Genomic DNA, 288,358 nt, shown 5'->3' with positions numbered 1-288,358 from the left:
CAAGAGTGGTGAACGAGCCGAGTCAAACCAGGAGAGAGCGAGCTACAAAACGCTGAGCAGGAGAGTGGTCAGAAAGCCAAGGTCAATAAGAAAAAGAGGATCAGTAGTACAAGCAGCAGCAGCAAGCCAGGAAACAAGCATAGAAGAATCACAGGCAAAGGAGGAACAGGAAAGGCAGGTATAAATAGACAGTGGGAGGGAACTAGCTCCGTCTGGCCAGGCTGTGATAGGCTCTCCCACTCCTAAGCCTGCCATCCTGAGTAGTGGAAGATGGAGTCAGTCTCACAGACATAGGAGCAGGTGCAGACTGATTGCCCACGGGCGTCGAGACAGAACCTGTGTCTGGCAAATCATTTACAGTACCCCCCTTTTATGAGGGGCCACCGGACCCTTTCTAGGTGGACCTGGTTTATTGGGGAAATGCAGGTGGAACCTCCTGAGCAAAACCCCAGCGTGAACATCCCGGGCGGGTACCCAAGTCCTCTCCTCAGGCCCGTATCCTCTCCAATGGACCAGGTACTGGAGGGAGCCTTGGACCATGCTGCTGTCCACAATCTTGGCCACCTCGAATTCTACCCCCTCAGGGGTGAGAACAGGGACCGGAGGTCTTCTCGAGGGAGCCAAGGATGGGGAGCAGCATTTAAGGAGGGAGGCATGAAAGACGTCGTGCACTTGAAAAGACGGGGGCAACTCCAGTCGGAAGGAGACAGGGTTAAGGACTTCAATGACCTTGTACGGCCCAATATTCCGGGGAGCAAATTTCTTAGACGGGACTTTAAGACGCAAATTTTTAGAAGATAGCCACACCAGATCCCCGACCACAAACAAGGGGTTAGCAGAACGTCTTCTATCTGCCTGAGTCTTTTGTATGCTCTGGGACGCCTCTAGGTTCTTCTGAAACTGGGCCCAGACTGTGCACAGTTTCTGATGAACGACATCTACCTCGGGATTGTTGGAACTACCAGGTGAAACGGAGGAGAACCGTGGATTAAACCCAAAATTACAGAAAAAGGGGGAGACCCCTGACGAGTTACTGACCCGGTTATTAAGGGAAAATTCGGCGAGGGGAATGAATGAGACCCAATCATGTTGACAGTCAGAGATAAAACACCTTAAATATTGTTCTAGAGACTCATTAGTCCTCTCCGTTTGGCCATTAGTTTCAGGATGGAAAGCCGAGGAGAAGGACAGATCAATCTCCAACTTTTTACAGAAGGCTCTCCAAAACAATGAAACAAATTGTACCCCTCTGTCAGAAACAATATTGACAGGAACCCCATGGAGACGCAGGATGTGTTTGATAAACAAGGTAGCTAACGTCTTAGCATTGGGTAGTTTCTTGAGGGGCACAAAGTGGCACATCTTACTGAAGCGGTCTACTACAACCCACACCACCGACTTGCCTTGAGATGGAGGCAAATCGGTGATAAAATCCATGGAGATATGGGTCCAAGGTCTCTGGGGAATGGGCAAAGAACGTAGTAAGCCCACTGGTCGGGACCTGGGAGTCTTGGACCTAGCACAAACCTCACAAGCGGCGACGTAGGCCTTAACGTCTTTAAGCAACCCAGGCCACCAGTAGTTTCTGGCAATGAGGTGCTTTGTACCTAGGGTGCCTAGATGGCCAGATAGTGCAGAGTCATGATTTTCCCTAAGTACCCTTAGCCGGAGTTGCAGGGGAACAAACAGCTTGTTCTCAGGAAGGTTCCCGGGAGCTGAACCTTGATCAGCCGCAATTTCGGAGACTAAATCAGAATCAATAGAGGAAATGATTATACCTGGAGGCAAAACACAAGCAGGATCCTCCTCCGAAGGAGGGCTGGCCATGAAGCTACACGACAGTGCGTCAGCCTTAATATTTTTAGACCCAGCCCTATAGGTGACCAAACAGTTGAATCTGGGAAAAAATAACGCCCATCGAGCTTGTCTCGGGTTTAGCCTCTGGGCAGATTCTAAGAAAACCAGATTCTTGTGGTCGGTAAGGATCGTTACCTGGTGCCTAGCCCCCTCCAGGAAGTGGCGCCACTCTTCAAATGCCCATTTAATGGCTAAGAGTTCGCAGTTGCCAATATCATAGTTACTCTCAGTGGGCGAAAACTTCCTGGAGAAGTAGGCACAGGGACTGAGATGGATGAGGGACCTGGTACCCTGGGACAAGACAGCACCCACTCCCACCTCGGAGGCGTCAACCTCCACGATGAATGGCTCCATTTGGTTGGGCTGAACCAGCACTGGGGCCGAGATAAAGCACTTAAGGACCTCAAAAGCTTGGACAGCCTCAGGAGGCCAGTGGAGGAGATCGGCACCTTTGCGAGTGAGATCCGTAAGAGGCTTAGCGATGACCGTGAAGTTAGCAATAAATCTCCTGTAATAATTAGCGAATCCCAGGAAGCACTGTAATGCCTTCAGGGAGGCAGGTTGGACCCATTCCGCCACAGCCTGGACCTTGGAGGGGTCCATGCGGAATTCATGAGGAGTGAGGATTTGACCCAAAAATGGTATCTCCTGTACCCCAAACACACATTTTTCGGTCTTAGCAAACAGTTTATTTTCCCGAAGGACCTGGAGCACCTTCCTGACATGCTCAATGTGGGAGGACCAGTCCTTGGAAAACACAAGTATGTCATCAAGATATACTACAAGAAATACCCCCAGATAGTCTCTTAAAATTTCATTTATGAAATTCTGGAAGACCGCGGGAGCATTACACAACCCAAAGGGCATGACGAGGTATTCGAAATGACCTTTCGGCGTGTTAAACGCAGTCTTCCACTCATCCCCCTCTTTGATGCGGATAAGGTTATAAGCCCCCCGTAGATCAAACTTAGAGAACCATTGGGCCCCCTGAACCTGATTGAAGAGATCAGGAATCAAAGGAAGGGGGTACTGTTTCCTTATAGTGACCTTATTCAAGTTCCGGTAGTCGATGCACGGCCTAAGACCACCATCCTTCTTCCCTACGAAGAAGAAGCCAGCACCTACCGGAGAAGTAGAGGGGCGAATGTAACCCTTGGCCAGACATTCCTGGATATACTCACTCATGGCTTCACGTTCGGGACAAGAGAGATTGAATATCCTACCCTTAGGGAGCTTAGCTCCTGGTACCAAATCGATTGCGCAATCGTATTCTCTATGAGGAGGTAACACTTCAGAGGCCTCTTTAGAGAAAACATCAGCGAAGTCCTGAACAAACTCAGGTAGAGTGTTCACCTCCTCAGGGAGAGAAATAGAATTAACAGAAAAACATGACGTCATGCATTCATTACCCCATTTGGTAAGATCCCCAGTATTCCAGTTAAACATGGGACTATGCAACTGCAACCAGGGAAGGCCTAAAACCAAATCGGACGATAATCCCTGCATCACCAGTACAGAGCACTGCTCCAAATGCATGGAGCCAACAAGGAGTTCAAAAACAGGGGTATGCTGTGTAAAATAACCATTAGCAAGAGGAGTGGAGTCGATACCCACTACTGGGACAGGTTTAGGCAAATCAATCAATGGCATAGCTAGAGAATCAGTAGTACAAGCAACAGAAGCAAGCCAGGAAACAAGCATAGAAGAATCACAGGCAAAGGAGGAACAGGAAAGGCAGGTATAAATAGACAGTGGGCGGGAACTAGCTCCGTCTGGCCAGGCTGTGATAGGCTTTCCCACTCCTAAGCCTGCCATCCTGAGTGGTGGAAGATGGAGTCAGTCTCACAGACATAGGAGCAGGTGCAGATTGATTGCCCACGGGCGTCGACACAGAACCTGTGTCTGGCAAATCCTTTACAATGGCCTTATTGAATATCAGGGTAGCAGAGATGTCTCCAGACCACTGCTGGCCTGCGGTGCATATTTAAACCTCAGCGCGAAAGTGTGTAGCTTCACATTGGAAATCTTCTACTACCCCAAAAATTACGGATTTATGTGCTAAGGTTAACTCCCATATGCATCACGAGTTTGCATTAGCCTCTAATCCATCACAATTGGTTGCACTTAAACGTCATTGGCACGCTTGGCTAAAAAGCTTGCTGGCTCTTCTCCCCAGAGAATAAGATAGCATATGATAAAGACATGGGTGCTTCCTATTGGAAAACAGGATGGCTCAAGTAGGGTTTTTACTTGACTGATTATCACTATCTGCTGTTTAACCCCTTCAGGACACAGCCTGTTTTGGCCTTGTGGACACAGATGATTTTTTCAAATCTGACATGTGTCACTTTATGTGGTAATAACTCCGGAACGCTTTTACCTATCCAAGCAATTCTGAGATTGTTTTCTCGTGACATATTGTACTTTAGGTTAGTGAAAAAATTTGGTCGATAAATTCAATATTTATTTGTGAAAAACGTCAAATTTTAGCAAAAATTAGCATTTTTCTAAATTTAAATGTATTTGCTTGTAAAACAGATAGTAATACCACACAAAATAGTTACTAGTTAACATCCCCCATATGTCTACTTTATGTTTGCATCATTTTTTTTCACGTACTTTTATTTTTCTAGGATGTTACGAGGCTTAGAACTTTAGCAGCAATTTCTCATATTTTCAATAAAATTTCAATAGGCCATTTTTTCACGGACCAGTTCAGTTCTGAAGTGGTTTTGAGGGCCTTCTATATTAGAAAGTCCCCATAAATCACCCCATTTTGAAAACTGCACCCCTCAAGGTATTCAAAACCAGATTCAGAAACTATTTTAACCCTTTAGGCGTTTCACAGGAATTAAGGCAAAGTAGAGGTGACATTTACAAATTTCATTTTTTTTGCCAAAATTCATTTGTAATAAAAAAAAATCTGTAACACAGAAGGTTTTACCAGAGAAACGCAACTCAATATTTATTGCCCAGATTCTGCAGATTTTAGAAATATCGAATATGTGGCCCTAGTGTCCTAATGGACTGAAACACAGGCCGCAGAAGCAAAGGAGCACCTAGTGGATTTTGGGGCCTCCTTTTTTTAGGAATATATTTTTGGCACCATGTCAGGTTTGAGGAGGTCTTGTGGTACCTAAACAGTCGAAACCCCCAAAAAGTGACCCCATTTTGAAAATTACACCCCTCAAGGCAATTTTCTAGGGGTATACTTAGCATTTTGACCCCAGTTTTTTTGCAGAATTTAGTGGAATTAGTCTGTGAAGATGAAAATCACCTATTTTTCTGTGGAAACATAGAATTTTTTCATTTTTACAAGGAATAAAGGAGAAAAAGCCGCCCAACATTTGTAAAGCAATTTCTCCCGATTACGGCAATACCCCATATGTGGTCGTAAACTGATGTTTGGACCCACAGCAGGGCTCAGGAGGGAACGAGGGCCTTTTGGATTTTGGAGCGCAGATTTTGCTGGATTGGTTTTCAGTGCCATGTCGGATTTGCAATGCCCCGGAGGGACCAAAACAGTGGAAACCCCCCAAAAGTGACCCTATTTTGGAATCTACACCCCTCAAGGAATTTTTCTAGGGGTATAGTGAGCATTTTGGCCCCTCAGGATCTTTTCTAGAGCTAAGGTGACCAAAAAACAGCGATTTTGGCGCTTTAAATTCTTTATTTATTAGAGCGTTCACCGTGCGCAATAAATTATGTTTTAATTTATTCTGCCGGTCGGTACGATTACGCCGATACCATATGTGTATAGTTTTTTTTACGTTTTGCAGCGTTTGCACAATAAAATTACGTTTCTATAAAATTATTTCTTTTCGGAGACATGCTATTCTGAGCCGTAACTTTTTTATTTTTTCGTCAAAAAAGCTGTAGGAGGTCTTGTTTTTTGCGGGATGGGTTGTAGTTTTTATTGGTACCATTTTGGGGTAAATGCGACTTTTTGATCACTTTTTATTCTATATCTTGGGAGGGGTGGTGACCAAAAAATAGTGATGCTGACATTTTCCGTTTATTTTGTTTGCGGCGTTCCCCGTGCGGAAAAATTAACATTATAGTTTCATAGTTTGGATCGTTACGAACACGGTGATACCAAATATGTGTACTTTTTTTTAACGTTTTCATTTTTTCCCTATAATAAATGACTTATTATAGGAAAACAAAACCTTTTATTTTTACACTTTTATAAAACATTTTTATTAACTTTTTTTTTACTTTTTACACTTTATATTTTTGTTTATTAACTTCTCTTTTACTTTTTACACTTTATTTTTTTGACCTGCAGCTTTGATCGCTTGCTAGAATACATTACACTACCTAGGTAGTGTAATGTATTCCAACTGTCAGTGTGACGTCACAGAGGCAGAGGCTGATCCTCATAGGCTGACATACATGGCAGACACGGGGGCCGTTGTCTGGCCCCTGGGTGCCATCACAAGCATCAGAAGCCCCCACGATTGCATGGGGGCTGCTGATGCGCTACAAACCCGCTACATGCGGAGATCGCAATCGAGCCCCGCATGTAACGGGTTAATTGCCGAAATCAGCGGCGATGAGCCGCTGATCGGCAACACTGGAGTGTCAGCTGTCGGGGACAGCTGATCTCCAAGTTCCCGATGCACACTGTCCCCGACAGTGTGCCATCGGGAACGACACAGTGACTTCCTGTCACTCTGACAGGAAGCCTATCAGGACCAGCCGAAGGTTGGTCCTGATGGACTATTGTCCATGGCAGACCCGGAAGCCATTGTTTGGCTTCCGTTTGCCATAGTAACTATCGGCAAACCCCGCGATTTCGGACCGGGGTCTGCCGATATGTTAGAAACCCCCAAAATTTGGCGATTGCACCCGATCGCCGAATTTGAGGGGTTAATTCGCCGAAATCAGCGGCAAAGGACCGTTGGCCGGCAAGACAGTGGCCGACAGTGTGCACCGGGTAAAACTCAGTAACTATACGTCCTCGTGCAGGAAGTAACCTCCCGCAACGACGGACAGTTACGTCCTGGTGCGGGTAGGGGTTAATATGTTATTACAGATGTATGTGATGGCTGACATGTTATGTTTACTATGTTTATATGTCAGTAGGTTACTGTCACTTTGTGTGTAAATGTCCTGTGCTTGTTACTTGAAAAGAGTAAAAAAATCTACATTAAAAAAAAATAACTAAATATTTTTATAACTCAGGCCTTTACGGTCCTGGCGATACCAAATATGTATGATTTTTATTTTTTTTTCAATAATAAAATACTTGATAAGGGAAAAAAAAAACACAGCATTTAAAGTGTAGCTAAACGTCCGACAAACTTCTGACATGTCATAGTGACATGTCAGAAGTCTGGATTGGTGGGGGTCCAAGCACTGTGACCCCACCAATCGCTAGAACGAAGCAGCTGAAGTGCTCGTGTGAGCGCTCAGCTGCTTCATGCCTGTTCGGCTTTTTCCGAACAGACACATACTCCGTACTCCGATACATCGGCTTTCCGGAAAAAGCCGAACAGAAACGAAGTCGCTGAGTGCTCACACGAGTGCTTCAGCTGCTTCGTTCTAGCGATTGGTGGAGGTCTCCGTGCTTTGACCCCCACCAATCCAAACTTCTCACATGTCACTATGACATGTGAGAAGTTTGTCGAATGTTTAGCTACACTTTAATCCAAAGCTGTGACGTTCTAATGAATCCCTGTAAAATCGGACGGTAGAATGGAAAGAATTAATGGAAGTTCAAAAGAAGATATTTTCCGAGTAGCTGGTTTTACCAGATTACAATTTACTTGACTTTGTGTCTTCACAATAATTAACTTTTTTTGTGAACTGTTTGGATAACATGTTTTGTTTTTAAATATTTCTTTGTAAATAAATATACTATGAGCTATTTCTTGTATATATTTTTATGGGCTCATGCACACGGCCATAGTGGTGTGCACGGCCGGTGATCTGCTCGGACGGCCGCGGAGTGTGTACATTCATTTCAATGAGCCCGGACCGCAAAATGCGGCTGTAATAAGACATGTCCTATCTTTTTGCGGTCCGGGCTCCCGGGCAATACACGGACCGTGGAACTCACGGTCGTGTGCATGGGCCCATAGAAATGAATGGGACTGCAATTCACCCGCAGATTGAATTGCGGCCGCAAAAACATGTTTGTGTGTGTGAGGCGACCTGAGCAGGGTGAGTTCAGATGTTGTGGATTTGTCCTGACAATACACAGTACAATACATACGCTTGCATTGAGTCTTGAATCAATCAGGTCAGCGGGTCAGACCGGTTCAGTGTGGAACCCCTTGCTATCGATCACATCTAATTTCATAACTTAGATGTGAACGATAAAAGCTCGACCTGCTGTCTGTGCCACTAACCTGGCTTCGGTCAGCACGTGTAAAATTGCTTAACAGTGTGTGACATGAATATATAAGTCCAATCAAAAACCACATAACACATTATAAAATTATATATTTGAATGGGTATTACTGTATATTTAGCGCGGAGCTTTGATCAGTAACTGCAATAAGGTCCTTTCACATCACGTTTTATAGATCCGCTCTCCCTGATGTCTTCTTGTTCAAAAGGAGGATTGGAGTTCAGCACAAGGGAGAGGGGTAACGTTCCTTAACATTTTGTCACATGGAAGGTTTTTGTTGTCTACAAAACTATACGTATATCATTATCAACTGAGCATTTATGATCCATAGGTTACTTGTATGATTTTAATTTTTGATCTTAGGCAGTAATTGTTTAAAAAGGAAGTGTGTGTATGTGTATAATAAATATATAGATATATAGATATATAGATATATATCTACATATCTATAAAGGTATATCTATATAGATATATCTAGCTATCTATCTATAGATATACACAGAGCAAGAGCAAGTAAACACAGCACTCCACGAATCCAGAAAATCAGGCCATGTGCTCGTCACCAGGGGATGAATCAATTCCCCTTCTTTTTAGACAGAAACTAGCATAGAATATAGTAACGGCACCAGGACTTCAAGACAGATGAAAAACAGGGTGGATTTATTCACCTCAAACACAGCAACGTTTCGGTTCAACAGGAACCTTTCTCAAGCCATCACAAACTAGCAATGGTGTCAAGTATAAATAGAGGGAACATACATCAATTAGCAATCAAGTTATTAAATGTACAATACCCATTATAAATGTGCAATATACAAAAATATTATGAACTTTGGTATAAAAGTGAATATCTTTGAGTTTTAAAAAAAAGCCAATAATACATAGTGGTATATATATATAGAGTTCATGTGTAAATATCATAAACAGTGGTAATGAGAGTAATTAGGGTGATATGGAAGGAGGCAGGGGCCAATTAAATCCAGGTGAAAGTTAATCAACTTACAGTTAGCAATCTGTATGCAATGTCCACATAGCCGGCGTGTAGATTCCGCGTGCATCAAGTGCGCATGCTCCAAGATGGCGTCCAAACCAGATATTAGATCTGGTGGAACGCATCAGACAGAGCAGTTGCTACTGCGCACGCGCGAACACGGAACTTGCGTTCCAGTGTCAATGCGCAGGCGCCAGTATCAACGGGAATACTAGATAGATAAAAGAACTAATACAGTATATAATATCTATAAATAGATATCGTTCACACAGTTAAATGAGTGCTGCAATGCATCCACCACCAAAATTGGTGGAATTTGCAGAGCAGCACTCATGACACACAGCGGACCATCTATAGTGGTCTCAATGCAACTGCAATCAATCGAGTTTGGGGACATCTCAAACCCCCCCTCCGCAAATGGGACAATAGTCACCATGGAAACATCTAAAGGAACCCCAATTGGTTAAATAAACATCATCCCACCCAGGGATGTAAAGTGTATCGGACAAGAAACTGTCCCGACAAAGGAGGCCATAGGATCCACATATATTGATTTCATGTTTGATGCTGATATGGTGAACAATTTATAGAATCATAGAAAAAACAAAAAAATGTAAAAAATCTTTTTATTTTTATTTTGTTGTTCTATATAACCTGGGCTGCAATTTAGTATTGTAAAGCAGCCCAGTCACATAATAAATTGTATCGCAAAAAGCTATGTTGGACATTACATAAAAGCTTATACTTGAGTAATTGAAAACTGGATTGATGATCCCGATGGATGGGCCTCCGCTGCCTTCCAATATAATTCAGTGTTTGACAAAATACTGTGTATCTAAAAGTACAAGGAAAAGACAAATAAACAAAAAAAGTTACCAAACAATATTTGTAAAAACAGACAAAGTACAATAGAAAATTAAATTAAAAGGGATACATATATAAATATAGAGTCAAAATTAGACTCCAAAGAGACTTATTTCTATAATATATATAAAAAACACCAACTACACCAAATAGGACGCAGACCGTTCAAAAAATCACCCAGGTTCATGGGAAAGTTACCCCTCACTATATTAGATATGTGGGCCACAGGGATATTCTATGTTCAACCCCTTGGGAGACATGGTATCCAACCTATAGATCCACTCCAGCTCTTTTCTTTTAAGAGCCAGACCTCTATCCCCACCACATCTCAACTGAGGCACAGAATCGATGATTCTGAATCTCAATTGCGAGAGACCATGACCCTTTTCCACAAAGTGTCTTGACACTGGCAAATCCTGTCTCTTAGTTTTGATGTTTGACTTATGATTTCTCAACCTGAGACGCAGTTCAGTTGTGGTCTCACCAACATAGTGTAGACCACAAGGACAGCTCAGGAGATAAATCACATAGGATGATTGACATGTAAAGAAACCTCTAATGTTTATTACTTTATCAGTTTTGGGATGTTTAAAGGAGCCACCCTTAATCATGTTGTCACAGATGTTACACCCAAGGCAGGGGTAGCAGCCATTTTTAGGGGGTGCTAAAAAAGTCTGACTCTTTCGATTGGACCCAATGTCCGCTTTGACAATATTCTTTTTAATTGTTTTGCCTCTTCTGTAGGCCATCATAGGCCTCTCCTGAAATTCAACAATATCAGGAAAGGCTCTACTCAAGACCCTCCAATCCTTCCTCAGGATATCGCCAATTGAAGAACTAAGATGTGAGAAAGTCGAAATAAAAGGTAAACAAACCTTCTTTACCTTGGTCAATTTCCCATCTAAGAGGTCCTGTCTATCCAATAAATCCACCTTCCGTCTACTGGACTCCAAAATGTGCTTGGGGTAACCCCGGTCAGAAAAATTTTTGCACATTTGATCAAGGCGTGAGGGAAGTCTGTCATCCTGACTTACCACCCTCTTGACTCTGATCAATTGGCTATAGGGCAGTGATTTTAACATCGCCCTTGGATGCTCACTAGTGTAGTATAAAAGATTGTTTCTATCCGTTTGCTTGGAAAACAGATCAGAGATTAGTCTGTTGCCACTAATCGAAATTCGAGTATCCAAAAACTCTATGGCAGCAGTGGAATGAGACATAGTAAATAGAATTGTGGAGTTGAGGTTATTAAGAAAACTAAGAAAATCCTGTAGTTGACTGATAGAGCCCGTCCAGATAAGGAAGACATCATCTATGTATCGCCACCACCGCAGTACCTGACTGAAGTGGTGGGACACATAGATAAGGTCCTCCTCCATCCGTCGCATAAAAATATTTGCATAGGTGGGGGCCATATTGGACCCCATAGCCGTTCCTCTCTTCTGAAAATAAAATTTATCTCCCACCAAAAAGTAATTCTTTGTAAGAATGAATTCAAGAAGTGATCTGATGAACTCAATTTTGTCTGCAGAAAAGCCTGAACTTTCTAAATAGGAAAGAGAGGCATCAATGCCCTCTTGATGGACAATTGAGGTATAGAGACTACCCACATCAAGGGTAACCAAGACCGACCGGTCAGGGATCGAAAGATCCTGAATTCTGACCAGGAAGTCCGAGGTATCCCTGATGTGGGAGTCTGCACCAATGGCAAACTGCCTGAGAATTTTATCAACGAACATGGCTGCCGGGACAAATAAAGAGTCACTTCCCGTAACAATAGGACATCCAGGGGGTCGAATGGGGTCCTTATGAATCTTTGGCAGTAGATAAAGAACAGGAGTAACTGGGAACTTTACCTGTAAAAATTCACATAGACCTCTATCAATAGTTTTCTTCTTAAATGCTTTGGTAATCAGGGTATCCAATTCACGTGAATATGTGAATTTAGGGTCACCTGATAAAACCGTATATATACTGGTGTCATTAAGCTGGTTTGTCATCTCCTGCAGATAAAGGGAGGTGTCCATCACAACAATGGCACCCCCCTTATCTGCAGGCTTAATGGTCAAACTACTGTTGTCCATTAATACTTTAAAGGAACAGTGTCACCCCAAAAAAAAATTTTATATCAGTTTGATGTTAGTGTTTTATTAAAAACGTTTATATTTATTTGTGTGTTTGTGTGTTACTTTTTTTTATTTTTTTACTTTTTTTTCCCTATGGGGGCTGCCATTTTTTCTTACATTTCTGTATGTGTCGATTAACGACACATACAGACATGGAATACGGCAGCTACAGTGCCATAGTGAATGCGAACGGGGCCCGTTCCATCCACTATGGTGTACGCCGTCTGTGTGGGAACGGCGCATGCGCCGCTCCCACACAGTCCAAGTTGAACTGTGCGCCGTCCGGCGCCATTTTCCTGTGGACCGGAAGTCGCGGCCGGACAGTAAGATTACTACTTCCGGTCGCGGCTTCCGGACTTGTGCACTTGGAGCAGCGGCAGCAGACGGAGCGGACGGACCGGAGGGAGCGGCGGCGGCAGGAGCAGGTAAGTTATTTCTATGTATGTTCGTGTTTCAGTGTGTGTTTACTACTGTATGTAAACCTACTACACTGTGTGTTAGCTCAAAAAATGGCGACACACAGTGTAGGAGGTTTGACCGTTCAATCCCCTCATTTCTCCCGGCACTAGGCAGGATAAAGGAGGGGGGGATTCTGAGAACTCACTAGAGCGAGGGATTTTTTTCCAATTTTGTAGCATAAAGCAATGTGGTTGCTTTACCACATGCAATGCTGCAATTTTGGAAATTGCTCCATCTAGTGACCAGCACTGGGAAATATTATAAATTAGAATCTAATTTATAATATTTCCTGACTCGTGAAAAAAATAAAAAAAATTAGAACAATGTTTAATCACCTACACACTAATTGTTTAACTAAAAAAAACAAAAACTTTTTTTTGCTAGCAACACATTCCCTTTAAGTGCCACATTTTCAATACGTGTCAAATTTCTATGTGTGTACTGGCCACTATGCATTCTCTTCAGAGAATCTATCTGATCCTTAACAAATGAGATATAAGTTTCAACAGCATGGATATTTTGGGGTGGTTGAAATTTACTCTTGTTAAATAACCCATAGTCCCTAAGACGGAACATCTCACTAGTGGAAGCTACAGACAAATTATTCACACATTTGGATGGATCTGAAAAATATGCCTTAAGTCTTAATGACCTAAAGAAACTTTCCAAATCTAGATTTAACTTAAACCAATCAATGGGATAACTTGGACAAAAAGATAAGCCACGGTTGAGAACTTTGACCTGTGGAACAGATAACACACATGACGATATATTCACCACTAGGTCTGAAGATTTCTCTTCCTTGTCTGATATTGCCGTGTCCCCCGTGCTGAGGTCATCCGTCCCCTGGATTTGTTGTAATTCATTCTTCCTCCTATGTTTCCTTCCGCCCCTGCGGGTTTGCTTTCTCCCCCCATAGGGGTATCCATGTTGTCGCCTAAAAAAGGTATGGCATATTGGTCGTCAGAAAGTTCTGAATCTCTGATATATGGCTCAGCTCCCCTCTGTCATCTTCTTGGTCCTCTTTCGGTCCTCCTGGGACCCCTTGGGTCAGAATCTTCTCCTTGCCAACAGTAGATTTTGCCCGTGGCATAATCATCGAGATCGCGCTGCCATTTCTGGCGCTTTGTTTTCTCGATATCCCCTCTGAATTTCTGCAGATATAGGGTAGCTTTATCTTTCATGGTTAAAAGATCTTGTGAGGATACCATCTCCTTCAACTGAGCATCCCTTTCACTCAGGCGTATTTTAACCACATCGATCTCTCTTTCTAAAAACTCAAGATTCAGTAGCAGAAGATCCTGAGAGTATTTGCTTGAAATTGCTTCAAATCTCTCCTTAAATGCTGCATTTGTAGAGAAGAGGTTAGGTCTCAAATGTGAACGCATACCACGTGGTATTCGAAGGCATCTGTAATATTCACCAAGCGTGGAAAGGTGTAATTCGAGGGAGATTAATCTCTTGGAATCTGTCTCCCATTTCCTCCTCACATTTTCAACAGTGGGTACACTTAGGAATGCAACATCTCCCGATAGACCCCGAAGGATACGGTCAGCGCCCTCTCTGGTGTAGGTAAAAACTTGAGGTGTAATCACACCTAGATCCGATTAATCTTCAGTAGACATCATTTTGTAGTGGGTGCACGTGTTGGATTCAACAAACACAGAGCAACAGCAAGTAAACACAGCACTCCACGAATCCAGAAAATCAGGCCATGTGCTCGTCACCAGGGGATGAATCAATTCCCCTTCTTTTTAGACAGAAACCAGCATAGAATATAGTAACGGCACCAGGACTTCAAGACGGATGAAAAACAGGGTGGATTTATTCACCTCAAACACAGCAACGTTTCGGTTCAACAGGAACCTTTCTCAAGCCATCACAAACTAACAATGGTGTCAAGTATAAATAGAGGGAACATACATCAATTAGCAATCAAGTTATTAAATGTACAATACCCATTATAAATGTGCAATATACAAAAATATTATGAACTTTGGTATAAAAGTGAATATCTTTGAGTTTTAAAAAAAAAGCCAATAATACATAGTGGTATATATATATATATATATATGAGTTCATGTGTAAATATCATAAACAGTGGTAATGAGAGTAATTAGGGTGATATGGAAGGAGGCAGGGGCCAATTAAATCCAGGTGAAAGTTAATAAACTTACAGTTAGCAATCTGTATGCAATGTCCACATAGCCGGCGTGTAGATTCCGCGCGCATCAAGTGTGCATGCTCCAAGATGGCGTCCAAACCGGATATTAGATCCGTGGAAAGCATCGGACAGAGCAGTTGCTACTGCGCACGCGCGAACACGGAACTTGCGTTCCAGTGTCAATGCGCAGGCGCCAGTATCAACGGGAGTACTAGATAGATAAAAGAACGAATACAGTATATAATATCTATAAATAGATATCGTTCACACAGTTAAATGAGTGCTGCAATGCATCCACCACTGAAATTGGTGGAATTGGCAGAGCAGCACTCATGACACACAGCGGACCATCTATAGTGGTCTCAATGCAACAGCAATCAATCGAGTTTGGGGACATCTCAAACCCCCCTCCGCAAATGTGACAATAGTCACCATGGAAACGTCTAAAGGAACCCCAATTGGTTAAATAAACATCATCCCACCCAGGGATGTAAAGTGTATCGGACAAGAAACTGTCCCGACAAAGGTGGCCATAGGATCCACATATATTGATTGCATGTTTGATGCTGATATGGTGAACAATTTATAGAATCATAGAAAAAACAAAAAAATGTAAAAAATCTTGGTCCGCTGTGTGTCATGAGTACTGCTCTGCAAATTCCACCAATTTCGGTGGTGGATGCATTGCAGCACTCATTTAACTGTGTGAACGATATCTATTTATAGATATTATATACTGTATTCGTTCTTTTATCTATCTAGTACTCCCGTTGATACTGACGCCTGCGCATTGACACTGGAACGCAAGTTCCGTGTTCCCGCTTGCGCAGTAGCAACTGCTCTGTCCGATGCGTTCCACCGGATCTAATATCCGGTTTGGACGCCATCTTGGAGCATGCGCACTTGATGCGCGCGGAATCTACACGCCGGCTATGTGGACATTGCATACAGATTGCTAACTGTAAGTTTATTAACTTTCACCTGGATTTAATTGGCCCCTGCCTCCTTCCATATCACCCTAATTACTCTCATTACCACTGTTTATGATATTTACACATGAACTCTATATATATATACCACTATGTATTATTGGCTTTTTTTTAAAACTCAAAGATATTCACTTTTATACCAAAGTTCATAATATTTTTGTATATTGCACATTTATAATGGGTATTGTACATTTAATAACTTGATTGCTAATTGATGTATGTTCCCTCTATTTATACTTGACACCATTGTTAGTTTGTGATGGCTTGAGAAAGGTTCCTGTTGAACCGAAACGTTGCTGTGTTTGAGGTGAATAAATCCACCCTGTTTTTCATCTGTCTTGAAGTCCTGGTGCCGTTACTATATTCTATGCTGGTTTCTATCTATAGATATATATATATACCTATATAGATAGATATATATCTATAGATATGTATCTATATAGATAGATAGAGATATTAATATATATATATATATATATATATATATATATATATATATATATATATATTGTAAAAGGAAGTGTCCCCTTTCAATGGAGATGGAGGGGGTATGTGTAGTGTGTATATGTATATAGGCGTGTGTGTGTGTGTGTGTGTGTGTGTGTGTGTGTGTATATATATATATATATATATATATATACGGAACAGAAGCAAGTAACCACAGCACTCCACAAATCCAAGAAATCAGGCCATGTGCTCGTCACCAGGGGATGAATCAATTCCCCTTCTTTTTAGATAGAAAACAGCATAGGACGTAATAACGGCACCAGGACTCCTAGATAGATGAAAAACAGGGTAGATTTATTCACCTCAAAGCACAGCAACGTTTCGGTTCAACAGGAACCTTTCTCAAGCTATGACAAAATAACAATGATGTCAAGTTTAAATAGAGTGAGCATACATCAGCTAACAATCAAGTTATTAAATGTACAAAGCCCATTACATATGTGAAAACAATATCCAACAACATTATAAATATTAGTGCAAAAGTGCATCTCTTTGTATTTAAAAGACCAGTCATGGACAGTGTTATATTTATATATAGATCCCATATAAACAACATAAATAGTGACAAATAGGGGTAATTAGAATGATAAGGAAGGAGGCAGAGGCCAATTATGTCCAGGTGGAAATCAATACACTTACAGTAAGAAGTCTGTATGCAATGTCCGCATAGCCAGCGTGTGGAGTAGGCGCGCATCAACTGCGCATGCAGACCGGATGTTCAATCCGGTGGAACGCATCGAGCGGAGCAGTTGTCACTGCGCATGCGCAAGCACGGAACTTGCGCTCCAGTCCTGACACACAAGTGACAGCATCAACAAAGCCACAGGATGGATGTAAGAATAAATAAAATATAAAGTGTCTGCAATTTAAACATCGTCCACATAGTGGAATGAGCACTGCAATGCATCATCAACAGAAAATCGATAGATAATGTAACGCAGCGCTCATAGTAAACAGCGGATCATCTGTACTGATCACACTGGAACTGCAATCATGGAGTTTGGGAACACCCACACCCCATTCACATGTAGTGTGACAATAGTCACCATGAAAACATATAAAGGAACCTCACTTGGCAGAATAAACATCATCCCACCCAGGGATGTAAGATATATCGGACAAAACATGTCACGATAGAGAAAACCATCGGTTCCACATGTGTAAATTGCATATTTATTAGTAATATGACAAGCAATTCTTGTAATAGTATGAAGTTAAGGACATAGAGAAAAAAAAAATTCAAAAAAATCTTTAAATATAACCTAAGCTCCAGTTCAGAATTGCAGGACAACCTAATAGTTGGATATATAACATCACAAAGGTCTATGCTGGACATTACATTGAGGAAATAACAGAAAAAATTCGGAATCTGAATCGATGATCCCAATAAATCGGCCTCTGCTGCCTTCCAACATCCTTCAGTGTATAACACAGTATCATGTTTCTAAAAAACAGAAAACAAAGGAATTACCCACAGTGTTTATAAATACAAACAAAACACAATTCAAAATAGAAATAAAATTAAGAAAAATTTAAACAATGCATATATAACTAAGGAGTCGAAATTGGACTCCTAAGAGATTTTTTCTAAAGAATGCATATGACACAAACTACACCATAGAGAACGAAAACCGTTCAAAAACCCCCCAGATTCCCAGGCAAGTTACCCCCCACTGTATTAGATATGGGGGCCACAGGGATACTCTATGTTCAACCCCTTAGGAGACATAGTATCTAACCTATAGATCCACTCTAGCTCTTTCCTTTTGAGAGCCAGACCTCTTTTGCACTAATATTTATAATGTTGTTGGATATTGTTTTCACATATGTAATGGGCTTTGTACATTTAATAACTTGATGTTAGCTGATGTATGCTCCCTCTATTTAAACTTGACACCATTGTTAGTTTGTCATAGCTTCCTGTTGAACCAAAACGTTGCTGTGCTTTGAGGTGAATAAATCCACCCTGTTTTTCATCTATCTTGGAGTCCTGGTGCCGTTACTACGTCCTATGCTGTTTTCTCTCTCTATATATATACAGTGAAGGAAATAAGTATTTGATCCCTTGCTGATTTTGTAAGTTTGCCCACTCTCAAAGACATGAACAGTCTAGAATTTTTAGGCTACGTTAATTTTACCAGTGAGAGATAGATTATATTTTAAAAAAAACAGAAAATCACATTGTCAAAATTATATATATTTATTTGCATTGTGCACAGAGAAATAAGTATTTGATCCCTTTGGCAAACAAGACTTAATACTTGGTGGCAAAACCCTCGTTGGCAAGCTCGGCAGTCAGACGTTTTTTGTAGTTGATGATGAGGTTTGCACACATGTTAGATGGCATTTTGGCCCACTCCTCTTTGCAGATCATCTGTAAATCATTAAGATTTCGAGGCTGTCGCTTAGCAACTCGGATCTTCAGCTCCCTCCATAAGTTTTAGATGGGATTAAGGTCTGGAGACTGGCTAGGCCACTCCATGACCTTAATGTGCTTCTTTTTGAGCCACTCCTTTGTTGCCTTGGCTGTATGTTTCGTGTCATTGTCGTGCTGGAAGACCCAGCCACGAGCCATTTTTAATGTACTGGTGGAGGGAAGGAGGTTGTCACTCAGGATTTGACGGTACATGGCTCCATCCATTCTCCCATTGATGCGGTGAAGTAGTCCTGTGCCCTTAGCAGAGAAACACCCACAAAACATAATGTTTCCACCTCCATGCTTGACAGTGGGGATGGTGTTCTTTGGGTCATAGGCAGCATTTCTCTTCCTTCAAACACGGCGAGTTGAGTTAATGCTAAAGAGCTCAATTTTAGTCTCATCTGACCACAGCACCTTCTCCCAATCACTCTCAGAATCATCCAGATTCATTTGCAAACTTCAGACGGGCCTGTACATGAGCAGGGGGAACTTGCGGGCACTGCAGCATTTTAATCCATTACGGCGTAATGTGTTACTAATGGTTTTCTTGGTAACTGTGGTCCCAGCTGCCATGAGATCATTAACAAGTTCCCCCGTGTAGTATTCGGCTGAGCTCTCACCTTCCTCAGGATAAAGGATACCCCACGAGGTGAGATTTTGCATGGAGCCCCAGATCGATGTCGATTGACAGTCATTTTGTATGTCTTTCATTTTCTTACTATAGCACCAACAGTTGTCTCCTTCCCACCCAGCGTCTTACTTATGGTTTTGTAGCCCATTCCATCCTTGTGCAGGTCTATGATCTTGTCCCTGACATCCTTAGAAAGCTCTTTGGTCTTGCCCATGTTGTAGAAGTTAGAGTCAGAATGATTAATTGAGTCTGTGGACAGGAGTCTTTTATACAGGTGACCATGTAAGACAGCTGTCTTTAATGCAGGCACCAAGTTGATTTGGAGCGTGTAACTGGTCTGGAGGAGGCTGAACTCTTAATGGTTGGTAGGGGATCAAATACTTATTTCTCTGTGCACAATGCAAATAAATATATATAATTTTGACTATGTGATTTTTTTTTTTTTTTTATATAATCTATCTATCACTGGTAAAATTAACCTAGCCTAAAAATTCTACACTGTTCATGACTGACAGTGGGCAAACTTACAAAATCAGCAAGGGATCAAATACTTATTTCCTTCACTGTATATATATATCTTGATGTTCCAGGAGCCAGGTCTGTAGATTCACAGACCTGGTTGTGGGAATCTGCCCAAAGAAGACAATGACTATTAGTCATTGTCCTGATTTGATTAGCAGAGAGTGAGACAGGAGATACTGCCTTTGAGCTCCTGTCTCCATACTCTGCAGGGGACCAGAGAGGTAATTGGGAATGTGTCATGTGATGCACTCGTGTACCACAGGACATCCCCACTGATTAACTTACCTCCCTTCCCCCTCGAGATTCTGGAGGGAGCAAAAGATTCCCACTGCTTGCCTCCCCTCCCCCCCCCCCTCTCCAGGTAATGAGATTCCATGGGGGGAGCCATAAACAGTCCCATGCCCCCCACTTGCTCGTGCATGAGCATGTGATGTCATACAGAAGTGCACAGGAGGGTTTGAAAAGAAAAACTGTCCCACACTTCTGTCTCTTGCCTCTTGCTCCTTTCTCCCTCAACAGACACCAACTCTTGGACCACATGCACCGCTAAGTATCCACGTATAGCAGCTGCTACACGTAACCCTCTTACCCTATACACTTACACAACACTTCCCTGGTCAACCCTTTCCCACCTGCCTGCACATTACCTGCATATCCCCTGGTACCTGTACATCCCCTGGTACCTGTTTAACCTTTTCCCGCGATTTATCTGCTATCCCCATGTTCCTCCTTATCCCGTGTTAACCCTTTAGTGCACAGGGACAGTTATTGCTAGGAGGGAGTTTGACAGAAACAGTGAGCATGTGTATTGTATTGTAACGTAGCTTCTATGTATGCTAGGTAAGTGGGTGGTGGTATAGATTAGGATTGTGATATCTTGTTTATACTGTACCACGTGTAGTGTTAGTGTAATCAATACATATTAAGTTGTTATGTGTATTGGGATGCACTAATACTATACTGTGATTACTTACTGTGTTTGGTGTATTTTATATCTAAGTGCGACTACTGATTGTGTTAATAAATATTACCCTATATTTACTATGCAGTCGTATACACTTACTTAGTAGTTAGCAAGTAGCAAGTAGACTAACGTTAATACAAGAGAAAGGTAGGGAAGCTAGGCATAACCCTAGTGACCCTGATTTAAAGGAGGTAGTAATAGCGGGTGACACGAGTGAGTGAACTCTGCTATCACCCCAGCCCTTTAACAGATATATACTAGATAGATAGATAGATAGATAGATAGATAGATAGATAGATAGATAGATAGATAGATAGATAGATAGATAGATAGATAGATAGATAGATAGATAGATATAGATAGATAGATAGATAGATAGATAGATAGATAGATAGATAGATAGATAGATAGATAGATAGATAGATAGATAGATAGATAGATAGATAGATATAGATAGATAGATAGATAGATATAAACGGCAATAGTAGAGGACAAGTAACAGCACCAGGACTTCAATGATGGAGAGATGTTGGTTTATTGACCACAGAGTGAACAAAATGAGCAACGTTTTGGTTCACACCTGAACTTTTCTCAAGCTAATCAAAAGTGCATAGTGCCAAGTATATGTAGGAAGTACATAAAGTATACAGAATGTAATGCAATAAATTCATAATACATGATAATGCCTCATGAACACGACCGTGCCAGTAATCACAGGCCACGATTGCGGGCACAGCCGACCGCAGCCCGCATTTTCGTCCCGTTCTCCCATACAAAGTATGGGAGCACGGCACGTAAAATACAATAAATAGGACATGCTCCATCATTCCTGACACTGTCCTACGGAACGGACACCTATCCGTAGCGATACGGAAAGGTGTCAGCGGCCAATAGAACTGAATGGGTCTGTAATTGCGGACTGTATTACGGTACGCAATTACGGAGATTTTTTACGGTCGTGTGCATTGGGCTAATAAACATATAAAAGAGCATACTTGTGTAAAAAGTGAATCCATATAAAACAGTATTACATGATTAGTGTATTTAAACACAATGTCTCCCAATAATTTGAAAAAATAAATACAAAATATGCAATATAAACTAAAAAAACGACTATTATATTTAATTAGATCAATCACTCATAATGAAGGGAGAAGGGCAGAGGCAAATCATATATTTAAATAAACTTAATAAAGGAAATTAATAGAAATCTGGCTTTAGTCAGCACGTATAAAATTGCTTAACAGTGTACTGACATCAGTGCCGGCCTTAGGGGTGTTCGACCTGTGCCTTCGCACTGGGCGCATCACTCGATCAGGTGGAAGGGGGCGCTGCGCTGGCTCCCTTCCCCTGCTTGTTTCAGAAGCACACGGGACCGACGACTCAGCAGTCGCCTTTCCGCCCTGGCGCTTCTTCACTCAGTGCCGTCGCTACCGCTGTAGCAGCCATACCGGCTGCTAGCGGCAAAACAGGGCATGAGGGTGGTGGCACCGCTAACAGCCGCTCCAGCTGCTACAGCGGTAGCGACGGCACTATAGCAGAGCGGGGAAGTATCTCCCTGCACTGCTATCTACTAGCGCCACTGTAGCTCCAAGAAGGAGCGGAATCCCCGTGTGACCGGGGATTTCGCTCCTGGAGCACTCAGCTTCATGTCTCTGTCCATATATGGACAGTGACATCAGGGGTAACTCCTGAAGCGGAATCCACGTCCACAGCGCTGCAGACGCTGTGACCGGAGATTCCACTCCAGGAGAAGCCAATGACGTCACTGTCCATAAATGGACACAGACGACAAGAGCTTCTCCTGGAGTGGAATCCCTGGTCATAGCGTCGGCAACGCTGTGGACGGGGATTCCGATTCAGGAGTTTCCCCTGATGTCACTGTCCATATATGGACAGAGAAATCAAGCGGAGCACTCCAGGAGCGGAATCCCCGGCCACAAGGAGATTCCGCTCCTTCAGGGAGCTACAGGGGCGCTATCTACAGGAAGGCAGGGTGCTATCTACAAGGGGGATGTGGGCTGTGTGGCACTACCTACAAGGGGGCTGTGTGGCACTACCAACAAGGGGGCTGTGGGCTGTGTGGCACTACCTACCAGGGGGCTGTGTGGCACTCCCTACCAAGGGGCTGTGTGGCACTCCCTACCAGTTGGCTGTGTGGCACTCCCTACCAGTTGGCTGTGTGGCACTCCCTATCAGGGGGCTGTGTGGCACTCCCTATCAGGGGGCTGTGTGGCACTCCCTAAGAGGGGGCTGTGGGGCACTCCCTAAGAGGGGGCTGTGTGGCACTCCCTAAAAGGGGGCTGTGTGGCACTCCCTAAGAGGGGGCTGTGTGGCACTCCCTAAGAGGGGGCTGTGTGGAACTCCCTATCAGTGGGCTGTGTGGCATGCCCTACCAGGGGGCTTTGTGGCACGCTCTACCAGGCGGCTGTGTGGCACTCCCTACCAGGGGGCTGTGTGGCGCTCCATACTGGGCGCTGTGAGGCGCTCTCTACTGGGGGCAGTGTGGTGCCTTCTACAAGGGGGCTGTTTGGTGCTATATACAAGGGGGCTGTGCGGCGCTATCTACAAGGGGGCTGTGCGGCGCTATCTACAAGGGGGCTGTGTGGCGCTATCTACAAGGGGGCTGTGTGGCACTATCTACAAGGTGGCTGTGTGGCGCTACCTACAAGATGGCTGTGTTGCGCTACCTACAAGCTGGCTGTGTGGCGCTACCTACAAGGTGGCTGTGTGGCGCTACCTACAAGGGGCTGTATGGCGCTACCTACAAGGGGCCGTGTGGTGCTACCTACAAGGGGCTGTGTGGCGTTACCTACAAGGGGCTGTGTGGCACTACCTACAGGGGGTTGTGAGGCGTTCTCTACTGGGGGCTGTGTGGTGCCCTCTACAAGGGGGCTGTGTGGTGCTATCTACAAGGGGGCTGTGTGGCACTATCTATAAGTGGGCTGCGTGGCGCTATCTACAAGGGGCTGTGTGGTGCTATCAACAAGGGGGCTGTGTGGCGCTACCTATAAGGTGGCTGTGTGGCGCTACCTACAAGGTGGCTGTGTGGCGCTACCTACAAGGTGGCTGTGTGGCGCTACCTACAAGGTGGCTGTGTGGCGCTACCTACAAGGTGGCTGTGTGGCGCTACCTACAAGGTGGCTGTGTGGCGCTACCTACAAGGTGGCTGTGTGGCGCTACCTACAAGGTGGCTGTGTGGCGCTACCTACAAGGTGGCTGTGTGGCGCTACTTACAAGGGGCCGTGTGGTGCTACCTACAAGGGGCCGTGTGGTGCTATCTACAAGGGGCTGTGTGGCGTTACCTACAAGGGGCTGTGTGGCACTACCTACAGGGGGCTGTGAGGCGCTCTCTACTGTGGGCTGTGTGGTGCCCTCTACAAGGGGGCTGTGTGGTGCCATATACAAGGGGGCTGTGTGGCACACCCTACCAGTTGGCTGTGTGGCACTCCCTACCAGTTGGCTGTGTGGCACTCCCTATCAGGGGGCTGTGTGGCACTCCCTATCAGGGGGCTGTGTGGCACTCCCTAAGAGGGGGCTGTGTGGCACTCCCTAAGAGGGGGCTGTGTGGCACTCCCTAAGAGGGGGCTGTGTGGAACTCCCTACCAGTGGGCTGTGTGGCACGCCCTACCAGGGGGCTGTGTGGCACGCTCTACCAGGTGGCTGTGTGGCACTCCCTACCAGGGGGCTGTGTGGCGCTCCATACTGGGCGCTGTGAGGCGCTCTCTACTGGAGGTTATGTGGTGCCCTCTACAAGGGGGCTGTTTGGTGCTATCTACAAGGGGGCTATGTGGCGCTATCTACAAGGGGGCTGTGTGGCGCTATCTACAAGGGGGCTGTGTGACGCTATCTACAAGGGGGCTGTGTGGCACTACCTACAAGGTGGCTGGGTGGCGCTACCTACAAGGTGGCTGTGTGGCGCTACCTACAAGGTGGCTGTGTGGCGCTACCTACAAGGTGGCTGTGTGGCGCTACCTACAAGGTGGCTGTGTGGCGCTACTTACAAGGGGCCATGTGGTGCTTAACAGTGTACTGACATCAGTGCCGGCCTTAGGGGTGTTCGACCTGTGCCTTCGCACAGGGCGCATCACTCGATCAGGTGGAAGGGGGCGCTGCGCTGGCTCCCTTCCCCTGCTTGTTTCAGAAGCACACGGGACCGATGACTCAGCAGTCGCCTTTCCGCCCTGGCGCTTCTTCACTCAGTGCCGTCGCTACCGCTGTAGCAGCCATACCGGCTGCTAGCGGCAAAACCGGGCATGAGGGTGGTGGCACCGCTAACAGCCGCTGCAGCTGCTACAGCGGTAGCGACGGCACTATAGCAGAGCAGGGAAGTATCTCCCTGCACTGCTATCTACTAGTGCCACTGTAGCTCCAAGAAGGAGCGGAATCCCCGTGTGACCGGGGATTTTGCTCCTGGAGCACTCAGCTTCATGTCTCTGTCCATATATGGACAGTGACATCAGGGGTAACTCCTGAAGCGGAATCCACGTCCACAGCGCTGCAGACGCTGTGACCGGAGATTCCACTCCAGGAGAAGCCAATGACGTCACTGTCCATAAATGGACACAGACGACAAGAGCTTCTCCTGGAGTGGAATCCCTGGTCATAGCGTCGGCAACGCTGTGGACGGGGATTCCGATTCAGGAGTTTCCCCTGATGTCACTGTCCATATATGGACAGAGAAATCAAGCGGAGCACTCCAGGAGTGGAATCCCCAGCCACAAGGAGATTCCGCTCCTTCAGGGAGCTACAGGGGCGCTATCTACAGGAAGGCAGGGTGCTATCTACAAGGGGGATGTGGGCTGTGTGGCACTACCTACAAGGGGGCTGTGTGGCACTACCAACAAGGGGGCTGTGGGCTGTGTGGCACTACCTACCAGGGGGCTGTGTGGCACTCCCTACCAAGGGGCTGTGTGGCACTCCCTACCAGTTGGCTGTGTGGCACTCCCTACCAGTTGGCTGTGTGGCACTCCCTATCAGGGGGCTGTGTGGCACTCCCTATCAGGGGGCTGTGTGGCACTCCCTAAGAGGGGGCTGTGGGGCACTCCCTAAGAGGGGGCTGTGTGGCACTCCCTAAGAGGGGGCTGTGTGGCACTCCCTAAGAGGGGGCTGTGTGGCACTCCCTAATAGGGGGCTGTGTGGAACTCCCTATCAGTGGGCTGTGTGGCATGCCCTACCAGGGGGCTTTGTGGCACGCTCTACCAGGCGGCTGTGTGGCACTCCCTACCAGGGGGCTGTGTGGCGCTCCATACTGGGCGCTGTGAGGCGCTCTCTACTGGGGGCAGTGTGGTGCCTTCTACAAGGGGGCTGTTTGGTGCTATATACAAGGGGGCTGTGCGGCGCTATCTACAAGGGGGCTGTGCGGCGCTATCTACAAGGGGGCTGTGTGGCGCTATCTACAAGGGGGCTGTGTGGCACTATCTACAAGGTGGCTGTGTGGCGCTACCTACAAGATGGCTGTGTTGCGCTACCTACAAGCTGGCTGTGTGGCGCTACCTACAAGGTGGCTGTGTGGCGCTACCTACAAGGGGCTGTATGGCGCTACCTACAAGGGGCCGTGTGGTGCTACCTACAAGGGGCTGTGTGGCGTTACCTACAAGGGGCTGTGTGGCACTACCTACAGGGGGTTGTGAGGCGTTCTCTACTGGGGGCTGTGTGGTGCCCTCTACAAGGGGGCTGTGTGGTGCTATCTACAAGGGGGCTGTGTGACACTATCTATAAGTGGGCTGTGTGGCGCTATCTTCAAGGGGCTGTGTGGTGCTATCAACAAGGGGGCCGTGTGGCGCTACCTACAAGGTGGCTGTGTGGCGCTACCTACAAGGTGGCTGTGTGGCGCTACCTACAAGGTGGCTGTGTGGCGCTACCTACAAGGTGGCTGTGTGGCGCTACCTACAAGGTGGCTGTGTGGCGCTACCTACAAGGTGGCTGTGTGGCGCTACCTACAAGGTGGCTGTGTGGCGCTACCTACAAGGTGGCTGTGTGGCGCTACCTACAAGGTGGCTGTGTGGCGCTACCTACATGGTGGCTGTGTGGCGCTACTTACAAGGGGCCGTGTGGTGCTACCTACAAGGGGCCGTGTGGTGCTACCTACAAGGGGCTGTGTGGCGTTACCTACAAGGGGCTGTGTGGCACTACCTACAGGGGGCTGTGAGGCGCTCTCTACTGTGGGCTGTGTGGTGCCCTCTACAAGGGGGCTGTGTGGTGCCATATACAAGGGGGCTGTGTGGCACACCCTACCAGTTGGCTGTGTGGCACTCCCTACCAGTTGGCTGTGTGGCACTCCCTATCAGGGGGCTGTGTGGCACTCCCTATCAGGGGGCTGTGTGGCACTCCCTAAGAGGGGGCTGTGTGGCACTCCCTAAGAGGGGGCTGTGTGGCACTCCCTAAGAGGGGGCTGTGTGGAACTCCCTATCAGTGGGCTGTGTGGCATGCCCTACCAGGGGGCTTTGTGGCACGCTCTACCAGGCGGCTGTGTGGCACTCCCTACCAGGGGGCTGTGTGGCGCTCCATACTGGGCGCTGTGAGGCGCTCTCTACTGGGGGCAGTGTGGTGCCTTCTACAAGGGGGCTGTTTGGTGCTATATACAAGGGGGCTGTGCGGCGCTATCTACAAGGGGGCTGTGCGGCGCTATCTACAAGGGGGCTGTGTGGCGCTATCTACAAGGGGGCTGTGTGGCACTATCTACAAGGTGGCTGTGTGGCGCTACCTACAAGATGGCTGTGTTGCGCTACCTACAAGCTGGCTGTGTGGCGCTACCTACAAGGTGGCTGTGTGGCGCTACCTACAAGGGGCTGTATGGCGCTACCTACAAGGGGCCGTGTGGTGCTACCTACAAGGGGCTGTGTGGCGTTACCTACAAGGGGCTGTGTGGCACTACCTACAGGGGGTTGTGAGGCGTTCTCTACTGGGGGCTGTGTGGTGCCCTCTACAGGGGGGCTGTGTGGTGCTATCTACAAGGGGGCTGTGTGACACTATCTATAAGTGGGCTGTGTGGCGCTATCTACAAGGGGCTGTGTGGTGCTATCAACAAGGGGGCTGTGTGGCGCTACCTACAAGGTGGCTGTGTGGCGCTACCTACAAGGTGGCTGTGTGGCGCTACCTACAAGGTGGCTGTGTGGCGCTACCTACAAGGTGGCTGTGTGGCGCTACCTACAAGGTGGCTGTGTGGCGCTACCTACAAGGTGGCTGTGTGGCGCTACCTACAAGGTGGCTGTGTGGCGCTACCTACAAGGTGGCTGTGTGGCGCTACCTACAAGGTGGCTGTGTGGCGCTACCTACATGGTGGCTGTGTGGCGCTACTTACAAGGGGCCGTGTGGTGCTACCTACAAGGGGCCGTGTGGTGCTACCTACAAGGGGCTGTGTGGCGTTACCTACAAGGGGCTGTGTGGCACTACCTACAGGGGGCTGTGAGGCGCTCTCTACTGTGGGCTGTGTGGTGCCCTCTACAAGGGGGCTGTGTGGTGCCATATACAAGGGGGCAGTGTGGCACACCCTACCAGTTGGCTGTGTGGCACTCCCTACCAGTTGGCTGTGTGGCACTCCCTATCAGGGGGCTGTGTGGCACTCCCTATCAGGGGGCTGTGTGGCACTCCCTAAGAGGGGGCTGTGTGGCACTCCCTAAGAGGGGGCTGTGTGGCACTCCCTAAGAGGGGGCTGTGTGGAACTCCCTACCAGTGGGCTGTGTGGCACGCCCTACCAGGGGGCTGTGTGGCACGCTCTACCAGGCGGCTGTGTGGCACTCCCTACCAGGGGGCTGTGTGGCGCTCCATACTGGGCGCTGTGAGGCGCTCTCTACTGGAGGTTATGTGGTGCCCTCTACAAGGGGGCTGTTTGGTGCTATCTACAAGGGGCTATGTGGCGCTATCTACAAGGGGGCTGTGTGGCGCTATCTACAAGGGGGCTGTGTGACGCTATCTACAAGGGGGCTGTGTGGCACTATCTACAAGGTGGCTGGGTGGCGCTACCTACAAGATGGCTGTGTGGCGCTACCTACAAGCTGGCTGTGTGGCGCTACCTACAAGGTGGCTGTGTGGCGCTACCTACAAGGGGCTGTGTGGCGCTACCTACAAGGGGCCGTGTGGTGCTACCTACAAGGGGCTGTGTGGCGTTACCTACAAGAGGCTGTGTGGCACTACCTACAGGGGGCTGTGAGGCGTTCTCTACTGGGGGCTGTGTGGTGCCCTCTACAAGGGGGCTGTGTGGTGCCATCTACAAGGGGGCTGTGTGGCGCTATCTATAAGTGGGCTGTGTGGCGCTATCTACAAGGGGATGTGTGGTGCTATCAACAAGGGGGCTGTGTGGCGCTACCTACAAGGTGGCTGTGTGGCGCTACCTACAAGGTGGCTGTGTGGCGCTACCTACAAGGTGGCTGTGTGGCGCTACCTACAAGGTGGCTGTGTGGCGCTACCTACAAGGTGGCTGTGTGGCGCTACCTACAAGGTGGCTGTGTGGCACTAACTACAAGGGGCTGTGTGGCGCTACCTACAAGGGGCTGTGTGGCGCTACCTACAAGGTGGCTGTGTGCCACTACCTACAAGGGGCTTAGGTGGCACCACCTACATGGGGAATCTGTGAGTGGTGGGCTGATGGTCATTTTACTGTGAGTGGGGGGCTGATGGTCATTTTACTGTGAGTGGCGGGCTGATGGTCATTTTGCTGTGAGTGGGGGGCTGATGGTCTTCAAGTGGTTTCCGCCTCTGACCTCCAATTGAAATTAATAGGAGACAGAAAATACCTGCCACGCCCGTTTGGAGATTTTTTGCCTGAGACTTTTGCATTAGCTTCAACGGCTTAAGAAAAAAATGCAAAAAAAAAAAAGGTCAAACTACGCTGTCAATACAAAATCTGCTTCAAACTTCCTGAAGGAAGTTTGAGGCAGATTTTTTTTGCCTTACAAAAAATGTGTGTGAGCATAAATATTATTATAATACTGTATGGGGGCACTAAAGGGGCATTATAATTTTTTTATGGGGCATTTTTTTTTAATGATGGGGTGGGGCGCCGAAAGATCATTTCGCATGGGGCGCCATCTATCCTAAGGCCTGCCCTGATTGACATGTATATAGTAGTCCAATCTAAAACCACAGAACACATTATAAAAACATATTCAAATGGGTATTACTGTATATTTAGCGCTGAGCTTTGATCAGTAACTGTAATAAGGTCCTTTCACATCATGTTTGATAGATCTGCTCTCCCTTATGTCTTCTTGTTCAGAAGGAGGATTGGAGTTCAGCACAAGGGAGAGGGGTGACGTTCCTTAACCGGTTAAGGACTAGGCTGTTTTACAGCTAAATGACCAGAGCAAATTTGACAATTTTGCTATGCGCTTCTTTAGATGACTATAACTCTGCAGGTGAATAAAGTTCATCTTTGAATTTTACACTCTTTTTAAAGGACAGATAGGGCTTTGTTTTAGTGGCATTTGTCAGTATATATAATTTTTATTTTTTTCTCTAAAGTGGGCAAAATTGGAAAAAAATGCACGAATTTAGCAATTGCATCAGTTTATGATAGCATTTTTCACACACGGTATGGACCACGGACAAAATTAATCTCCTTTCACATTCTTCCACTTCTCCCGTGCATGGGGATACCAAATATGTGTGCCTTATTCACTGTGCGGGCATGTGCCAGGGCTTGGCATAAAAGGAGGCTTTTTGGCCTTTTCGGTCCAGGAATTTTGCATTTGATTTTATAGCAGCGTACTGTTTTCTTGGGGGTGTAATGCTGCTGTAACATTAGAAACACCCCATAAATGACTTCATTCACACAAGTAGACCCCACAAGGTTTCCTTCAAGGGGTTTATCATATTTTTAGCAAGTCCAGTTTTCTTCTGAAAGTTTCTTGAATAAGATGGAACAAAAAAAAATCAGCTATTTTTTAGCAAATGCGTCAGTTTAGGCTAGTATTTTTCACACACGGTATAGACCACGGACAAAATTCATCTCCTTTCACATTCTTCCACTTCTCCCGTGCATGGGGATACCAAATATGTGTGCCTTATTCACTGTGCGGGCATGTGCCAGGGCTTCGCATAAAAGGAGGCTTTTTGGCCTTTTCGGTCCAGGAATTTTGTATTTGATTTTATAGCCGCATACTGTTTTCTGGGGGGCGTAATGCTGCTGAAATATTAGAAACACCCCATAAATGACTTCATTCACACAAGTAGACCCCACAAGGTTTCCTTCAAGGGGTTTATCATATTTTTAGCAAGTCCAGTTTTCTTCTGAAAGTTTCTTGAATAAGATGGAACAAAATAAAATCAGCGCTTTTTTAGCAAATGCGTCAGTTTATGATAGCATTTTGTCACACACGGTATAGACCACGGACAAAATTCATCTCCTTTCACATTCTTCCACTTCTCACGTGCATGAGGATACCAAATATGTGTGCCTTATTCACTGTGCGGGCATGTGCCAGGACTTGGCATAAAAGGAGGCTTTTTGGTCCAGGAATTCTGTACTTGACTTTATAGCAGCATACTGTTTTCTTGGTGGCGTAATGCTGCTGAAACATTAGAATCACCCCATAAATGACTTCATTCACACAAGTAGACCCCACAAGGTTTCCTTCAAGGGGTTTATCATATTTTTAGACAGTCCAGTTTTCTTCTGAAAGTTTCTTGAATAAGATGGAACAAAATAAAATTCGCTTTTTTTTTAACAAATGCGTCAGTTTATGCTAGCTTTTTCACACACAAAATGGACCACGGACAAAATTCATCGCATTTCACATTCTTCCACTTCTCCTGTGCATGGGGATACCAAATATGTGTGCTTTATTCACGGGCATGTGCCTGGGCTTGGCATAAAAGGAGGCTTTTGGGCCTTTTCGGTCCAGGAATTCTGCACTTGACTTTATAGCCGCATACTGTTTTCTGGGGGGCCTAATGCTGCTGAAAGATTAGAAACACCCTATAAATTACTTCATTCACGCAAGTAGACCCCACAAGGTTTTCTTCAAGGGGCTTATCATATTTTTAGACAGTCCAGTTTTCTTCTGAAAGTTTCTTGAATAAGATGGATCAAAATAAAATTAGCAATTTTTTAGCAAATGCGTCAGTTTATACCAGCATTTTTCACACACGGCATAGACCACGGCCAAAATTCATCTCCTTTCACATTCTTCCACTTCTCCGGTGCATGGGGATACCAAATATGTGTGCCTTATTTATCACATAGAGAAGTAGCAGGGCGGACGATAGAAGCTTATTTCACAAATCGCTTTTTTTCAAAGCTGGCTTGACAAAACTCAACAGAGTTTCAATAACACTTCCAAAATATCTGCTCTTGAAGCAGAAATCCCAAAATATTCATCTAGGGGTATAATGGGAATTTATTTTTTGGGGTTTTCTAAAATAAGAAATTGCAGGTTTATGCAAATGGAGCTCTCCAGCAGATGAACTTTAGAGAATATGCAAACATGACATCCACCCCCCACCCATTCCCTCCCTCACCCTTGGAGTAAAATCAGGGGAAAAATAAAAACGTAATGTAGGGCAAATATATTTTCAACGCATTAACTAAAATCTAATAATTCAGAACAGTGTGGTATTTTTTAAAACATGGCTCAATGCACAGGCCTGTGTCGAGGGACATGAGGGACAGAAATATCAGGAATCTTTGCGGTGCCCGTCTTTTCTGCAGACGCGGCACTTTTTCTGGGGGTTGCTTCTGGTTGCTTTTGGGGGAATCCGACTGATGAAGTGTCTTTCAGTCAGTCGCGTGACATCCTCAGACTGGGGGCATTCTCGGGTGTCCTGAACATCAAAAATGAGGCCTTCAATAATTTTTTCCTGGGAATCCAGGTATGTGTCTCTGCCTCTGTTTTTTTTTGTAGAGCACAAAGGAGTTGTGGATGGCCACCTGTAACAAATAAATGGCCACTTTTTTGTACCAGGTTTTAGTTTTGCGTTTTACTAAATAGGGCTGTAAAACCTGGTCGCTTAAATCCACCCCCCCCCCCATGTACTTGTTATATTCGGACACGCTCACTGGTTTGTGCTTGTCCGATGTTGCCCCTCTTTCCCTCACTGCCACTGTTCCTGCGGTATGAATCGTGCTTAGCACATACACGTCTTTGCGATCCCTGAACTTGACCGCCAGCAATTCTTCAGATGCATAAGCACAGGAGTCCCCCTTTACCATGCGCTTCCCCACTAATTGCTGTGGAAAACCAATTCTGTTTTTGCGCATGGTACCACATGCCCCAGTCCTTGCAGCATGCAAATGCCTAAACAGGGGCACACTGGAATAAAAATTATCACAGTACAGGTGGTACCCCTTTTGAAGCAGAGGCTGCATTATCTCCCACATGATCTTACTGCTGGTGGAAAGATCAGGGGGGCATCCAGGAACATTTATTGTGCGGTCCCGCCCTTCATAAATCCTGAAGGCGGTGGTATATCCTGACCCGCTTCCACACAATTTGTAGAGCTTAACGCCATATCTTGCCCTTTTGGAAGGTAGATATTGGAGAAAGCTAAGTCTGCCATGAAAGTTGAGGAGGGATTCGTCCACACTTACATTCTGCTCAGGGGTGTAGAGTTGCAGAAATAAATTATTCAGGGAATTTATTAGCGGTCTTATTTTGAACAACCGATCCCGGTTTGCATCGGTACTTGGGGGGGCCTGTGCGTTGTCATTGAAGTGGAGGAACCTCATTATTGTCTCATAACGAGACCTGGGCATTACTGCAGAATATACAGGGGTGGCTTGGGCGGGTCTTGTTGACCAGTAAGACCTAATGGAGCTCTTTTTGACAATACCCATATTGAGGGTGAGCCCCAAATTTTTTTTTAATTCCTGCAAATTGGTGGGCGTCCAATCTCTGGCATGGGTGGATGAAGGTTTCTGCCTTATATATTGAGTGGCATATAAATTTGTTTCGTGGACAATCTGATTTAGGATGTCGTCCGTTATAAATAAATGGAAGTAATCCATTTGGACAAAATTTGTATTGTCCACGGTTATGCCAGGAGTGGCAGTAAATCCGTGGATTCTAGGCCCAAAAGATGGGGCAGGTGCACATACAAGAGCCTGGACTGGAGGGACCAGGCTGTCCCGTGCTACAGCGCTACTTGGCCCTGCGCTTTCATGTTCTGCAGTTTCAACTGCATCAGGGACAACGTCCCCTGAAGATGAACCTGAAGTGACGCTGTCATCGTCACTACCTAAAACAGGTTCCATCTCGGATGCCATCTCTGATGCGGTCTCCGACTCAGACCACAGCATGGCGTATGCCTCCTCGGCGCTAAACAACTTCCTCGCCATAACGTAACTAACACTAACTAAACAAATTTTTTATTTTTTTATTTTATAAAACACACAAACTAACTGCTATATATATCTACACTACCGCTAACAAAAAAATAAACCGCTATTGCTATATATATTATATATATGTGGATATATATAATTATATACTCCCTACCTGCCTATTCTAATAGAATAAAAGAAAGAAAGAAAGGTAGATAGATAGAAAAAAAGATAGATGGATAGATAGATTGTATAGATAGATAGAAATCTATCTATACAGAGAATGTTTTAGAGTGTAACTGTATTTTTTTTCACTGTAATCTTCTGGCAGCAATTCTCCCGAGTCTCTTCTTCTCCTCAAACTGAAGTAATGTTTGAGGAGAAGAAAAGAGGCAGGAGATTTACTGCCAGAAAAGTCAAAATAAAATAAATGTGGTCGCTGTGATAGGTTTTCACAGCGACCACATGTTCAGGGACCATCAGATTGGTCCCTGATACTCTGCCCAGTGCCCAGAGCTGTTGGTAACAGCGTGGGCACAGGGCTGTGTGCACGCGATCGCGTGCACACTGTTTTATATGCAGAAATGCATGTGATCGCTGTGATTGGTTGTCACAGCGATCACATGTTCAGGGGCCAAAAGATTGGCCCCTGACATTCTGCCCAGTGCCCATGGCTATTAGCATCAGCCAGGGCATAGAGCTGTATGCACGCGATCGCGCGTGCACAGTCTCTGAAGTGCCGCCGTAATTAGTCTATACGGCGGACTTCAGAGACCCTGACCGCTGGCCGTATAAATACGCCCAGCGGTCGGGAACCTGTTAACAGTCACATGGAAGTTTTTTGTTGTCTCCAGCTTAGCAGTGCCCACTCCTTCTTCTTTTGATTTCAGTGATTAAGGGTGACAGTTTTTGTCATCCTCAGACAGGTAAAACTTTTAAAATCAAAGGTTTCTATACGTGTAAAATCACATATGCAATTTATTTATTAAGTTGCTCATGTGGCTTACATTATGTAGATGAGACCACCACTGAAGTAACCCTCATTAGTCCAGTATCAATACTAAAAGACGAGATCTACCTGTGTCTAGTCACTTTGTAGAGTGCAGACACAATACATCAGAGTTGCGTTTCAAAATAATTGATTCAGTACCCCATAACAGAACTGGAGTGGATATTCACACTAGAAACTATATCCCCAAAAGGATTTAGTGTAGATTATGCTTATATTCCACACATCTAATTCTTGTTCTTTATATAGTGAAGGAAATAAGTATTTGATCCCTTGCTGATTTTGTAAGTTTGCCCACTGTCAAAGACATGAACAGTCTAGAATTTTTAGGCTAGGTTAATTTTACCAGTGAGAGATAGATTATATATAAAAAAAAAAAATCTCACCTCATGGGGTATCCTTGATCCTGAGGAAGGGGAGAGCTCAGCCGAAAACTACACGGGGGGAACTTGTTATTGATCTCAAGGCAGCTGGGACCACAGTCACTAAGAAAACCATTGGTAACACATTAGCCGTAATGGATTAAAATCCTGCAGTGCCCGCAAGGTCCCCCTGCTCAAGAAGGCACATGTACAGGCCCGTCTGAAGTTTGCAAATGAACATCTGGATGATTCTGAGAGTGATTGGGAGAAGGTGCTGTGGTCAGATGAGACTAAAATTGAGCTCTTTGGCATTAACTCTACTCGCCGTGTTTGGAGGAAGAGAAATGCTGCCTATGACCCAAAGAACACCGTCCCCACTGTCAAGCATGGAGGTGGAAACATTATGTTTTGGGGGTGTTTCTCTGCTAAGGGCACAGGACTACTTCACCGCATCAATGGGAGAATGGATGGAGCCATGTATCGTCAAATCCTGAGTGACAACCTCCTTCCCTCCACCAGGACATTAAAAATGGCTTGTGGCTGGGTCTTCCAGCACGACAATGACCCGAAACATACAGCCAAGGCAACAAAGGAGTGTCTCAAAAAGAAGCACATTAAGGTCATGGAGTGGCCTAGCCAGTCTCCAGACCTTAATCCCATCGAAAACTTATGGAGGGAGCTGAAGATCCGAGTTGCCAAGCGACAGCCTCGAAATCTTAATGATTTACAGATGATCTGCAAAGAGGAGTGGGCCAAAATTCCATCTAACATGTGTGCAAACCTCATCATGAACTACAAAAAACGTCTGACTGCTGTGCTTGCCAACAAGGGTTTTGCCACCAAGTATTAAGTCTTGTTTGCCAAAGGGATCAAATACTTATTTCTCTGTGCACAATGCAAATAAATATATATAATTTTGACAATGCGATTTTCAGGTTTTTTTTAAATATAATCTATCTCTCACTGGTAAAATTAACGTAGCCTAAAAATTCTAGACTGTTCATGTCTTTGACAGTGGGCAAACTTACAAAATCAGCAAGGGATCAAATACTTATTTCCTTCACTGTATATAATATAAGCAATATTCAGGTGATTAATTTCCGACTATACTCCTTGGTATTTGTTAGATTTGTACCTCTAGTTGTTTTTATATATACATAAAATTATGAATATATTTATAATTGTCTTTTAACCCCTTAAGGACGAAGCCACTTTTGGACCATATGACACAGCCTAATTTTTTTAATCTGACGTGTCACTTTAAATGGTAATAACTCCAGAATTCTTTTACCTATCCGAGCGATTCTGAGATTGTTTTCTTGTGACATATTGTACTTTATGCTAGTGAAAAAATTTGGTCGATAAATTCAATATTTATTTGTGAAAAACACCAAAATTTAGAGAAAATTTGCAAAAATTATAATTTTTCTAAATTCAAATGTATCTGCTTGTAAGACAGATAGTTATACCACACAAAGTAGTGACTAGTTTACATTTCCCATATGTCTACTTTATGTTTGCATCATTTTTTGAACATCCTTTTATTTTTCTAGGACGTTACAAGGCTTATAAGTTTAGCAGCAATTTCTCATATATTCAACAAAATTTCAAAAGGCTATTTTTACAGGTACCAGTTTAGTTCTGAAGTGGCTGTGAGGGTCTTATATATTAGAAACCCCCACAAATCACCCCATTTTAAAAACTGCACCCCTTAAAGTATTCAAGACAGCATTTAGAAAGTTTCTTAACCCTTTATGCGTGTCACAGGAATTAAAGCAAAGTGGAAGGGAAATTTGCAAATTTCATTTTTTTTGCAGAAATTCCATTTGAAACCATTTTCCCTGTAATAATGAAGGTTTTTACAAGAGAAACACAACAGAATATTTATTGCCCTGATTCTGCAGTTTTTAGAAATATCCCCCATGTGGCCCTAGTGTGCTACGGGCCTGAAACAAAAGCCCCAGAAGCAAAGGAACACCTAGTGGATTTTTCGGCCTTCCTTTTCTTAAATTATATTTCAGGCACCGTGTCAGGTTAGAAGAGGTCTTGTGGTGCAAAAACAAAAGAAACCCCCCAAAAGTGACTCCATTTGGCAAACTACACCCCTAGAGGAATTCATCTAGGGGTGTGGTGATTATTTTGACCACACAGGTATTTCATAGATTTCATTAGAATTGGGCAGTGAAAATGAAAAATTACATTTTTTTTCCACTAAGATGTAGCTTTAGGTCAAAATGTTTCATTTTCTCATCAAATAAAGGAGAAAATGCACCATAACATTTGCAAAGCAACTTCTCCAGAGTACGGAAATACCCCATATGTGGTAACAAAACACTGTATGAATACACATCAGGGCTCAGAAGGGAAGGCACACCATTTAGCTTTTGGAGTACAGATTTTGCTGGATTAATTTCTCGGCACCATGTCTCATTTGTAAAGCTCCTAAGGTACAGTGGTAACCCCCCAAAAGTGACTCCATTTGGGAAACTACACCCCTAGAGAAATTCAACTAGGGGTGTAGTGAGCATTTTGACCCCCCAGGTGTTTCATAGATTTCATTAGAATTGTGCAGTAAAAATTACATTTTTTTTCCACTAAGATGTAGCTTTAGGTCAAAATGTTTCATTTTCTCATCAAATAAAGCAGAAAAAGCACTGTAACATTTGTAAAGAAACTTCTCCAGAGTACGGAAATACCCCATATGTGGTAATAAACCACTGTATGAATACACATCAGGGCTCAGAAGGGAAGGAGCGCCATTTGGCAAGCACATTTTGCTGGATTGGTTTTTCTGCACCATGTCGCTTTTGCAAAGCCCCTTAGGTACCAGTACAGTGGAAACTCCCCAAAAGTGACTACATTTGGCAAACTACACACATTGAGGAATTCATCTAGGGGGGTAGTGAGCATTTTGACCCCACAGGTGTCTCTTAGATTTTATTACAAAAGGGCAGTGAAAATGAAAAATTACATTGTACCAACGTATCCAAAAATTGTAATTCTCGGTCAGAACAAACCATAGTAAATTGAAGAGCTGGAATGTGAGTATTAAGTTCCAACAGAAATTGGTCTAGACACAACCTGTCACCCTCCCATATGACAAAAATGTCATCAATAAATCTCCACCAGCAGCGGATGTGGCCCATAAAGGTGGAGGTGTAGACATGCTCCTCCTCAAAGGTGGACATTGGTACAATTGAAAGATGAAGTATTTTCCACAGACTTATTTGTGAAACCCACAGACAGAAATAATCTCCTCTTATATAGCAGTAACCATCCTAGACACATGATAGAGTCTTTGCCTTGGAGTCAACTGCTAAGAGTTGATAGAATTGTGTCAGACACCACACAAAAACAAGTTAGGTTGACACAGATGTGTAATAAATTTAAGAGAAGAGGGTATCCTAGGAATCTTGTGCAGAAACATAGGGATAGACTAGAGAATGTTGTGAAGTCTAAAATCAAGAATAAACAAGTTGAACGTATACCGTTCATTTCAACCTTTGGCAATTTGAGTGGCCGTATAGGTAATATTTTGTGAAAGAATTGGCCAATAGTGTCGAAGGGACATAATGAGATTGATACGTTGAGACCACCACCTATTATGTCCTATCGGAGGACTAAGAATATCAGAGATACATTGGTCAAGTCAGATGTGGGGAGTAGAAAGAAAAACACACAATTGTTACTTTGCCCCCCTAAAAATGGAAATTTTCTGTGTTTAAATTGTTGCAATTGCAACAATATTTTGAAGGGGAATAAATTTCAGCACCCCTACACTGGGAAGGTCTTCAATATTGGACATAGGTTTACATGTAATTCAGATTTCGTTGTGTATATGATCACATGTCCCTGTTCATTAATTTACATAGGAGAGACGACTATGCCTATTAAATTGAGAATTAATAAGCATAAGAGTACAATCAGGAAGAAAATGATGGAACTTCCATTACCGAGGAATTTTATTGAGAAAAATCACCAGTTAAATCAATTGAGATTTAGGGCAATAGATTGTGTCCCGATACTCAGAAGGGGAGGGGACAGACAGAAGCTATTGAAAAATAAGGAATTACGTTGGATCTTTGAACTAGATTCCTTACATCCTAAAGGTTTGAATCTAGAATATAAGATAATACCTGGACTTTGAGATCCCATTGCTGTTTTTAACATTTTTTTATTAACAATGTACACATGATGGGTGATTTCTTTGATACTTAAATGTCTTTTTAAATATCTTTTACAGCTAAAGAATGTTCTTGATGGAGGTCCATTCACCACACACCATTGGTTATATGACCAGAATGAAGATCACAATTGTTCCTCTCATGTTTTCATCCATTGCTAGCGTTTTGTGCATTGATTATTGAGAACATAGGGATCTTAATGGGGAGGTCACAAGTGATGATCGATAATCAATTTATAGTCTTGTGTTTTTTTTGCGGTATAATTGTCTGATGTATATCATCGGACAGATATTACGATATCACTTTAGTGATCCAATTCATGTAGGCGATTTAACACAGTAGATTATTTGAAGATCTTATCACTTTGTGATCTATATTAGTAGCTAGAGGCAGATATAACCTGCCCTTTCTCCCCTTTTTTCATTGATTCTGGACACCCAGTCACATGTGACTTATTGTCACTTGTGACGGCGTCCTTGACAACTGCATTGAATTCGTCCCGAGTAGTTTGTGTATATAGTTACAATTGTGCTATATATATCGATGGATTCTCGCCATGGGTGGTGTGATGGAGGATATTATTTTATCTATTGACACACGATTGTGATATTCTTTTTGGTCAAATGCTTGTTTTCACTGTGCCGCGGAGATGACTGATTGCGGAGCATGCGCAGCAGCGTTCTATGATCGTAACTGGAACCTGGAGTGTGGTGAACTGCCCTCCTTCATTTTCCACTATAAGAATAATGATTGATGTATCGATATTAAGGATGGATTGAAGATGTATTGTATGTTGCATTTTTACACTTTTGGATTATTATATAACAAGTTGAAGATTGTCATTAAGATTAATGTATGTTTCACCTGGGAGACCGGGTTCACGATTTTCACTGGCTGAAATGGAGCATGTGATTACTTGTATTCACCTATTTAAAATGATGTTTTTAGACATAATGTTAGGCTTGACAAAGACCCCTCACTCACTATGGGTCAAAACGTTGCCTGTCGATTGTGGATGTCTTGACAATAAAAACCACTTTGAAGATTTGGAGACGTGTGCTGTTGTCCTACTATTTCTTTTGGAATTTACAAGATGCTGGAGTGGGTTTGCCTGACCTGACAGCGTGCACCGCACCAGATTCTGGATTTGTGCTGCTTCAAAAATTATTTTTCTCTTTACATCTACAGGATATGTCATAAATGTCGGATAGATGCGGGTCCCAATTTTCCGACCATGAAAAACGTTATATGGTCGTGAGTTACGTAAACAGCGTAACACCCAGAGCTACGCTGTTTACGTAAGTCTCATAGAACTTAAGGGTAGTTATGGAAACAGCGTAGCTCGCATGCTACGCAGCTTCTGTAACTGAGATTCACTACTATTGGAGTTACGTAACCAGCGTAGTTCCGCGAGTTACGCAGTTTACGTACACTACCATTCAAAAGTTTAGGGTCACTTAGAAATTTCCTTATTTTTCAAAGAAAAGCACTGTTTTTTTCAATGAAGATAACATTAAATTAATCAGAAATACACTCTATACATTGTTACTGTGCTAAATGACTATTCTAGCTGCAAACGTCTGGTTTTTAATGCAATATCTACATAGGTGTATAGAGGCCCATTTCAAGCAACCATCACTCCAGTGTTCTAATGGTACATTGTGTTTGCTAACTGTGTTAAAAGGCTAATGGATGATTAGAAAACACTTGCAAACCCTTGTGCAATTATGTTAGCACCGCTGTAAACCGTTTTGCTATTTAGAGGAGCTATAAAACTGACCTTCCTTTGAGCTAGTTGAGAATCTGGAGCATTACATTTGTGGGTTCGATTAAACTCTCAAAATGGCTAGAAAAAGAGAGCTTTCATGTGAAACTCGACAGTCTATTCTTGTTCTTAGAAATGAAGGCTATTCCATGCGTGAAATTGCCAAGAAACTGAAGATTTCCTACAACGGTGTGTACTACTCCCTTCAGAGGACAGCACAAACAGGCTCTAACCAGAGTAAAAAGAGAAGTGGGAGGCCCCGCTGCACAACTGAGCAACAAGACAAGTACATTAGAGTCTCTAGTTTAAGAAATAGACGCCTCACAGGTCCTCAACTGGCAGCTTCATTAAATAGTACCCGCAAAACACCAGTGTCAACGTCTACAGTGAAGAGGCGACTCTGGGATACTGGCCTTCCGGGCAGAGTGGCAAAGAAAAAGCCATATCTGAGACTGGCTAATAAAAGGAAAAGATTAATATGGGCAAAAGCACACAGACATTGGACAGAGGAAGATTGGAAAAAAGTGTTTTGGACAGACGAATCGAAGATTGAGGTGTTTGGATCACACAGAAGAACATTTGTGAGACGCAGAACAACTGAAAAGATGCTGGAAGAGTGCCTGACGCCATCTTTCAAGCATGGTGGAGGTAATGTGATGGTCTGGGGTTGCTTTGGTGCTGGTAAAGTGGGAGATTTGTACAAGCTAAAAAGGGATTTTGAATAAGGAAGGCCATCACTCCATTTTGCAACGCCATGCCATACCCTGTGGACAGCACTTGATTGGAGCCAATTTCATCCTACAACAGGACAATGACCCAAAGCACACCTCCAAATTATGCAAGAACTATTTAGGGAAGAAGCAGGCAGCTGGTATTCTATCTGTAATGGAGTGGCCAGCGCAGTCACCAGATCTCAACCCCATAGAGCTGTTGTGGGAGCAGCTTGACCGTATGGAACGCAAGAAGTGCCCATCAAGCCAATCCAACTTGTGGGAGGGGCTTCTGGAAGCATGGTGTGAAATTTCTCCCGATTACCTCAGAAAATTAACAGCTAGAATGCCAAAGGTCTGCAATGATGTAATTGCTGCAAATGGAGCATTCTTTGACGAAAGCAAAGTTTGAAGGAGAAAATTATTATTTAAAATAAAAAATCATTATTTCTAAACTTGTCAATGTCTTGACTATATTTTCTAGTCATTTTGCAACTCATTTGATAAATATAAGTGTGAGTTTTCATGGAAAACACAAAATTGTCTGGGTGACCCCAAACTTTTGAACGGTAGTGTATCTCACGACCATATAACGCTTTTCATGGTCGGAAAACACCTCATTCAGCCGCAACACACAGTGGCTGAACGGGGTTTAGGGGGCCCCGTTCTGGAGATAGGTGTGGGTCCCAGAGCTGGGACCCGCATCTTTCTGACATTTAGGACATATCCTGTGGATGTGTCATAATTGTCTCTTGTGGGAAAACCCCTTTAAATTTTGTCTTAAGCAAGTGAAATGCAGCTCTATTGGGTTGAGAGCTGGTGATTTACTTGACCATTGCAGAATATTCCACTTCTTTGCCTTAAAAAACTCCTGGGTTGCTTTCGCAGTATGTTTTGGGTCATTGTCCATCTGTACTGTGAAGCGACGTACAATCAACTGTCACGATGCGGGGTGTGGACCCACTGGGCCGTACCGCGTAGCGGGATGGCAGCTCGCCAAACAGGTAAGTACAGAGTTCAATTAGTTCAGCGAGGGTACCTGAGGCAATCATAGGCAGTAGCGAGGCAGGCACGTCCAGGACCAGGCGGCGGAAAGTCGTCAGGTGAGGCGTAGCAGATCAAGTGTAGACTGTAGCACAGCACGGCAATAGCACAGCACGGCAATAGCACTAGTTAGCACGGAAACAGGATACGGGATACAGGATACAGGAGCAAGGTACACTGGGAAACTGGAAGACACTGGGAGACTATAAGCACGACAAACAATGGGTAACGAACAACGCTCTGGCAAAGAGCAAGGGGGCAGAGCCCTTTTTATAGCCCAGGGCATCCTGGGCTAGATTGCAGAGTTCCTGCAAAAATGCGCGCACTGGCCCTTTAAGGCTATGCACGCGCGGGCTAGCGCGCCCGCCTGAAACACTCTGAGATTGGAAGTGAGTGTGGCGCCTGACAGGAGGACGACGCTGCAACGAGGTAAGCTGTCCATGGCCATGGCCGTCGAGGTTAACGACCGAACGACGGACCGTGGCCATAGACGTTACATCAACCTTGCTGCATTTGGTTGAATCTGAGCAGAAAGTATATCCCTGAACACTTCAGAATTCATCCGGCTGCTTCTGTCTTAAGTCACATCTTTAATAAAGACTAGTGACCCAGTGCCTTTGGCAGCCATGCATGCCCATGCCATTACACTGCCTCCTGCAAGTTTTACAGAGGATGTGGTGTGCTTTGGATCATAAGCCGTTCCAAGCCTTCTCCATACTTTCTTCCATTATTCTGGTACAGGTTGATCTTAGTTTGATCTGTCCAAAGAATGCTGTTCCAGAACTGGGCTGGATTCTTTAGATGTTGTTTGGCAAAGTATAATCTGGCCTTTCTATTTTTGAGGCGGATTAATGTTTTGCACCTTGTGGTGAACCCTCTGTAGTTGCTCTCATGAAGTCTTTGCTTTATGGTAGACTTAGATACTGATACACCTACTTCCAGGAGAGTGTTCTTCACTTGGGTAGATGTTGTGAAGGGGTTTTTCTTCACCATGGAAAGGATTCTGCGATCATCCACCTGTTGTCTTCCGTGGACGTCCAGGCCTTTTGGAGTTCACGAGATCACCAGTGCGCTTTTTTTTCAAGAATGTAACAAACTGTTGATTTGGCCACTCCTAACATTTGTGCTATCTCTCTGATGGATTTAATTTTTTTCAGCCTAACGATGGTCTGTTTCACCTACATTGAGAGCTCCTTTGACCTCATGTTGTGGGTTCACAGCAACAGCTTCCAAATGCAAATGCCACACCTGGAACCAACTCCAGACCTTTTACCTGCTTAATTAATGATGGATTAACGAGGGAATAGCCCATGCAGCCCATTAAAAAGCTTTTGAGCTAATTGTTCAATTACCTTTGGTCCCTTGAAAAAGAGGCAGCTACATATTAAAAAGCTGTAATTCCTAAACCCTTCATCAAATTAGGATGTGAATACCCTCAAATTAAAGCTGAGAGTCTGCACTTTAAGCCCATATTGATTATGTAACTGTATATTCAATATGTTTTGGTAAACCACTAAAATGCCAAAACTTGTGTCACTGTCCAAATAATTCTGGACCTAACTGTAATCAAATATAATAGTCGTTTTTTAGTTTATATTGCATATTTTATTTCTTTTTTCCTCATAATTGGGAGACATTGTTTAAATACACTAATCATTTGACACTGTTTTATATGGATTCACTTTTTACATATGTATGCTCTTTTATGTTTATTATTATGAATTTATTGCATTACATACTGTATACTTTATGTACTTCCTATATATATTTGCCACTATGCACTTTTGATAAGCTTGAGAAAGGTTCAGGTATGAACTGAAACGTTGCTCATTCTGTTCACTCTGTGGTCAATAAACCAACATCTCTCCATCATTGAAGCCCTGGTGCTGTTACTTGTCCTCTACTATTGCCGTTTATTCTATACCAAGGAGTTTATTCATCCTTTTACTGGTAACGTGCAGATACTTGGTTTGCTTTGAGCGCTGTTTTTTTCCTTTTTTTGCTATATACACTACCGTTCAAAAGTTTAGGGTCACTTAGAAATGTCCTTATTTTTCAAAGAAAAGCACAGTTTTTTCAATGAAGATAATATTAAATTAATCAAAAATACACTCTATACATTGTTAATGTGCTAAATGACTATTCTAGCTGCAAACGTCTGGTTTTTAATGCAATATCTACATAGGTGTATAGAGGCCCATTTCCAGCAACCATCACTCCAGTGTTCTAATGGTACATTGTGTTTGCTAACTGTGTTAGAAGGCTAATGGATGATTAGAAAACACTTGAAAACCCTTGTGCAATTATGTTAGCACTGCTGTAAACAGTTTTGCTGTTTAGAGGAGCTATAAAACTGACCTTCCTTTGAGCTAGTTGAGAATCTGGAGCATTACATTTGTGCGTTTGATTAAACTCTCAAAATGGCTAGAAAAAGAGAGCTTTCATGTGAAACGCGACAGTCTATTCTTGTTCTTAGAAATGAAGGCTATTCCATGCGAGAAATTGCCAAGAAGATTTCCTACAACGGTGTGTACTCCTCCCTTCAGAGGACAGCACACACAGGCTCTAACCAGAGTAGAAAGAGAAGTGGGAGGCCCCGCTGCACAACTGAGCAACAAGACAAGTACATTAGAGTCTCTAGTTTGAGAAATAGACGCCTAACAGGTCCTCAACTGGCAGCTTCATTAAATAGTACCCACAAAACGCCAGTGTCAACGTCTACAGTGAAGAGGCGACTCCGGGATGCTGGCCTTCAGGTCAGAGTGGCAAAGAAAAAGCCATATCTGAGACTGGCTAATAAAAGGAAAAGATTAATATGGGCAAAAGCACACAGACATTGGAGAGAGGAAGATTGGAAAAAAGTGTTATGGACAGACGAATAGAAGTTTGAGGTGTTTGGATCACACAGAAGAACATTTGTGAGATGCAGAACAACTGAAAAGATGCTGGAAGAGTGCCTGACGCCATCTGTCAAGCATGGTGGAGGTATTGTGATGGTCTGGGGTTGCTTTGGTGCTGGTAAAGTGGGAGATTTGTACAAGGTAAAAGGGATTTTGAATAAGGAAGGCTATCACTCCATTTTGCAACGCCATGCCATACCCTGTGGACAGCGCTTGATTGGAGCCAATTTCATCCTAAAACAGGACAATGACACAAAGCACACCTCCAAATTATGCAAGAACTATTTAGGGAAGAAGCAGGCAGCTGGTATTCTATCTGTAATGGAGTGGCCAGCGCAGTCACCAGATCTCAACCCCATAGAGCTGTTGTGGGTGCAGCTTGACCGTATGGTACGCAAGAAGTGCCCATCAAGCCAATCCAACTTGTGGGAGGGGCTTCTGGAAGCACGGGGTGAAATTTCTCCCGATTACCTCAGCAAATTAACAGCTAGAATGCCAAAGGTCTGCAATGCTGTAATTGCTGCAAATGGAGTATTCTTTGACGGAAGCAAAGTTTAAGGGAGAAAATTATTATTTCAAATAAAAATAATTATTTCTAACCTTGTCAATGTCTTGACTATATTTTCTAGTCATTTTGCAACTCATTTGATAAATATAAGTGTGAGTTTTCAGGGAAAACACAAAATTGTCTGGGTGACCCCAAACTTTTGAACGGTAGTGTAAGCAAATTGACCATCCATCCAAATACAGAGATTAAATATTACCTGCATACTGTTACTGAACTCAACTTGCTATACAAAGAACAATATTAGCAATAATAACACTGAAAAAGGTCCAAATAATGCTACCACATAAGGACTGAATAAAACCCCCATACTGTTATTGAATTAAAACCACTATACAAAGACCACCATATAGTGACCATATAGAGGTAGATATCGGTTCTACACAGAAGCTCTACAGACCATATAAGTGAATACAGTAGTTACATCCAGTCACTCACAGCTGACGTCTTCTCATATTCGAGTCACTTACTTTCCCTTTTTTCCTCCATCTGGCCAAGACCACCATGACGACTTCTTCCAGTCACGACCCATCTGTGCATAATTTGGCACAGCTATGTTCACACGGAGTATTTTGCCGAGTTTTTTGACGCGGAAACCGCGTCGCAAAACTCTGCAAAAACGGCCCGAAAACGCCTCCCATTGATTTCAATGGGAGGCGTTGGCGTCTTTTTCCCGCGAGCAGTAAAACTGCCTCGCGGGAAAAAGAAGCAACATGCCCTATCTTCGGGCGCTTCCGCCTCTGACCTCCCATTGACTTCAATGGGAGGCAGAGAAAGCGTATTTCGCGCTGTTTTATGCCCGCGGCGCTCAACGGCCGCGGGCGAAAAACGGCGCGAAAAACGGCGTGCAGGGAGAGGAATATCTGCCTCAAACTTCCAAACGGAATTTTGAGGCAGATATTCCTCCTGCAAAATACCCCGTGTGAACATAGCCTTACATGTTGGTTCCTTTTCCAGCCCCATCCCCAACTATACTCCATTCCCTTAACAAACCTGCCATTCACAGTGCCCCATACTGTAATAATGGCTCATTTAGTGCCCCCTTTGTGCCCCAATACAGTAAGAGTGCCCCTTCAGTAATAGTGCACCCTCACTCAGTAATAACGCATTCATTAATGGCACCACACAGCAATAATTCCTCCTTTAGTACCACCTTTGTGCCCCAATACAGCAATAATTCCTCCTTTAGTGCCCACCATACAGTAATATTGCCTCCTTTATTGCTCCACACAGTAATAATGCCACCTTTAGCTTCCCATACAGCAGTGTCTCCTTTAGTGCCCCCTTTGTCCACCCTTGCAGAAATAATGCCTTAGTGCCCACATACAGTTAATAATAAATGGAAAATAATCCCAAAAACTGAATCTCAGCTAAATACTGTTTTTATGTCAAGCGTCACGCTCCGCTTGCCATTACTCGGTGCGGGTGGCGTGCCGCCTGCGCCGGGATGCTGATGTCCTCTGCCTTCTTCCCTAGGCTCGGTCGCGGTGGCTGCAACTGGGCCAGGAGTGGAAGTGATCCCACTGGCGGCAGTGGGCTGATCTTTTTGCACCTCTGGCAGGGGGCCCCTCTGGGGATGGGGGCCCTGGGACTTTGTGCCCCCATAAACAATGACTGCAATCTGCTGGTGTTTTTAATAACACTTGGGCTGTTGTACATAGAACAAAAGTGTGGTAAATGGGAATAATATACTTCATTGTGCTGAATCCATGACGTTGCATCGGTTTCTTGTTGGTGGTTATTTCATCCTTCTAATTGGCAGTGCAGTCTTTAGTGAAAGTCATAGTTTTATAGTGACATAGCTACAGTGACTGCTAGAGGGCGCTCTATTCAAACACTCCTGGCACCACGAGCAGTCATGTTACCGGAAGTGTAGAGTACGAAGTGATTCTACGCTGTCAGCATGGAGTCCGCCGACATGGACGCTCTCAGGGAAGAGATCTGGCGAAAGGATGCTGAGATACAGAACCTGAGAGAGCAGCTCGCTGCATGCCACGTGGTAAATAAATAGTTAATGGTGTGTGAGCTCAGGAGATGTCTCGTTTTAGCGCTGCCACAATTCAAGCAGCCGCAGGGCGTGAAACACGTGGGTTACAGATGTTATTTGGTCAATATTACAGATCCGGATTATACCTGGCATAACCCAATAGGCTTGTATAGAGGATAGGAAGTGTGTTTGCTCTTTAGTATTCTATATACATCGACAGTACAGAGAGATTCTACTCTGAAACTACAAATGTACATAATGTCCTGAAACTTCTGCCCCTTCCATGCTATGTACGGTCAAGGAAGTGACAACCACGAATACCAGTGGTTGTCACTTTAGAGAGAAAAACAACTGCAACGCAATGACATATGGAATCCCAAGCAATAAAAATGACGGTATGTTCTATTGCGTGTTACATTAGGCTATGTTCACATCTGCGTCAGTGGCTCTGTTAGGCTATGTTCACACGGAGTATTTTGGGGGAGGAATATCTGCCTCAAAATTCCGTTTGGAACTTTGAGGCAGATATTCCTCTCCCTGCACGCCGATTTTCGCAGCAATTATCGCGCCGTTTTTCGCCCGCGGCCATTGAGTGCCGTGGGCATAAAACAGCGAGATATACGCTTTCTCCTGCCTCCCATTGAAGTCAATGGGAGGCCAGAGGCGGAAGCGCCCGAAGATAGGGCATGTCGCTTCTTTTTCCCGCGAGGCAGTTTTACTGCTCGCGGGAAAAAGACGCCGACGCCTCCCATTGAAATCAATGGGAGGCGTTCTCGGGCCGTTTTTGCCGAGTTTTGCGACGCGGTTTCCGCGTCAAAAAACTCGGCAAAATACCCCGTGTGAACATAGCCTTAGGGGCAGATGCGGCAGGGACACTAGCTATTGTGTCTGGTAAAATCACAGAAACGCTGACGGAACCCATTAAAGTCAATGGGTTCCGGTGGTATCGGTCGTGCAACGGAACCGTTTGTTCTGTTCCCTTGTTCTGCTTCTCTGACGGAGCAGAACAACGGAACACACCAACGCAGGTGTGAACACAGCCTTAGTGAGGACCGTGCATAAGATTGTACATGGCTCCTGGGTCTCTCTAAGAACTTGTTCCCACAGTGCATATTTGCTATGAATTTTTTAAGACAAAACAAGGGATGGAATCTAAACAGAAGAAATATAGAAAGGAAGGTCTTCTCAGTCTGCTCTCTAGATCCAATTCTGGTTTTGGTTTAAAAAAAAAAAAATGCATGCAAAATCTGCAGCGTATCCTGCATGTGGTAACATACCCTTAGGCTGCTGTCACGTGGCGTAATGACCGGACATGACATCTCACGTCTGGCCATTACGCTGATCGCAGCGCTCGCGGGATGTGGGTGTTCTCATCATGGCAGGGCTGCGCCGCCACTTCCAGCTGCTATGGATATTCTCATCACTGACGCACCGTTTGCTTCGTGTATATATACCCTGGTATATAACCTCATTAGGCTCCTGACGAAAACTCAGGCGAAACACGCGTCAAGGCGGTTCCTGGGGTGTTACTATCTTTTCCAGTTCCATCTCTTTCATTTCTGTATCCATCATGACTAAGGGTATGTACTAATTTCTTAGCTGCCAGTATCATTTGGATGTTATTTATGTCTGCCTTTTGAACTTATGTTTTAGTCTGCATTGTATATCCCTGACCAGGTATCCCTATCTGGATACATCTACCGTATTTTTCGGAATATAATATGCTGTTTTTAGAAAGAATAAATCTTTCTAAAATGTCCCTGCGTCTTATAGTCGGCAGTCAAGGGACCCGGCAGGGCCTGGCCCCCTTACTGCTTTTTACTTAACACCTTTCCGACCCGTGATGTGCCGGCACATCATGGGGAGGGGATGATGTATGGAGCGGGCTCACATGCTGAGCCCACTCCATACACTGCAGGTGCTTCTGACACGCTGCTCTAACGGCGATGGCACTGTTCCTGGCCATTGAACAATAGCGACCGAGGCATTTATAGTGGTTTTCTCATGAAGGACATCCACAGGATATGTCATAAATGTTAGATAGATACGGGTCCCACCTCTGGGACCCGCACCTATCTCTAGAACGGGGCCCCCTAAACCCCGTTCTATCATACCCGGCTCTGCTGTCTTCCGGCCACTTCCTGGTTACATGGTCGAGTTACGTAAACAGCGTAACTCGCTGAGCTACGCAGTTTCCGTAACTCCTATAGAACTGAGAAGTAGTTACAGAAACAGCGTAGCTCGCATGCTACACTGCTTGTGTAGCTGCCATTCACTACTATGGGAGTTACGGAAAGTATTGCAGTTTAATGTACCAGCGATCTAATGTTCAAGTCCCCTAGGGGAACTAATAAAATGTGTAATAAAAAATAGACACATTTTCAGGAGTGTAAAAAAATTAATTAAAAGTTAAAAAAACAAAAACCTTTTTCCAATTTTTTTGTTTTTCCCCAAGCACAATGCAAAAATAAAAAAATACTAAAATCATTGGTATCGCTGCGTCCGTAAAAGTCCGAAACCATTACAATATAGCATTATTTGACTCGCACAGTGAACAGCCTAAAGGAAATACATTTTAAAACCTCAGAATCTTTGTTTTATGGTCACCGCTAAAAACAATTAAATAAAAAGTGATAAAAACATCGTATGTACCAAAAAAATGGTTCTAATAAAAACTACAGCTCGTCCTGCAAAAAATAAGCCCTCGCACCACTCCAACGATGAAACAATATAAGTTATGGCTCTCAGAATGTGGTGAAACTGAACAAATTTATTTTTTTATTTAATTTAAGTAAAATATGAAAAAAAAATTCTATTGTCTAAAACCTGAGTGCGTCTTATAGTCCGAAAAATCCGGTACTGGTATATTGAGGGGTTATATCCAGCTAGCCATCCTATGTCATTGATCGGCATGCATTAACCCCTTAAGGACGCAGCCTAGTTTGGGCCTTAAGGCTCAGAGCTCATTTTTCAAATCTGACATATTTCACTTTATGTGGTAATAACGTCGGAATGCTTAAACCTATCCAAGCGATTCTGAGATTGTTTTCTCTAAATTCACTGTATTAAATAGTATATATAATTGTGCTCCCACAATATAGAAAAATTTGGAAATTCACTGAAGTGACATTTGAGTAAAATATACCTTTTATTATAGTAAGGGTATGTGCACACACACTAATTACGTCCGTAATTGACGGACGTATTTCGGCTGCAAGTACCGGACCGAACACAGTGCAGGGAGCCGGGCTCCTAGCATCATAATTATATACGATGCTAGGAGTCCCTGCCTCTCTGCAGGACTACTGTCCCGTACTGTAATCATGTTTTCAGTAAGGGACTGTAGTTCCACGGAGAGGCAGGGACTCCTAGCATCGTACATAAGTATGATGCTAGGAGCCCGGCTCCCTGCACTGTGTTCGGTCCACTACTTGCGGCCGAAATACGTCCGTCAATTACGGACGTAATTAGTGTGTGTGCACATACCCTAACTCGCTAAAAACAGGGGTAACACACCACTGTGAAAAAAGCCCCACCGTGTATATTAAAAAATGTATTAAACAGTAAACACTGAATCATTTAGATAAGTATATCTCAGTGTTTATACAGATATTCACCGGAATCAGCATATAACCTGGGCACAACAATAGTACGAGCCCCAAGAACACACCAGGGTCCGTGATCAACACCGGAATCTCCTAGCGCTGGGTCCACCACAATGCTACTGTCCCCTATGCAACAATCCCATATACAAAAACGACCCAGCTCATTTTTCAAATCTGACATATTTCACTTTATGTGGTAATAACGTCGGAATGCTTAAACCTATCCAAGTGATTCTGAGATTGTTTTCTCGTGACACATTGGGCTTTATGCTAGTGGTAAAGTGTGGTCGATATATTCAGTGTTTATTTATGAAAAATTGCAAAATTTAGAAAAAATAGCATTTTTCAGAATTTAAATGCATCTGCTTGTAAAACAGATGGTTATACCACCAAAAATAGTTACTAGTTCACATTTCCCATATGTCTACTTTAGATTGGCATCATTTTTTGAACATTCTTTTCTTTTTCTTGGACGTTACAAGGTTTAGAACATAAACAGCAATTTCTCATATTTTTAAGAAAATTTCAAAAGCCTTTTTTTTAAGGTACCTGTTCGGTTCTGAAGTGGCTTTGAGGGGCCTATGTATTAGAAACCCCCATAAAACACCCCATTTTAAAAACTAGACACCTCAAAGTATTCAAAACAGCATTTAGAAGTTTTTTTTAACCCTTTATGCATTTCACAGGAATTAAATCAAAGTGGATGTGAAATTTGCAAATTTCATTTTTCTTGCTGAATTTCAATTTTATTCCATTTTTTTCTGTATCACCGAAGGTTTTACCAGAGAAATACTACTAAATATGTATTGCCCAGATTCTGCGGTTTTTATAAATGTCCCACATGTGGCCCTACTGCGCTCGTGGACTAAAACACAAGCCCTAGAAGCAAAGAAGCACCTAGTGCATTTTGAGGCCTCTTTTTTATTAGAATATATTTTAGGCAGCATGCCAGGTTTGAAGAGGTGTTGAACAGTGGGAATCCCCCAAAAGTGACCCCATTTTGGAAACTACACCCCTCAAGGAATTAATTTATGGTTGTTGTTACCATTTTGACCCTACGGTTTTTACTCAGCACGTATTTGAATTGGGCTGTGAAATTAAAAAAATGAATTTTTTCCAATAAAATGTAATTTTTCATCAACATTTCTTATTTTCACAGGGAACAAAATACGTCATTTTGTTGCCCAATTTCTCCTGAATGCAGCAATACCCTACTTGTGGCGATAAACTGCCGTTTGGGCCCATGGGAGGCCTCAGAAAGGAAGGAGCGCTGTGTGTTCTTTGGAGTGCAGATTTTGCTGGATTGGTTTTCGGTGCCATGTCGCATTTTCAAAACCCCAGAGGTATCAAAGCAATGGAAACCCACCAGAAGTGACCCCATTTTGGAAACTACACCCCTCAAGGAATTCATTTATGGGTGTTGTGACCATTTAGACCCCACAGTTTCTACACAGAATTTATTATAAAATGTAATTTTTTCCAATAAGATGTAGCTTTGGCTCAAAATGTCTTATTCTCACAAGGAATAAAATACTCCATTTTGTTGCCCAATTTCTCCTGAGTGCAGCAATACCCTATTTGTGGTGATAAACTTCCGTTTGGGCCCATGGGAGAGCCCAGAAGGAAAGGAGCGCTGTGCGTTCTTTGGAGTCCAGATTTGCTGGATTGGTTTTCGGGTGCCATGTGGTATTTGCAGAGCCCCAGAGGTATGAAAGCAATGGAAACCAACCAGAAGTGACCCCATTTTGGAAACTACACCCCTCAAGGAGTTCATTTATGAGTGTTGTGACCATTTAGACACCATAGTTTTTACACAGAATTTATTTGAATTGGGCTGTGAATTGACAAAAATGTAATTTTTTTCCAATGAGATGTCGTTTTGGCTAAAAATGTCTTATTTTCACAAGAAATAAAATACCCCATTTTGTTGCCCAATTTGTCCTGAGTGCGGCAATATCCCAGTTGTGGTGATAAACTGCCGTTTGGGCCAATGGGGAGGCGCAAAAGGAAAGGACCACCATTTTGCCTACTGGGGATTTCATGGTGCTAAGTCATGTATGCAGAAGCCCCTGAGGTACCAGTACAGTTTAAACCCCCAAGAAGGGACCCCGTTTTAAAAACTACACCCTTGAGGCATTCATCTAGAGGTGTAGTGAGCATTTTGACCGGAGACTTACACCCCATAAACTGTAATGTGGGTTCTCCCGGGTACGGCAACACCTTCAATGTGGCTGTTATCAGCTGCCTGGGCACACGGTAGGGCTCAGAAGGGAAAGATGAGGGGGATAAGATGTGCGGAGGGCATCAGGGTAAGTAAAACTGGGGTAGATTAAAAATAAAGGGATGTATGATACATTTTAAAACACTCTTTCATACAGAGCCTTAGTTTTTCGGGACACGTGTCACATTGATATATTGTGTCCTCCCTTATCACCCTCTTATAGCAGACTTTGCACCTCTGATTTTTTCCCTTCTTGCCAGTTTGGGGAACTTTTCGGTATGATGTGCACGACCAGCTTCTTATACCACACCGCATGGCGCTGTAGGGCTTCAGGACTTGATCTGACAAGTCCACCCCTCCCATGTACCTATTGTAGTACAGGATGCAGTCTGGTTTGGGGGTCTCTGTACTGGTACCTCGTACTGGTACATGGGTACTGGTGTGACATCTATCTTGTCCTTGTACTTGACACACAATATGTTGCTGCTAGATTGTGCCCTGCTCCCACCCCTTCTGAGTGTTTGCCCTGCAGAGTCTTAGGGAGGCCTCTCAGATTTCTTCTAGCCGTGCCGCAGGACTTCTGGAAGCGAGGCAGTTGAAGAGCGGGATGCTGATATAAAAATTATCCAGGTAGAGGTGGTGCTGGGGGCTGAATACTGCTGTCCTTCCCTTCATATATCCTAAATTTGTAGGTATACCCTGATGCACTCTCGCACAGCTTATACATCTTCACGCCATACCTTGCCCTCTTACTCGGCAGGTACTGGCGGAATTGAAGCCTCCGTTTAAAATGTACCAGAGACTCATCAATAGAAATACAATTCCAGGGGGTGTATGCTTGGGAAACCGGGCTCTGAAACGGTCTAATAGGGGTCTCCGTTTATACAAACGGTCAAAACTGGGGTCATCTCGGGGTGGGCACGGCTCATTATCAGTATAATGTAAGAAGCGAAGTATTGCCTCATTTATTTATTTTTTTAGGTTCCAGTTCAGTTCTGAAGTTGCTTTGAGGGGCCTATGTATTAGAAACCCCTATCAAACACCCCATTTTAGAAACTAGACCCCTCAAAATATTCACAACTGCATTTAGAAAGTTTATGAACCCTTTAGGTGTTTCACAGAAATTTAGAGCAAAGTAGAGGTGAAATTTAAATTTATTTTTTTTTGTCAGAAAATCCTTTTTATACCATTTTTTTTATAACACAAAAGGTTTTACCAGAGAAACGCAACTCAATACGTATTGCCCAGATTCTGCAGTTTTGAGAAATATCCCACATGTGGCCCTAGTGCGGTAATGGACTGAAGCCCCGGCCTCCGAAGCAAAGGCGCACCTAGTGGATTTTGAGCCCTCCTTTTTATTAGGCTACATGTCCGGTTTGAAGAGGTCTTGTGGTGCCAAAACATTGGAAACCCCCCAAAAGTGACCCCATTTTGGAAACTAGACCCCTTGAGGAATCCATTGTAGTTTTCTTGGGGTGCATGCGACTTTTTGATCAGTTTTTATTCTATTTTTAGGTGGCGTGGTGACTAAAAAATATCAATTCTACTATTGTTTTTTTATTCTTTTTTTTTTTACAGCGTTCACCGTGTGCTATAAATGACATATTCTCTTTATTCTGCGCGGCGATACGATTACAGCGATACCAGATGTTTATAGTTTTTTCTTATGACGTTTGCACAATAAAATACTTGTAATAAATCATTTACTTTTTGTGTTACCTTATTCTAAGAGCCATAACGTTTTTATTTTTCCTTCAAGAAAGCCGTGCGAGGACTTATTTTTTGCGTAACGAACTGTAGTTTCGATCAGTACCATTTTTAGGTACATGCGACTTTTTGATCTTTTTATTCCATTTTTTAGGCGGTGAAGTGACCAAATAATAGTGATTCTGGTACGGTTTATTATTTATTTTTTTTACGGCGTTCACCGCGCGGGATAAATAACGAAATAATTTTGTAGTTCAGGCCGTTACGGACGCGGCGATACCAATTATGTATAGTTTATTTGTTTATTTCCTTATTTATTTTTATAATAATAAAGGACTGATCGGGGAAAAGGGGGGATTTTTACTTTTTATTACTTTTAAAACTTTTATTTTCTTATTTTTACACAACTTTTTTTTACTTTTTTTTTTACTTTTTTACTTTGTCCCACTAGGGGACTTGAGGGCAGGAGGCCCTGATCGCTATTCTAATACACTGCACTACATGTGTAGTGCAGTGTATTAGAACTGTCAGCTACTCACTGACAGCAAGCATAGTGGGTCCTGACTCTGTCAGGACGCACTAGGCTTCCGTCGATGGCATAGCCGGACGCCATTTTTTGGTGTCCGGTTGCCATAGTCACCATCGCCGACCGCTATCGTGTAGCAGGCCGGCGATGGCGGATTAACCCCTAAGAAGCCGCGATCGCTATTGAACGCGGCTTCTGAGGGGTTAATCTGCGGGGACCACCGCGATCGGTCCCTGCACATTGAGCTGTGATAGCTGCTGTTTCCGACAGCAGGCTATCACAGTTCATGAACGCGCCCCGCGCGAACGGCGCCGTGTTTACTCCATGACATACTATTATGTCATGGAGCGCGTAGGATGCACTTACCATGACATAATAGTATGTCCTGGAGCGTTAAGGGGTTAATGTTGCATTCATGATATATACTTCACTTGTCATGGATATGTTATAACTGGTATTATCCATTTTCCTTGTCTCCATTGGTTCAGGCATTATCCTTTATCTATTTCATACTCGACACCTTTTCTGTGTCTAACATTTTGTTCTCTCATGTTAATTGTATTTGTTATATATTGTATTTTTCTACTATTAAAGTTACATTTTAAATTACTATTTGGGCATGTTATCCTTCTGTCTTTGGGATACTATTGTAGGTTTTCACACGCGGCGTATGTGCCTTGTATTTCTGCAGCAATCTCCAATGGGAAAATATTCTGAAACCGATTTCTCACTATCTTGCGTTGTGGAATATTTTTCCCATTGGGTTACATTGTACACTATGTGTGACTGCACCAGATTTGCAGCAGATTTTGCATGTATTTTTTAAGCTAAAACCAGGAATGGAACCTAAACAGAAGAAATGTATAAAGGAAGGTCTATAGGCTTATTATAGGTCTGCTCTCCTGGACCCAATTCTGGTTTTAGCCTAAAGAAATGCATGCAAAATCTGCAGCAAATCTGTACTGTTTGGACATATCCTTAGGCTACATGCACACGTTCCGTATTTTGGTGTGGAAAATACGTAGCAAAACCACAAGAAATTTGCAGGAAAAAAAATGCACCCGAAAGTGCGTTTTTTTTAATGTGGTTTTTAAATTTTGCGTAAATCGCTGCGTTTTCATGCTGTGGGTCTTTCTGCGTATTTCTGTAGAACTACATGGATAGAATTCGCAAGAGGAATCGTGAGATTAATTGACATGCTGCGGTTTCGAAAATACGCAATACGATTTTGCATGCCATTTACCTCCCGAAAAATACCGCAGCGTGGACATGAGATTAACTGGAATCTCATTGACTATTTTGGTACTGTTCTACACACATGTAATGCGCATCGTGTGCATTGACCCTTAGGGTCAGTTTACACGTGGTGTAAATAGTGCCGTTTTTCCGCAACGGAATTTGTTGCAGAAGATCCGCAGCAAAGTCGGTAAGATAAAACAAATCTCATCCAAACGCTGTGTAAATACTGAGTGGAGAAACTGCAGCATATCAATTGTATTGGCGTAAAAGCTGCTTATTTGTTGCGGATTTTCCCCATTTAATTCAATGGGTAAAACCACTCGCAGCAAATAGCAGTTGTTGCGATTTTTTGCTGCGGGTTCGCAGCGTTTCTGCCATAATGTGACGCTTCATCCCATGTGACCGGCGCTGCAAACGGCATCGCAGGAGGCCGGCTTACTAGCAGGCCGGCTAAGTTCTCCAGTTTTTCGCAGGGGACATTACGGGCGAAAAACTGCACCACAGTTTGGTGCGGTTTTTTCGCCCGGAATTCCATCCGGTGCACTGGGCGGATACGCTGCGTGCTTTTACGCAGTGTATCCGCCCCGTGTGAACTCAGCCTAAGGCCTCATGCACACAAATGTGTTTTTGCGGCCGCAATTCCCCTGCAAATCTGCTGGTTAATTGCGTTCCCGTTCATTTCTCTGGGCCCATGCACCCCATTGAGCCATCATGTTCCCATTGCTACAAGTGGAAAATACTCCTGTAATACCAGATGTGTTACAGCATGCCACAACTTTTCCTCACAGAATCCTTAAGAAATTAAATTCTGTTTGACCCTGTATAAAATCACAGACAACTGGATGCACAGCAAAGAGAGAAGTATTATGAGTGCTATATTCGGGATCCGTGTGGTATGGATTTTGTGTAGGGCCATGTGCATAAGTCTGTGTAGCATTGAGCATACCTTTTTCCTTACCTGTTTTTATGGAACTTGTTTATATTTCTCCAGGGTAAAAGCTGCTCTTCAGCGTCTGATCTGCATGATGTACATGAAAAATTGGGTGAAATGGTAAAGACTTCTCTTACCAAATCCGACATTCTAAGATACAGCAGGCAGCTTGTTCTACCGGAGTTTGGTGTGAAAGGCAAGTACGACGTACGATGTTTATGCACACGGGAAACTATTGTACAAATGTCCGTGCCGTAAACTTCTCAAGTCTGTTTGCTGTTTAGGCCTTACTGACCGAGTAACTTTTTACGTCTTTCCTTCGTTGCATTCAAAGAGCTATAACTTTTTTATTTTTCCATCGACATAGCTGTAAAAGGACTTGTTTTTTTTTTACATTGTGACTGAGGGAAAAAAAAATGTAAAACTTTTTATTTTTTATTTATTAAAAAAAAACTTGATTTTACTTTTTTTACTTGTCCCCCTAGGGGACTTTAACCAGCGATCGTCGGAACGCTTGCACGATATACAGCAATACTAATGTATTGCAGTATATTGTGATTCTCACAGTCAGCTATGAGAGTGCAAAGATGGCGTACCTGGGGGCCTTCATCAGGCCCCCAGGCTGCCATGCCAACCAACTGCACCCTCCGATCTCGCCGCGGGGGCTGTTGGAACGTTACAGGGGGGATCACCTGCCTGTTTTTAGTCATTTAAATGCCGAGGTCGCTATTGAACGTGTCATTTAACAGGTTAAACAAGTGGGATCGTGCTCGAGCGGGATACCGCTCGTTACCCAGAAGTGTTGGCTATAACACACAGCCGTCACACTCAGCCCGTGAGCCCGCTCCATATTCCCCCACCCGGTGTTCGGGCTAGGGATGTCACGATACCAGAATTTGGACTGCGATACCGATACTTAGTTTAGTATTGCGATTTTGATACCAATTTCGATATTTTCGATATTATATTTAGTAATAAAAAAAAAAAATCTTCCGTTTTCTGATGAGGTGCGACGTGTGATGAATTTTGAATGCGCCTCACATTAATCCCATCATGTTTCTCAGTCATAATGGGTTAATGTGCGAGGTACATGATGGGGTTAATTACTATCAATGTGAGGCACATGGAGGTTAAATTCATCGCACCTCGTGCCTCACATTAATAAGTGATAGAAAGCCGTGTTTATTTCATTTTTTTACAGCGTACACATCATAAATGATGGAAAAAATTGTTATGTGCGCCATTACTGAATATGTGTATATTTTATGTATTGAGACTTATTTTAATGTTTATTGTAAAAAAAGGTGAATGTGTATTTTTTTTTTAAATGTAACAATACTTTGTTTTTACTTTATTTTTAAACTTTTTAATGTACTGACATATATCAGATATGTGCCAGTACATTAGCCTGTGGACAGATAGCACACAGGCAGTTGTTAGGACATACTTGGGTATGTCCTAACAACATGAAATATGGTAAGACAGCCCTGGGGTCCGTCAATAGACCCTGGGCTGTCTGCCCATATATGGTATGGCCCTCGATCGCGTCACAGGAATTCCCTGTGACGCGATCCAGGGGCATCCCCCCTTCTCATTTTCTCCTGAATGCTGCAGTCAGCTGTGATCGCAGCATTCAGGGGAATAACGGCGGAGATGAGAGGTTTCTCTGATCTCCGCCGTTAGAGCGGGGCTGCGGCTGTATAATACAGCCATTGCCCCGCTCCTGACAGGAAGTGGGCGAGCGGTCAGCATGAGGAGGTGCGGCCGGCGCCGCACTAATGAGCGGCGGTTCAGGCACTGACGAGAGAACATGGGGGTGTTTTGTAGAGCGCCCGCCATGTTCTGTCTTCAGTGCCGCCGCTCATTAGTGCAGCGCTGGCCGCATCGCATCATCCTGACCCCGCGAACTTATCATGACTCAGGAGCGGGGCTGTGGCTGAATTACACAGCCGCGCTCCCATACATTCATGTATTACTATACTGAGCTGTGCGGCTGCGCAGCTCAGTATCGAAATACAGGAAATAGCGGTATCGAACCGTTTAGGGATGCACAGTATCGAAACAGTATCGAAGTTTCGATGCACCGTGCATCCCTACTTCGGGCTGCACAACTGCATATTTTTTATTTCCTGACTTATTGGGATTAACTAATTTTTATTTTTTCATAGAGGTAGTGGTATGAGAGCTGTTTTTTTGCAGAACGAGCTGTAGTTTTTATTGGTACAATTTTGGGGTACATGCAACTTTATGATCACCTTTTATCCTATTTTTTGGGAGGCAAGGTGACCAAAAAACAGCAATTCTGGCATAGTTTTTTAAGGTTTTTTTTATACAGCGTTCACCATGCGTTATAAATTACATGTTAAGGTTATTCTGTGGGTCAGTACGATTCCGGTGATACCAAATTTATAGCACTTTTTGCAGAATAAAATTACTTTTGTAAAAAGAATGTATTTTTTCTGTCGCCATGTTGTGAGAACTATAATGTTTTAATTTTTTCGTCGACAAAGCTGTATTGGGTTGTTTTTTTTGGGTTTTTTTGAGAGACGAGCTATAGTTTATATGTACCATTTTTGGATACATGCGACTTTTTATTCCAATATTTGTAGGTCAAAGTGGCCAAAAACCAAATTCTGGTATCGTTTTTCTACGGTTTCTTTTTACGCTGTTCACCGCATGGAATAAATAACATAATATTTTTATAGCTCAGGCCGTTACGGTCGCGGCGATACCAAATATGTATGGTTTATTATTTTTTTCAATAATAAAGGACTTGATAAGGGAAAAAAAAGGTGATTGTGTTTGATTTTATTACTTGAAACTTTTTTATTATATGTTTTAAAACTTTTTTTCACGGTTTGTTTGTTTTTTTTTTTTTTTTTTTTCAAGTCCCACTAGGGGACTTGAAGGTCTAACTGTCTGATATTTTTTTCTAATACATTGCACTACCTATGTAGATCTGTTAGTCATTCACTGACAGCAAGCCGACTAGGCTTCGCCTCCCGGCAGGGCCTGATCGTCTTCCGTAATGGCAGAGCAGGAGGCCATTGTTAGGCCTCCTGTTGCCGTAGCAGAAGTCGGCAGCCCTGATTGCATGGCAGACGATCGGTTAGCAATCTAAGAAACAGTGATCGCTTTCGATCGCTGCATCTAAGGGGTTAAAGACAGGAATCTGAGCTAGCTCCGGTTCCTGCCGTTACAGGTGGTTGGCAGCCATCTTGCCGTCGGCTTCGGAAGCCTTTCAGGCCGCCTGGAAGGTTCCCGTGCTAGGCAGACCGGGAGGCCAGTATTAAGCCTCCGGTTGCAATTGCAGCCACTGGAACCCCTGCAATCTCATTGCTGAGGTGCCGATGAGCTGCAAACAACTTAAATGCAGCAATCGCTTTGGACCACTGCATTTAAGGGGTTAATGGTGGGGATCGAAGCTAATTTCGGTCCCCACCATTACAGTCGGATGTCAGCTGACATCCGACGGTGATAGCACCGACTCAGCTTCTGAGCCGATGCCATGCATTTGTCATAGGGATACGGCGTAATGCGGGAAGCACTAGCTTTCCATGTCGTATCCATACGGGAAGGGGTTAAGAGCCATAACTTTTTTATTTTTCTGCTGACATAGCTGTATGAGGGGTTTTGTCTTTGCGGGATGACTTATATTTTTATCGGTACCATTTTGGAGTACAGACGACCTTTTGATCTCTTTGTATAAATTTTTTTTAAAAGGCAGGATAAACCGAGAACAGCAATTCTGGCATTGTTGTTTTTTGGTTTTTTTTACGGCGTTCACCGTGTGGGTTAAATAATGTCATAGTTTTATAGTTGGGGTCGTTACGGATGCGACGATACCAAATATGTGTAACATCTTAACTTTTTTTTCATAATAAAGCATTTTGTAAGGGGAAAAAGTAGGTTTTTAATTTAAATTTTTTTTTACTTGTTATTTTAATTTATTATTAACTTTATTAAACTTTTTTGAGCTTCTTTTTTTTCGAGTCCCACTAGGGGACTTTACTGTGCGATTATTTGATCGCTTTTCTAATACACGGCAATACTTCTGTATTGCAGTGTATTACTGCCTGTCAGTGTAAAACTGACAGGCATCTGATAGCCAATTCCTCTGGCATTCACTAAAGGCAGACCTTCGATCCCGCTCGCTCAAGCAAGTCCGCTGCAAGCTCTCTGAGCAGGTAGCTTTTACTGCTCCCGGCGGCGCTGTTTTATTCTGCAGCGCCGTAAAAAGGCTAATGCAACAGAATAAAGCCCGCTAGTGACTGCCGTAAAAACACCTGGATGATCACTAACGGGTTAATTCTAAGAGCCATGACAGCAGAAGTCATCCTCTAAGGCCCCATGCACACGAATGTAAAAACGCCCGTAATCACGGGCTGTAGTTACGGGCCCAAAGACTTCTATTGGCCACGGGTACCTCCCCGTATGCCGGCAGTTACTCTTTCAGCAACCTGGACAGTGACTACCTATCACAATATAGATCAACGTGTAAAAAAAATAGAATTCCATCCTTACCCAGAACTCCCTGCTTCTGCCTCCAGTCCGGCCTCCCGGGATGACGTTTCAGCCCATGTGAGCGCTGCAGCGGTCACATGGACTGCCGCGTCATCCAGGGAAGTCGGGCTGGATGTGGAAAGAGGGAAGCGTCACCAAGACAACGGCCGGGTAAGTATGAATTTCTTTTACTTTTACTACGGAAAGGGCTGCCCCTTCTCTCTATCCTGTACTGATAGAGAGAAGGGCTCCCGATTACTGCAGTGTAATTTTGCAGCGAAAACTTGCCCGTAAATACGGGTAGAATACTGGTGACCCCGGACCCGTATTTACGGGCACGGCTCCGTAAATACTGGTGCAATACGGGTCGAATACGTGTGACCAAGGACCCGTATTTATGCCAGTATTTACGGGACGGAAAAAAATATGTTCGTGTGCATGAGGCCTAACACCATGTTTCTACAGGATGTTCAGTTTTTGGTATTTGTCTGCAGAGTTTCTCTATAGTGTACTATGTGACTTCTAGGCATTGGACTGTGATCAAATAATGTAGCCACAGGTCTATATATTTTGTACGGAAAAATAATTGGAGCTTTCTCAGGAAATGCAATTATTCTGTTTTTTACTTTATCTATTACTTTTCCTGCTTCTTGAAGAATAACTGCATTTGTTGGTATTTTTTCCAGGTCAGCTAAACTTATCACGAGCCTCTGTGTTAGTAATAGGATGTGGAGGTTTGGGATGCCCATTAGCTCAATATTTGGCTGCAGCAGGAATAGGTAATAATATTTGACATTTTGTATACATTTTCTTTGGATTTTCTCTTTCTGCATTTTTGTTTCATGTTTATACTTCCACTGTACGTCATTGTGGAGAAATTGGCACTGCAAATGGTATTTGTTTGTCATCGCATCTGGATAACCCTTCTTAGAATGAAGCCGCCCAAGGGGGGAATGTAGTACTACACGGCACCCTCTTAGATGAATGGGTGACCATGTAATGCAGGTCAGAACCCCCTTGTGATCTTCACATGTCTACGCCCTCTACAATCTATCCACAAAGCCAGTGAATGTTCTGGGGATTTCTGTCACAGACCAACTATAAGGAAAAGATTAGGCAATGCCATGTATATACTGAGGGAAACTAGGTCCCCTTTAAAGCAAATTAAAAAAATGTTACCTGAAAGGCTGCTTTGTTACATATATTATGAAGAGTTTGTACTACCGGCTTCTAAAGTGTCTTTTTTTTTTTATGTTCACAGGACGTTTGGGATTGCTGGATTATGATGTTGTGGAAATGAGCAATCTTCATAGACAAGTTTTGCATGGTGAAAAAAGAAAAGGCATGGCAAAATCTGCATCTATTGTCAAAACACTGAGGAAGTATGTGGTCCTAGTCTGTTTGGCTTCTACAAAATTCATGCTATGAACACCATAACGTTTCATTAATCCTTTATAATTTGATGAAGTCTATTTTATAATTGGGGTTACGTGCATAAAAGCCTATGTCTGTCCTTTTTAAATTTACTTCCTTATTTTAGAATTGCAGTTGAATAAAGGGGTTTTACTACTTCCATAAAACTAGCTAAGGGCCTGTTCACATCACCGTTCGCTTTCCGTTCCGGCTGAGGTTTCCGTCGGGTGAACCCCCTGCAACGGAAAGTGAAACCACAGCTTCCGTTTCAGTCACCATTGATATCAATGATGACTGAAACATAACTAATGGTTTCCATTCGTCACCATTCCGGCAGATTTCCGTTTTTCCGACGGAATCAATATCGCAGTAGACTCCGCTATTGATTCCATCGTTAAAACGGAAACCTGCAGGAATGGTGACGAACGGAAACCATTAGAGATGTTTCCGTCACCATTGATATCAATGGTGACTGAAACGGAAGCTGTGGTTTCACTTTCCGTTGCAGGGGGTTCACCCGACGGAAACCTCAGACGGAACCCCGGAACGGAAAGCGAACGGTGATGTGAACAGGCCCTAAATCATGAGTGTCAGAAAAAGAACTGACTGTTATAACAATCAATTATGAAAAGTGCACGGTGCAATGGTTTTTTCATGACCGTTGCTCCATGTCCCTGTGCTATTTATAAAATCAGTTGCCGTTGGTAACGTCCACCAATGGCACATGAATTAAGTGGTCACGCATGCACAGTTGTCTAGCTCTCTTCTCTGCGCTGCTCTATGCCTGCCACCTCCAAAGGAGCGAAAAATGGTATGTACGCTAGTAGCTTTGGGCAGTGCTAGCCTTCTATTTGTTTTCTTTAGCCTTTCTTTAGGGAAGAATCATCATCAGTATCTACAGCTTAGTTACATTGACTATCACCAGTCTGAGGTAGTCCCAAATCTACCTACTGCCTCATCAGAGGCTTATGGTCCTTTACACTGGGCGATGATCGGGCAAACAATCATTCATGTCAAAGCTCATTCCCGATCATTGCCCTGTGTAAACAGGGCGACGATCAGCCGATGAACGAGCAAACGATTGTTCGTTGGCTGATCGTATCGTTTATGCAGCACAAAATATTATCGTTGTCGGCAGGGAGATGTCTTGCCAACATGATAGAAATGTATTGGGACGATCGATTGTAGTAATGATCACTTGTCCCAATGCATAGCTCTCTGTGAAAGGAGCAAACAAGCTATCGCGTTGATCTGTGCTCATTTACATGGCCCATGTCGGGCTGTGTAAGAGGACCCTTAGGCTATTTATCTGTTACTCCCTTGTGCTTTACACTACAGTTCTGCTGGCAGACTACTTTGTCTAATTCAACTTTATTTTAAAGAAATTACTCAGTGGTATAATTTACACTGGCCATACCCATTTGATTTTTTTGGGCAGATCTTGATGAAACTTGAATGTATTTGAATACAGCTGACATATAGTCTCTCTCATGAGAGAAAAGAAGGACCAATATATCAGATTATAGTCAGAGCACCTTTGGAAAATTAATTGATAGAGGGCTTTTGCTAAATTACATTGGTGAATTGTAAGGAGCAGGTTAGGTTCATGAGACAAGGGATGTAGAAGGTTATTGCATTGATTTCTAATTTTTTACACTGAAACCAGGTAACCGTTGTGGTGGCAGAGGCATTAGTGGTGCCATTAGGCCAGGATCACACACACACACACACACACACACCGTTTTGATGCAGTTTGGTGGCAGTATAAAGCTCAATTCTTATAGCCAAAGCTAAAAGTGGACCCAAAAGGTATAAAGAAAAGACTGAATGTTCTTTTCTTTTGTGTCCAATTCTGTGTTTGGCACAAAAAAATTGTATAAAGAAAACTGCATCAAATCGGTGTGTGTGATCCTGGCCTAGGACACATGGTTGCTGTATTTAGTTAATAATATACAGATTTATAATTAAAGGAGTATTCCCATCTTAGACATTTATGCATATCCACAGGAGATCTATATCAAGAACAGGGGTCACTCAAAACCCCCCCCCCCCCCCCCCGCCTGGCCAGCTGCTGATTCCAGGTGGAGACTAGTGGAGAGGGGGCCGCACATTTTATGTGGTCGGAGTGACCCGCATTCTCCATAAAGGAGTGGGTCCGCATTTATCAGACATGGGATACGTGGATATGCATAAATGTCTAAGATGGGAAAAAATACTTTTAATTACAGTTTTGGTTTGGAAAATGCAGAAGAAGATTGAGGAAACGTGTGTAGACAGATGTATATATACATAGTGTTAATACCCTTTGTGATTGCTTGTTTCAGGTTGAATTCATCAGTTGAATATGTTCCTTATCAGATTATTCTAAACCCAGGGAATGCGCTGCAGCTTATTAAGCAATATCCTTTCAAGTGTTTGCTCCTTATCTATAAGTTTTAAGCTTTATTCACATGAGCGTGAGTCAAATCAGCCGTGAAAAACGACCGTTTTTCACGGCCGATTTGCACCCTTGCGGAGCCCATTTTTCACGGATCCCTCATACACTTGTCTATCAAGGGATCCGTGAAAACGGACAAAAATAGGACATGTCCTATTTTTTCACAGGCCCTTCACATGGTCCGTTATAACAATGGCCGTGTGAATAGCCCCATAGAATTACATGCACATGGCCGATTTATACGATTTATACTTTCGTCTGAATAAAGCTTAAATCCATAAAAGCCAAAAAAATACATTTAACTGTTTATAATGTCTCTGTCACGTTCCTTTCTATAGACTAAATACTTAAAAGCTATCCATGATACCGTTTTTTTATTATTTTTTTTCAACAAAATTACAAAATTTCTTTTGATTATAAACAGCATTAAAGTATTATCCTTAAATAACCTATAACATATGATGTCATAGCAGATTGCTCTGACAATGTTCCTACTAGATATTTGGTCAATGATGCTTGTGTAGCAGCTGGTAAACCTTTAGTATCTGCAAGTGCACTAAGATGGGAAGGCCAGGTAATTCTTGATTTATTATTTTTTTTAAGTGAATAATATGACTAAGGCCCCATGCACACGAACGTGCTTTTGTGGCCGCAATTCCCCCTAAAATCCACGGGAGAATTGCGGCCCCATTCATTCCTATGGGGTCATGCACACGACCGTGGTTTCCACGGTCCTTGCATGGCCCCGGAGCCCGGACCACAGAAAGAACGGACAAGCCTTATTAAGGCCGTGTTCTGCGGTCCAGGCTCATATTTGTTCTGCGGTCCAGGCGCAATTTGCAGGTGACGCTCCCCTGCCGGCCGACCCAAAAACCACGGCCGCGCACATGGCTACGTTCGTGTGCATGAGTCCTAAGACATTTTCGTTTTGGAAGATGTGGAAAAAGTATAGGAGGTTCCACATATTGATTTTTTAATATAAATACTTTCCATGCTACAGTATTTTAGCCATAGACTGATTTTACCAGCCCCAGCATCCATTTATCCCAGTATTGCTCTTTACTCTCTGCACCTGTATTCAGAAACTAGCGGTTATCACTCTGCCTTCCCAGATTGCAGGAATGTAGCTTGGTTGTTAATGCTGGACATTCTGGCATTGATACTCCTGGGATATAAATGACTGGCTCCTGAATCCTCGCAGATATGACATCGTAATAGCTTTTAGTGGTGTTTTTTCTTATCTTTTTGTTTGTTTGTTTGTTTGCTTGTTTGTTTTAACAGATGCTTTCTTTTATTTTTGTATATTTAAGTAACGCCCCTGATATTCCTGTTCTATAATAATGTAGGTAATGTTAATAAGTTAACCATGTGCACTATCATAAAACAAACATCTTGACTTCATATAAATCAATAAATTTTCTTTTAGCTTACAGTATATAACAATGAAGGCGGACCATGTTACCGGTGCTTATTTCCTGTGCCGCCACCTGCAGAGACTGTAACGAACTGTGCAGATGGTGGTGTTCTTGGCATTGGTAGGTGTATATGCAATTATTTTTCATTAGTTTGAATTCCTATACAAACATCTTGTTATTTCTTAGCTACTATGAGCATTTTCAGAAAATCAAATAGTCTTCTACTATTGTAATATGAATCCTTATTTACAATATTTTGGGAAAAAAAATCTGCCTATGTTTGTTTCAGTACCTGGAATATTGGGATGCATGCAAGCATTGGAAGTTCTCAAACTAGCATCTGGAATGGCCTGTATCCTTTACTGTAGTTTAAGATGAATTATATTGACATTCAAATGTTTTTCAACACACTATAAAATATTGGCCATGTAGATCCCCGTTGGGCATTTCTAAACGTCCTGTGAAAATGCAGTGGGACCACTCCACAGGTCACCTCCAGGTCCTGTAGAGGAAAATTAATTGTGTCCCCAGATTTAGAGTGTAATTCTGCTTTTAACAAAATTCAACAGTTACCCAAAAAGGTTTGTAAATTTTCAAGTCTTTTTTTTTTTAATTTTTTTGTTTTTTTGCATAAGTGGCATGTATGAACTCTGCACACCTTGTACTTTTTGGGAAATTGTGCATCTTGGGCTCTGCTTGTGTCAGACTTTTAGCCAGAAACATCACTTTTTTTTCTTACACAACGTTACGCTTTGATGCAAAATGGCATGAAGGCGCCCATGAATGTTAAGTGCTAGGTGGCATTTTTTACAATATGTAAGGTGTCACTTTCATTATTATATTATTTTTTTTATTTTGTAATTCAGGTTTTGTGTATGTCATTGTGAAAATTGGAGTAGCAGTGCAAGGGTTAATATGATACCAGAATCTAAGATCTAGCCCTTATGTTCTAGTTGCCATTGCTTCAGTCGTCGAAAGGGCTTCTAGTTTGCTGAAGTGTACACATTACTAAATCTCAGGCTCTGTTTAGCTATGTTGTATGGAGTCCAGTAGTTCTTAGGTGTCCATGGTATGTGACAGACAGTTTAAAAAAAAACGTAATAGCAGATACATCAGCTTTCATACTGCCCACCTTTATGCTGTTTATGTTTGCCACAACTCCCTTGTTTTTGGTGTTCTACAGAAGAATCGAGTAGTTAAAATTTTCTTCTGGTAGGTATTATTAACCCCTTAACGACCACCCCACGTAGATTAACGGGCTACAAAGCTGGTCGTTGTGCCTGCAGCCCGTTAATCCACGTGTGCTCCTAACAGAGCACACAGACGCTCCCCGCAGCCCGGCATCTCCCAGTACAGACTGCTACTAGCAGCCTTAGTACTGGGGGAAAACATCGGGTCGGATCACAGCGGTGATCCGAACCGATTAACCCCTTAATTGCGGCAGTCAATAGTGACCGCCGCATTTAAGTTGTTATAGCAACATCGGCACCCCGCTACGCGATTGCGGGGGCCGATTGTTTTGGGGGGGGGGGCGATTGCTATGGCAACCGGAAGCCTAACAAAGGCTTCCTATCTGCCATTACGTTAGCCGATTAGGCCCCGCCCGGAGGCGGAGCCTGATCGGCTTGCTGTCAGTGAACAACTGACAGTTCTAATACATTGCACTACATGGGTAGTGCAATGTATTAGAACATCAAACAAACAGTTGGACCTTCAAGTCCCCTAGTGGGACTAAAGAAAAGTGTAAAAAAAGTAAAAATAAAAGTTGTCAAAATACAATAAAAGTTTCAAATAATAACACAAAACACAATCGCCCTTTCTCCTTTATCAAGTCATTTATTATTGAAAAAAATAATAAAGCCATACATATTTGGTATCGCTGCGACCGTAACGACCTTAACTATAAAAATATTATGTTATTTATTCCGCAGAGTGAACGCCGTAAAAAAAAAAAACTAAAAAATACTGACATAATTGCTATTTTTTGGTCACTTTGTCTTCCAAAAATTGAAATAAAAAGTGATCAAAAAGTCGCATGTATCCAAAAATGTTACCTATAAAAACTATAACTCGTCTCGCTAAAAATAAGCCCTCATACAGCTCCGTCAACGGAAAAATTAAAACCGTTATGGCTCTCACAACATGGCGACAGAAAAAATCTATTCTCTTTACAAAAGTTATTTTATTGTGCAAAAAGTTCTATAAATTAGGTATCGTCTGAATCGGACTGGCCCGCAGAATAAAGGTAACATGTAATTTATAACGATTGGTGAACGCTGTATTAAAAGAATTAAAAAAATAATGCCAGAATTGCTGTTTTTTGGTCACCTTGCCTCCCAAAAAAAAAGGATAACAAGTGATCAATAAGTCGCATGTACCCCAAAATGGTACCAATAAAAACTACAGCTCGTCCCGCAAAAAAAACAGCCCTCATACCACTACGTCTATGAAAAAATAAAATTAGTTAAGGCTCCAATAAGCCAGGAAATAAAAATATGCAGTTGTGCCGGCCCGAGGGGAACATTTCTTCTGTTTCAAGTGGCGAATTATCAAGGCCCCTAAAATTAGGGAACCAGGAAGGGGAGAGCCCAAACATCTGCTGGAAGCGACGGTGCCCGTATTATACCAGGAAAACACTTCTCAGCAAAATTCCTCAAACTGCAAAGGTGCGGAGTGTGGACCAAAAGGGGGATAAGAAAGGACGCCATATATCAGTGCGACACCGGCCTGTGCAGAAAGGATTGTGTCACAGCGTAACACACATCTATGGATTATTTTATTGTTTTTGTTTACCCTATTATTATACCACCTGACTATGCCCCTTATATACTCCGCCCGGCTTACATGTACCCGCACATTATAAACGGAAACACCAGTAAGACTCAATACAAAACTACTACAAGCAAAATCCATGCTCCAAAAGCCAAATGGCGCTACCTCCCTTCTGAACCCTACAGTGTGCCCAAACAGCAGTTTACTTCCACATATATGGCATCGCCATACCCGGGAGAACCCTTTTAACAATTTTTGGGGTGTGTGTCTCCAGTGGCACAAGCTGGGCGCCACATATTGGCATATCTAGATAAAAAAAAAACATTTTCACTCTGCAACATCGAGTGCACACCAATTTCTGCCAATCACCTGTGGTGTTAATATGCTCACTACACCCCTAAGTGAATACCTTGAGGGGTGTAGTTTCCAAAATGGGGTCACTTCTGGGGGGGATCCACTGTTTTGTTCCCACAGGGACTTTGCAAGTGTGACATAGCGCCCAGAAACCAATCCAGCAAAATCTGTACTCCAAATGGCGCTCCTTCCCTTCTGAGCCCTACTCTGTGCCCAAACAGCCGTTTATGACCACATATGTGGTATTGCCATACACAGGAGAAGTTGCTTTACAAGTGTTGTGGTGCTTTTTTTCATTTATTTGTTGAGCGAATGAAACATTTTCAGATAAAACTACGTCTTATTGAAGAAAAATGATTTTTTATTTTCACTGCCCAATTCTAATAAAATCTATGAAACCCCTGTGGGTTCAAAATGCTCACTACACCCCTAGATGGATTCTTCAAGGGGTGTAGTTTCCTAAATGGATTCACTTTTTTGGTGTTTTCACTGTTTTGGTCCCTTAGGGGCTTTGCAAATGCGACGTGGTCTCCGCAAACCATTCCTTCTAAATTTGAGCTGCAAAAGCCAAATGGCGCTCTTTCCCTTCTAAGCCCTGCCGTGGGTCCAAACAGCCGTTTATTACCACATGTGGGGTATTGTTTTACTCGGGAGAAATTGCTTTACAAATGTAGGGGTGCATTTTCTCCTTTTAGTCCTTGTGGAAATTAGAAAAAATTAGCTAAACCTACATTTTCTTTGAAAGAATGTAGATTTTCATTTTCACGGCCTACTTCCAATAATTTCTCCAAATAACCTGCGGGGTCAAAATGCTCACTATACCCCTAGATAATTTCCTCAAGGGGTATAGTTTCCGAAATGGGGTCACTTTTGGGGGATTTCCACTGTTTTGGCGCCGCAAGAGCCTTTCAGACCCGACATGGTGCCTAAAATATTTTCTAATAAAAAAGGAGGCCCCAAAATCCTCTAGGTGTTCCTTTGTTTCTGAGGCCTGTGCTGCAGTCAATAAGTGCACTAGGGCCGCATTGTGGGGTATTTCTAAAAACTGCAGAATCTGGGCAATAGATATTGAGTTGCGTTTCTCTGGTAAAACTTTCTGTATTACAAAAAAAATTGATGAAAAATTAATTTCTGCAAAAAAAAAAGATATTTGAAAATTTCACATCTACTTTGCCTTAATTCCTGTGAAACATCTAAAGGGTTAAGAAACTTTCTAAATGCTGTTTTGAATACTTTGAGGGGTGAAGTTTTTAAAATGGGGTGACTTATCGAGGGTTTCTAATATATAAGGCCCTAAATTCCACTTCACAACTGAACTGGTCCCTGTAAAAATAGCCTTTTGAAATTTTCTTGAAAATGTGAGAAATTGCTGCTAAAGTTCTAAGCCTTGTGATGTCATAGAAAAATAAAAGGATGTTCAAAAAACAATGCCAATCTAAAGTAGACATATGGGTGATTTTAATTAGCAACAATTTTGTGTGGTATTACCATCTGTCTTACAAGCAGATACATATAAATTTAGAAAAATGCTAATTTTTGCAATTTTTCGCTAAATTTTGGTGTTTTTCACAATTAAATACTTAATGTATCGAGCAAATTTTTCCAGTAACATAAAGTCCAATGTGTCACGAGAAAACAGTCTCAGAATCGCTTGGATAGGTAAAAGCATTCCGAAGTTATTACCACATAAAGTGAAACATGTCAGATTTGAAAAAATTGGCTGTGTCCTGAAGGCCAAAACAGGCTGTGTCCTGAAGGGGTTAAAGAAGCCCTTGTGCTTTAAAAATGTGAAGACTGGCTAAGCTTTAGAAGAAGCGATCATTTCTCAGCATAGAGAATTAATTCAGGGGATCACATGAGTTTAAATTGCATAAAGGGGATCACATGAGGTTTTGTAACATTCTTGACATCACAAGACACTAGAGAAGAATGTCTGCACAACCGTTTACATAAATGTAAATGCCTGATGACAAGCAAACACAACACAGGCTTTAACTTCTACAAATGAAGTAGGACTGTGCCGTTCGTAAACCAAACTTCATGCTCTGGCTCCTCTATTTTTTAACTGCTCAACTCTGACTTCTTCATAAATGGCTCTTGTATAATAAGCCCGGTTGTCTACTCGCTTTGTATAAATGTAAATGGCTGGGTACCGAGGAAGGGGCTATTGGAGCAGGAGGGAGGGTCTAACAGCAGAGCGGGAGACTGTGTAATAAGTACAGGACACTACAGCGCAGCCCTAGTACTCCTAGCCGTCGGTGCAGTCCGATCACTGGGAACAAAGACAATATTAACCCTCAGTGTACCAGTCTGTTCAGGAGAGGGAGCCCACTCATGACATTTTTGCACTGGGACCACCAAAGACTTAAAACGTCCCTGCCAGTAGTGAACTTCCTTCCCTGGTCTTCAGAAAAGGAACTTCGAATCTGTTCTGCAATTGCTCAGTAGTGGACATTTTAACTAGGGGCCTTGGATCAGCAGCATGAAGATACTTCGACTAAAAGAGAGTAAAGCGCAACCGAGAGATGATAAACAATTTGACATCCTAGTTATTACTGCTTATAACATCATAAATATTGTTATTTAAAATGTCAAAACTTTACTAAATTACTATGAAAGTAAATATGTAACAAAGATAGGTCATCAGTATACAATCGGTGGGGTCCGGACCCCACACCGATCAGCTGTTCCTGCTGCCTCCAGGCACTGGAAGCTATGCAGGGTTTGGTGCCGGAAGCAGAAGACTCCGATTACTGTATAGTGGCCGTTAGGGCTGGGCAATTAATCGGTAAGAAACCGAAATTCAGTGCAGATAACTGAGGTAATCTTGCGCATTTCGGTTTGTTTGGGTTTTTTTCCCCAGTTTTAACTGTATCTGCGACCTCAGGCTGCAGATACAGTTGAATCCTATGGTAGAGGAGGAAACCATCAGTTCCCTGCTCTACTATTCACAGTATAACAATAACCTACTACTGCAAAGATAATTATGGGCTAGGTAATGTCCCTACGGAACAACCTCCCTTGTATAGTGCAAAGGCAACTCCATGATAGATATGTATACACACAAGAAACCGAGTAACAGAGTATAGAGCCAGGTATATATCAAAAGAATAACAAATTTTATTAAACACGTATAAGAACAAGCATATTAAAAAGGTACATGAGTGGAGAGACTCTATATAATGTAGACACAGAAAACTAGGTTAGCCAGGTATATAATATATTGAGGGCATATGAATAGGACAATGTGCTGTCGTAAGTAACGCTAGTTATTTATGTGTAGACTATTTAGTTAAGGACATAAAAGTCCAAAGAGTAATTTCTACAACAAAAGTATTCCTAACATTGGTAGTTCAGATAACCTTACCCATATCGGTAGTCTCTGGTAGCCTGGATATCTGTGTGTAGAACCACTGGGTTCACCCCTACACACAGATATCCAGGCTACCAGAGACTACCGATATGGGTAAGGTTATCTGAACGACCAATGTTAGGAATACTTTTGTTGTAGAAATTACTCTTTGGACTTTTATGTCCTTAACTAAATAGTCTACACATAAATAACTAGCGTTACTTACGACAACACATTGCCCTATTCATATGCCCTCAATATAGGGACTACAATATATTATATACCTGGCTAACCTGGTTTTCTGTGTTTACATTATATAGAGTCTCTCCACTCATATACCTTTTTAATATACTTGTTCTTATATGTATTTAATAAAATTAGTTATTGTTTTGATATATACCTGGCTCTATACTCTGTTTCTTGTGTGTATACATATTCACAGTATAACGTTGGCAGCTCACGGCTCAGTGCAGACCGGCCTGATGACGTCACTGGCTCGCGCCTGTCGCATATTTTTCAGAGTCCGCTGCACTTCTGTCATATACCGGCGTTTGAGGCAGCTTATTGGTCCACGATGTCCTCAATGCCCGCCCCATTTACTTCATGTTTAGCCTCAATTCCCGCCACAATGAGCGAACAGTGCATGCCCTAATGGTATATATTATAGGCGGATGATGGGGGCTATAAACAGGGATGATGGCGGGCTCTTATATACAGGGATGATGGGGGTCCCCGTATATTACCCCCATCATCCCTGTATATAGCCATCATCCCTTTATATGTTACCCCATCAACCCTGTATACAGGGATGATCATAGTTATATACAGGATTGATTGGGGTAATATACAGGGATGATGGGGGTTATATACAGGGATGATGAAGGTAATATACAGGAATGATGGGGGTTATATACAGGGACCCCCATCATCCCTGTGTATACCAGTCAGCCATCATCCCTGTATATAAACCCTAAAATCCCTGTATATACCAGTCAGCCATCATCCCTGTATATGACCCTCATCAGCCCTATATATAAGCCCCATCATCTGTGTATATACCATTGGGGCGGGCACTGTCCACTTGCCGTTGAGGCTATACAAGACTCTAAATAGGGCAGGAATTGAGGACACCATGGACCAATAGGATGCCTGAAATGCTTGCATATGCCAGAAGAGCAGAGTCACCTGAAAATATGCACCGAGCCACACAGACCGGAGGAGCAGAGGGATCTCCTCCACTCGTCGTTGGAACGGGGTTAGATGAGTATGTATTTTATTATTTTTATTAGGCACTATTGGGACTGTATGGGGTTATTATACTGAGAGGGGGGCAGCTATGGGGGCATTATACTGTGTGAGGGGTCGTGACGGGGGTATATTAATTCAACGGCCTGGCATGCAAATAGGTGGCGTGGTGTAAAAATCGTTTATTAATCGTAATCGAGGTTATATTTTCAATTAATCATGATTTCATTTAGGTCATAATCTCCCAGCCCTAGAGGCCATGCTGGGTTGCTGCAGCTCTGCTCCTATTCACTTGATCGGCGAGGGTGTTGGACACTCACCGATCATATACTGATGACCTATCCCTTGGATAGGTCATCAGTATAAAAAACAGCCCCCAACCTGTACAACCCTTAGTAAAACAGGAGAAGACCTACAAATGTGGCATTATCCTTATCGTATTGACACGCAGAATAAAGTTAACGTAATTTATACCGCGCAGTGAAAGTCTGTCAAAAAAGTCCTAGATCGATCTTTTGAAAAGGCTTTACTGTATACACATAATATACCTAAGCATTGGCTTATAGCCCTTTTCCCCCTAAACAGGCTGATCTAAGCATGTATGTTTATTTCAATAGGATGAGTGGGAATTGCTTCTGCCAGGTACCTCTGATAGCACTTATCGCTTAGAGGTTTAAGGATTCCAACATGCACAGTCCTCCTCCCCTACATCGGAGACATTTGGGCTGCTCCCATTCACAATAGATTGTCGACCAATATTAAAGTTTGCCATTTATCTAATGTATATGGCCAGCCTTAGGCCCTGTTCACACACTGTTTTATGCAGCCAGAAAAAATCTGCCTCAGAACTCCTCCACGAATTTTGTGGCAGATTTTGACCTGCGTGCACTTCTTCGCTGAGGTTTTTGGGGCATTTTTCGCCCGCGGCCATTGAAGCTAACATAAGGACCGCGGGGGGAAAACTCTTGGAAATGAGCTACGCTGTTTGTTTTTTTTGCCTTCCATTGAGTTCAAGAGGTGGAACCACGGCCAGAAAGGACATGCCTCTTTATTGTTCCTGCAAGCGGCTAAAAGTCGCCCAGGAAAAATCATACCTCTGCCTCCCATTCAAATCATTAGGGGGCCATTTGGGCCATTTATTTGGCGCTTATTCCAATGCGGTTTCCGCATCAAAATCAGTGCCAAAAAAACTCAGTGTGAACAGGGCCTAAAGAAAAAGCTTGCGCACACCAGTTTTTTTTTTACACATTCACTTTACATGTTATTGTTTATGTATTGTGAGAAATGAGAGGGTCCATTCATGGGAGCCATATATTTTGTGCTCAGAACCGAATCGGATCCCGTGAGAACGAAGCAGGAAAACATTTCACAATGGTTTTGTTTGGGAAAGGTTTCCCTGCTTAAAGGCACAGGCAGAAATAAATTGACAAGAGTGATGGGGAAAGCTCTTCTTCCCCCCTTCCTGGACATTGACCTCTGCACAGGTCACAGAGCATACCCACAAAACTCTCCCAAGTCAATAGGTCCTTTTTGTAACCGGTTTCTTGTTCAGAGCAGCATCTCAGGTAAGATTGCTGCCCTCGCGATCATGTTAAGAAAATAGAATTAAAAAAATATACATTCAGAAAATTAATCAGATTAGAAAAAAATGGTATGTTTCAGTATATAGTTTTAATTAGTAAAAAGAAAAACGGGATGCATTCCTTTTTAAAGCAGGGTTTACATTTGATGCAGAAATCCTTATACTCCTTAACCTTTTTTCATAGCCTCATATAGTGGTATTATGCTGATGTTTGACGCTCTAGATGGACGATTGCGCAACATAAGGATTCGAGGCAAAAAATCTGACTGTGCAGTTTGTGGTGTTAATTCGAAATTACAGATACTTGGAGACTATGAGGCTTTCTGTGGTTCTTCTGCTTCAGATAAGGTTTCTAAAATAACCTTACAGTATTTTGAATGATTGCTGTCATAAACTTGTTTCTTCCATTATATTTCAGCTGTTTTCCTTTTTTGTCTTTTTAGTGCAAAATGTTACATTTATTATCTAGTGAAGAAAGGATATCTGTTCAGGTAAGAAATCCATGAGTTAAAGGGGTTTTCCCATGAGAGACATTTATAACATATCCACAGGATATGTCATAAATGTCCGATAGATACAGGTCCCACCTATCTCTAGAATGGGGTCCCCTGAACCCCATTCTACATTTTTCTGCCTCCCGGCCTCTTCCTGACTCTATATGGTCGGGAGTTACGAAAACAACGTAGCTCGCTGAGCTATGCTGTTTCCCTAACTCCCATAGTAACAAATGGCAGTTACGGAAGCAGTGTACGATCTACGCTACTACTATCATTTAGTTCTATTGGGCTTACGGAAACAGCGTCGCTCAGCGAGCGACGCTGTTTCCTAATTCATGGTCAGAACACAGAACGGGGTTTAGGGGGTACCGTTCTAGAGGTAGGTGCGGGTCACAGAGGTGGGACCCACATCTATCTGACATTTATGACATATCCTGTGGATATGGCATAAATGTCTCTCATGGGAAAACCCTTTCGGGTAAGCAAATTATAAATACAATTTATTAATGTTCTGAATCTCTTTGTGAATGATTTTTTGTAAGCAAATTGGGCAATACTGTACCATCACTTAGATCAGACGCTAAACCTTAGGAGGTCTGAACAATGAGCTTGTGTTAAGGTCCTCTTACACCGCCCATTCTGGGCCGTGTAAACTAGCGCCAATCAACGAGACAGCTCGTTGATCAGCGCTCGTTTACTCCTTTCACAAGGAGCTAGTATGGGACGAGCGCTCTTTACTCAGATCGCTCGTCCCCATATTACTAACATGTCGACACCACGTCTCCGTTTACACAGGGAGATGTGCTGCTCACAACGATAATATTTTTCATTTTTAAAATGATACGATCAGCAGATGAACGAGCGTTTGCCCTAAGGTAAGCCACACGCCGAGATTGAAATTAACCCCTGTGTTCTCTAAGATTTCTACAAGACTGTTTACATCAAAGACAAGTAGAAAATCTTGCAGACTGGCAGGGTGGGCAATACCCTGCTGCCCCTAGATACCCTGCTGCCCCTAGATGCCCTGCGGCCCCCTCTATGCCCTGCGGCCCCCCTCTATGCCCTGCTGCCCTTTATATATATATATATATGCCTGTGTGTGTATAGTTATCTACAACATTATCTGTACTTAGAGTTATCACTGTTATCTGTGGTGTTACATAGGACTGCGTGTGAAATCTACTACATTATATGTACTGGGTATATATGGGTCTGTTGGTGAATGTGTCTTTGTTCTTGTATACATGTGCCTTTTATGTATTTGTATATGTTCCTGTCTGTATTTATCCGTGTGTGTGTGTGTCTGTACGTCTATATATTTACCTGTATGTATATATTCCAGATGTGTGTATGTAAATTTGCCTGTATGTCTAAATATCTGTCTTTATGTATGTACAGTATATATGTTCCAGTATGTCCGTGTCTATATATGTAATTAATTTTTGGTTTGTGTAGGGGGCGGCAATAGAGAGTCCCGCACGGGGCTCTATCCAACCTAAGGCCGGCCGTGCCTATACACCTTGAAAGGTGCGATAGACGTTATTTCTCATTAATATAATTTTGGGACACAGCAACACAAGAATAGGCTCTGCCACTTGAAGACTGACACTAGGAGCAAAATAAGATCAGCTCCTCCTATGTAGGCTTTTAGCATTCGTACGGCTGCAGGAGACAGACACAGCCTGCTTAGCAGGCCTGCTACAATTTTTTTATATAAATTTTTTCCTTTACTTTTTCTCTTTCCAGGTGGTGATGGCAACAGGTGCTCGGACCCTTGTTCCCCTCTCACCTTATGGTAGGGTTGTCGAAAGCGTTGGGCTGCACTTCCCTACAGCTGCACAGCCAGTATACTGCACTGCTGTATAGTTTTTCCCTCCCCGCTTTCCAAGAGGCATAACTGTTTTTTATTTTTCCGTCAATAGAGTGGTGTGAGGACTTGTTTTTGGCGGGACGAGCGGTCGTTTTTATTGGTACTATTTTTTGGTACATACAACTATTTGAGCACTTTTTATTAAATTTTTTGGTAGAGCCAAGGTAACCAAAAAAACAGCGATTTTGCAGTTTTAAATTCTTTATTTTTCACGTGAGCCCGCTCCATACATCACCCCCCACACTACGACATGCTATGTCGTGGTGCGCGAAGGGGTTAATGCGAAGCGGATGGTGCAGAAATGATATGCCACTTTAGTGCACTATATGTTATGCCCAGTTTGTGCCAATGAAGACAAATACCTCATAAAATATTATCCGGGTTCTCCCGGGTAGGGCGATGCCATATCAGTGGACGTAAACTGCTGTTTGGGCATGCTGTTGTGCTCAGAAGGGAGGGAGCGGCATTTGGCGTTTTACTGGTATTTAAATTTATAATGTGGGGGCAAATGTAATCTGCACGGAGAACATCAGGGAATAATAAGAGGGTATAATAATGGGGTAAATAAATAATCCGCAGATATGTGGCCGGTGTCGCACTGATAAATGGCGCCCAATCTTATCCGCTTTTGGAACACTGCACATTTTGCATTGCCATATTCTGAGAGCCAGAACTTTTTTATTTTCTCTCCACCGGAGCTGTGTGAGGGCTTATTTATTGCGGGACAACCTGTACTTTTCATTGGTACCATTTTCGGGTACATGCAATTTTTTTTATCAGTTTTTATTCCATTTTTTGGCAAGCAGGGTGATCAAAAACCATCAATTCTGACAATATTTTTATTCTTTTTTTTTTTTTTTTTTACGGTGTTTACCCTGGGCTATAAATGACCATTTTACTTTATTCTGCGGGTCAGTACAATTACGTCGATACCATATGTATATCGTTTTTTTTTATGTTTTGCAGCGTTTGTGCAATAAAATCACTTATTTATAAAATAAATTATTTTTTGTGTCACCGTATTCTGAGAGACATAACTTTTTTATTTTTGAGTTAAAAAAAGCTGTGTAAGGGCTTGTTTATTGCGGGACAGGTTGTAGTTTTTATTGGTACTATTTTTGCGTACATGCGACTTTTTCATCACTTTTTATTGTATATTTTGGGAGGAGTGGAGATCAAAAAATAGTGATTCTGGCATTGTTTTTTTACGTCTTTTTTTTTTTGCGGTGTTTACCGTGCGGGAAAAATAATTTTATAGTTGGGGTGTTACGAACGCGGTGATTCCAAATATGTTTACTTTTTTAATGTGTTCATTTTTTTCCTATAATAAAAGCCTACTTATAGGGAAAAAAACATTTTTTGTTTGTCACTTAACTTTTATTTTACACTTTTTGAAAACATTTTTATTATCTTTTTTTTACTTGTCCCACTAGGGGACACTTAGACTTGCAGCTCTGATCGCTGCTAGAACACATTACACTACCTACGTAGTGTAATGTGTTCTAACTGTCATTGTGACGTGACAGTCACACTGACAGGAAGCCTCGGAGGACCGGCCGGAGGCTGCTCCTCCGAGGCTTCCATACATGGCAGCCCGGAGGCCATTGTCTGGCCTCCGGTTCCCGTGACAAGGATCGCCAGCCCCCGCAAATGCATGTGGAGGGCTGGCGATCTGCTCTAAACTACTTAATTGCGGCGATCGCAATCGACCGCCGCATCGAAGGGGTTAATTGTCGATTTCAGCGGCGACGGAGCCACATCCTTCTGTGACCCCCTGGATTAGTCGGATTTTCTCTCAAAATACTATTTTTTCCCTCCGCTAAAACCTCATTCTCAGGTGTGGTGAACATTACTCTTTTTTTCAGGAAGTCTAGCTTAATCTTGTGTAGGATACCTGTTTGGTATCAGAGTGGATTTTCCTCTGCCACTGCCCCCTCCCCCATGTATTATCCTTCATTATTATTCCCATTCCAATCTATGAATTTTGTTTCCAATAGATTGTCAACAAGCCAAAGTCCTCTCTCTATGTAATTATTTTCAGGTTCCCTTTAATACTACACCATCAGCCTATGTCAGCGGCATTATTGTGTTAAAAAAGCAAGCATTTAAAATGTTATATGGAATTTTTCTTATACATATGCCAAATACTAAAGGAAGTAACATCCTGTAATTATCCTGTTTTTTCTCTGTAAATATTATTACTTGCTTTTCCAAGGGATGTACAGTATATTCTTATATAACTATTTAAAAGGATGAACTGTAAATGCTACTGATACAACATTTGATTAACATGTAATTTTATAAAAATAAAAATTCGTATTGATAACATGCATTACAAATACTTTATTTTAATGCATATCTTGAATAGCTTTTGTAACTTCTAAATCATATGTGATTATTTTCACACACATTTTTTTTATTAATATATCCGGAAAGGAAGGAAATGCAGAAAAGGGACCTCCACCCTGCTTTTGCTACTATTAAAAGCCACAATTAGCAACGTTTTCTAAGTCTGTGTAATTACCAAACTTTAACAAAAAAAATAATGTACAGCTAGGGTTTTTTTTTTTACCAGTGGTAAAGACACCGCATAAAACAAGGAATCCTGTGTGTCCTTTATTACCCTTTATTTAGTTATTTTAGTAAATTAAGAATATGTTTTTTAATGCTGAAAAATAGACCAAAGAAGGAGCAGCACTGTAGCAATAAACCAATATGGTAGGTGCTATGCTTCAAGATAAGGAGTGACTTCTCCTCATATGATGAATATCCAAAAAATAAAGAGCACGGAAGCAGCACTCAAAAAAAGTGAGGCATTTATTCACCAAACAGATGCAAGGTTTCACCTCCTCAATGGAGGCATTTTCAACCAGGCCCTGATCTACCTTAAACTTGAGTGAATCTTGCAGGTTACAGCTGATGCTATGGGGTGTAATTCATATAAAGCTGTATACGGTTCAAATCTGTTATGCAACTACTTTTTTTCATGAACTGGAAGTGAAATGAGGCTTAAGGCCCTTATGCACTGGCCAATGATCTGGCAAAGTAGCATTCATATGAATGCTTGTTCCCGATCATTGGCCTGTGTAAACAGGGCAACGATCAGCCGATGAATGAGCAAATGATTGTTCATCGGCTGATCTGCTCGTTTATTCGGCCAATAAAATGGTCGGAAATGTATGGGGACGAACGATTGTAGTAACGATCATTCGTCCCCATACAATACCAATCATAGCACCTTGTGAAAGGACCAAATGAGGGCCAATCAACAAGCTGCCTCGTCGCTCAGCACTCGTTTTCACAGCCTATATAAGGCCATGTAAATGGAGCCTTACTCATAAAAGACAAATGAGAAAGTGCTGGACTTTTATTCTCTGAACCCTTTTTTATCCATGCTCAAGCTACAGAGGCATATTTATGTATTCCTAGAAAGGACCATTGATGACGGTGTCGTTTTATCATATTACACTGTTATAAACATAAGACTTATGCTACAAAAATACTAAAAATTCGCATGCATTGAGCTTTTTATTGACCTAATATTCTCTTTCAATTTTAGTGCTATAAAAAAATGCTTGATGACAAAGTTCCCCATTTGCTCATTGATGTTCGACCACAGCCTGAAGTAGATATCTGTCATCTGGAGCATTCTATTCGTATCCTTACTTCATCGTGAATGAGTAATATTTTTCTAAGCTTAAACATAATAATGGGCTTTTTTTGTGTTCGTAAAGAGTACCCATCAATATAAAAAAATCCTAATCACTCGTTGAACAGCATTATATGTATATTACATGTAGTACAGTCAAAAATGATGTTTCTAAGCTGCATATTTGGGTCTTTCTTTCCATGCCTACTGAGTGGACGGCTCTTCTAGATGTTGGGTTGTTCTGTCGGCTCAGAGCCATCAGATGTTTCCACTGTACCCTTCACTGCATGAAATCTGATACACAGACTCTGATGGAGGCATACTACAGTCAAATCACCCTCTACCGTCCCCCATTGTCTACATAAGTTATTTCAAGAGTATTATTCAGGTTATTTGTGTAGGGTTGACTAATTAAAACAAATGCAAATTGATCCATAAACATTTTTCTTATGAAAGTGCATAAAGATCTACCTTTAAGTCAGCTGGAGGACAGAAATTTGACTTGGTACAATGACCTGACTGAAAGACTAGCAGAATTGAGCAAGAGTACTGATGAATTAGACAATAAAGGTAAGCATGTTTAACAGTTTCTGCATAATGGAATTAAAAGAACACTAAAGGTAGAAAATACACAACAAATTATTGAAATAAATGACTCCTGAAATATGATCAAAATAAAATAATATTTTGTTTTATATTTCTATCTAAACTGAGAAATATATAAACTATTCTTCTAGTGTCCCAGGAGGCCAGCCATTTCCCCTTATCCCAATGCTGTGTATGGCTGTACACCTGGCCATACATGTGAAATAACTGTTGTCTGAATGCTCGATCAGTTGACCGCTATTTCTCCCAGCTCCACCACCATAAACATGCACACTCAGCCAAGCATACATCTTGTTTTTTTCAATGGGGAGAGTAGAATAAGTCCCTTTAACTTAATAATACAAGCAAATATAAGAAACTTTGTAATATATCTTATTAGAGATTAATTCCTCTTTCTCCATTTATCAGACTCCCTGCCTCATGCACTGTTAATTAACTCGAGGGATCAGGTTACAGGAGCTAGAGAAAGAGACCGAGACGCTGCTGCTGCTACTAGTAAGGCCTCATGCACACAAACTTATTTTTTTCCTCCCGTAAATACGGGTCCTTGGTCACACGTATTCGACCCGTATTGCACAAGTATTTACGGACCCGTGCCCATAAATACGGGTCCGGTGTCACCAGTATTTTACCCATACTTACGGGCACGTTTTCGCTGCAAAATTGCACTGCACTAATCGGCAGCCCCTTCTCTCTATCAGTGCAGGATAGAGAGAAGGGGCAGCCCTTTCTGTAGTAAAAGTAAAAGAAATTCATACTTACCCGGCCGTTGTCTTGGTGACGCGTCCTTCTTTCGACATCCAGCCCGACCTCCCTGGATGACGCGGCAGTTCATGTGACCGCTGCAGCCTGTGATTGGTTGCAGCGGTCACATGGGCTGAAACGTCATCCCGGGAGGCCGGACTGGAGGAAGAAGCAGGGAGTTCTGGATAAGTATGAACTTCCATTTTTTTTACATGTTAATCTATATTGTGATCGGTAGTCACTGTTCAGGGTGCTGAAAGAGTTACTGCCGATTGTTTAACTCTTTCAGCACCCTGCACAGTGACTATCCCCTGACGTCGCCTAGCAACTCTCCCGTAATTACGGGAGACCCATAGACTTCTATGGGCCTGCCCGTGCCGTTATTACGGCCCGAAATGGGACATGTTCTATATTTTTCAACGGCACGGGCACCTTCCCGTAAGCATACAGGGAGGTACCCGTGGCCAATAGAAGTCTATGGGCCCATAATTACGGGCGTTTTTACGTTCGTGTGCATGGGGCCTAAGTATTTTATTTCACCCCAGTCCTGGATTCCCAGCTACACTACTACTGCTGTGTAATGTCCTCCATGCTGCTTCTAGTAAGTGTTTTACTGTCTCAACCCAGTGCTGGATTCTAGTAAAACAATAACTAATAGTTGCAGCAGCGTCTGTGTCTCACTCTGTATCTGCTCGTTTCTCCTGCTCCCATGCTCTCCTTAGACTTAGGGCGGATTTACACGAACATGATATATGTCCGTATAGGGCCGTGCAGACAGTCCGTGATTTTTGCGCAGCGTGAGTCCGCTGCGTAAAACTCACGACATGACCGTTCTTTGTGCTTATTTCGCGCATCATGCACCCATTGAAGTCAATGGGTGCGTGAAAACCATGGCACATGGTACACGGAACCACTTCCGTGGGACGCGCGTGATTCGCGCAACAGCAGTGAAAAGTATGAATGAAAACAGAAAAACACCACGTGCTTTTCTGTTTACAAACATACAAACAGAGTGTCATAATGATGGCGGCTGCTCGAAAATCACGCAGCCGCACACCATATGGTGATGACACACGGAGCTGTTAAGTGCCTTTTGCGCTCGTGTGAATCCGGCCTTATATGTACAGTAACTGTAACCTGATCCCTCAGTGAGTTGTCTTCGTCTCTGCCTCTCTGAATACAGATTTTACACGTAAAATTAGTGATTGGTAAAGTTTTTTGTGGAAAAAATATATATATTTTGTGAGAATTTTTTTTTTCTGTATGACTTTTCCGCATCGTGAGGCCATCTTAAGGAAAGCTTGAAGAGGATTTCCACACACCATTTCAAATTGCATATAGACTAGTAAATCAGAAGTTAGAGAATCAGTCAAAGATGTAGTCCTGTTTACTTACAGAGATATTACCATTTTTCCATTTAGTTGTGGAGGGCAATTGTGGGAAAAGTGACAACAGGAAGTGCAGCCATAATCGTTGTCACCTTTAAATTAGCTTCTCAGACACTGATGATAAACTCATTCTATACAAACCTTTCACTTTTTATAACTTTAATGAAGTAACAGACAACACTGTGTAGTCTGATCCTGCAGTAATTTTCCCTTTCATCTTCACCCTACGTACATTCGGTAGGTTAGCAAGAAGTAGGGGCCAAATGGACAAGAGTGAGTGGGACTGCAGGGTCAATACCAAACACCAATATGCCTAAGGCACAATAGAACCCAGATTTCCAACTACTACATAAAGTCAGAAGGTAGAATAAAATATAACTTTTATTAACATGAATGCAACGATTCCAAGACCAACACAAAATACAAAGAGTTAAAATTAGCCAATGTGACCTAGCAATGTATAACAAGAGCAATGTGTTGCTAGAGTATTGAAAGTGGATAATATATTTGGTGTATAACAGCATGGGTGTATCAGTCAGCGACTGCAGTACGCTGAACAGGCACCCAGGAGCCTATTATAAGTTCACATATAATTGCTAGACAATCATTGAAATAAGAGTGAAGTAGCCCCCCCCCGACATGGGGCTACTGCAAGGGGTCAGACTACAGTTTGTTTGTTACCATGGAGTTGCATAAGTCTGCAAATAAGCCATAAAAATAAATCAGGACATTTTTAATCAAGACATATTTCAAAATTGCTTCATTCTTTAATTTTGCACTGTAGCAATAAATAAAATTGGTTGCAAAGTTGGACACATCCTCTAAATCTGTCTTTATTCTGCGAATACAATTTTATTATCAGCTTTAATCCAGAAAAAAAGAGAATTCATTCACAACAGTTTCTGAAATACAAGAGATTTGAATAAAGTATTTGCTGAAAACAGAAATCATTTAAATCTTCAAGAAATGAAAAAACTAAAATAATACTTGGTTTTATTTTTTTATTATTTTAGTGATTGTTTTATGCAAACTTGGAAATGATTCACAAAAAGCTGTGAAGATACTACAGGAATTTTCTGACAGAACGACGTCCAAATTTATAGCTAAAGATATTAAAGGGGGTTTGATGGCCTGGGCTGAAAAGATTGATCCCACTTTTCCGCAGTACTAACGTTTTAAACCTTCATTCAGTGACAGATTTATGTTTGTATACTCTATTAATAAAACACTTTCTCCAGTTTTATTTGGTAATACTTTGTTGCAAACCTTGTATTTATATTTGATGGAATTTTTATAATGTTGGTTGCAACAAAGCACAAAATAAAATGTTAATACAACCATTTTGATTTTGTATATTTATTAGAATAATATCCTAATTGGTATTCACGGAATTGTATTCTGTACTCATTATGTTTCAGACGTGTCCTGTTTATTTGTGGATGGTGTGAAATCACATATAATACATGTTTTAATGTGATGTAACCAGAATCATTGATGAGAGATTGTTGCTAGGCAATGCCCTCAATTTCAAGGTCTTGAAGAATATTCTCAGTTGACTACATTCACAGATACAATCTATAGCTGTCTCTGAACATCTTCAAGTGTGTGTGTGTGTGTGTGTGTGTGTGTGTGTGTGTGTGTGTGTATTAATACATTCAGTTAATGTTTAAATGCTTATGAATTATACAGTATGTAAAGGGAAGTGTTTTCTATGTACATGTGAGTGCAGATATTCCCCCAGAGATAGGTGTCTATCTCTTCCCTCCGGGGGAGGGGGAGAAGACAGTGGACATATTCAATGCATTCCCAATGCCTGCCCTCCCCCCCTCGCCAGGTAATGAGATTCCATAGGGGGGGAGCCATAAACAGTTCCATGGTCTCCCCCTTGCACATGCATGAGCATGTGATGTCATACAGATGTGCACGGACAAAGTATAAGAGGGGCAACAGGCATGCTGATCCCTTTCCTGCCTCGCTCACCAGACACCAACAACTCTCTGTTCAACCTAGGACCACATGTGCGAAGTATCCTCCCCCTTACTCTGCCCCCTCTTACCCTTCTCCCCATAAACCCTACTTTCCCTCGTAATCCTTTTCCTTCCCTGGTCTACAGATTTCCCCAGGTATTTAACCCATTGAGTGTATAGGGAAAGTTATGGCTAGGTGGGGGTGCGTCACAGAAGCAAGCATGAGTGAGTGCACTGTAACTTGTATGTATGTTTAGATAAGTGGGGGTGGTGGTGTAGTATAGTGCTGTTGATTTCTTACACTACGTGGCACAGTATGAGTCTACTCAATACATATTAACTTATGTGTATTGTGGTATGCTGATACTATACTGTGAATATTTACTGTTTTTGGTGTATTTTACATCTAAGAGTGATTACGGTTTGTATTAATAAATATTCCCTTTATTTACTATACAGTTGTATACTCTTAGCAGCAAAGCAAGTAGTCTAACGTTAATACAAGAGAAAGGTAGGGAAGCTATGCATAACCCTAGTAACCCTGATATAAAGGAGGTAGCAGTAGTGGGCAACACGAGCCAGTGAACCCCACTATTGCACTAGCCCATTAACACAGTATTGGGCATGATTCTGAAGGTGGTTTTGTGAATGTGGAATAGTTGTCTGTGTGGTGTGCTAATAATTGTTCTAATTTTCTAAAATGTCTTGTTTTATTCCTTCTCTTCATAGGCGGTTGCAGTACAAACTGTGTGTGTGTGTGTCAGTAAACAGTCAAACAATAAACACCTTGACAAATGAACAGGAAAAAAGAAAGCATGTTACTCAGGCAAGATGTGGAAGTTCTGAGCTAGTTTAACGGGTTGATGAGACATGACGTGCATACACGTCCTGCTGATCGCACGTGCGCAGTAAGTGTCTGTTCAATCAGGAGCTGGGCAACAACTGTAATACACAGCCGCAGCCCCGCTTTAACGCCGGATATCAGAGACACCTCTGATCTTGACCGTTAACCCCTTGACTGCCGTGATCAAAAGCTGATTGTGGCATTCAAAGACAAAATGAGGGGGGGGGCCCTCTTTGATCACGAATATACCTTCCTTGAATGACCCCAGGGCTGTCTGACCATATATCCTGTTGTCATAGCATACATACACTACTGGTGAAAAGTTTTAGAGCATCTCAATTTTTCCAGTAATTTTCGACATTAACACAATTCTAGTACAGCAAATAACGTGAAATGGTTCAAAAGGAAGTTAAAAACAACATAAAAATAATATAAATTTGTAACCTCAAACACAACAATAGTCTGAATTTCATTTTAACCAAATGACTTTTTTCAGGGAAGACATCAAGGAAGGCTGCTTTGCAGCACAGAAACAAATTATGGTTTAAAATTGGATGCAAACGATTCCTACAGATGTCTCAACATTTGGAGATTACTTCCAAACCCTCTGATTCTATATAACCAATATTGGAACAGACTGTATTACAACACCCTGTAGGGTAGAATTTGGACAGTTTTGCTGTTCATCACAGAGCACATTGATATCAAAAAGGCAATTAACGAATGAAGACAGACAATTATAACCCTTTAGAAGTTTAAGTCTGTCCTACAGAGAAATTGCCAAGGTGGCAGTCAGTACAGTTTCCTATACCATTAAAAGGCACTTGGAAACTCTTGACAGGAAGAGGTCTGGCAGACCAAAGGCCACTACAAAATCAGATGATCAGTTTTTGAGAGTCAACAGTTTGCATGATCGACTCATCACAGCAGAAAATCTTCAAGCCCAGCTTAATGCAGCAAATCATAAACAAGGTTCCATTTTAACTGTGAAGAGAAGACTTCTATCTGCAGGTTTGACAGGTCGATTATCCGCAAGAAAGCCACTGCTAAGATTGCAAAAAGACTTTCCTGGACCAAGCCACACCTCCAGTGGACTACTGAAGAGTGAAAGAAGGCATCATAGACTGATGAATCCAAATTTGACATCTTTGGTACATCACGCAGGGTTTTTGTAGATCGAGTACGTGAAAGGATGCTTCCTCAGTGTGTGACACCAACTGTCAAACATGGAGGAGGAAGTGTGATGGTCTGGGGCTCTTTTTCCAGCGTTGGCAACTTGCACAGGGTTTCTGGCACACTGGACAAAAAGCACTACCACAGCATTTTGATGTGCCGTGCAATACCATCTGATGTATGCCTACTTGGTAAGGGGTTCATATTACAGCAAGACAATGATCCAAAACATATGGCTAGCTTCTGTCAGAACTACCTAAGAAGACCAGAAGAAGCTGGTAGGCTTCACAGCATGGAATGCACTGCACAGTCCCCAGACTTAAATCCCATTGAGCTTGTTTGGGATGAACTGAACAGAAGGGTGAAAGCAAAGCAACCTACAAGTGTGGCATATTTGTGGAAACTTCTGCAACAACGTTGGGAAGAAATTTCTGATCAAAATCTGAATGCAATTGTAGAAAGAATGCCTCGATTGTGTAAAGCTGTTATATCAGCAAGAGGTGGCTAATTTTAAGAGTCAAAAATCTAGATTTAGTCTGTTAAAACAAAGTTAAAATATTATTTTTATTCATCTTAAATTTGTTTATTCTGTGCTTTCATTTCAAAGTACATTTGAGACATTAAACTGTAACTATCAATAAAAACTGGAAAAATTTAGCTGTTCTAAACTTTTGACCGGTAGTGTAGGTCTAAATCTAAATTTATTTAAAAAAAATAAAATAAGTAATGTTAAATTAAAATCATTTGTAAAAAGAAATACAAATTTTGTAAAATAAAAAAAGTTATTAAATATAGTTCCCAAAACATAAAATAATATACACATAACGACCAGCACACAGGATTTATATCCTCATTTATGATGATCCGTGTATGCTGTAAAAAACGAGCAAACAAAAACCTTTTTAAAAAGAAGCTGACCTGATCAGCTCTTATCAACCAATCATACATTTCCCCTGATGCAGCCTCTACAGGGGAAACGTAGCAGGGAACCCCCTCTAAGAAGTTGATATGTAGTAATAGGGCTTATGGACAAGCTTTTTAAAATGTTGCTCGGCACGCAGGTCGCTATGGAAAACGAGAGAGATGTCCGTTACACAGGTAAATCTAAGAGAAAAATAATTGACAGGGCGCCACATCGTGCAGTAAACACAGTAGAAAAGGGTTGATGAAAAATGGAAGTAATGCCGCTCAACTTGTCACGTACAACACTGTTGTAGGCAGAAGTCGTATCGTTGGCTCAAGCTATCCCCAATCCGGTGGATGTCGAGTACTACCGCAGTCAATAGATAAAGTGGAGAATTCGAAAGCAGGGAAAATACCAGCGGTACCGACATCCACATAAGTCCAATAATAATAACACGGGAGAGGTATTTTGCTCGTTAATGACCAAGGATTATTTTTTGTTTTTTCACGGTCGCATTCCAGTCATAACTTTTTTTTTTATTCCGTCGACATAGCTGTATAAGAGCTAGTTTTTTGCGGGACGAGTTGTATTTTGTAATTGTACCATTTTTAGATGCTTATAATATATTGATTAACTTTTATTAACTTTAGTTTGGGAGAGAATTGAAAATAAGCAGCTATTCCAGCATTGATTTTTCACGTTATAAATTTACGCCGTTTACTATGCAGCGTAAATAACATGTTAACTTTATTCTATGGGTCGGCACGATTACGGGGATATCAAATATGTATAGGTTTTATGTTTTCCTACGTTTGCACAATAAAAACCCTTTTAGAAAAAAATGACTTGTTTTTGCATTGCCGCATTCCAAGAGACGTAATTTCTTTATTTTTCCGTCAATTTGGCCGTACTATTTTGGGGTACATAGGACTTCTAGATTAACTTTTTTATTTTTTTTTATGTGGGGAATGGGAGAAAATAGAGAATTTTGCCACACTTTTACTAAATAAAACCACTTTTTGGGCAAAAAAAAAGTTTTATTTGATTTTGACTGTAAATTTTATGTATTTTTTTTCACAAACTTTATTTAACTGCTTTTACATATTTTTAGGCCCACCAGGGGACTTCACTATGCAATCTGCTGATCGCATATATAATGCTTTGGTATACTTAGTATACCAAAGCATTATTGCCTGTCAGTGTAAAACTGACAGGCAATCTATTAGGCCATGCCTCCGGCATTTGCTGAAGGCAGACCTAGGGGTCTTTGTTAGGCCCCCGGCTGCCATGGAAACCCGATGGCGACCCGCAATTTCTTTTGACATTAGATGTCGCTGTCGCTATTGACAGCGGCATTTAATGGGTTAAACTGCCGGAATCGGAGCGGATATATTCGTCGTCCTGCGCGAGCTAGCAGCTGTATCCGTCCTTCGGCATTAACAGGTTAATTAGCCTCATAAAACAGTGGCACACGTTTCAACGCCGCTCCAGCATCTTCATCAGGCCATTACACAAATACAAACATAGAGGTTTTAAATAAAGCACAAAGCAGATAAAATAAAGCTGAAAGAACCTCTGGATTGGTTTTTGGGCACTCGTGTTGCTTTTGAACAGCCTCTGAGGTACCAGTACAGTAAAAAAAAAAAACAGAGAAGTAAACTTATTTTGGAAACTACACCCCTCAAGGTATTCATCTAGGGGTATAACTTGTAGTAGTTTTGTTTGAGGTTTTACTGGTATTTAAATTTATAATGTGAGGCATATGTAAGCTGTGTAGAGTACATAAGAGTATAAGGCCCTCTTCAGGTTGCGTTAATGAACTACGTTTATTGTGTATGTTGGGAAAGCTCCTGACGTTACATGATAAACGTGTCCATAAGGCTCCATTAGCCCGACGGAGGCTAAAAGAGTGTACTTTTGGCCTCCGTCGGGCTGGTATACGTCGGTATACTTTTTTTTTTATGGTTGGAAGTATGTCATAGACTACGCTCATGGGCCCGGGCACTTTTTCAAGTCTGCCCCCCCCCCCCCCCTGAACTCTGAAGACCGAACTTTGAAGACTGCACTGTATATATTTGCAGATTTTTGTTTTGGCAGACACAGATCTGCCACGGTTTTAAATTAGCTGCAAAAGCAGAATACTTTGAGACACTAAAGTGGTCAGGAGCTTTATAACTTTTTTATTTTTACGTCAATGGAGTGGTGTGTGAAGGATTATTTTTTTTGCGGGAGGAGTTGTAGTTTTTATTGCCACCATGTAAAGTACCATATAATGGGTGAATTGGCAAAAACTGAGATTCCTCCATGGTTTTTTGGGGTTTCGTTTTTACTGTATATATTTACCTTCTCTTAAGGTAAAAGTAGATTTAACATATACTTTTACCTTAAGCAGGGGCATAGCTAGGGGGGGGCAGGCGGGGCATGTGCCCCGGGCGCAACTTAGAGGGGGGCGCCAGCGTCACCTCCTCCTGCACTATAATTGTACCTGTGTCTATAGGACACAGGTACAATTAGAAGCCCGGCTATTCAGCGCTTTTGCATCAGTGAAGCGACTGGTACCTTTTGTAACAGTGAAGCTTCCGTCGATGAAAGGCGCTGAGTGACAGGGAAAGTCATCCTGCCCAGCCAATCAGCGCATTTCATAGACGCTGCGTTCAACCCCCAGGAACCTGCGCAGAAGAGAGCAGGTCTCCATGGTTGCCGGACGGCGTGGGAGCAGGATTAAGGTGAGTTTGAATAGTTGTTTTTTTTAAATTGTAATAAAAGTGTGTGGCTGTATCTACAGGGGGACGACTATTTTGCCTACACGGGGGGGGGGCATTTATCTACGAGGGGGGGGACTTTGTCTACATGGGGGGGGCTTTATCTACGGGGGGTGTCTATCTACAGGAGGGGCTATATACTGGGATGGGCTATCTATGGAGCACCATATACAGGGGTGGGCTATAGCTACAGGGGGGGCTATATAGTATATAGCCCCCTGTAGATATAGCCGAACCCTGTATATAGTGCTCCACAGATAGCCCACCCCTGTAGATATAGCCTACCCCTGTATATAGTATCCCACAAATAGCTCCCCCTATAGTGCTCCACAGAGCCCACCACTATATATAGCCCCCCTGTACATATAGTCCACCCCTGTATATAGTGCTCCACAGATAGCCCACCCCTGTATATAGTATATACAGGGGTGGGCTATCTGTGGAGCACTATATACAGGGGTGGACTATCTAGTGGAGCACTATATACAGGGGTGGACTATATGTACAGGGGGGCTATATACAGGGGTGGGCTATCTGTGAAACACTATACAGGGGTGGACTATATGTGGAGCACTATATACAGTGGTGGACTATATGTGGAGCAATATATACAGGGGTGGACTATATGTGGAGCACTATATACAGGGGTGGGCTATATCTACAGGGGGGCTACATACAGGGTTGGGCTATATCTACAGGGGAGCTATATACAGGGGTGGGCTATCTGTGAAGCACTATATACAGGGTTGGGCTATATCTACAGGGGAGCTATATACAGGGGTGGGCTATCTGTGAAGCACTATATACAGGGCTGGGCTATATCTACAGGGGGCTATATACAGGGGTGGGCTATCTGTAGAGCACTATAGGGGGGAGTTATTTGTGGGACACTATATACAGGGCTGGGCTATATGGGGGCACTATCTACAGGGGTCACGGTGCGTGTGGGACACGGTGTATGGTGCTATTATAATTAGAGGTGCAGTGTATGGCGCTATTATATTTAGGGGCGTAGTGTGTGGTATAATGAGAACTTTATCTTTATTTATAGAAGCAGAAATGTTGGAAAAGTGAGAAGCTGAAGACATCTGAGCGGCAAACTGCAGAAATGGTCTGTGACCTGGAGAAGTTATCATAGAGGTCTGGACCGGATGGAGAAAAAGAACTAGAATCTGACACGTCACCGGTGAGTCACTTAATGTAAATGTTTATTCTGCCTCTAATCAGTATTGTAGTCACTGTGTGATCTGCAGCGAGATGATTATGATAGGATTTATTTTTTGTGAAACAGCAACTCCCAGCATATCCTTATTATTGTTCGGGCCATGCTAGGAGCCGTAGTTTTACGCCGTACAAACCTGTACAGCAGGGGTTGCACTAAATTGAACTGTATTTGTGCTGGTGCTGTATTTATGTATTGAGCTTGGTTCTGGTGTTGTGTATGGAACCATATTGCTTGTAAAATGTACCAATGTTTTTATGCTCGTTTTACATAAAAAGAAATGACACGTCAATTGGTAGAGAAAACAAACATGGTGAGGGGGAAGGAGATGTCGGGAAAGAGGTTGGGGGGGGGGGGGGCGCCAAACTGAATCTTTGCCCCGGGTGCTGGAGAACCTAGCTACGCCTCTGCCTTAAGAGAAGGTAAATATATACTGACCCAGAATCAAGCTCAGTACGAATATACAGACCCAGAACCAAGCTTAGTGCAAATATACAGACCCAGAACCAAGCTTAGTACATATATACGGTTCCAGAACCAAGCTCAGTACATATATACAGCCCCAGAACCAAGCTCAGTACATATATTAAGCACTAGAACAAGGCTCAGTAGATATATACATCCCCAGAACCAAGCTCAGTGCATATATACAGCACCAGAACCAAGCTCAGTATATATATACAGCACCAGAACCAAGCTCAGTACATATATACATCCCCAGAACCAAGCTCAGTGCATATATAAAGCACCAGAACAAATACAGTTCAGTACAGAGATCATTTGCAAATTCAGTTTAACCCCTGTTGTATAAATTTCTACGACATAAAACGACACCTCCCAGTATAGCCTTAACAATGGTTAGGATATGCTGGGAGTTGCTGTTTAAAAAAAAAGAATGCTACCATCCGTCATCTCGCTGCAGATTATACAGTGACTGCAGTACTGATCAGTCACAGGGAGAATAAACATTTACATTGAGTGACTCACAGGTGACGTCTCATATTCTTTTTCGTTCTTTTTCTCTTTTCTTCTCCATTCGGTCCAGACCTATATGATGACTTCTCTCGGGCACGGCCCATTTCTGAAGTTCAAAGCTCAGATGTCTTCGGCTCCAAACTTCCAACTTTTCCGCACTAGTAAACGAAGATAAAATTCTCATGATGCCACACTCTATGCCCCTAAATATAATAGTATGTATCATACAATGAATATAATGGTACTATACACTGTGCCCCTGAATATAATAGTACCACACACAGTGCCCCTGCATATAATAGTACTATATACTGCGCCCCTGAATATAATAGTACCATATACTGCGCCCCTGAATATAATAGTACCATACATTGCGCCCCTGAATATAATAGCACCATACACTGTGCTCCTGAATATGTATGTGTATATATATATATATATGTGTATATATATGTATGTGTATATATATATATATATATATATATATATATATATATATATATGTGTGTGTGTGTGTGTGTATAGGAGACAGATACAATAAAGCAGCAGCAGGTTAGCATTACCAGGAGGGAAGTGCCACTGGTTTTGGCTTTTCCAAGCCTAATAAAGCCAGCCTGCGTCTGCCCCATTCCCGGACCATCACTACAGACGGCCAGGTACCCGGCTACCGGCGTAATAATGGGGGTCAGCCGGCGGCCATTACTAAGGCGGTAATAATAAAGTTTTAAAAAAAGACAAAGACAGAAAAAATATTTTATTGAAATAAAAAAAATCCCACACAACCCTCATTAACCATTTTTTGATAATAAAAAAAGCCATCATCGAAGTAGTTCTCGCATCCGACGTAGTCCAACGACCGAACCTGTAAGAAAACACAAACACAAAAATCACACATGGGCCATGTATCTAAGCCTACTATGTGCTTATGTAAGATGCTTAGATACAGGGCCCCAGCAGACCGTAATCGTATGCAGTATAAGATTACTGTCTGCTGGAGCCTTGTATCTAAGCCTACCATGTGCTTATGTAGGATGCTTAGATACAGGGCCCCAGCAGACAGTAATCTTATACAGTATAAGATTACGGTCTGCTGGGTCCCTGTATATAAGCCTACCGTGTGGTAGGCATATACAGGGCCCATCAGACAGGATCACACATGGGCCATGTATCTAAGCCTACCATGTGATTGGCTTAGATACAGGGCCCAGCAGACAGCATCACACAATCTGTGATCCTGTCTCATGGGCCCTCTAAGCCTGCCACATCGTAGGCTTAAAGGGGTTGTCCAGTCCCTAAACATTGATGGTTTTATTCTCTGGATAGGCCATGAATAGCTGATGGGTCAGGGTCCAACTCACGTAACCCCACCAATAAGCTGTTTTGAAGGGGCCGCAGCGCTCGTACGACAGCTGCTTCCCCTTCATTTCCCTTACTTACTTACACTGTGAATCGCCGACACAATGTGAGCAAGTGACCGTAATGAAGGGGAAGCAGCTGTCGTACGAGCACTGTAGCCCCTTCAAAACAGCTGATTGGCGGGGGTCCCGGGAGTCGGACCCCGCCAATCAGCTTCAGCAGACAGGGATATTAATCTTACCCTCCTCTTCAGCTGCAGCGGATGTCCTGACTCTATCCAGGGACAGGATGCTGTGCGCGGCGCATAGTGTTGTGACGTCATGCGCTGGCTGCGCACAGCGCTGTGACGTCAGGACCTCCGCTGCGCTCCGGAAGCAGGATGGTAAGTACTGTAGTTACTATAGTACCAGTGGCCCGCGGCCTCAGTTACTATAGTAACTTTTTATTGATGTAGTGCGTCCCCTGACTTCAGGGCCTGGTCCGCTGCAACCCCTATAGCTACGCCACTAGTTGGGTGAGGGGTCCCGCTTCACTCCGGTTCTCTGAACCGGCTGTAATTTTTACAGCCGGTACGGGAGAACCGGGCGAACTGGGCCCCCTTCCAGCCTCGGGCCCCGGGCACTTGCCCAGATTGCCCTTATTATAATCCGCCCCTGACTACGCTAGACAATCCTGACGGATCCCGCAAAAAAGCGTACTTTAGGGTCAACTTTTTTAACATGGGGGTCTATGAGTGATGGATGCCACTCTTAGGCATCCATCAAGGGTATATGTTAAACATATACATCGGGGAGCTCCTATATGGACAGTTAGGTCACTGGAGCTTCCTGCACAGCCGCTCTGCCCAAGTTCTCCGGCCTTTGTCCGTATATGGACAGTGATGTCAGATGCTTCCACAGGGCCGGAGTCCCCAGGCAGAGCATCAGTTAGCGCTGATGACTGAAGCACTACAGACAATGACACTGTTGTGTATACAAATACAACATGTGGTATATTGCAGTGGTGTATGTCACGGTCTCTGTGTTTATATAAAATTAACAAAAATACAAAAAAATATGTGATAAGGAGTTGAAAGGTGTAGTTATCAATGCCTTGGGAAATTGTTCATTCAGTCTAGGAAAGCTGGGAGCTGTATTAGCCGCCATATTTGCTGTTACTAAGCATTTCTAGACCCTTTGAGTACTCAAATAATTTTAGTCTATGTCTTTGCCTCAAATTAATGCAGGAAATCTAAAGTGCCAAGCGGCCACAAGTGATTTGGCTACCACAGGCATTGTGTGCTGGCAAAAGGATGAAACGCTCTTCATTTTCCTAGCGTAAACTTTGAAAGATTTATTTGACATTGTGTGATCAGAAAGTGTGACATTTTGAAAATGTGTCAGAAATCACGCCTCGCTGTCAAATACAATGGTTGGCATTTCTATGGGAAATGTTCTTCAGTGAACTTAGCACAATACAACACATTTGTGAAGGTATAAACATATTTACTAGGATAAGTACAGTTAATGATTTTCTCTTTTTTACGCAGAAACCTATATATTTATTTATAAAGCGCAAACATCTTCTGTAGTGCTGTACAATAATTTACAGTGTACAGTGACATACAATTACAATCGGGTACAATGTTGCAATATAAACATTTTTTAGAAACCGCATAACTCTTGTCCATGGGCCGTGTCTGGCATTGCAGCTCATCGCCATTCAAGTGCATACCAGACACAGCCTTATGGACAAGATTGGGACTGCTTCTGGTGGGGAAAAACAGACCCTTTTTTTTTTTTAAACTGTGGATAATCCCTTTAAGACCACTTTCACACAGCAGTATTTAGGTCAGTATTTAGCATCAGTATATTTCTGACATTTAAAAAAAATAAAAATAAAAAAAATCGGTGACCAATATAGCCACCCTTTTCAATATCGGTCATAAGCCTTCCATCCATTGAGTCTGTCAGTTTCTTAATCTGTTGACTATTGACTTCTTGTGCAGCAGCAACCACAGCCTCCCAGACACTGTTCAGAGAGGTGTAATGTTTTCCTTCACCATTAATCTGCCATTTAAGAAGGGCCCACAAGTTCTCAATAAGGTTTAGGTCAGGTGAGGAAGGGGGCCATGTCATTATTCTTTCATCTTTAAGGCATTTACTGGCTAGCCATGCAGTGAAATACTCAGATACATGCGATGGAGCATTGTGCTGCATAAAAATCATGGTTTTCCTGAAAGATGAAGACTTTTCCCTGTAGCACAGATGAAAGTGTCTTCTAAAAACTGGCAGTAGGTTCGGGAGTTGATTTTTAGTCTATCTTCAACAGAAAAAGGTCCAACTAGCTCATCTTTAATAATACCAGCCCATTGCTGTACCCCACCTCCACCTTGCTGTTGTCTGAGTCGAAGTGGAGCTCTTTGCCCGTTACTGATCCAGCCACGGGCCCATCCATCTAGTCCGTCAAGAGTCACATCTCATCAATCCATAAAACTTTTGAAAAATCTGACTTCATATATTTCTTGGCCCAGTCTTGACGTTTCAACTTATGTGTCTTGTTCAGTGGTGGGCGGGTTTCAGGCTTCCTTACCGTGGCCATGTCCCTGAGCACTAAACACCTTGTACTTCTGGGCACTCCAGGGAGGTTGAAGTTCTGGAATATGACAGCACTGGAGGATAATGGGTTCCTGTTCGCTTCACGTTTAATTCTTCTCAAATGTTTGTCAGTTAATTTGCGTTTTTTCTCAACTCGTTTCTTGCGACCCTGTGCAACAAAACGTTTGATGGTTCTGTGATCGCGTCCCAATATCTTAGCAATTTCAAGAGTGCTGCATTCCTCTGAAAGACTTTTTTTTTTATATTTCAAATTTTTTATTTTCAAGAAAAGAAATGGGGATACAGAAAAAGAAAAGGGGTGACATGGGTACAGAAAAAGCCCATAAGGGCCGATCATTTCAACCTTTATTTCAACAACAATGAGTAAATATGCAATCAAGGTCCTCCCAGCCTAGTAGCATCAATACACCACCAGCATTAGTATAGCAAGACAGGTATACCAGCATTACACCCTCATCCGCCCCTCCCACACCCACATCTCAGTCAATTCATGGTAACAATTGATCCAAATAGGGAAGTTAACGAAGGGTAGACAGGGTAAAAGGACAAAAGGAAGGGAAGGGGGGGGGGGGTATAGGGAAAAACTAAAGAGGGAGAAGGGAAGATGTTCTCCCCTCACTCTCCCCCCCCCCCCCCCACAGCACTCCACCGACCAGAGAGAACTCAAGAACTCCCAGGTTCTCCACTAATCAGTTCACTCATGGCCCTCTTGTATCTGTCCGACTTGCAGAAGTCAAACCAATAGAACCAGGTTTTCTGAAACTGCGTTGCTCATTCGGGTGTGGAATGGAGCAACTCCTCCATTCTCCGAATTTCGTGAATGCGCTCCAGCCATTGTCTAGTCACAGGAGGCTCAGAGGATCTCCAACCCACCTGAATACAAGCCTTAGCTGCGTTCAACAAATGTCTCACTAACATCTTCCTGTAGCGCCCCACAGGTATATCGTGGTGGTGCAGCAAAATCCATGCCGGATCATCTCCCAGCGAGATTCCTGTGATCTCCAGAATGATATCTTGAACCTCTGACCAATAAGTGCGAAGGCTCTCACAGCTCCAGAATATATGTAGAAGCGTTCCCTCTTCTCTGCCGCATCTCCAACATAAAGGAGAAACATACGGGAACATTTTATGTAGCACATGTGGGACTCTGTACCAACGGGATAGTATTTTAAAACTGGTTTCCTGATAGGCGTTACTAATAGACGCCTTATGTGTGAGGAGCATGATCTTTTCCCTTTGCTCTTGTGTTAGAGTAATCTGAAGATCTCTTTCCCATTTCGTAATATATGGTGGGATGAAATCCTCAGCAGGAGTGAGCAGCACGCAGTAAAGACTGGACAGAGCCCGTCTCACATGCCCCGTTTGAGAACACAAAGTTTCAAAGGAAGATAGTGCTCGGTCATAGGAAGCCGGTGTAGGTAGTCTTGACAAGTAATGAGTCAATTGTAATGCCTGCCATTGGGGCGCGTCCGGGAGACCCTCTGGCTGGGAAAGCTCTTCTCCACGCAGCCAAGCATTGCCCCTATAAAAATGGCTTACTCTAAAATGCCCCTGCTGTACCCATATCTTAAAGGTCTGATCTGACAGACCTGGGCCAAATTCCGGGTTACCCAAAACCGGAGTGAGGGGTGATAACAGTTGTGATATTCCCTCTCTACTCCGCACCTTTCTAAACACCTGTAAAGTTGGATATATGGTAGGATGATCACTTAGTGACCTCCAATGATTCACAGCCAACCAGGGTAGGCATTTCAGTGGGAGGTTTGTAAAACCTTGTTCTACCGCTATCCAATCTTTAAAGGGTTCATGGCGACACCAATCCACCACTCTAGCCAAATGAATGGCATGATAATATTGCTCCACATCAGGCAGCCTAATCCCCCCATGACGCTTGGCTCGGACCAGGATTCTCCTCTGAAGTCTAGGGTGTTTGTTGGCTCACACAAATGAAGTAAGATATTGGTATACCGTTTTAAAAAAGGAAGAGGGTATCTTAATTGGCAGTGCCTGCAGCGAGTATAAGATCCTAGGTAGGACATTCATCTTGATGATGCCCACTCGTCCAAACCACGAGAAAGTTCCCTTTGTCCACCGGACCAAATCCCCCCTCAACGCCTGCAGAAGCGGTGGAAAATTAAGTTGAAATGTCCGCTCTACACAACTCGGTAGTCTGATACCCAGATATTTAATCGAGTCACCTGTCCACCTGAAAGGAAAATTGGCACCCAAAACCCTCCCTTGATCCTGTGAGATGTTTAGAGTCATCGCCTCTGACTTCTGAAAATTAATTTTAAAATTGGACAATGATACATATATCCAAAATTCCTTCATAAGGTTGGGCATAGAAATATGGGGAGAGGTCACAAAAAATAACAGATCATTGGCATATGCGGCCACTTTTACAGATTTATCCCCCAGCCTCAAGCCTTGTACATTAACATTACCCCTAATCTTGCATAAAAACGGTTCTAGCGCTAGAGCAAAAAGCAGAGGTGACAGTGGGCAGCCCTGTCTCGTACCGTTATGAATCTGAAAGGGAGAAGAATAGGTACCATTTACCCTCACAGAAGCCGAAGGCGAGGAATACAAAGCACCCACCCAAGTTCGCATGTTGGGTCCCAGACCCAGAAATTCCAGAGTTCCAAACAGAAAAGGCCACCCAACTCGATCAAAGGCCTTCTCCGCGTCTGTAGACAAAACAATCGCAGGAGTTTTCTGCCAGTTGGCCCAGTGGACAAGATTAAGAGCCTTAGTCGTGTTGTCTCTCGCTTCCCTAGATGGAATGAAACCTGTTTGGTCTCTGTGGACAACTGTGGTCATCAATGGGGCCAATCGGTTAGCCAGTATCTTGGGAAGCGTCTATTGGAGAGTTTGGGTACCTTATCTTTTCTGAAGTGCGTCTCCTGAAGGAACGCCACCTGAGTTCCAAGTCTCCATAGTTCCGCGAGGACCACTGAGCGCTTCTCGGGTGTTCTCAAACCCCTGACATTATAGGAGAGGAGCTTTATACCGGTGTTCATGGTCATCAAGCGCTGCGAGGGAAGAAAGAAAGGGGAAAACGGGAAAGAAAGCAAAAAGAAAGAAGGAGAGAAGTAGAAATAGTCAAAAAGATAGAGAGAATTAGTAAATACTCTAAGGAAGTCCAAAGGATTCGAAGAGGCTCGGCTGGCGAGACTCTTCGGAGGATACACCTAAGGAGAGAGTAAGGTATCTGAGGAAGTGGAGACCACCTCCCGTGTATTTTGCGGAAAGTACAACTAGCAACAAACAAAACCCCCCTAGGAGGTCAACCTTAATTCAACTAACTAACACCTGTAAGTGAAGCCGTGGCGAGATTCTATGTCAACAGCTGCATAGACTACCCCTTACCATAAGTCCCCTATGGGGTAACCGACATTCAAGAAATGACCCCAACCGTTTTCGGTCAAGCAATGAGAACTGGTCAGTAGACACTTAAGGTCATTTCTTCCCCCTAAAGCCCCCTGCCCGTCAGTCCCATCGTCTGCAGCAGAAAGTCAGGTCCTAAATTCCTTCCCAGACAGTCTCCCGTGTTCCCCAGCCTCCATAAAGTAGTCTAGTTACCGTAAATGTGACTCGTGTCATCTTAACCGTAGCCCCTATGTCCCATTCCAAAAAACTGCCAGAGACGGTCTATGATAGGCCTGTCGTCACCTCCGCAATATCGAAGATATAAACAAGCCACTTCGTACTGAGGTGTCCATGGTCCCCGCTCCTCATGTATACACTGAAATAACTTACAGTTCTATCCCCTTCATAACAGCAGATTTAAACATTCTTGTCAGCTGAAGCCAGTCTAAGTTATAATCTACGGGCAATTAATCACCCTTCAGCTATCGAAAGATCCCTCCATTATTACCTCCTGAAATATAACTGGCAATCACTCAAGAGCACTTCTCAGGAAAGACTCTCATAGCCACTAAACAATACCAGTGCAACATTACACCACCTCTCAGCTTCTTGCTGGGACTACACATATAACCTTCTCAGAGATTTGATATCGAAGAACTGCATGACAACATTCTGCAATACATGTGTACATATGTTTCGGAGCCATCAACAGACCCCCAGCCCCAAGTAACACTTGCTATTAATGTTGAGTCCCATTTATGGCTGGAGTTGCCTCGCCGGACTGAGGCGCTGCGGTCTGGGTTGAGGTGGATCCATCGGGCGGTTTCTTCCACGTCGAGATGGCCGGTAATTCAGGGATGCAGAAATCCAGTCCGGAATGGCGCTCGGTGGAACATCCAGAAAAACAAAAAGCGCGGGCAAAACTTGCGGAGAGTGAATGGTAATCATCGAGCCCTGCTTTTTGACAATAAGGTGAAACGGAAATCCCCACATATATGTCGCTTCAGCATCTCTGATTATGTCCAGCAACGGACGTAGGGCACGTCTCATATGCAATGTACGAGCCGATAGATCAGGCAGAATGTGAATCTCAGCACCTCGAAACTTCACATGACCCAAGTTGCGCATTTTACGCATTAAGGTGTCTTTAACGGTAAAGTAATGGATTCTGCAGACAATATCCCGAGGTCTCCCTGGGTCTTGTGACACCGGCCCCAATGCTCTGTGCACTCTGTCCAGTTCAATATGATTGTCCAGGGGCTCCCCCAAAATGCCATTAAACATTTCCGTCACCAGGGCCCGGATATTATTTCCCTCTTTATCTTCTGGCAGTCCCCTGATACGCATATTATTGCACCTGTTCCTATTCTCTAAATCGTCATGCTCCAAGGCCATAGATTGCATTAGTGACTGTTGAGAGCGGATTTGGTTCTCCAGCCTGTCTTATCTATCTCCATGTGAAGCTGTCTGCTGTTCTATGGCCGACACACAGGCGCACATTTGTTCCACTGTGCGGTTCACCTCTTCCAGACATGTGCGTTGCATTTTTTCCATCCTGCCTAACATATTGTCAAAGAAACTCTGGGATGGTAGATGCTTAAGGGCCTCAGATAGATCAAGTCTCGTCAATGGCGTCTCAGATAAAAACGGGGAAACAGGACTAGATGACCATGCAGCTTCAACAGGGGAGCTCTCTGCATCTTGTCTACTGGCTGGGGTGTCCAGGGGAGGCCGCACTGGCGTAGACGCACCTGTGGTAGTACTGGGACGAGGCTGTGGGTTCACAGCCGGCCGTTGTGGAGTCACGCTGTGAGCAGCGGTCGCCATGATGGATTCCTCCTGCTCTGTGAAGTGCGCGGTCTCAAGAAGCAGGACAGCGAGGATGTCGGCGTAACCTTATCCAATGGCTTGAGATTCTTCCCCCGGGGTATACCTCAAAATATCGGAGTTTCGTGAGTCACTGGTGTAGATAATAGCACGATATTAGTCACGGTCGGTGGGAGCTCCCGAGAACACGTCTGTCTTCCTCACAGGCCGAGACCACGCCCCTCCTCTGAAAGACATTTAACTTTTTTTTACTTTTCAGGTTGGGCAAAGTGCACATTGTAATATTGGTATTGTTATATATGGGAGAGTGCAGCCGTTATATTGTGACAAATTTGTCCGGTTAAACTAATAATATTTAATTACAAAAGAAAATGTAAAACGTAAAAAATGAAAGGATACCGGTTCTGTCTTGGTACCAGATCAAAGCCCCATCTGAGCCCCAAAAAAAACACAACTACTATTTGGACAAAGTAATTAATTAATTTATTAGGTTATGTAAATAAACAACTTAACCAATATCGAAACACCAGATATGTATGAGTAACGTGTAATTCAAATGCCCTGCAGTCAGTGGAAAGACTAGCTACCTTTAATATTTCATAAAGAAATATGCACTATAACTTTTATCTTATATATATTTTCGAAAGTTTGTTTGAAGCCCGATTTTTCATTGGTTTAAAATGGATCATACTAACAGGATGTGCCAAGGGGGAAGTTGTCTTTATTCCTACATAATATTGATGGTTATGGATTCTTTCTATCATCTCCAACCTCTAATAACACACACACTTCTTATGTACCATTTATTATAAGCGGGGCACACATTGCGGTTATCGCATACACCACTACACACATTCACTTTCTCTGGAGCTGAATCGTTCCTCTATTATTGGACTTGAGGCGTGCGGCGCCAATCGTACTGCACATGCGCAGGGAGCTACACCGTGTTTCTCCTGGTGTCAGCCCCGGCACATGCGCACTGGGTACAGGAGGTGGGGTGCTTGGTCCTACCCCCGGCCGTTGCATTCGGCATGCGTGGAGGACCGCAATTGTGGGGTGGCCCTGGCACGTGCGCGTTGTGAACTTGCGGGGGAGTGTTCTTGTGCTGCACTGGGCGTGCATGGAGACCCGCGTCATGCAACATGGCGCCGGTGTCTGACGGATGCGCATGGCGTTCTGACGGACGCCATCTATACCGTAAGTCAACCTCCCGAGCAACGCCGGGTAAAAAAGCTAGTACTCAATTTAACCATTACTATAACCTATAAGAAACTACAATTGCAAATACATTTCCTGGTCCAGTTAGATTTTTTTTGACTTTTTATTAACATTGTGCAACATTGCAACTTGTAATTTCTTATGTCCAATAGAAGTGAAATTTATAAAAGTCATCAATCACCAGTATCCATATAAACTCATATTATTCTCAGCTAACTCTGTCTGTATACTAAGGCATATCTAGAAGAGTATCAAGGGAGAGTAGTATAGAGAAAAGAACAATATGTCTGTACAGAAGGAATGGATTAGATTGTGCGCCAAGAGGACTGATGACACTAATCCCTCAAAGAGGCAACTGAGACTGTTAAATGGCAACTCTACCCTCGCCCTGCACTGATTTCTAGGACCGCTTCCAACTTTATCTCCCAGCTGTGTCCTGGTGAGGTGAGTACCACTGTTCACCAGCAGTTTAACTACATGTGTCCGCATAGTCTCAGACTACCGCTCGCTTCGCCGGAAAATTGATTTAAATAGATAAGTAATTAAATGTCCAAAAATATATAGTACATACTTAGTATTTATCTGCTGTTACAAACAACTTTGTCAAAAGAAAAACCTGTGACCTAGAATTGCAAACATTTAAAATAATAGGCATGAACTATGGTTCACATTTGGAATGTTTACATTAGTATTTGTAACCAAAAATAAACTAAAACCTGCAAATACTAGATTTTGACATTTTCCACAAGGCTCTCACTAATCACCCTTCATTTCAGGCATCCAGCCAGACCACTTTGGGTAGCTCTGCATGGCTCTGTTTGATCCCCCCCCATTCTCTCTTTTGTGGCTTTGGCAAGGCATTGTGTGTTTCCTGTTCCTGTGTACCCGCCCACATTTTATGTGCCAAGGAAAATCATATCTATAATACAGATTTATTTTTCGGATCCACAATTTTTAAGTTCCATTGAATTTGGAGCTATTCAGTCCATTGGAATCTGATAGAACATGCTATATATTGAAAACTACAGAATTTGTTAAAAATGTAAAACACATATCTAAAGTAAATACGTGGAATTGTGAATATATATATATATATATATATATATATATATATATATATATAATGATATCATTTAACATTAGCTACCTATTGCAGAAAAAAAATACATAGTTCATGTGGACGTACACTACCGGTCAAAAGTTTAGGGTCACTTAGAAATTTCCTTATTTTTGCAAGAAAAGCACAGTTTTTTTCAATGAAGATAACATTAAATTAATCAGAAATACACTCTATACATTGTTAATGTGCTAAATGACTATTCTAGCTGCAAACGTCTGGTTTTTAATGCAATATCTGCATAGGTGTATAGAGGCCCATTTCCAGCAACCATCACTCCAGTGTTCTAATGGTACATTGTGTTTGCTAACTGTGTTAGAAGGCTGATGGATGATTAGAAAACACTTGAAAACCCTTGTGCAATTATGTTGCTGTAAACAGTTTGGCTGTTTAGAGGAGCTATAAAACTGACCTTCCTTTGAGCTAGTTGAGAATGTGGAGCATTACATTTGTGGGTTCGATTAAACTCGCAAAATGGCTAGAAAAAGAGAGCTTTCATGTGAAACTCGACAGTTTATTCTTGTTCTCAGAGGGGGCGGAGCTAGCGGCGGACCTGAATGGACGTGTGCTGCTGAGCTCCGTAACTACCGACAGCTCATTTATCGCATAAGTTAGCGTGTTACAGCCAGCCATGGTCAAGATCGGCGGCAGTAAGTCCAGAGACGACCAGGATCCCCCCAGAACACTCGGGGCTCAAGGAAACATGGAGAAGTTTGTGAAAAGGGGGCCGGTGGGTGCAGGCGGACATGTGGCCAAGATGGCGCCGTCCTCCTCTCGCTCCCGGGAAGAAGATGTTGCAGGAGCAGCAGATGATAGCAGCGATGCAGGCAGCACTTCGACAGACTTGCCACTCACTAGAGACTTCTTCACAAAGGTACTTAATAAGGCTTTGGAGCCTTTGGTTAGAGATTTGGCAGACATTAAGCAAGATATGAGGCAAGTGGGGCAAAGGGTAGAGAAGCTGGAAGCTACTCAGGCGGCAATGCTTGATTTTAACACGGCAGTCACACAATGCTTCTCCTCGTGTCAAAAGCACTTTAATTCAGTATTCCGGGCCCTAGAAGACCAGGAGAATAGGAACCGCAGGAACAATCTGCGTTTTAGAGGGGTGCCAGAATCCATCACTGAGGATGCTTTTATGGAAACTATAAAGGGACTTTGCCGCTCGCTGATTGGCCCTAATACACATGCGGACATTGTTTTGGAGAGGGCCCACAGAGCTTTGCGCCCTAAACCAACTGCCTCAGACCCCCCGAGGGACGTAATATGCAGATTTCTGAACTACACGGATAAGGACGCTGTGCTGACTAAAGCAAGAAACACGGATGCCCTTACTTTACAAGGTTCTGTTATCTCTATATATCAAGATCTGGCATCTAGTACCCTTCAAAAACGTCGTCATCTGAAGCCGCTTACTGATCATTTAAGGAATAAGAATGTCATGTATCGCTGGACATTCCCGTTTGGATTATCATTCTTCTATGAAGGTCGTCGTATGTTGGTCTCATCCGTGACAGATCTGGAGTCCGTATATGCGCACTTGGATATAGAACCACTGGATATAGAAGACTGGGATCCGGTCTTGGATTTGACGTCTCTCCCTGCTACAGCCCACTTGACACCATGGGAAGATGTTCCAGCTCCTAAACGTCAACGTAGCAAGAAGAAATCGGGACGTTTGGGCTCGCGTAGATTAGCAGAGGAAAAAGAGAGGAACTGCCTTGAATAACGGCGGGATAACATGCTTTATCCCAATATATTCTTTATTTTGACCATGGCGTGGACTGCTATGGCTAGATGAGCTGATTGTGACGATATATGGTTAACTTACCAGATTCCCCCCGGTGGAAGGTTCTGTGTGAACCGTTATTGTTCTTGTTCTCAGTTGTGGGGTACTGTCCCCCATCTTTGTTATTTTTGTTATCTATGTTATTTATGTTTGCTCTTCCCCTCCCTGTCCTGTCGTTGGTACTTTTCGTCCCACATGTGTGCCTTATCTATGGTCCCGTGGTACTATGGAGAATGTGGGTTGTATCTCTTGGCTCGCCGTCATATGGTAGCAGAAAGTTTATATGTTGGGTACTTGCCTGTCTGATTTGGGGATGTGATAATGTAACATACCTCTGCAATGTAATATGGCTGCTCTGAAGATAGTATCTTATAATGTGAAGGGCTGCAACTCCCCCTCAAAGCGATGCCAAATTTTTTCTTTTATGAAGAAAGCAAAATGTGATGTCCTTATGTTGCAAGAAACACATTTTAAGAAGGATCATTATCCAAATCTTTCCTTTTCTCACTTTCCAGTATGGTTTCATTGTGGTAGCAATAGTGGGGCCTCCAGAGGGGTGAGTGTGGGTTTTGGAAAAAATGTACCATTTGTCTGTTTATCTACCACTCTGGATCCAGAGGGCAGATTTATTATATTGAAAGGTAAGATAGGCACTCAATTTGTCACGTTTGTAAATCTATACGCTCCTAATGTTGGACAGGTATTGTGCTTGAGTAAGGTACTACTGGTAGTAGATTCCGTGGCAGAGGGTATGACTATTATAGGAGGGGACATCAACCTGGTTATGGATCCTTTAATGGATTCATCCGTTAAAAAATCGGCTTTATCATACAGAGCTCTGAGGAGGGTAAAAACTTATTTGGAAGACCGTGGCCTGGTTGATGTATGGCGATGTTTTCATCCCACGGAGGTGGATTACTCCTTTTATTCTCATGTGCATAATTCCTATCAAAGATTAGACCACTTTTTTCTGCACAAAACTAACCTTCAACATTGTAGTAACACAAGTATAGGTTCCAGAGTGCATTCAGATCACGCACCGGTTTTTCTGTCATTACAGTTAGCTAACACACAAAGCAGATCGCCAAGGTGGAGGATTAATGACTCGGTATTAGGGCGAGGAGATGTAAAGGAGAATGTCAAACAAAAGTTGGAAGAGTATTTTAGACTAAATGCTTTACCAGACTCTTCCCCCCAGGTGGTTTGGGACGCTCACAAAGCTGTTGTTAGAGGGCACCTGATTAGCATATGTTCTCATATAAAAAAGGAAAGAGATAGAGAGGTAGAGGTACTTCTGTCCCAGATCCAGAAATTGGAAAAAATTCATAAGCAGTCCCTGGCTAGCCGACATTTGACTGAACTAAACGACCTTAGATCCCAGCTTAAAAACGTACTTAACGCTTCGTCGGCTAAATATTTTGAGAAGTCCCGACAAAATTTTTACGCTCATGGCAACAAAGCCTCTAAATTCATATTCTTGTTCTCAGAAATGAAGGCTATTCCATGCGAGAAATTGGCAAGAAACTGAAGATATCCTACAACGGTGTGTACTACTCCCTTCAGAGAACAGCACACACAGGCTCTAACCAGAGTAGAAAGAGAAGTGGGAGGCCCCGCTGCACAACTGAGCAACAAGACAAGTACATTAGAGTCTCTTGTTTTGAGAAATAGACGCCTCACAGGTCTTCAACTGGCAGCTTCATTAAATAGTACCCGCAAAATGCCAGTGTCAACGTCTACAGTGAAGAGGCGACTCCGGGATGCTGGCCTTCAGGGCAGAGTGGCAAAGAAAAAGCCATATCTGAGACTGGCTAATAAAAGGAAAAGATTAATATGGGCAAAAGCACACTGACATTAGACAGAGGAAGATTGGAAAAAAGTGTTATGGACAGACGAATCGAAGTTTGAGGTGTTTGGATCACACAGAAGAACATTTGTGAGACGCAGAACAACTGAAAAGATGCTGGAAGAGTGCCGGAGGTAATTTGATGGTCTGGGGTTGCTTTGGTGCTGGTAAAGTGGGAGATTTGTACAAGGTAAAAGGGATTTTGAATAAGGAAAGCTATCACTCCATTTTGCAACGCCATGCCATACCCTGTGGCAAGCTTGATTGGAGCCAATTTCATCCTACAACAGGACAATGACCCAAAGCACACCTCCAAATTATGCAAGAACTATTTAGGGACGAAGCAGGCAGCTGGTATTCTATCTGTAATGGAGTGGCCAGCGCAGTCACCAGATCTCAACCCCATAGAGCTGTTGTGGGAGCAGCTTGACCGTATGGTACGCAAGAAGTGCCCATCAAGCCAATACAACTTGTGGGAGGGCCTTCTGGAAGCATGGGGTGAAATTTCTCCCGATTACCTCAGCAAATTAACATCTAGAATGCCAAAGGTCTGCAATGCTGTAATTGCTGCAAATGGAGCATTCTTTGACGAAAGCAAAGTTTGAAGGAGAAAATTATTATTTGAAATAAAAATCATTATTTCTAACCTTGTCAATGTCTTGACTATATTTTCTAGTAATTTTGAAACTCATTTGATAAATATAAGTGTGAGTTTTCATGGAAAACACAAAATTGTCTGGGTGACCCCAAACTTTTGAACGTTAGTGTGTGTATATATATATATATATATATATATATATATATATATATATATATATATATCCAGCTTTTAAGATATTATCATGCGACAGTTGCATGAGAAATGAGGACCAAGATAAAAGACTGGAGCGGGGCCCGTCGCTCTATCCTCTGACATCTTTTTACGGAAGGGGTTGTCCACTTTCAACTACTCCATTGCATTTGACAGGATGACTGGCATTGACTGGATAATGGGAAGTCAAGTTAATAGGACCCTGGTAATTGGTTGTAATCTGTGGGGAATGTGACTGGTCACAGATCATTATAGGCAGTTCCTTAAAATCAATGTACCATGCGAGCAAAGGCTGGTTTACATGGGCAGATTTCTGCCCATAATGAATGGTGCTCGGCAATAAAACCAGTTGATCGGCTCTTGTTAACAGCCCCTTTTACATCGGACGATGCATTCTGCATGGGGATGAACAATCGTTAATACGTTCTGTCCCGATCAGTTTGCATCACTGTTGGTTTGCATATCACCTGTTTACACAGGGAGATTTGCTGCCGACAACAATAACTTTATAAGCTGCAAAACTATGGGATCAGCAGATGAACGAGCGTTCTTATGAACGTTCTTTCCCAATCATTCCCGTTCTTCCCCAATCAGTGGCCCATGTAATGGGCCTTAATTCACAGATGAGTCAAGGCTTGAAGAGTGAGGCTGGGGCTACACCTACATTTTAATGCTCACTACAAAAAATAATCGCTCTGAAATCACTGTCCATAGGAATGCATTGAGTAGCTTGAAAATATCTTCAAAATCACTCAAGTCTAACGATTTGGTAGCATTTTTTTTTAAGGCTTTGTTCACACAGTGCAAATCCAGAATTTGATCCAGGAGAGCAGACCTATAAGGACTTCCTTTATATATTTCTTCTGTTTAGGTTCCGTTTCTGTTTTTGGTTTTGCGGCAAATCTGCATTGTGTGAACAAGGCTTAATTGCTACATGAAACATCATAATTGTAGCTAAAAGTGTGACCCAAGCAGATAATTAGACGCACCACACAAATAAGATTTCAAGATGTACAGAGTTCATACATACCATTTATTCCTGTGTCTACATGGAAATATCTTCATAGAATCACCAGAACTGAATAGACCAAAAAGCTGCTTTTATCAGTAATATGAAACTAGACATGGACTGCACATCCACAATATATACTTTGATCTATAGCTGCTTGGCAAAAATGTATGAACATGAGGTTCTTAACATTTTGATCAAATTGTATAAGCTCACTTGCCACTTCACGACGACCTCTTTAACTAGTTCCCGAACGCTGGCTGTGTTTTTACGGCCAGCGGTCAGGGTTCTTCAATCCCGAGCCATAGATTTTTACGGCTCGGGTTTTAACTTGCTGCCCACGCGATCGGGCAGCTGAATGTCGGGTCTCCGGCTGTCAGTGACTGCCGGGGACCCTGAGGAGAGGATAGAATCAGCTTTCGTTGCTTCTGTCTTCTCCGATCTCTTTTACACAGCGCTCAATGAACGCTGTGTATAGGAATAGAGGCAGCGGCTGAGCCGCTGTCTCTATTCCTCCCAGTGTTCTTGTGACTAGTCACATGATCGCTGGGTGCCGTTACTGACAGACTGCTGCTGGGTCTTACTAGACCCAGCACAGCCCTATTAGTGACAATCGTTACCATGAGAGGGCTGATTCCCCCTGTAACTGGGACTGTGCAGCCCCAGTTACAGTGGAAAAACATGGTGTAAAAGAAAGAAAATAAATATATAAAGTCCCCAAAAGGTCTTTTTTGACCTTTGTGGGACAGACCATAGTAATAAAAAAATAGTAAAGTAAAGTGCAAAAAATTTTTTTTATAATAAATACACATAAAATACCCACGCCAAAAAACAAACGTTCCCCCCGCTAATCATTGTTGTGACGCTAGCGCTGACCCAATTACCCTAATATAGACATGCAATAAATTAAAATTTATGGTAGACAATGACGATCACAAATAAAAGGTTTATTTTAGGGTAAAACTATGTTATTACCAAAAAAAATAGCGGAAACGTAAAAAAGCTTATTTTTTTACTATTATTTTCATACTTTATGAATAAAAATTCTAAAATAGCAAAAATTATGTGTATAAAAACAATAAAAAAAGAAACCTGCATTGTCTATGGAAAAAGCATCGCAAAAATCACGTCGTCAGCCCAACAAATAAAAAAGTTATAGCCATTTAACTAACGCATACTAAAAATGCCTAAACGGTGTCTGGTCTTGAAGGCTCAAAATAGCCCGGTCCTGAACTGGTTAAAGTGGTCCCTACTCTATAGGTTGCAGCACCGCATGGCTGCCACTGCAGAAGGAGCAACCCATAGGCCCAAAGGCACCCATGCTGCTTGGCCACGCCAAGCCTCTTTGGTTCTGAGCCACGTCCCCCCCATAAGTGCAGCACTACAGCAACAGATACCACCACACAGTACCACAACACGCTTGGCGTGGCCTGACAGCATGGGTGCTTTTGGGCCTCCGGGTTGCTCCCTCTGCAGGAGTAATGCTGCGGTGGCAGTGGCCCCTATGCGGTGCTGCAAACGAGTAGAGTAGGTACCCACTTTAAAGAGGTCGCCGGGACGTGGCAAATGGCCTTATATACAATTTGATCAAAATGTTAACAAAGAACCCATGTTCACATTTATACATTTTTGCCTAGCAGCTATAGATCAAAGTATATATTGGGGATGTGTGGTCCATGTCTAGTCTCACAATACAAAAATCTGGTTTCAGGCCTGCTCACACACAGATTTCTAGCAATTTAGGCTATGTACATCTTTGAAATTGTATTTTTAAATAAAAATGTCTATCAGTGTGTTTTGTGCAACTTTCTAAATACATATATGGATAGTGACGCCAGAGGCTCCTCCAGAAGTGGAATCCCCAGACAGAGTGTTGCCGATGCTCTGGCCAGGGATTCCTCTCCTGGAGGAATGAACCCCTGACGTCACTGTCCATATATGGATAGTTACATCAGGGGCTTCACCAGGAGCGGAATTCCTGGGCAGAGCGCCGGCAAGGCTCTGGTTGGGGATTCTGCTCCAGGAGGACCCTCCGACTTCACTGTATATATATGGACAGTGACGTCAGGGTCTACCTCTAGGAGAGGAATCCAGGGCCGGCCAGGCTATCGGCAACTCTCTAGCCGGGGATTACGCTCCAGGAGGAGCCCCTGACGTCACTGTCCATATATGGAAAGTGACGCTAGGGGCTTCTCCAGGAGCGGAATCTATGGCCAGAGCGTCAGCAATTCTCTGGCTGGGGATTCCGGTCCTGGAGGCGCCCATGACATCACTGTCCATATATTGGCAGTGAAGTCGGGGGCTCCTCCTGGAGCAGAATCCCCAACCAGAGCTTTGTTGACACTATGCCCAGGAATTCCGCTCCTGGTGAAGCCCCTGATGTCACTATCCATCTATGAACAGAGACGTCAGGGGCTCCCTCTAGGAGCGGAATCCCGGGCAAGAGCGTTGGCAATGCCCTGGCCGAAGATTCCGCTCCTGGAGGAGCCATGACGGCAGCGTAAAGCATCCTGCGGCAGAGTGGGCCCCCCCAAGGGTAGTGGGCTCCGGCACTTGCCCGGGTTTACCGGGTGCTGACACCGGCCCTGACCTGACGATTACAGTTGTCTTGCTGTGCTATTTTAGGGCATTGTGTGGAGTGGTAGGGCGCTCCATTGAAACTCCCGCTCACTGCGATTATGCCTGTCATAGTACGAGGGCCCCAAGCCATCAGACATTTATCACTTATCTTTTTTATTTCATCATCCGATGTGTGGTTTGGGGGGTGGGGTGAAGCAAAATCGGATGGGGGGGGGGGAAGGTACGAGGCCCAGCACAGGCCTCTATTTTGCTATGCCCCACAGAGTAAAATCTACGCCAGCAGATTTCCACTATAATTTGCACCAGTTTTCTGGCGTAAATGATAATAAATTGCAAGTTGCTGAAGCCTGCCCCCCTTTGCGAAGCCATGTTCCTGTTCCACAAAAGTGGTCAGAGCAGTGCAAAAAAGGCCAAAGGTCGCAATTTGCAACGCAAGTTGCGACTTTTAGGCTCTTTTGTGACTCTTCTACGCGACACAACTGGCATACAAAAGGTTGATAAACTTCCCTCAGTATGTTCAGTCATGTCTTTACTCTTAGGCCCTGTTCACACAGAGTTTTTTGGCATGGAAATAGCGTCGGAAACCACGCCAAAAAACTTCTTAACACGCAACCCATTGTCTAGTAGAAAAAAACGCTCGCAGGAACAAAAAGCGACATGACCTATCTTGAGGTGTTTTCCGCCTCAAAAACCTCATTGAAATCAATGGGAGATGGAAAAAAATGCAGCGGACAGTCCGTAATTGCGGATAAACACTACAGTCGTGGTCTAACATTGTGGCTAGTCTGCATCCTGCTGAGAACTGAAATTTTCACCTGTCCTTGTATCAGTAAATATGGCCTCTTTCTCTTAGTTATGTTAAGTAATTGTAATCCCACTTTATGGCCCCATGCACACGGCCGTAGCCATGTGCACGGCCGTGATTTTCCAGGTCGGCCGCCCACGCAGTGACAGCCGCGAGCCACCCGCAAATCGAGGGCTGTGCATGTGGCCGCGGCCATTATTTTTAAAGAGCCCGGTTCTTTCTGCGGTCCGGGCTCCGGAGCCATGCACGGACCGTGAAAACCACGATCGTGTGCATGGCCCCATAGGAATGAATGGGGCCGCAATTCTCCCGTGAATTTTCGGGGGAATTGTGGCCGCAAAAGCACGTTCGTGTGCATGGGGCCTTAGTGATTTGTTTTAAAATTCTTGGAGGAACATGACAGAAATGTTTTAAACATTTTTTATTTTACAATAACATTAAAAATGACTGATGTTGTGTGTAGTAGTAATACTTGGTGCCCTCGTAGCTATTTTCCTTTAAAAAATATATTCTCGGAACAGCTTGAGTGTATGTTACTGGACGCAGCACTACTATTATTTGTACAATGTTGTTCTATTCTTGTTACAAATCTAATAAACATAGATTTACCACAAAAAGTATATTCTCATCCGTTTTCTCTTTCCCCCATTTGCTCTCGTCATGCATAATCTTTCTTTGCTTTTCCTTGTTCATCACTTTTCCTTAATTGCTGAAATCTCTATCTACTTCATTACTTTGAAGTCAGGTTGCATCTGGTTTCTATGGAAACATCATGCTCAAGTACAGCAAATCAGGCTCAGACCATGTAACAAATATTCCCTAGTATGGAAATTTAACTTGGTTAAGATTAAATAGTAATAATAACATGATTTTTAACAGTGCTTTGTCTACAATAAAAAATATTTTAAAAAAATATAAAAAAACAATTAGAAAGAACAAATTATGTTGTACAAATAATTCCAAGACCATTAACAAAACAAATTGTGCATGGTGATCACATCAGTACCTAAAATGCAAAGCAGAGATTGTAGACTAAAAATAGATGTCATAAATTATCATACATTAGTCTGGAGGAAATATTTTTGGTGGAGAGGCGCTTTAATCGCCTTCTTGTTGTCTTGGTTCTGCGAGGCTTTTAGATTTAGTACAGGATCCTTGCTGTACAGCTTTTATTTTAATCGATAGGGGCATTGCAGCGGAGGCTCCATACTGAATATAGATGCCTAGAATGCAGAATTGTACTAATTTCTTAATTTTATGAATTGTGTGCAGACCATACCATGGGAGCTCTGTGAACTGGATGATGAAGTATGGAGAGGAATATGCAGTTTAAGTCCTGCTACATCATAGCTATCCATAGAATTTCTGGGCCCACTGAAAATGTAAATATCAGATTATAAATGTGGCATTGCACTTCCGAAGACTCTGCTATTTGTATGAACATTGAAAATACCCCATAAAGCTACTTAGCTTATGGGTTAATATACTATAATTAGCAGTCATTTGGGACTTATAGGGGTTCTACCATGTCCATTTCTAGAGTATCGCTATGAGATGCCATTAATATGTGGGTCCCACTGCTGGGACCCCCCTGATTGCTAAAATGAACTGACATGGTGCTTACCAGTGCACTGGAAATTTTTTATCATTGTATTTGCGAGATACCATTGACCTCCTGCTTAAAATAGACAATCTGGATCTCGACGATCAGGTATTGTTGGAAAGTATTGACGTAGAAACTTTGTCCCAAATTAATGGGTACCGCTAGGAGTGGGTAACAGTCGGCTCTTTTATTACTTCCAGTGCACCAATATAGTCAGTTATAGTTTGCTCCTGGGTCAATTCACTAGGCCAGTATTGCTCTGAAGAGATCATCCCAGAGGCACTACATAACCCTTGTCAGTCCCTGCAGTAATTATCAATCTGCTCAAACACAAACTCTCCAACAGGTTTCACACTATACTAGACCTCGGTCAGGTAACAGCAGTGGCCGCATGCGATCGGAAATGCCGAGCTTATAAACCAAGGGATGTCACCGGAGCGTACAGCCAATCGGCAGGGAGGCTTGTCTGCCACATCCTAAAGCTGCGGTCCTCGCATGTCAGCTGTCCACTCTCTCCTATCTCTTTTCTTAGTTGCAATGCGATATCATGGGGACTGTCACGCGTCCCCTGGCCGTGGATAGTGACAGAAATATGTGTGTCAGTTTTATCCTGTGCCCTGAAAATCAGCACATATAGAATGAACAGATCAATATAAATCCATGTTGTAACCTCCGTACTCTTGTTATTCTTGACAGATTTAGGCAGGATTACATTTCCATTTTCCCTTGAGGATGGTAATACCTTTGAGGGTCAGTTCACACGTAGCGTAAATACTGTGGATTTTCCGCCATGGAATTCGTTGCGTAAAATCTGCAGTATAATACAGTAGCAGCAAAGTGGATGAGATTAAAACAAATCTCATCCACACGCTGTGTTAATGCTGAGCAGAAAAAATGCTCAAAAATTGACATGTTTTTTCAACCGCAGCATGTCAATTGTATTTACGTAAACTCTGCTTATTTGTTGCGGGACATCCTCATTGAATTCAATGGGGAGCTAAAACCTGAAACAAATAGCAGATGTTTTTGTGGCGGAATCGCAGCAATTGAGCCGCAAAAATTGCAACTCAGAAAAAAATAATCTTATACTTACCCAGAAGTCACTAGCCTCTTGGGAAGACGTTTCAACCCATGTGACCGCTGCAGCCAATCACAGGCCGCAGCGGTCACATGGGATGAAACATCATCCCAGGGCTACAGAGCATAATGAAGTCGAAAGAAACGCATCACCATGGTAAGTATCCATTTATTTTTATCTGTGCAGTTTTCTGCAACGGACATTCCAGCCGAAAAACCGCACCACAATTTGGTGCGGTTTTTCGTCCGGAATTCCCTGCGGCGCACAGAGCGGATACGCTGTGTGCTTTTACGCAGCATTTCTGCCCTGTGTGAACACACCCTAATACTTCCACCTGTAGTTCATTAGGTCTGATGTCCATATTCTGCCATTATTTTTATATAGATAGTATGTATGGGGGAGAAAATGATTCACCAATCATCTGGTACAGCATCTTATATTGACATGATCTGGGTTTATTCAAAACCAGGTCGTCATATAAGAAATGGATGAGTGGGCCTCGAGAATGCCATGAAAAAACTCCCCGGACCATAACGCTGCCGCCACCAGCTCGTGTTCTTCCAGCAATGGTTGCAGGGTGTTTGTTCTCTGATCTTTCTCGCATGACATGCCAATGCCCATCCGTTTGATAAAGCAGAAAACATGACTCATCGGAGAAGGCAACCCTTTGCCAATCCTTGGTGGTCCAATTCTGATACCGCCAATTAAATTGAAGGTTTTTTTTTTCCGGCCCTCGCACAACCTTCGTAGCCGACGGTTTCCATGACGGCTATTCCCAATGCTGCCATTTCTCCACTCACGATACACTTTCATCACAGCAGCACGCGAACAGTTCACAAACTGCGCAGTTTGAGAAATACTGCCACCCTTGGCCCGAAAGCCAATAATCACCCCCTTGTTGCAACTCTGATAAATCGCCCATTTAACCCATGGCAAAAATCAAAAATGAGTAATATGTGTTCAGACAGCCTATCGCACACCTTATATACCCACCAAGCCAGCCCACGACACATCACTTCCTTCATGGGCTATGCACTGCCGACGTCGAAAGTATGAGGTGGTCATAATAATGTAACTCGACCAGTGGCGTAACTACCACTGTAGCAGCCGCAACAGCTGCTATGGGGCCCGCGGCATGAGGGGGCCCGTGTCACCCAGCCAGGCACAATAAGTTATAGGCCAGGCATGGCGGCACGGGCCCCCTCATGCCTGGTCGAATCACTAACACCGGACATCTGCGGGGGCCCGGATGCACGGTGCTAGCCACTGCCACCTTTGAACACTATGTCGGAGAGAGGACGGGGATGCTCAGAGTCTGAGCAGGGACCAGGACGAAACAAAACAATGTCCTGTTGAGTGTCAGGAGGCTTATAGGGGGGGGAGCTAATGGAGCAGGAGGTAGCAGCTCTCAGGGCCGGAAGAGGATGGAGGGCGGAGCTAAAGGGAACGACGCAGGACAGTCACAGACGGGTGGAGGACAGTCTCACAGGATGAGCGGAGGACAGTCAAGGACGGGTGGAGGAGAGTCATAGGACGGATGGAGGACAGGTAGGGCAAGTTAAAGGGAAGAGGCGGAAGTTTTGCTTAACTGTGTCTGTTAACACTTATACTGAAGCCTGCCTGGCCCTGCCCTCTGCCATGTTTATATTCCCTCCCTAATTCAAACTTTACACACATTACATTAAAGGGGTCCTCTGGGCATTTTATATCTTATCCTAAGGATGGGCCATCAATATCAGATCAGTGGGGGCTGTGATAGATGGGACCACAGCATTCGTAGCCATGGACTTTTCCCAGTTAACAAGCACAACACCATACACATACGGAGTGACTGTGCCTGGGATTGCATTCAAGTAAACTGGACTGAGCTGCAATCCCAGGCACAGCTATTACCAATGTGTACGGCATTGTGCATGGTAAACACTGAAGAGGCCAAGACGACGAACGCTTCCTATGGATAGGCCATCAATAAAAAATGTCCAGAGGACCCCTTTAAGCCACTAACGACATGCCACGTACATTATGTAGCAGCCATCAAGGGGAAGTATAAAACAGGCTGAGCGTGCGCCATACTCAGCAGGTCTCATCTGTATAATATAGCCCAGTGAAGTAGCTATAGGGGTCGCAGTGGTCGCAATTGCGACCGGGCCTGAAGCCAGGGGGCCGGTGGCCCAATGCGCCACGTCTATTAAAAATTACTATAGTAACTTGGGCCTATGTAATAAAATACACTGTCCCCAGTTACTATAGTAACAATATGCTTAGCCTCCTCGTTCCCAAGCGCAGCTTAGGTCCTGACGTCTTCTCGCATATTGACGTCACGATGCTGTGCACCACGCACAACGTCTCGGCACTGGATGGCGTCAGGACCTCTGCTGCGCCCAGAGCCGAAGAGGAGTATAAGTACAACATTACTGTCTGCCGGGGCCCTGTATCTAAGCCTAACATGTGGTAGGCTTAGATATAGGGTCCAACAGACATTATCTCACATGGGCCCTTTATCTAAGCCTAACACATGTGTAGCGCCCATGGCCGCGGGCCGTCGGGTTCACTCACCTCCCGACGCCCGCAGCCATGGATCTGTGAGCGCTGGCCTCCGTCTCCCTCCTAGGAGATGCCAGCGCTCACTTCCGCTCCGTCCGGCTGGGTCCCGTAGGGTGAAAACAATGTTCATTAACCCACATGATTTCCTGCCCTATAAGAATGCCCCAGCCCTTCTGATCCTTGCCTGAGCGTTGTTAGTCTTTCCCTGTCTGTCTCGCAAATGGTCCCTTAGTGTCTCCCGTTCCAGCTGTTACCCGTGCCCTGTTACCATTCCTGTATTCCGCATTGTTCCTGTGCCTACCCGTGTTCAAGTGCCATCTGCCACGTCAAGTGCCATCTGCCACGTCAAGTGTCATCTGCCACGTCAAGTACCATCTGCCACGTCAAATGCCATCTGCCACGTCAAGTGCCATCTGCCACGTCAAGTGCCATCTGCTCATCGGATACTGCCCGCCACATCTGGCGCCACTTTCCGCACCTGCCTCCATCCGTGCTGAAGCCACAGTCACCGTCCGGACTATTTCAGGTACCTAAGCATTACTGTCTGCTATCTCACTTTCACATAGACTGTGACCTGGTCAGCTGCCTCCCCGCTACGGCGGATCGGCCTAGTGGGTCCACAAACCCAGTGTCCGTGACAGTACGCTCAGGCATGGAACCCGCTGGCCAGCCCAAGACCCCAGTACAGAAGATTCAGACAGAGATGCATGACCTACGCACTCGTCAGGATCAACTCCTTGAGGCGGTGAATTCTATTCTGGTCCGCCTGGATCTACTCGCTGTTCCACCCCCGGTTCTTCCTCCAGAAGCTGTTGCCGTGCCACTGCATGTTGCTCCCCCTGTTTGTTCTGGATCCTCAGTTCCTCTGCCTCTTCCTCCTCGCTATGACGGTGACCCCAGAGCATGCAGAGGATTTCTCAATCAATGCACGGTGCATTTTAGGCTACGGCCTCATCTCTTCCCCTCCGAGGAGGCTAAAGTAGCGTTCATTATCTCCCTCCTCGCTGGCAAGGCCCTCGCATGGGCAAACCCAATCTTGGAGCAACAAGGACCTGTATCCACGGACCTAGCCTTGTTCCTGCAGTCCTTTCGTGCCGTGTTCGAGGAGCCGGGTCGAACATCCTCTGCCGCAGCCACTCTGTTGACCCTCAAGCAAGAAGGGGAGTATTCAATCTCCTTCCGTACCCTAGCAGCCGAGCTGGCATGGAACAATGAGGCACTGGTGGCGACCTTCTGGCAGGGACTGTCCTCTCACATCAAGGACGAACTGGCAGCCTGCGACCTTCCTTCTACCTTGGATGCCCTCATCCTGTTAGCCACACGGGTTGATATGAGAATCCTGGAGCACTCTCAAGAGGTTCGTAAGGAGAGCCGGGCCCACAGACCAGCACCCCCTGCCCAGAGACTACAATTGTCCACTCCTAGTGCGCTACCTGAGGAACCCATGCAGGTAGACAGAGTCCGGTTATCTGAACAGGAGAAGCAGCGCAGACGCTCCTCTGGACTTTGCATGTATTGCGGCCTCAAGGGTCATTTTGTGCGTCAATGCCCACAGAAACCGGGAAACTCCAGTACCTAGGGTTGGTTGGAGAGGCAACTCTAGGTGGAACGTCTCCAAACGTTAAAACCTCTTCCAAATTATCGATACCTGTGGCCATCTTCACCGGACAGGCATCACACCCTTCCTCCGCCTATCTTGACTCTGGAGCGGCTGCTAATTTTATCCACCAAGATCTAGTGGATCGGTTTCAACTACCCACAGTCCGTCTGGAGAGACCCCTGGCAGTTGCCTCTGTGAATGGTCTACCGCTGCCTGATTCAATCATGCTCATCACTGAGCCGGTGACATTACGGGTCGGAGCTCTTCACTCAGAACAGATCTCCTTCCGGGTACTACCCAAGGCTATCAATCCTATCCTGCTGGGTCTGCCATGGCTCCGTCCACACGCCTCGACACTCGACTGGAGTTCTGGAGTTCTTCAATGGGGTTCCAGATGCCATAGCCATTGCCTGTCACAAGTCCGTCCTGTTGTGCCCCCTCTGCTGCAGTCACTCTCCGATCTACCTTCTCAGTATGCCAGTTTTGCGGATGTCTTCTGCAAACGAGAGGCTGAGACGTTGCCTCCACATCGGAATTATGACTGTCCCATTGAACTGGTTCCCAATGCTTCTCTTCCCCGTGGATGAGTATATCCTCTCTCCTTGCCAGAGACTTTATCGATGTCTGCCTATATCAAGGAGAACTTGGAGAGGGGTTTTATTCGAAAATCTTCCTCCCCGGCCGGGGCAGGATTCTTCTTCGTTAAAAAGAAAGATGGATCTCTCCGACCCTGCATTGATTACCGTGGTCTCAATCAGATCACGGTCAAGAACAAGTACCCGTTGCCACTCATTTCCGAGCTGTTTGATCGCATACGAGGAGCCAAAAATTTTTCCAAGCTAGATCTGCGAGGGGCCTATAATCTAATCCGGATTCGCCGGGGTGACGAATGGAAGACGGCATTTAACACCCGCGATGGGCACTACGATTACCGAGTGATGCCCTTCGGACTGTGTAACGCTCCCGCAGTATTTCAGGAGTTCGTTAATGACATCTTCCGAGATCTCCTCTATATATGTGTTGTAGTTTATCTCGATGATATTCTAATCTTCTCCCCAGATCTGATGACCCATCGGAGGCACGTTTGTCAAGTTCTTCTGTGACTAAGAGAGAATCGCTTGTATGCCAAGTTAGAGAAATGCACCTTTGAAAAAAGGTCTCTGCCCTTCCTGGGCTATGTCATCTCGGATCAAGGCCTTAAGATGGACCCTGAGAAGTTAAAGTCTGTCCTGGAATGGCCACGTCCTCAAGGCCTAAGGGCCATACAGCGGTTCCTTGGTTTCGCCAATTTCTACCGGCAGTTTATTCCGAACTTTTCTTCTCTCACGGCCCCCATCTCTACCCTTACCAAGAAGGGTGTGAACGCCAAGGTGTGGACTCCGGAGGCAGAGTCCGCATTCATTAGCCTCAAGAAAGCCTTCACTTCAGCTTCGATCCTCCATCACCCTGACATATCTCGGCAGTTCTCACTGGAAGTGAACGCTTCCTCTGTTGGTGCAGGCGCACTTCTGTTCCAGAGGAGCTCCAAAGGAAAGGCAGTAGTGTGTGGCTACTACTCAAGACTGTTTTCCTCTGCTGAGCGCAATTATTCCATTGGAGATCGGGAGCTACTGGCTATCAAATTGGCCCTGGAGGAGTGGAGACATCTTCTGGAGGGCGCTGCTCACCCCATTCTGATCTTCACCGACCACAAGAATCTCACTTACCTTCAGTCCGCTCAAAGACTGAATCCTCGTCAAGCCAGGTGGTCACTGTTCTTCACCCGTTTCCAATTTCTGCTCCACTACCGTCCCGCTGACAAGAACGTGAGGGCCGATGCCCTGTCCAGATCATTCGAAACGGAAGACACGGTGGAGTCCCTTCAGACGATCATAGACCCATCCTGCGTTGTCACTGCCAATCCTCTGCAGCTTAGAAATATCCCTCCAGGGAGAACTTTTGTTCGGTTGGCAGATAGAAAAAGAATTCTCCGCTGGGGACACAGTTCTAAAACTAGCTGGGCACGCCGGTGTCCGTAAGACCCAAGACCTGATCGCTCGTCACTTCTGGTGGCCCACGCTACCTAAGGATGTTCTGGACTTTGTCTCTGCTTCCACGGTGTGTGCCTCTAACAAGGTGGCTCACAGCAAGCCTGCCGGCCTGCTTCAACCCCTGCCTGTACCCAGTGCCCCCTGGCAGCACATCGCTATAGACTTCGTCACGGACCTTCCTCTCTCAGCAGGATGCAACACCATCTGGGTGGTGGTGGACCGGTTCTCTAAGATGGCACATTTTATCCCGCTGACCGGCCTACCCTCTGCTCCTCGACTGGCAAGCTTCTTCATTCAGCACATCTTCCGCTTGCATGGCTTGCCTCTTCACATTGTGTCCGACCGGGGGGTTCAGTTTACCTCCAAGTTCTGGAGAGCCCTCTGTAAACTCCTGGATGTGGGTTTGGACTTTTCCTCTGCCTATCACCCCCAGTCCAATGGGCAAGTTGAGAGGATCAACCAGATCATGGAAAATTATCTCCGCCACTTCATCTCTTCACAGCATGATAACTGGGTACAGCTTCTACCATGGGCGGAGTTTTCTTATAATAACCACACAAGTGAGTCCACCACCTCCACTCCGTTTCACATCGTGTACAGTCAACATCCCAGAGTTCCTCTTCTAGTGTCGACTTCATCTCAGGTACCCGCTGCTGACTCTGCATATGGGGACTTCCTGCAAATCTGGCAACAGACCCGGTCCTCTATTTTGCAGGGGGTAGATCGCATGAAGCGTAAGGCAGATACCAAAAGAAGAGAGCCGCCTCAGTATCTTCCTGGGACTAAAGTCTGGCTGTCCTCTCGAAACATTCGCTTGAGGGTGCCTTCATACAAGTTTGCTCCCAGGTTCCTTGGTCCCTTCGAGATCCTGCAACAAACTAACCCTGTTTCCTATAAGCTGCGGCTGCCCCCTACCCTCAGAATCCCTAACTCCTTCCATGTGTCCCTCCTGAAACCAGTGGTCCTGAACCGCTACAGCAAGACCTCTAGTTCCACAGTTGCTTCCAGCGGTCCTTCTGATGTATTCGAGGTAAAGGAGATCCTGGACCGCAAGAGGGTTGGAGGAAGGACTTTCTATCTGGTGGACTGGAGAGGGTTTGGTCCTGAGGAGAGGTCCTGGGAGCCAGAAGAGAACCTCAGCGCCCCTACTCTTATTAAAAAGTTCCTCTCTCACTCTGGTTCCAAGAAGAGGGGGCGTAAGAGGGGGGATACTGTAGCGCCCATGGCCGCGGGCCGTCGGGTTCACTCACATCCCGACGCCCCCCACAGCCATGGATCTGTGAGCGCTGGCCTCCGTCTCCCTCATAGGAGATGCCAGCGCTCACTTCCGCTCCGTCCGGCCGGGTCCCGTAGGGTGCGCGCGCACGCTCGCGCACGCTCTTAAAGGGCCAGCGCGCGCACATGAAAACAATGTTCATTAACCCACATGATTTCCTGCCCTATAAGAATGCCCCAGCCCTTCTGATCCTTGCCTGAGCGTTGTTAGTCTTTCCCTGTCTGTCTCGCAAATGGTCCCTTAGTGTCTCCCGTTCCAGCTGTTACCCGTGCCCTGTTACCGTTCCTGTATTCCGCATTGTTCCTTTGCCTACCCGTGTTCAAGTGCCATCTGCCACGTCAAGTGTCATCTGCCACGTCAAGTACCATCTGCCACGTCAAGTGTCATCTGCCACGTCAAGTGCCACCTGCCACATCAAGTGCCATCTGCCACGTCAAGTGCCATCTGCTCATCGGATACTGCCCGCCACGTCTGGCGCCACTTTCCGCACCTGCCTCCATCCGTGCTGAAGCCACAGTCACCATCCGGACTATTTCAGGTACCTAAGCATTACTGTCTACTATCTCACTTTCACATAGACTGTGACCTTGTCAGCTGCCTCCCCGCTACGGCGGAGCGGCCTAGTGGGTCCACAAACCCAGTGTCCGTGACAACATGTGTTACTAATGTTTTTTTTGTTGTTTTTTACAGGTTCGGTTGTTGGACTACCTCGGGTTCGAGGACTATTTCAATTACAGCTTTTTTTATTCTAAATAAAATGGTTAATGAAGGTGTTTTTTTTTATTTCAATAAAATATTTTTTCTATGTCTTTGTATTTTTTTAAAAACTTTATTACTACCGCCTTAGTAATTGCTGCTGGCTGATTGACATCATCCAATACTAAGGCAGGGCTTAATGTTAGCCAGTGCAGAGGCTAACACTAGCCCCCATTTTTACCCTGGTACCCATCGCCACCAGGGGAGCCGGGAAGAGCCAGGTGCAATCCAGTACCTGACCATCTGTAGTGATGGCTGGGTACTGGGGCAGCCGCAGGCTGGCATTATTAGGCTGGGAAAGCCTAAAAACCGTGGCCCTTCCCACCATGGTAATGCTAGGCTGCTGTGTTGTATCTGGCTAGTTCTGAAAAATGCGGGGGGCCCCACATTGTTTTTTCCATTTAAAAAATAAAAAAGAGTGGCGTCTCCCCCATTTTTCATAACCAGCCAGATACAACACAGTAACAGCAGCCTGGCATTACCAGTGTGGGAAGGGTCACAGTTTTTGGGCTTTCCCAGCCTAATAATGCCAGCCTGTGGCTTCCCCAGTACCTGGCCATCACTACAGATGGTCAGGTACTGGATCGCACCCGGCTCTTCCCGGCTCCCCTGAGTAATAATGGGGGTTAGTGTTAGCCTCTTCACCGGTTAAACATTAAGTTCCGCCTTAGTAATGGACGCTGTAATTCAGCTAGTGGCCATTACTAAGGCGGTAGTAATAAATTTTAAAAAAATACAAGGACATAGAAAAAATATTTTATTGAAATAAAAAAAACACCCAACCCTCATTAACCATTTTATTGAGAATAAAGAAAATGCTGTCATTGAAGTCCTCGAATTTGAAGTAGTCCAACAACCGAGCCTGTAAAAAAAACAACACACAACAAAAATTAGTAACACATAAAAAAGCATAACAATTCTTATACTTACCTTTCCTGGGTCCAGTGCTGGAGCTGCAATGACAGCGAGCTGGGCGCTATATCTAATCCTATCATATGTGATACTGTCTGCTGAGCCACTGTATCTAATCCCAACCATAGCTATAGGGTCGTAGTGCTATAGATATGCTGTCTCCTATAAGTATACACTTGGTGGCCTAGCTGTATTTTTACATTGCACACAGAACTGATAAATGTTCATTGTCGGGAGGGCGGGGGTTGTGGGGGTGTTGTTTGCGGGGAGGGGGGGGCCCAGTGGGGGGTAGTGTCCCCTTAACCTGTATATCCACATGCATTGTTTCCGGAGAATACGTTTGTTCAGATCGCCCTTCTTCACGGTCTTGTGTACTTTCTCAATCCCAAGAAATGATATGCTCTTTCGGTCATTATTGTTGCATGGATTTACATGGGGTGCCACTAGAGTATCCCTCTTATGTCTTGTTTCTCCAAGATGGTCACCAATCCTCTTCCTGATTGTTTTTCCAGAGTATGCTTGAGGACAGCTACACGTCATAAGGTAGACCAATCCCTTCATTTTGCAATTGATAAATGCTCTAATTGCATAAGTCTGACCTGTGACTAGGTTCGAAAAGGTCTTTGCAATCTTCATGTGTCTACATGCAATGTAACCACCACTTCTATAATTTCCAATAGTACAAGATGGTAGCCACGTGTGTATTTTTTTTATTTTTAAGTGTGAAATGACTCTTTACCAGACAATTTCTAAGGGATCTCCCTCTTCTATAGGTAATCTATGGTGTAGCATTCAACAACGTCTTCAGATCTGGGTAATCTCGAAGAACATTCCAGTATTTTGATATAATATCCCAAACTTCATTGTGTGCCTCATCAAAGGTGCCAATAATCCGAATTGTATTGTTCTCTTGATCTTTATTGCGTGGAGTTAGAAGAACACTGGCCTTTGGGTATTTACCCGGATGGTAGCTGTCCCACTACAAGAGACTGTTTGTTGACGTTGACTTTCTGTACACAGACCTACGAATTGTACACAGAGACTCCCCATGGCAGTGCCCCTGAGCTGGTGGAAGAAGCGACTGTTAAATAGGAAATAGCTTTTTTTGTCAGACAATACTCTAAGACAAAATTATGGGTTATGAATTGGTTCCTCCTTGTCTCCAGAAAATTTCTGACAACTAGTAGACCCAGATTATGTGATACTGACGTATATATAACGCTTCTACGTCAATACTTTCCAACACCTGATCATCGAGATCCAGACTGTCTATTTTAAGCAGGAAGTCAGTGGTATCACGCTTGTAAATGCCTTCAATTGGAAGGTGATACGTTGCCTGTATGTTGGGTGAATAAATTTTGGATTTTTATACCACTGGAGTGCTGCCTCTTCTTTTGGATTGTGGTATCAAGCAGATACAATGATAAACTGCTCACAAATGGTATAAGTATTTTATCCACACATATGCCAATATTCTGGCCAAAATCCCCTAGCCTTGAGACAATCTGACGTCACCTCAGGGGCACAGTATTCTTGAGCACCTTCGGTAGTGAATAGAATGTAGATATTGTCGGGAATTTTGAAAGGAGAAAATCCTGTTTCTTGTCAGAGATAAGACCATCATTATTTGTTACTAGAAGAATCGCCTCTAATTCTCTTGAAAAAATGAGGATCAGATCCCTCTACAGCATTCTATAGCACTTTGTGTCATTTACCAATAGCAGACATCTCTTGATAGACACATTTCTCGATGGCGACATACACTACTGTTCAAAAGTTTGGGGTCACCCAATTTTGTGTTTTCCATGAAAACTCACACTTATATTTATCAAATGAGTTGAAAATGACTAGAAAATATAGTCAAGACATTGACAAGGTTAGAAATAATGATTTTTATTTCAAATAATAATTTTCTCCTTCAAACTTTGCTTTCGTCAAAGAATGCTCCATTTGCCGCAATTACAGCATTGCAGACCTTTGGCATTCTAGCTATTAATTTGCTGAGGTAATCGGGAGAAATTTCACCCCATGCTTCCAGAAGCCCCTCCCACAAGTTGGATTGGCTTGATGGGCACTTCTTGCATACCATACGGTCAAGCTGCTCCCACAACAGCTCTATGGGGTTGAGATCTGGTGACTGCGCTGGCCACTCCATTACAGATAGAATACCAGATGCCTTCTTCTTCCCTAAATAGTTTTTGCATAATTTGGAGGTGTGCTTTGGGTCATTGTCCTGTTGTAGGATGAAATTGGCTCCAATCAAGCGCTGTCCACAGGGTATGGCATGGCGTTGCAAAATGGAGTGATAGCCTTCCTTATTCAAAATCCCTTTTACCTTGTACAAATCTCCCACTTTACCAGCACCAAAGCAACCCCAGACCATCACATTACCTCCACCATGCTTGACAGATGGCGTCAGGCACTCTTCCACATCTTTTCAGTTGTTCTGCGTCTCACAAATGTTCTTCTGTGTGATCCAAACACCTCAAACTTCGATTCGTCTGTCCATAACACTTTTTTCCAATCTTCCTCTGTCCAATGTCTGTGTGCTTTTGCCCATATTAATCTTTTCCTTTTATTAGCCAGTCTCAGATATGGCTTTTTCTTTGCCACTCTGGCCTGAAGGCCAGCATCCCGGAGTTGCCTCTTCACTGTAGACGTTGACACTGGCGTTTTGCGGGTACTATTTAATAAAGCTGCCAGTTGAAGACCTGTGAGGCGTCTATTTCTTAAACTAGAGACTCTAATGTACTAGTCTTGTTGCTCAGTTGTGCAGCAGGGCCTCCCACTTCTCTTTCTACTCTGGTTAGAGCCTGTTTGTGCTGTCCTCTGAAGGGAGTAGTACACACCGCTGTAGGAAATCTTCAGTTTCTTGGCAATTTCTCGCATGGAATAGCCTTCATTTCTGAGAACAAGAATAGACTGTTGAGTTTCACATGAAAGCTCTCTTTTTCTAGCCATTTGGAGAGTTTAATCGAACCCACAAATGTAATGCTCCAGATTCTCAACTAGCTCAAAGGAAGGTCAGTTTTATAGCTCCTCTAAACAGGGAAACTGTTTACAGCGGTGCTACCATAATTGCACAAGGGTTTTCAAGTGTTTTCTAATCATCCATTAGCCTTCTAACACAGTTAGCAAACACAATGTACCATTAGAACACTGGAGTGATGGTTGCTGGAAATGGGCCTCTATACACCTATGTAGATATTGCATGAAAAAACAGGCGTTTGCAGCTAGAATAGTCATTTAGCACATTAACAATGTATAGAGTGTATTTCTGATAAATTTAATCTTATCTTCATTGAAAAAAACTGTGCTTTTCTTGCAAAAATAAGGAAATGTCTAAGTGACCCTAAACTTTTGAACGGTAGTGTATGTATATATATATATATATATATATATATATATATATATATATATATATACTATTACATGTGTCGTTATAGACCTGCTGCATGGCAATTGTAGGTGTTGCACTATTAGGGCAGATACAGACGGACGTTGCGTTTTTGCGCGCGCAAACAACGCAGCATTTTGCGCGCGCAAAAACCATTTGACAGCTGCGTGTGTCATCCGTGTATGATGCGCGGCTGCGTGATTTTCACGCAGCCGCCATCATAGAGATGAGGCTAGTCGACGCCCGTCATTGTCCAAGGTGCTGAAAGAGCTAACTGATCGGCAGTAACTCTTTCAGCACCCTCGACAGTGAATGCCGAACACAATATACAGCAACCTGTTAAAAAAAAAGAAAAAGTTCGTACTTACCGAGAACTTCCCGGCCGTTGCCTTGGTGACGCGTCCTTGGTGACGCGTCCTTGGTGACGCGCCTCTCTTGACCTCGGTCCCCACCTCCCTGGATGACGCGGCAGTCCATGTGACCGCTGCAGCCTGTGCTTGGCCTGTGATTGGCTGGAGCTGTCACTTGGACTGAATTGCCATCCCGGGAGGTCAGACTGGAGGAAGAAGCTGGGAGTTATCGGTAAGTCAGAACTTCGTTTTTTTTTACAGGTTCATGTTTATTGGGATCGGTGGTCACTGTCCATGGTGCTGAAACAGTTTAACTCTTTCAGCACCCTGGACAGTGACTATCTCCGGACGTCGCGTACCGGAAATTTTTTTGCCGGGTTCGGCCAAAACGAGTTCGGCCGAACACGGTGAAGTTCGGTTCGATTGTCCGGGTTCGCTCATCTCAAAGACACTCCATTTGGATGTTTGGAAACAGAAAAGCACGTGGTGCTTTTCTGGTTACATTCATCCTTTTGACAGCTGGTGCGCTGTTTCAGTCGGTTCGCACGGAAGTGCTTCCGTGCGACCTGCGTGGTTTTCACGCACCCATTGACTTCAATGGGTGTGTGATACGCGAAATACGCGGAGATATTGAACCTGTCGCGCTTTTTGCGCAGCTGACAAACGCTGCGCAAAAAGCACGGACTGTCTGTACTGCCCCATAGACTTGTATTGGTCTGTGCGTGGCGCGTGAAAACCACGCGGCCCGCACGGACCGAATACACGCTCGTGTGAATCCCCCCTTACATAGTGTAGAATATGTTAATTCAGTAGAAGATATCGTTCATTACAGGACAGCCTGTTGCTTTTGGGTTTTATTTGGTGGGCTATGCTGTGACACCTGTGGAATAAGGCTCATATCTGACAAGTAGTAATGATAGTAGAGGGAATAGTATTTGCCATTATTAATAAAGCGCCTCCATGCATTCTCTAAGCTCTGAATCCCCCATGTCTCCAAGCTTCCTCTTCCCAGCAGCCGCATCACGGTTTACCTCAGGATGACGTCCCTCATATTTTCCTAATTCCACCTCTGTCTGTTATTTACCACACACGTCCCACATCTGCTGGAGGAGGTGTCCCCGCCCTTACGTGACTTCTTCCCTCCTGTTCGGGACATTGCAGCCAGCGAGGAGAGACTGACTGAGCGACCCGGTGGGCTGAATATGGAGAACGGGAGAAAGAGCGGGGCCATGACAATCTGCCTACTGGGTACCGTCTACCTGTGGGCTCTTGTCAGCGGGCAGAACGGAAACGCTCAATGGACCACGGAAAAAGTAGGTGCATCTCTAGTTTGTTCAATGACAGGGTTAATGTCGTTCATTGAAAACATTCGAATTTTTGCCTCATGTGTGGTAATATCTGACAGTCAGTGATTAATAGCAGGGATTGCTCGTTGTGCGCCGCTTCTGCTTATGACTGGATGGATTTCTACAATGTACTGCTATACATTCTATGTTGTGTACAGTGCAGAGTACTGGTGACTCTGCCCTCCAGGCAAGGTTTATACCGTATGAAGACATCCTGCTGGAGCTATATAATGGAGGCATTATCCTGTGCTCTGAGAAGCCAAGAACACACAGTAAGCGTGTTTATAGGTACTACATATAACTACCACATTGTCTATATATTGTGCAAAGTCATTTATTGTCAGTGTCAGAAATTCATATGGTCGTGGTAAAGGGGTCCCAAAAGCAATATATTCCTCAGTCATACACTGTGTGCCGTCTCTTGTCTACATTGGGGAACAGAAAGCTAGGTCATCATTGTTGATAACCTCTCTAGCGCTCCTTAACCCTTCTCTAGCTCTCCTTAACCCTTTGAGGACTGTTTTGCCCTTAAGGGGTAACTAAATGTTTGACAAACTTCTGACATGTCACAGTGACATGTCAGAAGTTTGGTTTGGTGGGGTTCCGAGCACTGAGACCCCCACCAATCGCTAAAACGAAGCTGCTGAATCGCTCGTGTGAGCGCTCAGCCGCTTAGTGTCTGTTCGGCTTTTTCCAGAAACGAAGTGGCTGAGCGCTCACACCAGCACTTCTGCCGCTTTGTTTTAGCAATTGATGGGGGTCTCAGTGCTCCGACCGCCACCAATCAAAACTTCTGAAATGTCACTATATGTCAGCAGTTTGTCAAACGTTTACTTACCCTTTAACCCCTTCCCCCTGCTTTTATTCTGGGCCCTAATGACCAAGCCATTTTTTACGTTTTTCCATCGTCACATTAGAAGAACTATAACTTTTTTATTGTTCCGCCGATGCGGTTGTATGAGGGCTTTTTTTTGCTGGACGACTTGTAGTTTTTATTGATACCATTTTGGAGTAGATGCGACTTTTTGATCCCTTTTTATCAAATTTTTTTAAAGTCAGGATTAACAGAAAACAGCAATTTTTCCATTGTTTTTTATTTAATTTTTTACGGCGTTCACCGTGCGGGTTAAATAATGTAACAGCTTTATAGTCGGGGTCGTTACAATCGCGGCCATACCAAATATGTGTAACTTTTTTGCTTTATTGTGTTTTGTTTTTTAATAGTATGCAGTTTGTAATGTGAAAAAGTGGGTTTTTCATTTATTTATTTTCACACTTTTTTTATTAACTTTATTAAACTTTTTTTTACTTTTTTACTAGTCCCACTAGGGGACTTTAATATGCGATCATCCGATCGCTATTATAATACACTGCAATACTTCTGTATTACAGTGTATTACTGACTGTCCGTTTAAAACGGACAGGCATCTGCTAGGCCATACCTCTGACATGACCTAGCAGGCATTCACTACAGGCCGACCTGGGGGCCTTTATTAGGCCCCCGGCTGCCATTGGAGGCACAGACATTCGGCGATCTTATCGCCGGGTGTCAGTGGGATGAGAGGGAGCTCCGTCCCTCTCTCCAAAACCACTCAGATGCAGCGCACGCTATTGAGCGCCGCATCTGAGGGGTTAAACAGGTGAGATCGATACTAATATCGATCTCACACGTTCGAGGAGGGACGCCCCCAGCCCTGAGCTACCTCTGGCAGCTGAGAGCAGGGAGATGTCACGGCTCCCTGCTCTGTTTACTTTATTCTGATGCAGCGTCGTGAAACGGCTATTGCATCAGAATAAAGCCCACTAATGACTGCCGTGAAAAGGCTTATCGGCGGTCATTAAGGGGTTAAAGGCGATGCTGATATTTTCAAATCAGACATGTTTCAATCTATGTGGTAATAACTTTGGAATGCTTTTACCTATCCAAGCGATTCTGAGATTGTTTTCTCGTAACATATTGTACTTTGTTAGTGAAAAATTTGATCGATTAATTCAATATTTATTTGTGAAAAACACCAAAATTTTGAGAAAATTTGGAAAAATTTGTATTTTTCTAAATTTAAATGTATCTGCTTGTAAAACAGATAGTAATACCACACAAAATAGTCGCTAATTAACATTTCCCATATGTCTACTTATGTTGGCATCGTTTTTTGAACATGCTTTTATTTTTCTAGGATGTTGCAAGGCTTAGAACTTTAGCAGCAATTTCAAGAAAATTTCAAAAGCCTATTTTTATAGGGTCCAGTTAAGTTCTAAAGTAGCTTTGAGGGGCCTATATTTTGGGAAACCCCCATAAATCACCCAATTTTAATAACTGCACCCTCAAAGTACTCAAAACAGCATTTAGAAAGTTTCTTAATTCTTTAGGCGTTTCACAGGAATTGAAGCAAGGTAGAGGTGAAATGTACAAATTTAATTTTTTTTTTAAAGAAATTCAATTTTAATCCACTTTTTTCTGTAACACAGAAGTTTTTACCAGAGAAACTAAATCAATATTTATTGCCCAGATTCTGCAGTTTCTTGAAATATCCCACATGTGGCCCTAGTGTGCTACTGGACTAAAACACAGGTCACAGAAGGAAAGGAGCACCTCGTGAATTTTGGGGCCTACTTTTATTAGATTATATTTTAGGCATCATGTCAGGTTAGAAGAGGTCTTGTGGTGCCAAAACAAAGGAAACACCTAAAAGAAAACCCCATTTTGAAAATTACACCCCTCAAGGAATTCATCTAGGGGTATAGTGAACATTTTAACCCCACAGGTGTTCCATAGATTTTATTCGAATTGGGCATTGAAAATAAAAAATTGCATTTGTTTTCACTAAGACGTAGATTTAGCTCAAAATGTTTCATTTTCTCATCAAATAAAGGAGAAAAAGCACACCAACATTTGTAAAGCAACTTCTCCAGAGTAGGGAAATACCCCATATATGGTCATAAACTGCTATTTGGGCACACGGCAGGGCTCAGAAGGGAAGGTGCGCCAATTGTCATAGATTGCTTTCTTGGCACCATGTCGCTTTTGCAAAGCCCCTAAGGTACCAGTACAGTAGAAATTCCCCAAAAGTGACTCCATTTGGCAAACTACACCCATTGAGGAATTAATCTAGGGGTGTAGTGAGCATTTTGACCCCATAGGTGTCTCAGAGTTTATTAAAAATGGGCAGTAAAAATGAAAAACTAAATTTTTTCCCAATAAGACGTAGCTGTAGTTCAAAATGTTTCATTTTTTTAACAAATAAAAGGAGAAAAAGCGCCACAACATGTGTAAAGCAACTTCTTAAGAGTAGGGAAATACCCCATATGTCGTCATAAACTACTGTTTGGGCACACGGCAAGGCACAGAAGGGAAGGAGCACCAATTGGTAATTGGAGCGCAGATTTTACTGCATTGATTCCTGGGCGTCATGTTGCATTTACAGAGCCCCTGAGGTACCAGTACAGTAGAAACTCCCCAAAAGTGACCCCATTTGGCAAACTACACCCATTGAGGAATTCATGTAGGGGTGTAGGGAGCATTTTGACCGCATAGAGTTTTGCTAAATTTTTTAGAATTGGGATGTGAAAATAAAAAATTACTATTTTTTCGAATAAGATGTACAGTAGTTCTAGCTCAAAATGTAGCATTTTCACAAGGACTATAGGAGAAGTGCACCTCAAGGTTTGTAAAGCATTTTCTTCCGAGTACAGCTATACCCATATGCGATCGCAAACTGCTGTTTGGACACACGGCAGGACTCAAAAGGGAAGGAGCGCTATTTGGCTTTTTGAGCGCATATTATGCTAAATTCGTTTCTGGGCACCATGTCACATGTGCAAAGCTTCCTGAGGTACCAGTACACTAGAAATTCCCCAGATGTGACCCCATTTTCGAGACTTTACCCCTCTAGGAATTAAATTAGGGTTGTAGTGAATATTTTGACCCTACAGGTGTTTTATAGATTTTATTAGAATTGGCCCATGAAAATTTAAATCTACATTTTTTTCCAATAATATGTCGTTTAACTCAACAATTTTAATTTTTACAAATATAGTGGAAGTTTATCCTGGCTCTAATACCCACAATATATCTCTCAGACCGGAGCAGGTAAAATGAAATCGGGTATGATCCAAAAATTAGCCTAAATGACATATATAAAGTACAGTGAAGTTTACCGCTCAGACGGCACTGGTAACAGTCCAATATAAATTCAGTATGGACACTCTCTCCCAGAAAACGGAATTTTTTGGGAGGGAGTGCCCATACCAAATTGATATTGGACTGTTACCAGTGCCGTCTGAGCGGTAAACTTCACTGTACTTATATATATAATTTTAATTTTTACAAGGAATACAGGAGAAAAGGCACCCCAAAATTTGTCACGCAATTTCTCCCGAGTGAGGCAATGCCCCATATGTGGTCGTAAACTGCTATTTGGACACACAGCAAGGCTTTAAAGGGAAGAAGCACAATTTAGTTTTTGGAGTGGAAATTTTACAAGATTAGTTTTCTGACACCATTGCACTGAGCTAAGGTAGCAGTACAGTGGAAACCCCAAAAAATTACCCCATTTTAGAAACTACTTCCCTCAAGGAATTAATCTAGAATTATAGTGAGAATTTTATTCCCACAAGTGTTCTGCAAAAATTAGTACACAATAGACAATGCAGATTGAAAATTGCCATTTTTCCACAGATATGCCATTTCAGTGCCCAATGTGCTGTGCCCAGCTTGTACCACTGGAGACACACACCCCATACATTTTTAAACGGGTTCTCCAGAATACAGTAATACCCCATATGTGATCATAAACTGCTGTTTGGACACTCTGCCAGGCTCAGAAGGACTGCAATTTTGCTTTTGGAGCGCAGGTTTTGCTTGGTAGTAGGGCTTGTGAAGAAATCAAAGATTAGGCTATACTTTCCCAAGGTCAGCTGTTTCACCTTGCCGTACCTCAGCTTCGTTTAACGTCATGGCTGTTGAAGCCGAGATTTTGAGATCCTGCAGAGTTTCAGAGCCTGTCATCCAGACTGTTAAATGCCAAGAATCCTCAATCGGCAAGGGTGTACCACCGTAGGTGGAAGGCCTGTTTTCGTTGGTGTGAACAACACAGTTTCCATCCCTTTGTATGTTCCAGTTCCTAGGATTCTGTCTTTTTTTGCAGTCTGGTGTAGACCAGGGCCTTCTTCTTTAAAAGAACAGGTCTTTGCTCTCACTGTCCTCTTTTAGGGAACACTGGCTGTCATGATTTGAACCTAGAGACTCCTGTTGGATCGTAGGGAGGCAGCCACCATCTGTTGGGTGCCGGCGGCCGCCTCCTGAAATTGTTGTTTCGTTGAAAACGTGTCCGATCTGATACATCGTAGCAGTGCGGTCACGTGAGGTTCTCCCGCGTGCATGCGCTTGCAGGATTACCTCAGAATTCTTCCGGCGGCAAAGGAGCAGGACGCTTCTCCCATGTCAGCGTCGATCTCTGTAGAGATTACTCCACAGAACATGCTGAAGAGACGAATAACCATTAACCCCTTAGTGACATGGCCTGGTTTGGGCCTTAAGAACCCATTTTTCAAATCTGACATTATTTTTGAAAGAAAAGCAGTTTTTTTCAATGAAGATCACATTAAATTAATCAGAAATACACTCTATACATTGTTAATGTGCTAAATTACTATTCTAGCTGCAATCGTCTGGTTTTTAATGCAATATCTACATAGGTGTATAGAGGCCCATTTCCAGCAACCATCACTCCAGTGTTCTAATGGTACATTGTGTTTGCTAACTGTGTTAGAAGGCAAATGGATGATTAGAAAACACTTGAAAACCCTTTTGCAATTATGTTAGCACCGCTGTAAACAGTTTTGCTGTTTAGAGGAGCTATAAAACTGACCTTCCTTTGAGCTAGTTGAGAATCTGGAGCATTACATTTGTGGGTTCGATTAAACTCTCCAAATGGCTAGAAAAAGAGAGCTTTCATGTGAAACTCGACAGTCTATTCTTGTTCTTAGAAATGAAGGCTATTCCATGCGAGAAATTGCAAAGAAACTGAAGATTTCCTACAACGGTGTGTACTACTCCCTTCAGAGGACAGCACAAACAGGCTCTAACCAGAGTAGAAAGAGAAGTTGGAGACACAACTGCACAACTGAGCAACAAGACAAGTACATTAGAGTCTCTAGTTTGAGAAATAGACGCCTCACAGGTCCTCAACTGGCAGCTTCATTATATAGTACCCGCAAAACGCCAGTGTCAACGTCTACAGTGAAGAGGCGACTCCGGGATGCTGGCCTTCAGGGCAGAGTGGCAAAGAAAAAGCCAATTCTGAGACTGGCTAATAAAAGGAAAAGATTAATATGGGCAAAAGCACACAGACATTGGACAGAGGAAGATTGGAAAAAAGTGTTATGGCCAGACGAATCGAAGTTTGAGGTGTTTGGATCACACAGAAGAACATTTGTGAGACGCAGAACAACTGAAAAGATGCTGAAAGAGTGCCTGATGCCATCTGTCAAGCATGGTGGAGGTAATGTGATGGTCTGGGGTTGCTTTGGTGCAGGTAAAGTGGGAGATTTGTACAAGGTAAAAGGGATTTTGAATAAGGAAGGCTATCACTCCATTTTGCAACGCCATGCCATACCCTTTGGACAGCGCTTGATTGGAGCCAATTTCATCCTACAACAGGACATTGAGCCAAAGCCCACCTCCATATTATGCAAGAACTATTTAGGGAAGAAGCGGGCAGCTGGTATTCTATCTGTAATGGAGTGGCCAGCGCAGTCACCAGATCTCAACCCCATAGAGCTGTTGTGGGAGCAGCTTGACCGTATGGTACGCAAGAAGTGCCCATCAAGCCAATCCAACTTGTGGGATGGGCTTCTGGAAGCATGGGGTGAAATTTCTCCCGATTACCTCAGCAAATTAACAGCTAGAATGCCAAAGGTCTGCAATGCTGTAATTGCTGCAAATGTAGCATTCTTTGACGAAAGCAAAGTTTGAAGGAGAAAATTATTATTTCAAATAAAAATCATTATTTCTAACCTTTGCAACTCATTTGATAAATATAAGTGTGAGTTTTCATGGAAAACACAAAATTGTCTGGGTGACCCCAAACTTTTGAACGGTAGTGTGTATATATATATATATATATATATATATATATACACACACACACGTCTATATTATATATATGTATATATACACACACACGTCTATAATATATACACTACCGTTCAAAAGTTTGGGGTCACCCAGACAATTTTGTGTTTTCCATGAAAACTCACACTTATATTTATCAAATGAGTTGCAAAATGACTAGAAAATATAGTCAAGACATTACAAGTTTAGAAATAATGATTTTTATTTGAAATAATAACTTTCTCCTTCAAACTTTGTTTTCGTCAAAGAATGCTCCATTTGCAGATATCACAGCATTGCAGACCTTTGGCATTCTAGCTGTTAATTTGCTGAGGTAATCGGGAGAAATTTCACCCGATGCTTCCAGAAGGCCCTCCCACAAGTTGGATTGGCTTGATGGGCACTTCTTGCGTACCATACGGTCAAGCTGCTCCCATAACAGCACTATGGGGTTGAGATCTGGTGACTGCGCTGGCCACTCCATTACAGATAGAATACCAGCTGCCTGCTTCTTCCCTAAATAGTTCTTGCATAATTTGGAGGTGTGCTTTGGGTCATTGTCCTGTTGTAGGATGAAATTGGCTCCAATCAAGCGCTTTCCACAGGGTATGGCATGGCGTTGCAAAATAGAGTGATAGCCTTCCTTATTCAAAATCCCTTTTACCTTGTACAAATCTCCCACTTTACCAGCACCAAAGCAACCCCAGACCATCACATTACCTCCACCATGCTTGACAGATGGCGTCAGGCACTCTTCCAGCATATTTTCAGTTGTTCTGCGTCTCACAAATGTTCTTCTGTGTGATCCAAACACCTCAAACTTCAATTCGTCTGTCCATAACACTTTTTTCCAATCTTCCTCTGTCCAATGTCTGTGTGCGTTTTCCCATATTAATCTATTCCCTTTATTAGCCAGTCTCAGATATGGCTTTTTCTTTGCCACTCTTCCCTGAAGGCCAGCATCCTGGAGTCGCCTCTTCACTGTAGACGTTGACACTGGCGTTTTGCGGGTACATTTAATGAAGCTGCCAGTTGAGGACCTGTGAGGCGTCTATTTCTCAAACTAGAGACTCTAATGTACTTGTCTTGTTGCTCAGTTGTGCAGCGGGGCCTCCCACTTCTCTTTCTACTCTGGTTAGAGCCTGTGTGTGCTGTCCTCTGAAGGGAGTAGTACACACCGTTGTAGGAAATCTTCAGTTTCTTGGCAATTTCTCGCATGGAATAGCCTTCATTTCTAAGAACAAGAATAGACTGTCGAGTTTCACATGAAAGCTCTCTTTTTCTAGCCATTTTGAGAGTTTAATCGAACCCACAAATGTAATTCTCCAGATTCTCAACTAGGTCAAAGGAAGGTCAGTTTTATAGCTCCTCTAAACAGCAAAACTGTTTACAGCGGTGCTAACATAATTGCACAAGGGTTTTCAAGTGTTTTCTAATCATCCATTAGCCTTCTAACACAGTTAGCAAACACAATGTACCATTAGAACACTGGAGTGATGGTTGCTGGAAATGGGCCTCTATACACCTATGTAGATAATGCATTAAAAAACAGACGTTTGCAGCTAGAATGGTCATTTAGCACATTAACAATGTATAGTGTATTTCTGATTAATTTAATGTTATCTTCATTGAAAAAAACTGTGCTTTTCTTTCAAAAATAAGGAAATTTCTAAGTGACCCTAAACTTTTGAACGGTAGTATATATATATATATATATATATATATATATATATACACACACACGTAATATATATTATATATAGACATATTTGAAATTTGTTAATACTAAAAATTAATAATTAGGGATGTTATATATCTATAACATCATATAGATATATACGTACATGTAATATATACGTATACACACATATACTTATATAAATCTCTTCATATATTTTAGACGTCTGTAAATTCTAAATACATTGATTCATTGTTAGGCTGTGTTCACACGGAGTTTTTTGCAGGAGGAAAATTCCTCCTGCAAAAACTGCTCCAGACGTTTTTTGCACAGTGGTTTGACAAAAACTCGTCAAAACACTCGTCGAGGTGTTTTTTTTTTACCCTTCTGACTGATTGAAATGGGGTTTTGGAGGCGGAAACCGCCTCAAGATAGGTCATGTCGCTTTTTATCGCGATGTGTTTTTTTTGCTCACGGTAAAAAAGCTCGTCCAACTCCCATTGAAATCAATGGGAGACATTTTCGGGCGGTTTTTGACGAGTTTTGCGAAGCGGCTTCCGCGCCGAAAAACTCGTAAAAAAACTCTGTGTGAACAGGGCCTTAGGGTTGTTCTTAAATTTATTGATCAATGGATTACTGGACTTTTTCTTTGTTACATTTATTAAAACTGTTACAAAAAATAAGTAAAAAAAAATAATACGTAAAAAAATGGCATGCAAGTTATATACCACTGAAGAGGCATTTGCTCTCTTGGATTCTGATAGTGAATGGGGTCACTTTTGGGGGGTTTTCGCTGTTTTGGTCCCTCCAGGGCATTGCAATTGGGACATGGCACCGAAAACCATTATAGCAAAATTTGAGCTCCAAAACCCAAATGGCACTCCTTCCCTTCTGAGGGCTGTAATGTGTTCAAATATAAGTTTATGACCACATATGGGGTATTGCCGTAATCAGGATAAATTTCTTTACAAATGTTGGGGTGCTTTTTCTCCTTTAAACCTTGCAAAAATTAAAAATGTCTATGTTTCTTCAGAAGAAATGTAGATTTTCATTTTCACAGACTAACGCCAATAAATTCAGCAAAAAAACTGTGGGGTTAAAATACTCACTATTCAACTAGATAAATTCCTTGAGGGGTGTAGTTTCCAAAATGGGGTCACTTTTTGCGGGTTTCCACTGCTTAGGTACCACAAGACCTCTTCAAACCAGACATGGAGCCTAAAATATATTGTAATAAAAAGGAGGCTTCAAAATCCACTTGATGCTCCTTTGCTTGTGAGGCCGGTGTTTCAGTCCAGTAGCACACTAGGGCCACATGTGGGATATTTCTAAAAACTGCAGAATCTGGGCAATAAACATTGAGTTGTGTTTCTCTGGTAAAACCTTCTGTGTTACAGAAATTTTTACATTACATTTGTAAATTAGACCTCTACTTTGCCTTAATTCCTGTGAAACGCCTAGAGGGTTAAGAAACTTTCTGAATGCTGTTTTGAATACTTTGAGGGGTGACGTTTTTAAAATGGGGTGATTTATGGGGAGTTTCTAATATATAAGGCCCTCAAAGCCACTTCAGAAATGAACTGGTCCATGAAAAAATAGGTTTTGGAAATTTCTTGAAAATGTGAGAAATTGTTGCTAAAGATCTAAGCCTTGTAACGTCCTAGAAAAATAAAAGGACGTTCAAAAAACGATGCCAATCTAAAGTAGACATATGGGGAATGTAAACTAGTAACTATCTGTTTTACAAGCAGATACATTCAAATTTAGAAAAATGCTATTTTTTGCACATTTTCACTAAATTTCAGTGTTTTGCACAAATAAATACAACATTTATCGATCAAATTTTTTCACAGACGTAAAGTACAATATGTCACGAGAATACAATCTCAGAATCGCTTGGATAGGTAAAAGCATTCCCAAGCTATTACCACATAAACTAACACATGTCAGATTTGAAAAAATTGCCTGCGTCCACAAGGCCAAAACAGGCTGTGTCCTGAAGGGGTTAATGTGAGGTTAAATTCATGTAGGTGAGAAAAATGAAAATGCGGCACTCACCCGTTTGTATTTCTTCTGAACTTTAATATAACATCTTGGCAAAGATAAAAAGCGTTACAGGGAGGACAGCAAGTTGTAACCTACAACTTGCTGTCCTCCCTGTAACGCTTTTGATCTTTGCCAAGATGTTATATTAAAGTTCAGAAGAAATACAAACGGGTGAGTGCCGCATTTTCATTTTCTCACCTACATGATATTGCAAGACTGTCTCTTTTCATGCTGAGCACCGCCCGAAAGTTTGTTTGACCAGAAAACCCTGACTCCATTTGCATCTACATACCTGTTCTATACTGTGGAAACAAAGAGAGGTGCCAACTTTCCTCTATTGCCCCTGGAGGTTAAATTCATCACACCTCGTGCCTCACATTAATAAGTTAAAGAAGTTTTTATTTTATTTTTTTTACAGCGTACACATAAAAAATTACGTAAAAAAATTGTTGTGCAGGTTATTACGGTCGCGCCAATGCCGAATGAGTATATTTTATGTATTGAGACTTATTTTAATGTTTATTGTACAAAAAAGGTGTATGTGTATTTTTTTAAATTTAATATTACTTTATGTTTTTACTTTATTTTTAAACTTTAATGTACTGACATATATCAGATATATGCCAGTACATTGTACATTAGCCTGTGTACGTATAGTACACAGGCAGGTGTTAGAATATACCTAAGTATGCCCTAACAGGAAATATGGTAAGACAGCCCTGGGGTCCTTCAATGGACCCTGGGCGTTCTGGCCATACAGTATATGGTATGGCCCTCGATCGCGTCACAGGAATTCCCTGTGACGCGATCCAGGGGCATCCCCCTTCTCATTTGCCCCTGAATGCTGCAGTCAGCTCTGATCGCAGTATTCATGGGAATAGCGGCGGAGATGAGAGGTTTCTCTGACCTCCGCTGTTATAGAGCGGGTCTACGGCTGTGTAATACAGCCATTGCCCCGCTCCTGACAAAAGTGTGCGCGCGGTCAGCATGAGGAGATGCGGCCGGCGCTGCACTAATGAGCGGTGGCGCAGGCACTGAACACAGAACATGGGGGTGTTTTGTAGTGCGCCCTCCATGTTCTGTCTTCAGTGCCGCCACTCATTAGTGCAGCGCTTGCCGCCTCACATCATCCTGACGGCGCGCACTTGTCAGGACTCAGGAATGGGGCAATGGCTGTATTACACAGCTGCAGCCCCGCTCTCATACATTCACGTGTTACAATGCTAAGCTGTGCGGCTGCACAGCTTAGTATCGAAATACATGAAACAACGGTATCGAACCGTTTGGGGTTGCACGGTATCGAAACAGTATCGAAGTTTCGATGCATCGTGCATCCCTAGTTCACACAGAGTTTTTTTTCTTTTTTTCACCACGGTATTCGCTGCATTTTTCAATGCGTTTTTCGCCCGTGGACATAGAAGCTAATTCAAGCACTGCGGTCAAAAAACGATGTGAAAAACGCTCGGAAAAGCTTTTTTTGCCTCCCATTGATTTGAATGGGAGGTCAGAGCCGCAAGAAAGGACATGCTGCTTTTTTTCCCCGCGATCGGCAAAAAGCCACCCAGGGAAAAAAAACGCCATATTTTGGCGGCGTTTCCACGTTAAAATCAGCGCAAAAAAACTCTGTGGGATCAGGGTCTAAGGGGTTTTTCAAGCTCACCTGATGCTGCCATAGCTCTGAAGTAACATTTTTTCATTTTCATTATCTTACACAACTCTATACAGCATCTCTGTTTTACTGCTGCCAGGGATTGCAGTGGGCGGCATTACCATGTAGGACTACATTTCCCATGATTTCTCTCCCCTCTCACAGACATTTATATTTACAGCTGCCTGCATGCACCTTTATTACAATTTCAGGCGAAACAGCTCCTGAATTTCAGACGTTTTGACAAGTTACGGACGTAATTGGAGCTGGTTTTCATTGGAGTCAATGAAAAATGGCTCCAATTACGTCCCAAGAATTGACATGCACTTCTTTGAGGCGGGCGTCTTTTTACGCGCCGTCTTTTGACAGCGGTGCGTGAAAAAAAAGCCGTCTGCAGAGAATACCATAAGTCCCATTGAATTCAATTGGCAGATGTTTGTAGACGGTTTGGAGCCATTTTTTCGGCCGTAATTCGAGGCGTAAAACGCCTGAATTACGTCCGTGAACATACCCTTAGATAGTACTGTCACTACTCACTATCTGCTACTGAGACACAACTCTGCTGCTAGACTCTGCTCTATCTGCTGCCCAGCATCTCAAATAATTCCGAGAGGGTAGAGGGAGAGCAGGGAGCAGTGTAGATAAGAGGCATGTGATGTGTGACCTCCCGTACCCTACAGGAAGGGGGAGTGGGGAAATAATCAGTTGTTCAGTATACAGATGTCGCACAAGCAGGAGATAAACACTAGGAGTATGGTGTAACGCCCAATGGGGTTGTGTATCCACTGGGCTACTCCGCCGTAACAGAGTAGCTGCTGGCCAGAAAGATGTTAAACAGTCACAGGTAGATGGTACCTTGGTGGCAGCTGGATACAGACAGATAGCAGATAGTGGATGCAAGCTTGCGCCGGATTACTCGAAGCAGGCTGGAGCCGAATTACTGGAAGCAGGCTGGTGCCGTGCTTTTCTGTTTACAAACATCCAAATGGAGTGTCATAATGATGCCGGCTGCGTGAAAAGCACGCAGCCGCGCATCATATGCTGCTGCCACACGGAGCTGTTAAGTGCCTTTTGCGCAGGCAAAACGCCGCGTTTTTTGCGTGCGCAAAAAGCACACGCTCGTGTGAATCCAGATTAACACTAGTTTAGTACAACGTTGCTCAGGCCCTGGTATAGTGGGCAGACTTCTTCAAATAATCCGGGATGGGATTGGCTGGGGGCACTATTCCTGGTGCGCTTGCTGGCCCCTTAAGAAACGGCCGGAGCGTGCGCTCCTCCTAGAAATAGGAGGCGGGGCGCGCCAGCGTCGCAGTGAATGAGGAAGGGGACGCCGGCGGTAAGTATATACAGACTGACGCCGTGGCCACTAGGATGGGGGAAAGGACAACAGTCCCCGGCCGTCGGCGCTACACATGGTTATGTAACTGCATGTAAAACTGGCTTACAGAGGCATTTCAGCTACAGACAGTACATTAGCAAGTGAATAATCTTACTGCAGTTAAACCTGCACACAATTTTTAAAGACTGGAAAAACCTTTTTAAAACCCATAATGTCAGTTTCGCCTGTTTCCAGGCTGGAAAATCGATTTGCTGATCGAACTGGTCAGCCTACTAAAATACTGAGATACCACATCAATCAGCTGTTATGTCCAGTGTAAAGTCATATTAGGCAGTGCCCTATTTAAAGTGCCTTCTCTTTGCCTCATGTGCCAGTTAGGGTATGTTCACACGACCTATTTTCGGCCGTTTTTCGGGACGTAAACGCCTGAATAACGACATGCGAGTGGTGGACTTGTCAGATCGAGTCCTGAAGGCCTACAGCGCCATGCAGTGTTGTATAAGAAGCTGGCCGAGCACATCATACAGATGGCTTTGTACAATGTGTACGTGCTACGTCGATGTACAGGCCAGAGGGGAACTTTCCTGGAATTTCAAGAGATGATGATCAAGAACCTAATCTTTAGGGACCAAGAAGGGGGGGGCACCCAGTACTTCTGGAAGCGAGGCCACACGCATCGTACCAGGGCAACACTTTCCAGGAGAAGTACCCCAAACTGGCAAGAAAGGAAAAAGTCAAAAGAGGTGCAAAGTCTGCTATAAGAGGGGGATAAGGGAGGACACAATATATCAATGTGACACGTGTCCCGAAAAACAAGAGCTATGTATGAAAGAGTGTTTTAAAATTGATCATACATCCCTCGGTTTTTAATTTCACTTACCCTGATGTACTCCGCACAGCTTATCCCCCCTCGTCTTTCCCCTCTGGGCCCTGCTGGGTGTCCAGGCAGCTGTTAACAGCCACATTAAGGGTATTGCCATACCCGGGAGAACCCACATTACAGTTTATGGGGTGTATGTCTCCGGTCAAAATGCTCACTACACCTCTAGAAGAATGCCTTAAGGGTGTAGTTTTTAAAACGGGGTCACTTCTTGCGGGTTTCAACTGTACTGGTACCTCAGGGGCTTCTGCATACATGACCGCACCAGAAAATCCCCAGTAGGCCAAATGGTGGTCCTTTCGTTCTGAGCCCTCCCATGGGCCCAAACGGCAGTTTATCACCACAAATGGGGTATTGCCGTACTCAGGACAAATTGGGCAGCAAAATTGAGTATTTTATTTCTTGTGAAAATAAGAATTTTTGAGCTAAAAATGCCTGAAGGGTTAAAAAACTTGCTAAATGCTGTTTTGAATACTTTGAGGGGTCTAGTTTTTAAAATGGGGTGTTTTATCAGGGTTTCTAATACATAGGCCCCTCAAAGCCACTTCAGAACTGAAGAGGTACCTTAAAAAAAGGCTTTTTAAATTTTCTTAAAAATATGAGAAATTGCTGTTTATGTTCTAAGCCTTGTAACGTCCAAGAAAAATAAAATAATGTTCAAAAAACGATTCCAATCTAAAGTAGACATATGGGAAATGTGAACTAGTAACTATTTTGGGTGGTATAACCGTCTGTTTTACAAGCAGATGCATTTACATTCTGAAAAATGCTATTTTTTGAACATTTTCTCTAAATGTTGCAATTTTTCACCAATAAACACTGAATATATCGACCAAATTTTACCACGAACATGAAGCCCAATGTGTCACGAGAAAACAATCTCAGAATCGCTTGGATAGGTTTAAGCATTCCAACGTTATTACCACATAAAGTGAAATATGTCAGATTTGAAAAATGGGCTCTGAGCCTTAAAGAGGCTCTGTCACCAGATTTTGCAACCCCTATCTGCTATTGCAGCAGATAGGCGCTGCAATGTAGATTACAGTAACGTTTTTATTTTTAAAAAACGAGCATTTTTGGCCAAGTTATGACCATTTTCGTATTTATGCAAATGAGGCTTGCAAAAGTACAACTGGGCGTGTTGAAAAGTAAAAGTACAACTGGGCGTGTATTATGTGCGTACATCGGGGCGTGTTTACTACTTTTACTAGCTGGGCGTTCTGATGAGAAGTATCATCCACTTCTCTTCAGAACGCCCAGCTTCTGGCAGTGCAGATCTGTGACGTCACTCACAGGTCCTGCATCGTGTCGGCACCAGAGGCTACAGTTGATTCTGCACCAGCATCAGCATTTGCAGGTAAGTAGCTACATCGACTTACCTGCAAACGCCGATGCTGCTGCAGAATCATCTGTAGCCTCTGGTGCCGATGTGTCCTCGCTCGTCTGACACGATGCAGGACCTGTGAGTGACGACACAGCGTGATCTCTGGAGAACACGGCTGTGTCTGCACTGCCGGAAGCTGGGCGTTTTGAAGAGAAGTGGATGATACTTCTATACACAACGCCCAGCTAGTAAAAGTAGTAAACACGCCCCGATGTACGCACATAATACACGCCCAGTTGTACTTTTACTTTTCAACACGCCCAGTTGTACTTTTGCAAGCCTCATTTGCATAAATACGAAAATGGTCATAACTTGGCCAAAAATGCTCGTTTTTTAAAAATAAAAACGTTACTGTAATCTACATTGCAGCGCCGATCTGCTGCAATAGCAGATAGGGGTTGCAAAATCTGGTGACAGAGCCTCTTTAAGGCCAAAACTAGGCTGTGTCCTTAACCCCTTAACGCACCATGACGTAACTGTACGTCATGGTGAGCAGTAAGTTCGCGCACCTTGACGTACAGTTACGTCAGTGCTTTGACAGTTAACCGCCGCGCGGCGCTACACCGCAGCGGCGGTTAACTGTGCAGGGTGTCAGCCCTGCTCTCCCCGTTGCCGATCAGCGGCCTGTCGCCGCTGATATCGGCAGTTAACCCCTTAATTGCGGCGCTCGATTTTGAACGCCACAATTAAGGTCTTTAGCGCCGATCGGCAGCCCCCATGTGAAATCACGGGGGCTGGCGATGGTACCCATGGCAACCGGACGCCAGACAATGGCTTCCGGGTTGCCATGTACAGAAGCCTATGAGGACCACCCCGAGGGTGGTCGTCGTAGGCTTCCTGTCAGTGTGACTGTCACGTCACAATGACAGTTGAAATGCATTACACTACGTGTGTAGTGTAATGTATTCCAGCAGCGATCAGAGCTGCAAGTCTAAGTGTCCCCTAGTGGGACAAGTGAAAAAAGTAAAAAAAAGAATAAAAATGTTTTAAAAAAAGTGTAAAAATAAAAGTTAGAAGTGATATAAACAAGAACTGCTTTTTTTCCTATAATAAGTCTTTCATTATAGGAAAAAAAATGAACACGTAAAAAAAAAGTACACATATTTGGTATCACCGCGTTCGTAACGACCCCAACTATAAAACTATAATATTATTTTTCCCGCACAGTGAACGCCGCAAAAAAAATAAACGAAAAACAATGCCAGAATCACTATTTTTTGGTCACCACCCCTCACAAAATATGTAATAAAAAGTGATCAAAAAGTCGCATGTACGCCAAAATAGTACCCATACAAACTACAACCCGTCCCGCAAAAAACAAGCCCTTACACAGCTTTTTTGACTGAAAAAAAAAAAAGTTACGGCTCTCAGAATACGGTGACACAGAAAATTAATTATTTTCGAAATAAGTTATTTTATTGCTCAAACGCTGCAAAACATAAAAAAACGTATATACAAATGGTATCGCCGTAATCGTACCGACCCGCAGAATAAAGTATAATGGTCATTTATAGCCCAGGGTAAATGCCGTCAAAAATAAATAAAAATCATTGTCAGAATTGATGGTTTTTGTCACCTGGCTTGCCGAAAAATTGAATAAAAAGTGATCAACAAAATCGCATGTACCCCAAAATGGTACCAATGAAAATTACAGATTGTCCCGCAACAAATAAGCCCTCACACGGCTCCGGTGGTGAAAAAATAATAATAGTTCTGGCTCTCAGATTATGGCGATGCAAAATGTGCAGTGTTCCAAAAGTGGATAACATTGGGCGCCATTTATCAGTGCGACACTGGCCACATATCTGTGGATTATTATTTATTTACCCCATTATTATACCCTCTTATTATGCCCCTGATGTACTCTGCCCAGCCTACATATACCCCCACATTATAAACTGAAATACCAGCAAAACGCCAGAGCTACTACCAAGCAAAATCTGCGCTCCAAAAGCCAAATGGCGTCCCTCCCTTCTGAGCCCTACAGCGTGCCCAAACAGCCGTTTATGTCCACCGATATGGCATCGTACCAAAAAATGGTACCAATAAAAACGACAGCTCGTCCCGCAAAAAATAAGCCCCCACACCGCTCTATTGACAGAAAAATAAAAAAGTAGTGGCTCTTGGAAAGCGGGGAGGAAAAACGAAAAAGCAAAACATGAATCAGTTCGTAAAGGGTTAATTACTTTCTAATGAAAAAACATTTATGACCACATGTGGGGTATTGCCGTACTCGGGAGAAATCGCTTTACAAACGTTGGGGTGCATTTTCTCGTTTATCCTTTGTGAAATTGAAAAAATTCAACATTTTAGTGGAAATAATGATGTTATTAATTTTCACGGCCTAAGGGGAGATTCACACGAACGTTGCGTTTTTGCGCGCGCAAACAACGCAGCGTTTTGCGAGCGCAAAAACCATTTGACAGCTGCGTGTGTCATGCGTGTCTGATGCGCGGCTGCGTGATTTTCGCGCAGCCGGCATCATAGAGATGAGGCTTGTCAACGCCCGTCACTGTCCAAGGTGCTGAAAGAGCTAAATCTTTCAGCACCCTCGACAGTGAATGCCGAACACAACAGCGAAAAACCTGTAAAAAAAAAAGATAAAGTTCCTACTTACCGAGAACTTCCCGGCCGTTGCCTTGGTGACGCGTCCTTGGTGACGCGTCCTTGGTGACGCGCCTCTCTTGACATCGGGCCCCACCTCCCTGGATGACGCAGCAGTCCAAGTGACCGCTGCAGCCTGTGATTGGCTGCAGCCTGTGCTTGGCCTGTGATTGGCTGGAGCTGTCACTTGAACTGAAGTGTCATCCCGGGAGGTCGGACTGCAGGAAGGAGACAGGAGTAATCGGTAAGTTAGAACTTCGGTTTTTTTTACAGGTTAATGTATTTTGGGATCGCAAGTCACTGTCCATGGTGCTGAAACAGTTTAACTCTTTCAGCACCATGGACAGTGACTATCTCCTGACGTCGCGTACCGATAATTTTTTTGCCGGGATCGGCCAAAACGACTTTGGCCGAACCCGGTGAAGTTCGGTACGCTTGTCCGGCTTCGCTAATCGCAAAGACACTCCGTTTGGATGTTCGGAAACAGAAAAGCACGTGGTGCTTTTCGGTTTTCATTCATCCTTTTCACTGCTGTTGCGCGAATCACGCTCGTCCCTCGGAAGTGCTTCCGTGTGGTGCGCGTGATTTTCACGCACCCATTGACTTCAATGGGTGCGTGATGCGCGAAATACGCAGAGTTATTGAACCTGTCGCGCTTTTTGCGCAGCAGACAAACGCTGCGCAAAAAGCACGGACTGTCTGTACTGCCCCATAGACTTGTATTGGTCCATGCGTGCCGCGTGAAAACCACGCGGCCCGCACGGACCGAATACACGCTCGTGTGAATCCCCCCTAATTCTAATAAATTCTGCAAAAGACGTGTGGGGCCTAAATGCTCACTATACCCCTAGATACCTTAAGTGGTGTAGTTTCCCAAATGGGGTTACTTTTGGGGGGCTTCCACTGTTTCGGTCTCTCAGGGGCTTTGCAAATTCGACATGACACCCAAAAACATTCCAGCTAAATTTGAGCTCCAAAAGCCAAATAGCGCTCCTTCCCTTCTAAGCCCCGGTGTGGGTCCAAACAGTAGTTTATTACCACATATGGGGTATTTACGTAATCAGGAGAAATTGTTTTACAAATGTTGGGGCGCTTTTTCTCCTTTATTCCTTGTAAAAATTAAAAATGGCTACCTTTTTTCAGAAAAAAAGTAGATTTTCACCTTCACATACTAATTCAAATAAATTTAGCAAAAAAACTGTGGGTTCAAAATGCTAACTATACCCATAGATAAATTCCTTTAGGGGTATAGTTTCCAAAATGGGGTCACTATTGGGGGGTTTCCACTGTTTTCATCCCTCCAGTGCATTGCAAACGCGACACGGCACTGAAAACTATTCCAGCAAAATCAGAAATCCAAATGGTGCTCCTTCTCTTCTGAGGCCTGCTGTGGGTCCAAACAGCAATTTATTACCACATATGGGGTATTGCTATAATTGGAAGACATTGCTTTACATATGTTGGGGTGTTTTTTCTACTTTATTCCTTGTAAAAATTTAAAATTTCCTAATTTTTTCACAAAAAAAGTAGATTTTCACCTTCACATACTAATTCAAATAAATTTAGCAAAAAAACTGTGGGTTCAAAATGCTAACTATACCCATAGATAAATTCCTTGAGGGGTATAGTTTCCAAAATGGGGTCACTATTGGGGGGTTTCCACTGTTTTCATCCCTCCAGTGCATTGCAAACGCGACACGGCACTGAAAACTATTCCAGCAAAATCAGAAATCCAAAATCCAAATGGTGCTCCTTCTCTTCTGACGCCTGCTGTGGGTCCAAACAGCAATTTATTACCACATATGGGGTATTGCTATAATCGGAAGACATTGCTTTACATATATTGGGGTGTTTTTTCTACTTTATTCCTTGTAAAAATTTAACATTTCCTAATTTTTTCACAAAAAAAGTAGATTTTCACCTTCACATACTAATTCAAATAAATTTAGCAAAAAAACTGTGGGTTCAAAATGCTAACTATACCCATAGATAAATTCCTTGAGGGGTATAGTTTCCAAAATGGGGTCACTTTTGGGGTGTTTCCACTGTTTTGGCAGCACAAGACCTCCTCACACCTGACATGGTACCTAAAATATATTCTAATAAAATAGAGGCCCAAAATCCACTAGGTGCTCCTTTGCTTCTGAGGCCTGTGTTTCAGTCCATGACCGCGCTAGGGCCACATGTGGTGTATTTCTAAAAACTGCAGAATCTGGGCAATAAATATTGAGTTGCATTTCTTGGGTAAAACCTTCTGTGGTATAGAAAAAATTTATTACAAATGAATTTTTGAAGAAAAAAAATGAAATTTGTAAATTTCACCTCTACTTTGCTTTAATTCCTGTGAAACGCCTAAAGGGCTAAAATACTTTGTAAATGCTGTTTTGAATACTTTGATGGGTGCAGTTTTTAAAATGGTGTGATTTATGGTGACTTTCTAATATATAAGGCCCTCAAAGCCATTTCAGAACTGAACTGGCCCTTGTAAAAATCGCCTTTTGAAATTTTCTTGAAAATATGAGAAATTGCTGCTAAAGTTCTAAGCGTCGTAACGTCCTAGAAAAATAAAAGAATGTTCAAAAAATGACGCAAACATAAAGTAGACATATGGGAAATATAAACTAGTATGTATTTTGTGTGGTATTACTATCTGTTTTACAAGTAAATACATTAAAATTTAGAAAAATGCTAATTTTTGCTAATTTTCTCTAAATCTTGGCGTTTCTTACAAATAAATATTGAATTTAATGACAAAAAATTTTCAGTATCATAAAGTACAACATGTCACGAGAAAACAATCCCAGAATCGCTTGGATAGGTAAAAGCATTCTGGAGTTATTACCACATAAAGTGACACATGTCAGATTTGCAAAAATGGGGCTGGTCCTGAAGGCCAAAACAGGCTTAGACACTAAGGGGTTAATGAGTTAATGAGTTGGTAGTTTTTGGTCTTTAGAGAGCAGATTCTGAGGGCATAAGTATTGAATGTTTTATGTGACTAAAAATAGCCTATAGATATATAATACTTTTAATCCATTTCTAATATTCATTTTAGGATTGTTTTCCTTTACAGAATTCACATCGCCCTCTGGTTTTGCGCACAGCTGATGTGCGGCGGGTTCTGTCTCAAACAGACATTTCTCATATGTGGAAAATTGACTTAAAGCCTATGCTTATTGAAAGGTTTTCTGGATCTCCAGGGAATTTTGCTGTGCGACAAGTAAGTAATGCTTTATAAAAACATATTTAAACATGTTATCTGGGAGCTATGTAAAATAAAAAAAAACATTGCCAAATCTGTAATAACCCATTAAGTTTTATACTAGTTAATGGGTGCAATACTAATTTTTAAATGTCCTGATTTATTTTTATCACAGAGCGCCTCAGCACCAGGGCAGGCATAAATTAATTAGTGATGAGCTATCCCTATTTCTCTGCATAATATATAATACATACACTGTTTCGCATGCAGAGCAGTCTGTGTATTGTAGTACTTACAAGAAACATTTTTTTATCAGACATCGTGGTTTTGTTATGTTTTTATTCTAGAGATTTTTGTAATTGAGGCAAAACGCCAGCAGTTTTACAAAAATCGTGACAAAAAAGGGGAGAAAATGTCTCATGTAAATACACCCTTATACTCTCACACATATCATAGAGAAACAGCTGAGATACAAAAACTTTATGATGTCACAAAAAATATTAAAAAAGAGGAACTTGGTACCGAAAGGGAATCTATATTGTTGTTCTGGGGACTAATTCTATTGAAAGTCTCTGCTCATTTAGCTACAAGATTGAGTATCCTAGTAACATTAGCCTCAATCAAAGAAGCATGTACCACAGCTAATATTCTATGTGTATTTCCCAGCTGAACCTCATTCAGCCACATCTCCAAAAGCAACCCTTGTTACAACCTGTAGACCAGGGGTTGGTTGCCTATAGAGGTGGATACCTACTGTTGTAACTTAGGGATGGTCTTGAGATCTACTCGTGACAGGACCTTGAGGGGAATTATCAGGGGTGTTGCTAGGATACCGAACAGTCTCTGAATAAAAATTACTTTTTAAATTAAATTCAGTTCTACAGGACATACAGAATAATACTGCATTGATCAGACGTATTCATAGAAAACATAAACAATTACATCCATTCACTCACAGGGGATGTGTTCTTTGATTGGAGATCTTACTCCTCATCTTCTTAATTCAACCCAGACCGCTTTGAGAGTTTGTACCATTCCACTGACACTAAGTTGTGTCACACACAGTGCCCCCAACAATAATTAATTCCAAGAAGATAGTGCCCAACAATATTAGTGGCCCCAACAATAACCCTACCAAGCAAATAGTGCTCCCAACAGAAATAGTGGCACACAGTGCCAACCAAAAATAATTGTGCTCAGCAGTTATTGCCCTAAATCCATAACAGTGACCAAAAAATAATTGTACCATAGTGCCTAGAAGCGTGCCCCCAACAGTAATATTGCCAACATCTTTCACCAAAATAACTATACATGCATAGTTCTTCCATAGTGACCCCCAAAATAATCGTGCCAAAGCATAGTGCCCCATGCGTTCCCCAATGTGCCCACAAAGTAATTGTGGTCTGAACTAAAGTGCCTAACCCTTTGTATGAAAAAAACAATAAAACTACAAATACAAACTTTACCCCGTTCCTACTTTGCACACAGTGTACTGTGCGGTCTACACAAGCAAGCGCATACCTGTGCATTCTTAGGAAGCAGGCCTAAAGTGGGCTGCGGTCCATCAGGGTGAACATTGGGGCTTGAGGCTGATGAATCTCAAGCTCCGCCACAGTGTTTAACTTCATTGGTCTCCTGAGGACGTGGATGTTACACGCTCAAGACCGCAACACCAGACAATCGCTATCACATGGCTGAAGCACGCATCAACACTGACAGAAAACAAAAGGCACAAGTAACACACCAGTGGATGAGCAAAAACAAATACTGAATGTAGTAGAAGATAGAGACGATGCATTAATAGAGTGGATGGCAGAGGAATAGCATGCAAGCAGTTAACACATGAATAGATAGTTGACAAGAATTAACAGCACTCACTGACCCTACCTGAATACTATCCAACAGCAGTGTAAGACAACAGCTTGGCAGCAGACCAAACCCACAGGAAAGGTAAACAAACCATTGGAACTACTGATCCGAGGATACACACAAAACCACAGTACGAAAACTAGATCTCTCAGAGGACCAACAGGTCACACAGTACAAACAAACACATAGACAAGAACAAAGTCACTAACTAGAATCTGGAAAGAGTTTAGCACATGCTAGAAATAGTATAACAAGCACTTGGGTAATCCAGGGCAGAAGAATAAATAGACCCAAGAAAAGTAATTTGCCCTAATTAATCAGGCAAAGCTAAATGATGACTAAATCCAGACTCAAATCCAGACCAAAGGCATTGCCTAGCAACGCCCAAACACAGAGATAACAGAGTCCTTCTGCTAATAGAAAAAGTAGAGGTTGAAAGTGCCTCTTTCCTCTGGAGCCCAATTTACTTGTGACCCGGGCTGTAGACAATCCCGTTTTTTCCCAGTTTTTTTTCTAGAAACCACACAATTCTTTTTTCAAATCCTGTACAACCCATTTTTAGGATATGTGTTATACAATCGTATTAGGTACCCATAGCTTGCTATAGGCCCATACTCTATCTCTCTGTGCCTCAGAAAAGTTTCAATCAATTTAAAGAGAATGTCTAATGAATTTAGTTTAAGTTTCAATTAATAATTTATTTGAATTAGAATTTGGTATGACGAACAGAAATAATGTGTTTGTTCTTTTTTTTAAATGTTGTAACGATTTATTTTTGTATTACTAAAAACTTTTCACTCTGTCATACTGTATATAGCCAATCTGGCAAGTGAGCTACACAAAGCAGAAAATGTCAGCTCTTGAGGCCAATGTGAAAACTGTGAGATTTCAAGATTGTTTTATTGTGTGGATAGTAAAAAATAAAATGTTTTAAAAAATTGTTTTTAATGTTTAAAACCTCTTTTAAAAAGATTAAATGTTCTAATGATACATTACCTTCAATAGGATCATGTCTACAGGCCCTAAAATTTCATTCATACAACTGTAATACGGCTCTGTGTGTGTATATTTAGTGACAAAGATGGGATAAGATCCCGCCATGAGACAGCAGGGTAGCCTTTATATCTCCCACACAGAGCCCTGCTACAGCTGTGTGATTGCAGCCCAAGATTATGTTTGCACTGCAGACGTCAAATGAAAAAACATCTTTTACCAAAATGTTGCAGTTTTGCAGTGGATACAAAAATAATGGCAAAAAATTGCCATTATGAAGTCTCATATACTCAAAACCTCATGAGTTGTTTGGATTATCTATGATAAATTATTACACACATCTTATCTGTTTTTATCTTATCCTGTGTACTGAAAAACTTTTTTCTCGTTTTATATCATTGGGGGACACAGCATCATGTGAATAGTCCCTTGCCACTAGGAGGCTGACACTAGGTATGAAGAAGGCCATACCCTTCATACAGACTCTGGGGAAATCAGTTTATAGTCTAGTCTCCGTAGGAGGCAGACATGACATGATTCTCAGGTCTGATTTTTTATTTTCGATTCATTTATTTTGTTTCTCTCTTTTAGCCTCAAATGGTTTGTCAGCCTGTTCATAGCCTGTTCAGTACCGTGAGACCATGCAGTTCTCTGCACTGAATCGTCACCTAACCTTATTTGCTGGAGTACTAGTATCCCACTATCAGTGTCAGGTTACAGAAGAAATTACCCTGCAAACACCCGAAGACTTCTAAGGTTGAGTACGAAAAATTGTCCTCATAGAACCCATGACCCCCGTCCCTGCCACTGTCCTAAGGTTAGCTGAGGGTTGAAAAAAGTATTGTCTTCTGGGGTAGGGAGATTGATAAAGAACGTTATTTCGGTAAAAATGTATGCCCTCCAGATACATTGCTGGTCTAGTCAGGTACTACCTTGACTACCTTGGTTTAGTAATTCCACCTCCAAGTTTTTTGGCACTTCCAGTGGGGTTTACGATTATCCCTGGGCTTCTGGAACATGTGTCGCTGTAGCTCCGCTCTATCCAACAGTGCCGCTGTCCAGGCCTTTTTAAATTTAGCCCTAAGGCTTCTCGACGGCCTAGGCCGTATCTTCCAGGGCGGTCCCTTCAAAACGTGGACTTCCAGGGACAACCTCTCTTGCTCTTCCTCGCGAACATGTATCACTTTAGAATTCCTCCGCTTTTCCAGTGCCTTTACAGCTCTTTCACACTCAGCTTGACTGGCAGTACACAGCACATTGGGGTCTGGTAGGCTCATTTTTTTTAGCGTTGCAGGGGCTCACAAGTTTTTTGTGTACTTCCAGGTGTCACTTACTTTTTTTGACCTAGGTGGTTTTAATAGTGATAGGTGCAGCTTCCCCAGGTGTTGTCTTTCCTCAGTTACTGTTAATTGTCTGTTAGTTTTCAGTTTTTTCTCCGTTTCTCCTCCATTGTGACATGTGTTAATCTCAGGAGGAGTCTGGCAGGTAGTGAGCACAGATTGCCCTGCTTACTTACTTTTAATGTGGCAGGTGTAATAAGAAATTTAAATGTGTCCAGTCTACCCCATTCTGCCCCCAGTGTCTGCAACCCAGGATCCCCAAGGATGCTACCCTCTCTCAGGATGTCCCACCCCTGAATGAGTCTTCCAAGAAAGCGACTGAGCATAATGCCTCTCTGTCCTACAGGGATACTACACCGTCTACCTCTCGCGGTAGACCCATTGAGAGGCGTAAAAGTACCAGGGACAGGTCTAACTCTTCTTCAGATTCTCTCTAAGGGAGCCCTGTCATCATTGGAGAAACTGGATCAGACACCCTCCTCCTGTAAAAGATGACCCTATAACCCTGTCACATGACATGGCACTCTTAAAGCGCCAATGTTGCCAAAGGCTATTCTTTTTGCACTTTATAAAGTTTGAGGTGATTTTGAACAAGGAATGGAATCATCCTGACAGGCGCCTGTCTGTTTCTAAGTGCTTTAACACTGTTTCCCTTTAAGGTAGAATTGATCTAAAAATTGATAATGCTAAGTCTTCCTCTGTGAATCCACCTATGTCAGATGCAGCATCATTCAGTGACCCTCTTGACAAGAAGCTGAATTCCCAAACCAACTCCACGTTTGTAGCCTCAGTTTCTGTTCTTCGCCTAGCTTTTGCATTTGCTTGGGTGAGTAAGGCTTGCTCAATATGGAGTAAAACAGCTGCACCGTGGTATCCTGGAAGGTGCGTCGCAACTGCACTTGGTAATTTAAGCTTTTAAATTTATTTTAAGCCAACTCGCTTCAAGACCCACACATCGGCTAATCTCATTTCAATGTAGCGTTCAATTTGGCTAAAATATGGGCTACCAACCAGGTGACCGACCAGGCTTCCAAAAAGGACCTAGTTGGCCTTTCCTTTGTTGGTGAAAGACTTTTTGACAAGCATCTGGGGCTACCAGCAGTAAAAGTTATCTTTTGCCCAGAACCGCCCACGCCGTACCGCAGCCTTCTCTCTGATGTCATAGATTTCAGTCCGTTCCTAACTCCTCTGCCCAGAGGTCATTCTTTTCCCAGAGGCTGGATAGGAGGGATTCTTTCCCTACCAAGGCCGGACGCCCATCCTTTAAGCCCAGACCTGGCAACCACATCCTAAGCCACAGAAGTCCTCCTCTGTCAAGACATCTTCGCAATGAAGGTGTTTTCCCATTTGTATTCCTTTCAGGAGTCATGGCTTGCTATTGTGGATGATGCATGTAATCGTGAAGTGGTGTAGGTTACAAGATAGAATTCTTCGCCCTACCCACGGGAAGTTTCTTTCTGTTGACTCCACCATGCGCACTGGATCGTGCCTCTGCTTTTTTCATGCTATTCAAGCTCTCTACTCTTGCAGAATGTTATGGTCCTAATTCCTCAAGCGGAACCATTTCAGGGGTTCTATTCAAGTCTCTTCACATTACAAAGAAAGGTGGGTCACTCTGGATCTGAAGAAGCTGAACTATTTTGTTCGCGTTCGGAAGTTTCGCATGATATCCTCTAATCCATTAACATTCGCAATGAATACCTCCACATTTCCATCGCAAGATCCCACCAGTGCTTCCTTCGTTTTGCGATTGTTTCTCGTCATTTTTAAATTGTCAACCTTACTTTCGAGGTTTCCATGACTCAACGAGTCTTCACCAAGGTACCTGCAAATCTCATGGCGCTTTTCCACGGTGTGGTGTGGCTCTTCAGATTGCTCCCTTTAAGCCTTTCGGGTTGTTTCACCGCGTCTACTCTCCTGGAAGGTGGCCTTTCTCAAAGCCGTCACTTCCATCAGTAGGGTTTTCGAATTAGCTCTACTGTCCTGCAGGTCCCCATTTTTGGTCACCTAAGGACAAGATGGTTTTCCGACCTGTCCCTTCCTTCTTACCGAGTGTTATCTCGGCCTTCCATATCAACGACGAGATTGTCTTCCCTTCTTTCTGCCATTCCTCTTCTCATCCAATGGACGGGCTTTACATTGCTTTGATGTGGTGAGAGCAGTCTGCATCTATTTAGCTGCAACGTAGTCATTTCGGTACTCTGACTCTCTTTTTTTTTTGTTCCACAGGGGCCACACAAGGGATCGGTGGCTTCAAAGGCTACCATTGCGTGTTGGATTCAGTATGTGATCTCGGAAGCTTATCAGTGCAATGGTAAAGACCTCCCTTTCGGGGCACTGCCTATTCTACAAGGGAAACTACCAAGAAAGAATGATCGACTACGCACATGGAGATGCAAAAAAGTACACAAATTTTATTGAATAAAGACATTTGAACAAGTTAAAAAAATGGGGGTCGAAATCAATAGTAAGCCAGATATGGTTATATCTGGCTTACTATTGTTTTCAACGTCTTTTTTATTGTGTGACCCATTCCCTATTCCATTTTTTTAACTTGTTCAAATGTCTTTATTCAATAAAATTTGTGTACTTTTTTGCATCTCCATGTGCGTAGTCGATCATTCTTTCTTGGTAGTTTCTCATGATAATTGTTGATCGACGCACCAAGTGTACCTTGGTCAATACTAAGGATATATAATATAGTGCCGCCTATATAACAGTGATTTACAGTTTAATGGTGACCTTTGTGCATTATCTGTATTATATATTCCGTTTGTTGGTATTTTTTGGTTTATATCCTATTCTACAAGGGCTATTGGTGCCTCTTGGCAGTCAGACATCAAGCTTCAGTTGTTCAGGTATAAAAAGGCTTCTACCTAGGTTTCGGTGCAGTCAGCTGTGAGTTAGGTGGGTCGCATGGCTGTCCTGCTTGCTTTATTTTCTGCTCCCACACTCTGGGACTTTTTAGGTTGTCCTTTGGTACTGTCCCCCCCAAATGATATAAACAAGAAAACTGTATTTGTGTACTCACTGTAAAATGTTTTTCACGTTGTATTCATTGGGGGACACAGATTCCTCCGTCTTTTGTTTTGTTCGAAGCACCAGACCTGTTTTGGCTGTTTTTTTTTCCTGGGACTATGGACATGTTCTTGTTTTGGCTTCTACTAATGCTTTCTGTACAAACTGATTTTGCCAGTGTCTGTGGGAGAAGTATGGCCTGCTTGGACGGGAACACTTCTTCCTACCTAGTGTCAGCATCCTAGTGGCAGGGGCCTATACCCATGGTGCTCTGTCCCCCAATGAATACAATGAGAAAAAGATTTTACGGTGATGGCCTAGGCATTTTATGATTACAAATTTTTACTGTTCTGTTTTGCTTTTCTGTCAATAGCACATAAAACAGCGATTGCAGAGACTTCAAGCTGGGTGGCTTATAGAAGAAGATACATTTCAAAGTCAAACTCCTGTTGGATATGTGACATTCTCAAATGTTATTGCTACTCTGAATCCATCTGCTCATCGTCACTTGGTCCTTGCCTGCCATTATGACTCAAAATACTTCAGCCCTCAGTGGGATGGTAAAATATTTGTTGGGGCTACAGATTCAGCTGTACCATGTGCAATGCTATTAGAGCTAGCCCGAGCTCTGGACTATCGTTTTCAGCCATTAAAGGTATGTAATATATATGTGTAAGATTAGTTTACACAAGCATATTTGTAAACGGTTGTTTGTTGTGAATCATATTGTATAGCTATCATTGTCATTGGTATTTCATTCATATTATGAAATCTTAATACTGTTGGTTTGCCTGCTAGGAAGGAAATTGAAATTCCCATTAAAATACAGATGCATTACTGATGACATGGATTACATATTCATGCATTTTGAACACTCTCCACAGGCTTCAATGGGCGTTTTCAATCTAAACAGATTATGCAGTTTTTTTAAAATCTGCAAATATTTTATACTCCCAGGTGAATAGCCAGATGAATAGCCACACAGATTAACATTGGCTCTGTATTATGCACTGAAGAAATTTATGTAAGGTCGCTTTTAGATGGCCAGAATACCAGCGCATTTTAGCATACGCATTACAGCTGCAACACTTGGACCGCCTGTGGTACAACTGTACCGAACTTAGATCACTATGGTTGGAACCTATAGTCAGAGAACAGCCTCCATATAAGTAAGTCCTTTAAAGGGGTTTTCCAATCTCGGACATTTATGGCATATCCACAGGATATGCCATAAATGTTCGATAGATACGGGTCTCGCTTCTGGGACCTGCACCTATCTCTAGAATGGGGCCCCCTGACCCCTGTCCTACCTTGTCCCACTCTCGCTGTTCTCCAGCCACTGACTGACCAGGTGGTTGGGAGTACAGAAACAGCCAAGCTTACGGGGCTATATTGTTTCCGTAAAACCCATAAAAGTGAATGGAAGTTCTAGAAACAATGTAGCATATTGATCTATGCTCTTTCCTGTAACTCTATAGTTCTGGAAACAGCCCAGAGGGGGGACCCGCATCTATCCAACATTTATGGCATATCCTATTGATATGCCATAAGTGTCCAAGATGGAAAACCCCCTTTAAGGTCTGAGCTTAATATAACCCATTGAACCCAATAGTGATCTATGTTTAGTTCAGTTGAACTATGGGAAGTGCGGATGCTGTGGCCTTTATATTGTCGATTAAATAGGCCATTTTGAGGCAGCCTAAATGCTGGCAAAAGACTGATAAAAAATACTCTTAGAAATTGCCTAATTCTGGGGCTTAAAGTGTAGGTTTCCACCTTTGTTGGAACTGTAACTAATATATTAGAATTGCAGAATTGTATAAATATCAGTTCAATAACATGTATAATGCAGCATGCCCTGAAAAATGCATTATTTTTATTACAGCAGTGGCCAAAATGCAAATTCAATGGTACATGTGAACATACCCTAACTCAAGTAACTATGCACTACATTAGTGGTATGCAGAAGAGCATTTCTCAATACACAGCGTGTGGACCCATGCAAAAGATGGGCTACAGCAGCAAAAGAGCATACCGGGTTACTCTCCTATAATCTAAAAACAGAAAATGTGAGTCCTTCTATCAGAAGAAACATTCATAATATAACATCCAATATAGCATGCCACAATTTTGTTTCTGTCAAATTCCGTATAACTGACAGAAAAAGCCTCCTTATGAGGGAATTATACAAAGCAGGGCTCCAGATGGCAAATATACTGGTCGCCCGTAGCTACAGCTTGCTACACTTATTACTCTTGTTTTTAGCCAAGAGCATGGGACCAGTGAGCAGCTTCAATTGACTTCTAAGATACAATTAGGCTGTTCCGTTGTCCCACACTGACGGCTCAAGACAAGGGTAATATATAAGGGTATGTTCACACGGCAGCGTCCATTACGGCTGAAATTACGGAGCTGTTTTCAGGAGAAAACAGCTCCGGAGTTTCAGACGTAATGGCATATGCAGGCGTTTTTCGCAGCGTCCATTACGGACGTAATTGGAGCTGTTTTTCCATGGAATCAATGGAAAACGGCTCCAATTACGTCTCAAGAAGTGACATGCACTTCTTTGACGCGGGACCGTCGGCACAGAACATCGTAAAACCCATTTAAATGAATGGGCAGATGTTTGCCGACGCTTTGGAGCCGTATTTTCGGACGTAATTCGAGGTTAAAACGCCCGAATTACGTCCGTAAATAGGGTGTGTGAACCCAGCCTAACACTGCATCTGCCGCTCTGTTTAATATTCTAAGTACAGAGCCCTGGCAGCCATCTGACCAGCTCCACCGCTACCATTGTATTGTAACAGAAGCTTTGCAGGTATGTGAGGACGCAGAAGATTTACGTAATATGAAATTAAAGAAGAACTCCAGCAATTATTTTTCTTTTGTATATATTGATAAGGAAATCTTTAAAAAAAAGATTCCTGTCTCACGGTGAAATTAAATGAAAGCTTTATTAAGAAAGAGAAGTTACAATAATATGAGAGAGATAGAGAAGTACGAAATAAGAAAAAAATGGCCTCCTGTCTCACGGTGAAATTAAATGAAAGCTTTATTAAGAAAGAGAAGTTACAATAATATGAGAGAGATAGAGAAGTAAGAAATAAGAAAAAAATGGCCTTGGATGTCCTCTCAAGAGAGTTAGACAGAAGACCTAAAGGTTCAATTTTAGATTAATCTTTTAAAGGTCTTTTCCGGGTAAGTGCCATCAAGGAACCGCCTTACAAATTATTGGCCACGCGAGAAATATGTACTTATAACATATCATTCTTATGTAAAGGATTTGCCAGACATAGCTTCTGTGTCGACGCCCGTGGGCAATCAGTCTGCACCTGCTCCTATGTCTGTGAGACTGACTCCATCTTCCACCACTCAGGTTGGCAGGCTTAGGAGTGGGAGAGCCTATCACAACCTGGCCAGATTGAGCTAGCTCCCGCCCACTGTCTATTTATACCTGCCTTTCCTGTTCCTCCTTTGCCTGTGATTCTTCTATGCTTGTTTCCTGGCTTGCTACTACTGCTTGTACTACTCATCCTCTGCTTGTTATAGACCTTGGCTTTCTGACCACTCTCCTGCTCAGCGTTTTGTACCTCGTTCACTCCAGGTTTGACTCGGCTCGTTCACTACTCTTGTTGCTCACGGTGTTCCCGTGGGCAGCTGCCCCGTTTCTCTAGCTTCTGTGTACCCTTGTCTGTTTGTCTGTCTTGCACTTACTGAGCGTAGGGACCGTCGCCCAGTTGTACCCCCTCACCTAGGACGGGTCGTTGCAAGTAGGCAGGGACTGAGTGGCGGGTAGATTAGGGCTCACCTGTCTGTCTCCCTACCCCGTCATTACATAATCACAGGCCCATATACCTAGTCTACACTGGTCCCTGACACATCTATGGACCCCCTTGAGACCCTGGCTCAGCAGATGCAGGGCCTCTCCCTACAGGTCCAGGCCCTGGCTCAGAGGGACAACCTGCATGATGCTACCCTGGTAGTGCCCCCCACCTCACCTCTTGAACCCCACCTCAAGTTGCCTGACCGGTTCTCAGGGGACCGGAAGACTTTTTTCTCCTTTCGGGAGAGTTGTAGGCTCTATTTTCGTTTAAAGCCCCACTCCTCAGGTTCTGAGAGCCAGCGGGTGGGCATAATTATGTCCCGGCTCCAGGACGGGCCCCAAGAATGGGCCTTCTCCTTGGCTCCTGACGCCCCTGAACTTTCCTCCGTTGATCTTTTCTTTTCTGCTCTCGGGCTCATTTATGACGAGACTGACAAGACTGCCTTTGCCGAGAGTCAGCTGGTGACCTTACGTCAGGGTAAGAGACCTGTAGAGGAGTATTGTTCTGACTTTAGGAAGTGGTGTGTAGCTTCTCGGTGGAATGACCCTGCCTTGAGGTGCCAGTTTAGATTGGATCTGTCGAACGCCCTGAAAGACCTGCTAGTTAGCTATCCCTCTTCTGACTCCCTAGATCGGGTTATGGCTTTAGCGGTACGACTTGACCGACGTCTCAGGGAACGACGACTTGAACGTTTTTGTGCCTTCTCCTCTGACTCCCCCATGATGCCTCCCGAGGTTCCGTTGCTTCGTTCTTCCACGGAAGACTCGGATGTACCTATGCAACTCGGGGCCTCCGTGTCTCCCCAACAACGTAGAGACTTCCGCAGGAAGAATGGTCTCTGCTTCTACTGTGTGGAGGACAAGCATCAAGTGAACAACTGTCCTAGGCGTAAGAATAAGCAGCCGGAAGAACTTCCGCGCCTAAGTGATCATCGGGGAGGTCACTTGGGCGCACAGGTATTTCCCGTAAAAATGAAACCTAATAAGATCTTGCTTCCCTGTCAGGTCTCTTTTGGTGGTATGTCTGCTACCGGCAGTGCCTTCGTGGATTCAGGGTCTTCTGCTAATATTATGTCTGTGGAATTTGCTATGTCTCTAGCTATGCCATTGATTTATTTGCCTAAACCTGTTCCGGTAGTGGGTATCGACTCCACTCCACTTGCTAATGGTTATTTTACGCAGCATACCCCTGTTTTTGAAATCCTTGTTGGCTCCATGCATTTGGAGCAGTGCTCTGTACTGGTGATGCAGGGATTATCGTCCGATTTGGTTTTAGGCCTTCCCTGGTTGCAGTTACATAATCCCACGTTTAACTGGAATACTGGGGATCTTACCAAATGGGGTAATGAATGCATGACGTCATGTTTTTCTGTTAATTTTATTTCTCTCCCTGAGGAGGTGAACACTCTACCTGAGTTTATTCAGGACTTCGCTGATGTTTTTTTCTAAAAAGGCCTCTGAAGCGTTACCTCCTCATAGAGAATACGATTGCGCAATCGATTTGATACCAGGAGCTAAGCTCCCTAAGGGTAGGATATTTAATCTCTCTTGTCCCGAACGTGAAGCCATGAGAGAGTATATCCAGGATTGCCTGGCCAATGGTTACATTCGCCCCTCTACTTCGCCGGTAGGTGCTGGCTTCTTCTTCGTAGGGAAGAAGGATGGTGGTCTTTCGCCGTGCATTGATTACCAAAATTTGAATAAGGTCACTGTAAGGAACCAGTATCCCCTTCCTTTGATTCCTGATTTCTACAATCAGGTTCAGGGGGCCCAATGGTTCTCTAAGATTGATCTACGGGGGGCTTATAACCGCATCAAAGAGGGGGATGAGTGGATGACTGCGTTTAACACGCCCGAAGGTCATTTCGAATACCTCGTCATGCCCTTTGGGTTGTGTAATGCTCCCGCGGTCTTCCAGAATTTCATAAATTAGATTTTAAGAGACTACCTGGGGGTATTTCTTGTAGTGTACCTTGATGACATACTTGTGTTTTCCAAGGACTGGTCCTCCCACATTGAGCATGTCAGGAAGGTGCTCCAGGCCCTTCGGGAAAACAAACTGTTTGCTAAGACCGAAAAATGTGTGTCTGGGGTGCAAGAGATACCATTTTTGGGTCAAATCCTCACTCCTCATGTATTCCGCATGGAGCCCGCCATGGTCCAGGCTGTGGCGGAATGGGTCCAACCTGCCTCCCTGAAGGCGTTACAGTGCTTCCTGGGATTCGCTAACTATTACAGGAGATTTATTGCTAACTTCTCGGTCATCGCTAAGCCTCTTACGGATCTCACTTGCAAAGGTGCTGATCTCCTCCACTGGCATCCTGAGGCTGTCCAGGCTTTTGAGGTCCTTAAGAAGTGCTTTATCTCGGCCCCAGTGCTGGTTCAGCCCAACCAAATGGAGCCATTCATCGTGGAGGTTGACGCCTCCGAGGTGGGAGTGGGTGCTGTATTGTCCCAGGGTACCAGGTCCCTCACCCATCTCCGTCCCTGTGCCTACTTCTCCAGGAAGTTTTCGCCCACTGAGAGTAACTATGATATTGACAACCGCGAACTCTTAGCCATTAAATGGGCATTTGAAGAGTGGCACCACTTCCTGGAGGGGGCTAGGCACCAGGTAACGGTCCTTACCGACCACAAGATTCTGGTTTTCTTAGAATCTACCCGGAGGCTAAACCCGAGACAAGCTCAATGGGCGTTATTTTTTTTTACCAGATTCAATTCTTTGGTCACCTATAGGGCTGGGTCTAAAAATATTAAGGCTGACGTACTGTCGCGTAGCTTCATGGCCAGCCCTCCTTCGGAGGAAGATCCTGCTTGTATTTTGCCTCCAGGTATAATCATTTCCTCTATTGATTCTGATTTAGTCTCCGAAATTGCGGCTGATCAAGGTTCAGCTCCCGGGAACCTTCCTGAGAACAAGCTGTTTGTTCCCCTGCAATTCCGGCTAAGGGTTCCTAGGGAAAATCATGACTGTGCACTATCTGGCCATCCAGGCATCCTGGGTACCAAGCACCTCATTGCCAGAAACTACTGTTGGCCTGGGTTGCTTAAAGACGTTAAGGCCTACGTCGCCGCTTGTGAGGTTTGTGCTAGGTCCAAGACTCCCAGGTCCCGACCAGCGGGCTTACTATGTTGTTTGCCCATTCCCCAGAGACCTTGGACCCATATCTCCATGGATTTTATCACCGATTTGCCTCCATCTCAAGGCAAGTCGGTGGTGTGGGTTTTAGTAGACCGCTTCAGTAAGATGTGCCACTTTGTGCCCCTCAAGAAACTACCCAAAGCTAAGACGTTAGCTACATTGTTTGCCAAACACATCCTGCGTCTCCATGGGGTCCCTGTCAATATTGTTTCGGACAGAGGGGTACAATTTGTTTCATTGTTTTGGAGAGCCTTCTGTAAAAAGTTGGAGATTGATCTGTCCTTCTCCTCTGCCTTCCATCCTGAAACTAATGGCCAAACCGAGAGGACTAATCAGTCTCTAGAACAATATTTAAGGTGTTTTATCTCTGACTGTCAATATGATTGGGTCTCATTCATTCCCCTCGCCGAATTTTCCCTTAATAACCGGGTCAGTAACTCGTCAGGGGTCTCCAGCTTTTTCTGTAATTTTGGGTTTAATCCACGGTTTTCCTCCGTTTCACCTGGTAGTTCCAACAATCCCGAGGTAGAGATCGTTCATCGGGAACTGTGCACAGTGTGGGCCCAGGTTCAGAAGAACCTAGAGGCGTCCCAGAGCATACAAAAAACTCAGGCAGATAGAAGACGTTCTGCTAACCCCTTGTTTATGGTCGGGGATCTGGTGTGGTTATCGTCTAAGAACTTGCGCCTTAAGGTCCCGTCCAAGAAGTTTGCTCCCCGGTTTATAGGGCCGTATAAGGTCATTGAAGTCCTCAATCCTGTCTCCTTCCGACTGGAGTTGCCCTCATCTTTTCGAATACACAACGTGTTTCATGCCTGCCTCCTTAAACGCTGCTCCCCATCCTTGGCTCCCTCGTGGAAACCTCCTGTCCCCGTTCTCACCCCTGAGGGGGTGGAATTAGAGGTGGCCAAGATTGTGGACAGCAAGATGGTCCAAGGCTCCCTCCAGTACCTGGTCCATTGGAGAGGATACGGGCCTGAGCAGAGTACTTGGGTACCCGCCCGGGATGTTAACGCTGGGGTATTGGTCAGGAAGTTCCACCTTCGTTTCCCCAATAAACCAGGTCCACCTAGAAAGGGTCCGGTGGCCCCTCATAAAAGGGGGGGTACTGTAAAGGATCTGCCAGGCACAGCTTCTGTGTATACGCCCATAGGTAATCAGTCTGCACCTGCTTCTATGTCTGTGAGACTGACTCGATCTTCCACCACTCAGGATGGCAGGCTTAGGAGTGGGAGAGCCTATCACAGCCTGGCCAGACGGAGCTAGCTCCCGCCCTCTGTCTATTTATACCTGCCTTTCCTGTTCCTCCTTGCTTGTGATTATTCTCGTGTGGTTTCCTGGCCCTTCTGCAGCTTCTGAACTATTTGACCCTGCTTCATACTGACCCTGGCTTACTGACTACTCTCCTGCTCTGCGTTTGGTACCTCGTACACGCCTGTCTTGACTCGGCTTGTTCACTACTCTCCTGCTCAGCGTTTGGTACCTCGTACACTCCTGGTTTGACTCGGCTCGTTCACCACTCTTGTTGCTCACGGTGTTGCCGTGGGCAACTGCCCCATTTCTTTGTGTACCCTTGTCTGCTGTCTGTCGTGCACTTACTGAGCGTAGGGACCGTCGCCCAGTTGTACCCCGTCGCCTAGGGCGGGTCGTTGCAAGTAGGCAGGGAGAGTGGCGGGTAGATTAGGGCTCACTTGTCTGTTTCCCTACCCCCATCATTACACATATATAGAAAGTTTATTAACTCTTTAGGTGTTTCACAGGAATTTAGAGCAAAGTAGAGGTGAAATTTACATTTTATTTTTTTTGTCAGAAAATCCTTTTTATTAAAAAAAATTCTGTAACACAGAAGGTTTTACTAGAGAAACCCAACTCAATACTTATTGCCCAGGTTCTGCAGTTTTGAGAAATATCCCACATGTGGCCCTAGTGCGGTAATGGACAGAAACAATGGCCTCCGAAGCAAAGGAGCACCTAGAGGATTTTGAGGCCTCTTTTTTATTAGGCACCATGTCCAGTTTGAAGAGGACTTGTGGTGCTAAAACAGTGGAAACCCCCCAAAAGTGACCCTATTTTGGAAACTAGACCCCTTGAGGAATTCATTGTAGTTTTCATGGGGTGCATGCGACTTTTTGATCAGTTTTTATTATATTTTTAAGAGGCGTGGTGACTAAAAAACAGCAATTCTACTATTGTTTTTTAATAATTTTTTTTTTACAGCGTTCACCGTGCGCTATAAATGACATATTCACTTTATTTTGCGGGGCAATACGATTACTTCGATACCATATGTTTATAGTTTTTTTTATGTCTTATGGCGTTTTCACAATAAAATACTTTTTGTAAAAAATCATTTACTTTTTGTGTTACCTTATTCTAAGAGCCATAACTTTTTTATTTTTCCATCAAGAAAGCCGTGCGAGGACTTGTTTTTTGCATAACGAACTGTAGTTTCGATCAGTACCATTTATAGGTACAAGCGACTTTTTGATCTATTTTTATTCCATTTTTTTGGGAGATGAAGTGACCAAACAATTGTGATTCTGGTATGGTGTATTATTATTTTTTTTTATGGCGTTCACCGCGTGGGATAAATAACAAAATAATTTTGTAGTTCAGGCTGTTACGGATGTGGCGATACCAATTGTGTATAGTTTATTTGTTTATTTATTTTTTTTATTAATAATAAAAGTACTAATAAGGGAAAAAGGGGGATTTTTACTTTTATTACTCTAAAAACTCTTATTTTCTTATTTTTACACAACTTTTTTTTACTTTGTCCCACTAGGGGACTTGAGGGCAGGAGGCCCTGATCACTATTCTAATACACTGCACTACATGCGTAGTGCAGTGTATTAGAGCTGTCAGCTACTCACTGACACAAGCATAGTGGGTCCTGACTTTGTCAGGACCCACTAGGCTTCCGTCAATGGCATAGCCGGACGCCATTGTTAGGCGTCCGGTTGCCATAGCCACCATCGCTGCCCGCTATCATGTAGTGGGCCATCGATGGTGGTTTAACCCCTAAGAAGCTGCCATCGCTATTGAACACGGCTTTTCAGGGGTTAATCAGCAGGGACACTGATCGGTCCCTGCTATGGGAGCTGCGGCAACCGCTGTACAAAACAGCTGTCACAGCTCCTGTATATGACAGGAAGACAGCCGAAATGGCCGTTCCTCCCATGACGTACTATTCCCTCATGGAGCGTGAACGGGTTGTTTACCATGACGGAATAGTACTTCCTTGAGCATTAAGGGTTTAAGAAACTAAGTAGCATAAATCTAAAATTGTTCTTATCTTGGTTAAAAAAAATATTGTTTTTCAAAATAAAAACCACTGTTGTTATCTACATTACAGGGCCTATCAGATTAGGTAAGAAGATAGGGCATTTATAATCTGGTGACAGAGCCTCTGTAATCTAGGGGTATAGTCAGCATTTTGATCCCACAGTTTTTTTGCTACATTTCTTTGAATTAAGCCATAAAAATGAAAATCTACATTTTTTCACATAAAACATTCAATGTTTTCATTTTTACAAGTAATAAAGTAGAGAAAGCACCCCAACATTTGAAAAGCAATTTCTCCCGATTACGGAAATACACCATATTTGGTCATAAACTTATGTTTGAACACACGGCAGCCCTCAGAAGGGAAGGAGTGCCATTTGGCTTTTGGAGCTCAAATTTTTCTATAATGGCTTTCGGTGCCATGTCGCATTTGTAAAGCCCCTGAGGAACAAAAACAGTGGAAACCCCCCAAATGTTACCCCATTTTTGAAATGACATCCCTTATGGAATTTATCTAGGGGTATAATTACCATTTTGGCCTCACAGATTTTTTGTAGAATTAATTGGAAATAGGCTGTGAAAATGAAAACCTAAATTTTTTCCCCAAAAAATTTAGTTTTAGCTTAGATTTTTTTCATTTTTACATTGACTAAAGGAGAAAAAGCAACCCAATATTTGCAAAGCAATTTCTGTTGAGCACGGCAATACCCCATATGTGGACATAAATTGCTGTTCTTTCCCACGTTATGGCTTAGAAGGGAAGGAGCATTATTTTGCTTTTGGAGCTCAAATTTTGCTGGAATGGTTTGTGGCGCCATGTCACATTTGAAAAGCCCCTGCCGGACCAAATCAATGGAAACCCCCGAAAAGTGACTGCATTTGGAAACTAGAACCCTGAAGGAATTTATTGAGGGGTATAGTGAGCATTTTGACCTCACCGCTTTTTTTTGCAGAATTTAGTGTAATTATTGTGTGAAATTTTTGGGATAAAACGTGGACATTTTTAATTTTTACAAGGAATAAAGGAGAAAATACACCCCAACATTTGAAAACCAATTTCTCCTGATTACGGCAATATATGTGGTAATAAACTACTTTTTGGACCCACAGCAGGGCTCAGAAGGGAAGGAACACCATTTGGCTTTTGAAGCTCATGTTTTTCTGGAATCGTTTTTAGGTGTCCTGTCGCATTTGCAAAGCCCCTGAGGGACCAAAACAGTGGAAACACCCCAAAAGTGATCCCATTTTGAAAACTAACACCCTCAAGAAATTTATTGAGGGGTATAGTGAGCATTTAGACCCCACAGGTTTTTTGCTGAACTTAGTGGAATTAGGCCGTGAAAATGAATATCAAATTTTTTACACGAAAATTTTGTTTTTTTCATTTCCACAAGGGATAAAGGACAAAAAGCACCCCAACATTTGTAAAGCAATTTCTCCCGAGTAATACCCCACATGTGGTCATAAACTGATGTTTGGATACACTGCAGGGTTCAGAAAGACACGAGCGCTATTTGGCATGCAGATTTTGCTGGTTTGATTTTTGAGCGCCATGTCACATTTGCAAAGCCCTGAGGTACCAGAGTACAGTGAAAGCCCTCAAGAAGTGAACCCATTTTCGAAACTACACCCCTCAAGGCATTTATAATTTGCCTGGACATATGACAGGGCTCAGAAGTGAAGAGCACCATATGCATTTGCGGCCTATTTTGGTGATTTTCGCATTTTTGGCCCACAATTGCAGGGCTCCGAGGTCAAATAGTAAAACAAACCCCCAAGTAGGGATGCACGGTGCAAAGAAACTTCGATACTGTTTCGATACTGTGCATCCCCAAACGGTTCGATACCGTTATTTCATGTATTTCGATACTTAGCTGCGCAGCCGCACAGCTCAGTATTGTAACTCATGAATGTATGAGAGCGGGGCTGCGGCTAAGTAATACATCCATTGCCCCGCTCCGGAGTCCTGACAAGTGCGCGGGGTCAGGAGGATGCGATGCGGCCGGCGCTGCACTAATAAGCTGCGGCATACTTAGGTATGTCCTAACAACTGCCTGTGTACTATCCGTACACAGGCTAATGTACTGGAATATAGATATATGCCTGTGTACTATCTGTATATAGATATATGCCAGTACATTAAAGTTTAAAAAATAAAGTAAAAAAATAAAGTAATGTTAAATAAAAAAATACACATACACCTTTTTTACAATAAAACATTAAAATAAGTCTCAATACATAAAATATACACATTCAATATTGGCGCGGCCGTAATAACCTTCACAACAATTTTTTTGCATCATTTATGATGTGTACACTGTATAAAAATAAAATAAAAACTGCTTTCTATCAATTATTGTGGGGCACAAGGTGTCAGGTGTCAGGTGTCACAAGGTGCCAGTTCAGCACGGTGTCACCTGTGACATAAAGATGACACCGGCGGCTGATGTCGCAGGCTCAGCTTCTGAGTCTGCGCCATCTTGTTTCTGGGGACAGAAGCCTTTTAGACCCCGCCTCCAAGCGGGACCTAACAGGCTTTCATACTTTGGCAGACAGGAGGCCATTGTTAGGCCTACGGTCTGCCGTAGCAGTCATTGTAACCTCTCGATTACATCGCTGGGTTCCGATCTGCTGGTAAAACCCCATAGATGCAGCGTTCGCTTTTGAGTGCTGCATTTTAGGGGTTAATCGGCCAGATCGGAGACTAGCTCCGGTCCTGGCCATGGAGCAGGGTGTCAGCTGCAATATACAGCTGACACCTGCTGGTGATGGTGCGGGCTCAGCTTCCGAGCCCGCACCATCATTATCCTGTTCTATTATATTGCTTAGACATGTGACATGTCGCCAAGGGGTTAACGCCCTTTTACACAGGCCAATGATCAGGCAAATGAGCCTTTCATATGAAAACAGGGAGATGTGTAAACAGCGAGATGTGTTGCCGACATGATGGAAATGTATGGGGACGAACAATCCTAGTAACGATCACTCATTTACATACATGACCAAGCATCTCTCCTTGTGGAAGGAACAAACAAGCATCGATCAACGAGTTACCTTGTTGATCGGCGCTCGTTTTCGCATACCATATTGGTCTGTGTAAAGGGACCCTTACACAGATCTCTGCACTGACTTCTGATGACATTTACATAACCTTATTACTGATCTGTGTTGTAGATCTATGGGATTATTCTGTGCCTCCATGTGCCTTAAATATCATACGAAGGTAAGCATTCATGGATTAACTTGGAATTTGTGAGAAATAATATTGTGACATATTCCAACCGATGTTATAATATGGGGTTATCCTACCATAGTAACATGAGGCTTTACGGTTTTGGGACCAAAACTGGGAATAGACTAAACAAAAGCAAAAAATGCACCGAAACTGCTAATTGTGAATTGGGCTCACACTTTTCACTGAGGTTTTTCAGACTAGCTTGTGCAATGAATTTATGACATTAACCACTTACGACTTCTGATTCTCAGATATGCTTTTTTCTTTATAAAGGGGATAAGCTCAGGATCAAAACCAGATCTTTCCCTTCAGTTAATTTTTTTTGACGGTGAAGAAGCGATTCATCAGTGGACTCCATATGATTCTCTGTATGGCTCTCAACATTTAGCTCAGAAGATGGAAAATACTCCACACCCACCCAATGCTGAAAACACAAATCAGCTCAATGGCATTGTAAGTATTATGCAGTGTTTTATGTGCTTTTTAATGATGTGTACATGATATATACATTTTGTACAAAGTTAGTAGTCTTAATAACTAATGCTGAACATACATATTAAATAAATGTTGTCTAAACGAACCAACAGATTTTGGTGGGATCATCCAACAATTGAATGTGTGTTGAGGAAGCGTGACTCTGTCCCCTGAAGGCATGCTGGAAGAATCAGGCACATTGTATTTCAATATCCCCAATCTTTTGTACCCCTAGAGATAAGCTCTGTCAGAGATGTCTGGAAGTGGATGGAGTAGTTCCTGCCCTTGTTGAAATGAATGTGCATGTTCGAGCTATCCGAGTGTGCCTGTTTATGGGAGAGTCAGGCGCAAACGAGCATTTATCTGACAGCTTAACCCCTTAATGACCAGCCTATTTTAAACCTTAATGACCAAGCCATTTTTTACGTTTTTCCATCGTCGCATTCCAAGAGCTATAACCTTTTTATTTTTGCGTCGACATAGCTGTATAAGGTCTTGTTTTTTGCGGGACAAGTTGTATTTTTTAATAGCACCATTTTGGGGGACATATTATTTATTGATTAACTTTTATTAACTTTTTTTTGGGGTGGAATAGAAAAAAACCTGAAATTTCGCCACTCTTTTTCACGTCTTAAATCTACGCTGTTTACCGTGTGATATAAATAACACAATAACTTTATTCAGCGGGTTGTTACGATTGCAACGATACCAAATTTGTATAGTTTTTGTATGTTTTACTACTTTTACACAGTAAAAACGCATTTTTTTCAAAATTATTTGTTTTTGGGTCTCCATATTTGTATAGCCGTAACGTTTTATTTTTTCGCCGATGCGGTTGTGTGGGGGCTTTTATTTTGCGGGAAGACTTGTAGTTTTTATTGGTACCATTTTGGAGTAGATGCGACTTTTTGATCACTTTTTATCACATTTTATTTAAGTCAGGATTCACAGAAAACAGCAATTTTTCGTTAGTTTTTAATTAAATTTTTTACGGCATTCACCATGCGGGTTAAATAATGTAATAGATTTAGGCCTCATTTACACGAACGTAATATACGCGCGTGCGTAATATACGCACCTATATTAGTCAATGGGGCAGTTTAGACGATGCGTGAATTGCGCTCAGCGCGTGTGCGCAGAAAAAAACTCACGACATGTTCTATAATCGTGCGTTTTTCGCGCACTCACGCACCCATTGAAGTCAATGGGTGCGTGAAAACCACGCATGCCGCACGGAAGCACTTCCGTGCGAACTGCGTGATTCGCGCAAGTGCTGTCAAACTCCTGAATGTAAACAGAAAAGCACCACGTGCTTTTCTGTTTACAAACATCCAAACGGAGTGTCAAATTCGAGATGAGCGCACCGAACTTCACCGGGTTCGGCCAAACTCGTTTTGACCGAAACCGGTAAAAAATGTTCGGGTACGCGACGTCAGGAGACAGTCACTGTCCACGGTGCTGAAAGCGTTAAACTGGTTCAGCACCATGGACAGTGACTTCCGCTCCGAAAATCCATGAACCTGTTAAAAAAAAAAGACGTTCTGACTTACCGATAACTCCGGTCCGACCTCCCGGGATGACAGTTCAGTCCAAGTGACAGCTGCAGCCAATCACAGGCCAAGCACAGGCTGCAGCCAATCACATGCTGCAGCGGTCTCATGGACTGCGGCGTCATCCTGGGAGGTGGGGCCGGATGACAAGAGAGGGACGCGTCACCAAGGCAACGGCCGGGAGCCCGGACTGGGGGAAGCAGGAAGTTCTTGGTAAGTATGAAAGTCTTTTTTTATTCACAGGTTGGTGTATATTGTGTTCGGCATTCACTGTCGAGGGTGCTGAAAGAGTTACTGCCGATCAGTTAGCTCTTTCAGCACCTTGGACAGTGACGGGCGTCGACTAGCCTCATCTCTATGATGGCGGCTGCGCGAAAATCACGCAGCCGCGCATCATACACGGATGACACACGGAGCTGCCAAGTGCCTTTTGCGCGCGCAAAAAACGCTGCGCTCGTGTAAATCAGGCCTTATAGTCGGGTCGTTATGGACGCGGCGATACCAAATATGTGTAACTTTTTTACTTTTGTTTTTTTAATAGTAAGGCTGGGTTCACACGAGCACATTAACGTCCGTAATGGACGGACGTATTTCGGCCGGAAGTCCCGGACCGAACTCAGTGCAGGGAGCCGGGCTCCTAGCATCATAGTTATGTACGATGCTAGGAGTTCCTGCCTCTCTGCAGGAGAACTGTCTCGTACTGTAATCATGTTTTCAGTACGGGACAGTAGTTCCACGGAGAGGCAGGGACTCCTAGCATCGTACATAACTATGATTATAGGAGCCCGGCTCCCTGCACTGAGTTCGGTCCGGGACTTCCGGCCGAAATACGTCCGTCCATTACGGACGTTAATGTGCTCGTGTGAACCCAGCCTCAAGCATTTTGTAAGGGGAAAAGCTGGGTTTTTCATTTTTTTTTCAAATTTTTTTTAAATTAACTTTATTAAACTTTTTTTTAACTTTTTTACTAGTCCCACTAGGGGACTTTAATATGCGATTCTCCGATCGCTATTATAATACACTGCAATACTTTTGTATTGCAGTGTATTACTGCCTGTCCGTTTAACACGGACAGGCATCTGCTAGGTCATGCCTCCGGCATGATCTAGCAGGCATTCGCTCCAGGCAGACCTGGGGGCCATTATTAGGTCCCCAGCTGCCATTAGAGACACAGACACTCGGCGATCGTGTCGGTGGGAGAGAGAGGGAGCTCCCTCCCTCTCTCCAAAACCACTCAGATGCGGTGCACGCTATTGTGCACCACATCGGAGGGGTTAAACGGGTGAGATCGATACTAATATCGATCTCACACGGCAGAGCAGGGACGCCCCCAGCCCTCAGCTACCTCTGGCAGCTGAGAGCAGGGAGATTTGACGCTCCCTGCTCTGTTTACTTTATCCTGATGCAGTGCCGTAAAAAGGCATATGCATCAGAATAAAGCCCGTTAGTGGCCGCCGTTAAAAGGCGTATTGGCGGTCACTAATGGGTAAAACATTATTTTGTTTTCGGGTCTAGAATCCTCTATTGAATAATTTTATAATATATCTTTAGAAGAGTTGGAGCTCCGTTCTTCTTATACAAGGCTTAAAATTCCTCTGCCTCCCTTCTCACAGCCACTAGGAGAAGTTTACTGCGTGCAGATTTATGCAGCTCCCTTTGAACTAATTGAAATAAATTTGTATGTAGTAAGCTCTGCCTAGTGGCGGCTGCTGGCAGCTCGAATTATATCATTTAATGGGGATTTCCCACTATTATAATCATGTCTTATTGTACAGAATGCTGCAACTAAATCATGTCTTCTTTTTAAACTTATTAGCAAATGTGTAACGTTTGCTTGTAAAAGACCCCCAAAGTACCATTGTTTTGAATTTGTTGCCATTAGCTATGTCCTCCTGCAGTTCATGTTCAGATCAACGCCCGCAGTTGCCACAATATCACAAACAAGTTGAAAACTGGAACGTGTACAGGAGAGCACAAGTCAGGTGAGAGGTTCTGCTGGACCGCCTATTTTCAGTTTTCCTGCCTTCCAAAAAGATAACTGAGCCACATGAGGGATAAGAAGAATAATCTACCATAGGATGTTTCTGAATACACAGTAGGCTTGCTTAGGGTATGTGCACACGACCTCTTTTCAGACGTAATGGAGGCGTTTTACGCCTCTAATTACTCCTGAAAAGACGGCTCCAATACGTCGGAAAACATCTGCCCATTGCTTGCAATGGTTCTTACGATGTTCTGTGCAGACGAGCTGTCATTTTACGTTTCGCTGTCAAAAGACGGCGCGTAAAATTACGGCCACGTCAAAGAAATGCAGGACACATTTGGGACGTAATTGGAGCCATTTTTCATTGACTCCAATGAAAACCAGCTCCAATTACGTCCGTAAAAGACGCCGCGAAAAACGCGTGCACTTGTAAAAACGTCTGAAATTTAGGAACTGTTTTCTCCTGAAAACAGCTCCGTAATTTCCGACGTATTTGGCGTTGTCGTGTGCACATACCCTTATGCATATGGGTGAGGGTTGGTTCAAAAAAGTGTCTTATGGTGGGAAAACCCCCAAGGCTATGTTCACACAGGGCGGATATGCTGCATAAACGTACACAGCGTAACCGTCCTGGAACCCGCAGGGAATTCCAGCCAAAACACTGCACCAAATGGTGGCGCAGATTCTCGGGCGAAATCTCCACTTTGAAAAGACTGGGAGACGGATGCGGTGCGGCCGGTTATTGGCTGCAGCCATCACATGGGTTGAAAGGTGGCAGGAGAATAGAAGAAGCCGTCGCTGTGACAATGCCCGGAGGGTAAGTATCAGGGGTGGGATCCGGCCGGTTCGCCCCGGCTCTCCCGAACCGGTTCTTAAAATGACAGCCGATGTGCAGAACCGGGTGAAGCGGGAAGCCGGAACAGGTCCAGTCCCCTGTACTCAATTGTATCCACGTCCTTAGGACGCGGATACAATTGAGTTGACTAGCGCTGCCCTGGCGAGGCACATGATGCCTCGCCATTCGGCGCTTTAGTGATGATGCAGTCGGCACGATGATGATGACGTCATCGTGCTGCTTCATCGTTCCGATGGAGGAGGACTGACGTCGCTGGAGGATAGCGCGGCAACGGGACAGGTAAGAAAATTGTGTTTTTTTCCTTCTACTGTGGGCACTACATAGGGGACTATACCGGGAACAAGAACTACAGAAGACTATATAGTGAAAGAACTACAGGGGACTATATAGTGGACAGTAACTACAGGGGACTATATAGGGGACAGTAACTACAGGGGACTATAGGGAACAGTAACTACAGGAGACTATATAGGGAACAGTAACTACAGGGGACTATATAGAGAACAGTAACTACAGGGGACTATATAGGGAACACTAACTACATGAGACTATATAGGGAACACTAACTACATGGGACTATATAGGGGCCCTTATCTACAGGGAACCCCTCAGGGGGCCCTTATCTACAGGGAATGCCACAGGGGGCCCCATCTACAGGGTAACGCCACATAGGGCCCATGTAACGTTCCCTGTAGATAGGGCCCCCTGTGGCATTTCCTGTATATAGAGACCCCTGTGGCATTCCCTGTAGATAGAGACCCCTGTGCCCCTGGGGCATTCCCTGTAGATAGGGCCCCCTGTGCCCTTCCCTGTAGATAGGGCCCCATCTACAGGGACCGCCACAGGGGCAAAGGGGGCTCTATCTACAGGGAACACCACAGGGGCTCTATCTACAGGGAACGCCACAATGGGCTCTATCTACAGGGAACGCCACAAGGGGCTCTATCTACAGAAAATGTCACAGGGGGCCCTATCTACAGGGAACGCCACATGGGGCCCTATATACAGGAAACGCCACAGGGAGCCCTATCTACAGGGAATGCCACATGGGGCCCCATCTACAGGGAGAACGCCACAGTGGCACAGGGGGCTCTATCTACAGGGAACTCCACAGGGGGCCCTATCTACAGGGAACGCCACATGGAGCCCTATCTACAGGGACCGCCACAGGGGGCTCTATCTACAGGGAACGCCACAGGGGGCTCTATCTACAGGGAACGCCACAGGGGGCTCTTATCTACAGGGAACACCACAAGGGGCTCTATCTACAGGGAACGCCACAAGGGGCTCTATCTACAGGGAATGCCACAAGGGGCTCTATCTACAGGAAACGCCATAGGGAGCCCTATCTACAGGGAATGCCACATGGGGCCCTATCTACAGGGACCGGCACAGGCGGCTCTATCTACAGGAAACGCCACAGGGGGCTCTATCTACAGGAAAACGCCACAGGGCGCCCTATCTACAGGGAACGCCACATGGGGTCCTATCTACAGGGAATGCCACAAGGGGCTCTATCTACAGGAAATGCCACAGGGGGCCCTATCTACAGGGAATGCCACATGGGGCCCTATCTACAGGGACCGGCACAGGCGGCTCTATCTACAGAAAACGCCACAGGGGGCTCTATCCACAGGGAACGCCACAAGGGGCTCTGTCTACAGGAAACACCACAGGGGGCTCTATCTACACGGAACGCTACAGGGGGCTCTATCTACAGGGAATGCCACAGGGGGCTCTATCTACAGGGAACGCCACAGGGGGCTCTATCCACAGGGAACGCCACAGGGGGCTCTATCTACAGGGAACGCCACAGGGGGCTCTATCTACAGAGAACGCCACAGGGGGCTCTATCTACAGAGGACGCCACAGGGGGCTCTATCTACAGGGAACGCTACAGGGTACCCCATCTACAGGGACCGCCACAAGGGCACAGGGGGCTATATCTACAGGAAACGCCACAGGGACTCTATCTACAGGGAACGCCACAAGGGGCTCTATCTACAGGGAACGCCACAAAGGGCTCTATCAACAGGAAACACCACAAAGGGCTCTATCTACAGGGAACGCCACAGGGGGCTCTATCTACAGGGAACGCCACAGGGGGCTCTATCTACAGGGAATGCCACAGGGGCTCTATCCACAGGGAATGCCACAGGGGGGCCTATCTACAGGGGGCACTATACAGGGAACACTACAGGGGGCACTATACAGGGAACGCTACAGTGAATGCCACAGGGGGCACTATCTACAGGGAACGCTACAGGGGGCCCTGTCTACAGGGAACGCTACAGGGGGCACTATCTACAGGGAACGCTACTACCTACTGAGGGCTCCATGGGGAGCATTATCTATAGAGGTCTCTACTGGGAGCACTCTCTACAGAGGGCTCTACTGGGAGCACTATCTACGGAGGGCTCTATGAGGAGCACTATCTACAGTGGGCTCTATGAGGAGCACTATCTACAGGGGGCACTGTGTGTGGTGCATTACTTTACAGTGTTTGACACAATTTTACTCAGGGGCACAGTGTATGTTACTATTATATTCAGGGGCACAGTGTGTAGCACTATTATATTCGGGGACACAGTGTATGATACTATTATATTTGGGGGCATAGAGTGTGGTACCATAAGAATTTGCTCTTCGTTTATAGGTGCAGAAATGTAGAAAAAGTGAGCTTCCGAAGACATCTGAGCAGCAAATTTACCCTTTTCTGCAGAAATGGGTCATGGCCAGGAGGCATCATAGAGTTCTGGACCAGATGGAAAAATAAAGAGAATGACTAGAATCTGAGAAGTCGTCACCGGTGAGTCACTAAATGTAAATGTTTATTCTCCCTGTGACTGCTCAGTACTGTAGTCACTGTATGATCTGCAGGGAGATGATGTGTGTATCGTCCTTTTTTGTGAAACAGCATCTCCCAGCATATCCTTACCATCGTTCTGGCTATACTGGGAGCTGTAGTTTTATGCCGTACAAACTTATATGGCAGGGGTTAAACTAAATTTACAAATTATCTCTGTACTGAACTGTATTTGTACTGGTGCTGTATATATGTACTGTGCTTGCTACTGGTGCTGTATATATATATATTGTGACAGGACCAGGGGAAAAGTAGTGGACGGAGTATACATCTCACCCAGGTTCCTGTCCTATACATTTGAAAACAACCAGGGAATTGAGCTAGTAAGGAAAATGTATTTTCCTTAATCAATGGTTTTCAGGAAAACCCGTGTAAAAGGGCCTGGTTGTTGGAATAGGGAAAGTTGGGAGGGTCCCTATTCCACTAGCCACTTCAGGTATTGCATTGTGGCTAATAACCTGCACAGCTGAGGTGTGCTCTAAATAGAGGCAGATATGCTGGATATGAGTAAAGCAACTGTGGTGTTGTGTTTGGGAGTTGGAGCTCTAGGCTCAGCTCTTTGTAGTTAGGAACCGCATGTTAGTTAGTGGCCAGACGGCCTAGGATTTACTTTATGTATTTACTTGTTTTCGGCCACGGCTGAGGCCAGTAGTACCACACTGTGACTGGACTGTAGTCTGTTGTTACTGTGCCAAAAGGGCCTGTCTACCCCAAGAGACAGCGATCCGGTAGGCTGCCCCCTTACAATATAAATAAATATATATATATATATATATATATATATATATATATATATATATACATATAAATATATATATTTATAAAAATACATATATACTGAGTTTGGTTCTGGAGTTATACTCATCATAACAACTGAGCTCGATACATATATACAGCACCAAAGAGAAGCTAAAAACATATATACAACTCCAGAACTAAGCTCTGCATATAAATACAGCACCAGGACCAAGCTCAGTACATATATACAGCACCACAATAAAGCTTAGTACATACAGTGAAGGAAATAAGTATTTTATCCCTTGCTGATTTGCCCACTGTCAAAGACATGAACAGTCTAGAATTTTTAGGCTAGGTTAATTTTACCAGTGAGAGATAGATTATATTTTAAAAAAAAACAGAAAATCACATAGACAAAATTATATATATTTATTTGCATTGTGCACAGAGAAATAAGTATTTGATCCCCTACCAACCATTAAGAGTTCAGCCTCCTCCAGACCAGTTACACACTCCAAATCAACTTGGTGCCTGCATTAAAGACAGCTGTCTTAAATGGTCACCTGTATAAAAGACTCCTGTCCACAGACTCAATTAATCAGTCTGCATGCATCATATGTCCTAGGGGGAGCTACACTGGCAGATTAACTTGTTGAGAAGGATCTGGGTGTTCTTGTAAATCATAAACTCAATAACAGCATGCAGTGTCAATCAGCTGCTTCAAAGGCCAGCAGGATATTGTCGTGTATTAAAAGAGGCATGGACTCGCGGGACAGGGATGTAATATTACCACTTTACAAAGCATTAGTGAGGCCTCATCTAGAATATGCAGTTCAGTTCTGGGCTCCAGTTCATAGAAAGGATGCCCTGGAGTTGGAAAAAATACAAAGAAGAGCAACGAAACTAATTAGGGGCTTGGAGAATTTAAGTTATGAGGAAAGATTGAAAGAATTAAACCTATTTAGCCTTGAGAAAAGACGACTAAGGGGGGACATGATTAACTTATATAAATATATTAATGGCACATACAAAAAATATGGTGAAATCCTGTTCCTTGTAAAACCCCCTCAAAAAACAAGGGGGCACTCCCTCCGTCTGGAGAAAAAAAGGTTCAAGCTGCAGAGGCGACAAGGCTTCTTTACTGTGAGAACTGTGAATCTATGGAATAGCCTACCACAGGAGCTAGTCACAGCAGGGACAGTAGATGGCTTTAAAAAAGGGTTAGATAATTTCCTAGAACAAAAAAATATTAGCTCCTATGTGTAGAAATTTTTCCTTCCCTTTTCCCTTCCCTTGGTTGAACTTGATGGACATGTGTCTTTTTTCAGCCGTACTAACTATGTAAATATGTAACTCTAACCTCTACAACATGGGCAAGACCAAAGAGGTTTCTAAGGATGTCAGGGACAAGATCATAGACCTGCACAAGGCTGGAATGGGCTACAAAACCATAAGTAAGACGCTGGGTGAGAAGGAGACAACTGTTGGTGCAATAGTAAGAAAATGGAAGACATACAAAATGACTGTCAATCGACATCGATCTGGGGCTCCATGCAAAATCTCACCTCATGGGGTATCCTTGATCCTGAGGAAGGTGAGAGCTCAGCCGAAAACTACACGGGGGGAACTTGTTAATGATCTCAAGGCAGCTGGGACCACAATCACCAAGAAAACCATTGGTAACACATTACGTCGTAATGGATTAAAATCCTGCAGTGCCCGCAAGGTCCACCTGCTCAAGAAGGCACATGTACAGGCCCGTCTGAAGTTTGCAAATGAACATCTGGATGATTCTGAGAGTGATTGGGAGAAGGTGCTGTGGTCAGATGAGACTAAAATTGAGCTCTTTGGCATTAACTCAACTCGCCGTGTTTGGAGGAAGAGAAATGCTGCCTATGACCCAAAGAACACCGTCCCCACTGTCAAGCATGGAGGTGGAAACATTATGTTTTGGGGGTGTTTCGCTGCTAAGGGCACAGGACTACTTCACCGCATAAATGGGAGAATGGATGGAGCCATGTACCGTCAAATCCTGAGTGACAACCTCCTTCCCTCCACCAGGACATTAAAAATGGCTCGTGGCTGGGTCTTCCAGCATGACAATGACCCGAAACATACAGCCAAGGCAACAAAGGAGTGGCTCAAAAAGAAGCACATTAAGGTCATGGAGTGGCCTAGCCAGTCTCCAGACCTTAATCCCATCGAAAACATATGGAGGGAGCTGAAGATCCGAGTTGCCAAGCGACAGCCTCGAAATCTTAATGATTTACAGATGATCTGCAAAGAGGAGTGGGCCAAACTTCCATCTAACATGTGTGCAAACCTCATCATGAACTACAAAAAACATCTGACTGCTGTGCTTGCCAACAAGGGTTTTGCCACCAAGTATTAAGTCTTGTTTGCCAAAGGGATCAAATACTTATTTCTCTGTGCACAATGCAAATAAATATATATAATTAGCCTAAAAGTTCTAGACTGTTCATGTCTTTGACAGTGGGCAAACTTACAAAATCAGCAAGGGATCAAATACTTATTTCCTTCACTGTATATACAGCACCAGAACAAAGCTCAGTACATATATACAAAACCAGAACCAAGCTCAGAACATATATACAACTCCAGAACTAAGCTCCGCATATAAATACAGCACCAGAACCAAGCTCAGTACATATATACTGTCATGTCCGTGGCTACGGGCTGTCAGGTTCTCTCTCCCCCTGACGGCCACAGCCATGGGTCGGCGAGTGCTGGCCCCAGTCTCCTCAGGAGAAGCCAGCACTCACTTCCACTCACCTCGGCCAGATCCCATAGGGTGCGCGCGCGCTCAAGCCCGCTCTTAAAGGGGCAGCGCGTGATCCGGACTTTGATGAACTATTAGCCCATGAGTGCCCTGGACTATAAAAGGGGTTCAGCCCCTTGCTTCTATGCCTGAGCGTTATTGCCATACCCTAAGTTTGCCTATGCGATGGTCTCCTAGTGTGTTCCTGTTCCCGTTACCTGTATCCGTTCTATCCTGGTCGTGTGCCGTGCTGAGCCAGAGTCGTGCTGTGCTGTATACCACGCCTGTCCTACTTCACCACGCCTGACGTCTGCCTGCTGCCTAGTCCCAGCCGAGCCTGCCTTACTACTGTCCGAGATGCCACAGGTACCCTATACCAACTATAGACTTTAACCTGCGCCCTGTTGGCCAGCTGCCATACCGCCAAGGCGGTACGGCTCAGTGGGTCCATGAACCCTACGTGACAGTACGCTCAGGCCATTTACCCCGCTGGTCGATTCAAGACCATGATGACGTCACAGGAGATGCAGGCGGATATGGATATGCTAGACCTCCAGTCTCGACAGGACCAACTCCTCCAGGCGTTGAACATTCTCGCACGTCGGCAGGAGGCATAAGCTGCCGTTCCTCCTACTACACCTCCTGGCAGTGTTGACATGCATTTTTCTTTGCCACTTCCTGACCGCTATGATGGAGATGCAGGTACCTGTCGTGGATTTTTGAACCAGCGCCAGAGCCACTTCAGCCTCTATAATAGGACATTTTAGTCTGATGGTGCAAGGGTCGCTTTCATCATCTCTCTCCTCACTGGCAAGGCCCTTGCATGGGCGAACCCTATCTGGGAGAGACAAGGAGACCCGTGACTTCCAGGGCTTCCTCCGGACTTTTCGCATGGTGTTTGTGGAGCCTGGACGGGTCTCATCTGCAGCAGCTTCCTTGATCAACCAACGCCAATGAGACACCTCCGTGAGCGAGTACGCCATTCACTTCCACACCCTGGTGGGAGAACTGTTATGGAACAATGAGGCCCTGGTAGCTGCATTCTGGCATGGACTGTCTCCTAAAATTAAGAACGAACTTGGCGCTCAAGAACTGCCGTCTACCCTGGATGACCTCATCCTTCTCTCCGCCAGGATTGATATGCGGATCCGAGAACGCCTCCAAGAGGTTTGTCAGGAGGGAGGCCTCCCTAGTCTGGCCCTACTTTGCAGCAACCCCTGCTGTCTTCAGATGTCGATCCTCCTAAGGAGTCTTTGATGATGGATCAGTGTAAGCTATCCACCCAGAAGAGACAACGCAAACGCACTTCGGGACTCTGTCTATATTGCTGCCTCGGTGGCTATCTTGTGCGTCTGTATCCCCAAAAATCCCAAAGCCTAGGGTTGCTAGGAGAGACAACCTTGGGTAAGAAAGGACTTCCATTTAAATTGTCCATACCAGTGACCATAGTGTCCGGCGAGAGAACGCATCAGGTCTCTGCGTATCTGGACTCTGGATACGCTGTTAATTTCATCCGTAGAGACCTGGTGGATCTTCTTCAATTACCCACCACCCCCCTGGAGAGGCCGTTGACGGTTAGATCTGTAAATGGACTACCTTTGCCAGACCCAGTTATAGCTGTGACCAAGCCGCTGAGGCTCCAAGTGGGAGCTCTTCACTCCAAACTTATGTCCTATCCAAAGCTGTTAAGCCTGTGTTGCTGGGCCTGCCTTGGCTCCGACTTCATGCCCCAGTCCTGGACTGGAATTCTGGAGAGGTTCTCCTGTGGGGCCCTGAGTGTCAAAGCCGATGCCTGGTGCAGATTCGTTCGACTCAGCCTCCTCTGCCTCTGTCATTGGCAGGATTGCCGGGTCATTATGCTGCATTTTCGGACGTCTTCAGGCAGAGGGAGGTCGGAGACATTGCCTCTACACCGGACGTATGACTGCCCTATCGAGCTGATTCCTGGTGCATCCCTTCCCCGTGGTAGGGTATATCCTCTCTCCTTGCCAGAGACTCTGTCCATGTCCGCCTATGTGAAAGAGAACTTGGAGAGGTGCTGTACTTATGTACTGAGCTTGGTTCTGGTGTTGTACTTATGTACTGATCTCTGTTCTGGTGCTGTATATATGTACTGAGCTTGTTCCTGGCACCGTATCTGTGCATTAGCCGGGAGTGTTGTCGCAGCTTACTGCGCACGCCGCACTGTCCTCCACCCTTCTCATGTGCACAGCCTAACTAAATGGGCTGAGCACGCTTAGGATACTGAATGTGCGCATATAGGCCTATACGTAATGGGTGAGTTTAATATAATGTGTGGGTAGGTCTGTACTCTTATGTAATTATTTAAATAGTGTGGCAATTCACACTAAAACACTCTGGACAGGGAATTTCTTTATTTAGAGTCCACTTTAATGTAGGGGGTATTTGGAACATCATAATCGTCTTATTTTATTATTAGAATCATTTTCAATGGCGCGATATACCGCAAAACACTGTGAACCCATCCCCCCCCCCCCCCGCATGTCTTCATCCGAAAAACAGGGAACCTGTTAAAGATTTGAATCCCACCCCTGGTAAGTATTAACCTTTTTATTAATTTTAATTTAAAAAAATGGGGTTTTATTTCTGAGTCGCGCTTTTTCCGGTGGCATTGCAGCTTTTCTGCCGCAAAAATCTCAACATTTGCAGTTTGTTGCAGGTTTTACCTCCCCATTGAATTCACTGCGGAAAGCCCGCAACAGAAAAGCAGCGACTCCACAGCATAAATTGACATGCTGAGGATTTTAGAAACCGCATCGCAGGTCAATTTATGAACGTTTTTTTTCTACAAATTTGTTACGCAGCGTCTGGATGAGACATTTGTTCAAATCTCATCCACTGTGCTGCTATTGTTATACGCTGTGGATTTTCTACAATGAAATCTGTTGCGGAAAATCCGTAGTGTTACATACATTACGAATGAACATACTCTAACTCTATGACCATGTAAAGGGAAGTAGGGGATTTATGGCTATAACACATACTGTAAATAGAGCTCTGATTCTCTGTACCAGTCACTTTGGTGAAGTCTTTGATTGATGAGACTATGCTCTTCAGAAGGGGTTCTCTGGTCTAGAAAAGCCATTTTCGAATTCCCTATTTGTGCATTCTTAGTTAATAGAGGAGAGTCCATCATTCGGGACCTTCCTAAGTTATCCAGTGAGGAAAGTGTCTCTCACACTGGATTACCAAGCATGTCTGTACATTACAAGGTGCCCATTGATTTCAATGGGCACCATGTAATCCTTTGTTTTCCTTGTGTTGGCACTGCAGGGAAATTAAACATTTACTGCTGGGTTCCTACACGGATTACATATACAGGTCTCAGCAAACATGGGTGTCTATGGGAACTGGATGGCTGATGTGTGGCATCCTTCTGAGGTATAAGTTGTTGTTTTTTGCATGTTTTTTTAACATCTCGCACCATGCATAATGGGTTATGACAGATTTAAAGAGAAAGTAAGTAAGAAACCATCTGTAGCCCTCATCATGATCCTGATGCCCTATGTCAGTCGGGGAGACATTCCCATTTTCTATTGAGGAAAGCAAGGAGAGCCAGAAAATAAGATCCAGCCATTCACCCATAGCATCACTAGCTAGAAAGAGGTCAGCTCATATGACTCTTTGCTCCAATTCTCCCATAACAGTGGACACTTAAAAGGCTTTCTAGTTTTTCTCCAAGTGTGCTTCCTTGGTTCGCAAGTTACAAACCAACATAAATGCGTTAGGTGAATGCATAGTAAACATTGAACGCAAAATAAAATAATTCTCAACGGCTCATAATGAGCTTGTGGATGTTCATAATTCTTTGGAAGAGGATGTCAAATGGCTCAAACTCAAAAGGGAGTCTGTCACTAGTTCCCTCCCAACCCAAACCACTTATATTGCTTATGTGCAGCTACCTGTATTAGATGTCTTGTTTCTTTCGAAACAATAATAAACCACATTTATTCATATGTATGTCATATGTTAATCAGGCACAAAGAGTCCTCCAGACCAGGAAATGTCCTGCCTCTTACTCTGTAACACCACCCCTTTCCCTCCCTGTTCTATTCACTATGCACTGACGTGGATACCGACTGCACGCTGCAGGCGTAGGATTTGGATAAAGCGGCTGATGATGCAGCAGCTTAGAGAAGATGTCAGGCAAGTGTGCAGGGGAGGGTAGGAAATGGGTGGTATTACAGTGAATGATGCCGGACACTTCCTGCTCCGGTGGAGCATATCAACTGTTGGAACGATTATGTGGTTGGATCACGCTCTCATTATCATCTCCCTCCAAGAAAAGAACTCTGCTTCTCTTGTGGAGATCTCAGTGGAGATTGAATGACTTTATACTTAACCATCCTGATAATCATGCAAGACTACAACATGAACTCGTCTCTTTAATACCTATAAGTCCTGTGTGGATGATCCATATTTGCTTTGGAATGCCCATAAAGCGGTGATGCGAGGGGTTCTTATCCAAGACTGCTCCTAGTCCTAATCTGGTCCCATCTGTTGCACGCTATGTTGAGTTACGTGCTTTACAGTTACAATTACAGCCTTTTCTAGCTTTGCATCGTGAGCTTTATTTTTAGCGCCTACAGATACAATTCAATGCTAACAAAAAGACTGGTGCCCTTTTAGCTGGGCGGATAAAGCAATCCTCGCCCAATACACACATTGCATATCTACTTGATATTCAGGGCAACAAAATATTGGATCCACATCTAATTGTGGACCAAATACAGTAGTTTCTCCTGGCTCTAATACCCACAATATATATCTCTCAGACCGGAGCAGGTAAAATTAAATCGGGTATGAGCCAAAAAATATGCTAAATGGCAGATATAAAGTACAGTAAAGTTTACCGCTCAGACGGCACGGACAACAGTCCAATATCAAATCGGTATGGGTAAATTCCTACCTGAAATATTAACAGCTACTGTTGTTACGCTGACAAATCTTGGCAGGGATCCCACTATCGCTGCAAATTTTAGATCAATTTACTGCTTAATGCAGATATTATAATTTATTAGTTCTTGCCTCCTGACTGGTAGTGATTATCTACCAATTGATAAAGTCGGATCAGGTGGGCTTTGTCTTTGGTCATCAGGGCCCAGATGGGACTCGCAGGTTCATAAACTTGATTCAGATAGCAGAGGCCCCTCGAAAGCCTTCTCTTCTTCTTGCTTTGGATGTAGAGATGTTGATTGACATGGGGATTGGGGATACCTGTCCGCTACAATTGGAGTGGCTTGGTTTTCATGAACTTATTAAATCTACAATTCTCACCTTATATTTTCAGCCATCTGCAAAAGTTTGGATGTCTGTTTTTTTTGTCAGATACATTCCATATAACTAATGGTAATGGTATGTGCACACGATGAGAGGCTTTTACGTCTGAAAAGACAGACTGTTTTCAGGAGAAAATAGCTGCGTCGTTTCAGACGTAAAAGCTCCTCCTCGTATTATGCGAGGCGTCTTTGACGCTCGTAAATCTTGAGCTGCTCTTCATTGACTTCAATGAAGAACGCCTCAAATTACGTTGCAAAGAAGTGCCCTGCACTTCTTTGCCGATGCAGTCAATTTACGCGGCGTCAAAGGTGCCTCTTTTTCCCAATAATACAGTTAGGTCCAGAATTATTTGGACAGTAACACAAGTTTTGGCATTTTAGCGGTTTACCAAAACATATTGAATATACAGGTATATAATCAATATGAGCTTAAAGTGCAGACTCCGCTTTAATTTGAGGGTATTCACATCCTCATTTGAGGAACGGTTTAGGATTTACAGCTCTTTAACATGTAGTTTTAATATTATTTTTTTTACACCATAAAACAATTATCATAAATAATGTTATACATTTGTTGTTCAGGTTCTTACAGTCATGGTAATACCAAATATTTCAAAATTATTTCATATTTTGGGACTCATATTTAAAAAAGTTTATTTATTGTAAAAAATTTGTATTTCTGTGTATTTTTTAACAATTTTTTTTATTTAACATTAATTTTTTTTACAATTAAATTAACTTTTTTTTTTAATCCCATAGACGGATTTTTCATTTTTATTTTTTAACTCTAATCTACTGGCATATATCTATATGCCAGTACATTAGCCTGTGTGTAGATTCTACAAAGGCAGTTGTTAGGACATACCTCAGTATGCTCTTACAACAGGAAACATGGACAGACAGCCCTGAGGGCCTTCAATGGACACTGGGCTGTCTGGTCATACAAGTTATGGGCTTTGGATGGTGTCACAGGGATTTTCTGTGACGCGATCAAAGGACAGTCCCCCCTTCTCTTTTTTGCTTTGAATGCCGCGATCAGCTTTGATCGCGACATTCAAGTGGTTAACGGCAGAGAGAAGAGGTTTCTTAGCAGTTAGAGCGGGGCTACGGCTGCGCCCGCAGACACGGCTGTCACACAAGATGAGAATGCTCGTCCTAATGCGCAAAGTACCCGCCGCTCAGGATGCGCATTCTCGTCCTGTGTCGGCAACCAGTTAAGACAAAACTTAAGGCAGAAAGACCCACAAATAAGCAACAACTGAAGACCGCTGCAGTAAAGGCCTGGCAAAGCACTTCAAAGGAGGAAACCCAGTTTTTGGTGATGTCCGTGGGTTCCAGACTTTAGGCAGTCATTGGCTGCAAATGATTCTCTACAAGGTATTTAAAAAAAAAACATTTTATTTATGCTAGTGTTAATTTATCCAATTACTTTTGAGCCCCTGAAATGAGGAGGCTGTTTAGAAATATGGTTGCAATTCCTAAACGTTTCACAGGATATTTTTGTTCAACCCCTTAAATTTAACCTGAAAGTCTACACTTCAATTGCATCTCAGTTGTTTCATTTCAAATCCAATGCGATGGCATGCAGAGCCCAATTCATGAAGATTGTGTCACTGTCCAAAAATTCTGGACCTAACTGTATTTGCATTGGTGATGGAACCCTTCTCTGAATGTATTTGCTGCAACCCAGATATTCATGGTATCTCTATTGGGCCATCATTTCACACAATCGCCTTATATTCTGACGATGTCATCCTACTCCTTATTGACCCAGCACCTGTTCAAAGCAATATTGAACATTTTGGAGGCCTCCTACTATAAAATAAATGCAATCAAATCCCAAGTTTTAAATAAAAATGTTTTTACCCCTAGTCTAAGCAATAGTTAATGGGCCTGTTTCCTTACAAGAGGCAGCAACATGGTATTGGGAATCACACTGACATGTCCCAGTTCGGAGTTGTTGACAATGTATTTCCCATTGTTATCAAAAACAACCCAACTAGTCTAAAAAAAAAATTATATCACGGGCTGGTGGAGTTGCTATCACCAAGATGATGATATACCTTTTATATTATATGTCCAAACTGCAGAGAATTTTGACTGATTTTATTTGGGATGGTTGGAAGCCCATGATCCCCTTTTCCACCATAACTAAACCCTGGGCCAACGATGTTATCTGTCAGCTATTTTAGATCAACTCAAGACTTGGTGGACCGCACTTCCTGACAAGAGATGTGCAGAAATTAAGCAGACTGTTGTTAATGTTCCCCTCATGATTGATTACCTCTACTAAGATGTGGCATCATTATTTGTCAAAAAATACCACCAGGTGAACTCCTTTCATTAGGTATCCTACCGTTACACTATTTGAACACTCTAATTCCAGATATTGACCTATCAAAATGGGAGATGACGGGTTTATAAACTATGAAGAAACTGGTTCATGAACTTAGATGTGATCGTTATTAGATTGAGCCTGCGTGTCAGAGACACACAGGACCAGCTTTCTACCCAACCACCAATCTGCCTTGACGGCAGGATACACTTTTCCATGTATACAGGATACATTGAAGCTTTATCTTAAAAAGTAAAACATTTATTTAAAGTAAATTTAAAAGTTGCTTTAAATTACATAAAACACTGTGTTCTTAAAGATTGGGGTTCAAAAGTGTACAAAGGTTCTTTTCTTTATTTTGAAGCAACTGAAAATATACCAGAGAACATTGTATTCATTTTCTTTGATTGTTTAATTCCTTAACATGACCTACATTTTCAAACTTTGTTGTTACCATAGAGATTAATAAAAGCACCTCTAGCCAGCAGCAATAATTGGTTTGCAGTGGTTGCACGCTACACTTCACAATAATTCATATACTTGCCAGTTGTGAACAAACACACGATCTGAGAAAATGATCGTATCTTTTCATTTAGATCCGATAAAATTATCTTTTTTTTTTAACCAGTTCAGGTCACGGCATTTTGGGTCTTCCCGATCAGACACAATTTATCAATTTTTATTAGATGAGAGTGTAGCAAAATGTTCGACAAACTTCTGACATGTCAGAAGTTTGTATTGGTGGGGGTCTGAGCACTGAGACTCCCACCAATCACTAGAATGAAGCAGCTGAAGTGCTCGTGTGAGCGCTCATCTGCTTCGTGTATGTTCGGCTTTTTCCGGAAATAAATGTATCGTGTACGGACTCAATAGAAAGTCTATGAGCCCGATACATTGGCTTTCCGGAAAAAGCCGAACAGACACAAAGCAGCTGAGCGCTCACACGAGCACTTCAGATGCTTCGTTCTAGTGATTGGTGGGGGTCTCAGTGCTCGGACCCCCACCAATACAAACTTCTGACATGTCCCACGCCCCCTCCTATGTACAGAGCAGCAAGAAGAGCAGATTCAACACCATTAACCCCTGCCAATCCACACCTCTGATGTCTGGTGAGTTCTTGTATTTCTGTGTCTGACATTGTTATGGGGCACTGTGGCTGGCATTGTATTGGGGCACCGTGATACCCTATTGTCTCAATATTACCCAGGAAATATACAGTTAAAGGCAAAACCTTTTTTTTCCTCCACTGTTATTCTACAATTTATGGGTGTACCTTATGGTCCAATGCATCCTATAGTCCGCAAAATACGGTGGTATATATATATATATATATATATATATATATATACACATATACATATATATACAGTCAGGTCCAGAATTATTTGGACAGTGACACAAGTTTTGGCATTTTAGCTGTTTATCAAAACATATTGAATATACAGTTATATAATCAATTTGGCCTTAAAGTGCAGACACTCAGCTTTAATTTGAGGGTATTCACATCCTAATTTGAGGAAGGGTTTAGGAATTACAGCTCTTTAATATGCAGCTGCCGCTTTTTCAAGGGACCAAAGGTAATTGGACAATTATTTTAAAAGCTATTTAATGGGCTGCATTAGCTATTCCCTCGTTAATCCATTATCAATTAAGCAGGTAAAAGGTCTGGAGTTGATTTACATTTAGAAGCTGTTGGTGTGAACACACAACATGAGCTCAAAGGAGCTCTCAATGCAAGTGAAACAGACCATCGTTAGGCTGAAAAAAATGAAGAAATCCATCAGAGAGATAGCACAAATATTAGGAGTGACCAAATCAACAGTTTGGTAAATTCTTGAAAGTGCGCACTGGTGATCTCGTGAACTCCAAAAAGCCTGGACGTCCACAGAAGACTACAGTGGTGGATGATCACAGAATCCTTTCCACGGTGAAGAAAAACCCCTTCACAACATCTACCCAAGTGAAAAACTCTCTCCTGGAAGTAGGTGTATCAGTATCTAAGTCTACCATAAAGAGAAGACTTCATGAGAGCAAATACAGAGGGTTAACCACAAGGTGCAAACCATTAATCAGCCTCAAATATAGAAAGGCCAGATTAGACTTTGCTAACCAACATCTAAAGAAGCCAGCCCAGTTCAGCAGCATTCTTTGGACAGATGAAACGAAGATCAACCTGTACCAGAATGATGGGAGGAAGAAATTATGGAGAAGGCTTGGAACGGCTCATGATCCAAAGCACACCACATCCGCTATAAAACATGGTGGAGGCAGTGTGATGGCATGGGCATGCATGGCTGCCAAAGGCACTGGGTCACTGGTGTTTATTAATGATGTGACTGAAAACAGAAGCAGTCGGATGAATTCTAAAGTGTTCAGGGATATACTTCCTTCTCAGATTCAACCAAATGCAGCAAGGTTGATTGGACGTCGCTTCACAGTACAGATGGATAATGACCCAAAACATACTGTGAAAGCAACCCAGGAGTTTTTTTAAGGCAAAGAAGTGGAATATTTTGCAATGGCCAAGTCAATCACCAGACTTCAACCCGATCGAGCATGCATTTCACTTACTTAACCTCTTCCCGACCGCCCACTGTATATTCACGTCGGCACTTGCTGAGCTCTGTGCAGTGCCGACGTGAATTCACGGTGGGTGTTAAAAGCGTGATCCGTGTGTCTCAGAGTAGCGCTGACACCCGGATCGTGCTGTTATCACCTGCCTCTGGTCCCGGAGATATGATCGGGACCTGATTAGTTCAGGTCCCGGTCATGTGATCGCAGGGAAAGTGTGTTGTAGCAACGAACTGGAAAGTTTGTTGCTATAACAAACTGGAAAGTTTGTTGCTACAACAAACTTTCCCGGGGACCGATTGCTGGTGCTGCAGTCGGTTACAAGGCAGAACCGGGGGCCATATAACGGCCCCCGGGTCTGCCATGCACAGCAGCCTATGAGAACCAGCCGGATGCTGGTTCTCATAAGCTTCCTGTCAGTGTGACTCTCAGCGTCACACTGACAGTTTATAATACGTTACACTACCTAGGTAGTGTAATGTATTATAGCAGCTATCAGTGCTGCAGGTCTTCAAGTAAAACAAGTAAAAAGTAAAAAATAAAGTAATAAAAAAGTTTTATAAAAGTTTAAAAACAAGTTTATAAAAGTTACAAAAAAAAAGAATGCTTTTTTTCCTATAATAAGTCTTTTATTATAGGAAAAAAATGAAAATGTAAAAAAAAGTACACATATTTGGTATCACCGCGTTCGTAACGACCCAAACTATAAAACTATAATATTATTTTTCCCGCACGGTGAACACCGCAAAAAAAATAATTAAAAAACAATGTCAGAATCCCTTTTTTTTGGTCATCAACCCTCCCAAAATATAGAATAAAAAGTGATCAAAAAGTCGCATGTACCAATAAAAACTACAACCCGTCCCGCAAAAAACAAGGCCTTACACCGCTTTTTTGACGGAAAAATAAAAATGTTATGGCTCTCAGAATATGGGGACACAGAAAATAAATAATTTTATCAAAGTGATTTTATTGCGCAATCGCCACAAAACATAAAAAACCTATATACATATGGTATCGCCGTAATCGTACTGACCTGCAGAATAAAGTAAAATGTCATTTATACCGCACGGTGAATACTGTAAAAAAAAAATACAAAAAACATTGTCAGAATTTATGTTTCTTTGTCACTTTGCTTCCAAAAAAATTCTAAAATGGTACCAATGAAAACTACAGATTGTCCCGCAACAAATAAGTCATCGCACAGCTCCGTTGGAGAAAAAATAAAAAAGTTCTGGCTCTCAGAATATGGCGATGCAAAATGTGCAGAGTGTTCCAAAAGCGGATAAGATTGGGCGCCATTTATCAGTGAGACACCGGCCACATATCTGCGAATTATTATTTATGTACCCCATTATTATACCCTCTTATTATGCCCTGATGTACTCCGCACAGATTACATATCCCCCCACATTATAAACTGAAATACCAGCAAAACCCCAAACAGAACAGTTACCAAGCAAAATCTGCGCTCCAAAAGCCAAATGGCGTTCCCTCCCTTCTGAGCCCCACAGCGTGCCCAAACACCAGCTTACGTCCACATATATGACATTTTATATCCGGGAGAACCCGCTCAACATTGTATGAGGTATTTGTCTTCAGTGGCACAAACTGGGCACAATATATTGTGCATTAAAATGGCACATCAGTGGAAAATTTGAATTTTCACTTTGCACCATCCGCTGCACATTAACGCCTTGGCACACCACGACTTAATAGCATGTCGTGGTGTGAGGGGTTATTTATGGTGCGGGCTCATGCTCTGGGCACGCTCCATATTCTGCAGGTGTCCGCTGTGTATTACAGCTGAAACCCGGGACTAACGGACAGGAACAGTGATCGCGCTGTTACAGGAGCCTGTAAAATGACATTATACTGCAATACATTAGTATTGCAGTGTATTGTACCAGCAACCTAATGATCGCTCGTTCCAGTCCCCTAAAGGGACTTTTGGGAGGTTTCCACTGTTTTGGTACCTCAGGGGCTTTGCATATGCGACATGACACCCTAAAACCATTCCAGCTAAATTTGAGCTCCAAAAGCCAAATATTGTTCCTTCCCTCCTGAGTCCTGCCGTGGGTCCAAACAGCAGTTTATTACCACATATGGCGTATTGTAATCAGGACAAATTGCTTTACAAATTTTGGGGTAATTTTTCTCCTTTATTCATTGTAAAAATTAAACATTTCTATGTTTTTTCAGAAAAAAGTAGATTTTCATTTTCACGGCCTAATTCCACTAAATTCAGCAAAAAAACTGTGGGGTCAAAATGCTAACTATACCCCTAGAACAATTCCTTGAGGGGTGTAGTCTTCAAAATGGGGTCAGTTTTGGGGGGATTCCACTGTTTTGCTCCCTCCAGGGCGTTCCAAACGCGGCATGGCACTGAAAAACAATCCAGCAAAATCTGCGCTTCAAAATCCAAATGGCACTCCTTCCCTTCTGAGCTCTGCCGTGGGTCCAAACAGCAGTTTAGTACCACATATGGGGTATTGACGTAATCGGGAGAAGTAGCTTTACAAGTTCTGGGGTGCTTTTTAATCTTGATTCCTTGCAAATATTATTTTTTTTTATATTTTTTCAGAAAAAAAGTAGATTTTCACTTTCACAGACAAACTCCAATAAATATAGCAAAATACCTGTGGGGTCAAGATGCTAACTATACCCCTAGATAAATTCCTTGAGGTGTGTAGTTTCCAAAACCGTCACACTTTTGGGGGATTTCCACTGTTTTGGCACCACAAGACCTCTTCAAACCTGACATGGTGCCTAAAATATATTATAAAAAAAAGGAGGCCCCAAAATCCACTAGGTGCTCCTTTGCTTCGGAGGCCGGTATTTCCGTCCATTATCACACTAGAGCCACATGTGGGATATTTCTAAAAACTGCAGAATCTGGGCAATAAATATTGAGTTGCATTTCTCGGGTAAAACCTTCTGTGTTACAGAAAAAAATGTATTACAAATGAATTTCAGCAAAAAAAATAAAATTTGTAAATTTCACCTCTACTTTGCTTTAATTCCTGTGAAGCGCCTAATGGGTTAAGAAACGTTCTGAATGCTATTTTGAATACTTTGAGGGGTGCAGTTTTTAATATGGGGTGATTTATGGGGTCTATCTAGTACATAAGGCCCTCAAAGCCACTTCAGAACTGAACTGGTCCCTGTAAAAATGGCCTTTTGAAATTTTCTTGAAAATGTGAGAAATTGCTGCTAAAGTTCTAAACTTTGTAACGTCCTAGAAAAATAAAATAATGTTGAAAAAACTATGCAAATATAAAGCAGACATATGGAATATATAAAATAGTAACTATTTTGTTTGGTATTACTATCTGTTTTACAAGCAGATACATTTAAAATGAGAAAAATCATAATTTTTGCAAATTTTCTCTAAATTTTGGTGTTTTTCACAAATAAGCAATGAATTTAGTGACCAAATTTTTCCACTAACATAGAGTACAATATGTCACGAGAAAACAATCTCAGAATCGCTTGGATAGGCAAAAGCATTCCGGAGTTATTATCACATAAAGAGACACATGTCAGATTTGAGAAAATGGGGCTGGTCATGAAGGTCAAAATGAGCTCGGTCTTGAAAGGGTTAAGATAAAACTTAAAGAGGCTCTGTCACCACATTATAAGTGCCCTGTCTCCTATATAAGGAGATCGGCGCTGTAATGTAGGTGACAGTAATGCTTTTTATTTAAAAAAAACGATCTTTTTTCACAACGTTAGGAGCGATTTTGGTTTATGCTAATGAGCTTTCTTAATGCCCAAGTGGGCGTATTTTTACTTTCGACCAAGTGGGCGTTGTACAGAGGAGTGTATGACGCTGACCAATCAGCATCATGCACTCCTCTCCATTCATTTACACTGCACTGGCGATATAGATATATCACTATGTGCAGCCTCATACACAAGCCCTAACATTACTACAGTGTCCTGATAATGAATACACATGAACATCCAGCCTGGACGTCATGTGTACTCAGAATCCTGACACTTCTGACTCTTTTTTTTGTGAGATTCCGGCAAGTGAAACCAAATCTCGTTTAGCTCCGTGATCTCGCGAGATTTGGTTTCACTTGCCGGAATCTCACAAAAAAAGATTCAGAAGTGTCAGAATTCTGAGTACACATGACGTCCAGGCTGGATGGTCATGTGTATTCATTATCAGGACACTGCAGTAATGTTAGGGCTTGTGTATGTAGCTGCACATAGTGATATAACTATATCGCTAGTGCAGTGTAAATGAATGGAGAGGAGTGCATGATGCCGATTGGTCAGCGTCATGCACTCCTCTGTACAACGGCATTAAGAAAGCTCATGAAAAAAGATCGTTTTTTTTTAATAAAAAGCATTACTGTCACCTACATTACAGCGCCGATCTCCTTATATAGGAGATAGGGCACTTATAATGTGGTGACAGAGTCTCTTTAAGGCAGAAAGACCCACAAACAAGCAACAACTGAAGACAGCTGCAGTAAAGACCTTCACAAAGCATCACAAAGAGGAAATCCAGCGTTTGGTGATGTCCATGGGTTCCAGATTTCAGGCAATCGTTGCCTGCAAAGGATTCTCTACAAAGTATTAAAAAAAAACATTTTATTTATGGTAATGTTAATTTGTCCAATAACTTTTGAGCCCCTGAAATGAGGAGGCTGTGTAGAAAAATGGTTGTAATTCCTAAACGTTTCACAGGATATTTTTGTTCAACCCCTTAAATTAAACCTGAAAGTCTACACTTCAATTGCATCTCAGTTGTTTCATTTAAAATCCAATGTGGTGACATGCAGAGCCCAAATCATGAAGATTATGTCACTGTCCAAATGATATTCGGCACCTTGCACCTTTTATTTGCAGAACTTTTTATTAGTGTACACTATAAGACGGTATTGCTATGTTTATCGAATGCTTTTTTAAAAAAATTATTATTAGATATTTCTAAATATTCTCCATACGTATAGGTTTTTTATTTGAAGTACTTTAAGAGTATGTTCACACGCTTAGCAAAAAAACGTCTGAAAATACGGAGCTGTTTTCAGCCATTTTTTAAGCAAACTCGCGTTTTTCGCAGCTTTTTTTTACGGCCGTTTTTTGAGCTGACATGCACTTCTTTTTACGGGACGTCTTTTTATGCGCCGTTTTTTAAAAACGGCCACGTACAAAAAGGCCCCGTTGGAACCGAACGCCGTATTTCCCATTGAAATCAATGGGCAGATGTTTGGAGGCGTTCTGCCTCCGATTTTACGGCCGTTTTTCGGCCGTTTATGGCCCGAAAAATGGCCGTAAATAAGCTGTGTGAACATACCCTAATAGTCCCTCTTTGTCTCTTTTCATGTGCAGCGCCTGTTCATACACACACCCCCTATAGCAATTGGCTTAAACCTATCAGTATCTTCAAATACTCCATGCCCCTTCCATCTTTTGACGCTCTCGCCGCATCGGGACGTGCGTGTTATGACGTCATGACTCATTCCTAGCGAAGCCTCTTTCATGCTGCTATGCGCTCCGTGCGTCATGGTGTCATGACGCTGCGTCATGGCGCATGGATAGACACGCACTACATACACACCCGACGTCCACACAAACTATTATGTGCAGCGCCATTTCCTTGTTAAATATTAACCGATGGCATCTTCTTGAATTGAATGTGCACTGCATCATCAGGTAAATCTGCATAAGTCAGGTGTGCTACACCAAGTGTTTCTTTTTAATTGGTCGTTGTCTATATAAATAACATGTGATCCTCTATCATGGCATGCCCTGGACAAAGCTTTTGGCGAAACGTTCGTTTCTGGCCTGGTGGTAGGCTGTGGTTAGTATTTCTCCTATATCATCATGTTGCTGTATTATCCCTATTCTGATATGTACCTATGCTAAGCTACGTATATTCTATGTAGCTGTTTACCTGTTATCAATAGGGGTGGTGATCATGTGTATGTATGGGAAAATTTCTGTTCCCTAACACACATATATGTTTGCATTATTTGTATATCATCCCAGTCCTACCACCTTTTCTTAGGGCCAATTCCTTCTCCAATTTTAATCATAATTGTATGTTTCTATTGATGTACTAGTATATGTACAATAAAGTAAGTTGTTTATTATTCATATATACATTTTTGTCCTGTGTATTTATCGGTTATATTATAAAAGTGATCAAACGATTGCAATGCCATTTTTTGTTCCTGCCTACTTAAAAAACACAATAAAAAGCAATCAAAAAAACCCTATGTACCACAGAAAGGTACTAATAAAAACTACAAGTAGTTCTAGACAAAATAAAAAATCCCTCATACAGCCACATCTGCAGAAAGATACAAACGTTATAGCTCTCAGAATATGGCGACCCAAAAACACGTACTTTTTTTTATTTTTATAAAAAGTGTTTTAATTGTGCAAAAGCAGTAAAACTTAAAAAAGCTATAACAATTTGGTATCACTATAATCATAACTACTCGCAAAATACATTTATTATACCTATACCACATGATAAATGGTATAAATTTAAGACACAGAAAGTATACCGGAATTGCTGTTTTTTCCATTACCCCCAAAAAATGTTAATGAGAGTTAATCAGTAAGCCCTTATGCACACGACAGGGTTTCCCGGCCGTGTGACAGCCGGTCAAAAAATGGCCGTCACACGGCTGCAGTAAGAACAATAGACCCCTAATGGGGCTATTCACACGACCTATTTTTTGACGGCCCGGGAAACCCAGCCGTTAAAAAATGGGACGTGCCCTTTTTCGTCCGTTCTCCCGGCCGCCCGGCTCCCATAGGAGTCTATGGATCCGGGTAATACACGGCCATCACTTGAATGTGCTCCAAGTGACGGACGTGACTTCCGTCACTCGTGTTCTCCTTCTCCTCACAGTGCGAAGTGCATGTGAGGAGGAGGAGGGTATGTTTTTTGCTCCCTGTAGGAGTTTCGGCAATGTTGTGGCCAGGGATTGGGGATTCCACTCCAGCAGAAGTCCCTGACTTCACTGTGTCCATATATGGACACAGTGAAGTCAGGGACTGCTGAAGCAGAATCCCCGGTGATGTGGCCGGGGATTCAGCTCCAGGAGAAGTCCCTGGCTTCACTGTCCATATATGGACACAGTGACGTCAGGCACTTCTGAAGCGGAATCCCCGACCCTGTGGCCCGTGTCTCTGCTCCAGGAGATGTCCCTGACTTCACTGTCCATATATGGACAGTAAAGTCAGGGACCTCTGCTGGAACGGTGGCGCTATCTACAGACAGGTAGGGGGTGCTATCTATGGAGGGGTGCTGTGTAGAACTAACTACAGGGTGCTGTGTGGCATTACCTATGCGTGGGCTGTGTGGCATTACCTACAGGGGGCTGTGTGGCATTACTTACAGAGGGCTATGTGGCATTACCTACAGGGATGTGTGGCATTACCTACAGGGCTGTGTGCCACTACCTACAGGGGGCTGTGTGCCACTACCTACAGGGGGCTGTGTGCCACTACCTACAGGGAGCTGTGTGCCACTACCTACAGGGGGCTGTGTGCCACTACCTACAGGGGGCTGTGTGCCACTACCTACAGGGGGCTGTGTGCCACTACCTACAGGGGGCTGTGTGCCACTACCTACAGGGGGCTGTGTGCCACTACCTACAGGGGGCTGTGTGCCACTACCTACAGGGGGCTGTGTGCCACTACCTACAGGGGGCTGTGTGCCACTAACTACAAGGGGCTGTGTGGCACAACCTACAGGGGGCCGTGTGGCATTACAGGGGACCGTGTGGCATTACCTACAGGAGGCTGTGTGGCATTACCTACAGGGAGCTGTGTGGCACTACCTACAGGGGGCTGTGTGGCACTACCTACAGGGGGGCTTTGGCAGTATCTGCAGAGGGCAGTGTGTGGCATTATCTACAGAGCGAAGTGTGTGGCAAAAATTTACGAATGAAATTCATTCGATTTTAAAACGGACAGGGAAAAAAACGGATGCAAATTGGGTCAAAATCGGCCGTTAAAAATGGCAACACGGCTTGGAACGGAATCGGAACATATGCAAAATGGATGCAAACCGGCCGGGAAAAACGGCCGATTTTATCGGTCGACACTCGGACCCTGTCGTGGGAATAAGGCCTAAGCCTTTATTCACACGACAGGGTTTCCCGGCCGTGTGACGGCCATTCAAAAATCGTCAGTCACACGGCTGCAGTAGGAACAATAGACCCCTAATTGTGCTATTTACACAACCGATTTTTTGGCGGCCCGGGAAACCCAGCCGTCAAAAAATGGGACACACCCTATTTTCGGCTGTTCTCCCGGCCGCCCTGCTCCCACAGAAGTCTATGGGGCCGGGTAATACACGGCCATCACTTGAATGTGCTCCAAGTGACGGCCGTGTCTTCCGTCGCTCGCTCTCTCCTTCTCACCGTGCGAAGTTCAATTGAGGAGGAGGGTATGTCTTTTGCTCCCTATAGGAGCTTCGGCAACACTGTGGCCGGGGATTGGGGATTCCGCTCCAGGAGAAGTGCCTGGCTTCACTGTCCATATATGGACACAGCGACGTCAGGCACTTCTGAAGCGGAATCCCCGACCCTGTGGCCGGTGTCTCCTCTCCAGGAGAAGTCCCTGACTTCACAATCTTCATATATGGACATTGAAATCAGGGACTTTTCCTGGAACGGTGGCGCTATCTACAGACACGTGGGGGGGGGGGGGTGCCATCCATTGGGGGGTGCTGTGTAGAACTACCTGCAGGGCGCTGTGTGCCACTACCTACAGTGGGCTGTGTGCCACTACCTACAAGGGGGCTGTGTGCCACTATCTACAGGGGGGCTGTGTGCCACTACCTACAGGGGGCTGTGTGGCATTACCTACAGGGGGCTGTGTGGCATTACCTACAGGGGGCTGTGTGGCATTACCTACAGGGAGCTGTGTGGCACTACCTACAGGGGGGCTGTGGCAGTATCTACATAGGGCAGTGTGTGGCATTATCTACAGACGGAAGTGTGTGGCAAAAATTTACAAATTATATTCATTCGATTTTAAAACGGACCTGGAAAAAAATGGATGCAAAATGGGTCAAAATAGGCCGTTAAAAATGGCAACACGGAACGGGATCGGAACGGATGCAAACCGGCCGGGAAAACCGGCCCAAAACGGCCGATTTTATCGGCCAACACTCGGACCCTGTTGTGTGAATAAGGCCTAAGCCTTTATTCACACAACAGGGTTTCCCAGCCGGGTGACGGCCGTTCATAAAACGGCTGTCACTCGGCTGCAGTAGGAACAATAGACCCCTAATGGGGCTATTCACACGACCGATTTTTTGACGAACCATGAAAACCGGCCGTCAAAAAAATGGCACTATTTTCAGCCGTTCACCCGACCGCCCGGCTCCCATAGAAGTCTATGGGGCCGGGTAGTACACGGCCATCACCGGAATGTGTCACGAGTGACGGCCGTGTCTACCGTCGCTCGCTCTCTCCTCAGAGTGCATGTGATGAGGAGGAGTTTTTGCCATTCGGACGAATGGCTGTACGCTGGAGGTAAGTTTCTACACTGAGTGGCAGGGCCCGGGTGTACAGCAGGTGGAAGGGAGCACTGCGCTGGCTCCCTTCCCTTCTTGTTTTAAAAGCGCCCTTGACCGGCGACACCTCCCATGGCCGATGGTGCCGCTAGCAGCTGCTGCGTCTGCTACTGCTGTAGCGACACCACTATAGCAGAGCAGGGAGGTATCTCCCTGCTCTGCTATGTGCTAGCCTCACTTTAGCTCCCCGAAGGAGCGGAATCCCCGTGTGTTCAGGGATTCCGCTTCTGGACAGAGCGCTTGATGTCTTTGTCCATATCTGGACAGTGACATCAGGGGAAACTCCTGAAGCGGAATCCCCGAACACTCTGTGACTGGGGATTCTACACCAGGCGAAGCCAGTAACGTTCAGCGTCCATAAATGGACACAGACGACAGGGGCTTTTCCTGAACTGGAATCACCGGCCACATGGGGATTCCCCTTCAGGAGTTGCCCCTGATGTCACTGTCCAGATATGCCCGGCCTGGAACGGAATGCAAAACGAATGCAAACCGGCCAGGACAAACGGCCGACACTCGGGCTCGGTCGGGACCCTGTCGTGTGAATAATGTTCCACAAAATGGTGCCATTACAAAATACAACTCGTCCTACAAAAAGCAAGCCCTCACATGACTGTGTATGGAAAAAAATAAATTATGGCTTTTGAAATGGACTATACCACGTTCCAAATTATTATGCAAATGTTATTTTTCGCTGATTTTCCTAAATAGTCGATGCAAATGACAGTCAGTATAATCTTCAAGCCATCAACAGTTGGAGTATAATGCGAATTTTATTGAACAAATCTCCTAATGATAACAGATTTTCTTTTAGAAGTAAAAAACTCAAAATGCACTGTTTCAAATTATTATGCACAACAGAGATCAAAACATTTTAAAGGTTGTAAAGAGAACTAAAATGGTAATTTGTTGAATTTGCAGCATCAGGAGGTCATATTTACAGATATCAAAAGCTCTTTCAATCAAAAAAAACTTAACAGGCCAAGTTACATGTTAACATAGGACCCTTCTTTGATCTCACCTTCACAATTCTTGCATCCATTGAATTTGTGAGTATTTGGACAGTTTCTGCTTGAATATCTTTGCAGGATGTCAGAATAGCCTCCCAGAGCTTGTGTTTTGATGTGAACTGCCTCCCACCCTCATAGATATTTTGCTTGAGGATGCTCCAAAGGTTCTCAATAAGGTTGAAGTCAGGGGAACATGGGGGCCACACCATGAGTTTCTCTCCTTTTATGCCCATAGCAGCCAATGACACAGAGGTATTCTTTGCAGCATGAGATGGTGCATTGTCATGCATGAAGATAATTTTGCTACGGAAGGCACGGTTCTTCTTTTTGTACCACGGAAGAAAGTGGTCAGTCATAAACTCTACGTACTTTGCAGACATAATTTTCATACCGTCAGGGACCATAAAGGGGCCTACCAGCTCTCTCCCCATGATTCCAGCCCAAAACATGACTGCGCCACCTCCTTGCTGACGTTGCAGCCTTGTTGGGACATGGTGGCCATTCACCAACCATCCACTACTCCATCCATCTGGACCATCCAGGGTTGCACGTCACTCATCAGTAAACAACACGGTTTGAAAATTAGTCTTCATGTATTTCTGAGCCCACTGCAACAGTTTCTGCTTGTGAGCATTGTTTAGGGGTGGCCGAATAATAGCTTTATGCACACTTGCAAACCTCTGGAGGATCCTACACCTTGACGTTCGCGGGACTCCAGAGGCACCAGCGGCTTCAAATACCTGTTTGCTGCTTTTCAATGGCATTTTAGCAGCTGCTCTCCTAATCCTATTAATTTGTCTGGCAGAAACCTTCCTCATTATGCCTTTATCTGAACGAACCCGTCTGTGCGCTGAATCAGCCACAAATCTATTCACAGTACGATGATCACGCTTAAGTTTTCTTGAAATATCCAATGTTTTCATACCGTTGTCAGGTCCGTATTTCACACCGAATAACCACCTCTGTAAATTGAAAGCTGAAGGCATGCCTGGAGAGAAGTACACCACACAAATGTCTGAGGTACAGCTTCAATGTCAGCCAGGAGGAACTGAACTTTATTCAGAACAAAGAAACACACACAGAGGAGACACATGCCCCTCCCTATAGATGTGGGACTTGCTTGAATTCCATTGGCTCTTCTGCTGTAAGTCTTCCTATACATTCTTCTGCACACTCCTCTTTGCATTCCAGGGGGCGGTGTCTTCCATAGGTGTGTCCGACATGAACAAAGAACTTGTTATATATATCAGTATATTACACAAAGAACTGAAATCTATATACATATGTGTGAGGATAATATTTTTCAAACAATATACATAGTATTGATCCCTCACAGTCCCCCCTAAAAATATTATTACTCTATCCCTGAGTCTTGCCTAGCAACCTACCACTGACCACTCGAACCAGGCGGGTAGGGGTTTTGGATTTCTTCACCAGCTTGAGACGAGCTACTCCTGATCAGTAACCCCCCTTTGTACCTGGACTTCCAAGGTGTCGGAGTGGTCCTAACTTTCCCTATTCTCCTCTGGATACAGGATGGTTGTCTTGATATAGTCTACAAACCGCTGCTGGTTGTAATATATATATATATATAATTAATCCGGTCTACATTTTTATTAACAGTAATTGTCGCACTGTCACTTACTGTCCTAATGGGACTTTACCCCTGCAGATATGACAGGTCATGGGCAGCACAGTGACCTTCACCTCACACCTCCACATAAAACTCCTCAGATTGTAATTTGCAGCACCGTGGCATATTTACACACATACATTATAATTATAAACCTCAGACATTATAAACAATAGGGCCTCAACTAATAATCATAATGCTATCACCCTCAGGTTTCGGGTCACATCAGTTAATTGCCAGTCCTGTACACCATCGTCTTCTTCTTCTCCTGTCTTCTGCTCTTCACTGACTGTCACCCTCAGGGTAACCCACACAATTGTGGAGTCAGACTACGTTGGTGTCCAGTGGGGGAGTTATTATTACCCCCTCCTAGCCACTTACTTATCAAAACACTTGATCCTGCTGACGGATTCACTCAGGTCTTTGGTCTTTACTTTGATCTTTGCTGACGTCATCAGGACTTGGTTTGGTCCTTCTCATCTGTCCGACACCGTCTCCTTTGGTTTACGTCATCAGGCTGTACATAGCACCTCATGTTGTGAGCCTGGGGTGAGATCCCACATAGGCGGATTAGTGGAGTTGTACTGTGACTATCAAACCCTCCGCATCTGTACTCTTCCTCTGGCAAGTTACTTGTCTGGGCGGCCGCTTAGAATTGTGACACTGCCGTCAGTTTATGATAAACGCGTTGTACTGGCTCAGGCTGTGCCTGCCGCATCTCAGTGCTGGAGTTCATCGTGTTAAAAGTCTTTTAGTTCATATTTACTGGCACTTGCTGGGGACCCCCAACTCTTGTCAATTGTTAAAATAAATACTAATCTGGTGATATCATCCGCATACACTATAAACGTTGTTCTAAGTACATACAATAATGTCAGGCCCCTAAATGACATCAAACACCTTTATATAAGGAAAAACTTCTCTGTTACAATGGACAGGGCACCTAGAAGATGTGTAACTTATTGGGTACATTTCATTTGCACTTGGTGATACCCTTTCAGCAGGATTTGTACCTTGATCTCAGCTGATTGCCTGGAACATCTCCACCTCACAGAAAGATACACAGATTCCACATGTTTATCTGACAAGCGTCTTAAACCTATTTTTCTTACTCTAATCTGGTTCGTTCTACCTGGGAAGGCCTCTCAAGGTCGGTTCTCTTCGTGGGAGGCGGGTATGATAAGGTTGACACCGGTCTGCCAGGACTGTTCTGTAGGCAAATCAAACAGCTCTAACAGAATTTAGCAGCGACAGCTGTAAAACCTGGGACATACCAATTAGATCTTACCAAATCGATCCTTGCAGTCTTGGGGCATATGTGAGGTCATACACCATCAATGCAAAAGCCATCAAGAGTGCCTTGGGTGGTACCGGTTTACCTTCCTTTATCTATCCACATTCTGTCAGAATCTGGTTCTCACGCCTTCCGCTCCCAGTTGGACTCTTCCTGTGGAGAACAAGCTTTTTCATTGTATAAACATTAATTGATCTTAATCAAATAATTAATTTGAAGAAAAACATTAACAAATAGCATCTTTACATCAAACGTTCACACTGGTCAGTAACTAAAACTTACAAATTGATTCTTCTTCTTTATATACATATCTATACATACACATATACACTGCACAGAATTCTCTGCTCTAAAATTTCCCTTTCACAACAAAAATAAAAAATAAACAAATAAAAATGTTATCTAATGGGAATATTCCACTTCTGTACCTTTTATCTGACGCATGACTCTAATAGTCCAATGCTAAGGCTGGTCCAGAACTTTACATAAAACTTAACCTCAGTATTTAATATTCCCACAACCCTTCTTAAATACAGTTATTAAACAAACTAACCTTGGGACAATGTCTAGAGAACTGCTGACATCTTATCATTGTACAAACACCAGTTCAATACTTGGGATAACATTGTTCCCCCCGTCACTTACACACAAGGTCTGCAGTGGGAAAAATACAGGCCGGGCTTCAGGCCCCCCCCCTGAGAACAGGTCTACACACATGAGCACTTTGTCATACACTTCTACCTCGGGTAGTTGTACTGCAGTCGCTGGGACGGGTAATCTGGCCGGGCTTCACTTTTCACAGGTACCTTTGCTGTTTTACCTATGTCATGCCGTGCGCACATCATGCCGGCTGCTACAAACCTAGCGGTGGCATTATTGTATTCAGGGACAAGCCAATTTACTGACACCTGGCTGCACATACTCTTGTTGTCAGGTCTGTCTTCTCTCGCTCTCTCAATTGGCTTACCCGATGATCCAATAAAGTTCCTACTACCAATGGGCCCATAATTGTGGGCGATGCCAAAAGCGTACCTAGAGTCAGTGTAAATGTCGGCCGTCTTACCTTCTGCCAGGTTACAAGCCTCAGCGAGCACCTCCAGCTCCGCTCCTTGAGATGAACAAGAAGGTGAGAGTGGTTTCTGGGTAATTTACCTGGTGCCTCGTATCCTGTCTTGTACATATTGTATAATAAAATATCTCTTTATTACAAATTTACATTAAAATCCCATGTCACATATAGATAGAACATCTCAAAGGGGTGGCGTCTTCATTCCCTAAAATAAAACCAAATGTTATACACTTCTCCACACTCATCTGATAATCACGAGCACTTTGAGAATCTCACTTTTATCAGGTTCTGCAAATACTTGATTAATACAAAAACAAATAAAAAGAAAACATTCCTAAAAACTTTACATCAAATTAACAATGTCCAGACAATTTTTGTTTTGCCTTCTCCCTCATCTAAATCCATAAAGACTCGTGTGAGTGACGTCACCTCTGCCTCCTGTGTAAATTTGCTGGAGGGGGATGGTCTCTTACACAACCATCTACACAAACCTCAAAATGTAGGTTACTCTCATACACATTTAATCTGGATTACTCATTGGGGTCTCTTACACATTTTTAGATCTTCTGAAACCAAATTAATTAACTCAAAACAAACCAAAATTGTACCTGATCAAACCAAAATTGTACCTGATCAGTTCCTTCACCCTTCCCCCCTTTGTGGACTCTGCGAAAGTAATGTAGCAGAGTTCAAAACTACATCTCAACATAACACTAGTTTAACCCCCTGTAATGTGCAACAGCCTGAAACAAAAATGACTTTTTCCTGACGAAAATACATTTGATCTTTACAATGACATAACTCATGTGTGAAATCAAAAACAAAACAATTGTAGTTAGTTATTCAATAAAACAAAAAATATTATCTCTGATAACATTAATTACTGCAAACCAATAAACTGTATATATAAATAGGGAACGGTGGGGGCACATACATTTTCAAAACCCAGTGTCTCACAGTATCTAAAGTTTAATACATCTGAATTAACATCAAAACACATGAAATCTGATCACATCATAACACATAAATATCGTAACTTTTATAAACAACAGCGCATGCGCAAAAGAGAAGAAATTTATTTAGGTTTGTACACATTACTGATATATATATATATATATATCTAAAAGCAGTGCATATTGAAATCCTTTGTCTCATCAGCCCTGCAGACTGCACCCAGTCAGCCCCCCTCCTCCTCCCAAACACAGCACACTACAGGGGAGAGGGAGGGGGGTCACACACTCATTTCTCACAACTTCTAGTCTCACAATCTTAACACTTTCAATGCCGGCAAAACAACATACGTATCTGCAATCATTCATCACACCATTGTATAGGAATTATCTACGTTCAAAACATCAACCACATAATCTTTAACAATACAATCTGTCGGCCACCATCTCTATATTATGATGACGTGTTGTTTCATCAGTGAACTAGACTGGAACTTCTGTAAATAGAAAAAACACTACAAATGACAAACTTAACAAGGTGATTATTTCATACTGATTTGGTTGGGCCGGGCGTGGCCACATCAGGGGCAGGGGGGGGCAGCCTCTCCCATTGGAAACACAGTGCGCAGCTGTGAAGGGGGGGTGGTTTCCCACCAACAATGAGGACACACTCAACATGAGGTACGGAAGCCATTACCGGGCGTCGGCTGGTCCTGTTTTCTAATACATACAATACCTTTCTTATTCCTAACTTCCTCTTCTCTTCGCTTCATTAAATCATATGCCTAACAGTCTATATTATACACGTAATTTATATAACAATTTTCGGTCAACGACTCCCAGGCCTCGCCGGAAATATTAAAATTCCTCAGTCTACAGCCCCCGGTCCGCCGAAATATAATTCTATTTTAGACTCTCCGGCTACGCTGGAAATATTAAAATTTCACAGTCGATAACTCTCCGGTCGCTTATATAATCTTTATTTCGATTCTCCGGCTACGCTGGAAATATTAAAATTTCACAGTCGATAACTCTCCGATCGCTTATATAATCTTTATTTCGATTCTCCGGCTACGCTGGAAATATTACAATTTCACAGTCGATAACTCTCCGATCGCTTATATAATCTTTATTTAGTCCCTAATTACCCAGAAGATGGTTAGTCGGGCGCGACTAAGGTCTCACAGGTTTTTTTACCTCACAGCGGAAAATATCACCTCTGTCGCCTGAGATAATCCAGGAAATCAACAAAAGGGTTCTACAGATCGCCACAAGACTGCCCACTAACACAGATAAGACGAAGATTTATAAAATCAATTCGCTTACCGTGTTATTTCGGAGGTGATCAAATTCCTTCAGTGGGCAACTTTGAGTCCTCTGTTTCACCCTGTGATTGTCGACTGTCCGGATTTTGATTTTTCCTCGAGTGAAGTCCCTGTTCGGGCGCCAAATGTCAGGTCCGTATTTCACACCGAATAACCACCTCTGTAAATTGAAAGCTGAAGGCATGCCTGGAGAGAAGTACACCACACAAATGTCTGAGGTACAGCTTCAATGTCAGCCAGGAGGAACTGAACTTTATTCAGAACAAAGAAACACACACAGAGAAGACACATGCCCCTCCCTATAGATGTGGGACTTGCTTGAATTCCATTGGCTCTTCTGCTGTAAGTCTTCCTATACATTCTTCTGCACACTCCTCTTTGCATTCCAGGGGGCGGTGTCTTCCATAGGTGTGTCCGACATGAACAAAGAACTTGTTATATATATCAGTATATTACACAAAGAACTGAAATGTATATACATATGTGTGAGGATAATATTTTTCAAACAATATACATAGTATTGATCCCTCACACCTTGTCCAAGGTATTGCACTATTTCACGCTTTTCGGAAGCAGAGAGATCCTGTTTCTTTCCCATATTGCTTGAAACCTGTGGCCTGCTTAATAATGTGGAACGTCCTTCTTAAGTAGTTTTCCTTTGATTGGGCACACCTGGCATCTAATTATCACAGGTGTCTGAGATTGATTACAATGATCCAAAGAGCCCTAAGAGTATGTGCACACGGTAGCAGGCTTTTACGTCTGAAAAGACAGACTGTTTTCAGGAGAAAACAGCTGCCTCGTTTCAGATGTAAATGCTCCTCCTCGCATTTTTCGAGGCTTCTCTGACAGCCGTAAATTTTGAGCTGTGCTTCATTGAGTTCAATGAAGAACGGCTCAAATTACGTCTGAAAGAAGTGCCCTGCACTTCTTTTGACGAGGCTGTATTTTTACGCGTCGTCGTTTGACAGCTGTCAAACGACGACGCGTAAATGACAGGTTGTCTGCACAGTACGTCGGCAAACCCATTCAAATGAATGGGCAGATGTTTGCCGGCGTATTGTAGCCCTATTTTCAGACGTAAAACGAGGCATAATACGCCTCGTTTACGCCTGAAAATAGGTCGTGTGAACCCAGCCTAAGACACAATACCATCCATGAGTTGAATTGAAAAACTAATAATTAAATGTTTATGACACTTAAATCCAATGTGCATAATAATTTGGAACACGGTGTATGAAAAAAATTGCTTGGTCATTAATGCCCAAAATAAGCTGATCACTAAAGGGTTCATTCTTGACTCATGCTTTCGATTTCTGTTTCAAAAATTCATTCCTAATCGCATTTTTCATTTCATTTTTGATAGAAAATTTGGATTGTGGTTATATATATACCTGTATGTTGACTTGACTTATTTTCAGTTCTGATATTAAAGCTTATTTTCCTTTTGTATTAACATATTTGTTTGTTTGTTTTTCTTAAGGATTTATTTATTTTACTTGATTTGATTGGAAGTGCAAACCCAACTTTTCCAAACTACTTTCAAAATACTGTTCGTTGGTTTAACAGGCTTCAAAGTATTGGTAAGTGTTTAGCAGTAACCTTCATTATTAAAGAATTTCGATATTAAAGATGCTGACACTTTTTTTTTGTAACTGATTTTATTAAAGATTTTCAAAATACGTCATTTTTTCAATGCAACAAGGGGGAAGGGCGGGTAAAGGGAGATCAAGTTACATAAACATAGAAATTTGACACAAACATGTCTTGCAGAACATAGCAGTGCAATGAATACAGTCGTAAAGTAATACAAGATAAGTCGTGACATTATAGCATCATTAAATACAGTACAAGTCAATGTTACAATCAAATGCTATCAACAATAAGAAAACGTCAATAATAGATAGTAACAGGGCATATGGGGGAGGGAAGAGGGGGTTGAATGTTCAGAATCAGGATGTGCGAGTTACGAGATGTTGAGCACAAGTTTCTCATAGAGAAAAGGAAGTAATGTATGAAAGGTATAAACACAACCAAAATTTAGCTCGTAATTGGTGGGGCTCCAACAATCGTTTGTTCGAGATACCATGTGGTATATTAAAAGCAAGTGCAGAGTTTTTGTTTTATTCGCTGTGGCAGTGTATCAATGAATGATTCTTACAAGGTAAAACATTTCTTGACTTTGAGTTCTTTATGTAAAGTGGTTTCCACCCAGTCCATCCTGAATATATGAGAAAGTTTCTGTAGAAACAGTTGTAAGGATGGGCGCTGTGGTGAGAGCCACTCAGATGCTGACACTTAAATATCTATTCGATGATACAGGGGTGTTGCTAGACTCTGAAGACACTTGGGGGCACTGGTTTAGGGTATGTTCACACGCTTAACCAAAAACGTCTGAAAATACAGAGCTGTTTTCAAGGGAAAACAGCTCCTGATTTTCAGACGTTTTTTAAGCCACTCGTGATATTCGCTGCGTTTTTTACGGCCGTTTTTGGAGCGGTTTTCAATAGAGTCTATGAAAAACAGCTCCAAAAACGTCCCAAGAAGTGACCTGCACTTCTTTTTCGCGGCCGTTTTTTTACCTGGCCGTTTTTAAAAATGGCCGTGTAAAAATACGGCCCATCGGAACAGAACGCCGTTTTTTCCATTGACATCAATGGGCAGATGTTTGGTGGCGTTCTGCTTCAGATTTTTCGGCCGTTTTTCAGGTGTTTACGGGCCGAAAATAGGCCGTGTGAACATACCCTTACCGGGTCATGTGTTGTTGAGCAGGAGAGTTGAATGGTTATTCCCATAAGAGCTGGGACCCGCACCTATGTTAATAACATGGGTCCCCCATTTCACCGTTCAGGCAGAGAATGAATGCAGAGGTAACCGTGCGGCTGTCTCTATTCACTTCTATGGAAGTTTCAAAAAAAAAAAAAACAGCATAGCTGTGGCCCACATCTTGTCTTAGATAAGAATAACCCGTTAAGATTTTGTCCTCGGGGAATACATTGTAGCGTAAACTTTTTTTTTTCCCATAGGCATCTGTTCTATTTTAGTCCCACTCCCAAATAATTTTTCCCACGATAAATACGTATAGTGTAAATATAAATAACACTGCCATAACATGACCTGACAAAAAAAAAATCACAGTTGATGTCTTTTCAATCAGGGCCAAATCGGGTATTACAGCTTTTACTGCCCAAGCATCTTTAACTTCTCTCTTTTTTTTACCACACAGATTGCCCCCTTTGGCAGCCACAATGCCCTTTATGTTGCTATGAGAGCTACAAGGCCTATTATGCCAGTCACAATGCCAGCCATGTCAGCTACACAGCCCCCATAATAGCCACAATGCCCTCCATAACAAACCCCCCAGCCCGCACCTAGCCTCGCACAAGACTAGTATCTCCTTTTGTTACTTAAAGACAGCTAGGCAGCTGCAAAATTTTGTAGTTTTTTCCTAAGGAAGTGATTGAGAAACTGGTGAAAGATAGTCGTTTCCAATAGCGTAAAACCTAATAACCCCTTCCCGACATTTGCCGTATGAATACGTCATGGAAATCTAGTGCTTCCCGCATTTTGCCATATCTATACGACAAATGCATGACACCGGCTCAGAAGCTGAGTCGGTGCCATACACCGCTGACATCCGACTGTAATGGCGGGGACCGAAATTAGCTTCGATCCCCGCCATTAACCCCTTAAATGCAGAGGTCAAAAGTGATCGCTGCATTTAAGTTGTTTGCAGCTCATTGGCACCCCAGCAATGAAATTGCAGGGGTTCAAGTGGCTGCAAAAGCAACCGAAGGTCTAATACTGGCCTCCCGTTCTGCCTAGCACAGAAACCTTCCAGGCCCTGCCCGGAGGAGGGGCCTGAAAGGCTTCCGTAGCCAACGGCAAGACATCAGCGATGGATGTCAGCTGTATGTTACAGCTGACAACCACCTGGTACGGCAAAATCCGGAGCTAGCTCCGATTCCTGCCGTTAAACCCTTAGATGCAGCGATTGAAAGCCATCGCTGCATCTTAGAGGTTACTAGCAGAACGGCAGCCCTGCCATGCAATCAGGGCTGCCGACTGCTGCTATGGCAACAGGAGGCCTAACAATGTCTTCCTGCTTTGCCATTACAGAAGCCGATTAGGGAGGCTTGCTGTCAGTGAATAACTGACAGATCTAATACATTGCACTACATATGTAGTGCAATGTATTAGAAAAAAAATTATCAGACATTTGCTCCTTCAAGTCCCCTAGTGGGACTTGAAAAAAAGTGTAAAAAAAAACTATAGAAAAGTGTAAAAAAAAAGTTGCAGAATGTGGATCAAAAGGGGGATAAGGAAGAACATTTATCAGTGCGACACTGGCCTGTGCAGAAAGAATTGTGTCACAGCGTAACACACAAGTTTGGATTATTTTACTGTTTTTCAATAATCCAATTATTATATCACCTGACTATGCCCCTGATGTACTCTGCCAAGCTTACATATGCCCCACATTATAAATGGAATCACCAGCAATACTCAAACAAAACTACTACCGCTCTAAACCCTACAGTGTGCCCAAACAGCCGTTTAATTCCACATATATGGTATTGCCATACCCGGGAGAACCCTTTTAACAATTTTTGGGATTCAGTGGCACAATCTGGGCACGACATATTTGCCACTGAAATAGCAGGAAAAATTTAAATTTTTACTTTGCACCATCCGCAGCACGTTCATATATGGAAAAGACCTGTGCGGTGAAAATGCTCACTACACCCCTTAATAAATGCCTTGAGAGTGCAGTTTCCAAAATGTTGTCACTTCTCAGGGGTTTCTTTTATTATTTCTCTACTGAGCCTCTGCAATTATGAACCAATACTTTGTAAATCACCAAATTAGGCCTAAATTTTACATGGTACTCTTTCACTCCTGAGCCCTGTCAAATGTCCAGGCAAAAGATTAGGGCCACATGTAGGGTGTTTCTAAAACCGGGAAACACAGCATAATAATTAGAGATCAAAGATAGAAAATATACCCCTAGATGAATATTTTCTGGTCTGTGATAATACATAGTGTCATAAACATTTTATATATTTTATGTCAGATTTCAACACAAATCTGAAAGGCCTAGGTACAAACTATACCAATATGTAAAAACCCTGTGGGGTCTTCTTTCACAGATTGGGTCATTTTTAAGTGTATTTTTATGATCCGACACCACAGGGCCTCTGCAAAGACTGTATGGTGCCTAAAAATCAGCTTTGGATACAGTCATCCTTAGGCCAAATTGGACACCTTTAGTTTGAGGCCTTGCCAAGTGCCCATGAGATAATATACACCAACATATTTGGTATCCAAGCAATCAGAACAAATTCAGAAATAAATCTAGGAGGAATGCAAAAGTAAAAACATTATTTATTTAAAAACTTTTACACAACAATTAGAAGAAAACTGATTTTTTTGTCCACATTTTTTTTGCATTTTTGTAAAATTTTATATAGTATATACCACCAAAATAAAGCCCTGTTTCTGCTGAAAAAAACCATACCAAATTTGTAGGGATACATTCGATTCCTACAACGTTATAACCAATTAAATAAAGACCTAGTGAAACTGCTAATTTTGCTTTGGTCATTAAGGCCCAGAATGCATGCAGGGGGAAGGGGTTAAAATAACAAGGCCTATGTTATAAAAGCACTCAGGTCGTTTCGGTCGTTGAGACCGAGTGGTCTTAGTGCCCCTGTCTGTAAGATAACTTCAGCCTCTATTTGTATTGGTTTAATATGAATTCTACCCACAAACCGCATACATCGTGCATTATTTGGTATATGTACATGTGGTATATGCAGTAGTTTGCAATTGTGGTAGATTTTATATAGGAAAAACGATATGACCGATGTATGTAAGATTCCGTGAACATATAAGATCATTAAACACAGGTGAGGGATGTCCTAGGTTGATACAACATATGCAGGAAAGACATGCAAATAATGCACGATGTATGCGGTTTGTGGGTATAATTCACATTAAGCCAATAATGTCCAGAGGAGATAGACATAAAACTCTTTTACAAAAAGAGGCTGGTATTATCTTACAGACAGGGGCACTAGGACCTTTCGGTCACAATGACCGAAACGACCTGAGTGCTTTTATAACATAGACATTGTTATTTTAAAGAAAAAAAAAATACAATGTTATTTTATGCGATGAAATGATTATGGTGCATCACCTATTATCATATATTGTGTATTTTCCTGTTTGTTATTATTATCTTTTGTTACGAAACAATGTGAACTAATTTTCGAATAAAAAGGGCAGGAATAGGAAGTGAATCACGCAAAACGGCCGTAGGCTTATTCCACATCATAGACCAGGATCCTGAATAAAATACATTTATTGGAAAGTCGGTGAGTGCCTCGATATTTTCTATCTTTGAATTCAAGTTATTTGTGCTGTGCTGGTCGATGAGCACCTCCGGGGTATTTTGACTGCAGTGATCCATTAAAAAGGCCATTGGAAAACTCCATTCAATAATTACTGGTTCAACAGTGCCAGCCTTTTCCTTCTTCCTTCTATTTATAATAATTAGAGAGATGTCTTGTTATGGTGGCACAAGCTGGGCACCACATATTGGTATATATCTGGAAAAATCTAATTTTCACTCTGCAACACTAATTTCTGCAAAAGACCTGCGGGGTTAACATGCTCACTCCTAGGTGAATACCTTGAGGGTTGTAGTTTCCAAAATGTGGTCACTTCTGGGGAGTTTCCACTGTTTTGGTCCCACAGGGGCTTTGCAAATGCGACATAGCAACCAGAAACCAATCCAGCAAAATCTGCACGCCAAATGCCGCTTCTTCCCTTCTGAGCCCTGCCGTTTGCCCAAACAGTAGTTTATGACCACATATGGGGTATTTCTGTACGCCAGAGAAGTTGGTTTACAAATGTTGGGGTTCTTTTTTTCTTTTATTTGTTGAGAAAATGAAAAATTTTGAGCTAAAACTACGTCTTATTGAAGAAAAGGGATTGTTTTTATTTTCACTGCCCAATTCAAATAATTTCTATGAAACACCTGTGTGGTCAAAATGCTCACTACACACCTAGATGAATTCCTCAAGGGCTGAAGTTTCCTAAATGGATTCACTTTTTGGGCGTTTTCATTGTTTTGTCCCCTGAGGGGCTTTGCAAATGCGACCTGGCTTCCACAAACCATTCCTGCTAAATGTGATCTCCAAAGGCCAAATAGCGCTCTTTCCCTTCTAAGCCCTGCCGTGTGTCCAAACAGCCGTTTATTACCATATGTGGTGTATTGTTTTACTCGGGAGAAATTGCTTTACAAATTTTGCGATGCTTTTTTCCCTTTAGTCCTTGTGGAAATGAAAAAAATTAGCTAAACCTACATTTTCTTTGAAAAAAATTAGATTTTAATTTTCCCAGCCTAATTCCAATAATTTCTGCAAAAGACCTGTGCGGTCAATATGCTCACTATACCTCTAGATAATTTCACCAATGAGTGTAGTTTCCAAAATGGGGTCACTTGTGGGTGGTTTCCACTGTTTTGTCCCCTCAGGGGCTTTGCAAATGCGACACGGCCTTCTCAAACCATTCCTGCTAAATCTGATCATAGAATTTCTGCAATAAACCTGTGGGTCAAAATGCTCACTATACCCCTAGATAATTTCCTTGAGGTGTATAGTTTCCCAAATGGGGTCACTTGGGGATTTCCACTGTTTTGGCACCGCAAGAGCCCATCAAACCTGACATGGTGCCTAAAACATATTCTAATAAAAAGGAGGCCCCAAAATCCACTAGGTGCTCCTTTGGCCTGTGCTTCAGTACATTACCACACTAGGGCCACATGTGGGATATTTCCTAAATCTGCAGAACATGGGCATTTAATATTAAGTTGCGATTCTCCGATAAAACTTTGTGTTACAAAAAAAATGGATTAAAAATGAATTTCTGCAACAACAAAAAAATTTAATTTGTAAATATCACCTCTACATTGCTTTAATTCCTGTGAAACATCTAAAGGGTTAAGACATTTTCTAAATGCTGTTTTGAATACTTTGAGGGATGAAGTTTTTAAAATGGGGTGACTTATTGGGTGTTTCTAATATATAAGGCCCTCAAAGCCACTTCACAGCTGAACCTGCCCCTGCAAAAATAAGCCTTTTGAAATTTTCTTGAAAAGGTGAGAAATTGCTGCTAAAGTTCTAAGCCTTGTAACGTCTTAGAAAAATAAAAGAATGTTCAAAAATTGTTGCCAATCTAAAGCAGACATATGGGGGAAGTTAATTAGCAACAATTTTGCGTGGTATAACTGCCTGTCTTACAAGGAGATACATTTAAATTTAGAAAAATGCACATTTTTGCAATTTGTCGCAAAATTTTGGTGTTTTTCACAATTAAGTACTGAATGTATCGAGCAAATTTTGCCAGTAACATAAAGTCCAATGTGTCAGGAGAAAACAATCTCAGAATTGCTTGGATAGGTAAAAGCATTCCGAAGTTATTACCACATAAAGTGAAACATGTCAGATTTGAAAAATGAGGCTCTGTCAGGAAGGTCAAAAGTGGGCAAAGAGGGAAGGGGTTAATGTTAATTTTACTTAGTGGTTTTAATTTTTCCTTTGCACTAGCGTCTTTACCTTGTTTGACATTTATTTCCAGGGATCAGCTAATTGCCACGGGTGATCAGCTGTTGGAGAGTGTTTGAGAAAACAAAGGAAAACCTGGGCCTCTTATTAGAAGTAGTAACTTCAAGTAAATAATTTGTTATGAAGTGTTAAATGCATTTCTCAGACATCATGGTTCATATACTCCTGTTCCCGATTGCACTGTTGAGCACCTCGATTAGTTGGTTGAAGGGATGAATATTCTCCCACATTCACCCGTAGATTCCAATGTAATTCAAGGAGGACATATATAATGACAACTGTGTTATTTGTTTAAAACACTAAAACGTATATAAAATTTGCTCTGTCAGGAGTGATAAGCAGTTCAAGTAACCTGCAAACTGAATATATACACGCTGAAACCTTAGTGTAATTGAGGTTAAAGTTTTTAACATGTTTAGTAACCTCAATCACCAGGAAGGTCTGATTAATTTGGGGGCCTAGAGTTTTCTTAATTTAGTCTTCTGGTATGGGGGTCCGATTTATTTATTGTACTTGGAATCCCATAGCACATACAAGGAACTTTTGCACCCTTTCTTCTCTCTACCATTTTGCCGAGTTGTGGTACGGCTTCTGATTCAACAGGTTACAGAAAGTCTGATTAAGGCTCAGTTCACATGTCGTTTTGTGCACACGTTTGTGGCATAAAAGTTACAAAAACGTATGCATTTGTAAAATATGCGTAAGATTGTTTGTAGTATACGTCATATAGGTTTCTATAAGTTTGTCTACTTCTAAAAACGTATACATTTTTTGTTCTCGAGCCAAATCAATAAAGCTTTGTAAAGTCAAAATATAAAGGAAGTAGTAGGGAGTGGCTGCAGTGCTTTCTAGTTCCAGTACTGAGGGGCTGTGCAGTGGAAGGCACTGTTTTGTCACATGATCTTGCTGATTTCCCATATATGGTAACAAAAACACATACCGTATTTTTCGGACTATAAGACACAGTTTTTGGCAAGAATAAATCTTGCTAAAAAGTCCCTGCGTCTTATAGACCGCAGTCAAGAGACCCGGCATCACCGGGCCCCATGACCGCTTCATTACTTTACCCCTTCCCAACCCATCACGGGCCGGCACATCATGGAGTTGAAGGGGGTGATGTATGGAGCGGGAGCCCACTCCATACACTGCAGGTGTCAGCTTCTGACACGCTGCTCTAACGGCCAGGAACAGCAATTTCGCTGTTCCTGGCAGTTTAAAGGGCTTGTGCCATAAAACACATGTATCCCCTATCTATGTGTGATCGATAAGGAGAACGGGGACCAAAAGTTACCAACACCGCTGCACGAGAAGCTGTGACTTTAGCGTTCTGTGTCCGGCAGCTTCATAGAGATCAATGGGATTCTTCTGCGCATGCACGAGCGGCTCCCCATTGATCTCTATGGAGCTGCGGAACAGATAAGCCGGACACAGACTTTCGGTCCCCTGTTCTCCTTATCAGCGATCTCACATGTAGCCCCTATCCTGTGGATAGGGGATAAATGTGTTTTATGGCAAACGCCTTTAACTAGTTAAATGCCGTGGTCAATAGCGACCGCGGCATTTATAGAGGTTTTTCTATGAAGGACATTTATGAAATATCCACAGGATATGTCATAAATGTCAGATAGATGCAGGACCCGCATCTATCTCTAGAACGGGGCCCCCTAAACCCCATTTTAGCTTTCTGTGCTCTCCCGGCCACTTGATTACATGTGGAGTTACTGAAACAGCGTAACTCGCTGAGCTATGCTGTTTCCGTAACTCCCATAGAACTGAACAGTAGTTACGGAAACAGCGTAGCTAGCATGCTACGCTGCTTCCGTAACTGCCATTCACTACTATGGGAGTTTGTCACGCTGTTTCAGTGACTCCACATGTAACCAAGTAGCCGCTGGTTCAAGTCTCCTAGGGGAACGAATAAAATGTGTAAAAAAAAATGTTAGATACATTTTCAGGAGTGTAAAAAAAAAAAAAAAAAAGTTAAAAAAAAAAAACCCTTTCCCATTTTTCCCCAAGCACAATGTCAAAAATAAAATTATTTGGTATCGCTGCGTCCGTAAAAGTCTGATCTATTACACTATACCATTATTTAACTCGCACGGTGAGTTTAAAAATTTAAAACATCAAAATAGTTTTTGGGTGACCTTAGTGCTTAAAATATGAAATAAAGAAAAAAAAGTAATCAAAAAAATTGTATTTACCAAAAAATGGTTCCAATAAAACTACAGCTCGTCCCGCAAAAAATAAGCTCACACCGCTCAATTGATGAAAAAAATATAAAAAAATGTTGGCTCTCAGAATGTGGTGAAACAGAATATTTATTTTTTTTAACAAATATTTTTTTCCCTATTTTCTGTTGTCTATAACCTAGGTGCGTCTTATGGACCGGTGCGTCTTATAGTCCGAAAAATACGGTACATTTGATGTATGCAAATCTTGGTTTTAAGCTTGCAATCCATACATCGCTATTGACTTAAATACAGATAAAAACGTATACGTCTGGTATACGTTTTGGAAAAGTATTGAAAAGCGTAGTAGACTTTGCACAAGGATAGAACGTAAGCACGCAAAACTTATACACAAACGACACTATTGGGGCATCTGTTGTGACCATAGAAATCAATGTACATGCTGTGGTGCACGTTTTCACACTGTTTTTTCATCTCAAATCATGCACGTCAGACATACAGTAAAAACGAGATGTGAACTTAGCCTAATCCCTTCCCGACGTCCGCCGTATATATACGGTGTTTTTGGCCAGGGATTCCCTCAAAATGCAGTACAGTTTGGTGCGGGCCCTAGCAAGAAGCTGGGAAACTGGCGAATTGCGCATCAGTATGATTTCTCTGTTTTAGCCTATCCTGTTTTATTGGCAAGGCCCAACTGTTTGAGTATTATTACTATGAGATAGCAATGCTACTTCTCTTGAATATATCCCTCAGTAGGTGGAACCTTTCAGTGGATTCCCGCGACTGCCTTGAGAAGACAGAAAGAAAAAATAGAAATCACGCTAAAGCAGGAGTAAAAGCTCTCCGCTACTTTACTTTTGCAAATACATGTGTGTAGTGGCTGATGGCGATACCAGCGGACACTACAGCACACTGCAGTACTACTGAAAGATATAGTATACTGGGATAACCTCCCTATAAGTACTATGACATAAGCATAATGAAAAATGCGGGTTGGGTAAGACGAGAGCCATTTTCTCTGACCTCACCTGCATCACATGCCCCTAGCATCAGCAGGTTGGTGTTGGCGGTGGCGCCGGGGGTGAACATGATTGCAAGCTGCAGGAAGGAGGAGAGGGGAATTTCTGCAGAGTCTGGTCTAAGGTCTGTATTTATTTATTTATTTATGGAGGTCTATTCTGGGGTCGATATTGCTTTAGGGGGTCTGGTCCGGGTGGGCTCTGTATTACTTTAGGGGGACTGGTCTGTGTTTAGGGGGTCTGAGGACTGTATTACTTTAGGGGGTTTGTATTTAGGGGGTCTACTTGTTTAGGGAGTCTGGAAGGTGCCATACCTATAGGAGGCATAAGAAAAAAGTTTTGCGCAGTTTACTTTTCATGATGTGCCTTCTCAAAAGTTGACAAGTATAATTAATGATCAGCTGTGAAAAGCACAAAGTCTGTACAGATTTAGTATGAGGAGGTCCGTACAGAAGGTGCTGTTAGCACTCACTAGGCTAACCTTACATCCCTATTTGTCATGACAGGTACACTTTAATATGTTCTGTAAAGTATCATATTTGTTATTGCTGTTGTACTATGTCTAGTTTTTGTCTAGATGTCAAAAAAGGTATAAAATGTTTATAAAATTGACAAGTAGTAAATCCGCACGAACACTTTGTACTTTATTTTTGCAGCTAGCAGTTTTTGACATTAATACCTTGTGTTTGTCAAAACACAATACAGAAATACTGATGTGATATGACACTTCTTTGAGGATTAGTTTTTTAGCCAGTTTATTTTTTTCATAGGCATACTGCCACTTTTGCAGATTGTATTTTCTCTGATGCTTTCAATGAGCTAAAATGTAATTTTTTCAGTTTTAATTTCCATTACAGGTGTTGTGCCAAGATCAATATTCAGCATATTTACCCACCGATTTTGAATGGCACGGCGGTCAAGCATAGAAAGTTTATGGAACTGATGAAGGTAGCTGAGTGCCACACTCGGCTAGCTTTGTCTGTCCAAGAGACTTTGAAGGGAGCAGCATTGTAAATGTTCGACCACCGTTCCATTAAAACTCCTCTTCACTGTGGTTGTGCAGTGGGGACGAACAGTAAACTTGGGGCCCCCAGTTCTAGTGATCGTTGGGGGGTCCCACCAGTCCTCTGCAATCAGACAGGATAAATGTCAATCTTTGCACAACCCCTTTAAATTTTATGATCCTTTTCTTCAATAGTTGAAATGGCTTTCCAGATGGAGGGGTCACAATCAGTTAAATGTCAGGATCTAAATAGTTTAATTCAGCTCTGACATTACTGCACTCCCTAGGAGACCAGAGATCCAGTTTAAAGTTGTTGTTCTGTTTTAGCAAATTAATGTATTTTTTTGTAGAATTAAAAATTATTAAACTTTCCAGAATCTTTTTTATATTAATTCCTCACGATTTTGTAGATCTCTGCTTGTTTTTATTCAGTAGGATTCAGTAGGCACATTCTCTACTTCCAGTGGATAAAATTCTGACCATGGTCATGTGATAGACACACAAGTGCTGGGATCGTTAGAAGACACAGCTCTGATACACATACTGTAACAAGCCGTGCACCTGTGTGTCTCACATGACAATGGACAGAATTTTATCCATTGGAAGCAAACATTGAATGTTCCTACTGAATAACAACAAGCCGAGATCTTGAAAACCTGAGGAATTAAAGCAGAAACTATATTGGAAAATTGGATAACTTTTAATTATGCTAAAAATAACATACATTTTCTGAAACCTAACTTGAATATTAGACACAATTGTTGCATTATAGCAAATCCACTTTTCAGTTTGATCTGTATGAATTACATTTTTATAATTTTAAGACATGTAATCATGTGATGGACATTTGGCCACAGGGCAAGGTTTGTAAGTAACGTATTATTCATGATGTTTTTTTACAAATATCTTTCTCTTTTTCAAAGTGTGGGTTTATTATTGATTTGAACTATAAAAACTAATTTTACAAGACAAGCAGCCTATTTTGCCTCATCATTTCAGCTCACAGTAAGGATATTCTCATAATGTTCTTATGTTAAATACACTATATGGCTAGACACATCTCCTTATTATTGAGTACAGGTGTTGAAATGAAAGTACATTAAATCAAGCACACAGTTTGGTGTGGAGGAACTCGAGTGGCCTGTATTGAGCTCTGACCTCAACATCAAACACCTTTGGTATTAATTGGAACACCAGTTGCGAGCCAGACCTTCTCACCAACATCAGTACCTGACCTCACAAATTATTTTTTGTGCTGAATGGGCTCAAATTCCTAAAGATAAACACCAAAGTCTTGTGAAAAGCCTTTTCAGAAGTGTGGAAAGGGGGCCCAACTCCATATTAACGCCCATAGTTTTGGAAGCGGATGTCCAACAAGCTGATAAGTCTGATGGTCAGGTGTCCACATACTTTTGGCATGATAGTGTATAATATCTAGATGTTATTATGGACACTAGACTTGTGGCATTATGTAAAGTTTGTAGCTGATCTTTGATTCATTTATTAAATATATTTTTTTATACGCAAAGCATATACTAGTCCTTCCCAATGAATTAGAATATCAAAAAGTGAAACTCATATATTATATAGATTCATTACACACAGAGTGATCTATTTCCAGCATTTTTTCTTTTAGGCCTCATGCACACGACCGTGTTTTTGCGTCCGCAATTCCACCGCAAATCCACGGGTTAATTGCGGACCCATTCATTTCTATGTGGCCATACCCACTATCCGTGTTTTCACGGCTCTCCGCATGTCCGCACATCCGTGCCGCAGAAACTCCGGACATGTCTTATTACGGGCCGCAAATGCGCTGCGGACATGCCAATAGAAGTCAATGGGCCCGTGGAAATTGCGGATGCACCTCCGTGTGTCATCCGCAGTTTGCGGATTTGCGGAAATGTTGCTAGGCGACGACCGGGAATGAGTTCTGTCGTCATCCTGTTTTACCTAGGCTTTTTTTTTTTCATCCGCATTTTGCGGATTACATACGGATGAACTGCGGATTACATACGGATGAACTGCGGATGACATTCCACGGAACACGGTCCTGGAATTTGCGGACCAGAAAAACACCACGGTCGTGTGCATGAGGCCTTAATGTTGATGATTATGGCAGTTAATGAAAACCCAAAACTTAATACCTCAGAAAATTAGAATATTAAATAAGCCCAATTTCAAAAATGATTTTTAATAACGAAATGTAGGCCTACGGAAAAGTATGTGCAGTATATGCACTCAATACTTGGACGGGGCTCCTTTTGCATGAATTACTGCATCAATGCAGCGTGGCATGGAGGCGATCAGCCTGTGGCACTGCTGAGGTGTTATGGAAGACCAGGTTGCTTAGATAGCGGCATTCAGCTCGTCTGCATTGTTGCGTCTGGTGTCTCATCTTTCTCTTGACAATACCCCATAGATTCTCTATGGTTTTTAGGTCAGACGAGTTTGCTGGCCAATCAAACACAGTGATACTGTGGTTATTACACCAGGTATTGGTACTTTTGGAAGTGTGGGCAGCTGCTAAGTCCTGCTGGAAATTGAAATCAGCATCTCCATAAAGCTTGTCAGCAGAGGGAAGCATGAAGTGCCCTAAAATTTCCTGGTAGACGGCTGGGTTGACTCTAGACTTGAGTTTCACTTTATGAATTGAATTACTGAAATAAATTAACTTTTTGATGATATTCTAATTCATTGAGAAGGCATTATGAAAGTCTGCACCTTGGAGCAACAGTACATATCCAGGTGTCTTTAACACCTCTTTTATTTAAATTCATTGAACTATTGTGCAAAGGTAATGTCATATGCACGGTCCTGTATGATGGAGCTCCAGGAAGCATTCTGTGTACCGATGTGAGGCACCGTATTTCCCCTTGAACTTTTTTATGGGAGATTACTCTGTAATGCTAGGCCATAGTTTGGCTGAATGTATGCCCCAGATGTATGCAATTGTATGCCTATAGCTTTGTGTATATCTATAACTACCATTAATCTCTTCGCAACCACCCATGGCCTTTGGGTGGCGCAAGTCCGGAGCCTACAGCGACGTTTTTTGGTGTCAGGAGCTGTTACTTAGAGTGACTACAGCATGATTAAAGGGGACTCCCCCTTCATACACATCACCGGTGACCCGATTGGGGAACCCTCTGCAGTCAGCCCTGCGGACCTAGAAAAAACCTCAGGGCTGTCTATTCTGTAAGATTGCTGTTAGGGCACACTATGTGCTTCCCTAGCAGTAGTCTTTGTCATAGTGACACAGCAGAAGTATAAAATAAAGTTGTTAAAAAATGTATCCCATCGTGGGATGAAAATTTTCTTTTACAAAAAATTAAACAAAAGAAATTTCCACAAAAAAGTCATTATTTTGTATAAAATATATTTTATTGCCCATACGTTAAATAAAAACAAAAAAAATACGCATATTAGGTGCTTTTTTTTGCAAATTTTCTCTACATTTTGGTGTTTATCACAAATAAGCAATGAATTTATTGATCAAATTTTTCCACTAACATAAATTACAATATGTCACGAGAAAACAATCTCAGAATCGCTTGGATAGGCAAAAGCATTCCAGAGTTATTAACACATAAATTGACACATGTCAGATTTGAGAAAATGGGGCTGGTCATGAAGGTCAAAATGAGCTCGGTCTTGAAAGGGTTAAGTAGGCCTTCATAGCCTCCCATACTGAATGCACCGATGCCGACCCCGCATTAAATTCAAAATATTCCCCTAACAAACGCGGGATCTGGTCCCCATCATGCATAATAGACAGCCAGAACGGATTAAGTTTCCACAGCCAGGAGCCACTATATGCTTCCCTTAGTGCCACAACAAGCCGTAAGGGAGAGTGGTCAGACAAAGACCTAGGCAAATATTCAACTTCCTTTATCTTGGGACTCAACACAGGACAACAAAGGGCCAGATCTATACGGGATAATGTCGCGTATGTTGATGAGCGGCAGGAAAACTGTACCCAGCGGGTGTTTGTCTCTCCATACATCTAGAAGGCCAGCTTCTGCAAGGAGTATACCAATAGGGGTACGCTCCGACACCACAGGTGAGGCAGCAATACCACATCTATCCCAGGCCGAGTCAGGAACATTGTTAAAGTCCCCCACCAACATACACAGAGTCCCAGGATGCAGGGCCACATATTCCAACACCTCTTTCAGCAGAACCGAAGAAAAAGGAGGGGGAATATACGAGACAAGCACAAGGAGCTGCTGATCAATTTTATAGAGGAGACACACATAACGACCTCCCTCATCAATGCGCTGCGCAAGACACTGGAAAGGCACATCCCTATGCACCATAATGCTCAACCCTCTAGAATTATTAGAGTAAGGGCAGATACAGACGGACGTTGCGTTTTTGCGCGCGCAAACAACGTGGCGTTTTGCGCGCGCAAAAAACATTTGACAGCTGCGTGTGTCATCCGTGTATGATGCGCGGCTGCGTGATTTTCGCGCAGCCGCCATCATAGAGATGAGGCTAGTCAACGCCCGTCACTGTCCAAGGTGCTGAAAGAGCTAACTCTTTCAGCACCCTCGACAGTGAATGGCGAACACAATATCGAAAAACCTGTTGAAAAAAAAGAAACAGTTCGTACTTACCGAGAACTTCCCGGCCGTTGCCTTGGTGACGCGTCCTTGGTGACGCGTCCTTGGTGACGCGCCTCTCGACATCGGGCCCCACCTCCCTGGATGACGCGCCAGTCCATGTGACCGCTGCAGCCTGTGCTTGGCCTGTGATTGGCTGGAGCTGTCACTTGGACTGAATTGTCATCCCGGGAGGTCAGACTGGAGGAAGAAGCAGGGAGTTCTCGGTAAGTCAGAACTTCGTTTTTTTTTCTACAGGTTCATGTATATTGGGATCGGAAGTCACTGTCCATGGTGCTGAAACAGTTTAACTCTTTCAGCACCATGGACAGTGACTATCTCCTGACGTCGCGTACCGATAATTTTTTTGCCGGGTTCGGCCAAAACGTGGTGCTTTTCTGTTTACATTCATCCTTTTGACAGCTGGTGCGCTGTTTCAGTCGGTTCGCACGGAAGTGCTTCCGTGCAACCTGCGTGGTTTTCACGCACCCATTGACTTCAATGGGTGCGTGATGCGCGAAATACGCAGAGTTATTGAACCTGTCGCGCTTTTTGTGCAGCAGACAAACGCTGCGCAAAAAGCACGGACTGTCTGTACTGCCCCATAGACTTGTATTGGTCCATGCGTGCCGCGTGAAAACCACGCGGCCCGCACGGACCGAATACACGCTCGTGTGAATCCCCCCTAAGTAGCATGATATGCAGAACTTATCCAAGGTCTCTGCATGAAATCAACCCTGTCAGTAGTGAGGTGCGTTTCCTGCAAACAATAAATAGCGGGGCGATATTTTAACATGAATCTAAAACACCCCATGCCTTTTAGTAGCATTAGATAACCCTCTGACATTCCAGCTAACGTAACTTAGCTTATGTAACATTAAGATGCAGTATATACAGCTTCATATCCCATCCACCACTCAATTAAGTTAAGACAATATGGTCCAGCACCTGCCCAACTTTTTTAACTTTGAGCATATCATCCTCCAGAGTCGAGGTTCTAGCCCCCACCTCAGTGGTATGTTCAGAAATTTTGTGAACGTCCTGTCTGAGGACAGATAATTCTTGCCTCATGCCCCCTACCTGTAGTGACAGTGAACTGATGGCCATGTTACATTTAGAGATGGCTTTTATCACATCCTGCAACGTGGGCTCACCTGAAGCCACTCCAGGGCTCACACGTGCTTCAGGGGATAAGCATTGCAGAAGCAACGGCGCCATTGCTGTATCAGCAGTGTCCTCCTCAGAAGACAGCTCCGCAAAGTCTGAGCCCCCCTGCTGGTCGTTCTTGGGCCATGTAGACGATCCCCCCGCCAGAGCGGGCATACTACTTCAGGCTGGCAGCAACATCTGCCCCTCTCTGTGCCGGGGTCTCTGACCTCCTTTCAAGCCCAGCACCATCTTGAAAATTGGCGGAGCGCCCGGCTTTCTTCGGGGTTTTACCTCCTTTCCGCGGCATACCGGAGAAATAAATAAATGCCCAGGCTCAGCATGTGCAAAGGATGACCACTCTATGCAAGAGATGTACCGTTGTCGTCAAGAATTCAGTGCAATCCGGATATATGTATGGAGTGGAGGCAGGAGATCAGAAGCGTGCGTCCTTCTCCATGCACAGTCAGGCCACGCCCCTCAAAATAGCATTTAGGAAGTTTTTTTTAACCATTTAGTTTTTTTTTGTTTTTTTTAATTATATTTTGCAGAAATTCAGTTTTAGGCCTTTTTTTCCTGTATCACAGCAGGTGTTAACAGAAAAATGCAACTGAATATTTATATTACTGATTGTGCAGATTTTAGATATATCCCATATGTGGCCCTGGTGTGCTTCTTAACTCAAACACAGGCTCTGGATTTCAGGGTATCCTTTTTTTATTAGAATTTTTTTCAGGCACCATTATTAGTTTACAAAACATAAGAAACACCGCCCAAAAAGATCAAATTTTGGAAACTACACCCCCATGGAATTCATCTAGGGAGCAGTGAGTATTTTGACCCCATAGGGGTTTCATAGATTTTATTAGAATTGGGCCGTGAAAATGAAAAATAAATTTGTTTCCAATAATATTTCGTTTTAGTTCAAAATTGTTCATTTTCACAATGAATATGGGAGAAAAAATCACCCCACATTTTGTGCCGTAGTTTCTTCCGAGTATAGCAATACTCCATGTGTGGTTGTAAACTGCTGTTTGGACACACGGCAGGGCTCAGAAGGGAAGGAACACCATTAGGCTTTTGAAGTGCAGATTTTGCAAGAATGGATTGCAGATGCCATGTCGCATTTGCAGAGCCACTGAGGTACTAGTACAGGGGTCTCAAGCACGCTGCCCGCATGCGGCCACTGGGGCTGTCATCTGCGGCCTGCGGGACACAGAGCCGTATCGGCTCTGCTCCGAGACTCTGGAATTCCCTGACATCGCTGTCCACATATGAACAGCGATGTCTGGGGCTTCCCCAGAGCCGGAGTCCAGGGCAGAGCGCTAGTACAGGCTCTGCTCTGGGACTCTGTGGAATTCCCTGACATCGCTGCCCATATATGGACAGTGTGTCAGGGTCTTCCCTAGAGCGGAGCACAGCGCTGTGTCGGCTCTGCTCCTGGACTCTGTGGAATTCCCTGACATCGCTGTCCACATATGATCAGCGATGTCTGGGGCTTCCCCAGGGCCGGAGTCCCGGTCAGAGCGCTAGTACAGGCTCTGCTCCGGGACTCTGTGGAATTCCCTGACATCGCTGCCAGTGGCGTAACTACCGCCGTAGCAGCAGTAGCGACTGCTACGGGGCCCGCGGCATGAGGGGGTCCGTGTCGCCCACCGGCACGGGCCCCCACCATGGCCGGAGGCTCCGCTAGCAGCTGCTATGGCTACTACAGCGGGACGCCACTGAACACTACGGCAGAGCAGGGAGGTATCTCCCCGCTCTGCCATTAAACAAGACATATATCCCCTATCCACAGGACAGGGGATACATGTGTGATCGCTGGCAGCGATAGGGAGAACGGGAGACTGAAAGTCCCCTGAAGTTCTCCATCATAAACCTCGGACTTCCGGGGTCTGTGTCGGCAGCTCCGTAGAAATGAATGGAGCGCCGGTCGCGCTTGTGCGCATGCGTGACCAGCGCTCCTTTCATTTTTATTGAGCTACCGACACAGACGCCGGAAGTCAGAGGTTAGTGATGGAGAACTTCAGGGGACTTTCAGTCCCCCGTTCTCCCTATCAATGCCAGCGATCACACATGTATCCCCTATCCTGTGGATAGGGGATGCATGTTATTTGTAGGTCACACTATAAGTCGCATTTTTTCTTGTGGGGGGGCTGTATGGCGTTCCCTGCAGGGGGGGGTGCTGTATGGCGTTCCCTGCAGGGGGGGACACTGTATGGCGTTCCCTGCAGGGGGGGGCGCTGTATGGCGTTCCCTGCAGGGGGGGGCGCTGTATGGCGTTCCCTGCAGGGGGGGGCGCTGTATGGCGTTCCCTGCAGGGGGGGGCGCTGTATGGCGTTCCCTGCAGGGGGGGCGCTGTATGGCGTTCCCTGCAGGGGGGGCGCTGTATGGCGTTCCCTGCAGGGGTAGGCGCTGTATGGCGTTCCCTGCAGGGGGGCGCTGTATGGCGTTCCCTACAGGGGGGGCTGTATGGCGTTCCCTACAGGGGGGGCTGTATGGCGTTCTCTACAGTGGGGGCTGTATGGCGTTAGCGCCATACAGCCCACTCTGTAGATAACGCCATACAGACCCCCCTGTAGATAAAGCCACACAGTCCCCCCTATAGATAACGCCACACAGTCCCCCCTGTAGATAACGCCACACAGTCCCCCCTGTAAATAACGCCACACAGTCCCCCCTGTAGATAACGCCACACAGTCCCCCTCTGTAGATAACTCCATACAGTCCCCCCTGTAGATATGCACTATCTACAAGGGGGGGGTTGTGTGACACCCAGGGGAGGGGGGCCCCAGTCAAAAGTTTGCTATGGGGCCCAGTCTTTCCTAGTTACGCCCCTGATCGCTGCCCATATGTGGACAGTGTGTCAGGGTCTTCCCCAGAGCGGAGCAGAGCGCTGGTGTCGGCTCTGCTCCGGGACTCTGTGGAATTCCCTGACATCGCTGTCCACATATGAACAGCGATGTTTGGGGCTTCCCCAGAGCCGGAGTCCCGAGCAGAGCGCTGGTGTCGGCTCTGCTCCGGGACTCTGTGGAATTCCCTGACATCGCTGCCCATATGTGGACAGTGTGTCAGGTTCTTCCCCAGAGCGGAGTCCCGGGCAGAGCGCTAGTATAGGCTCTGCTCCGGGACGCTGCGGAATTCCCTGACATATCTGCCCATATATGGACAGTGTGTCAGGGTCTTCCCCAGAGCGGAGTCCCGGGCAGAGCGCTATTATCGTCTCTGCTCCGGGACTCTGGGGAAGCCTCTGGCATCGATGTCCATACATCGACAATGATGTCAGGGGCTTCCCCAGAGCAGGAGTCCCAGTGATGTCAGGAGCACAGCTGGAGTCCCAGGATGAGCCTAGTAGCGCTCTGCCTGTGACTCCAGCTCTGGGGTTGCCCCTGACATCTCTGTCCATATATGGACAGGGATGTCAGGAGCAGAGCTGGAATCCCAGGCAGAGTGCCAGAAGCGGCTCTGCTCCGGGACTCCAGCTCTGGGCAAGCCCCTGACATCACTGTGGCAGCATCTGCAGAGGGCACTGTGGCAGCATCTACAGAGGGCACTGTGGCAGAATGTACAAAGGGCACTGTGGCAGCCTCTACAGAGGGCACTGTGGCAGTATGTACAGAGGGCACTGTGGCAGCCTCTACAGAGGGCACTGTGGCGAGCCTCTACAGAGGGCACTGTGGCAGCCTCTACAGAGGGCACTATGGCCTTATCTACAAGTGGGTGTGTGGCAGTATCTGAAGAGGACACTGGCATTATCTAGGGGTGTGTTGCATTATCTACAGAGGGCACTGTGGCCTTATCTACAGAGGGCACTGTGGCCTTTTCTAGGGGTGTGTTGCATTATCTACAGAGGGCACTGCGGCAGCATCCACAGAGGGCACTGTGGCAGCATCCACAGAGGGCACTGCGGCAGCATCCACAGAGGGCACTGCGGCAGCATCTACAGAGGGCACTGTGGCAGAATGTACAAAGGGCACTGTGGCAGCCTCTACAGAGGGCACTGTGGCAGTATTTACAGAGGGCACTGTGGCAGCCTCTACAGAGGGCACTGTGGCGAGCCTCTACAGAGGGCACTGTGGCAGCCTCTACAGAGGGCACTGTGGCAGCCTCTACAGAGGGCACTGTGGCAGCCTCTACAGAGGGCACTGTGGCATTATCTACAAGTGGGTGTGTGGCAGTATCTGAAGAGGACACTGGCATTATCTAGGGGTGTGTTGCATTATCTACAGAGGGCACTGTGGCCTTATCTACAGAAGGCACTGTGGCCTTATCTACAGAGGGCACTGTGGCCTTTTCTAGGGGTGTGTTGCATTATCTACAGAGGGCACTGCGGCAGCATCCACAGAGGGCACTGTGGCAGCATCCACAGAGGGCACTGCGGCAGCATCCACAGAGGGCACTGCGGCAGCATCCACAGAGGGCACTGCGGCACTATCTAAAAAGGGGCTGCCCAATCTTGACATGTGTGCTAACTGAGCCGTCGGACTGCATTTAGCGACACTTAAACTAGAAAGCTGGATTGTTGAAATAAGCACGTGGAGAAATATCTCAAATTTTAAACCTAGCGCTATTATTCTAGTAATGTAGTGTTTTAGTAGTTCAAATAACTAATTGATTAACAATAATTTTGTATTGTATCAAATTTGAAAGTAATGCGGCCCGTCAACTTCCCATTTTTTCTATATGCGGCCCACTTACCCGGCCGAGTTTGAGACCCCTGTACTAGTACAATAAAAAACAAAAACGAAAAACAGATTTTGAAAACTACCGTATTTTTCGGACTATAAGACGCAGTTTTTAGCAAGAATAAATCTTGGGCCCCATGACGGCTCCTTACATTCCCGACCCATGATGTGCCAGCACATCATGGAGCGGGGAGGGGATGATGTATGCAGCGGGCTCACGGGCTGAGCTCTCTCAATACACTGCAGGTGTCAGCTTCTGACACGCTGCACTAACAGCTAGGAACAGTGATGGCGCTGTTCCTGGCCGTTTAACTAGTTAAATGCCGCGGTCAATAGCGACCGCGGCATTTATAATGTTTTTCCCATGAAGGACATTTATGACATAACCACAGGATATGTCATAAATGTCAGATAGATGCGGGTCCCACCTCTGGGACCCGCATCTATATCTAGAACAGGGCCCCCTAAGCCCCGTTCTATCTTACCTGGATCCGCTGTCTTCTTGCCACTTCCTGCCTACATGGTCGAGTTATGGTCGCTGAGCTACGCAGTTTCCGTAACTCCCATAGAACTGAATAGTAGTTACGGAAACAGCGTAGCATGCTACGCTGCTTCTGTAACTGCCATTCACTACTATGGGCGTTACGGAAACAGCGTAGCTCAGTGAGTTACACTGTTTCCGGAACTCATCCATGTATTGCAGTGTATTGTACCAGTGATATAATGATCGCTGGTTCAAGTCCCCTAGGGGAACTAATAAAATGTGTAAAAAAAGCACATTTTCAGAAGTGTAAAAGAAATGTAAAAGTTAAAGAAAACAACCTTTTCCCATTTTTCCCCAAGAACAATGTAAAAATGAAAAAATTGGTATCACTGCATCCGTAAAAGTCCAAAACTATTATAATATAGCATTATTTGACTCACACAGTAAATGGTGTAAAAAAAAAAAATTTAAAACCCCAGAATCGTTTTCTTTTGGTCACCATAGTGCTAAAAGGAATTAAATAAAAAGTGATAAAAAAATCGTATGTACCAAAAAAAATGGTGCTAATAAAAACTACAGCTTGTCCCGCAAAAAATAAGCCCTTACACCGCTCAAATGATGAAAAAATATAAAATTATGGCTCTCAGGATGTGGTGAAACTGAACAAATTATTTTTTCTAACCAATATTTTTTTCTTTGTAAAAGAAGTAAAATATGATTTTTTTTCCTATTTTCTGTTGTCTAAAACCTGGGTGTGTCTTAAAGTCAGGTGCGTCTTAGGCCTCATTTACACGAGCGTGTACGTTTTGCGCGCGCAAAAAACGCTGCGTTTTGCGCGCGCAAAAGGCACTTGGCAGCTCCGTGTGTCATCCGTGTATGATGCGCGGCTGCGTGATTTTCGCGCAGCCGCCATCATAGAGATGAGGCTAGTCGACGCCCGTCACTGTCCAAGGTGCTGAAAGAGCTAACTGATCGGCAGTAACTCTTTCAGCACCCTCGACAGTGAATGCCGAACACAATATACACCAACCTGTGAATAAAAAAAGACTTTCATACTTACCAAGAACTTCCTGCTTCCCCCAGTCCGGGCTCCCGGCCGTTGCCTTGGTGACGCGTCCCACTCTTGTCATCCGGCCCCACCTCCCAGGATGACGCCGCAGTCCATGAGACCGCTGCAGCCTGTGATTGGCTGCAGCCTGTGCTTGGCCTGTGATTGGCTGCAGCCTGTGCTTGGCCTGTGATTGGCTGCAGCTGTCACTTGGACTTAACTGTCATCCCGGGAGGTCGGACCGGAGTTATCGGTAAGTCAGAACTTTTTTTTTTTTTTACAGGTTCATGGATTTTCGGAGCGGAAGTCACTGTCCATGGTGCTGAACCAGTTTAACGCTTTCAGCACCGTGGACAGTGACTGTCTCCTGACGTCGCGTACCCGAACATTTTTTACCGGTTTCGGTCAAAACGAGTTTGGCCGAACCCGGTGAAGTTCGGTGCGCTCATCTCGAATTTGACACTCCGTTTGGATGTTTGTAACCAGAAAAGCACGTGGTGCTTTTCTGTTTACATTCAGGAGTTTGACAGCTCTTGCGTGATTTTCGCGCATGCAACGCAGGACCGTCAGTGTGGCATGCGTTGTTTTCACGCACCCATTGAAGTCAATGGGTGCGTGTTGCGTGAAAAACGCAAGAATATAGAACATGTCGTGAGTTTTACGCAACGCACTCACGCAGCGCAAAAATCACGCATCGTCTAAACAGCCCCATAGACTATTATAGGTGCGTACGACACGCGTGAAAAGCACGCGCGTCGCACGCGCGTATAATACGCTCGTGTAAATGAGGCCTTATAGTCTGAAAAATACGGTATACCCCTTATGGCATTAATCTAAGGATATAATGTGCATTTTGACTTTACAGGTGTCCCGTAGAATTTATTTGAACTGAACTGTGAAAGTTAAAAATATATATTTTTTCCAATAGTATGCAGTTTTAGCTGAAAATGTTTCATTTTTCACAAGGAGTACAAGAGAAAAAGCACCCCAGAAATTGTTACTTAATTTCCCTAAAGTACATCAATAACCCCATATGTGGTCATAAAAAGCAGTTTTGGCACGCAGCAGGGTTCAGAGGGGAACGACCACAATTTGTTTTGGAGCACAGATTTTGCTGGATTGGTTTTCGGGTGACATGTTGCATTTGCAGATTTCCTGAGGAATCAGTACTGGGGAAACCCACAAAAAGTGAGCTATTTTGGAAACTACTCAAGGCATTCATCTAGGGGTGTAATCAGGGCTGATTCAAGCTTTTCTGCTGCCTGAGGTGAAAATTGAAATGGCGGCCCCCAGATCTTGATTGACACCCGCCTGGCTGTTCTACATCACTAGCAGACTCCCCCCAACTCATGCGGATGCGCCGTTGCCTTGTACTCCCCTGCCATGCAAGGTGCAGCGATGAAGCCGGGCAGAGTACACCTCACTGCACGCTACATGCCCAAGTAGTACAAGGCGATGGCGCATCCGACGAAGTTGAAGGAGACTTGTAGTGATCGATAACAGCCAGGTGAATGTCAATCAAGCATGGAAAGGTGTGTTTGAAGGCAGGACTATGTGACTCTTCAGGATAGTGGCACCGCCCCATGACCCTTTAATGAGTAATTAGCATATAGTGTGCGCCGTTATAAAAGTTGATTTTATACATTTTGCTGCATCTTAAAAAACCATACAAGGGAAAGTTTGGAAATATTGTCAGGTCATGTATTACCGAATGGTGGCGGTTCAAGGGGTTAAAACTACCTGACAGGTATATAAATTAAATATACAATGAATTGAAAACAATTCCATTTGTCCTGCAATTTTGTTCTTATAAATATATCCTATAAAATTACAGCTCCAGAACCAAGCTCATACATATATATGGCACAAGAACCAAGCTCAATACATATATACACCACCAGAATCAAGCTCAGTACATAAATACAGCACCAAAACCAAGCTCAGGGATGCACTGCAGTTAGTACGGCTCCAGATACCGGAGACAACCTACCAGCACTTTATTGAGTCACTCCCAGCCCGTCTAGCTGCTGTTCGTGCTGTACACTGCGGTTACTTTGGATATTACAGTAGCTGGTGGTCATAATAGTGTGACTCGACTGTGTATATGGACGGTGACATCAGGAGCTCCTCCAGGAGGGCAAACTCCGGCCAGAGATTGGCAACCTTCTGACTGGGGATTCCGCCCCTGACGTCACTGTCCATATATGGACAGTGACGTACAGGGTTTGGGATTGTAGAATCCCCGCTCTGGCCCGGGATTCCGCTCTAGGAGCAGTCCCCCATGTCAATGTCCATATTTGGACAGTGATGTTAGGGGCCTTGAAATGCGGGAACGCTTTGACTGAGGATTCCGCTCTTAGACAGTGACGTCAAGGGCATTTCCAAGACAGGAGTCCCCGGGCAGAGAGCTTGTGATGCTCTGGCTGGGGGCTCTAGTTGAAAGCCCTGACATCACTGTCCCGATCAGTTTTTGGTGGCCATCATAAGGATTGATTTCCTATATCAGAAGCTGGTCACAGATGGCTTTAAAAAAAGCTTAGATAATTTCTTAGAACAAAATAATATCAATGCATTTGTATAGAATTTTTGTCTGAATGTTGGTCCGGTCTGACACCACACGGTTGTAGTGCGCTCCTGTGTACTGTAGGGTGCGCTCGCGCTCACTCCCGACCTTAAAGGGCCAGCGCACGGACCTGTCTAAAGTTCCCCAATCAACCCAGTAACACTCTGGACTTTAAAAAGGGCTCTACCCTTCCTCTCCTTGCCTGAGCGTTGTTAGTATTACTGTGTTCGTCTATGCAAATGCTTCCCATATCCTGTATCCTGTTGCTGCGTTTGTCCCTGAGCCTAAGCCTGTTGTTGGAGTCGTGTATGCCTCATCTGCCACGTCTGCTGCCATGTCCAGTGTCATCTGCTATGCCAAGCATCATCTGTGCCTGCTTCACTACGTGCTGTACAGCGGAATATAAAAGGTGAGGGATCAACGGCGCTCCTCCGAGGTTGTGCGTGGAATTAAATGGTGTAGATTGCCACCCACTGCAGTCCATCGGTGATAATTCCTTGGTACCGGGGATGAAGCATATAGAAGAAAAAGAACAGAAATAACGGCAGTGTCGTATTCGGTAACGGTGCCAGGCTCTGAAGGACAAGGAACGAGGCTAGGTGAGTTTGATCAAGGTGATCCTTTTATTCAAACGACGACACATTTCTGGACCGGACTGGTCCCTTCGTCAGGTCAGTTTACAATGTTTTCACATGTAAGGAGCTTCTATATACAATAAGAAAAACCGGGAAAGACCCAGTGCACAGCAGTTGATTTTTCATTTATAATCACCAAAGCCGTTGCGGGAAAAAACCTTCAATATGGCTTTAAAATTAGCACCAAGTTTAATCAAAACAATACATAACATTCACATTTTTCAATTTTTCATTTTTTAGTGTACATTTATTCATTAAAGTGTTGGAAATGGCAAGGCACTGCTTAGGTACTATACAGGCTCGGGAACAAGGCACAGCACGGGATACAGGATATATGAAGGCAGGACAAGGGAACACTGGGAGCAGGAAAACACTAAGGGACAGACATGCAATACAGACATGGGAAAACTACAACAATGCTCAGGCAGGGAATGGAAGGGTGGAGCCCTTCTTATAGTCTGGGATGGACAGGGGTTGATTAGGAAACTTCAAACACATGCGTGCGCTGGCCCTTTAAGGCCGCGCGCACGCACCTTAACAGTGAGAGCAGGACCAGCCGGCCACGAGTACTGTCGTCTCCTAGGAGGGAGAGGCTGGCAGGAAGCCAACATACTGTCGTCGCCGGCGTCACCAGGTAAGGAACGGCGACCATGGCCGTGACATGTACATCAAGGTGAAGGAAAGTTAAGTGAGGCAGATGAGGTAAAGTGGAGAAGACAAGCAGATTGAAATATGTCCCTATAAAGCCTGTGACCGGAAAGGGAGAAAGATGGCAGTGACATTAATGAGAAAGGGGGATTTCCCAAGGACGACGAGACTCAGCCCAGCAATGAGATGGATAGGTGGGAGATGACAGAATCTTGCTGACCAGGAGAAACCTAGGGAATATAATGGAATGTACCAGTAAAGGAGGATGAGATCATATTGTTTACAGGTCATATGCTCATGGAAAATAAGGAAGAAGCATCTCTGCTTTCTTTTAAGCATTTTCTCTCATCCAATAAGCAGTATGCACAATCCAATAAGGAACATGGCTTTTGTTTATACAATTCTATCGTATTACGGATAAAAACAGTGACTGACGACCCTCATTGACTTAAAACGGGGTCTGCAGTAGATTCGTCAAAGATTCTGCCATTTTGAGAGAAAGAATAGTGCTACATAATCTGCTATTCTTGTGACAAAAAACCTAGTGAAACCATCATCAGAGGCTCCTAAGACCCGGGTTCATACATAGCGTAAATACTGCAGATTTTCAGCAATGGATTTAGTTGCGGAAAATCCACAGCATAATACAGTAGCAGCAGAGTGGATGAGATTTAAACAAATCTCATCCACACGCTGCGTAAATGATAAGCTGAAAAAAACACTCAGAAATTGACCTACGGTGCGGTTTTTTAATCCGGAGCATGTCAATTGTATTTACATAATCGCTGCTTTTTTTGTTGCGGATTTTGAATTCAATGGGGAGGTAAAATCCACAACAAATAGCAGTTGTTGCAATTTTTCAGGCGAAAAGCTGCTATTCTGCCACAAAAACTGCAAAGATTATCCTTACCCACAATTCTCTGCTCCTGCATCCAGCCCGGCCTCCAGGGATGACGTTTCATCCCATGTGACTGCTGCAGCCAATCACAGGGACACATCGCCATGGCTTTGGGCAAGTTTAAAACTTTTTTCTTTATACACTGGAATTCCCTGTGGCAACCTGGGCCTGTGTGAACATACCCTTAGGGGTTGTCCACATGTAACAGAATTGCTGCAGAAAATTTCTACAGCAATTCCGTAGAAACTAGCAGAAATTCCACTGCGGGGAAAAACGCAATTCAGCAATTCAGTCCACTTTCCGCAGCAGGAATTGACATGCTCCAGTACGCAAAATACGCACCGCAGGTGAATTTCTGCATGGAAATTTTACGCAGCGTGTGGATGAGATTTGTTATATCTCACCCACTTTGCTGCTACTGTATTCTACTGCGTATTTTCCATCTGCAAGTCCAGATGGAAAATACGCAGCAATTCCGTTACGTGTGGACAAGTCCTTACAGTAATATGAACAGAGCATTACTATTATGGCTGCTGCAATAATTCATTATAGCAGTTAGATACTACACAGCACTGAAAGGAATTTTGGAAACAAAATATGTGGCTAAAAACTTAACACTTCTCAAGGCATGCGGTTTTGTCTGATTTTCTGTAGTTTTGCCCCGAATTACGTCCAAAAAATGCGCCTTGATAGCTGTCAAATGACGGCGCGTAAATAGACGCCCGCGTCAAAGAAGTGACCTGTCACTTCTTGGGGCGTAATTGGAGCCGTTATTCATTGACTCCAATGAAAAGCAGCGCCAATTACGTCCGTAATGGACGCGGCGTTCCAACGCCTGCACATGCCGTTACGGCTGAAATTACGGGGATGTTTCCTCCTGAAAACATCCCCGTAATTTCAGCCGTTACGGACGCTGTCGTGTGAACATACCCTATGAATGCAGCTTAAGGGTATATTCACATGGGCAATTATGAGGTTTTACACCTCGTAATACACCTCGAAATATAGCTAAAACAGCTCCCAAAAAACAGGTATTTTTTGGGCAGATTTGCAGAGTGTCTTTTTAAGTGTTTCTTAAAAGTGTTTTCGGCAGAGTCATTTGGAAATGTTTAACCCCTTAATGACCAGCCTATTTTAGACCTTAATGACCAGGCTATTTTTTACGTTTTTCCATCGTCACATTCCAAGAGCTATAACTTTTTTACTTTTGCGTCTACATAGCTATATAAGGTCTTGTTTTTTGCGGGACAAGTTGTATTTTTTAATAGCACCATTTTGAGGTACATATTATTTATTGATTAACTTTTATTCACTTTTTTTTGGGGGGGAATAGAAAAAAATCTGAAATTTCGCTTTTTGCATCCTAAGGCCTCATGCACACGACCGTGTTCGGTCCGTGATATACGGTCCGCATGTCGGCCGCTTGTCCCGGACCGTACAAAGTACAGGGAGCCGGGCTCCTAGCATCATACTTATCTATGACGCTAGGTGTCACTGCCTATCCACGTAACTACTGTCACACACTAAAACATGATTACAGTACGGGACAGTAGTTCCGCGGACAGGCAGTGACCCCTATCGTCATAGATAAGTGTGATGCTAGGAGCCCGACTCCCTGCACTGTGTTCGGTCCGGGACATGCAGCCGACATGCGGACCGTATATCACGGACCGAACACGGTCGTGTGCATGGGGCCTAAATCTACGCATCCATGTGGTATAAATAACACAATAACTTTATTCAGCGGGTTGTTACGATTGCAACGATACAAATTTGTCTAGATTTTGTATGTTTTACTACTTTTACACAGTAAAAACGCTTTTTTTTCAAAATTATTTGGTTTTGTGTCTCCAAATTTGAAGAGCCGTAACGTTTTTTGCGGGAAGACATGTAGTTTTTATTGGTACCATTTTGGAGTAGATGCGACTTTTTGATCACTTTTTAATCACATTTTTTTAAAGTCAGGATTCACAGAAAACAGCAATTTTTCCGTCGGTTTTTATTTAATTTTTTTACGGCGTTCACCGTGCGGGTTAAGTAATGTAATAGCTTTATAGGTGGGGTTGTTACGGACGCGGTGATACCAAATATGTGTAACTTTTTTACTTTATTTTGTTTTCTTAATACTAAAGCAGTTTGTAAGGGGACAAAGTGGGTTTTTCATTTTTTTTTTTTACATTTTTTCATAACTTTTTTACTAGTCCCACTAGGGGACTTTAATATGCGATCATCCGATCGCTACTATAATACACTGCAATACTTTTGTATTGCAGTGTATTACTGCCTGTCCGTTTAACACGGACAGGCATCTGCTAAGTCATGCCTGCGGCATGATCTAGCAGGCATTCACTACAGGCAGACCTGGGGGCCTTTATTAGGGCCCCGGCTGCCGTTGGAGACACAGACACTCGGCGATCTTATCGCTGGGTGTCAGTGGGATGAGAGGGAGCTCCCTCCCTCTCTCCAAAAACCACTCAGATGCGGTGGACGCTATTGCGCACCGCATCTGAAGGGTTAAACGGATGAGATCGATACTAATATCGATCTCACCCGGCAGAGCAGGGATGTACCCAGCCCTCAGCTGCTCTGTTTACTTTATTCTGATGCAGTGCCGTAAAAAGGCATATGCATCAGAATAAAGCCCGTTAGTGGCCGCCGTGAAAAGGCGTATTGGCGGTCACTAACGGGTTAAAATATGCCTCAAAAATGCCTCAAGAAATGACATGCCACTTCTTTTTTTAATTGTTTTGCCTGTGTGAACTCACCCTAACCCTACAAATCTTTCAACAGATACAGGTTGTTTCATAAGCATATGTTTACACGGAGTGTTTTCAGGCGTATTTCAAGGCATTTACGCCTCGGAAAACGCATGAAAAAACGGAAGCAGAACGCCTACAAACATCTGCCCATTGATTTCAATAGGAAATTCAGCGCTCTGTTCCGACGAGCCATTTTTTCACGCCTCGTTTTCAAAAAACGGCACGTAAAAAGACGCCTGTGAAAAAGAAATGCATGTCACTTCTTGGTACGATTTTGGAGCAGTTTTTCATTTACTCTATAGAAAAACAGCTCCAAAAACGGCTGTCAAAAGCGCCGCGAAAATCGCGAGTGTGGATACATTAAACAGGACTAATCTACGGACTATATCATTCCACTGTGACAGGGGCCTCATACACTGTAAGAAATGTATGTGAGCAGAATTTCTAATACATTTATATTAGAAAACTCTATGATCTATAAATATTAAAAACGATACAAATCCTTGAACTAGAAGCAAAGTAATGTAGGATATTGGTGTCGCAGGTCAAAAACGTGTTGGTGAGACATCTTATTTTGTATTGCCAACTAAAGAGATAAGCTAGGGACAATGGGTCAGGCAAATATTACAATATATTACATTACATTTACACATACAATAATACTAATATAGCAAGGACTTACCTGTCACTGTAACCTTTAGGCTATGTTCACACAGAGTTTTTTGCAGGCGGAATTTCTGCCTCAAAATTCCGTTTGGAAGTTTGAGGCAGATTTTCCTCTCCCTGCACACCGATTTTCGCGGCGTTTTTCGCCCGCAGCCATTGAGCGTCGCGGGCATAAAACGCAGCGAAATACGCTTTCTCTGCCTCCCATTGAAGTCAATGGGAGGTCAGAGGCGTAAATGCCCGAAGATAGGGCATGTCCCTTCTTTCTCCCGCGAGGCGGTTTTACCGCTCGTGGGAGAAAACCGCCCCCATCTCCCATTGAAATCAATGGGAGGCATTTTCGGGCCGTTTTTGAACATAGCCTTAGGCTCCCACTCAAACATGGTACAGAACCTCTTACAAATGCTATGTGCTGTTTCCACTTGTGACCTCCTTGGATCCTCCTATCAGCTGCCTGTATGGAATAATGGGCCAATATTGTAGCCTCAAATGTTAGGCTGCTTTCACATGGCAGTATTTTGGTCAGTATTTGTAAGCCAAAACTAGGAGTGGGTCCAAAATACAGAAGAGATGCAAGTGTTGTCATTATAATTTTTCTTTGTGTAGGTTCCACTTCCTGATGCAAAATATTGACCAAAATACTGCCGTGTAAAAGTAGCCCTAGGTTCAGAAACTCTATAATAATTGCTTTGGTTGGATGTTTTCTAATCTAGAGAGAAGACTCCATAATCTTGGACTACTGAAGAATCATCCCTCTGAAGTTTTATACTTTTTAAGCAGTTTGCGAGCAAGACAAGTCGATGATGATCATGTTCCATTTTTGCAAAGAGGTAAGACACAAAGCCGATATAATGAAGATTTTAAAGTGTGTCTTATCCATGTGCTTCAAGCAATCAATATGTTTATTTTGTTGGATTGTACCTTGGAATTACACTTTTTATATATTCACAATCATACAAATTTTAATAAACTGCAAAATATGTCCCATTACATTATTTTTAATATTACAAATCCAGTTCATCTTACTCTTCAGTGTTAAAGCACAAAAAAAAACAAGCCCTCATATGACTGCATCGATGGAAAAATAAGAACGTAGTGAATTCTCTTTCAGCAACTAAATGTTATTTTTTGTATAATGAAAAGTTATACAATTTTCCAATTTACTGTCTGTGTCAATTCCTTTTAAGATCTTATTCAATAGGAACCTTCATTGTTTGCATACTTGCAACAAGAAGATGCATCTATGTTGAGACATGGTTGAAAGTGAATTGTTGTTAAAGGGGTTATCCCACGAAAAATATTGTTTCGAAAATTACAGAACCTGTAAAAATAAGCACATTTGTAATATACATCAATAATTTATAGTTTGGATATCTTTGTCCACCTACTGTAGCAGGCAGCGGTGGACACGCATGCACCGTACTAATGTTCTCTCCTGCTGAGGCTTAGCGCTCCGCAATAAAAGATTCCTGTGATGCGGCCAATGGAATCTATATTAGCTTCTTCCCTAGTTCAAAGGAGAAGCGGAGCATTCACATTAGCGCTGTCTTCCTCTGAGAAGCCGCAATGGTACCGGATAGGCGCTGTTTGAAGAAACACTGAGGGCTGAAAAAGATGGTGACTATTTTTTATGCTTTGTGGTGGGAGACAGACTTAAGCTCCGACTTCTGACGGGTGGGTTTACAAGAACTATATTTGATGGTTCTTTTTTTAAACAAATGCTGTATATAACGTAAGTGCATAGTGTGTACTACGACATATGGGGCAGATTTACTAGTTTTAGACTGCATAAACTTAGTCAAGGCAGTCAGAAAATGTGCCAAATTTATAAAAGTGTTGCATGCTGTATGATAAATTTGGCGCATCTAGCTAGACATACTTTTCTCATCCTTATATCACCTATTAGTCTGCTTAGTTTACACCATTTTTTTGCTACAAAATTTTGGCGCATTATTGGCGCATTATGTTGCATTTTAAGCCACGCCCCCTTGTTGAGTGTTTTGAAAAGATATGGTCTAAAATAGTTAATAAATGTGGAGCTCAGCATGTACGCCATATTTATGGCGCATTTTGATTAGTAAATCTGTCCCAATGTGTATATATTTCCAAAATATTTATTCTCTACTTGAGGGGATTTAGGAATTGGTGGCACAGGCAAATGGAAGGAATTAGACTGGGCTCCCACAGTACACTATAGTGGAAGATTGATCAACTTTGAGCACACAATAATGTAGAAATATATAAATTTTATTACATGAAAACATAGACATGTTTAAAAATGGAATAAAAAAGGTGAGTCACACAATGATATTGACGTCAACCTGTGCTAGACCAGGTATGAATAATTTACATTAATTATGAGCGAGTAACAGACAATATACAACAACATCTCGTAGAAACAGTGAGACAAAGTATCAAAGGTATATATTGCAAGTAACTGAAATATAAAAAATGGCAAATGATGAAATATAGTAAGGATAAAGTCTAAGGGCATGACCACACATGGCGGAATTCCTCCGCAACTGTCCGCATCAATGCCGCACCTAATCCGGGTTGCGGATTACGGCTGCGGATCTGCACAAAATGTGCAGAAAATTGATGCGGACTAGCTGCTGCGGACTGCGGGAAAAGTGCTTCCCTTCTCCCTATCAGTGCAGGATAGAGAGAAGGGACAGCACTTTCCCTAGTGAAAGTAAAAGAAATTCATACTTACCGCCCGTTGTCTTTATGACGCGTCCCTCCTTCGGCATCCAGCCCGACCTCCCTGGATGACGCGCCAGTCCATGTGACCGCTGCAGCCTGTGCTTGGCCTGTGATTGGCTGCAGCCGTCACTTACACTGAAACGTCATCCTGGGAGGCCGGACTGGAGACAGAAACAGGGAGTTCTCGGTAAGTACGAACTTCATTTTTTTTTACAGATACATGTATATTGGGATCGGTAGTCACTGTCCCGGGTGCAGAAACAGTTACTGCCGATCGCTTAACTCTTTCAGCACCCTGGACAGTGACTATTTACTGACGTCTCCTAGCAACGCTCCCGTCATTACGGGAGCCCCATTGACTTCCTCAGTCTGGCTGTAGACCTAGAAATACATAGGTCCAGCCAGAATGAAGAAATGTCAAGTTAAAAAAGCAAGACGCATCCGCAGCACACATGACATGTGCATGACAGCTGCGGACTTCATTGCGGAACTTTGAATCTCCATTGAAGTCAATGGAGAAATTCCGCCATGAGTCCGCCACTGCTCCGCAACAGACAGAGCATGCTGCGGACACCAAATTCCGCTCCGCAGCCTATGCTCCGCAGCGGAATTGTACGCATCGTGTAAACGAACACTGCTAAATTAAAGTGAAAGTCAATGGAGAAACGGCTCCGCTGCGGATTAACGCTGCGGAGTGTCCGCAGCGGAATTTAAGTGAAATTCCGCCATGTGTGAACCCGCCCTAATAGTTATGCATCATACGCCACAATGGAAAGATTGGTGTATAAGTGCTGACATGCTCAATTAAAAGTCTGAAGAACCAAGGTACGGTTCCTGACCAGTAAGAAAATTGAATTTTACATACCAATGGACATAGTGGTACACAGAGGAGACGCAAGCACCCGACGCGCGATTCGGCACCTGCCTTCGTCTGGGGTTCCCACAGTGCAGATTTGCTGCAGATTTTGCATGTATTTTTTAAGCCAAAACCAGTAACGGAACCTAAACACAAGAAATATATAAAGGAAAGCCTTAGGGCATGTTCAGACGTGGCGGAATTGCTGTTGAATTCCGCTGGGGACAGTCCGCAGTGGAATTCTGCAGCAGCCGTTTTTCCACATTGCTTTCTATACCTTTTTAGGTAACTTAGTTCAGACGTTGCGGAAAATAACAGTTTGGAATTTAGGCTGCGGTGCAGAGTTTTTATTCCGCAGCATGCATGGCCGCCAGTGGAGAAGCAGCGGATTTTCACTGCAGATTTCAGCCTTTTCAATGCAAAGGCTGAAATCTGCGGCAAGTCCGCAGTGATATCCGGAACGTCTGAATTATCTGTCAAAGATGAAAATGTTGCAGCAGATTCGTTGCATAATTGCCACGAATTTGCAGCAATATTTGCAAGGGAAAAATTCTTCCATGTCTGAACATACCCTTATAAGGGTATGTGCACACGGGAACTGGCTTTTACGTCTGAAAAGACAGACTGTTTTCAGGAGAAAATAGCTGCGTCGTTTTAGACGTAAAAGCTCCTCCTCGCATTATGGGAGGCGTCTTTGACGCTCGTAAATCTTGAGCTGCTCTTCATTGACTTCAATGAAGAACGGCTCAAATTACGTTGCAAAGAAGTGCCCTCCACTTCTTTGCCGAGGCAGTCATTTTACGCGTCGTCGTTTGACAGCTGTCAAATGACGATGCGTAAATGACAGGTCGTCTGCACAGTACGTCGGAAAACCCATTCAAATGAATGGGCAGATGTTTGCCGACATATTGTAGCCCTATTTTCAGACGTAAAACGAGGCATAATACGCCTCGTTTATGTCTGAAAATAGGTCGTGTGAACCCAGCCTAACTCTGCTCTCCTGGATCCATGTCTGGTTTTGACATACAAAGTGCATGCAAAATCTGCACTGTGGGAACCCAGCCTTAGGGCAGATTCAGACGAACGTTGCGTTTTTGCGCGCGCAAACAACGCTGCGTTTTGCGCGCGCAAAAACCATTTGACAGCTGCGTGTGTCATCCGTGTATGATGCGAAAATCACGCAGCCGCCATCATAGAGATAAGGATAGTCGACGCCCGTCACTGTCCAAGGTGCTGAAAGAGCTAACTGATCGGCAGTAACTCATTCAGCACCCTCGACAGTGAATGCCGAACACAATATCGAGAAAGCAGTTAAAAAAAAAGAAACAGTTCGTACTTACCGAGAACTTCCCGGCCGTTGCCTTGGTGACGCGTCCTTGGTGACGCGCCTCTCGACATCGGGCCCCACCTCCCTGGATGACGCGCCTGTCCATGTGACCGCTGCAGCCTGTGCTTGGCCTGTGATTGGCTGGAGCTGTCACTTGGACTGAATTGTCATCCCGAGAGGTCGGACTGGAGGAAGAAGCCGGGAGTTATCGGTAAGTCAGAACTTCGTTTTTTTTTACAAGTTCATGTTTATTGGGATCGGTTTTCACCGTCCATGGTGCTGAAACAGTTTAACTCTTTCAGCACCCTGGACAGTGACTATCTCCTGACGTCGCGTACCGGAATTTTTTTTGCCGGGTTCGGCCAAAACGAGTTCGGCCGAACCTGGTGAAGTTCAGTTCGATTGTCCGGGTTCGCTCATCTCAAAGACACTCCATTTGGATGTTTGGAAACAGAAAAGTACGTGGTGCTTTTCTGTTTACATTCATCCTTTTGACAGCTGGTGCGCTGTTTCAGTCGGTTCGCACGGAAGTGCTTCCGTGCGACCTGCGTGGTTTTCACGCACCCATTGACTTCAATGGGTGCGTGATGCGAGAAATACGTGGAGATATTGAACATGTCGCGCTTTTTGCGCAGCTGACACGCTGCGCAAAAAGCACGGATTGTCTGTACTGCCACATAGACTTGTATTGGTCTGTGCGTGGCGCGTGAAAACCACGCGGCCCGCACGGACTGAATACACGTTCGTGTGAATCCCCCCTTAGGGTAAGGCCACACGGTGCGTCGTTGACGCGGTTTTGTTGCGTTTGAAAACCGCATGTGGTCAACTGCATGCGTTTTTTGTCTCTGTAATGCTGCAGTTCTGTTGCGTTTTTAAAGGAAATAATTTATGGACATAGTTTTCACCCGTGTTGAAGTTTGTTAGGTGCTTCCTATATATAGTTCATTACATTGCATTGCAGAACTGTTAGCAAAAACGCAAGCAGTTCAGCAACAACATTGGCAGCGCGGTCATTAACTGCATGCGGTCAGACATTATGAAGATGCGGTTAACCGCACAAAAAACACATTGTAATATAATAACAGCAGTCTGTCCATAAGAAACATTTCACCATTGACTTCTATTGAAAAATGACTTGTTGCGGTTTAAAAACGCAACATAAACGCACCATGACCGCACCGTGTGGCCTTACCCTTAGGGCTTGTTTACACGAGCGTGTTATTCGTCCGTACGACACGCGTGATTTTCACGCGTGTCATACGGACCTATAATAGTCTATGGGGCCATGCAGACAGTCCGTGAATTTTGTGCAACGTGAGTCCGTTGCAAAAAACTCACGACCTGTTCTATATTTGTGCGCTGTTCGCACATCACGCACCCATTGAAGTCAATGGGTGCGTGAAAACCACGCATGTCACACGGAAGCACTTCCGTGCGAACAGCGTGATTCGCGCAACAGCAGTGAAAAGGATGACTGAAAACAGAAAAGCACCACGTGCTTTTCTGTTTACAAACAACCAAACGGAGTGTCATAATGATGGCGGCTGCGTGAAAATTACGCAGCCGCGCATCATATGGGGATGACACACAGAGCTGTTAAGTGCCTTTTGCGCACGCAAAAAACTTGTTTTTTGCGTGCGCAAAATGCACACGCTCGTGTAAACGAGGCCTTATAGCTATTTCACCCATTACAAACCTGTGTGTGATTATGTATATTTTATTGCAGGTGTTCCAGTTCTACATCTTATTCCGTCACCCTTTCCAGATGTTTGGCACACATTTGAAGATAATGAAGAAAATCTTGATTCTTCAACTATTGATAACATCAATAAAATTCTGCAAGTTTTTGTACTTGAATACCTTAATATATGATGATATTGTATGGATTTGCTGGTTAATCGATGCATAGTATTTTGATAAAGTAGTAAATTGTGCAAGATTCAGTTTTATATAAGCATTTAAAAATAACAAATAACTGTTGTATTGAACAGCTGTATTCCAATCCTAATGTATGTTAAAAGCATACCTATCATTTCAGGTGATTTTTAAGATTAGACCATTATGTGTGTATACTGTATTTCTGACCACAATTTCACCTGTATCATGTTTTTTTCAGCAGTTTCCCCCTCTGCTGTCTCCATCTCTAATTGTGATTTTTTTTCCCTGAGCTTGGCTTCAAAAGTGGTGGACACCAGCGATAATGTTCGCCTGCAATCAGTAGCACAGTGCTTGCTGGAAAAGGGTGGGGAAATTCTATTAAACAATAAAAGAGCCATTACTCACCTGACAAATCTCCTGTCGTACCAGCATAGCCGTTTCGCTCTTTCTTGACAGTGCAGTAGCGATGAAATACCTGTATACCCATGTGATCGCTGTAGCGAATCACTGGCACCAGCAATCTCATGCCGTATACCACTATGATTCACTGTATTTCAAAGATATATTCAATTGTGCTCCCACAACATAACAATTTTAAAGGATTCACTGGTGTAATATATGAGTAAAATATAACATTTATTTATAACTCTCTAAAAACAGGGGTACAATCACCACTGTGAAAAAGCCCCACCGTGTGTATAAAAACGTATTAAATAATAAACACTGAGTTCTAATTCAATTGTGAACCTCCTATAGCTCAGTGTTCAACAAGAATATCAATACGGAATCAGCATTTGAAAAATGGGCATAACAATAGTCTTGACCCTAATTCACACTAGAGTCCGTGATAACCGCACCGGAAGCTCCTAGTGTTAAGGTATACAAACAATGTTAGTGTTCCCAATGCTAAAAAATTCCTATTCACAACCGACCCTACGCGTTTCAATACTCATCATCAGGGGTCTGTAGCTTGGTCACTCTGGCCGGGATGCCAGCGATATTTAGTTCAGCAGCAGGTATTCTGCTGTACTCCACGGAAGCATGCTCGCATAGATGTCAGCGGCATGCTTAATTCTGGGACTCTAAGTTATTTAAAGCATCTGACTCCTCCCCCTGTCCTCGGCACCGCCAATCGAAACAGCCAATCACACTCACTAATCGAATTCGTGACACCTGTCCATGTGACTCCCGGCCATCAGCTGACAGCCAGGAACCAACATCACCGCATCAAAAGCCGAACGCGCAGGCGCAGTAGAGGCCACAATCGAGTCGCCCATGCTGCCAGGAACTCACCACTGCAAAGAAGGAGTATATCGATATTTAAAGTTTGGGTAAGTGTTGCGGATCAGCTCAAAACCCGCAGCTGGACTGCCATTGATAAACAACTACACTGATAATACATATTGTGTAGATAAATGAATGTCTACCCCACTATAAAGTGTCATTTGAACACCTACTGAATAAGGAACCATAGCCAGACTGCCCACATGATGATCATTGATAATTAAGAGACCACCTGTCATGACGACCATGTGGGTCTCTTGCTATCCTGAAGGGATAACTGGCCATGGAAATGCATGTTTAAATGAATGTTTAAATAAAACATGCATAGTTTGTCTGCTCATTTAAACCCCCTGGTTGTGTGCACGCCAATCTATAGATCCACTGGGCTTCCTTTCGTAGTATGAGGTTATCCCAGTCACCTCCCCGTTTGGGAGGCCTAATGAGTTCAATTGCTTGAAATTTAAGACATTCTGCACGACCCTGATGTGTAGCGTGTACATGTTTGGATATAGGAGTATCTCTAGAATTCGCAATGTCGCCAACATGTTCTCTGATCCGGCGCCGAAACTGCCGCACCGTTTTTCCCACATAATTCAGTGGACATGGACATGTTATCAGATATACCACCCCTGCTGTTTTACAATTGACAAAATCACGAATGTCATATTCCAATTGCGTAACAACACTCCTAAACTTGTCACCTTTTTGAATAAAATCACAAGCCTTGCACCTACCACATCTACCGTGTTTCCCCGAAAGTAAGACAGTGTCTTACTTTCTTTTTATCCCCAAAAGCCCCACTATGTCTTACTTTCGGGGTATGTCTTATATTGGAAAAAAATTGTCGAATTTTTTATTTATTTTTTTTCACAAACTTTATTTAACTGTTTTAAATTTTTTTTTTTAGTCCCACCAGGGGACTTCACTATGCGATGTGCCGATCGCATATATAATGCTTTGGTATAGTTAGTATACCGAAGCATTATTGCCTGTCAGTGTAAAACTGACAGGCAACCTATTAGGTCATGCCTCCGGCATCGCCTAACAGGCAGATGCTGAAGGCAGACCTGGGGGTCTTTGTTAGACCCCCGGCTGTCATGGAAACCCGACGGCGACCCGCGATTTGTTTGCGGGGGCGCCGATCGGGTGACAGAGGGAGCTCCCCCCTCTGTCAAACACATTAAATGCCGCTGTCACTATTGACAGCGGCATTTAATGGGTTAAACTGCCAGAATCGGCGCGCGCTTCGATTCCGGCAGTTGCAGCAGGAGCCAGGCTGTGTATAACAGCCGTGCTCCTGCCGCTGATCGCGTGGGTACAGTCTCAGTACCCGCGCCATCACAGGACGGATATATCCGTCCTCCTGCGCGAACTAGCAGCTGCTGAGGACGGATATATCCGTCCTTCGGCGTTAAGGAGTTAATACTGTGTGCATTACCGTATTTTAAGCAGGAGGCGGCATTGACAAGTGCAGGGGACGGCGCGGTGACGTATGGAGAGCGGGGCGGCGCGGAAGTGGGCAGGAGGCGGCAATACCCCCGTGTTTCCCCGAAAGTAAGACATATGTCTTACTTTCGGGGTACGGCTTATATTAGCCGACCCCCCTGAAACCCCCGATACGTCTTACAATCGGGGGTGTCTTACTATCGGGGAAACACGGTATGTGTGCCTGGTATTTGTCTGTCCAGCCATGTTCCTTTAGGTGCAATGGGATCAAAACAACTATGCATAACTCTGTCCCTGATGTTTTTCCCTCTCCGGAATGTGACTGAAGGCCATTGCGTAATCTGATCTATCAAATCTACATCAGTACTAAGAATACGCCAATACCTCTTCAGGATCTGCATAATTTCACATTGTTTAGAATCATAAGTGCCTATAAGTCTCGTAACTCTCTCTTCCCTTCGTTGTCTAGGAACAAGAAGACTCTGCCTGTCCGCATCTCTCGCTCCCACATAGGCCTTTCTGATTACTCCCTTAGGGAAACCTCTATCCTTCAATCTGGTTGTAAGTTCCTGAGCCTGTCTCTCGAAGTCGTCCATGGAGCTGCAATTCCGGCGTACTCTCATGAACTGACCCTTGGGAATACCGCGTTTAAGGGGATAAGGATGACAACTGTTCCATTGCAGGAAACTGTTGGTTGCTGTTTCTTTACGATGTACTTGAGTACGGATTGTACCCTCTGATGTTTTTGTAATTTTAAGGTCTAAGAAAGACAGTTCCTGATTGCTGATTTCACATGTGAACCTTAGCCCTAGATCGTTCTGGTTAAGGGCAGCCACAAAACTATTGAATTCTTCCACTGTTGAATTCCAGAACAGCAGCACGTCATCAATATATCTGATCCAGATCCCTATTGACGAAGTCCACTTGGAGAAATTCTCCCCAAAAACAATTGTCTCCTCCCACCAGCCAAGAAATAAATTTGCATAGGTGGGAGCAGTTGGACTCCCCATTGCAGTACCATATTGCTGGTGAAAAATCCTGTCTTCAAAGATAAATACATTTTTCTCCAGCACAAAATGTAATAACTGCAGAACTACCTGGTTATGAGCCACAAATTGAGTACCTCTAGATCTCAAGAAGTACTCTACTGCTTCACAGCCAAGTTTGTGTGGAATGGAGGAATACAATGCCTCTACATCCAGACTAGCCAGAAAGGTACTGCGTTCCAAAGTGATACCTTCAATTTGTTTCAAAACATCCATGGTATCACGTACATATGATGTTAAACCCAGTACAAACGGACGCAGCACCTGATCAATATAAGTGCTTACATTTTGAGTTAGATTGTTTATGCCTGAAACAATGGGTCTACCACGTAAGGGGGGGGTACCCTTTGTGGATTTTGGGCAGGCTATAAAAACATGCCATGATGGGAAATTGTGGAAATAGGAAATTAAATTCACTAGCACTGATCAAGGACCTGCTTTTTGCATCACCCAAAATGCCCAAAAGCTCCTTTTTGAACAGTGCTGTGGGATTATCCTTTAAAATGGTATAACAGTCAGGATTGAGCAAAATGTCCTCACACATTTTTTTATAGTCTTCCCTGCTCATAACCACGATGTTCCCACCCTTATCGGATGCTTTCAGAACAATATTTTGTTTTTTCTCCAATGTGGTTAGGGCTAGCCGTTCAGACCTAGACAAATTGTTGTCAGTACCCCTCATATCCTGACTCAATAGTTTAATCTCCTCTCCCACCATGTCAACAAATAAGTCTACATTAGTGAAATCTCCTATTGGTGGCAGCTTCCTACTCTTAGTCTTTAAATTAGTAAACGGGCCTTGTCCTAGGGCTCTACTTGACTCCTCCAATAGCCCCTCCAAGGCCTCAAGGCCTTCCAGGTCGGATATTTCTAAACCCATCTCCATACATTTTTTTCTATTATGATGTTTACATTTTTTTATCCATTTGAGTTTACGAGCAAACAAATTTAAGTCCTTTATCCAGGTGAATGAATCAAACCTCACTGTGGGGACGAATGAAAGCCCCTTCTCTAATAACATAGTCTCGGATGCGCTAAGATTATACTCAGATAAATTGATGATTTGTAACTTATCTATTCCCTTCACTAATCCTTTTGTCCCCTCAGCATGTAGCGGGAAATGGGGGGATTGTTGGCTAAAAAATTATTGCCACTATTGGAAGAGGCTCTGGCCCTACCTCTACTCCTGCCTCTAGCACGACCCCTGAATCTCTGTCTACCACCACCCGTCCCAAAGAAAGGACCCACTCTTTCAGAGTCTGTTGTCTCACTCTCAGATCTAGATGGGTCAGAGTCTCTTGGTCCCCTATTGGGTTGTTGGTGTTGCTGTTGCTGTTCGGTGACAAAATCGTAAGCTTTTTTCTCCCTAAATTCCTGCAAATCTCTCTGGAAGTGCTTACGCTCTTTTAAATGATTGGTGAACCTCTCTAGAGTTTGTTGTAGGATTTTATCTTTTTTCTCAAAGCCAGGGGTATCGACCAAAGTCTTAGCCGTCTCAATTTCTTTTTTAGGGTCAGCACTAATGTGATCAAACTGGATTTTCTCTTCCTCAACCAAAATTTGCATTAGTCTCAGTGAACTCCCTGTGATCTCCTGTTCCCACCTCTCTTTTATATTAGATGTTTTTAATCTGGAAGCAGGGGCAATAGGTATTCTTAGGCCTCTAGGTACTATTTTATTCTTGAGATAGTTCTCCAGACTCTGGATCTCCCACCAACTCCTTGTATAATCCTTGTGTAGTCTAGTCAGGTTTTTAAAGGAGGATTTCAGGGACACACCCTGCGTTGTATACACCAGTTCACACTCAGAGAAGACACTTTTTGCTTCACTCATCCATCCCTCTGTACTCAAATCAGAGAGTGCAAAGGCTGCCATACCCAGATGAAATGTACTATATAAAGAACTGTATAATTTGTATAATTCACTGTATTTCAAAGATATATTCAATTGTGCTCCCACAACATAACAATTTTAAAGGATTCACTGGTGTAATATATGAGTAAAATATAACATTTATTTATAACTCTCTAAAAACAGGGGTACAATCACCACTGTGAAAAAGCCCCATCGTGTGTATAAAAACGTATTAAATAATAAACAGTGAGTTCTAATTCAATTGTGAACCTCCTATAGCTCAGTGTTCAACAAGAATATCAATACGGAATCAGCATTTGAAAAATGGGCATAACAATAGTCTTGACCCTAATTCACACTAGAGTCCGTGATAACCGCACCGGAAGCTCCTAGTGTTAAGGTATACAAACAATGCTAGTGTTCCCAATGCTAAAAAATTCCTATTCACAACCGACCCTACGCGTTTCAATACTCATCATCAGGGGTCTGTAGCTTGGTCACTCTGGCCGGGATGCCAGCGATATTTAGTTCAGCAGCAGGTATTCTGCTGTACTCCACGGAAGCATGCTCGCATAGATGTCAGCGGCATGCTTCATTCTGGGACTCTAAGTTATTTAAAGCATCTGACTCCTCCCCCTGTCCTCGGCACCGCCAATCGAAACAGCCAATCACACTCACCAATCGAATTCGTGACACCTGTCCATGTGACTCCCGGCCATCAGCTGACAGCCAGGAACCAACATCGACCGCATCAAAAGCCGAACGCGCAGGCGCAGTAGAGGCCACAATCGAGTCGCCCATGCTGCCAGGAACTCACCACTGCAAAGAAGGAGTATATCGATATTTAAAGTTTGGGTAAGTGTTGCGGATCAGCTCAAAACCCGCAGCTGGACTGCCATTGATAAACAACTACACTGATAATACATATTGTGTAGATAAATGAATGTCTACCCCACTATAAAGTGTCATTTGAACACCTACTGAATAAGGAACCATAGCCAGACTGCCCACATGATGATCATTGATAATTAAGAGACCACCTGTCATGACGACCATGTGGGTCTCTTGCTATCCTGAAGGGATAACTGGCCATGGAAATGCATGTTTAAATGAATGTTTAAATAAAACATGCATAGTTTGTCTGCTCATTTAAACCCCCTGGTTGTGTGCACGCCAATCTATAGATCCACTGGGCTTCCTTTCGTAGTATGAGGTTATCCCAGTCACCTCCCCGTTTGGGAGGCCTAATGAGTTCAATTGCTTGAAATTTAAGACATTCTGCACGACCCTGATGTGTAGCGTGTACATGTTTGGATATAGGAGTATCTCTAGACACTACCACTATGCAACTATGCAATTTCCCCCTTTTTTTCCGATCTCAGTAAACCCCTTTAAGTCTTATTTCATTGGTATTTTCTGCTACAAGTTCCAATAAAATGTTGATATAAAAATTAATTATAAATACAGAAAGAAATAAAATAGGCATATTTTCAGGCTTCATTGACTTGTACAGGGTGAATACAGACATAAATAGGCCATAGAAAATATGACCGTTTTACTTTAACTCATGTTTAGGTTATGTTCACACGGGCTATTTTCAGCCGTTTTTCGGGTTGTCCCTGAAAAACGGCACAAAAATCAGAAGCAGAATGCCTACAAACATCTGTCAATTGATTTCAATGGGAAATACGGCGTTCTGTTCCGACGGGGCGTTATTTTACGCCTCATTTTCAAATAACGGCACGTAAAAATACGCCCCGTAAAAAGAAGTGCATGTCACTTCTTGAACCATTTTTAGAGCCGTTTTTCATTGACTCAATAGAAAAACTCCAAAAACGGGCGTAAAAAATGCAACGCTAGTTGCTTAATAAACGGCTGAAACAGCTCCGTATTTTCAGCCGTATTTTGTTAATCGTGTGAACATACCCTAAGGCCTCATGCACATGGCTAAACAACCTAAGCAAAAACCTCACACCAAAGGTGGCGTGTACCGGGGTCCCTTCTAATATATAGACCTAAAGACGAACCAAAATGGGACATAACCCTAAAGCAAGTAATGTACTCCAAAAGTAAAAGTACAAAAAAATCTTTATTAAATATTATAACAATGACAAGTAATGAGAAAAGAGATATGATACAATAAACACGGAGACATATGCAACAGGGTCAGATGAAATAGACCAGAACCAACAGAATCAACCGTCCACTAGAGATCTAACACACGCTCAAGTATAAGTGAGTAATAAGTAAGCCCGGGGGTATGGGGTGGTGAGTCCCATACATAGTGCCATGTTATCAGCTAGATTTAACAGCGTGTAAAGTATGTCAGTATGCGTAGCCTGCACAGTATATAGTGCATGTAGTGGTACGTGCAAAAACTATACAATATAATAGATAGTACATAAGAAATATAACTGAAGACGTATGCAGATAGTGTGACTGCCACGACTGGCTGAAATAGCACAATATTGTGGAGGCTACAAAGAGCTGAAAAAACCTATGCACATACCCAGAGACATGATGAAGAGCGTGGAGGATCAATGAAGTGGATGGGTGAATGAGCGCCTCGACGCGCGTTTCGCCCTGTGACCGGCCAGGACGAAGCCGGTCACAGGGCGAAACGCGCGTCGAGGCGCTCAGTCACCCATCCAAATTTATGTGCGCCACTGTAAGATATCTGGTGCAGTTTTACCTGTGGCGTTGTTTTATACTCTCTATATGTAACCCTTCAGTGACCGCCAATATGCCTTTTCATGGCGGCCACTAACGGGCTTTATTCTGATGCTGGTGCCTATTTTACGGCATTGCATCAGAATAAGGCCTCGTTTACACGTGCGTGATATACGTGCGTGCGACGCGCGTGCTTTTCACGCGTGTCGTACGCACCTATATTAGTCTATGGGGGCATGCAGACAGTCCGTGAGTTTTGCTCAGCGTGAGTGCGCTGAAAAAAAACTCACGACATGTCCTATCTTTGTGCGCTGTTCGCGCATCACGCATCCATTGAAGTCAATGGGTGCGTGAAAACTACGCATGCCGCACGGAAGCACTTCCGTGCGAACTGCGTGATTCGCGCAACAGCTGTCAAACTCTGAATGTAAACAGAAAAGCACCACGTGCTTTTCTGTTTACAAACATCCAAACGGAGTGTCATAATGATGGCGGGGTTGACACACGGAGCTGTTAAGTGCCTTTTGCGCACGCAAAACGCAGCGTTTTTTGCGTGCGCAAAACGCACACGCTCGTGTAAATCAGGCCTAAATCTGAGCCGTCAGGAGCAGTTACCGGATGTAGCTGATGGAATGGAGCAGAGCTGCTTGAGCGGTCGGGATCGAAATCAGCATCAATCCCGCCCGTTTAACCCTTCGGCTGGGTTCACACGACCTATTTTCAGGCGTAAATGAGGCGTATTATGCCTCGATTTACGCCTGAAAATACGGCTCCAATACGTCGGCAAACATCTGCCCATTCATTTGAATGGGTTTGCTGACGTACTGTGCCGACGACCTGTAATTTACGCGTCGTCGTTTGACAGCTGTCAAACGACGACGCGTAAAATTACTGCCTCGGCAAAGAAGTGCCGGACACTTCTTTGGATGTAATTTGAGCCATTTTTCATTGAATTCAATGAAGAACAGCTCTAAATTACGGCCGTCAAAGATGCCTCGCAAAATGCGAGTACGAGCTATTACATCTGAAATTACGGAGCTGTTTTCTCCTGAAAACAGCTCCGTAATTTCAGTCGTAAATGCAGTTTACGTGTGCACATACCCTTCAGATGCAGCGTTCAATAGTGACCAGTGCATCTGAGTGGCTTTAGAGGGAGGGGACTCCCTCTCTCAGCCCACCGATGGCTTCTATGGCAGGTCTGGCTTTAGTGAATGCCTGTTAGGAAGTCATACAGAAGTATTGCAGTGTATTGTAAAAGCGATCAAATGATCGCATAGTAATGTCCTCTAGTGTGACAAAAAAAAAAAAGTTGAATAAAGTTAATAATAAATAAATTAAAATCCCAAGTAAAAAATTTTTGAAATACCACTTTTTCCCCTTACAAAAGGCTTTATTATTTTTATATATATATATATATATATACATACACACATATACACATAAATATACATATATATATATACACACACATATATATATATACACATATATATATATATATACACACACACATATGTATATATAAAAAAAAAATGGGGTTTCGTCGCATCTGTAACGACCCCAATTATAAAGCTATTACGTTATTTAACCTGCACGCCGTAAAAAATAAAATTCAAAAAACCTGCCACAATTGCTGTTTTCTGTTGATAAAAAAAAAAAAATTATAAATAGTGATCAAAAGTCGCATGTACTCCAGAATGGTACCAATAAAAACTACAAGTCGTCCCGCAAAAAAAAAGCCATCATACAGCTGCATCGGTGGAAAAATAAAAAAGTCATGGCTCTTAAAATCTTGCAACACAAAAACAAATAATTTTGAAAAATACGTGTTTTTACTGTGTAAAAGTAGTAAAACATAAGAAAACGATATAAATTTGGTATCGTCGCAATTGTAACAAGCCGCTGAATAAAGTTATGTTATTTATACCACACAATAAGCGGTGTAAGTTTCGGACGCAAAAAAGTATGGTGAAATTTTATTTTCTATTCCCCACCGAAAAAGTTAATAAAAGTCAATAAATAATATGTACCCCAAAATACTGCTATTAAAAAATACAACTTGACCCGCAAATAACAAGTCCTTATACAGCTGTGTTGACGCAAAAGTAAAAAAGTTCTAGCTCTCTGAATACGACGATGGAAAAACTTAAAAAATAGCTTTGTCATTAAGGCATAAAATAGGCTGGACACTAAGGCCTCATTCACACGACCGGGTTTACCGGCCGGGTGCCGGCCGTTCATAAATCGGCCGGCACCCGGCTGCATTAGGAATAATAGACCCCTAATGGGGCTATTCACACGACCGATTTTTTGACGGCCGGGAAAACCGGCCGTCAAAAAATAGGACATGCTCCATTTTCGGCCGGGTACCCGGCCGCCCGGCTCCCATTGAAGTCTATGGGGCCGGGTAATACACGGCCATCACCGGAATGTGTCCCGAGTGATGGCCGGGTTTTCCGTCACTTGCGCTCTCTTTCCTCCTCCTCACAGTGCAGAGTGCATGTGAGGAGGAGGAGTTGATGCCATTCGGACGAATGGTTGTACACTGTGTGGCAGGGCCGGGGTGTACAGCAGGTGGAAGGGAGCACTGCGCTGGCTCCTTTCCCCTGCTTGTTTTAAAAGCGCCCTGGCCCGGCGACACCTTTCATGGCGCCGCTAGCAGCTGCTGCGGCTGCTACTACTGTAGCGACGCCACTATAGCAAAGCAGGGAGGTATCTCCCCGCTCTGCTATGTGCTAGCTCCATTTTAGCTCCCTGAAGGAGCGGAATCCCCGTGTGTTCGGGGATTCCGCTCCTGGACAGAGCGCTTGATGTCTCTGTCCATATCTGGGCAGTGACATCAGGGGAAACTCCTGAAGCGGAATCCCCGAACACATGGGGATTCCCCTTCAGGAGTTGCCGCTGATGTCACTGTCCAGATCTGCCCGGCCCGGAACGGATGCAAAAATAATGCAAACCGGCCGGGAAAAATGGCCGATTTTACCGGCCGATACTCGGGCTCGGGCGGGACCCGGTCGTGTGAATCCCGCCTAAGGGGTTAAGACAGTATTAATAAATCTCCCCTAATGTTATCATTGTATAAAACAAGCCGCTTCTCAGCTTGTTTTAGAGCAATCATCGCAGGAACGACTGTCAAGAAAACGTTTTTTGCCTGAACAAAACTTTTTTTTTTTAACAAAGGAACAACTTTTATAGAAACAGCTGTAGCATTTAGGTGGTGTTCATACATTGCAGTAATATTGCAACTAAGGTATGGCCACAACGCGTGAGCACAGCTTTACACAGATGAATTTTAGTTTCTAGCGCTGATTGTCTTTGCAATAAGGCTTAATCCATCTTACCCACCGCAGCATTTATACATATAAGGCTGGATTCACACGAGCGTGTGCGTTTTGCGCACTCAAAAAACGCAGCATTTTGCATGCGCAAAAGGCACTTAACAGCTCCGTGTGTCAGCCCCGTATGATGCGCGGCTGCGTGATTTTCGCGCAGCCGCCATCACTATGACACTCCGTTTGGATGTTTGTAAACAGAAAAGCATGTGACTCACATTTACATTAAGTGACTCACCGGTGACGTCTCAGATTCTAGTTCTTTTTTTCCATCCGGTCCAGACCTACAGTGAAGGAAATAAGTATTTGATCCCTTGCTGATTTTGTAAGTTTGCCCACTGTCAAAGACATGAACAGTCTAGAATTTTTAGGCTAGGTTAATTTTACCAGTGAGAGATAGATTATATTAAAAAAAATAAAGAAAATCACATTGTCAAAATTATATATATTTATTTGCATTGTGCACAGAGAAATAAGTATTTGATCCCCTACCAACCATTAAGAGTTCAGCCTCCTCCAGACCAGTTACACGCTCCAAATCAACTTGGTGCCTGCATTAAAGACAGCTGTCTTAAATGGTCACCTGTATAAAAGACTCCTGTCCACAGACTCAATGGGCAAGACCAAAGAGCTTTCTAAGGATGTCAGGGACAAGATCATAGACCTGCACAAGGCTGGAATGGGCTACAAAACCATAAGTAAGACGCTGGGTGAGAAGGAGACAACTGGTGGTGCAATAGTAAGAAAATGGAAGACATACAAAATGACTGTCAATCGACATCGATCTGGGGCTCCATGCAAAATCTCACCTCGTGGGGTATCCTTGATCCTGAGGAAGGTAGGAAGGTGAGAGCTCAGCCGAAAACGACACGGGGGGAACTTGTTAATGATCTCAAGGCAGCTGGGACCACAGTCACCAAGAAAACCATTAGTAACACATTACGCCGTAATGGATTAAAATCCTGCAGTGCCCGCAAGGTCCCCCTGCTCAAGAAGGCACATGTACAGGCCCGTCTGAAGTTTGCAAATGAACATCTGGATGATTCTGAGAGTGATTGGGAGAAGGTGCTGTGGTCAGATGAGACTAAAATTGAGCTCTTTGGCATTAACTCAACTCGCCGTGTTTGGAGGAAGAGAAATGCTGCCTATGACCCAAAGAACACCGTCCCCACTGTCAAGCATGGAGGTGGAAACATTATGTTTTGGGGGTGTTTCTCTGCTAAGGGCACTGGACTACTTCACCGCATCAATGGAAGAATGGATGGAGCCATGTACCGTCAAATCATGAGTGACAACCTCCTTCCCTCCACCAGGACATTAAAAATGGCTCGTGGCTGGGTCTTCCAGCATGACAATGACCCGAAACATACAGCCAAGGCAACAAAGGAGTGGCTCAAAAAGAAGCACATTAAGGTCATGGAGTGGCCTAGCCAGTCTCCAGACCTTAATCCCATCGAAAACTTATGGAGGGAGCTGAAGATCCGAGTTGCCAAGCGACAGCCTCGAAATCTTAATGATTTACAGATGATCTGCAAAGAGGAGTGGGCCAAAATTCCATCTAACATGTGTGCAAACCTCATCATCAACTACAAAAACCGTATGACTGCTGTGCTTGCCAATAAGGGTTATGCCACCAAGTATTAAGTCTTGTTTGCCAAAGGGATCAAATACTTATTTCTCTGTGCACAATGCAAATAAATACATATAATTTTGACAATGTGATTTTCTGTTTTTTTTTAAATATAATCTATCTCTCACTGGTAAAATTAACCTAGCCTAAAAATTCTAGACTGTTCATGTCTTTGACAGTGGGCAAACTTACAAAATCAGCAAGGGATCAAATACTTATTTCCTTCACTGTATATGATGACTTCTCTCGGTCACAGCCCATTTCTGCAGTTTGCCGCTCAGATATCTTCAGCTTCTCACTTTTCCAACATTTCTACACCTATAAATAAAGATAAAGTTCTCATTATACCACACACTACACCCCTAAATATAATAGCACCATACACTGCACCTCTAATTATAATAGCACCATACACCCTATAGATAGTGCCCGCCACAGAGCCCCCTGTAGATAGTGCCCCCCATAGATAGTGCCCACATATAGCCCACACCTGTATATAGTGTCCCACAAATAGCTCCCCCTATAGTGCTCCACAGATAGCCCACCCCTGTATATAGTCCCCCTGTAGATATAGCCCACCCCTGTATATAGTGCTCAGCAGATAACCCACCCCTGTATATAGCCCCCCGGTAGATATAGCCCACTCCTGTATATAGTGCTCCATAGATATCCCACCCCTGTATATAGCCCCCCTGTAGATATAGCCCACCCCTGTATTTGGTGCTCCATAGATAGCCCACCCCGTATATAGCCCCCTGTAGATAGAGCCCCCACCCCGTAGATAAAGCCCCCCCCGTAGATAAAGCCCCCTGTAGATAAAGCCCCCCTGTAGATAAAGCCCCCCGTAGATGAAGCCCCCCTGTAGATGAAGCCCCCCTGTAGATAAAGCCCCCCCTGTAGATAAAGCCCCCCGTAGATAAAGCCTCCCTGTAGATAAAGCCCTCCTGTAGATAAAGCCACCCCCTGTAGATAAAGCCACCCCCGTAGATAAAGCCAACCCCGTAGATAAAGCCAGCCCTGTAGATAAAGCCACCCCCGTAGATAAAGCCACACACTTTTTTATTACAATAAAATAACAAACTATTCAAACTCACCTTAATCCCGCTCCCACACCGGCTGGCAGCAATGGAGACCTGCTCTCTTCTGCGCAGGTCTCCTGGGGGTTGAACGAAGCGTCTATGAAAGGCGCTGATTGGCTGGGCAGGATGACTTTCCCTGTCAGTCAGCGCCTTTCATCGACGGAAGCGCAATACCACTTCACTCATACAAAAGAGCTGAATGGCCGGGCATGGAACGGCCATTCATTGCTTCTAATTTTACCTAATTGACAATGTTTAACTTTAATGGTATGTTCACATGCAGTGACCAAAAACGTCTGAAAATACAAAGCTGATTTCAGGCGAAAACAGCTCCTGATTTTCAGACGTTTTTGTAGCGGCGTATTTTACGGACATTATTGGAGCTGCTTTTCAATGTAGTCAATGAAAAACTGCTCCAAAAACGTCCCAAGAAGTGACATGCACTTCTTTTTCGCGGGCGTCTTTTTACACGCCGTATTTTGAAAGCAACGCGTAAAATTACACCTTGTGGGAACAGAACACCGTAAAACCCATTGCAAGCAATGGGCAGATGTTTGTAGGCGTATTAGGGGCGTTTTTTCAGGCGTAATTCGAGGCGTAAAACGCCAGAATTACATCTGAAAACACTGCGTGTGAACATACCCTAATTTTCCCAGTGCAGTTTAGAAAATTTTAGATTACTTATTTATTGTCAATTATTTTAAATGTATATAAACTAAAAAGGACCGTCTTAGCTGAAATGATCTTACTCAATGTGTACCTCTTGAAGGAAATTTATAAGATATCCACTGCTTTAGCCTCATTTCAACTAGCAGTGTACTCGTATTTGGGTATGTTCACACGCAAACTCAAAAACATCTGAAAATACGGAGCTGTTTCCAAGGGAAAACAGCTCCTGATTTTAAGAAGTTTTTTAAGCCACTCACGTTTTTCGTTGTGTTTTTTACGGTCGTTTTTGGAGATGTTTTCAATAGAGTCTATGAAAAATGGCTCCAAAAACGTCCCAAGAAGTGACCTGCACTTCTTTTTCGCTGCCGTTCGTTTACGCGATCGTTTTTCAAAACGGCCACGCAAAAAACGGCCCATCGGAACAGAACGCCGTTTTTCCCATTGAAACCAATGGGCAGATGTTTGGAGGCGTTATGTTTCCGATTTTTCGGCCATTTACGGCCCGAAAATAAGCCATGTGAACATACCCTTTCAATGGATGGATTTATTTGGAAGACCTTAGTGCAGTAAAAGCAAGGATGCATCCTAGTTTTGTCTTTCCTATCAGGCGTACTATATTATGATTTTTTTTTAGCATTTTTTTCTGTTCTCATAATGTAATCTACACAATTACATTTTACTATGACTATTAACTTTGTAAAATTTCTGCAGTAAATTTTTTTTATTAATTAAACGATTACGTCTGAATGGTTGCTATGTGCAATAAGGGCTTATTTACACGAGCGTGTTAAACGTCCGTGGGACGGCCTTTGAAACAGCCATGTTTTTTAAATCAGTCTTGGGTCAGAGTTGTGAAAGCAAAAATATTTTCCAAAGTGTTTTAGACTTACTGTATACCTTATATACTCATATCTTTATATGCTTGTACAAGTTAGTTATATTAGAAGGTAGATGCTCTAGGACTTTAAGGCAGTAGGCCGTGTGCAAAGTACTACGCAGTAATAATAAGAATTAAAATGGAGAAGGCAGTAGGCCGTGTGCAAAGTACTACGCAGTAATAATAAGAATTAAAATGGAGAATTATAGTGCGTGTGCAAAGCACTACGCAGCAATAATTGGGAAGATAAGGGAACGGCCCCCCTAAGAGCCAATTGAGTTTTGGAACTTTATCTAAACTTTCTGACTCATTTGTTGTTGAAAACTTGTTATTGTCGGAGTATAAATATACGTGCTGATAAGAATAAAGTAGAAGGATTTTCATACAGTAACGTGTCTGTGTGTTTTTACTCCTCCGAGCTGCTCGTATTCATAACATTATTTTTAAAAGCTAATTTGGAACTGGATGGAATTCAAGGCGTGTGGGCTGAGAAATTGCACCCACAGTTTTTGGCGCCCGAACAGGGACTGCAGCACTAGGACCCAGAGACCACCCGAACCAGGCAGAGGAGACCGGACGGGAATGTGTAGACCAAGAGCTGCAGCATAAGGTAAGAAGATTTGATTCTTACATTTTTGCTCTGCATCTCCCCGTCTGGCCCCCCCTATTTTCGGATGACTAAGGCTCCACCTTAGGGAGTAAGGTATGAAGCTGCAGTTCCAGAACTCTGTACTCCCTTAGAAACTAAGTGCCTGACTTCCATCTCAGTTGTGTGAACGAGGAATGGATAGCGGCATTGAGCATGCTATAGGGGGATTGCTTTGTTAGGATACCCATAGAACAATAAAACATGGAACACTTTGATTTCTGGGGTGAAAGAGACCCAGAATAGTAGTTTAGTTTGATTTCTGGGGTGAAAGAGACCCAGAACACTTTGATTTCTGGGGTGAAAGAGACCCAGAATAGTAGTTTAGTTTGATTTCTGGGGTGAAAGAGACCCAGAATAGTAGTTTAGTTTGATTTCTGGGGTGAAAGAGACCCAGAATAGTAGTTTAGTTTGATTTCTGGGGTGAAAGAGACCCAGAATAGTAGTTTAGTTTGATTTCTGGGGTGAAAGAGACCCAGAACACTTTGATTTCTGGGGTGAAAGAGACCCAGAATAGTAGTTTAGTTTGATTTCTGGGGTGAAAGAGACCCAGAATAGTAGTTTAGTTTGATTTCTGGGGTGAAAGAGACCCAGAATAGTAATATTAGAAGTTGTTAGATACCCAGTACAGCCTAGAGATGGGTAACCTATTTACTAGAGCAGAGAAGCCAGGAGTGCCAGCCCGAGAGATAGTGGAAAGAAGAAAGGGCAAACGTGCAGTAAAGAGATGTAAGAAATTGATGAGTGGTTTGGGACTCCCCCGGGGAGGCATGCTTGATGTGGATGAATGGGATGCCGCTATCAGTAAGAATGAAGGATGGTTGAGAGACAATAAGTTGAGAAAGGCAGCGGATGATTGGAGGGATGTGTCTGAAGAAGTGAGGAGAGGAGGATGCAAGGAAACCACTGTGGGTAGGAAGAGATATTATGAATGTTATGATGAAAGCCCAAAGACACGAGTAGGGATGGTCACAGGACAAAAGGTGAAAGTAAGTCATGATAAGAAAGAGACAGAGGATGTTGGGGAAAAACTTAAAGAGTCTCCTGGGTACACGGGACTCAACCCAGGGAAAGATCCAGGAGGCTTCTGGACCTGTCTTAATTGCGGTGTCCAGAATCCTGACTGGAGAGAGGTGTGCTCTAAGTGTGGGGCTCACCGTCCCCGAGCAGACGCCCCCGCCCCTGGCTTGTATCCCGTGATTACCTATACTCGTGGCTCAGCAAATAATCCCTTTTTAGGCATGTTAAAAGGGAAAGATGCTAATGTAATGGGAGTGACGGGTGAGGAAGAATCAGAGGTTGAGGTCAATGGAATGCCCGACTTGTCGGGACACATGAATCAGGATGATTCTCTAACCACTCCCATAAAAGAGCCCAAAAGGGAAAAGCTGAGGGATGAAGAAATTGCGGGGATAGTGGAAGGAATAGGAGAAAGTTTGAGGGCAATAGCTCAGAGCTCAAAAACTCAGGTAGACCAGGGAAATGTACACTTGTATAAACCTTGGAGTCCAGGGGACATAAAGAGTATAATTGAGGGAATGCCCGACCCAGAAGAGAAACCAGTTAAGTGGGCAGAACAAATAACAAAGATGCAGAGATTGTATAACGCCACGTGGAAAGATCTGGACATGGTGTGTAAAATACAATGTCCCGATATATACTCCACCATAGAGGACGATCTAAGGGTACCCCGTGACTATGTGACCGAGGAACCTAGTGACTGTACTAACTTTTCAGGAGAACAGTTTGTAGCCCAGATAAAACAGTGGGCAGTAACCCAACAAGGACAAAAGGGACAGAGTTTGACTGACACAACTCAGGATAACACTGAGAGTATTGACAAATACTATGCTAGACTGAGGTCCCAATGGAAGGATATGGGTTACAAGGAAAGACCCCTAGATACCAGGATGTTGACAGCTGCGTTTATAGAGGGGCTTAAGAAAAGCTTGCGGGAGGCAGTGCAGACCGCTAGACCCGAGTGGAGGGGCATGGCGACCAGTGACCTAGTGAAGGTAGCCCAAGGGGTAGAGTTAGATCTAAAGAAAACCAGAAAGAAACCCGCTGGAGTAGCTTATATGCAACCTGACCCCTTTAGGCAACCAGGGCCGCCGATCCAACAACAGCCCTACCAGCCACCCCCAGCACAGTATATGCAGTATCCTTGCCAAGGGGGACAAATGATCCAACCGCAGTATGTACAGACACGGGGCAGGAGGATGGTCATCTGCTATAATTGTGGCGAGCAGGGACATCTCCAAAGATACTGCAAAGCACCTAGAAATATGAACCCACAGATAGGACCAGGTGGGATCCAAGGGGGATGGGCTTCACAGCCGGACCTTCCCCAAGGAAATCAAAGGCAGCAGGGAGACACGCAGCAGCCCCAGTACCAGCCCCAGTACCAGCCCCATCAAGCATGAAGGGTCGGCAGTCCAGATATGGGCGAATCCGCCCACACCATGGCAGTAAAATTAGGCCCCGCCCCTTTAATTTCCTTGTCTGTCAATGATGGTACCCCGATCCCTTTCCTGATAGATACTGGAGCTGCCGTGACTGTTGTGAACCCTAGAGAACTGCCAGCAGATTTGTTATCAGATGACACCCAGATTTGCGTGGGAGTAGATGGGAGGTCCCACCCAAATCAAGTTACGAAACCGGTTGTTCTACGGTTTGGTCCACACCAATCTATAGTCACAAAACTTGTCACCTGTGAAACAACCCCAATAAATTTACTAGGTGCTGATGTTTTAGAAAGACTAAGAGCTAGAATTGAATATTGTGCGAATGGCACCATTATGTTGAGAGGAACCATTGATGAGGAGGACTTATGTATATTAACAGCTACAAACCTGAATCCATGGGATGCTGAGTCCCCGTCCTTTGTTTTATTAGGCCAACAACAGATAGATAGCCTACTGGCACAAGTGCCAGATGGGCTATGGTCAACAGGACCCACTGATGTAGGGATCCTCAAAGTCCCCCCCGTAAGGGTAGATCTTAAACCGGGGGTGCCCCTCCCCTACAGGAAACAGTACCCCCTTACAATAGCACAATCAGATGCTATATCACAGCAGGTGAAGGCGTACCTTGCTGCGGGGGTCTTAACTCCCATAGTCTCCCCATGTAACACACCCCTTTTCCCAGTAAAGAAAAAGGCAGAGCCGGGACAACCGGCCAAGTACCGCATGGTCCATGACCTCAGAGCTGTCAATGACGCTACAGTATTCAATACACCTATTGTACCTAACCCCCATACTCTATTGGCACAGATCCCTGCTACGTCATGCTGGTTTACGGTAGTAGATCTGGCTAATGCTTTTTTCTCTGTTCCTCTTCATCCTGACTGTTGGTATCTTTTCGCCTTCACGCACAATTATGCACAACTTGCTTGGAAGGTATTACCCCAGGGGGCTCACAACTCCCCCAGTATGTATACCTCTGCTATGACTCAGATTTTCAGTGACTGGGACCCCGGCCCAGGAGTAGTTCTACTACAATATGTGGATGATCTCCTCCTTTGCTGCCCCTCCAGGCAGCAATGCGAGAGCTCCAGTGTTTCTTTGCTCTGTTTCCTAACACAGTCAGGCTGCAAGGCCAGCAAAGCGAAGCTTCAACTTTGTCAGCAAACTGTTGTATTTTTAGGACACTGTATGTCTCCTGGTATTCGACACCTGACACCTGAAAGGATCCAAGCTGTTACTAGTATCCCTCTGCCAAAAACTCAGTCTGCTATGCGCACATTTTTGGGACTTATTTCTTACTGTCGCCCCTGGGTTCGCAATGCTTCTGCTCTTATGCAACCTCTTTACGATTGTCTTGCTGCAACTCCCTTTCAGGTGTCACCAGAAGCAGAGGAAAATTTTTATAGTCTTAGATTGAGTATTCAGACAGCCCCAGCACTGGGTATTCCTGATTACAACAAATGTTTCCGACTGTATACCACGGAATTAAATGGACACGCTACAGCGGTTCTCACACAGGACCATGGCCAAAAACAAAGGCCTGTTGCATATTATTCTGTACGGCTGGACCCAGTTGCTAGAGGGTCCCCATCTTGTGTTAGAGCGTTAATTGCTGCTACAGAAGTATTAGACAAAGCTCAACAGATTGTCCTTGATTTTCCTGTAACTGTTTATGCTCCTCATGATATGTCTGCTCTTTTATCTCAAGTACAGCCAAAACATCTCTCTGTTGCTCGGCATACGAAAATTCAATGTGCCTTACAGTTACCTGATAATGTCACTATTCAACGTTGTACTACTCTGAACCCAGCTACCTTACTGCCTCTGGAGCAAGGGGGAGAAGAATCAGGTATTTGGTCAGATTTTCTTCCTTCACAGGATGATCATGACTGCTTGCAGCTCATGCAACAAGAGACAATGGGGTTTGAACATATTAAGGATTCACCATTACAGAATCCAGAGTTAGTTCTCTTTGTGGATGGTTCCAGGTATGGTATAGATGGTAAATTTTATACAGGGTATGCGGTGGTCACCCCATATGAAGTATGTAAAGCAGAAGCACTCCCACCGCACATGTCAGCACAAGAAGCGGAGCTGAAAGCTTTAGCCGAAGCATGTAGACAAGCTGAGGGAAAGACAGCTAACATATACACAGATTCCAGATATGCTTTTGGCATAGCACATGACTATGGTCCTATTTGGAGAGTAAGGGCGTTCCTCACATCAGCGGGTACACCTATTAAAAATGCAGATCTAGTCAAATATTTGATGGAAAGTTTATTGTTGCCAAAAGAGGTGGCAGTGGTGAAGATCAGGGCTCACACAAGAAACAGCAGTGAAGAGGCTAAAGGAAATGACTTTGCAGACAAAACCGCTAAAGAGGTAGCAAGGACAAGGCCTATTCTGGCCAACACTTTCGTAATCACCAACCTAGAGGATATACACACTTCAGTCAGCTCGGATATTTTGCTGACACTACAGAGACAAGCCACAGATGAAGAAAAGATCAAATGGACAGGTAAAGGGGCTGAAGCAAAGACTGATGGTTTGTGGTATTTAGAGGGACGGGTATGCCTGCCCAGGACACTATACCCCATGATGGCTCAAGTAGCCCATGGGATTACCCACCAGTCAAAAACAACTATGTGCAACCTGGTTAGTCGGTACTGGTTTGCTCCAGGGTTTGGGACATTAGCAGCCCAGTATACGCAGGGGTGTATGATCTGTGCCCAGAACAATATTGGTAAGGTGGTAAAGGTCCCTATGAGACATATGCCAAGACCCTTGTATCCTTTTCAGAGACTACAGATTGACTATATCCAATTGCCAAAGGTGGGAACCTATGAGTATGTTTTGGTATGTGTTGATATGTTTTAAGGATGGCCCGAAGCGTTTCCAGTGTCAAAGGCCAATGCCACTTCCACCGCCAAGAAGTTGATGGCAGAAGTGATTTGCAGGTATGGTGTACCAGAGACTATTGAAAGTGATAGAGGTACTCACTTTACAGGAGAAATTATGCAACATATTATGTCAACTTTAGGGATAGAACAGGCATTCCACACCCCATACCATCCACAAAGTAGCGGTAAGGTTGAAAGGATGAATGGGACTCTAAAACTGAAAATACAGAAGGCTATGGTGGAAACAGGTAAACCATGGACAGAGTGTCTTCCCCTGGCTTTATTTTCAGTAAGATATACGCCCAATAAAAAGACAGGTCTGAGTCCCTATGAGATTCTATTTGGGGGAGGTCCTAGGTTAGGATTGTACTTTCCACAGGTGCTCCAGATGCAGTACGGTAGACTCACAGATTATGTATGTGCCTTGCATAAACAACTGGCTAAAGTGCATGGTCAAGTATTTTCTTCTATTCCAGACCCAAATTCTCTAGGTGGTGCACATTCCCTCGTACCAGGAGATTGGGTAGTGGTCAAGAGACACGTTCGGAAAAGTCTTGATCCCAGATTTGACGGTCCGTTTCAGGTGCTCCTGACCACAAGTACTTCAGTGAAACTTGAAGGAAAAGCCAGTTGGATCCACGCCAGCCATTGTAAGAAGGTTCTCTACACGCCAGAAGACGAAAGAGAAAGGTCATCTAAAGAATCAAGATGAAGATTTTGCTGATTTTGGGGGTGGTGGGACTTATTCTTCACAGGTCCGAATCCAGAGCTCCCGCACATGCGATAACCAAAATGCAAGGGACATTGCAGTGGGGATGGGTAATATCCAACAACATTCGGATTCAAGATGGATTTAGTTGTCCTTCTAGACAAATTTGTAGCGGATTATTTAACCTTACCAAGACCAACGAACTTGTAGACTGGTATACGGGAGGTGGATCCCAGCGGGGAGTAATATATATGAAATTCCCTGATGAGGATACTGTAACAAATGTGACTTATGAAGCCCGGGTGAAAATGTCTTGCTGCGACATGAGCAGATTAATGCGTTTGCAAGATTTGAGAGATCATAGTAATCGGTCAGGAATGCTGACTAATTGTTCATTGTCCAAAATAGATAGCCCTATACTAATGAATAGTTGTTAGGGATCTGCCAGGTACTTCATCTAGCTATACTCCTGGGATTAATCAATCCACACCTGAGGCCAGACCTGTTCGACTGACACCATCTCCCACCAACCAGGGTGGCAGGCTCAGGAGTGGGAGAGCCTATCGCGGCCTGGTCTGTCGGAGTTAGCTCCGCCCCCTGCCCTTTATTACCTGCCCTGTGCTCTCCCTCAGTGCTTGTAATTCTTTTGGATTCCTGGCCCCACTGCTGCTTGCTCCAGCCTGCTTCTGCCGTGCTTCTGCCTTGCTGCAGTTCTGCTTGACCTGCTTTGCTTTGCCCCTGGCTTGCTTCTGTCTCCGTGCCCGCTCGGGTGTACTCACTTCGTCCGGGTCCTGACTGTTCGTTCGCCGCCCCGTTCCCTCGTGGCGTTCCGTGGCTACTGCCCCTTCCCTTGCGTGTTCCCTGTTTGTCTTCCTGTGCACTTAGCCAGCGTAGGGACCGCCGCCCAGTTGTACCTCGTCGCCTAGGGCGGGTCGTTGCAAGTAGGCAGGGACAGGGCGGTGGGTAGATTAGGGCTCACTTTCCCTTCACCTCCTTCCTGCCATTACATAATTACAAGCCCTTACCTAGTCTACCATTTCTCCTACGCTGACGCTGTCATGGACCCCCTTGAGACCCTGACCCAGCAGATGCAGGGCCTCTCCCTACAGGTCCAGGCCCTGGCCCAAAGGGTCAATCAGGGTGACGCTGCTTTAGTAGTACCCCTCACCTCACCTCTAGAACCCGACCTCAAGTTACCTGACCGGTTTTCAGGGGACCGTAAGACGTTTCTCTCCTTCCGGGAGAGTTGCAGACTGTATTTCCGCCTAAAGCCCCACTCCTCAGGTTCCGAGAACCAGCGGGTGGGTATCATCATATCCCGACTCCAGGAAGGGCCCCAAGAGTGGGCCTTCTCCTTGGCTCCTGACGCCCCTGAACTTTCCTCTGTTGATCGTTTTTTCTCTGCCCTCGGACTCATTTACGACGAGACTGACAGGACTGCTTTAGCCGAGAGTCAGCTGGTGACCTTACGTCAGGGTAGGAGACCGGTTGAGGAATACTGTTCTGATTTTAGGAAGTGGTGCGTAGCTTCTCAGTGGAACGATCCGGCCCTAAGGTGCCAGTTTAGGTTAGGATTATCTGACGCCCTGAAGGATCTGCTGGTTAGCTACCCCTCGCCTGACTCCCTTGACCAGGTTATGGCCCTAGCAGTACGACTTGACCGACGTCTCAGGGAACGTCAGCTAGAACGCTTCAGTGTGCTCCCCTCTGACTTTTCTGCGATCCCCCCCGAGGTCCCGTCTCCTCGCCCCTCCACGGAGGACTCGGAGGTACCTATGCAACTCGGGGCCTCCATGTCCCCTCGACAACGTAGGGAGTTTCGCAGAATGAATGGTCTCTGCTTCTACTGTGGGGACGACAAGCATCTACTGAACACCTGTCCCAGGCGCAAGAATAAGAAGCCGGAAAACTTCCGCGCCTAAGTGATCATCGGGGAGGTCACTTGGGCGCACAGGTATTTCCCGTTAATGTGAAACGCAATAAAATTTTGCTCCCCTTTCAGGTCTCGTTTGCTGGCCGGTCTGCCACGGGCAGTGCTTTCGTGGATTCTGGCTCATCTGCTAATATCATGTCTGTGGAATTTGCTATGTCTCTAAAGATGCCTTGTATTGATTTACCTTATCCTATCCCTGTAGTAGGAATCGACTCCACTCCCCTTGCTAATGGTTATTTTACTCAGCATACTCCTGTTTTTGAACTCCTGGTTGGCTCCATGCATTTGGAGCAGTGCTCTGTACTGGTGATGCAGGGATTATCGTCTGATCTGGTTTTAGGCCTTCCCTGGTTGCAGTTGCATAATCCCACATTTGATTGGAATACTGGGGATCTCACCAAATGGGGTAATGAATGTCTTATGTCATGTTTTTCCGTTAACTCTATTTCTCCCCGGGAGGAGGTAAACACGCTTCCTGAGTTTGTTCAGGACTTCGCCGATGTGTTTTCTAAGGAGGCCTCCGAGGTGTTGCCCCCCCATAGAGATTACGATTGTGCTATCGATTTGGTGCCTGGTGCCAAGCTTCCTAAGGGTAGGATATTTAATCTTTCATGTCCTGAACGTGAAGCGATGAGGGTGTATATACAAGAATGCCTGGCCAAGGGTTTCATTCGCCCCTCGACTTCTCCTGTAGGTGCTGGCTTCTTCTTCGTGGGGAAGAAGGATGGTGGTCTTAGGCCGTGCATTGATTATCGTAACCTGAATAAGGTCACCGTAAGGAACCAGTACCCACTTCCTTTGATTCCGGATCTTTTTAATCAGGTTCAGGGAGCCCAATGGTTTTCTAAGTTCGATCTACGGGGGGCATATAACCTTATCCGCATCAAAGAGGGGGATGAGTGGAAAACTGCGTTCAACACACCCGAGGGTCATTTCGAATACCTGGTCATGCCCTTTGGGTTGTGTAATGCCCCTGCTGTCTTCCAGAATTTTATTAATGAAATCCTGAGAGAGTACCTGGGTAATTTTCTTGTTGTGTACCTTGATGACATACTGGTGTTTTCCAAGGACTGGTCCTCCCACGTGGAGCATGTCAGGAAGGTGCTCCAGGTCCTTCGGGAGAATAATCTGTTTGCTAAGACTGAAAGATGTGTCTTTGGGGTACAGGAGATACCATTTTTAGGGCAAATCCTCACTCCTCATGAATTCCGCATGGACCCTGCCAAGGTTCAAGCTGTGGCGGAATGGGTCCAACCTGCCTCCCTTAAGGCATTACAGTGTTTTTTAGGGTTCGCCAACTATTACAGGAGATTTATTGCCAACTTCTCGGTCGTCGCTAAGCCTCTTACGGACCTTACCCGCAAGGGTGCCGATGTCCTCCATTGGCCCCCTGAGGCCGTCCAGGCCTTCGAGACTCTCAAGAAGTGCTTTATCTCGGCCCCCGTGCTGATTCAGCCCAACCAAGAGGAGCCATTTATTGTGGAGGTTGACGCTTCCGAGGTGGGAGTGGGGGCCGTCTTGTCCCAGGGTACCAGCTCCCTCACCCATCTCCGCCCCTGTGCTTACTTCTCTAGGAAGTTTTCGCCCACGGAGAGTAACTATGATATTGGCAACCGCGAACTTCTAGCCATTAAATGGGCTTTTGAGGAGTGGCGGCACTTCCTGGAGGGGGCCAGACACCAGGTAACGGTCCTTACGGATCACAAGAATCTGGTTTTCCTAGAATCGGCCCGGAGGCTTAATCCTAGACAAGCTCGGTGGGCACTATTCTTTACCAGATTTAATTTCTTGGTTACCTATAGGGCTGGGTCCAAGAATATTAAGGCTGACGCTCTGTCACGTAGTTTCATGGCCAATCCTCCTTCCGAGAAGGATCCTGCTTGTATTTTACCCCCTGGTATAATCGTCTCTGCCACGGATTCTGATTTAGCTTCTGATATCGCGGCTGATCAGGGTGCAGCTCCCGGGAACGTCCCTGGGGACAAACTGTTTGTTCCCCTGCAATACCGGCTGAGGGTACTCAGGGAAAACCATGACTCCGCTCTATCTGGTCATCCTGGCATCTTGGGCACCAAACACCTCATTACCAGAAACTATTGGTGGCCTGGGTTGCCTAAAGATGTTAGGGTTTACGTCGCCGCTTGTGAGGTTTGCGCTAGGTCCAAAACCCCTAGGTCCCGACCTGCGGGCCTACTACGTTCCTTGCCCATTCCCCAGAGACCTTGGACCCATATCTCCATGGATTTTATCACCGATTTGCCTCCATCTCAGGGCAAGTCGGTGGTGTGGGTGGTAGTCGACCGCTTCAGCAAGATGTGCCACTTTGTGCCCCTTAAGAAGCTACCTAACGCCAAGACGTTAGCTTCTTTGTTTGTGAAACACATCCTGCGTCTCCATGGGGCCCCAGTCAATATAGTTTCTGACAGAGGGGTACAATTTGTTTCCTTATTTTGGAGAGCTTTTTGTAAAAAGTTGGAGATTGATCTGTCCTTCTCCTCCGCCTTCCATCCCGAAACTAATGGCCAAACGGAAAGGACCAACCAATCCCTGGAACAATATTTAAGGTGCTTCATCTCTGACTGTCAATTCGATTGGGTCTCATTCCTTCCCCTTGCTGAATTTTCCCTGAATAACCGGGTCAGTAACTCGTCAGGGGTCTCCCCGTTTTTCTGTAATTTCGGGTTTAACCCAAGGTTCTCCTCCGTCTCCCCTGGTTGTTCCAATAATCCTGAGGTAGAGGAGGTTCATCGGGAACTGTGCACTGTCTGGGCCCAGGTTCAGAAGAACCTAGAGGCGTCCCAGAGCGCACAAAAGATTCAGGCGGATAGTAGACGTTCTGCTAACCCCCGGTTTGTCATCGGGGATTTGGTCTGGTTGTCGTCCAGGAACTTGCGCCTTAAGGTCCCGTCCAGGAAGTTTGCTCCCCGATTTATTGGACCTTATAAGATCATTGAAGTCCTCAACCCTGTATCCTTCCGTCTGGAGCTCCCCCCATCCTTTCGCATACATGACGTCTTCCATGCCTCCCTCCTTAAACGCTGCTCCCCGTCCTGGTCCCCCTCGAGGATACCTCCTGTTCCCGTTCTCACCCCTGAGGGGGTGGAATTCGAGGTGGCCAAGATTATGGACAGTAGGATGGTCCAGGGCTCCCTCCAGTACCTGGTCCATTGGAGAGGATACGGGCCGGAGGAGAGGACTTGGGTACCTGCCCGTGATGTTCACGCTGGGGTATTGATCAGGAGGTTCCACCTCCTCTTCCCCACTAAACCGGGTCCCCTTAGTAAGGGTCCGGTGGCCCCTCATAAAAGGGGGAGTACTGTTAGGGATCTGCCAGGTACTTCATCTAGCTATACTCCTGGGATTAATCAATCCACACCTGAGGCCAGACCTGTTCGACTGACACCATCTCCCACCAACCAGGGTGGCAGGCTCAGGAGTGGGAGAGCCTATCGCGGCCTGGTCTGTCGGAGTTAGCTCCGCCCCCTGCCCTTTATTACCTGCCCTGTGCTCTCCCTCAGTGCTTGTAATTCTTTTGGATTCCTGGCCCCACTGCTGCTTGCTCCAGCCTGCTTCTGCCGTGCTTCTGCCTTGCTGCAGTTCTGCTTGACCTGCTTTGCTTTGCCCCTGGCTTGCTTCTGTCTCCGTGCCCGCTCGGGTGTACTCACTTCGTCCGGGTCCTGACTGTTCGTTCGCCGCCCCGTTCCCTCGTGGCGTTCCGTGGCTACTGCCCCTTCCCTTGCGTGTTCCCTGTTTGTCTTCCTGTGCACTTAGCCAGCGTAGGGACCGCCGCCCAGTTGTACCTCGTCGCCTAGGGCGGGTCGTTGCAAGTAGGCAGGGACAGGGCGGTGGGTAGATTAGGGCTCACTTTCCCTTCACCTCCTTCCTGCCATTACAATAGTACTGTAAAAATGGTGATTTGTGTGAACTCTACCCGAATCATCGGAAGAACCTGGTTCGTAACAATTATACAAACTCTAGTAGGAGGTAGGCATCCGGAACATGTAAACACCTCGATAAATAGGATTCCCCAGACTTGTGTGCCTATGGCCTATAGGGAGCAAAGAAAGATAGTGCATTGGAACATCACATTTCCTAAGGATAAGGCATGTAGAGTAAAAAGGGAATGGTATGATACCCTTTTAGGAGGAGCAGGAACAGGGATGGGAATCCTAAACGGTGTACAGCTAGAAGTAATGGCCAATAAATTGGCCTCAGTCGGAAGCAACATAGAAGAAGCCATAGCTTTGGGTGCCCAGTGGTTACCCACAAGTTTTGAGACACAACAATTACAGTTAAAAGTGGAGCAAAATTTCCTTAATGTTTTTAATGAATCTGTACTCACCCAATATCGAGCTTACAAAGATATGTCTGCTTTTATAGATTGGACTATATGCACCACTAAGACTTTATGGGAAATGAGACAAAAAGATAAATTCCAACAAGATTTGATGAGTACACACCCTCATGTCTGGGGAAGGGCACAAGTACAAGCGAATTCTAATGATACATGGGGCTGGTCTGACCCAGACTCAGTAGAATGTACAGATGAATGGTGTTCAGGAAAATTGATAATATATAAGGTGACTAATATTGGGATGGTATGTAAATATGTAGTGTTACCTATTGTCATGACTGATGAATTTACTCAGAATAGCCAATACTGGTGGCCCGATTTTAGACATCCACATATAACTGACAGAAACAAAACTATTGATATAGGTTTGTGTATTTTAACCAAAAAAGGATATGTATGTAACAAACAATCAGAGAGTTACGAACCTTGCCTGATGGAATATGAGGACAATATATGCCCTTTCTCAGTAATACCAGCAGAAAATTTTTCAATGTATATAGAGATAAAACCACAGAGTGTATGTATGGTTACGGATGACCCCAAAACACTAAAACCTTTTTCACTACAGGTACCCTTTTCCGGATGTATATTTAATGTTAGCCATATAGAATGGAAAAACCAGACTATTGTATTTCTCCCGGATTTGGATGAGATTGTAAGCACAGTATGGGTACCGGACCCATTGCCAACACCTAATATTAGTTTTCCTTTAGATGAGTTGAATAAAGTTCTAAGAGACGCAGAAGAGGTAAGAGAGATGGTTAGGAGACATAATGTTACACTACAATCAGTCAAAATGAATGCTGTTATAAGTGGGAAAACGCTGCGATATTTAGGATCCCAGATTAAGGATGACACGGCTCATCACTGGTATGACATATTTACAGGGTTTTCGCCGACTGCCAGTTCAGTACTAAGCTACTTATTCCAACCGCTAATATGTATTATGATTGTTTTTGCTATTATGACTTGTTTTAACTGTTATGCGTTTTATAAGATACGGAGAGCTTTCACAGCGAGGCCTCTAGAAAGAAGTGACAGGTTGTTGTGAAATTAGAGGCAGGTAAAGATTACCAGACCTATAAAATCACAAAAGGTGGGAAATGTGAAAGCAAAAATATTTTCCAAAGTGTTTTAGACTTACTGTATACCTTATATACTCATATCTTTATATGCTTGTACAAGTTAGTTATATTAGAAGGTAGATGCTCTAGGACTTTAAGGCAGTAGGCCGTGTGCAAAGTACTACGCAGTAATAATAAGAATTAAAATGGAGAAGGCAGTAGGCCGTGTGCAAAGTACTACGCAGTAATAATAAGAATTAAAATGGAGAATTATAGTGCGTGTGCAAAGCACTACGCAGCAATAATTGGGAAGATAAGGGAACGGCCCCCCTAAGAGCCAATTGAGTTTTGGAACTTTATCTAAACTTTCTGACTCATTTGTTGTTGAAAACTTGTTATTGTCGGAGTATAAATATACGTGCTGATAAGAATAAAGTAGAAGGATTTTCATACAGTAACGTGTCTGTGTGTTTTTACTCCTCCGAGCTGCTCGTATTCATAACATTATTTTTAAAAGCTAATTTGGAACTGGATGGAATTCAAGGCGTGTGGGCTGAGAAATTGCACCCACAGAGTCTAGAAACTACTAGATCTATAGTGTGTCCAGCAAGATGTGTGGGTCCAGACACACTTTGAGCCAGACCAAATGAGCTGGCTTTGGCAAGGAGCTTAGTTAATTCATTGATTTTAACCCCTTCCCGACATTTGTCATATGGATACGTCATGAAAAGGCATTGCTTCCCGCAAATTTATATATCCATGCGACAAATGAATGGCACGGGCTCAGAAGCTGAGTCCGTGCCATCATCCCCTGGTGTCAGTTGTATGATCAGATGACACCATGCTGTAATGGCGGGGGCCGAAGTTAGCTCAGATCCCCGCCATTAACCCCTTAAATGAAGCATTTAAGGTGTTTATAGCCAATCGAAACCCCAGCGACAAAATCGCCGGGGTGCCGATGGCTGCAATGCAACTGTAGGCCTAACACTGGCCTCCCGGTTTGCCTAGAATGGAAGCCTCCTATGCCACGTCTGCAGGCGGGGCCTAAAGTGCTTCCGGTACCGACGGGAAGACGGTGCGTGCTCATAAGCTGAGCCTGCGTCATCAGCGGCGGGTGTCAGCTGTATGTTACAGCTGCCACCCTGCTGTACCGCCAGGGACCAGAGCGATCTTCAATCCCTGCCATTAACCCCTTAGATGCATCGTTCAAAAGCGATCACTGCACCTTAGTGGTTTGTAGCCTAATCGGCAGCCCTGCAATGCGTTCGCAGAGGTGCTACCGGCTGCTATGACAACAGGAGGCCTAACAATGGCCTCCTGCTCTGCCATTACAGAAGCAGATTAGGGCCAGTCTGGAGGCGGGGCCTAATCGTCTTGCTGTCAGTTAACAACTGACAGTTCTAATACATTGCACTACATAGGTAGTGCAATGTGTTAGAACATAAATCAGACAGTTAGACCATCTAGTCCCATAGTTGGACTAAAAAAGAAATATGTAAAAAAAAAAGAAAAGTAGAAAGAAATAAAATAAAAATTTCATGTAGTAAAATTAAACACGATCGCCCATTAGGCTGAGTTCACACAGAGTTCTCCGTTTGGAATTGTGAGGCAGATTTTGATCTGCCTGCACGCCGTTTGCGGCGTTTTTCGTGCCGTTTTTCGCTTGCCCCCATTGAGCGCCACGGGCAAAAATTTTGTGAAATATGCTTTCTCCGCCTCCCATTGATGTCAATGGGAGGTCAGAGGCATAAACGCCCGAAGATAGGGCATGTCGCTTCTTTTCTTGTGAGCGTTTTTTACTGCGGGATCATGCAAAATCAATGGGAGGCATTTTCGGACGTTTTTTTGCATGTTTTCTGACGCGGTTTCCGTAGAAACCATACATATTTGGTATCGCCGCATCCATAACGGCCTGAACTATAAAAATATTATGTTATTTATCATGCACGTTGAACGCTGTAAAAAAACAACTAAAAAACAATGTCAGAATTGCTGTTTTTTTGGTCACCTTGCCTTCCAAAAATGTAAATAGTGATCAAAAAGTCGCATGTATCAAAAAAATATATCTATAAAAACTATAGCTCGTTTTTCAAAAACAAGCCCTCATACAGCTCCGTTGACTAAAAAATTAAAACGTTATGGCTCTCAGAACATGGCGACAGAAAAAATACATTATTTTCACAAAAGTAATTTTATTGTGCAAAAAGTTGTAAAACATAAAAAAGTTCTTTAAGTTTGGTATCGCCAGAATCGTACTGATCCGCAGAATAAAGTTCACAGGTAATTTATAAGGCATGGTGATTTCTGTATAAGAAAAAACCTATGCCAGAATTGCTGTTTTTTGATAACCTTGCCTTCCCGAAAAATAGGATAAAAAGTGATCAAAAAGTCGCATGTACCCCAAAATGGTACCAATAAAAACTACAGTTTGTCCCGCAAAAAAAAAGCCCTCATACCACTAGGTCTATGACAAAAAAATGAATAAGTTAAGGCTCCAATAAGTCAGGAAAGAAAAAACTATGCAGTTATGCAGGCCCAAGGGTAACATTTCTTTTGTTTCGAGAGGCGATTTATCAAGGCCCTAAAATTAGGGAATCAGGAATGGAAGGGCCTAAACATATCTGCTGGAAGCGAGGGTGCCCGTATTATACCAGGACAACACTTCCGAGCAAAATTCCCCAAACTGGTGCAGAGTGTGGACCAAAAGGTGGATAAGAAACAACACCGTTTATCAGTGCAACACTGGCCTGTGCAGAAAGGATTGCTTCACAGCGTAACACATATCTGTGGATTATTTTAGTGTGTTTTTTTAACCCCATTATTATACCACCTGATTATGCCCTGAAGTAGTCCGCACAGCTTACATATACCCCCTCATTATAAATGTAAACACCAGTAATACTCCAAACAAAACTACTACCAAGCAAAATACGTGCTTCAATCCAAATGGTGCTCCATCTCTTCTGAGCCCTAAACAGCAGTTTACTACCACATATATGGCATCGCCATATCCGGGAGAACCCGTTTAACAATTTTTGGGGTGTGTGTCTCCAGTGGCACAAGCTGGGCACGACATATTTTAATTTTTACTTTGCACCATCCGCAGCGCATTCATTTATGGAAAAGACCTGTGGGGTGAAAATGCTCACTACACCCCTTAATTAATGCCCTGATGGGTTTAGTTTCCAAAATGAAGTAACTTCTCAGGGGTTTCTTTTATTATTTCACATCAGAGCCAGTGCAATTGTGAACCCATACTGTGTAAATCACCAAATTAGGTTTCAATTTCGCATGGTACTCTTTCACTCCTGAGTTTCTAAAACTGGGAATCACAGCATAATAACTAGAGATCTGTCTTGTTATGGTGGCACAAGCTGAGCACCACATATTGGTATATCTATGGAAAAATTGTCATTTTCATTTCCACATCGAGAGTACACTAATTTCTGGACAATACCTGTAGGGTTAACATGCTCACTACACCCCTAGGTGAATACCTTGAGGGTTGTAGTTTCCAAAATGAGGTCACTTCTGGGGGGTTTCCACTCTACTAGTACTACAGGTGCTTTGCAAATGCGACATAGCGCCTAGAAACCAATCCAGCAATATCTGCACTCCAAAAGCCAAATGGTTATCTGTCTCTTCTGAGCCCTACTGTGTGCCCAAGCAGTTTATTACCATATATGGGGTATTGCCGTACTCGGGAGAAATTGCTTTACAAATGATGTGGTGCTTTTTCTCCTTTATTTGTTGAGAAAATGAAAATATGTTGTGCTAAAACTACGTCTTTTTAAAAAAATATATATATATATATTTTCACTGCCCAATTCTAATAAAATCTATGAAACACCTGTGGGGTTAAAATGCTCATTACACCACTAGATTAATTGCTCATGGGGTGTAGTTTCCTAAATAGAGTCACTTTTGGGGAGTTTCCACTGTACTGGTACCTTAGGGGCTTCGCAAATGTGACATAGTGCTGAGAAACCAATCCAGCAAAATCTGCGCT

The 288,358-nt window shown here is 43.6% G+C and overlaps 2 protein-coding genes across 4 annotated transcripts; both read left to right on the top strand.

Annotated features, from left to right (window-relative positions):
* Positions 1-48,511: 48,511 nt before the first annotated feature.
* On the top strand, positions 48,512-88,018 carry MOCS3 (molybdenum cofactor synthesis 3). Of its 3 annotated transcripts, none has more exons than XM_075862537.1 (13): positions 48,512-48,650; positions 58,928-59,063; positions 64,057-64,149; positions 64,632-64,752; positions 67,108-67,186; positions 67,681-67,794; positions 68,647-68,755; positions 68,925-68,987; positions 78,125-78,288; positions 78,384-78,431; positions 83,867-83,963; positions 84,422-84,526; positions 87,708-88,018. In XM_075862537.1, exons 1-13 carry the CDS (start codon positions 48,555-48,557, stop codon positions 87,863-87,865), a joined length of 1,383 nt encoding a protein of 460 aa, XP_075718652.1. In that variant the 5' UTR covers positions 48,512-48,554; the 3' UTR covers positions 87,866-88,018. The 3 variants fall into 3 exon arrangements, with proteins under 3 accessions (XP_075718652.1, XP_075718655.1, XP_075718653.1); XM_075862538.1 differs by having other exon boundaries at positions 48,586-48,668; XM_075862540.1 differs by lacking the exon at positions 58,928-59,063 and having other exon boundaries at positions 48,558-48,650; positions 87,708-88,017.
* Positions 88,019-133,402: 45,384 nt separating this feature from the next.
* On the top strand, positions 133,403-255,060 carry QPCT (glutaminyl-peptide cyclotransferase). Its single transcript, XM_075862536.1, has 7 exons — positions 133,403-133,724; positions 155,524-155,670; positions 163,246-163,527; positions 176,631-176,810; positions 216,134-216,233; positions 248,341-248,457; positions 254,240-255,060. The coding sequence occupies exons 1-7, from the start codon at positions 133,614-133,616 to the stop codon at positions 254,383-254,385; spliced, it is 1,083 nt and encodes a 360-aa protein (XP_075718651.1). The 5' UTR covers positions 133,403-133,613; the 3' UTR covers positions 254,386-255,060.
* Positions 255,061-288,358: the final 33,298 nt, after the last annotated feature.

Source organism: Rhinoderma darwinii, chromosome 4, assembly GCF_050947455.1.
Source record: "Rhinoderma darwinii isolate aRhiDar2 chromosome 4, aRhiDar2.hap1, whole genome shotgun sequence".
NCBI lineage: Eukaryota > Metazoa > Chordata > Amphibia > Anura > Rhinodermatidae > Rhinoderma > Rhinoderma darwinii.
The sequence above is the reverse complement of the archived record's forward strand: the minus strand, read 5'-3'. Positions and strand labels throughout refer to the sequence as shown.

Excerpts from the sequence above, each read along its gene's own strand:
- MOCS3 (XM_075862537.1), top strand. The coding sequence starts at position 48,555 with ATGGAGTCCGCCGACATGGACGCTCTCAGGGAAGAGATCTGGCGAAAG. Across the intron at positions 68,756-68,924 it reads TGGTGGTGTTCTTGGCATTG|TACCTGGAATATTGGGATGC; the intron begins GTAGGTGTATAT and ends TGTTTGTTTCAG. Across the intron at positions 78,289-78,383 it reads GTTCTTCTGCTTCAGATAAG|TGCAAAATGTTACATTTATT; the intron begins GTTTCTAAAATA and ends TTGTCTTTTTAG.
- QPCT (XM_075862536.1), top strand. The coding sequence starts at position 133,614 with ATGGAGAACGGGAGAAAGAGCGGGGCCATGACAATCTGCCTACTGGGT. Across the intron at positions 163,528-176,630 it reads ATCGTTTTCAGCCATTAAAG|GGGATAAGCTCAGGATCAAA; the intron begins GTATGTAATATA and ends TTCTTTATAAAG. Across the intron at positions 248,458-254,239 it reads TGTTCCATTTTTGCAAAGAG|GTGTTCCAGTTCTACATCTT; the intron begins GTAAGACACAAA and ends ATTTTATTGCAG.